Source organism: Hoplias malabaricus, chromosome 18 (genome assembly GCF_029633855.1).
Source record: "Hoplias malabaricus isolate fHopMal1 chromosome 18, fHopMal1.hap1, whole genome shotgun sequence".
NCBI lineage: Eukaryota > Metazoa > Chordata > Actinopteri > Characiformes > Erythrinidae > Hoplias > Hoplias malabaricus.
The window spans coordinates 28361526-28649883 of NC_089817.1; the positions used below are offsets into that span (position 1 = coordinate 28361526).

At 45.1% G+C, this 288358-nt stretch overlaps 7 protein-coding genes across 12 annotated transcripts in view; 6 read left to right on the plus strand and 1 right to left on the minus strand.

Annotated features, from left to right (window-relative positions):
• LOC136674319 (unconventional myosin-XVIIIa-like) overlaps window positions 1-48008 on the plus strand; it is a 93979-nt gene extending 45971 nt beyond the window's left edge. The window contains exons 13-42 of the mRNA XM_066650251.1: window positions 1018-1108; window positions 2101-2293; window positions 4365-4451; window positions 5658-5799; window positions 5899-6058; window positions 6458-6644; window positions 6749-6953; window positions 7727-7836; window positions 9698-9763; window positions 13803-13931; window positions 18705-18848; window positions 19361-19450; window positions 20379-20498; window positions 20810-20924; window positions 23161-23288; window positions 23377-23531; window positions 24579-24702; window positions 24787-24987; window positions 26048-26158; window positions 26269-26373; window positions 27300-27446; window positions 27573-27686; window positions 30510-30626; window positions 30752-30835; window positions 33603-33740; window positions 34198-34383; window positions 35378-35517; window positions 37019-37063; window positions 41699-41821; window positions 45115-48008. Coding sequence (XP_066506348.1) covers window positions 1018-1108; window positions 2101-2293; window positions 4365-4451; window positions 5658-5799; window positions 5899-6058; window positions 6458-6644; window positions 6749-6953; window positions 7727-7836; window positions 9698-9763; window positions 13803-13931; window positions 18705-18848; window positions 19361-19450; window positions 20379-20498; window positions 20810-20924; window positions 23161-23288; window positions 23377-23531; window positions 24579-24702; window positions 24787-24987; window positions 26048-26158; window positions 26269-26373; window positions 27300-27446; window positions 27573-27686; window positions 30510-30626; window positions 30752-30835; window positions 33603-33740; window positions 34198-34383; window positions 35378-35517; window positions 37019-37063; window positions 41699-41821; window positions 45115-45247 — 3890 coding nt within the window. The 3' untranslated portion in view covers window positions 45248-48008. The remainder of the gene's footprint in view (window positions 1-1017; window positions 1109-2100; window positions 2294-4364; window positions 4452-5657; window positions 5800-5898; window positions 6059-6457; window positions 6645-6748; window positions 6954-7726; window positions 7837-9697; window positions 9764-13802; window positions 13932-18704; window positions 18849-19360; window positions 19451-20378; window positions 20499-20809; window positions 20925-23160; window positions 23289-23376; window positions 23532-24578; window positions 24703-24786; window positions 24988-26047; window positions 26159-26268; window positions 26374-27299; window positions 27447-27572; window positions 27687-30509; window positions 30627-30751; window positions 30836-33602; window positions 33741-34197; window positions 34384-35377; window positions 35518-37018; window positions 37064-41698; window positions 41822-45114) is intronic.
• LOC136675116 (uncharacterized) lies at window positions 41925-43814 on the plus strand. The gene is made up of 2 exons (XM_066651540.1): window positions 41925-41941; window positions 42311-43814. The coding sequence occupies exons 1-2, from the start codon at window positions 41925-41927 to the stop codon at window positions 43812-43814; spliced, it is 1521 nt and encodes a 506-aa protein (XP_066507637.1).
• Window positions 48009-82458: 34450 nt separating the features above from the next.
• sez6a (seizure related 6 homolog a) lies at window positions 82459-234606 on the plus strand. Of its 5 annotated transcripts, XR_010796131.1 has the most exons (18): window positions 82459-82762; window positions 153976-154647; window positions 156381-156514; window positions 187993-188182; window positions 205339-205524; window positions 208164-208332; window positions 209139-209305; window positions 209821-210015; window positions 210115-210253; window positions 222878-223074; window positions 224141-224335; window positions 225544-225735; window positions 227232-227426; window positions 228181-228216; window positions 228886-228994; window positions 230252-230351; window positions 231792-231907; window positions 234106-234606. XR_010796131.1 is itself a non-coding variant. In XM_066651405.1 (17 exons), exons 1-17 carry the CDS (start codon window positions 82678-82680, stop codon window positions 234133-234135), a joined length of 2991 nt encoding a protein of 996 aa, XP_066507502.1. In that variant the 5' UTR covers window positions 82459-82677; the 3' UTR covers window positions 234136-234606. The 5 variants fall into 5 exon arrangements, 4 of the variants coding, with proteins under 4 accessions (XP_066507502.1, XP_066507503.1, XP_066507505.1 ...); XM_066651405.1 differs by lacking the exon at window positions 231792-231907; XM_066651406.1 differs by lacking the exon at window positions 234106-234606 and having other exon boundaries at window positions 231792-232662.
• Window positions 234607-237802: 3196 nt separating this feature from the next.
• On the plus strand, window positions 237803-248963 carry phf12a (PHD finger protein 12a). The gene is made up of 15 exons (XM_066651394.1): window positions 237803-238595; window positions 239944-240125; window positions 242380-242452; window positions 242571-242982; window positions 243213-243333; window positions 243970-244102; window positions 244307-244471; window positions 244556-244699; window positions 244833-245508; window positions 245660-245764; window positions 245856-246008; window positions 246101-246199; window positions 246282-246364; window positions 246556-246694; window positions 247615-248963. The coding sequence occupies exons 1-15, from the start codon at window positions 238527-238529 to the stop codon at window positions 247980-247982; spliced, it is 2922 nt and encodes a 973-aa protein (XP_066507491.1). The 5' UTR covers window positions 237803-238526; the 3' UTR covers window positions 247983-248963.
• Window positions 248964-250106: 1143 nt separating this feature from the next.
• dhrs13a.1 (dehydrogenase/reductase (SDR family) member 13a, tandem duplicate 1) lies at window positions 250107-258281 on the plus strand. Of its 2 annotated transcripts, none has more exons than XM_066650792.1 (5): window positions 250107-250746; window positions 252941-253059; window positions 255121-255244; window positions 255345-255671; window positions 256051-258281. In XM_066650792.1, the coding sequence occupies exons 1-5, from the start codon at window positions 250620-250622 to the stop codon at window positions 256308-256310; spliced, it is 957 nt and encodes a 318-aa protein (XP_066506889.1). In that variant the 5' UTR covers window positions 250107-250619; the 3' UTR covers window positions 256311-258281. The 2 variants fall into 2 exon arrangements, with proteins under 2 accessions (XP_066506889.1, XP_066506890.1); XM_066650793.1 differs by lacking the exon at window positions 250107-250746 and adding an exon at window positions 253499-253635 and having other exon boundaries at window positions 252964-253059.
• A 153-nt stretch (window positions 258282-258434) lies between these two features.
• Window positions 258435-262951, plus strand: LOC136674669 (dehydrogenase/reductase SDR family member 13-like). The gene is made up of 5 exons (XM_066650791.1): window positions 258435-258642; window positions 259869-259987; window positions 261141-261264; window positions 261492-261818; window positions 262537-262951. Exons 1-5 carry the CDS (start codon window positions 258516-258518, stop codon window positions 262794-262796), a joined length of 957 nt encoding a protein of 318 aa, XP_066506888.1. The 5' UTR covers window positions 258435-258515; the 3' UTR covers window positions 262797-262951.
• A 495-nt stretch (window positions 262952-263446) lies between these two features.
• Window positions 263447-288358, minus strand: part of si:ch211-176g13.8 (F-BAR and double SH3 domains protein 2) — a 26539-nt gene continuing 1627 nt past the window's right edge. Inside the window, exons 2-20 of the mRNA XM_066650790.1 lie at window positions 287958-288055; window positions 285198-285243; window positions 278160-278236; window positions 277804-277948; window positions 277452-277585; window positions 275891-275945; window positions 275629-275757; window positions 274982-275104; window positions 273861-273956; window positions 271895-272011; window positions 270529-270627; window positions 269669-269821; window positions 268664-268795; window positions 268459-268542; window positions 268173-268368; window positions 266676-266896; window positions 266071-266290; window positions 265915-265982; window positions 263447-265731 (exon numbers count right to left, since the gene is read on the minus strand). Of these exons, the coding sequence (XP_066506887.1) occupies window positions 265642-265731; window positions 265915-265982; window positions 266071-266290; window positions 266676-266896; window positions 268173-268368; window positions 268459-268542; window positions 268664-268795; window positions 269669-269821; window positions 270529-270627; window positions 271895-272011; window positions 273861-273956; window positions 274982-275104; window positions 275629-275757; window positions 275891-275945; window positions 277452-277585; window positions 277804-277948; window positions 278160-278236; window positions 285198-285243; window positions 287958-288055 (2283 nt within the window). The 3' untranslated portion in view covers window positions 263447-265641. The remainder of the gene's footprint in view (window positions 265732-265914; window positions 265983-266070; window positions 266291-266675; window positions 266897-268172; window positions 268369-268458; window positions 268543-268663; window positions 268796-269668; window positions 269822-270528; window positions 270628-271894; window positions 272012-273860; window positions 273957-274981; window positions 275105-275628; window positions 275758-275890; window positions 275946-277451; window positions 277586-277803; window positions 277949-278159; window positions 278237-285197; window positions 285244-287957; window positions 288056-288358) is intronic.

Here is a 288358-nt window from a genome sequence, read left to right on the forward strand (position 1 = left end):
CAAGCCAGAGTCACTCAGTACCTCCATGTTTGGTTTATTATTCAGATTTCATTATTGGTGCTGAACACCTGTGCAATAACAATGATGTAAGGCTCAGATGACAGTCTACTAAAGGCGGTAATCCATAAATCAACTGTAAACACTCCCTGTAACTTTTAGCTTCCAATACAGTAGTCTCCGTGTAGAGACTTATTCTACAGCATTAAAGTCAGCACCAGTAACTTCTGCCAGCGACCCCCGCACGCCCCATCAACACTGACCCGACTTCAGCTTCACTTCATAGACCCTGTAGCTATAGCTCCACCCACAAACTCTTTATTCTCTGCATATATAGGCTATAAACCCCTGTATGGACCTTGCTTTGTGCACAGGGGCACGGTAAGCCTTCCCCAATCTCTTGAATGTGCTGTTGATGTATCTACAGGGCAGGGTTCCTGACGCATACCTGACATGGCTTTCACTGAGCTCTTATTCTGTGCTACAAAATCTGTGCCAATCTTCACCCAAAGAAGTGACATCACAAAACCTACTGTTCTGTTGTCGTAGTTTCAGGGTGCAACATGAAGTTAATTAATTAGTGTTTTGCTCCTAGGCTGAGTGTAATTCACTTTTACAGAGCTGCCCTGAAATCAAGGTGGGATGGGTAGGGAATGGGGTTGGTATCCTACCCTCCCTCCAGAAGCTACACAGTACAGTTTCTGCAGTGCTGAGACCAGAATAGCAACAGTAGATCCTTTTTTGTGTATATTGCCGGTCAGTGGAGTATCACAATGAATTTGAAGCTGTAATTTTAAGGTAAAAATACTACTTAGTGTTGCTTTAACCCCTCTGTGATGGTGCAGTAAACTGGTGTTTGAACATTCAGGAGCTGGCTGTTACTCCTCCTCCAGAAAGATTTCTTCCTCGCCTCTGTTTATTTAGGTGTGTTTACCAGTGCTCTAGTGTTTACCGCACACACCGCAGCTGAATTATGTATCAAGCACTCCTGTGCGTGTGTGTGTGTGTGTGTGTGTCCAGGCTCCAAGGCCACAGCGATGGAGTGTTTGGAGGCTGTAGCTGCTGGTTTATACTCTGAACTCTTCACTCTCCTCATCTCCCTCATCAACAGGTGATTTCTCTCTTCCTCACACTCATCTGTTCACACTTCATACACACACTCCTTCTTTTTGTTTTTTCTGTCTGTATTCTTTCTCCCTGAACGCCTTCTCTCGCTCTAGAATTCATGCTCTTTCTCCACCCCCTCATCACTCGCACTTGATCCGAGCCCTCCCTGGTCTCTCTCACTCTCACACTCTCTCTCTGTCTCTCTCTCTCACTCTCACACTCTCTCTCACTCTCACACACACACACTCTCTCTCACTCTCACTCTCACTCACTCTCTCTCTCTCTCTCTCTCTCTCTCTCACTCTCACACTCTCTCTCTCTCACTCTCACACTCTCTCTCTCTCACTCTCACACTCTCTCTCTCACTCTCTCTTGCTCTCTCTCTCTCTCTCTCACTCTCACACTCTCTCTCTCTCACTCTCACACTCTCTCTCTCACTCTCACACTCTCTCTCTCACTCTCTCTTGCTCTCTCTCTCTCTCTCTCACTCTCACACTCTCTCTCTCTCTCTCTCACTCTCACACTCTCTCTCTGTCTCTCTCACTCTCACACTCTCACACTCTCTCACTCTCACACACACTCTCTCTCTCACTCTCACACACACACTCTCTCTCTCACTCTCACACACACACACTCTCTCTCTCACTCTCACACTCTCTCTCTCTCACTCTCTCTCACTCTCTCTCACTCTCACACTCTCTCTCACACTCACTCTCTCTCTCACTCTCACTCTCACTCACTCTCACACTCTCCTCTCTCTCTCTCACTCTCACACTCTCACTCACACACTCTCTCACTCTCTCACTCTCACACACTCACTCTCTCTCTCACACTCACTCTCTCACTCTCTCTCACTCTCACACTCTCTCTCTCACTCTCACACTCTCTCTCACTCTCACTCTCTCTCTCACTCTCTCTCTCTCTCACTCTCACTCTCTCACACACTCACTCTCTCTCTCTCTCTCTCTCTGTTTTCTCACTGTGTCTCTCTATTAGGGCTCTGAAGTCCTCTCAGCACTCTCTGTGTTCGGTGCTGATTGTGGATACTCCAGGTTTTCAGAATCCTCGGCAGGTGAAGAGTGAGAGAGGAGGGACATTTGAGGAACTCTGTCATAACTACACCCAGGAGCGGCTGCAGGCCCTCTTCCACGAGCGAACCTTCGTTCAGGAGCTGGATAGATACAAGGAGGTATACACACACACACACACACACAGACAGACACACACACACACACAAGTACCCCCCTGTTGCAGCTCTCCCAGTTCTCTTCTGTCGATTCCTGCCGACTCATCCCAGTTGAACCTGCTGCTTTCTCCTGCACTAAATCTTTAGACTCTTCTTTTTTAAAAAATAAAAGCTTCAGTTCCTCGTCTGAATCAACACACCCCCTGTGTCACACCCCCCGCTGCATCTGAGACATCCCCCGTGGTCCGCTGTTGAGCACACACACTCCTAAATCTTACACTCAGTGGAGATCTTCCCTCCACCTGCTGGGACTGATATCCCCCTCCTGTTAGAGCAGGTCCAGTAAAGAGTCTCTCTGTTAAACAAACTGGAGTTACTCTCTAGTGCTAGACAGATAGATAGACAGATGGATGCATACTCCAGCAGCTCTGCTGTGTCTGATCCACTCATAACAATCTAACACACCACAAGTGAGTGCCACTGCAACACTGAGAATAATCCATGCAAATCATGGCTAGCAAAGTATGCAGAGCAACAGGTGGACTACAGTCTGTAATTGAAGAATTTAAATACTGTGTACACACACATACACATATTAATGACAGTCTGCTCTTTCAGCGGAGAGGTCACACCTCCACAGAAATGTAACAGGCCCTGAGCAGCTGAATGTTTCTAAAACCAGGCCGTGTTGTTCTGGCCTTCTCTGAATGCTACTAAATTATACAGCGGCACGCTAAAAGCCCTATTACTCACAACTGACGCTGCTAACTGCAGCCTCCAAATCGAGTTACACAAAACAAAATACATTTCCTCTGGACCTCGAGACACCTTTCACTGAACTGATTTTGGGGTTTTACTTTGATATTTAAATCTGGTCTCAAACTTATAAAGGATTGGCTGACGTGGCGGTATCCCTCAGGTGACGTTTACTATTGTAACAAAAAACGTTTTTTATACATTTCAGAAGATGTTTCCTCAGAATTTGTTGCTCTCCAGTCTGTTTGCGCGCTTGAAAACGGGTCTAATGTGTTTACAAAGCCCTTTAAATGAGTCTGTAATGTCTGTAAATGAGTAAACAAACTGGCTCAGTCCTGTATGCTAGGCTTTCTCTCGCTCTGCTCATGACAGAGGCATCTGGAGTATATGTAGACAACAGAGAGAACTCCAAACGTTGAAAACCATGAACCTAAATGAGGATTTTGCCCTATTCCAGCTCAGCAGGAGGGTAATATTGACTTATTTTTGGTTTTTTGATCATTTAAGGTGGAAATGTCTCCAAATAACTAGCTGCATTACCGACATTGCTACAAAACTAAACAGCTCGAGTAACAAATGAGTTTCTGTGGTAATTCAAGCAGTGATTAAAAACCTAAAACCAGTTCAACTTCAGCCACGTACAAACAACAGTGTTGTTCCTCCTCAAACACACCTTAAAAAGATGCTTAGCTTCTGAATGTAAACAACCAGAGAGGACTGTGTTTACCCACAATAGACGTTCCCTCTGTATCTAATGTAATTGTAGACCACTTTATGGAACTGTTTATTGTTGTTCAAACCAATGTTTATTAATATGATGACATTGTTTATGTGTTTTACCCCAAATCTGCTTCTTATTCAATTCATGTAATGGCTTCAGCAGCTTTAGCAGATTTCTATCTCTCTTCACCCCTAAGGTCTTGTTCACTAACATTTCGCAGATAAATCCCTCAGATTTCCGCCAAAGCCAGTGTCCACCCACTCACTACGTCTTCCCCCAACACAAGACACTATCCAACTGGAAGTCTCAAGGCTATCACAAGCTCCCTCTGAAACAAACAAACCACTGTTAACCGCTAACACACCGACTAGCTCAAGACGCTAGCAGGAGATCACTAAGTCAATCAGCCACAGAAGCCTATGTTAGAAGCCTAGCTTTACACAGAATTATGGGCGACATGTGGGGACACAAAGAGTGGTAGTGAAGCTAATTCGGTCACAGAAGGCTATGAAATGGGAGACGATCCATGTTTACGCTGCTTAGAAGAGCATGTTCCATTACGTGCCTGAAGCTATTAACCAGACCTTATTTCCACAGGAAAACATAGAGCTTGCCTTAGATGACATGGAGCCCAGCGTTTCTCTGTCCATCGTGGCCGTAGACCAAGCGTCCACTCAAGCTTTGGTAAGAGCCCCACTCGCAGCTTTCAATTAAACTATTTAAAAACACAATTTGAATGTTTCTGTGAAGCTGTCTTCTTTTCTGTGCTGTTGTCTGCCCTTGTTCAGGGTTTAAAGTGCTGAAAGTAGAAAGCGCTTTGTCTCCAGTATCAGCGTCTGCTATTGTAGTTTCTCTCTCTTGCATTAAGCTGGAGTTAAAGCGAGACAAAGGAACAAGACAGGCAAAAAAAAGAGGCAGCAATTTTTCGATAATTGCTAAAGTGGCCTGCCTTTAGTGGAGGGTTGCAGGAGCGCTCCGTCGCCTTTGAGGCAGAATGAGAACGGGGCCGGCTAATGGCTTAGCTTCTCCGCGCCTTTTACAACACTCGACAACGTGATAATTGCTTGGGCAGAGAAAGTGTTGTTTAACATTGGGTTTAGGACGATAAAGCATGAAATTAAAAAGAGGCCTGATCAAAGTCCAGCTCTTCGCCAGCGGAGATAAACACAGTGCTGCTTGCTGTTGTTATAAATCCATTGTAAATTGTGCTACAGACTTCAGCTACTGTAACAAATGTGAAAGAATGCTTCAAAAAAAACAATTTTACACAATTTTATACTTTCCCTAGATGTAGGTAAACAGGCAAGGCTTGGAGTCCCAGTTGTGCTTTTATATTTTAGCGCTAGAAAGCTAGCTGCTTGCTAACAAGCAGGTCTGTAGTCATCCAAATACATTCCAGGTCTCCATTAATGTTATTCAGATTGGACAATGTGGAGAAATCTGTAGTGTTTTGTGTATGAGAGCGCAAAGACGATGCTAACTGGCTTAAACAACGAGAAAACAACAACAGGGAGGAAAGAGAACAGAGCAAAAACAGCTAAAAACCAGAGAGAATGCTGCTTTGGTGTTGGATCCTTTTGGTATTTTGACCAAAGCAGGTCACAGATGTTTCCTTAAGACACAGAAGTGTGTTCTCTTGTGGAAAAGAAGGGGGATAAATCACCTTTAAGGGGATACTGATGTTGTGAAAGTGAAGTTTCTGTGGAGTGTCTCGGTCAGTAGCAGACAGAGCTCTTGCTGAGTTCTTCCACCAGTCATTATTTGTCTTGGCAGTGATGTAGTTTCCAACTGTGAGCACCTTTTGTTGAGAAAATGGAGTGTGAGCTGATAGATGGAGGTGCGTATCAGGTAGCCACTACATACCGGTGTGTTTGCGTGTGTTTGATTTAGATCCGAACGCCAGCGAGGACGGACGAGGCGAGGGGCTTGCTCTGGCTAATGGAGGAGGAGGCGCTACAGCCTGGAGGATCAGAAGACACACTGCTGGAGAGGCTGTTTGGCTACTATGGTCCTGCAGAGGGAGAGAGCAAAGGTCTCACAACCAAGCAATACTTCAGACATGGTTTAACCAATCAGATTTCAGCCAGTGAACCAACAGAAACACATATTTCCGTATACTATTTACCCCCAGGACACACGTTGCTTTTGAAGAGCGAGCGGCCTCAGCACTTCCTGCTCGGACACAGCCACGAGACGGACTGGGTGGAGTACGACACTCGTGGTTGGCTGAGTAACGCCAAACAAAACCCCGCCTCCCAGAGTTCAGCCAGTCTGCTGCAGAATTCCCAGAAGTAAGACACGCCTTCTTTTTATCACCTGAGCCAGAATTACGAATTATTTAAAACTAACGTACACTCGTACAAAGACAAGGGTTCTTTGTAGAACCACAAAACACTCAAAGAACCATTCGAATTCAGTGCATCAGAACAAAGTAAAAATATTTTGAATAGTTCTATGACTTGGGTTCTAAATAGCACCTGTTGTTCTACTGTTAGAAGATTGACATCGTAACACAAGCAGAACCTTTGCTGGTGCTGTATATATGTTCTGTGTAGAACCTTGTGCAATCTGGAGAACATTATCCCAATGCACTTGAATGCGAATAGTTCTTTGGGAGTTTGTGGTTGGTGACTTTAGCGAAGAGCCCTTGGAGAACTGTTTTTTTGAAGAGTGTTCTTGTACTTTTAAAGGAAGAACATCAGCGCTTTGTTCATGGGTCGTTCGGGCAGTGCAACGGTTCTCTCAGGTTCCATCGCCGGACTGGAGGGAGGCTCCCAGCTGGCCGTCCGCCGGGCCACCAGCATGAGGAAGACCTTCACCACGGGCATGGCTGCCGTCAAGAAGAAGTCCCTCTGCATCCAGATCAAACTGCAAGTGGTGGGTTTTAGAAGACAATGATAAACAAGTGAACTGTATTTATTTGTTTTTATTAACAATACACAGTAAGTTTCGATATCTTTTCCACTCTCGTCTTCTCCCAGGATGCCCTGCTGGACACAGTCCGGCGGTCCAGGGTCCACTTTGTGCACTGTTTTCTACCCCGTGCCGACGCGGCGCGAGGAGCAGGTTCTCCTGAAGCCCAGAGTGAGAGCTGTGACCCTGGCTTGATGCAGCTGGACGTGGCTTTACTGAGGGCTCAGCTTAGGGGCTGCAAGCTGCTGGATGCTCTTCGCATCTACAGGCAAGGTACGCAAACATGGGAGTCATTTTGTTACTGTGCTGGATCTTATGTAGAGTACCGACACTTTAGAATAGTCCCGCCTCCTCGTCAGGGTCTCTCCAATCACAGCACTGGACCTGTGTTTATATGACAGCGCAAATAAAACGACTAAAAACCAGAGTCCTCGCTCCTCACTGCTGTGCACTCAGGGTTGAGGTGAACAGCGAGCGGCTCATTATCATTTAAAGGAACAGGCGCTGAAACTGGCCGTTCTGAACAGGGATGGTTAGAGAGAGGGAAAATGATGTTGTGGTGTCTTGACCAAAGCTGCTTAGTAAGGCCCAGAACTGGTCTGCTTCATTTGACCGCTCCGGGTGACTGTCTGTGAGGAGTGTGGTGTGTTCTCCCTGTGTCTGCGTGGGTTTCCTCCGGGTGACTGTCTGTGAGGAGTGTGGTGTGTTCTCCCTGTGTCTGCGTGGGTTTCCTCCGGGTGCTCCGGTTTCCTCCCACAGTCCAAAAACACACGTTGGTAGGTGGATTGGCGACTCAAAAGTGTCCGTAGGTGTCAGCGAAAGTGTGTTGCCCTGTGAAGGACTGGCGCCCCCTTCAGGGTGTATTCCCGCCTTGCACCCAGTGATTCCAGGTAGGCTCTGGACCCACCGTGACCCTGAACTGGATAAGCGGTTACTGATAATGAATGAAGTGTCCTGCCATTTGCTTATATTTCAGATTAAGAACCTTATAGATACAATCTATGCAATCTAATTTTACATCTTCAAACCCTTTAACCTTTTCCCAGGGTATCCCGACCACATGGTCTTCTCCGAGTTCCGGCGTCGGTTCGACGTCCTGGCCCCTCACCTCACCAAAAAGCTTGGGCGAAACTACATCGTGAAGGACGAGAAGCGGGTGAGTGTCGTCCTCTTTGCTCTGAAGTGAGCACTGGAGAACCTGGCGGGGGAGAATAAAGTGCTTTTAGGGGCTCGCGAAATGAGAGAAAGCTTCCAGCTCATCTCGCGCTCTTGTGCGACTGTGGCAGTGTAACAGAGAAATAAACCCGCTTAATCAGGCCCATTGTGATGGCTTAATCAAGCCTCGCCAGCTGCGTTTCCCACTCGAATCAATAAGGGGCGCAGACAGGAGAAATGTATTAATTGCGCTGGGGCTTAGAGCTCAGAAAAATGGCCCAAAACTTATTGTAATGATCAGCTCTGAGAAATGTAGCCACTGCCCAGGGAGCTCTTTAGCAGCTCGGGCCCTAATGATTTGCTGATGCAAGCGGGAGTTACGGTCCTGTAACTATGGGTTTTAAATCTTCTGGATTTATGATCCCACTTTCCCAAATTTACGTGACTAAAAATAAGCAACTATAATAGTTTATAAAGACATCTATAAGGTGTTAATGTGTATATGGCATACAGAATATAATTCATGAAATAAACCTATTTTTATAAAGCAAAACAGTGTGGGGCTTCTGATTGGCCAAGTGATGTAGTGTTGGTCCAATCATCAGGAGATCACCGGTTCAATCCCTAAGTGTGGGAGTCATGAGGGAGCACTCCCCTCCCCTCATCACATTGAATGTTGTCAGCCAGTGCATGAATCCGTCAGCTGATGTGATGGATGTGGGCAGTCGCCATGCTCCGGTTTGTTGGTCTGTCCGATGGCTTTCACCATATAATTACAGCTTCAAAACCATTGTGATGATTCACGGACATGTAACATGGCGAATAGGGCACTGCTGAAACTGCACTATGTATCGTTTGGAGGAGGGCAGGACCACCCCCTTTATTTTCAAAACAGTGCTGAAAATGTGAATTCCACCCTGCGACTGTAGGGGGAGCAGTGAAACCTGTTGGTGAAACTTCTCTCAACGTCCTGACGAGAGGAGCGCGAGAAGAGCGAAGGTCAACTGTGTTAGAATTCCCTCTGGAAGGAGGCCTCGTGAAAACTAAAATGGTGGGAAGAAGAAAGAACGAAAGAAAGAATGCACAAAAGCCGGCCTTAGCTGAGAGGAGAAGAGAGGAGAGCGGAGGAGAAAAGAGCGAGCGGCTGATTTCCCCTGTGCCAGCGTCTCACTGATGGGTTTCTGTGGAAACAGACTGGAACAATGGCCCCTTAGTGCTGTCAGTGCCCCCCCCACCACCTACCCACCCCACTACACTGTAATCTAGATGGGGCTATTCAACTGGAGTTCTCAAGACCTGTCCACAACAGAGAGAGAGAGAGAGAGAGAGAGAGAGAGAGAGAGAGAGAGAGAGAGAGAGAGAGAGAGAGAGAGAGAGAGAGAGAGAGAGAGAGAGAGAGAGAGAGAACGACATTGATAGATAAGGAGAAGGAGAGAGAGAGCAAGAGAAAAAGTGAAAGATTGATGTTGAGTGGGAGAGAGAGAGAGCTGGCGTTCTCTGGGCTGTTTTGACTCAGTGACAGCAGCAGGACATTTAGGGGACGAGTGGCTGCGCTCTACTGGGAAGTACGGTTCGTTTTCGTCTTGTTTATCTGCTTATTTTTAGCGGTGCCTTCTGTTAATAAAGTCAGTCGAGGCGTTCGTGTGCTGCTTTTTCTTTTATTTATTTATTTGGGCAACTTTATATTCACCAAATATCAAGGCTTCATCAGTGCTCTTTTGATATATTGCACTATCCCTACTGCAATATGTAGCAATGTATTTGCAATACTTTGCCAATATCAGCGCTAGTAGAGCACTGAGTGGTTTTAAGATGTTAGGATGTTCATGTAATAGTGTGTGTGTGTGTGTGTGTGTTCACAGGCCGTAGAGGAGCTGCTGGAGTCTCTGGACCTGGAGAAGAGCAGTTATCACATGGGACTGAGCAGGGTGAGGCCTAGTTTAGATTCAGCTCACACTGAATTGTTTAATGTGACCTCTCTTACATCCCCCTTGTTGACTTAAATCTCAGACCCCCGCTGAGGACCACTGTGCTACGCATTGTTAAAGTGTATTTATACACTGAATTAGAATTAGAAACACTTTATTGGCCACTGTACAGAGGAAGCCCAATCCGTGCAGCGAAACACACATTTACACATGCAGTAGTGAACACTAGGGGGCAGTGAGCACACATGCACTAGTCACGATTCCCTAACCACCAGGCCACGGCTGCCCACTGAGAGGTTAACAAAATTATTCTTATTAGTTGCAGATGACTGTGAATATGACCAGATGCCCAATCCCATTTTACCCTTTAGTCCAACCCCTCCGTTTTGCCTAGGGGTAGGGGGTGTCAAGTCTTGTTGGGATACAGGGGTAGGGTGAAGTGATACGAAAATGTAAAGTGGCCCTTGAAACTGAGAGGGCCATAAATGAATGCCTCATTAATAAACTCATGTGTCACTATTTTATCCTTTAAAAGCTATATTGTATTACCAAAGATTAATGTAATTCAGTGTATTATGAGCCTTTACTTCATAACAAGCTGAATGTTTGAATGTCTCAGTTATCTAGTACATTTCCAGTTTCACCTTAGATTGTGGTTTAAGTTCCACCTTAAATTTAAGGTGGAACAGGAAGTTCTGATGAAACATCTACTAAATAAGAATCTGAATTCAGCTTCATGTCACAGAACAGTGAGGAGTGGGTGTTAATATATGATTGTGGAACACTTCTGAACTCCTACGTCACACTAAATTTAACTTAAGTCCAACAGCTCTGCTCTGATATCACTGCAGACTGGCGGAGATGCCCACAGAGCACCGGTAGTCACTTGGGGATGAAGAACTATAGGGGGTCCTCGACTTACGATGTTGATCCGTTCCTACGTCGCGTCGTAAACTGATTTTCGGTGTAAGTCGGAACATACGTACATACTGTACGTAAATAACATACTGTAAGAACTTATCCTATCCTAACACCTATCTTCCTCGGTCCCGAGCCGCGTAACCGTGTATTCTTCCGCCGCGCACACCACACACGAAGTTCACGTTACGACGTTTCCGACGCAAAACCACTTAAGTCGAAACAAGGCTTTATACAGTAAATGGGAGATGTGTCGTAACTCGTAACTGCCATATCAGGCTCTTGAAGGGTCGTCCCGTTTCATAGCCCAAGACTCCAAGGGGCAAAGTGAAGTTTAAGAACCAGAGGTAGGGGTAAAAATAAGAAATGGGATTGGACCAAATTCATCTTTACGGTGTTGATCATATGAACCAGGGTTCACAGGTTTGACGACGCAAATAAAGCCATTTAAGATCTATGTTACACCACCATTCCACGTTTCTAGTGGTACTCAACCGCCTTTGTCATTTCGATCCAGCTTGGTTATAAAGAAAGCAGTTCATTTATAGCTCCATTAAATAAGCAGTTTGTTTACAGTCACAGACCCTCTCTGTAATGACACATTGGTCAGTGGTTTCATAATTTTTTTTATCTTTCACCCGCACCGTGTTGGAATAACGGTCTTCCCTTTGTGCTGAGGTCATTGTCCGGGCCGTGGCTGGACACTGATTGGGTTCCTGGCAGTGCTCGTCCACTAATCACAAAATAAACAGCAGTGGCCTAATCCCATCAGCTGGAACGAAGCTGGGGAGTAACAGCGGTGTGTAAACAAACTCTAGTCCCAGATGAGGGTGAATTTATTGGACCGTGTTATAACTTTGGAACGCGTGGGTAATTGTTCTGGCCACTGCTAGCCTTTGGCATTTGAAGGAAGAAGTAAGTTAGAAGTGACTTCTTAGGAGTAGATTACAGGAAAACACCAAACTGATCTGTTTTGTTGTGGGCAGATTTGGACCGTGGTTCTGATGAGTTTGTTTTATAGCAGAGGTTAAAGAGGTACATATGCGGCTATTGAAGCCTAATCTATGGACCGGGTAGAGCTGAGGTTTCCTTAAAATATTGATTGGCATCTTCAAAACAACTAAACCATCCAGACTTTGTTCCCTAGGAAATAAGTCGTTGTGAAGTCTTTATTGGGGAAGTGTAACAAGTCAGTGCCACACAGCTCCAGGGTCTTTCATGCCCGTGTTCTCTCTGTGTCTGTTTGGGTTTCCTCCCACAGACTGTAGTGTTTGTAGGTGGACTAACTATCCTAGAAACAGTGTCCACTATGCCATACGGTGTGTCCCAAGTCTGTACTGGGACCCACTGCTGCCAGAAACAGAACAATAAAAACCAGAACAGGTGATTCTATGTCGCCTCGAGCCGATGGGGTTGGGCGTCCTTGAGCTACAGGTGCATCCGATGAAGATGAAGGTTAAGTCGGACAATACTGGACTTTTCCATATGGTCACAGAATAATTTCAATGCCTCCTAGCGGCTCCAATCACACAGATCTTGTGCCGTCAGCGATTCTGCAGCTGCTCTCCCTCTGAGATAATCACGCTCTATAAGAGACCAGGCTGTAATGTGCATTAAACGCTCATCGATTGGTGCGTTTTCTTCAGGTTTGTGCTGATATTCTTTGCCCAGTCAGGCGTGGGCTTCCAGAGCCCCCACTGCTTCGTCTGCTCCAGGATTTTACACTAGATTCACTCATCACACTCGTCTCACACTGTGTCGAATCTCCATAGACCTGAGCACACCAACAGACCAGGAACGGTGGAACCGTGTGCCCCATGACCCACCACGACTAGGACCAGGATGAAGACCAGAAAATGAATGAATAAATGAATGCTCCTGCATCTAGTGTAAGCCTTTGCAGAGGAATACATTCAACAAGGGACACACTCCCAATTAATAATACCCTTGACTTCAGAAGTACTTCCTCCTCTGTGAACTGCTCTCTGTTTCTCAAGAACGGAGCATTTGACATCAAAGCATCTTCAATGGCTTTGTTTACCTCTTATTTTCTGCATGTGTTTGTGCAGAAATCTTGAAGCATCTCTCTTTTAATGATAAAAGCGTAGAGCTGGAGTATTCTGACAGGAAGCTGATGCACTGTGTTTTAATGACAGCTGGGCTTCCTCAGCTAAGCTTTTCCATCAGGAATTTGTCATGAGTCATTATGAGAATAGTATTCAATATGAAGTGTTATATTTATAATGTGCCTTGAAAAGTAACAGAAGCATTATTTGTTTCAACAGAGGGCTGTATGTACAGTCTGCGTCATGTTAAATGGGACGTACTATGAAAAATGCTTATGCAATAAATATGTGGGGATGTGGAGCCCACCAACCCACACACTGTGAAACAAGAGCACCCAGTCTTTGTTTATGTGAGACTTATGTGAGTTTATAACGGAGTAATAAGAGCACTGAGTAAAAACAGAGAAAGAAAGAGAACTGAGGGAAAATGGCTAAAAACCAGAGCTCCCCACTGCTGTGCACTCGGGGTCACGGTGAACAGCGAGCGGCTCGTTATCATTTAAAGGAACAGACGCTGAAACCGGCCGATCCGAACAGGGCTGTGTAGACGGGGGGAGAACGCTGCTGTGATGTTTTGACCACAAAAAGCAAGTCATAAACATTACTTTAAGGTCATATTAAAGCTTTTTGTTTATATATTTCACAGCATTTTAATTTATTAATAATAATTACCATCTGAGGATGTGTGCTTTCTTTATGAGAAAGGAGCATCACAATCCAGTAGCTTTATGGTGATGACCAAATGACTTCTATGCTAATGAGTATGTACGTGCAGTAGCAAATTTCAGTGCCTAGCACCTGTGAGCCAATGAGAAAGCTTTTCCATAATCCAAACTTCTGATTGGCTGCCTAAGCTAAAGACTGTAGACATGTTATTAGCAGCAGTGCTTTTATTTGTGTGCAGTTTTATTATTATCTTACACTTCTTTCTTCTTTAAGCCACACCCACTTTGAAGAAATATCAAAAATGATTGTTTGGAAATGAATTTTTTTTAATGATATTCCGCCCTGCTCTTCACTAATGCATTTTAAAATGTGTGTGTTGTGTTTTGTAGGTGTTCTTCAGAGCGGGGACCTTGGCTAAACTCGAGGAGCAGAGGGATGAACAGACGAGGCGGAACATCACCCTGTTCCAGGCGTCCTGCAGGGGATACCTGTCCCGCCAGGCTTTCAAGAAGAGAAAGGTACATCCCCGTCACTGGCACCAAACACAGCAGCTTTACATATAATAACTGTCACTGCACATCGGCATCAGAGCATTTGAAAAAAAACAACAACTCTAAAACAGGTGAAAAGTAAGTGGAATAAACTCCTGCTCAAGTACAGAATTCAGAGTGAGTTTTAGAGTTATTTAAATATGAAATATTTAAAATATTTTAGAGAAAAGGTTATGAATGCATGGAAATATCCACGAAATCAGGAGCAACTAAATAAGCCCTTCTTGATAACTGACATGAACCTACACAATAAATAGATGTTTAAAAACGCTGCTTCTGTGGAGCATCACTCACTCACTCACTCACTCATTTACTGTGTAAACATATATCTTTACAAAGGTTTGAAAAGACTTATTTCAACCAGTCAGTTATTCACACATTCACTCACTCACATTTAACAAAATGTTCAAAATATAGACACATAAAATGTCTTATTCCAATTTTCATTTTCTTCACTTACTCACTCACTCAATCACTCACTCCGTCACTCATTCACTCACTCAGTCACCTGTTCACACACTCACTCAGTAGCTTGTTGGCTTACTCACTCACTCACTCACATTTAACAAAATGTGAATAAAGACACTCCTCAGTTTTGTTTTCATAAATGACTCTCTTTTAATTCCTCTGTCAGTTTTGGATATTAATCTGGCTCAGATTTCCATATTTTACTCGATGCCGTTAATATTCAGGTGTTTTGTTGGTGAAAGTTGGACTAGTGTGAACAGGTCCTTTTGTGCTTCGGTGTAGTCTTTCAACCCACCAGCAAGGTCCATGATCCATCAACCAGTTCCATGATCTACGAACAAGGTCCATGACCCACGGACAATATCCATGATCCACCAATGAGGTCCATGATCCATCAACCAGTTCAATGATCCACCAGCAAGGTCCATGATCCATCAACCAGTTCAATGATCCACCAGCAAGGTCCATGATCCACCAGCAAGGTCCATGATCCATCAACCAGTTCCATGATCTACGAACAAGGTCCATTATAAACCAGCAAGGTCCATGACCCACGGACAATATCCATGATCCACCAATGAGGTCCATGATCCATCAACCAGTTCCATGATCCATCAACCAGGTCCATGATCCACCAACAAGGTCCATGATCCACCAACAAGGTCCATGATCCACCAGCAAGGTCCATGATCCACCAGCAAGGTCCATGATCCACCAGCAAGGTCCATGATCCACCAGCAAGGTCCATGATCCACCAGCAAGGTCCATGATCCACCAGCAAGGACCATGATCCACCAGCAAGGACCATGATCCACCAGCAAGGACCATGATCCACCAGCAAGGACCATGATCCACCAGCAAGGTCCATGATCCACCAACCGGGTCCATGATCCACCAACCGGGTCCATGATCCACCAACCGGGTCCATGATCCACCAACAAGGTCCATGATCCACCAACAAGGTCCATGATCCATCCACCAGCACAAGTCTTAAGCCGGATACACTTCCTACCACCAACCTCCCGTTTCACAAGGATTTGGGAGAGGTACCAGGAGCACACAAGAGAGAACACACTGATTTCTTGGAGCTGTGCTACAGCAGCACCACCCGTTGCATAAAATGTTAGCAAATAGTCTTGTTTATTATATGCACGCCACTGATGTCATGTGATGTGAGTGCTGTAAGTGTTGTTGTGCTGCTATAAGGCAGAGCTGGGAGCTGGAACACTTCATAGAAAGTATTTCTATATCGAATCATCCGCTTTCTGCTGTCTGGGCCCGGTGCATCACAGCATCCATCTGGATTAACTTCAGAACCCTGACACATGCACTTCAATCACGGCCTGATTGGCCAAGCTGCCAAAAGAGGCGCCCATCTCCCCCCCGTTATTGATCTCTCACTTCAAAATGGCACCTGGCCATCTTTTATCAAGGGCTCCTTATGTCCAGATCCTGCCAGTCACAGCTCCGTCTCCAGGATCCCGGCTCCAGTTGAGCGCTTTACCGTCCGGCCATGACACATCATAATGAACATCAAGGACTCGGCTGTCTGTCTCATTGTGGATCGAGCCGCGTCTCTCCAAGACATGAGCACATTGGCTGCAGGGGTGTTGACGGCATTTAAAGCTGGAGGAGAGTTTAACTTGTGGCTTGTGTCCATCGTTTCTTCAGTTCCCAGACACTGTGACTTTGCTCAAAGGTTTTCTGGGCCTCTCTTGCGTCGTGGCAGGGTTTGAAAAGTGTTTTGGTTTGTGCCGCACCTTTCCATTTCAGAATCTCAGGTACATACAGCTCATATTTACAATTCATTCTTAAATTCACCCATTAATCCATCTTCCACAGAGCCTTCCCACAATCACTTTACAATTACATAGAGCCTTTCTAGAAACCCAAGGACGCTTTACAATAAACACTCAACATTCAATCCACACACACACTGGCGAGAAGAGGCACAGCGTACTCTCGACCAGGAACGACCGACCCCCTGGAGGACTGCATCGGGCACTAGGGCGTCACCCTGGATAGAGCGCCAATCCATATCTGGGCCCATACACATTCACTCACACATACACACTCATTCATTCACACACCAGGACAGTTATAAGAGAAGCCAATTCACAAGGCAGGAATGGACAGGGTCCCGGTCGATCCCAGGACATCACACACTCACCCAGTCACTCACACAGCTGTGGATGATATCACAGATGTAGACCTCCCATTTCGTACCAGCTCTACACAGAGACCGGTTGCATTCGGTTTAAATTAGGGGTTGGCTGGAGTTGTAGCCAGGAACAGAGAGAACCCCTCATTGTGAAGGGTTGGAAACCTGAGCCCACAGTGGACCGTGTGGTTACACCACACTCTGAGCAGAGCTATCAGTTTCGTTGCGTGCGCCGCAGCCCAGGGAGAGTGCTCTGAGCACGGACGACGTCGGGAAATTGCTTTGTAGTGGATTTATTCCTTTGTCTTCTTTTCAGGCTGCTTTATTTTTTCTTTTCCTTTAAGTAATTTCCCCTGATATTGATATTTCTATTATCTCTGCTCCTTTCCCCTTTGTGGCAGGGTGCAAGTAGCTTGTGAGTAATGCTCTCCGAGTGGGAATAGGGACGCAGGGAGAGGAGGAGCATGTGCAGAAGCTATTCTTCACGGAGGTAGGCATGGGCTAGGAGTTTTTAGAGGTGGAGAAAGGCCAGACTACGAGGAGTCACTTCAATTATGAAGATGGATGCTTCTTCTTTTGTTTCAAGTCTGTGTGTAATAAGAGATTGGGAGCACATCGTTTATTGTTGTAGATACGTGTGAAATTTATCGACGCTCCACTCACTTCCAGCCGCTGTATGGGGGGTCAGTTATCTCATAAATTCTGTTGTTGTGTTGTTATCTGATATTCTGTGTTGAGCTTATTCTACAGGAAATTCTAGGAATGGGAAATACCTACTTCTTTGTGGATGGCCCCTGCGCCAAGTGTCTGGCATTGAGCATTGTGTGCAGCTGCTTCAGGAAGTCACACGTATCCCTCCCCTAGTGTAACAACAACACCCAGTTAGATTTTGAGTTCTGCAAAGTCAGAGGACCAAGCGAAAACAGCTAAAAAACAGCGTTTCCGCTCCTCGTTCTGACTGCTGTGCGCTCGGGGTCGGGGTGAACAGCGAGCGACTCGTTATCATTTAAAGGAACAGGACTGTTGAGACGGGGGAGAACACTGTTGTAAGGTTTGATCCTTGTGGTGTTATGACAAATCAGGTCAAAGTACAATGTGCTTACTGTGTCCGTTTTAAAGGAATTTCCCGATCCCAGAACTGGAGGCTGGATCAAAGCCCTCAAAGCTTGATGCCACAATCAAAAGTGTTTCGGAATCGTACTGGTACAACTGGATTAAAATGGCTGTGCCCCCGCTCTTGTCTGATTAGACCCCTGTCTGTTGTAGTGTGAGTTGCTTTTGATTACAGAGCCCGGGACCTGTTTAGGCTGCTGACGGCTTTGTTTATTATTTGCTAGACATCCCAACTGAGGCCCTGTTAGAGATGCTCCCCGGCCCTGCCTCGCCTCGCTGTGTGTGTCTGGGTTTGCGTGCGTGTGTGAGAAAACATGTTTCTAGCCTTTCATGCCGTGACAAATTGTAATTGGCCGAACAGGCCGCCTTAGGGGCTAAATCCACTTGATGCTTAGCAGTGTGTCGCTTTAATTGGGTTTTCACAAAATCGGTAGCTGCTGGAGACGTCTGCGTACAGGCAACGTGTAAACGCTGCAAAATGCTTTAGCCGTCTGCCAAGACGCGCTGATGTTTGATTTAATTAATCAGAGGCGCTCCCAGCCTTTCTGTATGTGTGTTCCCTCTGAAAAGCTGATGGATTTTTTTTTCCTGCCAGTTACAGGACTGAAAGCACACACACACACACACACACACACACTAATGTTCAGACATTAGCACGCACTCACTTCTTTCTAAACATTTCAATTTCTTAGAACAGCTTTCCACTTTCAATTTGTCTGAATATTGTAATTAATATTTTGTCCTTGGATACTTAATATTTAATTGCACATGGATGTAACAGGCGCCCCCTCCAGGTTCTCGCATTGCGCCCAGTGATTCCAGGTAGGCTCTGGACCCACCGTGACCCTGAACTGGATAAGGTTTACAGATAATATACAATATCCCATCAGGAGAGATCATTCTCAAACACTGGAGCTAATGAATGCAATGTTATACTCAGACTGCGGTGCAAGAAAAAGCTCTGTCAGGTCATTGACCCATCATTTTCTGTCTCTCAGGTCCAGGACCTGGCCATCCGCTGCATCCAGAAGAACATCAAGAAGAACCGGGGTGTGAAGGGCTGGCCCTGGTGGAAGCTCTTCACCACGGTGCGTCCACTTATCGAGGTGCAGTTGACCGAGGAGCAGATCCGAGGCAAAGATGTGAGTCCATCCTCTTGTCAGTATCCATTATGGTTATTCCCCCACACTATCACTCTCCAGACGCATGGGCTGATGCGGATTTCCCTTTCGTTCGTTTCTGCTGCGCGAATTACATAGCGTTTGCTTTCTTGGTTGATGTAATCTAACAGCTTTTGTGTCGGATAAGTCCCGCTCCACCAGCTTCCCGATCTCGATCCGAGTTCAAAGCCGTCCGAAGCTGAACGTCCGCAGGTGGGAGGCTTGAATAATAGTCTGGGTTTAGATGGAGCCACATGGTGAAACTGGGCTTTCAGCTGCTGTTTGGGGTGGTATCATATGAAGACGGAAGTAGGGGAAGTAGGGAAGAGGGAGCCTTTTGACCAGATCAGCCTTATCTGTCCATGTATATTGACACGAGAGAGTAGGGTCAAAGGTCCCATGTGCCTCCTCTCACTCGCCGCCTCCACCCTACTGCACTGGTGGGGTGAAGTGTATCCCAGCCGGAATGCAACATGTACTTTCTGTAATTGCAGGAGGAGATCCAGCTACTGAAATCCAAGTTCGAGAAGGTAGAGAAGGAGAGGAACGAGCTCAGACTGACCACAGATCGACTGGAGAGCAGGGTAAGAGAAATGGCACTTTGTTTCTTGTACTTTTCTTATAGTTGGGACAGCAGCAAAGTATTTGTAGGCCTTATTTATCTTTATATGGGGATGCATACACTTATACAGTGCTTTTCTAGATGCCTAAAGTCCTTTACGTGATTTGGTACAATATAGAGTTGCCTCAACCAATGCCAATGTGCTGCACCTTCTCGGATAATGCAACAGCGGTCAATCAGCACCAGTACACTGACCAAACATCAGCTATTATTTAAAGAGGAGATGAGACAGCGTGACAAAGCCAGTTTATTTGAAGCTAGGGGCGATTATGAGCTCAGGAGTGAGCCCACTGTCAGATTTACCACACGGTCTAAGTAACGCTCCAACGACTTTTCAGGACCCTTTTAAGACCTCAGGGTTAGGACCACAGTTTCACGTTTCATCTGAAGGACAACGCTGTTTGCTCAGCACAATGTTCCTGTCACTGCACTCGGGCACTGGGATCCTCACAGACCACAGGGATAGTGCCCACTGTTGGCCCCACCAACACCAATTCCAGCAGTCGTCCTAGATTTCCTAGGAGGTCTTCCATCCAAGAGCTGGCCCACACCTACTTAGCTTGAATGGATTTGCATGTTCTGATGCTATTTCTGCAACCCCTTTTTGTAGACCACAAAACAGCAGGTGAATAAAGCAGAATAAATGCCGGCGCAAGCAGTTGTCCAAGCGGCTGCGGCATTTAATGACTGTTAATGTTCTCCTCCAAGCATATAGAGCGGATACTGTGTTAGCCAGTTAGAAGGACCTTCTTGTTAACTGTTGTTTCACAGCATCGTGTAAACGTTCTTGAGAAATCTTGTAAACCTAGTTTTCTGATTTGGTTTAGCTTTGAACGTGCTGTAGATTTTTTTCTTGTGACTTAATAGCATGCTTGCTTTGGTCCCTCCAGATAACAGAGCTGTCCACAGAGCTCACGGACGAGAGGAACACTGGAGAGTCCGCGTCCCAGCTGCTGGAGACCGAGACGGCTGAGAGACTGCGTCTGGAGAAGGACATGAAGGAGCTGCAGGTAAATTAGACCCATGTCTCTCCAGTTTAACCTCAGCTACTGACTTCCACTGCAGAGGATACAGCCCCAGGGTCCACAAAAGAGCTAATGTTTATCAGCTTGACTGAATATATGCAGAGCACTAAAGCGACAAGCCTGGCAATAATGCACTCAGAGTAATGTCCTTGAAATTGCCTCCGCAAAGCATCACTGGATAAACGTTCCAAGCTGGTGTGACGGAGTTACTATGTGGAGGACAATCACTCTACGGCAATGATGTCTACAGCTACTGAATGCTCTTATCGCGCTGTCTGTTTTTACTCTGGATCCAGGCCAAGTTTGAGACCATGAAAAAGCAGATGGAGTCGATGGAGATGGAGGTGATGGAGGCACGGCTCATCAGAGCCTCGGAGCTCAACGGCGAGATGGATGACGACGATGAAGCTGGTAAAAATAACAAAGTGGAGTTTTAGCTCCACAAAATCTTCACAGCCGTAACCGTGCTTAATTTCTTTTACGACGGCACTTAACAAATTTCTCCTGTGACCCGGGTTTAACCCTTACAGTGTCTCCTGGCCATGTTTAAACTCACAGTGGACTCTTTTCTGACGAGTTTGACATGTTTCTGGAAACTACACAATCTCCAGGCTGGGATTTTATTACAAATATGTGCCATATTCCTATCATTCAGTTTGATGCTTGGCCTCAGAACTCAGGAATGCTTTCACATACAGACATGACCTTATCTATCTAACCCTCCGTAACACTCATTTACTTCTTAAGAAAAAATTCTCTATAGAGTCTCTGCAAGGATTCTACATATAAAAACTATAATTATAAAAAATGGCATGTTTGCATCAGGTAGTTTCTCTGTCACATCTCCAGTGTCCTGGTCTGTGAGGAGTGTGGTGTGTTCTCCCTGTGTCTGCGTGGGTTTCCTCCTGGTGACTGTCTGTGAGGAGTGTGGTGTGTTCTCCCTGTGTCTGCGTGGGTTTCCTCCGGGTGACTGTCTGTGAGGAGTGTGGTGTGTTCTCCCTGTGTCTGCGTGGGTTTCCTCCGGGTGACTGTCTGTGAGGAGTGTGGTGTGTAGTCTCTGGACCTACCGCGACCCTGAACTGGATAAGGGTTACAGACAATGAATAAATGAATACATGATTCCAAATATGTATCAAATAACATCAATTATTTTACAAAACCCACATAATTTCTTTATATTTCTTAAACTACCACCCTTTGATGGAAGATTACTTGAGAGTATAAATTAGCTTTTAATGCTATTCTATGATGATTGGTGTCTAATAGGAACAGAGCTAGCATGGACATTTTCATGGCATAAGCATGCTCTGATTTTACAGGATTTCTGACAGCAGTGTAACGGGTTTAAAGCCGTTAAAAGCCGCTTGGCCTTTTCCCATTCTGCGAGAACTGTCTGAGGAATCAGAGCTCCGAATCATAGGAAGCTGTCATGTCTCTGTGTATACAGTGTGTATTCATGAATGAACAGCTGTAATAGAGTAAGGAAATAGACACTTTCCGTGGAGTCTGACAAACCCGCCGAGGCATGGATTCTTTAATGGGTTTCACATCTCAGGCTCTGCTTTTGAAAGCAAACTTTCTAGTGTTCAGTCAAACAATGCCCACTTCTCTCTGGGGATGTCTTACTGGGTTCTTCTGCTCGATGATGAGAGAGGTGGTAGGATACAGTCTGATCACCTTGGCTCTTGTACTTGGTTTTTCAGTCGACTGAGGGCTAACAGTAAGAATGACTGAGTAGGTAGATTTTCCAAAATAAAAGTCCTGTACAGGTACCTACATTTTTTGTTGTTGTTGTTGCTAAGGTTACAGGTCTTAAATTGGGATGTGTACCTTGAAGGTTTATTATACTCTCCTCCTGTGAAATATGGGTAAATATTTATAGGTTTTTATATAAGGGCTGAATAATAGAGAAACAAAATAAAAGTCTGGAGTTAAGACGAGATTTTTAAAATCACAGAAAACCTAAAAGGGCGGCACGGTGGTGCAGCAGGTTAGTGTCGCAGTCACACAGCTCCAGGGTCCTGGAGGTTGTGGGTTCGATTCCTGCTCCGGGTGACTGTCTGTGAGGAGTGTGGTGTGTTCTCCCTGTGTCTGTGTGGGTTTCCTCCGGGTGACTGTCTGTGAGGAGTGTGGTGTGTTCTCCCTGTGTCTGCGTGGGTTTCCTCCGGGTGACTGTCTGTGAGGAGTGTGGTGTGTTCTCCCTGTGTCTGTGTTGGTTTGCTCTGGGTGCTCCAGTTTCCTCCCACAGTCCAAAAACACACGTTGGTAGGTGGATTGGTGACTCAAAAGTGTCCGTAGGTGTGAATGTGTGTGTGTGTGTTGCCCTGTGAAGGACTGGCGCCCCCTCCAGGGTGTATTCCCGCCTTGAGCCCAATGATTCCAGGTAGGCTCTGGACCCACCATGACCCTGAACTGGATAAGGGTTACAGATAATGAATGAATGAATGAAAATCTAAAAATGTGATAACATTTAAAATATTTAAAATTGTAACAATTAAACAATTTTTAAAATTAATTAATTAACCCCTGATTTGAAGGGACCAAGAAGTGACATCTAAGATGCCACCACACTGACAAGTCAAAGGTGACTATTATTCTGTGACTGTACCTTCACTGTGATTTGTGTGTGTGTGTGTGTTTTCCACAGGTGGTGAATGGAAGCTGAAGTATGAGAGAGCCATCAAAGAAACCGAGTTCACTAAGAAGAGATTACAGCAGGAGTTGGACGACAAGTTGGAGACAGAGCAGCAGAATAAGAGGCACCTAGAGAGAAAAGTAGGTGCCTTTCCTCCAGCTCAAGGAAGCATTGTGCAGCACTGAATGTGTGATGAACTGTCTCCATGTTCCTTCCCTGTCCCCCCAGCTCACTGACCTGCAGGCGGACCATGAAGAGAGCCAGCGGTCTCTACAGCAGGCCAAAAAGAAGTGCCAGAGGCTCATGGCCGAGCTCCAGGACACAAAGCTGCACCTGGAGGGTCAGCAGAGCCGCAACCACGAGCTGGAGAAGAAGCAGAGGAAGTGAGTTAGCAGTGTCTCGTACAATATTTAATAACGTCCAGGCTCTTGAGTGTCAAGGGGTGGCCTTGTGTGATACCTGCTGATCGTGTTGCCATGGGAATCATCAATAACGGAATCATCCATTAGGCTTTGTTCACATGATCAGACCAAAATCGTGACTCAGATCTGAATTGTTTTTTATTTTGGGAAAAACATGTATCTCTATTTTTGTCTGTATTTAGTTTACTATATCATTTGAACATAAAAGTTGTCCTATGGGCGGCACAGTGGTGCAGCATGTAGTGTCGCAGTCACACAGCTCCAGGGACCTGGAGGTTGTTGGTTAGATTCCCGCTACGGGTGACTGTCTGTGAGGAGTGTGGTGTGTTCTCTCTGTGTCCGAGTGGGTTTTCTCCGGGTGACTGTCTGTGAGGAGTGTGGTGTGTTCTCTCTGTGTCCGAGTGGGTTTCCTCCGGGTGACTGTCTGTGAGGAGTGTGGTGTGTTCTCCCTGTGTCTGCGTGGGTTTCCTCCGGGTGACTGTCTGTGAGGAGTGTGGTGTGTTCTCCCTGTGTCTGCGTGGGTTTCCTCCGGGTGACTGTCTGTGAGGAGTGTGGTGTGTTCTCCCTGTGTCTGCATGGGTTTCCTCCGGGTGACTGTCTGTGAGGAGTGTGGTGTGTTCTCCCTGTGTCTGCGTGGGTTTCCTCCGGGTGACTGTCTGTGAGGAGTGTGGTGTGTTCTCCCTGTGTCTGCGTGGGTTTCCTCCGGGTGACTGTCTGTGAGGAGTGTGGTGTGTTCTCCCTGTGTCTGCGTGGGTTTCCTCCGGGTGACTGTCTGTGAGGAGTGTGGTGTGTTCTCCCTGTGTCTCTACCCACCAAGTCCAAGCACACTCTAAAACCCAACAACCTTTAACCCCTGTAAGAACCCCTAAACAGTCTCCACACAGTCAGTCCAACCCCGCCCAGCGTCCATTACAGTCCAGTAGGGGTACCCACATGCAAAAATATCAAATCTTACCTAGAGTTGCTTTAAAAACTGTGTGTGTGTGTATGTGTGTGTGCGTGTGTCAGATTTGATCTGGAGCAGAACCAGTCCCAGGATGAAGTTCAGAGGGAAAGGAATCAGAGGGAGAAACTGTCCAGAGAGAGAGATGCACTGACCGGAGAAGTGTTTACACTCCATCAACAGCTACAGGTGAGTCGTGTGTGTGTGTGTGTGTGTGTGACAGAGAGACAGAGAGAGAATCCCTGTCACCGCTGTCCCTTGGTGTTCCTGTAGGACAAGGAGGTGGAGCTGTGTGGGCTGAACGTGAAGGTGGAGCAGCTGGAGGCCGAGCTGCAGGATCTTTCCTCTCAGGAGTCGAAGGATGAGGCCTCGCTGGCTAAGCTCAAGAAGCAGCTCCGCGACCTGGAGGCCAAGGTCAAAGATCAGGAGGAGGAGCTGGACGAACAGGCCGGGACCATCCAGATGCTGGAGCAGGTAGAGACCGATAATGATATTCATATAATCGACTGAGGAAGACCTCTCTGAGACCTGTGACCTGTTCAGTGTCCACTGAGAGGGTCTCCCACCCCCACCCCCCACTGGAGAACTTCATTACTTCATATTTATGTGATTTATTTTATTGGAACACGTGAAATACCACGAAAAACCAGCAAACTAGTCACTGGTGAGACGGAAAAAAGCAAAGGCGCAAGGTGAAACAGTGTGTACCTCTCAGTGTGATGATTTTATTAGAGAACAGGCTAAAACATTATTAAAGCAACAATATGTAGTATTTTTACATCAAAATTACAGTCAAAGGGAGAATAGAATCTCTGTCATTGCTACTCTAGGCTCAGCACTGCAGAAACTGCACTATGTAGCCAAACTTTTGGAGAACAGTAAGAAACTACCCCCACCCCCTTCTCTTTCACCCCACCCCCACCCAAAAATACTTAATCTTACCTTGTGTTGCTTTAATAATGGAGAGTAACAGAGAAAGGCTGTATTTGAAATCATTTTGGAACATTTCTAATGAAGATACAAGGTTTTGTTCTGACTTTGACAGCGTTGTCTGAGTTTGGGGAAAACCTGAGGGAAACACATACTCAGACAAAACTGGGATGGTTTATTGATGTTTAGTACAGTTTAGAAAACAGTGTGTGCGTGTCTCTGTGTGTGTGTGTGTGTGTGTGTGCTTGTTTTACGTGTGTGTGTGTGTGCTTGTTTTACGTGTGTGCTTGTGTGTGTGTGTGTGTGTGTGCTTGTGTGTGTGGGTGCGTGCGTGTGCGCGTGTGCGTGCGTGTGTGTGTGTGGGTGCGCGCATTTGCACGTGTGTGTGTGTGTATGTGCGTGCGTTTGCGTGTGTGTGTATGTGCGTGTACGTGCGCGTGTGTGTGCGTGCATTTGCGCATGTGCGTGTGGGTGCGCGCGTGTGTGTGCGTTTGCGCGTTTGCGCGTATATGCGTATATGTGTACCTGCGCGCGCGTGTGTGTGCGTGTATGTGTACGTGCGTTTGCGTGCGTTTGTGTGTGTGTGCGTGTGTGCGTGCGCCAGGCCAAGCTGCGTCTGGAGATGGAGATGGAGAGGCAGAGGCAGACGCACTTGAAAGAGATCGAGGGCAAGGATGAAGAGGTGGAGGAGATCAGACAGTCCTGCAGTAAGAAGGTAAAACTGCCCAAATCATACTCTAACCTCTGACTAGGGGTGTTTTTTAAATCTGTGCTCTGCTGTGGGATCTTCCTGGTGATGTGTGTGTGGTGCGATGTATCCCACAGCTGAAGCAGATGGAAGTGCAGTTGGAGGAGGAGTACGACGATAAGCAGAGGGTTCTGAGGGAGAAGAGAGATCTGGAGAGTAAACTGCTGAGTGCCCAGGATCAGGTACGGTCCACGGCCGCTCTGACCCCTCACCCCTCGTCCCTGCTGGGGCTCAGTGTGAGAATGTCCCCTGTTGTTATAGTGACGCTTACGGTGTTATTACTAACTCTACTAATGATGAGAACCATAATCTCCATACACAGCCGTTCTCAAACTGCAGGACACTTACAGTAACAATCAAACACCAAATAACATCAAACTACACAGCGCCCAGGCGCCAAGGAACAGTGTCTTAGACCTGGGCCTCCTTAAAGTCACCTGGTGCTGGTGGAAAGTCTGAGTGCGCTCAGTGCACATATGTCCAGCTGGGAATGGGATACATGCTCTAGACGTGTGTAGAAGAGAGAGAGAGAGAAGAACAGATAGTTCTGTGGATGGGTTTAGGAAGAGAGAGATGGAGAGGTAGAGAAAAGAGGCAGAGATGTGCAAAGTGAAGAGATGTGCAAATGTGACACGGTGGTGCAGCAGGTAGTGTCTCTGTCACAGCTCCAGGGACCTGGAGGTTGTGGGTTCGAGGTGACTGTGAGCGGGACTCACGTCTGTGAGGCGTGTGGTGTGTTCTCCCTGTGTCTGCGTGGGTTTCCTCCGGGTGACTGTCTGTGAGGAGTGTGGTGTGTTCTCTCTGTGTCTGTGTGGGTTTCCTCCGGGTGACTGTGAGGAGTGTGGTGTGTTCTCTCTGTGTGGGTTTCCTCCGGGTGACTGTCTGTGAGGAGTGTGGTGTGTTCTCCCTGTGTCTGTGTGGGTTTCCTCCGGGTGACTGTCTGTGAGGAGTGTGGTGTGTTCTCCTGTGGTGTGTTGCCCTGTGAAGGACTGGCGCCCTTTCCAGGGTGTGTTCCTGCCTTGCGCCCAATGATTCCAGGTAGGCTTTGGACCCACCGCGACCCTGAACCTAATAAGTGTTACAGATAATGAATGAATGGTCTCTGCAGGTGAGCCAGAGGGACGTGGAGACAGAGCGGCGTCTGAAAAAGGACCTGAAGCGCACCAAGGTGCTGCTGGCGGACGCTCAGGTGATGCTGGACCACTTGAAGAACAACGCCCCGAGCAAGAGGGAGATTTCTCAGCTCAGGAACCAGGTGATCTGCTCAGCGCTGATCTGTGGAGTCTGGAGTACAGGGAGGGGTAATGGAAGAGGAGGTCTGACCGTAATGTGTGTGTGTGTGTGTGTGTGTGTGTGTGTGTGTGTGTGTGTTTGCTGGCAGCTGGAGGAGTCAGAGTTCACCTCTTCAACTGCTGTTAAAGCTCGTAAGTCCATGGAGCTAGAGATTGAGGACCTTCACATCCAGATGGAGGACGTGTCCAAGGCCAAGATGTCTGTAAGTGATGGGATTTATCTCTCTCTCTCTCTCTCTCCATCTCTAGCTTTCTCTGTATCATTATCTCTCTGTTTTTGATTATTTCATGTGCCTTGCACTTTCTAGAAAAAGTAAAAATTCATAAACGATAAAACTGCTGCTTCCTGTTGTTAAAACTGACGCATTGCACCTTTAATTCTTTACACACCTTCGCTACAATGCTCAGAAAATGAAGGACTGACCCGAGCAGAGGCAGCGAAGGCCACATTAAGAATTCTGTTCCGTTTGCAAAGTGAGGCGTCTCCCAGATTGATTGGGCGGGTTGTGCTTTCACAGCGCTCGAGGGAACGGGTTAGCAATGCTAACAGACGGCTATCGACAAAGCGTTCACTCTCCTTCCACACGCCTTGTCTGACCCTGAAAAAACACCGAACACTCGCCGGCCTGAGTCTTTCCACTCAAGGACAAGCACACGTTCTCCACTGCTGTGTTCATAAGGGGCGCCACACCCCCCCGGACTGCATCATTTAAACACTGCCCTCAGTGATCACAATTAATCAACAGAGCTCCGATTTCTGAGGAGACCCTTTAAAGTATGAATTACGATCAACAAAAGCGTCTACATCAGCTGAAGTTGAGCATTATTTCTTGTGAAAAGCTAAATGCATCCATATTTCCAGCTTTTTTCTGTAGTGCTTCTTCTTCTTGTTATAAAAGCACCTTTCTACCGCCCCCTAATGGCCTGGATCTATCAGGTCCCCCATGTAAGGGACCCACTCTATGAAGCATCAACTTGTTCCTTCAGTTCTCTGCGGAATTAAAATGACAAATATTAAAAGACCACTTACAAAGATTAATTTTTGGCGGGAAAAATTGACTTATATATCAAACGCATTAAATATCTTTTTAATATTCTTACAACTGTACTTTTATAAGAGATGCTACATTTATGAGCTGGATGTAAGATGATTTTCATATACATTCCCTCTGTTGTCTTGCGCTGTGGCCTCTGTTTTTGGACGAGTTCAGGTGTGGGCAGTGCTCTGATGAGCAGTGTGGCTGGTTATTGTGTGCAGCTCTGGGTGGGGGTGAGGACGGGAGTTAAAGCATGTAATCTCCTCGTCTCTGCCTCCGCCAACAACATACAATTACCGCGTGCAATCACTGTGTTCAGTCCTGCTCTGTTTCTTACTACAAACCGCCAGGAACACGGTCATTACGACCCCAACAAGCACTTTTCTTTCATAATTCTCGGATTACAGGCCGATTGCCGCAGAGCCGGGTGCAGTCTGCGTTTCCCGGGAAAAAGTGTGTCCCTCTGTTGGAGTCTGAAAAGGACCTGAAGGGACTGTTGTTAACCTTGTTATTTACGACTGTACCTCTTCTCAGTTGAAATTCCATTTGTTTATTGTACAGCAGTGACGTCCTCTCATCCTCTGTTCTTCTGAGAAGGCTTCACCACAGGTTTTTGGAACATTGTGGTGAGGATTTGATGGTTTTCAGCTGTAAGGTCGGGGCCTGATGACGGACGGTTAGTTCAGGATCATAAACACTGATCGTATCATGCATTTCTATGGCGATTATAAATGGGTTCACGTCCTGGATGTAGTGATTAGACTATGTAGCTACAGCTGTTATAGCTAAAACCTGCCCGACTCGGCTTGGCTTTACTTGGCTTTTTGATCCCTGATACCCAGTAATTTTTGTACACGACTAATCACCATTTAATAACACTGCTGTCGTTGTTGTGGTTTTCGAGGCCTGCCCTTTCTGATACTGACAGCGTTTTGTGATGTCACCAGCTAAATTAAAACTAGAATTACGAAGATCCACAAGTTTTGACGCTATTAAAAAATACGTAGACCCTCTGCTCCACTGTCAAACGGTGGGATCTCTGACTGTCATCGTTTTCTCTAGGGATTTCTTGCTGAGACGTGTTTATTTTTTACTCGTTTATTATCTTCAGCTATATTTTGTAGTGAAACCCAAACTAGTTGGTCCCAAAATGCCCGTAGAGCCGTGCAGAGTTGAGTAGAGCAAGTACCATGCAATGGGATAGTGCCAATTGAAAGGTGAGGGTCCGTCACTCTCCACCAACTCTTTACTGAATGCTGCAGAAATGGAGGAATAACTGCACCATGGTGGTTTATTGACCCTTAGCTCGGGCCCTTAATCTAAACATCTGTTTGTCTGTTTTAGAGTTGTTATGAACGGTATTGGTGCTGTTGTTTTCTTTCACTTTTTATGAGCTCATTATTATTGAATTTATTTAGATTACGACTAGTTTCCGTCTATTAATTTGCTTTCCCTGCAGGAGGGGCCGTGTATTAATGATAATAATGGCACTTAAATGACAGTCGGAGTCCTGTGGGAGGTTGTGCAGATCTGCTCGGAGCTGCTAATTGGCGTGTTTAATTACGGCTGCTTCCACTTGGGCTTTTGGGAAGGGCTGTTTAATTTGAGGGTAGTGTGTGGGGGGGTTGGAGGGGGGGGCATATAAACATCCATAACTGTTATTTTTTTTCTTAGTTTTGCTTTGATGTGCTGTAATTCTTGAATTTAGATCAAGAACCGCAAGCCGAAAAGAGCAGGCATAGGGGTCGTTTGGGTCGTTGGTCTCTCTCTGAAACTAAAGCTAGAGGGGCAACACCCCCCCCCCCCTCCAGCCCCAAAGGCCATCACCAAATTCCTAGAACAAAACCGCGGACTCATTAAAGCTCAGTAAAATCACGAGGAATAGTGGAGATATTTACGTGTTAAACACACATGGATTCAGGGCATGATCTAAATGCCCATAAGTTGTACTCTGCTCTCAGATAACGTGTGTGTGTGTGTTGTGTGCAGCTGGAGGAGCAGGTGAGCAGGCTGCAGAGGGAGAAGAATGACCTGCAGTCTCGTCTGGAGGAGGATCAGGAGGACATGAACGAGCTGATGAAGAAGCACAAGGCAGCTGTGGCCCAGGTCGAGAGGAGATCCGGTTCTTTACTACATTCACACCACTGTGATTAACCTGTGGATATTTTGAGACACCCATGATGGATTTACATCATATTTATATTATTATTATTATTATTTATTGGTTGTAGTCGGCGAGAGACCTGGCCCAGATCAGTGACCTGCAGGCCCAGCAGGAGGAGGCGGCGAAGGAGAAGCAAGAGATTCAAGACAGGGTACGACCAAATAATACCTTCTCGAGCTACAGAAATGCTACAAATTACACATCCCATAAAGAGTTAATATTGTTCACGAGGATGTGAACGTCTGATAAATGAACGCACTATTTCTGACTTGAGAACAGAAAATCACAAGTAAATAAAAACAGGAAATGCTCCTTTTTTGAAAACATTTCCCACTGCTCTCTCCAACACAGAGTCGTTTGCTGCTCAGATGACTCCGAACCACACTCTGATATAATTTGACACACACCACAAAGAACACACCCCTCGGTATCTGCCGCTGTGTTTCATGATTTTGGGGAAAGAATCAAAGAGTTTTCCTTTGAAGTATCCAAAGTTATTTCCAGAGTATTGTTCCAAATCGTCTTGCTGTACAAGTGGAATCAAAATCAAGAGGAGTCAACTCCCAAAGAATCATTTCTGTGAGCATCTACGTGTCACTCGTATCAGCTGTTGGCCAATGATTCATAGAGTTGAAACTCTAGGAGTCGACTTGATTTGCAGTGCACTTTGAACTTCAAAAAGTGGCCATATTCTTTCCATTATTTTAGGGTTAAATCTGTTTTTAAACATAACACGTATTCTAAGCTATTGTTCATGAAAGTTAGTAATATATAATATGTATAAACTACATTATGATCCATGCCAAATCCTGCATGTTGAAGTAGCCTTGTAGCTATAGCAACGTTTTATGTCGTTAACAAAGGGACTTCAAATCAAATTATTCTTTCAATTACATTTCGATATACAATAAAATTTATAAATATTACGAATAACAAATACTTTTATTATTTTAAGTAAAATTTATAAATAAAACAATGATTTTGGAAAAAAAACAATGCAGATTTAAATAAAGATCTTAATGGTTTGTAGTTGACTTACTGCTGTACACAACCGGCAATCTGATTGGCTCTCATTGCTGGAGGGCGGGACTTTATCTGTTAGCAGCAAGCTGATTGGCTCTTTATGCTGAAGGACGGGACTTTTTCCGTAAACAGAATCCGTTCCTTGGGCTATTCTTACTGGCCCCAGGACAGCGGCGTCACAGTGCTCATCATAATGCACAGATCTGTTTGGCTGAGTAGCCTCACGTGTGATATACAGAAATGCCTGTGATTAGTCTGTGAGTTTCCTGGACCGCTAAACCTGAACCGTAACGACTAGAAGGGTCACACCATTTAAAACAAACACTCTGTTCAAATTTAAACAGCTCTTATTAGTTTATCAGTTACAGGTCCAGGTTCGGATCGGACAGTGTCTGGGTCTGGACCCAGATTTCGGGCCGCCTGTTTGTGACCCCTGCAGTAAACTTTAAAAATGTTAATATCTGTTTTTATTATATATTTTTATTTATTTATTTATTAAGGCTCCATCTATTTTAGGTTTTATTCCCACCCCTGAAAAAGAACATAAATTGTCCTTGTGAATATAAACAATGACTAAGGAAAGACATAAGTGCAATTAGTCAGCCAGGACCTCTATGACCGATTAGCAGACTAGTGGATTCAGTCAGGGGAACATCCCTAATCCTCCTCCCCAAGAACTTGAAACTCTTGTCTGGATCGAACAGCAAGCCATGCTTTGGGTCTCAGAGTGCTGGAGGCATTAAGATAGCCCTAACAAGCTCCTATCGTCTGAGATTCTTATCTAAATCCAGTGGCCCAGCAGTGATTAGCTGCTCCCTGGACAAGCACAGTTCACTCGCTTTAATGACGCCAAATTGGGAGCTTCGGTTTCTGTCTTTCTGTGATGCAAAGCCTCTTAAATTTTCAGCAAACTGCACTGGATCCACAGCTGTGGCGTCCGTATCGTCGCAGCCGTACGAGGGCGTTTAAACGCTGGCTGTGACACATGGAAGAAGCTTAACAGCAGGCTTCCTAAACCAACAAGATAGCAGCCCTGTCTTTGCCGTTCCTCAAAGACAAGTGCTTGTTTGTTATTCCCCCAATTCTCTCTCCATTTTCCCGTTATTAAAAGAGAAGACGGCTCTTATCTCGGACTTGAAAGTTGCATGGTTGATGCACATCATCTGCGCGCTTTGCCTAGAATGAAATGGTGAAGATGAAAGTTTGTTTATATAGAAGTAACTCTAGGGAAAATCAATTCATGTTTCTCATCAGCAGCTGTTGAATATCCTAGGAGAGCCTTGAGATGGGTTTTTGCTAACGGTGGGCAGTGGAGTGATATTTTATCGTTATCGTGATAAATATTTCTCCGTAAGTATTTCTAAAGCACTAAATATCTCCATCTTTGTTCTCAAAGAGACCACAGATACAGCCCCTTGGAAATCTAAAACCTGGAAACTTGAAACGAAGTCTCCAACATGTGGCTTGACCTTAAGCAATGGTGTGAGTCATTCCATCCCTTAAGGGCAAGGCCTCCCATTTCCTCAAGTTTGGAGTTTTCCTCATGAGGGCTGACTTGAACCTTCAACTTTCAGAGTTCCTCAGGGTCTGGAGGGGCTTGTTCTATGGAAGCACCAGCAGAGCAGTGGTTTCACATGACATTCACCTTTGTAAACATTAAATTGATAGTACCCTGTATGATCAAACACTTTTCACAAGATTAGATGTAAGTTGTAACCTATCAAAGCCCAGGGAGGCGATATATTGTGCGTGTACATGCAGGTTGGATTGTAAAAGCAACTCCAGGTATATCACACACTCCTCGAAAAGAAAAGTCCAAAGCCTGGAGATTACGGAGGTGGGTTGAAAGGTCATGACCTCTGAGCTGCTGACCTGGATGCTTTTTTTCCCCCCAGCTCCAGTCTCTTCAGAGTCAGCTTGAGTTCCAGGAGCAGTCCATGGTGGAGAAGTCTCTGGTTAGTCGGCAGGAGGCCAAGATCCGCGAGCTGGAAACCAAGCTGGAGTACGAGAGGACCCAGGTCAAACGCCTGGAGGTGAGTGAGTGAGAGAGAGAGAGAGGTGGGCGGTCAGGTTGCCAGGCTCTCCAGAAGTCACCAGACACAAACTTGAGAGTGGAAATGAACTGATTTCCTGCACTTCCACTCGTACAGTGCTTTTTAGAATGAACCTAACTGTGCTGTAAAAAGGTTCTATAATTTTACAGTAAATTACAGTGCAGTTTTTACAGTCACATACTGTTTTCTTTGCTGTTCTTATAAATATTCACTGGGAGCTACAAGCATTGCTTCAAATTCCACAGCATTAATAACATATAAGTGAAAGTAGGTAAAGAACTTGTTATTACAGGTGGAGCCATAGCAACAGTAAACGTCTGTAAACTGTATTTGAAGTGCATGATTGCACGTTGACTAATTTTATCATCCATTATCATGAGTTCTGACAATAAAACATGGCTGCAGTGTTCACACACCCACATCTTCATCCCTGCAGACCCTAGTGGCTCGTCTGAAAGAGAATCTGGAGAAGATGACGGAGGAGAAGGACCAGCATGTGTCCGGGGAGAACCGAGAGAAGGAGCAGAACAAACGCCTGCAGCGGCAGCTCCGAGACATCAAAGAGGAAATGACCGAAGTGGCCAAGAAAGAGGCAGAGGCCAGTCGCAAGAAACACGAACTGGTGAGAAAAACATGTCCAGGTTCGTTAGGTTAAAGGCTGTTAAACTGATGGACATTTAATTCAGTTCAGTTTCAATTCAGTTTCATTCAGTTTCATTCAGTTTAGTTCAAATCAGTTCAAACTCAGTTTCAAATTAACTTAATTCCAATTCGTTTGAGTTCAGTTCCATTCACACCATGTGCACTGTTATATAAATTCAGAATGGACTGAGAGAGGACTATTCTGAGTGTAACTGAGTAAACAAGAATTCCTCAGACAATGGGATCAAATGATTATAAGCATAATAGGATTATTATTTAGAATTAGAAGCACTTTATTGGCCACTATGCTTTCACACAGAGGAATTTTTAATTTAGTCCAATCCGTGCAGTGAAACACACATTAGTGAACACTAGGGGGGCAGTGAACCTTCTGGTTACACGCCTAGTTCCCTAACCACCAGGCTACCGTTGCCCTCCTATAGGCCACGGCTTGCCCTCCTATAGGTCACGGCTTGCCCTCCTATAGGTCACGGCTTGCCCTCCTATAGGTCACGGCTTGCCCTCCTATAGGTCACGGCTTGCCCCCCCATAGTCCACGACTTGACCAACCATAGTCCACGGCTTGCCCCCCCATAGTCCACGGCTTGCCCCCCCATAGTCCACGACTTGACCAACCATAGGCCACGGCTTGCCCCCCCATAGTCCATGGCTTTCCCCCCCATAGGCCACGACTTGACCAACCATAGGCCACGGCTTGCCCCCCCCCATAGTCCACAGCTTGCCCCCCCCCATAGGCCACGGCTTGCCCCCCCATAGTCCACGGCTTGCCACCCCATAGTCCACGGCTTGCCCCCCATAGGCCACAGCTGCCCCCCCATAGGCCACGGCTGCCCCCCACCCCATAAAACAATAAGAGTAATGTACAAATAATAAAAACAAGTGATTAAAGTGATTAACCGACTCCTGTGTAAGAGACGGGAACGTTTAATGAACTTCCGATTCTCTTTCAACAGGAAATGGACATTGAGAGCCTGGAAGCAGCCAATCAGAGCCTGCAGTCGGACCTGAAGCTGGCCTTTAAGAGGATCGGTGACCTGCAGGCAGCCATCGAGGACGAAATGGAGAGTGACGATAATGATGACCTCATCAACAGGTATGTCCCTCTCAAACCACAGTCCCAGGTTTGATCTAGTGACAGTGACACAAAAAGATAGCAACTTTCAGCCATTTTAATCCACCCCTCAGAACATGTTCAACCAGATGGGGTCAACAGCCACAATCTTTCTCCCTGTTTTAAAAGCCATAGCTGTAGTATTATCACATACAATAACAATTTTGAATGTTCACATGTGGGAAAAATAGTCTGCTGCTATGATTTATATGAAATGAATAAATTAACAACAATATTTATAATCCACAGCGTTTAATTTGTTCCCTAAATCTTAAGAAACTGTTCACTAAAACCCATTGTTTGTTCAAATATTGCAGAGTGGCATTGTTTTGGTGGCTCTTCTCATGTTTTTGTAGATATGAGGCTTTGGCTGATACCCCGCGCTGAGAAACACAGACCAGTGGAAGATGAGATTAGTTTTTGCCATGTTTTGGGTTGAAATTCATTTTCTTCTTTTCTCTCTGTTCTTTATCTATAGACTGTTTTTGTCTCTCTCTCCTCTCTCTCTCTCTCCCCTCCCCCCCTCTCTCTCTCTTTCTCTTTCTCTCTTTCCTCTCTCTCTTTCTCCCTCTCTCTCTCTCTCTCTCTCTCTCTCCCTCTCTATCTCTCTCTCTCTCTCCCTCCCTCTCTCTCTCTCTCTCTCTCCCCTCTCTCTCCCCCTCTCTCTCTCTCTCTCTCTCTCTCTCTCTCCCCTATCTCTCTCTCTCTCTCTCTCTCTATCTCTCTCTCTCTCTCCCTCCCTCTCTCTCTCTCCCTCCCTCTCTCTCTCTCTCTCTCTTTCTGTTTGTGTTAGCGGACTGGTTTAATGGTGTCCCATGAGCCCGCTTCTTGTATCCTTGTGTTGTTTTTTTCCCTCTTGTTTAGCGTCCCACTGAGGAGGCTTCTTTTTCACTGAGCTGGAGGAGAGCTCCACTACCTCTGTGTGTCTCTGAAGTAAACAATGTAGAGGCTGAGAGTTTATACCTCCCCTTCAGTTTCTTTCCCCAGGCAAACAGGAGGTCAGGGAGAGCCACTGTATGAAGAAATAAACCCCCAACACACACACACACACAGACCCATATCGCTGCTGTCCAAAGGCAGCACATATCTCCAAAATAGTGATTTACAGGCGAGGCGAACCTGTTAAATATTAATGCTAGAAAAAGTATAGAGAGAATTCGGATTCATTTCCCTCCTTCAATTTGTCATGAAATTTTCACAGATGATTGCAACAAATATAAATTGGAAATGCTTGAATGGACTTACAAGGTTCTCTTCAGCCCCTTCCTAGAATACTGATCACTGTTAATAATGTATCAATAACGGTCTCCAGTTCTTTCAGGTGCAGTGCACACACTACGCAGAGATTTCAGACTCCGGCCTCCTCCTACTTTGTGTCATTTAAAACTCACTCATCTGCTTTCTCTCTTCTTCTCCTTTCCCTTCTGGGTGTGTGTGTGTGTGTGTGTGTGTGTGTGTGTGTGTGTGTGTGCGTGCAATGCAGTTTACAAGACATGGTGACCAAGTATCAGAAACGGAAGAACAAAACGTGAGGAACCTGAGCTCGAAGCTTGCTCTTCATTCATGGCCAGTGCAGCAGAGTGGTGCTGTGTTCATCTAAACTCAGAACAAACCAAATGACAGCTCTTCACACCTGACTCTATGATAAATAAGTCATTTCTGAGAATAGATTAATTACGGATCTGTGAAAGTAAAATGACTTTAACGCAACACCACATCTGGCTGCATCCTCATCGCCGCTGTCGTGTCGTTTGTGTTACTTTTAAAATTGCATCCAGCTTCCCTCATCTGTTTTCCCTCATGTGCATGGATCAGATCACTCATCGCATGTGTTCAGTGTGTCCACTCTGTGTGTTGGTGCAGTCCGGGCAGGGGAGGAGACGGGAGCGGGGGAAACCGGAGCACCCGGAGGAAACCCACGCAGACACAGAGAGAACACACTACACTCCTTACAGACAGTCACCCGGAGGAAACCCACGCAGACACAGAGAGAACACACCACACTCCTCACAGACAGTCATCCGGAGGAAACCCACGCAGACACATGGAGAACACACCACACTCCTCACAGACAGTCACCCTGAGGAAACCCACGCAGACACAGAGAGAACACACCACACTCCTCACAGACAATCACCCGGAGGAAACCCACGCAGACACAGGGAGAACACACCACACTCCTCACAGACAGTCACCCTGAGGAAACCCACGCAGACACATGGAGAACACACCACACTCCTCACAGACAGTCACCCTGAGGAAACCCACGCAGACACAGAGAGAACACACCACACTCCTCACAGACAATCACCCGGAGGAAACCCACGCAGACACAGAGAGAACACACCACACTCCTTACAGACAGTCACCCAGAGGAAACCCACGCAGACACAGGGAGAACACACCACACTCCTCACAGACAGTCACCCGGAGGAAACCCACGCAGACACATGGAGAACACACCACACTCCTCACAGACAGTCACCCTGAGGAAACCCACGCAAACACAGAGAGAACACACCACACTCCTCACAGACAATCACCCGGAGGAAACCCACGCAGACACAGGGAGAACACACCACACTCCTCACAGACAGTCACCCGGAGCGGGAATCGAACCCACAACCTCCAGGTCCCTGTAGCTGTGTGACTGCGACACCTACCTGCTAGGTAGGATCGAACCTGCAATCTCCTGAAAACCGGGCAAAGAGTACCACTGGGACATTCCATACAACCTTAACATATGCTGCCTTAAACAAATGTGGAAGCTTTCAGTAAAGGGGCATAAATGTAATTGCTGCACCATTTAAGGTGGAACAGAATATTGAACTTAGCTTTTTCTGCAGCATTAATTATCGTTTATTTTCTCCCCAGACTTTTGCACTGAGCCGTGCGATGGGGGAGTATCTTCCTGCGGAGTGTGATTTATTTTCAGGCGTTAACTAGTGCTGTTATTATGAGGCAGTAACATAGATTCCAGCTGTGTGGTTTGATTAATGCTGCACAGTTTTGGTGCGTACACGTGTGTGTGTGAGTGTGTGTGTATTATGCAGCCTGAGCGTTGGGTGTGGATGACTGAACAGCAGAAGTGAACGCAGAGTTGGGGGAGGGGGAGTAGCTACAGCAGCTTTAATGATAAATCTAATTGGGTGGAACAGAGATATGGAACCAATAGGACTGTGTTGTCACAGCTGATGATTGTCCAGACGGAATCTGCCCGCCCATGTTTGTTGCTTGGCGCTCGAGCCGTGGTTTAAGGCAGGGGACGCAAATAAGGTGCGACATCAAATGCAATGCGCCCCATTACGTAGCGCTTCTGTCCAATTGCGGTCGGGTCCATTTTTGATAAAGCCACGTTTTGATGACTTGTGTGAGTGTGTGAAACTCTCCATGGGTGTGTGTGTGTGTTTGAGAGAGTGACTGGATGAGTGTGTGAGCTTGACCTCAGGTGTCAGTGTGTGAACGAATAGGTAATGAGTAATTAAAAGACATCATAGGTCAGGATTAATTATAAAAGTGACTTATATCTGGACTGGAAGGAATTAGCAGGATTATGACAGAGATTTCACACTTTCTCACAAGTCCCGGAAGGTTCTTTGAATGTGAGGAAAGCAGGCCTCGATGGGTTTGGAAATAGCTTATAAGCGTTTGTCATTGTGAGACGGTTTCGCCGTTTTGCGGCCAAGCGAGGAGGCTGGCAGGTGGGAGAAAACAAGATGATTTCACTCCCAGAACTGAGATTTTTTTTTTTCTTTCTGTATTTCGTGGCCAGAGGGAAGGGTAATGGCGTATACACACTATAGTGGAATGTCAAATCTTGCTTCAGGCACCAAAAAAAGATCACAGATCACAACAGGAATAAGAGTGTTTCACCTTCCTCTCTCCCCGAGGGCCCAGAGAGGACAGGCTGTTATCCCAGCAACACCTGGCACAAATCACTGCCTATAGGCCTCCGTGCATCACTCCGAAGTGTGTGTGTGTGTGTGGGTATGGGTGTGTGCATGCTGGAGGTGCTAATGACCACATATAATAACTGCCTCCCTTCGGGCAGTGCCCAGTCGTTTATGGACATGGATCCAAGTAAATGGGAATGGCCCTGAAGAGCCCATCTACTCGTGTCAGGAAAGTGCACCCAACAACGTTGACCACTATTCCATAGCTTTTGGAATCATGGTTTGGGCATTTAAGGTTTCCCAAATATGCCGAGATGGACTCTTAGCGCAAAAAGATGCTGGGTCTTTGGGAAATTGTGACTTGACCTTGTGTCTATATTGATGCTTAACTATCAGCTACAATAGGGTGCACCTGTGAGCTCCGTCAAATCACTGCCTAGCAGCTCACAATAAAGGAAATGGGAAACTAGACACAAGCAAACACAAGACTAAAACAGAATCAGAACCTAACAGTGATGATTCCTGACACTGTTTTGGATTCGGGGTTCAGCTCAAGCGAGAGAGAAATGACTTGGTATACGTGGTGTGGCTGTAGGCCATTGGGGTGATATTGATAGCAAAATCAATCAACACAGATTATGTAGCAGAAGCGTAAACATAGCTGAATAAGTAGCAAGGGCAAGCTCCATGCACAGATGCCGGTATCAACGCCAGTTCACCCATGGGGCTCAGACATTCACGTTGTGGTACCACTGTGATTAGGTCGACTGCAAATGCAGCAGTTGCCTTCTTTGTGGCAGACTGAGGTTCAGCTCCTCACTCCCAAAGCACACCATGCTTTACCGACCCCTTCGGCAAGGTTCCAAACACTGCACTCCCCCACCGCTGTCATGGGTTCAGAAAGTATATGTCACTTGGGATGATGTGAAATGAAAAATGGAAATGTTGGATGCTCTTTTGAAGATAGAAAATATTGAACCTTTGTCATTGTACTTACAAATAGCGGTGGGCTCTAAACGGCCGTCCATGTGTCGATGAAGCTTAAATGAGAATGGATTGAAAGGACTTTTTGTAGATTTGTTTCTCTCCCTCTCTATCCATCTCCCCCCTCTCATGCATTCTCTACTGGTTATTGACTGGGCTGAATTGCACGGTACCAGCACAGCTTCGCTAACAGCATTCAGAGAGGCTTCCAGACAGAAAACCATTACCACAGGCCGGCCGGGCTGGCACACTTAATTGTGCCTTCAAGAGGCAACTTGCAAATTTGAATTCTGTGTAGAGCCTGGACTTGACTCGTTCTGGAGCCTATATCACAGCGTATAATTCATTAAGGGTGGAAATGGGAGTGTTTAGGTAGGTTTAGAGGAGCATGATCTAAGAGGGGTTTTACCAACACTGTACAGCCAAACATTTGTGGAAATGTATACACTGCATTCCACTAATTTCATTGTTCATTCGTTACTGTGAGAATTAAATGCCATTGAGCATTGAGAGCATTTGTGAGGTCAGGTGTGATGTGCGCTGAGCTGGAGAGAGGCTCATCGCATCTTCACATCAAGGGGTATAAGATCCCACGCTTATACCCACAGCTGCGCTGTTTAATGAGTAGAAAATTACCCTTATCCTCTGTTAGCCCTATTAGCATTTTTTGTCATAGGATCTAGTGGAAAACTGGTCATATACAAGCTTCAGTGATTGTGTTTTTTCACTAGTGTAAGAGACTGGGTGCAGTGTTATTAGCTTTATTATCTGTGATGTGCACTGTATAGACACGGCCTGAGCTCCTGTCTATTGACTGACATAGATGAACGTGACATTTACCTGAGGACTAAAAGCATTGAAATAAACAATAAAACTATTTCTTGGTATTGAGTAAGTACACAATATGGCAGCAATTATACACAGCAATGTCCCCTGCAGCCCATGTATTGGATAGTGCTCTGTCCAGAGGTTCTGAGAACACAATTCCACTGCTTCATAGACTCACACAGGGTTTCATTCCACCCCACCCACTGTATTTGTTTACCCTTGTTTAACTCAAGTCAATACACTGTTCTTTACATCCCACCATTCCCCACCGGTCAATCCCTTACCTGATGTGTTGGGTTCTCTGACTTACTAACCCCCACAACAGCAAGGTTTGAAATGTTTGAATGCCTGTGTGTTCTCCTGGCAACCATCATCTTCCCCGTTAACATTTGTATAACACCAGCTGGGCATAGTTCAAATGACGGCAGTCACCCATTTGTTCTTTCTGTTTTTCACAGTGGGGATGACTCTGACTTGGACTCTGAGGTGGAGGATCGTGTGGATGGGGTGAAATCATGGCTCTCAAAGAATAAGGGCTCTGCCAAGACTCTTTCAGACGAGGGCGGCTTCAAGAACCCTAGGTTAGTAACGAGCAGCTCTACCTGCTTATTACAGCACCTTCCTCCTAGGCTTGAAAAGGTAGAGCCTTATCTCACCCTCCTCGAGACTCGGCTGGGGGAGGGGATGGAGAGAGAGCTGGGGCCTGTGCTACCTGAAGCTGTGCTGAACGGTGGGCTATTTCACTCGATTATTGCTTAGCTAATGGAATATTGCGGCAGAAGCTTTTTCTGATGGGATTCACAGAGGTATCCGAAGGCTAGGTGGGTCAAGACGATATCACGGTTTACCTGCAGTGGCTTTTTCCACCAGGAGGAAGCTAAAGGGGCATCTGTTTCAAGGATTTGCTATGTTTATTTGTAAAAAAAAAAATAGCACTTTGGGAGTTCACTTTTATGTGTTTATCTTTTCCTGTCTGATTTGTTCAGGGATTTCCATTTCATTATATCATTTACCTTTTCCTTTTCACTTTCCATCTTCGTTGTCTGTCTATTTCTCTCCCTCCCGAAAAGCCTCAAGTACCCTAATGCAGCTAACGCAAATGTCAAAGATGTAAAAGAAGGAAAAGAAGGTAAGGAAGGTCTGGAAATCAAAGATAAAGACGGCAAAACTGGTGATCAGAGCAGGTCAGTGTCTGTCATGAGCACCCTCAGCTACAGGAAGCGGTCCAACCTGAAGGACTCCATCGGAGGCACAGGGGACGAGAGCTCCCTCTTCAGTGCCCTAAAAGAGCAGCCGGATGTCCCGGACCGTTCTTCCTTCCGCAAGGCAAAGAGCAAATCCGGGGACAGGGCTGCAGATGACCCAGATGATCGAAGCTCTGTCATCTCCCTCGCTTACTCTGAGGCTACCAGCATTTCTAGGAAAGGCCTTGACAGACGCTGGACGAAGAGTAGCCCAGAGTTTGATAAAGAATCGACAGTGTCCTCGGTGGCTCCCAGTAGAACCTCGGTGCGCCGCAGCCAGGACAAGGATGACGATGCTATGTCCACTCTAAGCAACTACAGCTTGCGCCGCAGTGCCTCATGGAGGGACGAGAGCCGTAGCGACTTTGGGTCTTCGGTTAGTCCCGGCATGACTCGCCGTTCTGGAGGACAGAGTCCCGGAAGTGTCAGTGTCACCTCCAGGGCGTCCTTGGCCCGTAGCAGCAGGCTAAGTGAGTTCGGCGTGGACCTGGATGACGACGACGATGATGCGATCAGTGTGGCATACAGCGAGGGGGGAGTCTCAGCCTACAGCCCACGATCTCTGGTCCGAAGCCTTTCTACCCCTTCCCAGGGTCGCTCGAATGAAGAAGGCATGGATGTCAAACCAGCCGGTCACCGCAACTATCTAGACCCTGATCTGGAGAAAGCCATCAATGAAGTTCTCAGCTTCAAACCCATCAAGTTCAAGCGCCGCAGTCTGGAAGACTCAGACGAGGAGCAAAGCAAGGGCGGAACAGAAGGAGGCCTGGACAACCGAAAGAGTGCCTGCAGTGTCAAGAGCGTCCTGCAAGATGACGACGAAGACGACGACGTCGGCTTGGGCCGAAGCACGTCCAGTCTCCGACGCTCGGCATCAGGCTCAGCCCTGGACTACGGTCGCTCCACCAGCGGCTTAAGCTCTCACAGCCGCAGCAGCTCTCGGAAAGCCAAGAAGAAGAAGAAGAACAATCGAGACTCGGAATCTGAAAGCTCCTCAGAGGAGGAGCGCCGGAAGAGCTCCAGGAAGAAAGGGAAGAAGGGATCGAGGAAGGGAAGGAAGAAGGAGAGTGAGTCCGAATCTGAATCGTCTGAATCGGAGTCATCAGAGTCTGAATCGTCCTCTGAATCATCAAGCTCCGGGTCAACCATCTCCTACAGGAGCACCAGCAGCATCAAGAAGGGCTTGGTGAAAGGGGCCGAGGGTTCGGGCGAGGAAAGGGGACCGGACAGTCCTGTGGAGAGACCCCCTAGCAAGAAAGAGATGAAGAAGAAGAAGAAGAAAATGGACAGCCTGGTGATGAAGTACCTCTACAGAGCCGATGATGATTAAAACACGCAGCAGGTGACTGGAGGAAGCGCATGGTGTTCTACTAACACATTAGCCACCTCTGGACCGACACTAGGATGGTGTTCACACCAGTTTAACAACTAACCATGGTCTACGCCGCATGCTGTGGAGCTCTCGAGAGCAGGGCTGGCATTTGGCCCAGCCAGGCGTGAACTATTAACACTCTTTAAAGTTTAACTTGCAGAAGAGATTGAAATTAATGACCTGCTTAACACAGCTTTTGTTTAGTCGCAGAGAAGAGCATGGTTTGCTTCACGACTTCTTTCCTTCCCCCCTCGAGTAGAATAGGTTTATCATCTAATCGTCTGCTTCTTCTTCTTCCCCAGAAAGAGGTTTGTTTAGAGCGGCGAAGCAGGGAGCCTTGCATGAAGGCACACATGCTAATTCACATTGTGATAAATGACTCCACTGCAACCAAGCAGCACTAGCTCCGGAGAAGTTAATTTAGACAGACCTCCACAGCATATGTTTTTATTTTCTTTTGCTGATACTGCACCAGCTATAATTCTTAGTGTTTGATACACTATAAGCCATTTAGTTTGCAGTGGGGTGTTAAAAACATCTATTAAAGCTAAGAGCGTTTAATCATGGACAAAAAAATCAGCCAAGATTAATTTACTGTGGTTTTAGTGTTGTGTGGAGTGTACAGTAAATAAATAACTTTTGAAACACCTTGTTTCTCTAGGAATGAGAGTTTCTGGATAAACTTTGATGTAGTTAGCTTTAGTTAGCTGTGGTTTGCGGGTCCTGGGCTGCACAGTTTTATTTATATCACTATTCAGAACGGCTGATTTAAACGCCTGTTCCTTTAAATAATAATGAGCCGCTCGCTGTTCACCCCGACCCTGAGTGCACAGCAGTGAGGAGCAGAAGCTCTGGTTTTTAAGCCGTTTTCGCTCGGTTCCATCTTTGTTTTCTCTATTTTTTTAGTGAGTTCTCTTATTTTTCCGCACTCGTTGTGCCAATTTTGCTCGGTTTAACCTCGTCTATTCGCTCCCACATTATCAGGGTCCAGTGCTGTGATTGGTCAGACTCAGACAAAGGGTCGGGACAGTCCCAATGTGTCTAAACATGACGTGACAGTAGCAGAAAGGGTCATGTTAATGTTGGTTAGATCCGACGTGGTGAAGGAATGGAGGTCTCCAGAACCAGTCGGGAGCCCCTGGAGGAGTTAGACCACCCAAGACAGAGCTCCAGCTGAAAAGCTTTGTTTAAAATCGCACCCTTCTCCTTCATTTTGTATTCTGTCTAACAGCATCACTTTTCTGTTTCCCCCCTCCAGCCCCGTCCCCTACAGGAGTCACCTGAGCCGAACAGAGGAAGAAACGACGGAGGAGAAAGACCTCCAGGAGACCAGCCAGAGTCTTGTGAGCGACAACAATGATGATCCCAGGCTTTCAGAGGCCACGGCATAGTCCCAAACTGTCGCCAATAACAGCACTGCACTGGATTCTGGGAGATTTTCTCACTCCCTGATCTTGCCTTCTGTCCGTCTCAGAGACTCTGGGCTGCTAGCGGCCTTTTTGGACAAAATAAACTCCAGCTTAGCGCCTGTGGTTTGTGTTATTTAATAATAGAGCTTTAAAATAAGAATCTAAAGACGTGGGCGGAGTGAAGTCCGTGAGTCTGCTTTGAAAAGATTGCCTCTTAAAGTGTTCTTTACGCTACAAACTTCTCATCAGAGGACTGTCGCCTTTAAGGCTCCAGGAGGAGACCACTGCTGGCTTCCAAAATTCCCATCCTTAAACATCTACTTAATTCTACTCCAATGATCCATTAGATGAAAGCCATATCTGTTACTCTGCATACATAGTTTGCCCCCTTTCCGCCCTATGTTTTAAAGACCGGGACCCCTACAGGACCACGCCAGTGCAGGAAGCAGGTGGTGGTGTGTTAGTGGGTGTTGCGTTGGTACAAGTGGATCAGACACAGCAGTGGCTGCTGGAGTTTTTAAACACTATGTCCACTCACCGTCCACTCTGTTAGACACCCCTACCTCGTTGGTCCACCTTGTAGATGTAAAGTCATATCCTGTAGACCGTCATCAGAGGACAGAGGGCGCTGTCGGCTTGGTGGACTGTTCTTGGCCCAGTGAGTCTGAGGGGTTTTAAAAATGGTGGTGCCCTCCTACTGCGGTGGTCCTGTGGGGGTCCTGAGCATTGGAAATCTGGGTGAAAGTGGGCCAACTCAGTATGCATGGACTACAAGTCACATTCGAGATGGTTTCACTTGTGGAAATCATTTTTAAAAGGTGGGTTATTCACTTTATCATAGTCACAATTGGGGTAAAACCTTTATATCTGAATATGGACTGCCCACTGCTCTTAAAAGTGGGGTTTTGTTGATTAAAGGATGAACGGATTAGGTCCACAACGACTCGAACAATAACCATGCTCCATTAACACCCATTCAGCACAAAGAAGGCTTTCCCCATATGGGAGATATGAGGTTTCGTTCCAAACAACACTTCTCAAAGCAGCCTATTCTTTCTTTTAGCAGCAGCTGAAGTGTTATTTCCCCGTTCTGTGGAAGCAGGACGCCAGCTTACGGGAGCTGTATCGATATTTCTGAACCTGAGCTGGGCTTAGCACAGCAGGCCAACTGCCCACCGCCGCCGCCTGCTTCCTCTAACAGCCTCGGTGACATAATGCTGTCTGTAGGAAACGTTTGCCGAGACCTCTCTCCAGGGGGAAACGTAAACACTCGGCATCATTATTGTGAGAAAAACGCTCTTTACCTTTAGGAACCGGGACTTGTTTTTTTCCAGAGATTTGCTCAGTCAGACCGCTGCTGTGTGGACGTCGTGACGTTTGTCTTTAAACTGCTGGACGTTCGTCAGCCTCGGTGCTCTCTTCAGTTTGATCACTTCTTTATCTCCTCAGATCTCGTTGGGTTCGCTGCACTTACTGTTTTCAAAGGGATTGGATTCACGTATCTTTTATTTATTTCCAGATGCCTCTACTTTATTTTCCGAAGCCTACATTGGTTCGGCAGAGTATTAGATTTCCGTCATTTCCCACTCGCCCCTGATCAGCTGAGACACTTGCTTCTTTAGTTTAGAGCTGGAGCTACATCGCTAACAATCGGTGGCTGGTTCGCTAACAATCGACTCTTTCAGAGCCCAGTGTAAACACCTCTCTCTTTTTTTTCTGATGTGATAAACATGCATTAATTCTAATTGGAAAATGTACAATGACAAATTGTTGTCCACATTTTACCACATTTCACACTCGCCCTCACCCTCCTTTGTGCCCCTCCCCCCACTCCTGCAACATATTCGCTCTGACCAATGAGCAGTTGAGGTGTGTTGTCGTCACCAAGCGACTGGTGCGTTGTTTTATTTTCGAGGGAGGTCTGAACCAGTCTTTACTGGGAGACAATCGTCACAACAAACAAAACTTCAGCGCATAGCCGAACCCCACAGTCAGCCATCTTGGATCACCGGATTTTGGGTTACAGTTGCGATTCGTGTTTTTCTTATTTATAAACAAGTTCAGTTTGAAGGATCCACTTTGTTTTTTTTTAACTGTAGGATTGAAGGGCAGCACCTGAGGTGCTACACTGTGATGTTTGTGTAAACGTCGCTAATGTTAGCTTTGTAGCTTCAGACTTTGGCTGGTGGGCTACAGCTGGGGCAGGTGGGCAGTTGGGGAAATCTAACTTCTGCCAAACCATTCCTTCAAAAATCCTTTTAAATGTGAAATTCTCAGAATCTATTTTCATGTTGGATTCATTTACATTTTTTTTTGCCTTAACACTGATGTCCCGTAGCTGGAGACAGTAGAATTATGAATATTTAGTGTTATAAATATATATCTGCCAAAACACAGTGTGTGAATTATGGACTGGTGTAGAACAGTTATAACATACAAATATGATTTGTTTTTGATCCCCAGGCTTTTGTGTGCTCTCGCAATAAACCAGGGGTAGAATGTAATGCGTTTGCTGGAAGGTTTATTAGCATCTCATTTAGCTTCTGCTTAATATCTCCTTTTTTTTTTTTTAATGTAGGAATGTTTTCTTACCAAAATGTGTGAAACGACACGTTGTGTGCGCTACTGTTGTAGCTTATGCAATAAAAGCAAAGGAAAATATAGTATATTTATTATATATATATTTGAGAAACAGCTCATATACATCAACTTAGGAATGAGGCATTAGTTTTATTGTAAATAAAGAAGGGTGATTGTTTGCATTGTCTCTTTTGTTGTGGTTTTTCTCATCTCTTTTACATAGGCTCTTCAGGAATATTCCCGTTTTAATGGTTTATAAATGTGTTATTCCATGCTTATTCATGTGTTATGACGCACCTGTATATGTAGGTAGCCTTTAGTTAAAGTCTTGAAGGATCGTGGAGGACGTGAAAGCGGCATCATGGTGCTGCAGGTGGTGTGTTCTCCCTGTGTCTGCGTGGGTTTCCCCTGGTATCATCCCACAGTCTAAAATGGGATGCTAAGCTGCCCCCTAGTGTGAGTCCCTCCCTCCGTGTGTTGCATCGATGTGAGCATTCGGCGTAAAAACAGGTGGGGGTCTGCTGTGGCGTCCCCTAGTGGAAGCGGCTGAAAATCTTACAAACTTACAACTGTGAAAAATAAATAAATAAATAAATAAAACCGAAAGAAAACTTGCCACCCAAACTTTTGACTGGTAGGGTCAGAGGTCACGGGTGGAGAGGGATGTCTGTTTGCTTGAATAACTGAGCGCTGAGTTAAACATGAGCCCTGTTAAATATTCATTAACAGATTAGAATGCCTTTGACCTCGTTTGCATTTCAAAGTTAAAAATCATATCAGGAGGTTTAATAAAGAGTCATTATAGAGAGCCGGGTTTAGAGCTGTCCCCTGGGTTTTGTGGACGGTGCTGTCCCCAAAGCTGTGTGATGATGTGGACATCTAGTCCAGTGGTCTTTCTGTGAGGGGCACTTTAAAAGCCTCATCTTTATTCATTAGTCATTGAGCTGTTCACAGTAGTGTCTCACAGGCCACTGGAACTGTAGAATATCTGCTGGACAGAAGTGGTCCTAAGTGGATTGTTGGTGCACCACCAGGCTCCACACGCTCAATGCCAAGTGTGGGCTAGAGGGGTATAAGTGCTCCAAGCATTGGGTATTAGAGCACTGTAACTGCAGACATCCTTAAACCTTGCAGTTTTTCGTTGAGGAACATTGTTCTTGAACCTTCTTTCATTCATTTCTTTGCATTTTCTCAAATTGTCCCTGAATTTCTCAAACTGTTCCAACCTTTTTCGCTCAGGTTGTGTTTGTGTTTGTCTGTTGTATCTGACCGGAGGAGCTGCAGCGCGTGGTGTGTTTCCACTCTGCGTCCTCATGCGTGGAGGTCATGCATCCGTAAACCTGCGAATTACAGACTGTGGCTCTCGCTTGGGGTAATTCAGAGCGGGATATTTGGAGAAGTGTGTGTATGTGGGGGGGTTGGAGCCCCTATTGATGGTGGGCTGCAGCTGCCTGTCAGTATGCGGTGATGGGAAGTCTGGGAGACCCCCCGCAGGGAGCAGGTGAAGCAGCGGCGCTCATTTGCAATGCAGACAGGGCCTCCACTGTGTGTAGCGCTTTGAGCGACGCTTTGTTTGCACATATTATTTCCACCTTAATGAGCAGAACACAGCACTGCGGCTACGGAGGGGAGCCGGAGAGGTCTGGGAAGGATATGCAGTTTTTGATAGCTATAATACACACAACATGGCCAAATGTTTAAAGACAGGCTTGTCCTTCTGGCTGTTCCAGGAGTCTTCACACTGCATGTTGGAACTCTGCTGTGAGGATTTGATGGCGGTTATATCCAGGGTCCTGGGGTAGTGGGTTTATCCCTGCCTTGGGTCTATGGGTCTATGAGGAGTGTGGTGTGTTTTCCCTGTGTGTGTGTGGGTGTTTTTTTTCCATGTGCTCCCGTTTCTCCCCACAGTCCAAAAGCAAACTGAGGCGGAAACTGTCCAGAAGTGTGAGTGTGTGTGACGGGGTGAGTGTGTGAATCTGTCCACAGGTGTGAGTGTGTGAGTGACTGGGTGAGTGTGTGAAACTGTCCACAGGTGTGAGTGTGTGTGACGGGGTGAGTGTGTGAAACTGTCCACAGGTGTGAGTGTGTGAAACTGTCCACAGGTGTGAGTGTGTGACGGGGTGAGTGTGTGAGAATGTGTGACGGGGTGAGTGTGTGAATCTGTCCACAGGTGTGAGTGTGTGACGGGGTGAGTGTGTGAGAATGTGTGACGGGGTGAGTGTGTGAGAATGTGTGACGGGGTGAGTGTGTGAATCTGTCCACAGGTGTGAGTGTGTGACGGGGTGAGTGTGTGAGAATGTGTGACGGGGTGAGTGTGTGAATCTGTCCACAGGTGTGAGTGTGTGACGGGGTGAGTGTGTGAGAATGTGTGACGGGGTGAGTGTGTGAGAGTGAGTGACTGGGTGAGTGTGTGAAACTGTCCACAGGTGTGAGTGTGTGACGGGGTGAGTGTGTGAAACTGTCCACAGGTGTGAATGTGTGACGGGGTGAGTGTGTGAGACTGTGTCACGGGGTGAGTGTGTGAAACTGTCCACAGGTGTGAGTGTGTGACGGGGTGAGTGTGTGAAACTGTCCACAGGTGTGAATGTGTGAGAGTGAGTGACGGGGTGAGTGTGTAATGCCCTGCAATGGACTTGGGCCCATTCACAAAAATGGATGAATGAATGAATTCAACACAATCCATCTGAAGGTTGCCAAACATAATCATATCCCTCTTTTGTCTTCATGTAGTGCTGCATAATGAATTAGGCCGAGACAAATAAGCTTTTTGTCAATAACCTTTCATTATTTGGTTCCTAATCCTGCAACAGAACAACGGAGAACGGCCCGTTTCCAGAGAATCACCCATTTCCCAATTTTGAATGATATAACGGAAGGTGCAGAACTTTCAGGGGCTGTGTTCAAGTCAAATTCACTTCGCTTCCTCTGTTCACCGCACCGAGAGGCTGTGGGGTTTTTCTTTTTTAAAGAGGACAGTGCAAGAGCTGGAGTTTTAAACAGATAAAGTCAGGGAAGAGTCATGGTTAATCCACTGTTTACAGAAGGGTCAGATTGTAGTGATAAAAAATTCATTTTTAAATTATTCCACGTTTGAATTGTGCTGCACAAACTGAAACTGTTTCGACTCACTGAATCATTGGCCAGGAGTTCCTCCCTGTGTCCAAAATGGCTCCCTATTCACTGCTCCCTAGATTATTCACTATATAGTGCACTATTACAGGGAACTGAATTCAGGAGGGTATGATTTCGGACACTACCTCGTGGGTTTTTACCAAACATCGCAGTGGATCATGGGTAATCTGATATCTGTTACGGTATACTGGTTGTACACTACTCTTTGCAGTGCATTGTGGGATTGTTTGCACTGATAATTGTCCACTGTGTTTTCGGACACTACTACAAAATGGCGGAACCCCAAAAAAGTGCACTATATAGTGAATAGGGCACTCTTTCGGACACACACCTGACTCCTAGACGCTCAAAGAATCAGTGCTTTGGGAGTTGACTCAAAATCAGTAAATACTTTTAGACTTTATTTTGCCCGCTCTCACTGTGCAGAACACACACAGAACCCCAACACGGAGAATAAGACATAGGGTTAAATGCTGGTGTAACTGGCTGCTGCATTGTGTGCACTTGTGGAGTATGAATTCTCAGTGGCCTCCATCAAGCTCTTCCTCAGACGTGGAGTATAATACCTGTCGCCGCAGCTCATCTCCTGGAAGGGGGGCTGTGCTCCCTGGGGCTAATTAGCTGGTCTCCCCTCGCTCTCCAGCTTCACCTCTCCATTCTGAGGATGGATTTCTCCCCCCGTGTCTAATGGCTTTTTAATGCAGCCATTGTCTGGCTTCGTCAATACAAATTCACTTAAGCAGCCCGCTAATAAATATCCTGCTGAAAATCTTTGCTGTATAATTCCTGTATGAGGCCAGATGGAGCGTGGTCAATGCCTGCCGTTATGCTCGGGCTGATAAGTGATGAAGTGCCTGGCGCTGGAGAACAGGTACGGGGGACACTGGCAAAGCTGAGCTCGGGCTAATCACTGTGCAGCGAGGCTGATGGCTTGTGAACGGCGTGGTTTGTTTAGGACTGAGTTTGCTCAGCAGTCCTGGGGCTCATTATGAAGGAAGGCCAAGGAAGGGCTGTGTGGAGTTATATTTAGGATGATGATTAATGTTTAATCTGGAATATTAAGGGGTTATAAACTTTAATGCAGCTTCTCTCGTGTTGTAATCGATGCCGGTTCCGTCCTCGTCTCAGGACGACAGAGTTAATGCCACACGACTCAGTGACTGAGTGAAAAAAATGGCCAAAGATGTGAGTGTTTGAGGGTGTATGTGAATGAGTGAGCGAGTGAGTGAGTGAAACTGTCCACGTGTGAGTGAGTGAGTGAGTGAGTGAGTGAGTGAGTGAAAGAAACTGTCCACGTGTGAGTTAGTGAGTGAGTGAGTGAAAGAAACAATCCAAGTGTGAGTGAGCGAGTGAGTGGAAGAAACTTCACAGGTGAGTGAGTGAGTGAGTGAGTGAGCAAGTGAGTGGAAGAAACTGTTCACAGGTGAGTGAGTGAGTGAGTGAAAGAAACTGTCCACATGTGTGTTTGAGTTAGTGAGTGAGTGAAAGAAACTATCCATGTGTGAGTGAGAGAGTGAGTGAGCAAGTGAGTGGAAGAAACTGTTCACAGGTGAGTGAGTGAGTGGAAGAAACTGTTCACAGGTGAGTGAGTGAGTGAGTGAAAGAAACTGTCCACATGTGTGTTTGAGTTAGTGAGTGAGTGAAAGAAACTATCCATGTGTGAGTGAGAGAGTGAGTGAGTGAGCAAGTGAGTGGAAGAAACTGTTCACAGGTGAGTGAGTGAGTGAAAGAAACTGTCCACATGTGTGTTTGAGTTAGTGAGTGAGTGAAAGAAACTATCCATGTGTGAGTGAGAGAGTGAGTGAGTGAGCAAGTGAGTGGAAGAAACTGTTCACAGGTGAGTGAGTGAGTGAAAGAAACTGTCCACATGTGTGTTTGAGTTAGTGAGTGAGTGAAAGAAACTATCCATGTGTGAGTGAGAGAGTGAGTGAGCAAGTGAGTGGAAGAAACTGTTCACAGGTGAGTGAGCAAGTGAGTGGAAGAAACTGTTCACAGGTGAGTGAGTGAGTGGAAGAAACTGTTCACAGGTGAGTGAGTGAGTGGAAGAAACTGTTCACAGGTGAGTGAGTGAGTGAGTGAAAGAAACTGTCCACATGTATATTTGAGTTAGTGAGTGAGTGAGTGAGTGAAAGAAACTATCCATGTGTGAGTGAGAGAATGAGTGAGTGAGCAAGTGAGTGGAAGAAACTGTTCACAGGTGAGTGAGTGAGTGGAAGAAACTGTCCATGTGTGACTGAGAGAATGAGTGAGTGAGCAAGTGAGTGGAAGAAACTGTCCACGTGTGTGTTTGAGTTAGTGAGTGAGTGAGTGAGTGAGTGGAAGAAACTGTTCACAGGTGGGTGAGTGAGTGAAAGAATCTATCCATGTGTGAGTGAGAGAATGAGTGAGTGAGCAAGTGAGTGGAAGAAACTGTTCACAGGTGGGTGAGTGAGTGAAAGAATCTATCCATGTGTGAGTGAGAGAATGAGTGAGTGAGCAAGTGAGTGGAAGAAACTGTTCACAGGTGAGTGAGTGAGTGAAAGGAACAATCCAAGTGTGAGTGAGAGAATGAGCGAGTGAGTGGAAGAAACTTCACAGGTGAGTGAGTGAGTGAAAGAAACTGTCCACGTGTGAGTGAGTGAGTGAGTGAAACTGTCCACATGTGTTTGAGTTAGTGAGTGAGTAAGTGAAAGAATCTATCCATGTGTGAGTGAGAGAATGAGTGAGTGAGCAAGTGTGGAAGAAACTTCACAGGTGAGTGAGTGAGTGAGTGAGTGAGCGAGTGAAAGAAACTATCCATGTGTGAATGAGAGAGTGAGTGGGTGGGTGGGCGAGCGACTGAAAGTTAAACTGTCCACAGGTGTGTGTGAGTGATGGGTGAATGTGTGAAATTGAGCACATATGTGGGTGAGCGTGTGATGTTTGTGTCCAGTGTTTGAGCTCTGTGCGGTGATTGTAGATGGACGCTGGACCTGCTGCGATCCTCATCCAGATTAAGAGGTTACAGAATGAATGAATGAATCCGCTGTGTGGAAGGTTCAGTAGACCAGTAAGACCAGTTCAGACGGACCAATAGATCTGCTTCAGAGACTAGAACTAACGTTTGTACTTGAACTCGCATTGTACCTTGTAGACATTTTTGAACAGTGATGACACAGGCGTAATCACCTTTTTATTTCCATTCACAGCATCCGGCAGACGTTCGGGTCCGATTTTAAATGTTTTACAGGAGTCCCACCCAAAGACTCGGGTCCCATTTTCCACGTGGAAGGCACCGATGTTCTACTGACCCCCACTGGCATAATTCAGTGCTAATTTGGAGAATGCAGCTCTTATAGAGCGACTTTCCTCTCTCCCCTCAGGATGTGTTTTTCAGAGGTAAGCTGAGGTCAGCACTGTCCCGAGGGGATTGAGTTATATCAGTGAGGAGTGTTCTGGCGGTTGGGAAAAATGTGGAGGACAAGCTCTTTTTATTTTTGGCCCCAAAACGTCCACCTTCTGCAGGATCACCTCACTTTCTCAATGCTTTTATAAAACAGAGCTTTGTCTAACAGTAAAGTCAGTGAACAGCTGTCTGTGTCTAATAGAGGGGACAGGGTATGGGAGGAATGTTTAAAACTCCAGCAGCACTGCTGTGTCTGATCCACTACTCTGTATGTAAGACACACTAAGGGTCAGTCCCATTCCTTCCCTTGGCCCTAACACTCTGTTTTACCTAAGGTTGGGGTGTCTTGGTTCTTATTGAGTTAGAGGGACAGGGCAAAGTGTTAGAGCCAAGGGGAGAAATGGGACTGGCCCCTTGTGTGTCTTGCATAAACTGTAAAACATTTCTTGTAAATTTTACAGTAAAATACTGGCAGCAGAGTTCCCAGCCATTTACTGTATTTTTACAGGAACACTACTGTATTTCAAATTTACAGAATATTACTGTAATTGAATAATACAATAATTTACTGTAAATACTGTGATTTACAGTAAAATACTGGCATCAGAGTTCCCAGTCATTTACTGTATTTGTACAGGAACACAACTGCATTTCAAATTTACAGCATATTACTGTAATTGAGTAATACAATAATTTTGTTTAAAATTGCTGTAACTTTACAGCAATTTTTACAGTAAGTCTGCTACAGTATTTTACTGTAAATCACAGTATTTACAGTAAAATACTGTAGTAGACTTGCTGTAAATTTACAGCAATTTTTTACAGTGTAGATAGTAGTAAATAGTACAGGCTCTTTTAACAGGGATTTTACAGAGAAACACTATATAGGTTATGAATGTATTATCCATAAATCACCGGTTAGAAGCAGTGCAGGGACCAAATAAATTCACAAATGTCAGTATTTTGTCCTTTAAAAACTACGATAACCACTGTATTATCTTACTTTAATGTAGTTCCAATGGTGTATGACCCTTTACTGGATACGAGCAGAAAACACCATTGTTAATAAGCTGATAGTCGGTAGTAAGTAAATTTCCAGTTCCACGTTAAATGGCGAAGCAATTACATTCAGACACTTGACACTGCAACTTTTAAGGTGGAACTTCATGTCACAGATATGATTGTGGAACACTTCTGAAGGACAATGACACCTTAATTTCACTAAACGTCCATCAGCACTCATCTGATATCACTGCAGACTGGCACAGCTGCGCACAGAGCTCTGCTAATCACATGGGAATTAACTCACACTCACAGTCAGTCACTCACACACATTAATACTCATTCACTCACTCATTCATTGTCACTGCACCACAAAGAGGGTGGGGCCATTGCTCACATACTCAAATTCATCCACTCCCTCCCTCCCTCACACAACCCCTGACTCACTCACTCGCCCATGAATTGATTTTACACCACAAGAGAGGGCTATTGCTCACATACTTACTCACACTCAGGGACTCGTCCACAAAGGGGTGCTGTTGTGCTCCGCATCAATGCTACAGTGTGTTCCTGTTCGATAGCAGCCTCTCGTTTCCGTGTGTGAGCGGAGTGATCGTAACGCTCCTGACCCTGTGGCAGAAAGGTCCGGCTGATTAATGGCTTCCTCTTCAACGCCAGCCTGGCTAACGGTTAATGAAAGCTTTGGGGGCTAGTTAGCATCGGCTCATTTGCATTATGCAAAGCAGCCGCCTTTTATTCTTTTTATTCAGCCACTTCTTTTCAAACAGATGGCGGACAAAAGTGTGGTCTCTGGAGTAACTGACCATCGTTTCGCTGCAGTGGACTCCACTGGACACTCGTACGTGCATCCGGGTCACTGTCTTCCTGACCCTGCCTCAGCAGATCCGACGGGCCTTGGAGAAGTTTGATGAGCAGATGCTGGCACTCACCGCTGGCGCTCGCGCGCAGGATTTAATGCTGACCAGTGTTTTCGCTGACTACACAAGATTCCTAAACCAGGGCAAGCTGCCAGCTCCCTTTGTTCAGGCTCACAGTAACACAACCTGACAACACTCAATATTAATTACAGATCATAATAGAATATTACACCTCATTGATTTGTGTAATGTGGTGTTATAGTGTTTATTAAAAATCCAGTCGTGATTGATTTGCTTTGTGTTTGAACACAAGAATAAAACGGTTAATTTAAATCACCAGTTAATTACCAGTGTTTCATTTGTAATAACAGTGGAGTCATTTTAATCCTGTATCAATCTACAGAGTGTAGTGTTTACATTCTGATGATAATAATATAGAGAGTGAATCTACTGTAAAGTGTGTGTATAGTGTTTAAAGCTTGTTAATGATGACTAATTTAATCCAGTATGAGTCTACTGTACAACACCTGTTATTGTTACTATGTTATTACAACTTAGTAATGATCTACAGTATGAATCTACTCTATAGCATGTTACTGCACTGTTATTGTTACTATGTTATAACAACTTAGTAATGATTTACAGTATGAATCTACAGTACAATACGTGTTATTGTTATTGTTACTATGTTATAACATCTTAGTAATGATTTACAGTGTGAATCTACTGTAAAGAACATGTTATTGTTACTGTTATTGTTACTATGTTATAACAGCTTAGTAATGATCTACTGTACAGCATGTGTAATGTTTAAAGTCTGATAATAATAATAATAATAATAATAATAATAATAATAAAAGTGGTGTGTGGTTTATTTCTAGTAAAAATCAACTGTACGGTGTGTGTAGTGTTTACAAACCAATAATAATACATTTTAAAGTTATTGTAAACCCATTTGAATCTACTGTACTCTATGGTTATTATTATCAGACGGTAAACAGACAGTAACAGTGATTTACTCCAGTGTGAATCTGAGAGTCATAATAACACTCCCCCTACATTTTAGGGAAAATTAGATCCCAGAGGTCAGAACATTTCTATGAGGACTGGACTGTACTCAGCCACGGGGGATGGTCACTGCACCACTCCGACTCATCCCAAAGCTAACAGATGGAGTTTTGGGATAGAGACCATTGTTTCGGGGCTTTGTCTCCCTCCAGCTGAAGAATTCAGCCTCATTTACAGCTGCTCCAGAGCATCCTTAGTTTGTTCCATACTCCTCCAGGGTCTATTTCCACTACGTGCACAGTTTAAAACGGCTGAACTGTGTCTACAGTCTTGGACACGTGAGGTCTTTTAGAATGACTAATCCACACAGTTACAGAGACCACCCTGCTGCTGTGTGTGTTTAGAGAAGAGGAAAGGAAGAACACTGTGGTGTTCCGCGCTGGTACACAGGAAGCAGAAAGCTCGCTGTGGAGAAATGCACATTCGGTCAGAAAGGTCAAGGCTCATTCATTCAAAAGAGGACTGAATGGAGAAATACAAGCTTTTCTCAATGCATTTCCAAGCTTTACGTCCAGATGAAATGCTCCTGTGTCGATGCGGTCGCCTTCGTTCAGCTCCGTGTAAGAGTCTGAACAACAACCACAGGTGAATATTGTGAAAATACAGAGGCGCGATAAAAGAAACTCTTATAAATGCATATTCATGGCGTGAATGTAATTAATTGATGCTTATTAATTAGTCACAAACACCTTATTACATAATCATTACTATGTAATTATAAAACAGACCTTAATCCTGACTTAGGTCATCTTCTTCGCTCAACAATATTAAACATTTGCAACTTCATCTCATATTCATCAGACAGAGCATGTCACTTCATTACTATGTTATAACAACTTACTAATAATTTTCAAGTATTTACAATCTAATAAGTAGCGATAAATGAATTCATTTGAACCCAGTCAGGTGTGCTTTATACAGGTAGTCTTATAGTAAAGCTTTGTTGTTATTTATATATCTTTAGATAGACTGTCACTGTTATATTTACTCACTGTTATATTTCTGTTATAAAAATATACTACTGCTTAGTGATATTCATTCATTCATTGTCTGTAATCCTTATCCAGTTCAATGGTCGCGGTGGGTCCAGAGCCTACCTGGAATCATTGGGCGCAAGGCGGGAATACACCCTGGAGGGGGCGCCAGTCCTTCACAAGGCAACACACACTCAAACATTCACACCTACGGACACTTTTGAGTTGCCAATCCACCTACCAACGTGTGTTGTTGGACTGTGGGAGGAAACCGGAGCACCCGGAGGAAACCCATGCAGACACAGAGAGAACACACCACACTCCTCACAGACAGTCACCTGGAGGAAACCCACGCAGACACAGAGAGAACACAACACACTCCTCACAGACAGTCACCCGGAGGAAACCCACGCAGACACAGGGAGAACACACCACACTCCTCACAGACAGTCACCCGGAGGAAACCCACGCAGACACAGAGAGAACACACCACCAGATTTAATAAATCTAATAATTAGTAATGTAAACTCATTTTAAACATTGTCTTAGAGTAAAGCTTTGTTGCATTAATGCCACTTTCTTTGTTGCTATAACACATTAATAATCATCGTAAGTGTTCATGAGCTAGTTGCTAACATTTATAAACTATTTACAACATTTAGGAGCAAAGTCTTATGGTTAAGTGGCAACAAAGGCCTCCGTGGATGTGACCCGAAGTGTGGTGCATCTCTGGACAAAGCAGGGAGGACTGTCCCTGCTGTAAGTGACCAGAACCACCTCCTCCCAGTGAGGGGCATTAATCTTCAGCAGCTGTGTGTGGACAGAGAGGAGACGCAGCACAAGGACAGTCAGATTTAGAAAGCGTCCATCAACACGACCCCCTTTTTCCCTTCAGCACGGCTTCCTTCCATTAACCCACTTCCAGGTGATTATGAATATTGTATGTGCGTAAATCAGCCATAACATTACAACCGCCTCACGGTCTTTTTTTATCAGCTCCACTGACCACACAGGAGCACCTAGTTCTACAGAGTCAGACTGGAGCCCATCTGTTGCTCTGCATACTTTCTTAGCCCTCACTGTTCTCCAATGGTCAGGACCCCCCAGAGGACCAGCCCAGAGTGGGAATGATTTGGGTGGTGGATAACACCCCCACCAGAAATTTTCATGCACTCCCACTTACAGGTGGCTGTGGCATCTCTGGGGATGGAACACAACCTCTTTCAACAACAGCCCCAGCGCTAAGACCGCCGCGTGGATCAGGAGCTGTGAGTGTTTTAAGGCAGTGCTCTTTATCCCCCTTAACCGTCATGGCATTTACCGTGAGTGGAGAACTCTCCCACTTCCTCGCAGCTGGGCGTTTTTTTCCCTCTGTCTTATCTCACCGGCTTTACCCCGAGGTATTGACGGATTGAGTTTGTTTTCTGCTGCTTTGCCATTTTCCTTTTTTAAACCTGACATTTAGAAGCTGCGAGCGCTCGCCAAATAGAACATGTTTGATTTAGCGCGCGGGTAACATGCCTCCATTATGGAGTTCATTGGAAATTGACTCAGTCCGAGCCCAGCCCCTGACCCCCCTCCAGTCAGCGGCAAATTGCATAAATACACAGCGCCCAGCTAAAGGTCAGCGGGTCAAGGACTGACTACGAGGCTGTTTGGAGCAAAACACTCGCTTCAGAGGCTTAATAAAGACTCCGCATGCACTCACAGCCGCGTGTGTATAAAACATGTGAATGCATAAATGTGACCAAAAGCAAGCCTTCTGTAAGAAACTATAGGAAAACTAACAACGCTGTAAATAAATCCTGTAAACAACATCACTTCTGTGAAGATTAGCTCTGAATTACAGCTGTGAGATTTGCACATTAATATAATACAAAAAGCACATGTAGATAAACCAGCAATTCATTCATTCATTCAACTTCAGTAAATGCTTTACATTGATCAGGGTCATGGTGGGTCCAGGGAAAGAGTTAAACATGGAATCACACACTCACCCAGTCACTCACACCTGTGAATAGTTTCACACACTCACCCAGTCACTCATACACTCACCCAGTCACTCACACCTGTGGACAGTTTCACACACTCATCCAGTCACTCACACACTCATACCTGTGGACAGTTTCACACACTCACCCAGTCACTCACAGACTCACACCTGTGGACAGTTTCACATACTCACACGCTCACCCCATCACTCACACACTCACACCTGTGGACAGTTTCACACACTCACTCAGTCACTCACACACTCACGCAGTCACTCACACACTCACGCAGTCACTCACACACTCACCCAGTCACTCACACACTCACCCACTCACTCACAGACTCACACCTGTGGACAGTTTCACATACTCACACGCTCACCCCATCACTCACACACTCACACCTGTGGACAGTTTCACACACTCATACCTGTGGACAGTTTCACACACTCACCCACTCACTCACAGACTCACACCTGTGGACAGTTTCACATACTCACACGCTCACCCCATCACTCACACACTCACACCTGTGGACAGTATCACACACTCATCCAGTCACTCACACACTCATACCTGTGGACAGTTTCACACACTCACCCAGTCACTCACACACTCACACCTGTGGACAGTTTCACACACTCACCCAGTCACTCACACACTCACACCTGTGGACAGTTTCACATACTCACACGCTCACCCCATCACTCACACACTCACACCTGTGGACAGTTTCACACACTCACTCAGTCACTCACACACTCACCCAGTCACTCACACACTCATAACTGTGGACAGTTTCACATACTCACGCAGTCACTCACACACTCACGCAGTCACTCACACACTCACCCAGTCACTCACACACTCACCCACTCACTCACATACTCACCCAGTCACTCACACCTGGTCTCACGTTGTATTCGTATTTGAATAAAAGTCTGAAAATCAGCCTTAACCCTTTCCTGACTTTAACCCTAACCCTCAACCACGACCATTAACTTTAGTCCTAACTGGACTTCCCTCCTGTTTACTATCAGTTATCACTAAAAAAGCCAGTTACTTTTTCTAATATTAGTGTTGCTTCCACATGTCAGCCCTGTGGTGTGTGTGTGTGTGTGTGTGTGTGTGTGTGTGTGTGTTATGAGACTGAGTGTGTTTCAGTAGCTCTTGTGTTAGTAGCAGATGAGCACGGGAGAGTAGAGAGCTGGCCCCGGGCCCTACAGTAATAAGCAGGCTCTTGGCTTTGTGTTGAGTGGATGGTGTTGTCAGAGGAAACGGCTGAACGCTGTCTCCATCCTTCACCACCTTCCACCCTCGAGACTCGGCAAATGTCCCTGCCAAATGGAATGAAAAACATCAGAGAGGGGGAAAAGAGTCTGTATCTGTCCCTGCGAGACTCTGCGCCGTGGGATGAAGGGGGGGGAGGGGGTCCTTCATCGCATCAGCTGCGTTCGCAAAGTGCTTCTGATTCCGGAGGAGGAGAAGCTGTTCATATTCTAATATCTACACCTTTAAAGCGGAACAGTTATTCGAGGTGGCTTCGGAGTCGGGCGATTGCAGAGGAGTTCCTTATGACCTCTAGTTTCCCTCTAGTTGTATAACTTTGCTGCTGCCATGGAAACCGCTAACAGTGTTATTAGTAATGTCATTAGCATTAGCATGGTGCTCATCGCTATTACAGCACCACACACTGAAGTAAGAAACTATGGATTCTGGTGCTCTACTAGAGGAGGCTAATAATGAACATTAGAAGAAGAAGAAACAGATGAATACACTGCATTCCTTTAGCCAACATTAAGTGTTAAGATAAGGACAGACACAAAAGCACAGCAGTTAAGGAGGTACAGAACAGCACAGATGGGAGTGGACGAGCAGTGGTGGTGAAAACAGTCTCCCTCCGTCAGCAGGACTAGCAGGTAACAGCAGTGCGTGAGCAGGGCCGAGCAGCGGTGGTGAAAGAAGGCTCCCCCAGCCAGCAAACAAATCAAAGTAACCATGGTGATACAGGTGGAAGTTCCCAGGCAATAAACAGCAGTGTCGTTCAGAAAATTGGTGTTCAATGTCCATTTAAATACACAGCGCTGCTTTGCTCACTAGCCTCGCTCGCTAACTCAGAGGAGCGCAGTCTATGCATGGGTTAACAGGAGATTTGCGGAGATGGTCTAAGGTGGTCTTCAGGTACAAAGCTCACAGGCTTCACCACGCTTCATTGTAAGTGGGCTGTTGTAGCAGGTTAGTGCTGTTTTAGGGTTAGTTCGTACAAGGACTGAATACAGGTGGAGTGGTCCGTTGCCTTTATAAATAGCTAACGTTTGGGGCAGCCGTGGTGGTTAAGGAACTGGGCGTGTAACCGGAATGTTGCCAGTTCAGTCCCCAGAGCCATCAGGTCATGACTGAAACGCCCTTGAGCAAGACACCTAACCCCTGCTGCTCACCGCTCCTGGCATGTGTGCTTACTGCCCCCTAGTGTTCACTAATGTGTGTGTAAATGTGTGTTTCACTGCACGGATTGGGCTAAGCCCAGTGGCAAATAAAATTACTCGAATTCTACTAAAAAATGTAGCGTATCCAAGGCTTCAGTGAGGTCATGAGGTCAGGTGCTGATGTTGAATGATTAGCTCTGAATCCCAAATGCCAGTCTGTATTTTCCAGGTTTTCCGTGGAGAACCAGTAATTGGGGTGGGTGTGCTGGGGGGATTTATACCCCTATACCACACATTTGTCTTTGGGCAGGCTGACTGGTCACCTCCAGCTGTTCCAGAGTGTCGTATAATTTATATCTCCACGTTAAAGCTCTCCTGAGTGAGTGAATTGATGAGGCCCTGTCAGGCCTTCACCAAGACTCCTGTTCATATAAAAGTCACATTATTTTGTGTCGGTTTGCTGCAGTTTTAATGCGGCGCCGCCGTGTTTGCCCACAGCCTCGGTTTGTCCGGCTGGAATTGAATGGTCAGGGTGATGGATGCTCTCCATAGGCATGTGGCCCTACTATTTTCTTTGTACGAGCCGGCTGTAATGCATGTGCACTGGCCCTCTGGGCCGGTAGAGCCTTTCATCAGAGACCCCTCAGACCTCCTTGCACGTAAACATGAGCCTCTGCGGAGATGTCACGGTGAGTAATTGCCGCTGTGTCCAGACGCTCCTCCTGGAGAGAGTCACTGCCTCTATCTGTCCGTCCCATTCACAAAGGTCTTCACTCAGGAGATAAAATACAGTTAAGGGGCCTATCGCTGCTTACTGAGATATACACAGCCCACTCTATTACTCCTCACAATGGAGCAGAGGGGCTTAACAAACACCTGGGACCCTGTCATGTGCACATGCCTCAGACCAGGCCGTTCATATCTGTACAGAGAGAGAGAGCGGGCAGCTTTAATATACCCTGAATATTTAGATTCCAACACCATTTTCTATTATTCAAACTGTCACTGCCTGGAAATATATAGCCAAGATGGTCCCTTAAGTCAGGGAGGCACGGTGGGGCAGCAGGTAGTGTCACAGTCACACAGCTCCAGGGAGGTTGTGGGTTCGAGGCCCCCTAGAGGTTACTTTCTGTGAGGAGTGTGGTGTGTTCTCCCTGTGTCTGCGTGGGTTTCCTCCGGGTGACTGTCTGTGAGGAGTGTGGTGTGTTCTCCCTGTGTCTGCGTGGGTTTCCTCCGGGTGACTGTCTGTGAGGAGTGTGGTGTGTTCTCCCTGTGTCTGCGTGGGTTTCCTCCGGGTGACTGTCTGTGAGGAGTGTGGTGTGTTCTCCCTGTGTCTGCGTGGGTTTCCTCCGGGTGACTGTCTGTGAGGAGTGTGGTGTGTTCTCTCTGTGTCTGTGTGGGTTTCCTCCGGGTGACTGTCTGTGAGGAGGGTGGTGTGTTCTCCCTGTGTCTGTGTGGGTTTCTTCCAGGTGACTGTCTGTGAGGAGTGTGGTGTGTTCTCCTTGTGTCTGCGTGGGTTTTCTCCGGGTGCTCCAGTTTCCTCCCACAGTCCAAAAACAAACGTTGGTAGGTGGATTGGCGACTCAAAAGTGTCCGTAGGTGTGAGTGTGTGTCGCCTCCAGGGTGTGTTCCTGCCTAGGCTCGGGACCCACCACCGCCCTGAATTGGATAAGTGCTTACAAATAATGAATGCATGAATGAATGAATGAACGAATACTTTAATTACATGAACATAGCTAGAGATGAGTTAAAGACTTCAGTGTAATAATCACCTTAAACCCCATTGTTTCACTCCAGTGAGGCGCCCTGAAGCAACCTGAAGGTCCACAGCAGACGGTGATTACTGTAAATTTAATGTAAAACTGGCTCAACATTGTCATGACTGTCCATTGTCGATAAGGATAGTCCAGCTGGGAAGTAATGGAGAGGTGCCATTGGCTATGGGCTCAGCTGGAGAAAGAAGCAATGTCATGGAGTTCAGGGGGATGAAGAGTGACCTCTGTATTTGGACTAGAACAGATTGTCCAGTCACACTTGGAACAGATGGAAAAACCCTGACCGGCCGCACTGTCACCACCTGGGATTTTTCTTTTGAACATGAATTGATCAAACAATTTCACACTGATTTCTGACTCTGAAGTATAATTTATAGTGAGGGACTACAGCACTTCCCAGAAACAGGGTGGTCCTTGCTGGTCACAACGGTCAATGAGACATTCATTCATTCGTTCATTGAATGTAAGCGCTTATCCAGTTCAGGGTTGCGGTGGGTGTGGAGCCTACCCGGAATCACTGGGTACAAGGCAGGGACACACCCTGGAGGGGGCGGCAGTCCTTCACAGAGTGACACACACTCACACACTCACACCTACGGACGCTTTTGAGTCCACCTACCAACGTGTGTTTTTGGACTGTGGGAGGAAACCCACAGAGACACAGAGAGAACACACCACACTCCTCACAGACAGTCACCCGGAGGAAGTCCACCCAGACACAGGGAGAACACACCACACTCCTCACAGACAGTCACCCGGAGGAAACCCACGCAGACACAGGGAGAACACACCACACTCCTCACAGACAGTCACCCGGAGGAAACCCACGCAGACACAGGGAGAACACACCACACTCCTGACAGACAGTCACCTGGAGAAAACCCATGCAGACACAGGGAGAACACACCACACTCCTCACAGACAGTCACCCGGAGGAAACCCACGCAGACACAGGGAGAACACACCACACTCCTCACAGACAGTCACCCGGAGGAAACCCACGCAGACACAGGGAGAACACACCACACTCCTGACAGACAGTCACCTGGAGGAAACCCATGCAGACACAGGGAGAACACACCACACTCCTCACAGACAGTCACCCGGAGCGGGACTCGAACCCACAACCTCCAGGACCCTGGAGCTGTGTGACTGCCACCACGGTGCCATCCGTATGAATGTTATTCATATGTTAATTAACTTGAATTAATTCATATCATTGCTATTCAAACACACAATGTTTTTATTGCTTTTTGGTTTATTACATCATTCAAACTGATCGCTGATTTTCAAACTCCCCTAGGTGGGGGCAGTTAAGGTGGAAGGTATGTGTGAACGAGGTGTTTCCAGTAAGGTCTGGATCATGAGTGTATGCAGAACTGCTTTGGGGTACATACTGTGATAAGCCAGTGTCCAGCCTTATCTTTAGCCTGAGATACGGGGGCTCTACAAATGTCCCTGTTATGCGTAACAGCTCCTCTCGACATGATAAGAATTACTTTAACCTTCTGGTGCATATATCGATTGCCTAGCACTTTGTGAATAAGCAGGACCTTTACCCTGTGAGGGAACACTGTGGAGAGATCGAGGCACAGAGAGAGAGAGAGAGAGAGAGAGAGAGAGAGAGAGAGAGGCTGGCCGTCAGTCATGTCTACAGGGGAGAGTGGAGTGACAGGGCTAACTAGAGCTGGGACCAGGAGCTCCCAGCAGGACTGTGACTGCATCGTTATAGCGCAGAAAGTGTTAGCCTCCTTGACTGCCTTCTACTTGGAGGAAAATAACAAGAGGAGTCCAGTGCACGCCAGGAGGTCAGGGCAGTGCTGTGATATTGTGTATATTGTTGGAGGACAGAGGCAGATCAATGTGGCACTGAATGGTCCCAGGATTGGGAACACCAACACTCACTGTCCATTTTATTAGCTCCACTGACCACAGGAGCACTGTGTATCGCTACAGTTAGTCTCTATCTACATTTCACCCTATTCTTTAATAGTCAGGACCCCCACAGGACCGTTCTCTGGCTGCAGTGACACTGACGTGGTGGTGGTGTGTTAGTGTGTGTTGTGCTGGTGCGAGTGGATCAGACACAGCAGTTGCTGCTGGAGTTTTTAAAGCCCTCAGTGTCACTGCTGGACTGAGAGTAGTCCTCCGACCAAAAACATCCAGCCGAGAGCATCCAGTGTGCATTGATAAAGTACTAGAGGACGACCAACACACACTGTGTGTCTAACAGAGTGGACAATGGATGGACACTGTGTTTAAAAGCTGATAACACACCACCACTACATCAGTGGTGACCATCCCTTTAGCTCTGAAATGCCTATGGGTCTTTTCCCCCAATTAGAGTGGAGCAAGTCTGTGAGCATGACCCTTTAAAGGAACACTAGGTAATATTTTTAACCTAAAGTCACAGCTTCAAAATCATTGTGATGCTTCATTGACCTGTAACTGGGTGAATAGAGTTTCTGTCGTTGTTATTCCAGGCTCAGCACTGCAGAAACGGCACTATGTAACTTTTGGAGGAGGGTAGGAAACCCATCCGTCCCTCATTCCTCCCCCTTGATATCAGGACAGTGCTGTAAAAGTGAATTTCACTCTGCAGCTGTGGAGGGAGCCCAAGAGCAAAAACAAATCTTACCTAGTGTTACTTTAAAAAGTGGAACAGATCAGATCTCAGTGTTTTCGTTCACTTTGAAAGGGACTCTCCTGGGGGGGGAGGGGGGGGGGGGGAGGTCAGACCGCCAGCAGCAGCCAGTGATATAATCGGTCTGCTGAAGCGATCTGAACAGGATCTATTAAGCTGTCATGGTGTTTTTCTGGAAGCTCTTTGTTGAGACGTTCCTTGTATTGTTCCAGCGTGCCGGGCGTATCACCGGATTAGATTACTGTTATTTTCCCACCATTTTCACGTGTCTTCCGTGAAACAGAGCCTTTCTGGCCCACCCTCAGCCCACGCAGCCAGACGGAGATAATGCAGCAGCCTTCGCTGGCTTCAGGGACATTTCCAGCAGGTTGCTTTATCCTGCGTTAATGTTATTACACGTACCTGGAAGTCCGGAACTCATGAATATTCAAACGTGGGGAAGGATGATTCATCTGACCAAGTCCTTTTCTTCCACGTCTCTGTAGATCAGTGTCTGCTGACCTCTCAGATGCGCATCGGTCATCTCGTCCTGCTGTTAAACCTACCTCAGGTCCACAACTCATGAATATTCCAATGTGGTGAAGGATGACTGAGTGTATGTCTTCTTTCCTTCCACGTCTCCGTAGATCGCTGCCTGTGTTTTCACTTCATCAGGCGTATCTGGACCTCCACACTTCATGAATATTCAAATGGAAGCCTCTCAGAGAGGGGGCTTGATGCGATTGATGCTGTTTCTTTATTGCGTTTCGAGTGGATGGGAATAAATAAGGCACCTGAGTATTCAACTCGTCTCATCTTTGAGATCTGAGTAATGGAAAAGTCATAGACAACCGACTGACAGAGATGTGGAAGAATGTCATATGTCCACAGCAGCGGCGATTGCTCTAAGACTGCGAGGGAAGCTCAGCTTCCCCTAAAATGTCAAAAAATAAGTGATCAAATATATACTGTTGTGTGTACGTGTCATTGAATAAATATGCACTGCAACGCACTCAACTTTTGTTCAGAATCAGCTTCTTATCACTGGTAAAGACGAGGCTTTCCTCTCAGTCATTCCCGCAGCTTCACAGTGCTTTAAACAGTGAGGACGCTAAGTGTCCACAAAGTTCAATAGCGAAGCAGCGAAGTGCAGCGAAACGAGACGAGTGATTGGATAAATGCTGGGCTTTGTCCCACCCATCAGACGCTCAGCGTCTCTGGGGGTCTATGGGGCAGTGGGCTGGCCTCGGCTGGCCCGGACGCTCAGCTTCTGCATGATGATTGGATGATCTGTCTGAGGCTGAATCCCTTTTTGATTGACAACGAAATGAGCGAATCAGCGATGCTTTGGTGTGAAGATCCGTTGGAGCACAGACGGACACACTTCACATGGGCCAAGGCCGTTTAAGCCGCCTAGCTCTGCTGGCCATTGAGAGGACACTAGTCAAGTCCCTGGAAAAGACGCCTTGTTGGTACGACAGGGTCACAGATCATTTTCTTGAAAAGGAACGGAGGGTAGAATTTACGCATAAATAAACCCACACATTTTATGATGTAGGCCGAAATTGAGCTTCCCCTCCTTGAAAGACCAGCATCTGCCACTGGTCCACAGAGTTGAAGGATGACCCATATGACCATGACAATTCTGACCAGGCACTTTTTCCACACTGTAAAAAAAATCCGTAAAATTTACGGTAAAAAAATGGCAGCTGTGGTTGCCAAAATTTCACCGTATAATATACAGCCAAAATGTACATGACATTACAGTATTATTTTTGGCAATCGTAAATTTTACATTCAACTGTACTTTTCTGTTAAAAAAACAGATATACACCGTAAAAAAAACACACACACACACACACACACACACACACACACAATAATCACCCCAATGTAACCCAAAACCAAAAAGTCTTGAAAAGTCAAGTGACACTAATGGTTTGTGTATTTAACAGAGAAATAATGTATTTTTTACAGTAAAGAGATGTAAAAATTCGTGTTTTTAGCCTTTATAGAGTTTACAGCCATTTACTGTCACAGTTTTACAGCTTTTCACCGTAAACCACCGTCTATTTGTTTATGTTTGTTTCCTCACTCAAATCTCGGATATGCATTTTTCAGGTTCACTTTATGCAAATCTGCAAGAGAACAGCTCATGAATATTCAAATGTGCAGATCCACAGCGACAGGACTCGATGCTATTGATATCATTCCTTAATCGCCCATCAACAAAGCTAGCGCCTTTGCTATTTATAGAGTCATTACGCAAAACTGGTCCATAACCCATAACTCATGAATATTCAACACCTCTCACCTTTAAGATCTGAGCAATGGAAAAGGAGGCGCTCGCCTACATTTCTACATAAAGAGGAGAGAAGTCATCTGGTCATTGGCTGGAGGATGACCCTCATCTGACCACGTCACCTTTTGCACGTCTCTGTAGATCAGTGTCTATGGCTTTTTCCCTCATTCAGATCTTCGATTAGCATTTTGTGCCTTTTAACACATATCTGGAAGACCACGCCTCATGAATATTCAGATATGCAGATCCTCAGTGAGGGGACTCGATGCTATTGATACCATTTCTCAATCGCACACTGAGTGGATGAGAACATAGCTGGCACCTTTGCAGTTTGTTTAATTCATGGAGAGGTTTGTGGCTGTTTTTGTTCTGCCGCATTGTTCTTCCTGTAAATTACTGTGTTTTTTTTTTCTTTGTTTTTTTGCACACGTATTTTGAATCATCAATCACAGCTCGGCGCGCTGGAGCCGGAGCGTTCAGGCGTAATTAACTCCGGCCTGAGTGCTTTTTTTTTTTTATTCCTGGCGTGCTTGATATTATCCGTGGACTCCTGTAAAAACCAGTGGCGCACATTAACAAGTGGCAAAACTCTTGGGAACGTGCTTCGGTCCCTGGGTTCGAAACTGAGGGGGTTTGTGTGGGTGACGGAATAATCAACAACCGTGCTTTTTAAAAAATGTTTTCCCTTTCCCTCGGTTAAACCGTGCTGGAGGTTGTAATGAGCTCGGCAGATAGATCCCGCTTCTGTGAGAGCCCTGAAGTTTTCAGCGGCTGCTCGTAGGAGGGCTGAGTCAACACGTTGAGATGGGAACTTGTCCAGTTTCTTTCTGTTTGTGTCTTGGTATGGTGCTCTCCCCCCGCTAAAGCTCCACAATCACCATCTGTTAGCCATGAAAGATCAGTCTCTCGGATCTCGCAGCTCGGTTTTACAGTGAAGCCGTGGAAGTAAACAGGCTCTTTGGGTTCCTGACACTTTCGCTTCTGTCTTACACCAGTGGACCGCACAGAGAGCGCTTCCTCTATTATTTACTCTACATGTCCAAACATTTCTTGGCCCTCTTTTTAAATCAGTAAATTCATCTGCTTTAAAAGTATTCATTTCAGCTACTCGGGGTACTTAGGCCCAACCCCGTTCCTTATATTTTACTCCTACCACCTTGTCTTTTGAGTGACATTTGTACTGATTTGCATTGTGTAGCGGCTCAAATCTTCCCCTACAACACGGGACGACTCTTCAAGAGCCAGATACGTGATTAGTAGCTCAGCAAGTGTGCAGTGAGATCAAAGGAGTGCTACAGTGCTTCATTGAATAACTTAATTAAATCTAGGGCATTACATGCATTCAGAAGCATTCGAGAATCATATATTATCACCCACTCCTCACTCTTCTGCGATATGAAGCTGAATTCTGATTCTTATTTGGCAGATATTTCATCAGAACTTCCAGTTCCACCTTAAATGTTGCAGTATTGCCTATTGCTTTAAGTAATTTAAGGTAGAACTGGACATTTATTTGATAACTACAGAGACATCGGCATTGTACTTGCAATGTTTTTGTTATGAATAAATGGGTCATAGCTGTCACGTGGTGGGTGCAGGGGGGGTCAAGGAGCGAGGAGCAGGAAGGAGGTAATTGCAGGAGACTTTACTGACAACAATAAGGGAACTAGACAGAGGGGTTAAACATAGAAATGCAACTAAATAAACAAAGCAAGACTAATAAACACACTGAGCACAAAACAATACAAAGACCTTAAAAGAGAAACATTAATTATAAACAGGGAGGCTAAACTATAAACACAAAGGCTAGAACGCTAAACACAGATGCTAAACACAAAACAAGAACTAGACAGAACAAAGGGGCTAAACACTAAAGCAGAACAAAACACAAAACAAAGGGGCTAACACCAAGCACAACCATAGACCCTAACACAAACATAGAACCTAAACACTGAACATAGAACCTAATGACCCACAATGACCCACAACCAGGAAACGCAGACCACATACGCAATGACCCACAACCAGGAAACACAGACCACATACACAATGACCCACAACCAGGAAGAGCAGACCACATACGCAATGACCCACAACCAGGAAACGCAGACCACATACACAATGACCCACAACCAGGAAACACAGACCACATACACAATGACCCACAACCAGGAAGAGCAGACCACATACGCAATGACCCACAACCAGGAAACACAGACCACATATACAATGACCCACAACCAGGAAACGCAGACCTCATACACAATGACCCACAACCAGGAAGAGCAGACCACATACACAATGACCCACAACCAGGAAGAGCAGACCACATACGCAATGACAACCAGGAAACACAGACCACATACGCAATGACCCACAACCAGGAAACACAGACCACATACGCAATGACCCACAACCAGGAAGAGCAGACCACATACGCAATGACCCACAACCAGGAAACACAGACCACATACACAATGACCCACAACCAGGAAGAGCAGACCACATACGCAATGACAACCAGGAAACACAGACCACATACGCAATGACCCACAACCAGGAAACACAGACCACATACGCAATGACCCACAACCAGGAAGAGCAGACCACATACGCAATGACAACCAGGAAACACAGACCACATACGCAATGACCCACAACCAGGAAACACAGACCACATACGCAATGACCCACAACCAGGAAGAGCAGACCACATACGCAATGACCCACAACCAGGAAGAGCAGACCACATACGCAATGACAACCAGGAAACACAGACCACATACGCAATGACCCACAACCAGGAAACACAGACCACATACGCAATGACCCACAACCAGGAAACACAGACCACATACGCAATGACCCACAACCAGGAAGAGCAGACCACATACGCAATGACCCACAACCAGGAAGAGCAGACCACATACGCTATGACCCACAAACAGGAAGAGCAGACCACATACGCAATGACCCACAACCAGGAAGAGCAGACCACATACGCAATGACCCACAACCAGGAAGAGCAGACCACATACGCAATGACCCACAACCAGGAAGAGCAGACCACATACATAATGACCCACAACCAGGAAATGCAGACCACATACGCAATGACCCACAACCAGGAAGAGCAGACCACATACGCTATGACCCACAAACAGGAAGAGCAGACCACATACGCAATGACCCACAACCAGGAAGAGCAGACCACATACGCAATGACCCACAACCAGGAAACACAGACCACATACACAATGACCCACAACCAGGAAGAGCAGACCACATACGCAATGACAACCAGGAAACACAGACCACATACGCAATGACCCACAACCAGGAAACACAGACCACATACGCAATGACCCACAACCAGGAAGAGCAGACCACATACGCAATGACAACCAGGAAACACAGACCACATACGCAATGACCCACAACCAGGAAACACAGACCACATACGCAATGACCCACAACCAGGAAGAGCAGACCACATACGCAATGACCCACAACCAGGAAGAGCAGACCACATACGCTATGACCCACAAACAGGAAGAGCAGACCACATACGCAATGACCCACAACCAGGAAGAGCAGACCACATACGCAATGACCCACAACCAGGAAGAGCAGACCACATACGCAATGACCCACAACCAGGAAGAGCAGACCACATACATAATGACCCACAACCAGGAAATGCAGACCACATACGCAATGACCCACAACCAGGAAGAGCAGACCACATACGCTATGACCCACAAACAGGAAGAGCAGACCACATACGCAATGACCCACAACCAGGAAATGCAGACCACATACGCAATGACCCACAACCAGGAAACACAGACCACATACGCAATGACCCACAACCAGGAAGAGCAGACCACATACACAATGACCCACAACCAGGAAGAGCAGACCACATACGCAATGACAACCAGGAAACACAGACCACATACGCAATGACCCACAACCAGGAAACACAGACCACATACGCAATGACCCACAACCAGGAAACACAGACCACATACGCAATGACCCACAACCAGGAAACACAGACCACATACGCAATGACCCACAACCAGGAAGAGCAGACCACATACGCAATGACCCACAACCAGGAAGAGCAGACCACATACGCTATGACCCACAAACAGGAAGAGCAGACCACATACGCAATGACCCACAACCAGGAAGAGCAGACCACATACGCAATGACCCACAACCAGGAAGAGCAGACCACATACGCAATGACCCACAACCAGGAAGAGCAGACCACATACATAATGACCCACAACCAGGAAATGCAGACCACATACGCAATGACCCACAACCAGGAAGAGCAGACCACATACGCTATGACCCACAACCAGGAAGAGCAGACCACATACGCAATGACCCACAACCAGGAAACGCAGACCACATACGCAATGACCCACAACCAGGAAACGCAGACCACATACGCAATGACCCACAACCAGGAAATGCAGACCACATACGCAATGACCCACAACCAGGAAGAGCAGACCACATACGCTATGACCCACAAACAGGAAGAGCAGACCACATACGCTATGACCCACAAACAGGAAGAGCAGACCACATACGCAATGACCCACAACCAGGAAACGCAGACCACATACGCAATGACCCACAACCAGGAAACGCAGACCACATACGCAATGACCCACAACCAGGAAACGCAGACCACATACGCAATGACCCACAACCAGGAAACGCAGACCACATACGCAATGACCCACAACCAGGAAACACAGACCACATACACAATGACCCACAACCAGGAAACGCAGACCACATACACAATGACCCACAACCAGGAAACGCAGACCACATACACAATGACCCACAACCAGGAAATGTGTGGGTTTGATTGGTCTCTGTCTTGCAGGTTATTCACAAGTCCTTCATAGCCCTCCGTTTGGAGTGTGTCTCCTCCTCCTTTGGAGCAGCTGCACATGAGCCTATGGTCATCATGCTCAATGCCAAATGTTGACTGAAAGCTGCAGAGCAGTGGCTATGTTGTCTCTGGAGTATTGGAGCTCCAGTATGCAACCTGAATACCTAACCTCACTACTCCCATGGTTGAGTGCCATCAAATCCTCACAGCGATGTTCCAACATCTACTGAAAAGCTGTAACCACATCTGATGGAAAGCTACCAGTAAATACCCTTGTTCTCAGAAGAAACCAGCTGCCTACACTTGGAGGATCCGTTCTAACAAAAAGTGAGGGCTGGCTTCTGAAAGTGAAATAAAGGAGACTGGTGGGAGACCTTGTTTTTGTGAGTCTTTCAGATGGAATCTTTCCAAAGCAATCCCCCAAACAGCCCCAGCCCGGCCACAAAACTCCCACCTATCAGAAATCCCCGCCCATTAACCGAGGAGCTGAAGCGACAGTGTTTATTTCTGCTCATGTCTCAATCCACAGGGCTCCCGGCTGAATATTAATGGCTGTTCTTCTAAGAGCGTAGGTTAACGTCTGGTCGTGTCCGATGAATAAGTTAAGACTCGTGAATAATGCACGGAGACGAGCGCTCTTCTTCCGCGTACTCTCGGCCCTCGGCTTGTTCTCTGCGATTCTGGACCTGAGAGCATCCTGCCACGGTTCACCTGAGGGACCATGTTGTCAGTCAGGGGAGGAATACAAAACCCAGCTCCTTTGGATTAGATGGTTTACTTATGAACTTCACAGTTTCAGAATGTGATGTGTGCAACAGCTTCCCAAAAAAGGTCCTCACCATATTCCAACATGTTTCCTACGGTAAAGGCCTCACCGAATTAAGTCAATCGAGCTGTTAACTGTTCGTCTTGCATGGCCAGGTCACTAGTGAGAGCAAGAGTTGCATAAGAGTGGGGGCAAAGTGACTTGCCTCTTGAGACTGCACAGGGTGCAAGGTATTCCCTCGCTTAAGGGCAAGGCCTCCCTGTTCCTCCTGGCTGGTGGTTTCTCTCCTTGATTTTCAAGGTTCAGGGTACTTCAGAAGTCCAGGGGGGGCTTGATCTGTGATAGGGCATGCAAACCTACAAACAACCCCCAGCGCCAAAGTTTCTGAGAACTGGCTTCGTTCAAAAGTTCGAAAACATAAGAACACACAGTGAAATGTTGCAGTAAAGTACTGATTCATCCAGGTGTCTTTGAACTGTGGCTCTGGACAATAAGAAGTCCACTATTCACTTTACGTAGTGTGTTTGTGTAAACAGTTTGAGGGCAGGGGGAGGGTTTTGTGTGTGTGTGTGTGTGTGTGTGTGTATTCTCTGGGATAGTGGAAGTGATAAAGGAGGAGCTGAACGATGCACTGCATCTCACCCTGAGCACAGAGGAGTGCAGAAATAATTGGGCTGCGGAAAGCAGACGGCTGAGCAACTCGCATAAATCTAAATGTAAAGCCACCGTTTCACAGTGGACCCAAATAGACGCTGCGTTTCGCAGACTCCGACCTTCAGATCTGAAACATCACATCAGTGCGGCGGGTGCAGGAAATGGTTGTTGTGATAAATGGAAGCGAAGCTCTGTAATAATCAAACTGGAAATGGAACTCATTGAGATTCATTATGCCGTGTTTACTCGCAAAACAAGGCGAGTTCAAGGTGGAGCTCGAGTGGTTGGCGTTCTCTCAGGCGGGAATGATAATGGAACTGAAAACTGGGAGTGAAAAATCTTCTATTTTAAGAAAGAGTTGACTAATAACTGTAAATATTGTGTGTTTTTGTCAATAGACAGTGCTTTCTGCGGCGGGACCCCGGAATCTAAGCCGTTTCTTAAGCTGTAAGTGTGAGTTAATTATTGTAGCTAACATCGTAAGTTCCAGGACACCGCACAGTGTAAACGTATGGGGTGTGGTGCCCTCTCTGCTGGAAATGTGTAATTGCACACAACATGTGTGGGTTGTGCTTCAGACCATTCCCAGAGTGGCTGAATCTCTTTTTGTCTTCAGCTGGAGTGTGTGCTTAGCATCAGCGCTAATTCAGAGGAGGGGAGGACCGCTGGGCTGTGTTTGGACATATGACTCATGGCCAGCATTGGTCAGTGTGCAGAATGGATTGCCCTTAAATGATTCCACTCCAGTTGCTGGGCTTTGTTGCCGTAGGCTGCGTTGCTCAGAACATCTGGACGTATGTCTGTCGTTAATAAAGATGTATGAACACAGTTTCCCAGATTCAAATAGATTCTACACTGGAAAGTTGATTATTAGCCAAAGCTGTGGTCAGGGCATTGACCCTTTCACCACTGAAGCACTATATTTGGATCCGCACTTTGATTTTTCACACTTATGACCGCAGGATTTTCTTCAATGTTGGGACACAGTGGGACACAGTAGCTTCAGACTTCTTCTTCTAACGAGAGATTTTCATTTCTGAAAAGAACTGACCCAAAGAGCTGGTCAGCTGCACATGACGCTGTGGTTACCATCCACAATGTAAGAGGTTATAAGTCAATCAAAGGGGTATTAACGCCAGTTTTGGGCTTGATGGAGTTCCATACAGTACCTAGCATCAGTACATGACCTCACTAGTGCCACCAGATCTACTGATGTCTTTCTGAATGTTGCACTCAGTGTCAGTTAGCCCCTGTTCATCATCAGTGCTAAGGGCATGTTAATCGAGTGAAAATGTAAATAAGTAAAATAAATTTAAAAAATAACAAAATCACATCTGAAGTCCTGTCCACATTATGTCTCCTGTGTCGGAGCGGCTTGGCAGGGCACTGGTGTGGACAAGAGCCTGTTGACAGCTGTCAGGGTCGAGGGCTGCTGTCACTAAGTGCTGCTGACCCTCGATGTTGAGATAAAGACCACCACACACAGCCAGACTTCACCAGCCCATGGCTATGGGATGATTGGACAGCAAAGGACAGAGGACAACCAGATAGCTCTGGGCTAGCCAAGGTCAGTGGTGCTGCGGGAGGACTCGGTCTGGATGGTGGAATAAGAAAGAATGTTACTATTTCCCACAATGTGAGTGTGTACACACAATGTAAGTCCCCACAATGAAGACAAGTCCCCACAACGTGAATGTGTAAACACAATGTAAGTCCCCACAATGAAGACAAGTCCCCACAATGTGAGTGTGTAAACACAATGTAAGTCCCCACAATGTGAGTGTGTAAACACAATGTAAGTCCCCACAATGAAGACAAGTCCCCACAATGTGAGTGTGTAAACACAATGTAAGTCCCCACAATGAAGACAAGTCCCCACAATGTGAGTGTGTAAACACAATGTAAGTCCCCACAATGTGAGTGTATAAACACAATGTAAGTCCCCACAATGTGACTGTGTAAACACAGTGTAAGTCCCCACAATGTGACTGTGTAAACACAGTGTGAGTCCCCACAATGTGAATGTGTAAACACAATGTAAGTCCCCACAATATGACTGTGTAAACACAGTGTAAGTCCCCACAGTGTGACTGTGTAAACACAGTGTGAGTCCCCACAATGTGAATGTGTAAACACAATGTAAGTCCCCACAATATGACTGTGTAAACACAGTGTAAGTCCCCACAATGTGACTGTGTAAACACAGTGTGAGTCCCCACAATGTGAATGTGTAAACACAATGTAAGTCCCCACAATGTGAATGTGTAAACACAATGTAAGTCCCCACAATGTGACTGTGTAAACACAGTGTGAGTCCCCACAATGTGAATGTGTAAACACAATGTAAGTCCCCACAATGTGGCTGTGTAAACACAGTGTGAGTCCCCACAATGTGACTGTGTAAACACAATGTAAGTCCCCACAATGTGACTGTGTAAACACAGTGTGAGTCCCCACAATGTGAATGTGTAAACACAATGTAAGTCCCCACAATGTGGCTGTGTAAACACAGTGTGAGTCCCCACAATGTGAATGTGTAAACACAATGTAAGTCCCCACAATGTGAGTGTATAAACACAATGTAAGTCCCCACAATGTGACTGTGTAAACACAGTGTGAGTCCCCACAATGGGAATGTGTAAACACAATGTAAGTCCCCACAATGTGACTGTGTAAACACAGTGTGAGTCCCCACAATAAGAATGTGTAAACACAATGCAAGTCCTCACAATGAAGACAAGTCCCCACAATGTGAGTGTGTAAACACAATGTAATTCCACACAATGTGAGTGTGTAAACACAATGTAAGTCCCCACAATGGGTTAATCAGTGTACTGCTGGGCAATGGCAGGAAAAACAGGTTTCACATTTATATTAATAAGGCATTTAGCTTTGCTTATGTCTTTTGAATAGTTCTGTACAACCTTCATATGCTGTATATCTGTGTCTCACAGTGGACAGTGGTCAGACCGGGAGCAGGTGGTCAGTGTTATGAGGAGGTCATTCTTAGGCTGACCCTGATGCATCTGGAATTCTCCAATGGACACATCCACACAGGTCTGATACCTCTCTGTTTTCTACCGAGACTGACTCCATCCTCTCTGTCTCCGATCACAGACCTGATAACGTCTTTAACGCTTGTTGTTTGTTTCTAAGTGAGCTCTGGTGCCTATTTGTCTAAGTTCAAAAGCTTTTCCTAATTTATTTCTGAGTGAGAGTTGCATTTTAAAGCAACGCTTGTATTTTAACGTTAAAGCTACATCTTCAAAGTCATTGTGATGCTTCACTGACCTATAACAAAGAGAGCCTCTGTCATTGCTCTGTCAGGGCTCAGCACTGGAGAAACTGCACTATGTTACTTCTGGTGTTGGCCATACCGTGGATATTTTTAGTTGGTGGACTACTGTCAGTCCTGCAGTGACGCTGAGTGGTTTGAAAACTTCAACAGCACTGCTGTGTCTGATCCACTCGCACCAGAGCAGCACAACCAGAGGTTTTGAGTTGAATGGGGTTTTGTGGCTGTACAGTGAGTCATGACAGTCCCTGGATGTTGAGTTGGTGAAAGCCAAGACGTCGCTGTGAGCGCTACACGAAGCTTTGTCCGATCTCGCGGCAGCTGTGAGGGGAGGTATTTGTGACTGGACTCATCTGATGGCTTGGCTTTTTCCAGGCGCAGAGGCAGTGAACGTTATGAAGAATCGTGCCATTCCACCCACAGAGACGCAGCTATTAATACGCCACGCTGGCGGCACGCGGAAAGACGGCGGAACAGAGGAGTCAATCAGGAAAAGAGTGAACAGCTCCACGGACGCGGACAGTGCACCGCGGGCATCAGACGAGGCCCGGCACAAACGGATGGAGGTTCAGGTTTGGAGTAAAATCACTCTGCTGCCTTTGCTGCAGCTCCAGTGACTTCATCTGAGAGAGAGAGAGAGAGAGAGAGAGAGGGAGAGAAAGAGACACAGAGAGAGAGAGAGAGAGAGAGAGAGAGAGAAAGAGAGAGAGAGAGAGAGAGAGAGAGAGAGGGAGGGAGAGAGAGAAAGAGAGAGAGAGACAGACAGAGCGATTGAGATAGAAAGAGAAAGAAGGAGAGAGAGAGAGAGAGAGAGAGAGAGAGAAAGAAGGAGAGAGAGAGGGAGAGAGAAAGAGAGAGAGAGAAGGAGAGAAAGAGACACACAGAGAGAGAGAGAGAGAGAGAGAGAGAGAGAGAGAGAGAGAAAGAGAGAGAGAGAGAGAGAAAGAAAGAGACAGAGAAAGAGAGAGGGAGGGAGAGAGAGAAAGAGAAAGAGAGAGAGAGAGAGAGAGAGAGAGAGAGAAAGAGAGAGAGAGAGAGAGAGAAAGAAAGAGACAGAGAAAGAGAGAGGGAGGGAGAGAGAGAAAGAGAAAGAGAGAGAGAGAGAGAGAGAGAGAGACAGAGAGATTGAGATAGAAAGAGAAAGAAGGAGAGAGAGAGAGAGAGAGAGAGAGAGAGAGAGGGAGAGAAGGAGAGACAGAGAAGGAGAGAGAGAGAGAGAGAGAGAGAGAGAGAGAGAGAGAGAGAGAGACAGAGAGAGACTGAGATAAAAAGAGAGAGAGGGAAAGAGAAAAAGAAAGAGACTGACAGCAAGAGTGAGGAAGAGAGAGAATAAAAGAGCAAGAGAGAGTGAGTGTGTGTGTGTGTGTGTGTGTGTGTGTATGAGGGAGAGAGAGAGAAAGAAAAAAGAAAGATTGACAGCAAAAGCGGGAAAGAGAGAATGAGAGAGAGAGGGAAAGAAAGAGTGTGTGTGAGAGAGAGAGAGAGAATAAGGCAATGACAGGAGTTTATTGAGACACAGTTTGTATTAAAATCAAGTTTGAATAAAGTGTTTGCTGTGAGGATTTGATTGTCCCCAGGTGTGTGTGAGTGTGTGAGTGACTGGCTGAGTGTGTGACGCCCTCTGATGAATGTATCAGTGCTGTACCCAGCAGCACAACCCTCCTCTCAGCGTTGGCCTGTGTTTGTCTTCTTCGTGGGGAGTGTGTGGCCCCTAACTGTCCAGTAAATGGGTTTCCAGCTGTCGGCTAAAACAATACACGGAGCCAAACGACCGCGTGGCTTCAGAGCTGTAATAACTTCATTAGGACCCCTTTCGGACAGCGGTCATTCCATTTCACGCCGGTGAGTTTCATTATCCGCAGACTTTCTATTAACAGCGCGGAGAGCGGACGCAGGCCATCATCGTTAGCAGCTTGTGTTTGGAGAGTCTAATCAGCCTTAATCGGGAGAAGAGAACGGAGGGTAATGGAGCGCGAGGTCTTAGTGAAGTCCGAGCGTACGGATGTTCGGCTGTTGCTGCTCCTCACGTGCCATTAAAAACGCTCCTGAGCTCAGAGGGTCATCGCTGTAGCAGCCCCCATTTCCTTCAGACCCTCGTCTCCACTCTCCTCAACAGCAGGTAACCCCCGGAAAAGTCCAGCTTTAAAGGTGCGGTGTGTAAGATTTAGCGGCATCTACTGGCGAACTTGCAAATTGCATTGAGCTGAGTACCCCTCCCTCACCCCTCCTTCCATTTCAAAGCTACCACAGCGCTCTCTAGAGTCGAGGTACTCAAGCATTTCACGAAACGTGCTCCACCCCCAACAGCACTGCCCCTCCTTTGTCCAGGACTTTTATTTTGTATTATTTACTGGCTATATACTAAACAAATAAGAGCAATAAAAAGCAGCACATGAGGGTAGAAGCTTTCCGCTCTGGTGGGGGATTTCGTTCCTTATCCAAATGATTTGCAATAAAAAAACAAATTTTGAAAAAAGAACGTAAAAATAATACTCAATAATTACTAAAATATTAATTTTTTTTAAATCTCACCCGCACCCTGTTGTAGCACGTGCTGAAACAGGCCTGCCGCTGTCTTGCTGAAACAACCATAGACTTCCTGGGAGAATATGCCACGTTATTGGCAGCATATGTCCCTCCAAAATCCCATTCACTCAGTGGCACTTACATACACATGTTCCCAATGCTGTAGACCATGATGCACCTCTGTTTTCCCAGTAGTCCCAGCTCATGTGGCTATATTGCACTGCCATCTGAGGGCTCGAAGGCCATTAACATTCAGCAGTGGTTTAATTTAACAATTTCCTGAATTGTTAAAAGGTACATGATGAAAGGTACTCTTTTTTTTTACAATCTTAGATGAGAAGTGTTTAGTTTGAAAATTCTCACGCACATTTTTGCCCAAACTGGAGAGCTATGACCCATTTTTGTTGCAGAAACTGAGCCTTTGGTGGTTCCCCTATGAATGTTTTTTTTGGGTGAGTTGCAGGCTTCAGATTTTAAATGAGTTTTTTTTTTCTTTTTTACTAAACACTATGGCGTTAGTCAGTGACAACATTTGAAATTATGTTGTCAGTTAAATAAAGGTTCAAGAGGATTAGGGAATGTATTTCTTAGAGAAAGCTGCTAAACCTGGGATTTCGGGAGAATAAATGTTTGTTCTGAGGCACTGTTTTGAGGCACTGTTTGTGTTTTAGCTCGTGCTCTACCTCAGGAGTTGTAGACGCTGCTCAGGTGTGTGTTTTCCTCCCTGACCACGCTCTCCTGACCCTTCCTGGAGGAAGCTGTTCCGTTTGCTGACGCTAGGAGCTGTCCGCGGTGCTGAATCTCAGCCTCAATCTCTCTCTCTCTCTCTCTCTCTCTCTCTCTCTCTCGCTCCTCTTCCCCTGCGCTCGCGCTCAATCCGCTTACTCTGCTGCCTCGCGAGCGTGTTCCTTCACGTCGCTCGCGGCTCGCCGTTTGTAGTGTGACCTGCCCGCGCACCGCTGAGCCCAGCACGCGGACGCTTTTTTGTTTGTTTGTTTGTTTATTATTGTTATTTTTATTATTCGGTCTGACTCCGTCCACTCCGAAGCTGTATCACTGGGACATTTTCTTCAGCGCGAGGGACCGTTCTCTCTGCGCGGCTCGGGAGCTCGTGAGCTCGACTCCAGCAGTCATGTGCATCAGAGCCGGCGCGCGCTTCCACGCACCGATCCTGCTCTTCATCCTCGCCACTACGGGGACGAGCGCGCGCGCCCAAGGTAGGACCACGATTGCAGCCTCCTCTGCTGTTTTGAACTTCTGCGTCGGTCGCGAGCCTCGCGCGCGCGGCGAACGTACACGAGATTACATTCGAGTGACCCTCGCGCCACAAGTGCGACCGCAGTCCTGGAAAGCTAGGGTTAGATTGGAACTTTCGGGGCTCGTGCGTGTCGTGCTTTAGAAGTCGCGAGCTGAGGTGAACAAATACGGGCACAAGTTTGGGTACCCCCGGTCGGATGCTAGAAGTGACCACTGTGTCCATTTCATGTTTAGCTCTGTGTCCCTCAGGGAACTTTGGGATTAAATTATCCCGCTAAACCGTGGGTCCCTGCTCTGTGGGATACTCTCAGAAGTTTATAGCTTTGTGGGGAAGTGATTTGAAGTTGTACAAAGCATTCTAATAGTGTTTAAAATCCCAGAGAACCTGAAATTAATTATAACAACCATTTAATATCAACATGAGATCAACTACATATTACAACAGTTTCTTCTCAAATCTGAACACATTAGTCATTGTTACAAAGAAAATGAATGTTGTTAACATGTATTAGACATGTTATTACAATTTTTTTTGGGCATGTAATTACTAGTATTTACCTAATATCTGTTGCACTCTATGAGCTTCACTTCTGACTCTCTATTTGTAGACAAAACGTAAATGCTGGACACTCCTGGAGCGTTCAACGCAGGATTTCTCTGTTTAGAGCGACAACTTAAGCCCAAACTCATCAATGTTCAATAAAAGAAAATAAACCGACGCATTCCCATTCATTAATACACATTCCTGGGCTGGAGATATCGGGCTAACTGAGGAGTCCTGCTTTGTGGAGCACACCCTGTGTTCTATTGACTGACGTGGGGATGAAATTAAAGAAACATCTACAGCTCTAAAGTCGAGTTAGAAGTGAGAGTTTATCCAGCGCCTTTTAATTTCTATTTTACTGTCCGTGAGGCAGAAGAAACCAAGCTCTGAGACTTTAATCCGCACGAGCTGCAGAAGATTAACGCCTGTTCTCTGGGTCTCAGCTGGACTCTGTAGTGGTCAGTTTGACCAAGCTTTTATTTATTTTTTTCCCTGACTGAGAGTAATCAGTGTCTGTAGCTGAGTGATGTCCTGGGATTCAGGCTGCGCTTTAGTTTTCCATGAGATCATCCTTCATAAGGACACTATAACCATGACCATGTCCTTTAGGTACACTGTAAAAACAAGGGTTCTCCGAGTACACAGTAAAAAATGTCTGTACATTTTAAGCTGAAAAACTGTAAAACCATGACATACAGTTTCTGTAAAACAGTGAAATACCGTAAATACTTTTATCAGAAAAAAACAACTAATTTTAACATCTCTTTACTGTAAAAAATACTTTATTTCACTGTTAAATGCACAAACGTTTAGGGGCAGTACAAGTATCTAAAGACTGGGAGGAGCTGAGAATCATTAGGGAGCTCCCAGCATGCCTTGCTGCTCCATATTGACTGTGATTTTCTGTGCTTCTTTGTTTTTCTCTGTCTTTAAGCCTTTTTTTTTGAGTTGCATTGGGGAGATTAGTGTGTGTGTGTGTGTGTGTGTGTGTGTGTTCATGTGCATGTTGTGACAAGATGTGTGTTGGTCAGAAAAGTTCACCATCAGCCTGTGTACTGAACGCTGGAGTGTGGCAATACCTCCTTTTAAACGCTGAATACAGGATGCAGTGGCTGTATCTAAATATGGCTTTATCTCAGTCTCCATTCTTTCATTTGTCACACGGTTCACATTTTAAAATTTAAATTTTACAGCAAATCAAATTTTCTGTGTTAATTTTACGTAAATACTGTGGGGTTTTTACGATGTAGATCTGGAAAAGTACCATTGAATGTAAGATTTACGATTGCCAAAAATAATACTGTAATGTGTTACACATTTTGACGGTATATTTTACAGTGAAATATACCGTAAAAATTAGGTTATTTTACCGTAAATTTTACAGATTTTTTTTATAGCGTTACGCCAGTGTGTCCATTTAAAACAATGAGTTCTTTATAGAATTGTATTCTTGCATTCTTCAGATTCATGGAGAATGTGTTTTATATGGTTCAGTAGTGAACCAAGGTAGAATTATTTTGGTTCTACATCGACCCATTACACTCAAAATAGTGCTCTGTAGAACCAAAAACAACACATTCTCCATCAGTCTGAAGAACCATTTCACGATGCAAATAGAACATGATATTATGGTTCTATGCCTGGTGACATGGTTCTCCTGTTTGATGGAGAATTGTTTTTTTTGTTTTTCACTGTTTTAAAAATGGTTCCGTATAGCACCAAGAAATGGTTCTTCTATCGTAACAAGCTGGACATCATGGCAGTAGTAGAACCTTCTTGATGCTAGAGCCATTTTAAAATGGTGCCACATAGAACAGATCTGTCACTGGACAAACAATCACTTCACCCTGTAAGTGGTTCTAAAACTCGTGGTTCTAATTAGAACCATTGCTTTTACAAAGGAGGGTGTAAGTGTTGGCCACAAACAGGAGATCACTGGTTTGATCCACAGTGATGCCTAAAGTGTACCATCATCCTCGGCCTCTGGGTGCCTAGGAATCCCTCTCTTCTCCTCAAGAGAGGATCTTTGGCAAGAACTTTTGGCTCAGCTGTCAGTTGATGTGACAGATCTAGACAGTTTGCATTCTCAGTCAGGTTAAGGTGTTCAATGGCAGTGTTGATTGGGGGTGTGTGTGGGTGGGGGGGGGGTGGAGTTGATTGTGGAGAGGACTGTAGATGAAGGATTAACTTTTCGTGTAAAGCTCCGCTGCACTCATCAGTCGTGTATGAAGTGCTGGAAAGGAATGAGGCATTAATTTCCTCGTACCAAAGGTTCTATATGCTGCGGGTTTGGGACGGTCTCTCCTCTCTGTACTCCAGCTGAATGGCTGATCATCTCTGATTGTGAAGCTTGTTCAGTAAACGGGACGCTCCCTCGCTCTCCCCAGTGCTACCTACGCCCTCTCCACAACACGGCAACCTTCCCATCGCTCTCTATTAGCAGATGCTTGTAGTCGTTGCACGTGTCATTATCTCCCTAGCTCCGTCTGCGCTCCGTTCCAGGACGGTGAAGAGCATGTGGAGGGTTTTCATTGATATATTGAAATATTGATTATATTTATATATTTATACATTTTTTGGGAAGGAGGAGGATGAATCCCAACCCGCCCCCCCCCCCCCCCCGCACCCCCTCATTCCCCCGCCCCTCCACCCCCGCCCCTGAATGCCTCATTCCGGAGGAGGGCTCGGCAAGTGCTCCGACACCTGCTTTTTTGGATTACTGGTGATTAACTTCATCAAGGGCTATTCAGCAGCTGAGCGCCATCATAATTAGCCTCTCTTTCCTTCAGCTTGTCGTCTGCAGATGGGAGCCAACGTGGCAGCATGCCCTCATTCGTCCGGCAGTCCTGCGGTTTTGTGTGTGTGTGTTTGGGGGGGGGCGGTGGCCGGGTGGAGCAGAGGGGTCTGCTGAGCACTGTGCTTTTTGGGCCAGTGGTCAGTGCAGGCGCAAGAGTCCAGAGATCTCTTTTTTTCAAACACAGCTGATCCAACTCCGCAGTTAATTACCAAAGGTTGGAGCTGCAGAGTGACCACACAGCGCTGGAGTCCAGAGCTCCAGGCCTGGGATTGATGACCCGTGCTCTAGGACTATCCTCTGTATGACCAGGACAATAAATATCCCTCACTTCTTCTACTGTAATTAAACATTTATTACCGTTTATAACGACATTGACAAGTTGCAGTAAAATGGCACCTCAAGTTGAAAATTAATGACCAATCGAGGGGCTATTTTGATGAGTGTGTGGGTGTGGGTGTGTGTTGGGGATGGGAGGGGGGCACTGCATTGTGTGTATGCAGAGTGATGTGTATCAGTTGTAGGGGTCTCTGTGATTTAAAACTATCACCCCATATTAGTACATGAATTTGCTGATATTTATGCATCTGAATACAATCAAACTCTCACTGCCATGTTCTAATACAATGCTCAGCCTTCCTACGAGACCTTGCTACTGAAACCCTTGCCAGCGGAGAAGCACAGGTTATGATTACAGTAATCTGGAAGCTCTTGGTGTGAAGTACGCTCTTAACAACAGAGAGATCGTTAGAGGCCACCCAAGGCATTCTGGGATTGGCGAGTTGTATGTGTATTTTAATAGAAAGACTGGCTTTGGGGTTGTAAATGGGCTTTTTTTGGTCCTCCTCCTCCTCCCCCACTCATTCCAGGCTGCTCTTTTTTGGGAGTCACTAATGGACCAGTGCTGAATGGCTCCGCTGTTGTTGTGCTCACTTCAGCGTATGAAGGTGCATCTTCTGGCCACCCTCTGGAGAGTACAGGGTGAGACCGTGAGAGAGACGGGGAGTCACTCACACACTTACACCTCTGGGCAGTTTCACACACTCACTAAGGAAAGATAGGAAAGTGGGTGGTCCATCCCGCCGACCAAAACAGCCCCCCAAACCTTTCATAGGTTCCCAAATATTAACTGAACACTGTTTAAAGTGATCCGATCAGCCATAACATTACAACTTCCTCCTTATTTCTACACTCACTGACCATTTTTGGTTCCTCTGATCATATAGCTGCAATTTGTAGTTCTACAGTTCTGTAGTCCATCTGTTGCTCTGCATACTTTGTCAGCCTCTTTTCTGCCCGGTTCCTCAATGGTGAGGACCTCCAAAGGTCAAATTATTGTATTGTTCAGTTACAGTAATATGCTGTAAATTTGAAATACAGTAGAGTTCCTGTAAAAATACGGTACATACCTGGGAACTCTGCTGCCAGTATTTTACTGTAAATCACAGTAGAAATTTTTTACAGCGTACGAATGGATCAGACACAGCAGTGCTGCTGGAGATTTTGGACTAATGTCATTTCATTTGTGGTTGGAGGTTTAGTACTAGGGCTAAAGTTCAGGTTAAAGCCAAGGTTTGATAACACCCCCTCTCTTGTTTTCAGTGCCCCCTGGCAGGCCACCCCCTCATAGGTAATTGTGTCAGGTGTTTGAGCTACAGCCCTGAGTCTTGCCTCCGATTAAGCGGTAGGACCGGTCCAACGCCGCCTGGTGTCCAGCGAGACACCAAATCCCATCTAAAAGGCCCTTCATCTGGTCCATCGGTCTGCAGAACTGCCCATCAGCCTGCACCATGCTGAAGGCCACAGGTAAACGGTCCGGTTAATGGCTGTGGAGGCGTCCGCTTTGGTATTCACAGGCGGAGCTTGACCTCCAGGCGCCCCTCTGGACCATTTCCCTGCGCTAAAAAGCGGAAAAGAGACGTAATTGAATTCATCTAGCCGGGTAAACATATTCCGAAGAGCAGGAGTGGGATAATGATGTCGTAGGGAGATTGGCAGAGGGCAATTGCGGATAACCAAAGGACGGAAAAACAGCAGACGACAGGAGGCTAATAGCATTAAGCATGATTGGTGGGCATCGCCGGCCCACACTGGACATCAAAGCTTTTGTTACTGACCCGCACTCTCTACATCAAATGTGAGCGCATCTGCTCGGCCATCAGTCAGAAAATAACCCTTTCAGACACAAAGCTAAGATGAAAGGCAACCACGCTGTTGGACGTACCTGAGGTCAGCCAGAAAAGTCAGTAATTCAGACTTTAAAAAAAAAGATGGACAAAACAAAAGCGACGTTCCATGATCAAGTGTAGGCCTTTGATCAGGACTGTGTCCCACACTTGAATCAGGTCAGAGATGTGTTCCCAGAGTGAGGCGAGCTTCAGCCCAGAACTGAACCAATGTAGGGGGCGGACTCTAGGATCTCAGGGGCCTCTCCACATCTCTAGGAGCTTCTCCGGATCTGATCTGTGGCAATGTGACACAACACAGTGGCACTGCAGGTAGTTTCACTGTCACACAGCCCCAGTGTCTAGAGGTCCTGGGTTCTATTTCCAAATGTCTATGACGAGTGTAGTGTGTTCTCCAATCTGTGTGAAATTTTCCATTGATGTGTGTCACTGGGTGAGTGTGTGAAACTGTCCACAGGTGTGAGTGTGTGAGTGACTGGGTGAGTGTGTGAAACTGTCCACAGGTGTGAGTGTGTGAATGACTGGGTGAGTGTGTGAAACTGTCCACAGGTGTGAGTGACTTGGTGACTGTATGTAACTGTCCACAGGTGTGAGTGTCTGAGTGACTGGGTGAGTGTGTGAGTGACTGGGTGAGTGTGTGAGTGACTGTCCACAGGTGTGAGTGACTGGGTGAGTGACTTGGTGACTGTATGTAACTGTCCACAGGTGTGAGTGTGTGAGTGACTGGGTGAGTGACTGGGTGAGTGTGTGACTGACTGGGTGAGTGACTTGGTGACTGTATGTAACTGTCCACAGGTGTGAGTGTGTGAGTGACTGGGTGAGTGACTGGGTGAGTGTGTGACTGACTGGGTGAGTGACTTGGTGACTGTATGTAACTGTCCACAGGTGTGAGTGTCTGAGTGATAGGGTGAGTGTGTGAGTGACTGGGTGAGTGTGTGAGTGACTGGGTGACTGTATGTAACTGTCCACAGGTGTGAGTGTGTGAGTGACTGGGTGAGTGTGTGAAACTTTCCACAGGTGTGAGTGTGTGAGTGACTGGGTGAGTGTGTGAGTGACTTGGTGACTGTATGTAAATGTCCACAGGTGTGAGTGACAGGGTGAGTGTGTATGTGACTGGGTGAATGTGTGAGTGACTGGGTGAGTGTGTATATGACTGGATGAGTGTGTGAGTGGCTGGGGGAGTGTGTGAGTGACTGGGTGAGTGTGTGAAACTTTCCACAGGTGTGAGTGTGTGAGTGACTTGGTGACTGTATGTAAATGTCCACAGGTGTGAGTGACAGGGTGAGTGTGTATATGACTGGGTGAATGTGTGAGTGACTGGGTGAGTGTATGTAACTTTCCACAGGTGTGAGTGACTGGGTGAGTGTGTATATGACTGGGTGAGTGTGTGAGTGACTGGGTGAGTGTGTGAAACTGTCCACAGGTGTGAGTGTGTGAGTGACTGGGTGAGTGTGTGAAACTGTCCACAGGTGTGAGTGACTGGGTGAGTGTGTGAGTTCTTTAGGGGGCTTTGAATTAACGAAAGAAAGGTCCCTCTCTCGTCTTGATCCAGGAGGTTCTCCAAAGCTCTTCTCCAGGGGTCACACTCCAAATCCTCGCAGTAATAGAGATGGATAGAGTTTAGAGCCAGTGTTCCTCTGGCTCTCTGAGTCGTCCAGGCTCCTTAATTGGTCAGTGTGATGTTGACGGAGTGTGTTTTCAAAAGCAGTGCCTTTAAAACCTTTAATACCTTCCCCAGCTTCCTTCTCTTCACCTGAGGGCTATTCATCAATGTTAAAAAGTGCTGAAAGCCCCAAGTGCACAGACCTCACGCTCTGATGGGAACATTTATTTTTACTCAGTTCTTTCACCTTTCCTTCAACAATATTCTGAATACGACTTCAGTCCATTCCATGATCAACTTTTGTGAATCCATTTTCTTTGGATGCAATTCCCTTTTTAAGCATCAAGCAAATTTAGTTCACCTTTTTGACAGATAACTTGCATAGGTTTGATTGCTCTGATGTCTTAAGTGCAGTAAAATTAACATAAATAATCGTTCATTATTATTATTAGTAGTATTATTATTATTATTTATTTATTTAATTTTTTTAATGATCTTGGAAGGAAAATTGTCAGATGTTTCTAATAGGTTTCAGCAGCTTGGTCTCAAGGTGAATTCATGCATTTTATTAAAAGACCCCTCCCAGGATTCGTACAATGTGTACTAAATGTAACTGACAATTGTAAAATGTGTACTAAATATACAGCAAATTCACCATTGTTAAATCAACACAGTTAGTGTAATAATTTAACACACTAATAGTGTTGATTTTACACTAGGTAATTTGCCGTGTATATTCGTGGAGGTTCATGTGAATTTCTGGCAACCCAGAATGAAGAATAAACTGTTAAAACCTGCCCTAACCCTAAACCTAAACTTAACCATAAACTCAACACTAAGTTTTGAAAAGTTAGAAACTGCAGTGTTTTTTTTTTAATGTTAAATGCTATTGCTAACACTCAACCGAACACTATCCTGTGTCACACTCTCGCAAACAGATTACGGCACTGTTTCTGTAGTTCTTCGTCAGGTACATAACAGTTTGGGTGGATTAAGGGGATGGTGATCGTAAACTAGCTATGAATCTTGATGAAGCAAAATGTAGACATCTTAGGAATTTGTGGAATGTTCTTTTTACTAAATTATGTACTGATTTGTAGAATCCTAATTGGTTTAGATTGAATTAATTTGCTAAAACGTCATTTTTGCTGTGAATTTGGTGCCCAAACTTTTGAACAGCAATGTTTCTCTAAGTGTTTTCATTCCGAGAATTGGACGTCCACTTATCGGTGGAGTGCTGGGTTATTCCTCAGGAAGGTTCTGGACAAACACCGGCCGGAGCTCTTTACATGCGGCGCACCTGCCGCCAAACAAGCATGAAATTGGGATATTTAGGTGGGAGATTAAGAGTTGACATTTTGACTTTTAAAATGCCACATTTAAGCCAATCGACCCCCTAATCCTCCGCCACGGTGTGTGACATTTCATTATTGTGTTTATATGAGCTTCCCGAGAGGCTTTCAGCCATTCTAAAAACTGACCATACGTTTTCAGGAGGCCTCTTGGTGATGGACACTGAACGGTTCATGGCTTTGTTTCATCGATACAAACTGTCTAGCTAGACTCTTTCAATGCTCACTGGAATCACAAAAGACTTTCACTACCATACACCTGTCCCCAAACCGGAAACATGAGAACCTGGAGGTACAGGGTGGCCTTGCCCTTAAGCGTGGTAATGCCTTGCAAAAATGCAGAATGCAGATTTGCTGAGAGACCACCATCAGCTCACCAGAGGTGGGATACAAACTGAGACTTAGCTCTGTTGGTAGAGCATTGGTTCCCAATGTCAAGCAAACACCACCTCAAGTGTACTTATGGCTGTCTCAGGAATGCGCATTTGGGCTCAGCAGAGTGCAAGGCATTCCCATGCTTAAGGGCAAGGCCACCCTGTTGTCACCCTGTAACCGTGGATATTGAGGGAGGACACAGTGCTGTTCTTTCATTTCCCCATTTTCAATTTTCCTGCTGGTAGCGGGGATTGTGTGGGTCCCAAACAATCCTTTAGCCTTTAGGCCATGGCTGCCCTTGACTTCCATAAAAATGTGAAGGAAGGGTTTTGCTTTTCTTTGGGGCGATACAAGGGTTTGAAACTGTGCTGCTGGTCTTCGTCCTGCTAATGTTTTTAGACTGCTCACCCTGGACCACATTTATCTTGATAAAGGAGAAGCACCTTTTGGGGCAAAGTAATACATCTGTATTTGAACAGTGACCTTTGGTGAAAAGTGTTGGGTCAATTTTCCAATATTTTTCAGATGACCAGCGGGACAGACAGCTATATTATCATTTGCAGATCAGACTCAGTCAATACCCAAGTCTAGCAGACTATAGATCTACTTTGTGGGCGTGAATGGATGCTGGTCAGTGTCCAGTCAAGTGCATTATCAACATTTAGCTATTACTTAGCATGGAGATAAATAGCCGGTGCAGTATGTGAAGGAGCTGGACCCCAAAGGACCACCCCAGAACAGGTAGGATTTGTTGGGGGGATCATTCACTGTGTGTTGGATCAGTTTTTAAACACTGTGTCCTCTCACTGTCCTCTCTGTTAGCCACTCCTCCCTCAGTGGTCCACCTTGTAGATGTAAAGTCACAGACAGCAGCTCATCTGTCGCTGCACAGTTCCTGTTGGTCGTCCCAGGACGCTGTCGGCTGGGTGTTTTTGGCCAGTGGACTGATGTTTTAAAACTCCAGTAGCAACTGCTGTGTCTGATCCACGTGCACAAGCACAACTAACACACCACCACCACAAAAATAATATAGGCTACCTGCTCTGTGGAGGTCCTGACCTTTGAAGAACTGGGTGAAAGGGGGTTAGCGGCATGTACAGATGGACTACAAACTGCAACTGTATGGCTGCAAGTGGACTTGCTTTTGCTTATAGCCTACATGGCCTTTTAGGAACAGTACATTTCCAGAATCAACTCTCCACATCCCCCCACGTCCAGCGTCATCCCCCCGACTGACGTGCGTCCATCTAGGTATAAATTCACTGTAATTGAAGTGGTGATTGTGTTAGTACCACTTCTAAGAACCCAGTTAGAGGATGCAGTAATTGCACTGAAGCTAGCAGAGTGAAAGGATAAGAGCACAACAGGGGTCTCGGAGTTTAATTTTACGAATCAGTGACGTTTTGTATATGAATACATGGAATATAAGTCCCTCTTGGTCTCAGGGTCGAAGCCAGTCAGGCCTAAGATTGGTCACGAGGTAGAAGTTACAGAAGCTGAAATGAGTACCTTAAAAGGTTGAATTGCTATAGGAACCTGTGCCTGTGGTCAGTATTGTGTCTGTAATTATATGTAGATGGACTTGAGCAGTGCAGTAGCTGAAGGACAATCAGTTTGGATGAATGCTTTTCATATTTGCTGCGTGCAGCTTTGGTGTTCATTTCTTCACATTTTCTCTATTAATAATGGGTTCTAGATCGTTCCTGGCTTTAAAGTAATGAATGAAGTAGGCCACTCCCAAGCAGCTGCACATGAGCTTAAGGTCACCATGCTCAATGCTATATGTCGGCCAGAGGGGTACAAACGGCGCCCTCTGGAGTATTGGAGCTCCATTATGTTGTTCCCAGACTTATCAATCAACATCTGGACTTGACCTCAGTAAGACCATCAAATCCTCACAGATATGTTCCAACATCTAGGGATCTGTCTAAATTCAACCCTAAGCGTAAACCTAATCCTAATCCTGTGTATTGCAAGCTATAGGTGTGGCTCTGAAGCTGTGATTTTCTTTAGGCTTTAGCTTGTCATATTTAAGAGAAAAGCAGTGTCCAGAAAACTCTCTCCTCCTGTCAGTCATGCAGGCGTCCTGCCGCTCATCACACCGCCGCCGGATGGTAGAGGACACAGTGACCGCAACCTAGCGATACACCATTTCCTTCACAAACTGAGGCTCCACTCTCAGCTAGCTGTCTGTGGTGGTTTGATACGCTGACTGTCTTTATCAGAAGCATCTGTGGTTTCACACACTGGCCAGTCAGGAGCAGCTCTGTGTTCAGAACCTGAGGGCATAGAGGGTAGTGGACGCAAAATGCTGAGCCAACTACAAGAAAAAGCTACAAGTCTGGGGTTTCTAAAGTCCTTAATGTTCATTCATTCATTCATTCATTCATTGTCTGAAACCCCTTATCCAATTCAGGGTCGCCGGAGCCTACCCGGAATCACTGGGTGCAGTCCCTCACAGGGCGACACACACTCACACATTCACACCTATGGACACTTTTTTTTTTAGCATTGTTCACATTCTAGTCCTTCATCAGTGGTCACTAGATGCCAAGTTTTATTCGTGGGTGGGATATTCTAGGTTCAGCAGTGACACTGAGGGGTTTAAAAACTCCAGTAGCACTGCTGTATCTGATCCACTCACACCAGTACAACACACAATGCCACCACCACACCAGTGTCACTGCAGCGCTGAGAATGATCCATCACCCACATCATACCTGCTCTGTGGTGGGCCTCAGCATTGAAGAACAGGCAGATAGGGAGCAAATAAAGTATGCAGAGCAACAGACGAACAAACGTCTTTCACTATTCAACTACAAAGTGCACGTATATGGTCGTTAAATAAATGTGACGGATGATAAACTCCCCAAAGTTCTCCTATGATCTTACTGGACAATTTGGCTGCTCAGTAGAAGCAGGAAGTGGGCAGTGGTCAGGAAGGAGCTGGACTTTCCGGTGAGATTTCCCTGGGCTTTAGCCACGTGTGCAGTTTGGGATTATATCTGGATTATGGACACAAAGACGGCAGGATTGGGATCTCATTGAAAGCGTTGGCTGCACAGGGGACGGAGGCAAGCCTGAGTAATAAAGGCTTGCGGCCTGCAGTGTTAACTCAATGTACCCGAGCTATAACTCACTGCTCTGGGGAGCTGCTACATGAGAGTCTCCTGGGGTTCTTCAATATTTAATGCACTCTTCAGTCAAGTGTCAGCGGGAAGTGTTCTACAGCCCCCTCTTGCTTGTTTAGTGACTGTTGGGGTTGACTTCAGACCCACCGTCGCTAGTGAAACCACCTCATCACAATACTCAGACACTGTCAAAACATTGGTCACATTTTACTTAACGTCCATTGCCATAATTCACATACTCAGTACCGAATGTAAGTGGAATACATAAAATGTGTAATATTCATATTTGTGGATTTACAAGAGAAACTCTGGCAACCTGAGAAACCAACCTTAACATTTTTCTTAACCCAAAACCTAAAAGTAACCCTAAAACCAACACTAAGCTCCAAAAGTTACAGTATTTCTGAGCTTGAGTAATGCTAAAGCTAACACTTAACCCTAAACCTAGCCATAAACCTAACCCTAAACCTAAATCTGAACTTAACTGTAACCCAACAGAAACATTAAAAATAGTAGTGTTTTGTGCTTGTTTAATGAAAACGCTAACACCTAAACCTAGCCACAAAGCTAACCATAATGCTAACACAATAGAATAAAGTGTTTTGCGCTAGTGTAATGCTATTGCTAAACCACCAACATAATCTTAACTGTAAACCCAAAACTAAAGTGGAAACTATTAGAAAGAGCAGTGTTTTGTGTTTGTATGCGTAATGTGTAACAGAAAAATACATTGTTTTGTAGCACTTCTTTGGGAACAGAACAAAGAGTTTGTAACCATTTAGTGAAACAGTGCCCCCAGTGGATGGGAGCTCACTACAGCAATGTAAATTAACCCCAATAAGGAAGCAAAATGTATGAACATTAGCAGTATCTGGAGAGCTCTTGTTGCCTGCTGACCCCTCCCTGGGGCCAAAAAACTGGATCACAAACACCACTCCAACTCACTTCCAAGGTAGTGGGTGGTGCTCCACCTCTCTACAGAAACAGAGCTGGAGCAGACTCACGGCACTGAGTCGGAGTGGGGTTCTGGTCCACAACTAATCATCCAGTGTTCCTACCTGACCTCGATAATCTTCTTGCGGGTGAATGCTGTTAGATCATCTCTGGCATCTCGTGTTCCACACTCAGCTGCGACTGACTTCCCCATGCCCTCCATCACACAGGTGTGGCACGTCTTTTTTTCAACCCCCCACTGCCCTTGACACAAATCCAGAAGCCTTCATCTTGGCCTGACGCTTCCGGCCACGCGACCCAAGGGCAGCGAAGGTGTTTGAGATGCCCAGAGATGTCCTCCCTCGAGTGAGCTGTGTTGCTCCAGTGCAATTACCTCACGCTTAATGAAGAGAGACCCCCTCCCTGGCCCCCCGTGAGCCGTCCTGCTCAGTGCTGGCAGTGTAATCAAACAGTCTGAAGGCTGTGTTTGGCGCGGCTGTTTACCTTTGCGCCGCTGTGGATTGATGGGGCGACTGAGGCAGAAAGCTCCTCCGTTGCTAAGGGGGAAGGCTTCTCTCTGTGCCGTCGCTGCGGCAGCTAAGCGAGTTTGACAGAGCTGTTCTTGTGCTGCGCTAACTCCGGGGTGTGGGGTTTTGGATGGGCACCAGCCGTCTCTCAGTTCTTGGCTGGATAAGAGTCTGATAGATCATACTACCTAGAGTAGCACAGCCAAGCAAACTCTCCCATTGGCTAGGCCTTCAGGAGCTGAACAGAAGGCCTCAGATCCACTACCATGCAGTTAACCCTAATCCTGTCCATGGGTTGCAGATGAGATCTTTGTGCAGAAAAGGAGAACCACGCTATTAAAATTTTAGACAATTCAGAGAAATAATTTAGGCAGTCGTGGTGCCCGGTGCCTGGGGAGCAGTTGTGGGTAGCTCAAGGGCACCTCGGCTGTGGATTGTTCCTGCACTACCCCTGTCGGTTTTGGGGATTCCGCCACAAGAGCAAAGGACCAGTTAATGGGTTTTGTGTTAGATCCAATGAGGAATATGCTAATATGGCTAGCAGTGAATAAAGGTCCTTTTCTCCCCATTATGAAACGCAGTGGGCTACTGAGTGGCGAATAGGTGAGGGGCTTCAACGCTTCTGGGTGTAAGGAGAGGAGCTGTGCATGAGATGCATGTATCAATCTTTCCCATCTGTTTATTTTAAAGCTGCACTTCCTTGAGCAAGAAACAGGTCTGAAACACACCTTTGCCCACAACAAATAGTTAATTTCTAATAAACAAAAAAATGTTTTTTATGAAAACATTGTAAGGACCACTGTTAAAAGGGTCTGACGCTGCATGTATTCTCTCTCTCTCTCTCTCTCTCTCTCTCTCTTTCTCTCTCTCTCTCTGTGTGTGTTTTTGACCTCTCAATTCTCTTACTCTCTCTCTCTCTCTCTCTCTCTCTCTCTCTCTCTCTTTACTTTTCACTCATCTATCACTCTTTTCTTTCTCTCACTCCCTGGCAATCTCCCTCAGTCCCTACCCCCCCCCCCCCCCCCCCCTCTCTCTCTCTCTGGAACAAGCAGATTGGGCTTTACATGGGATCGCTGCTGCCAGGCAAAGTGGATTAGCCTCCTGCTGTTATTACGGGTGGAGGTTTATCCCATCTCCAAACTGGTCACGGAGAACAGTGCTGTCAGAGCTTTGAGGGGGCTTTTTGAGGGGGGTTTGGGCTCCTGTGGAGTGGACTGAGTGTCTGATGGTGGCTTCTCAGAGAGAAACGGTGGTGCGGTGTGTTACATCGTCCAGCAGAAATAAGAACTTTGCTGGTAACTTTGTTGTGGTGGAAACAATTGGCTCCAGTGTTAGGACTTTTCTCTTAGAGTACACCCAGGCAGCTGCTAAGACTATAATATAATATAATATTATATAATATTTTGGTAAGAAAGCTGTTAGCACCTGACTATAGTGAAATTATAGTGAAAATGTGTTTAGTTTAACACAAGGGCACAGCAGGTAGTGTCGCAGTCACACGGCTCCAGGGTCCTGGAGGTTGTGGGTTCGAGTCCCACTTCGGGTGACTGTTTGTGAGGAGTGTGGTGTGTTCTCCCTGTGTCTGCGTGGGTTTCCTCCGGGTGACTGTCTGTGAGGAGTGTGGTGTGTTCTCTCGGTGTCTGCGTGGGTTTCCTCCGGGTGACTGTCTGTGAGGAGTGTGGTGTGTTCTCCCTGTGTCTGCGTGGGTTTCCTCTGGGTGACTGTCTGTGAGGAGTGTGGTGTGTTCTTTCTGTTTCTGCGTGGGTTTCCTCCGGGTGACTGTCTGTGAGGAGTGTGGTGTGTTCTCTCTGTGTCTGCGTGGGTTTCCTCCGGGTGACTGTCTGTGAAGAGTGTGGTGTGTTTTCCCTGTGTCTGCGTAAGTTTCCTCCGCGTGACTGTCTGTGAGGAGTGTGGTGTGTTCTCCCTGTGTCTGCGTGGGTTTCCTCCGGGTGACTGTCTGTGAGTAGTGTGGTGTGTTTTCCCTGTGTCTGCGTGGGTTTCCTCCGGGTGACTGTCTGTGAGGAGTGTGGTGTGTTTTCCCTATGTCTGCATGGGTTTCCTCCGGGTGACTGTGTGTGAAGATTGTGGTGTGTGTTGCCCTGTGAAGGACTGGCACCCCCTCCAGGGTGTATTCCCACCTTGCGCCCAATGATTCCAGGTAGGCTCTGGACCCACCATGACCCTGAACTGGATAAGGGTTACAGATAATGAATGAATGAATGAATGAATGAATGAATGGTTTAACACACTGTAAATGAATTACAGAAATTGTAATAAAATGCAACTAATGAAATAAATGTTTTATTACTGTATCATACATTAAAAAATAAAAATCAGTTTTAAAAGCCTGGAATAGTTTTTACATCATAGATTCATTGGGACAAATAATCTGTGCGACAAACGAGGTCAGGCCACAGTGAGGCAATGACGATTAAGTGTGTGTCTGTGTGTGTGTGTGTGTGTGTGTGGTGAGATGAAGTTTCCATTCCGGCCGAGAAGGCTCCTGAGCAGATTGTGTAACCGTTTTTAATCCGCGGTTGCTAATCCTGCACATCCCCGAAAGAAGCAGAAGTCCTGGTCACTCAGACGTATCTGTGGCTTTTCATTGCTAATCAACAATGATCACATCTTATTGCACCACTATACAAATATTCTTCTTTTTTGTCTGTTTCTTTTCTAGTTTCTCTCTGGTTTTTCGTGGCTGTGTGGACTTTAAACAATCAGGACTTCTCTGTACATCCTGCATCTATTAGCATTTACTGTTCAACACGCGCAGTTCGTCTGCTTTTGGAATATCTTTGGTCTAAAATAAGACACTGACACTTTAAAGTGAGAGGTGTCCAGGTACTGAATAAATCACTGAAAAAAATCATTTAAACACAGTCCTAGGTATAGTTTATGTGTACAGCAGCTGTGCTCATGTCCATGGCTTACCCCAGACATCATCACAAAATGGTGGACCTCAGTCTGGACCCAAACTGTGTGACAATTCCATCTGTTTTTTGATAAACTATTAATGAAATCGTTCATTCATTGTCCATTGTCTGTAACCTTTATCCAGTTCAGGGTCGCGGTGGGTCCGGTGCCTACCCGGAATCACTGGGCGCAAGGCAGGAACACACCCTGGAGGGGGCGCCAGTCCTTCTTTGATAAATTAATGAGAGAATAGCTTGAATAGGGGTATGGCAGTAGCTTCACTGGATTAAGCCAATCAGATTATTTGTTTATTCTGAGTGACCATTTGACTAGAGAAAGAGGTATGGGAATATAAGGATAATGTGGCTTGCTGTGGCTTGGTGTATGTGTATTTATATTTATCAGAGATGTTATTAATATTAATAAATGGACTTTTTGAAGTCTGAACCTATGCTGGAAGGACACTTTCGCAACTAGCCCTCGTTTCATTTGAAGACTACCCCTGGCTCACCCTGACCGAGCTATTTCACTCGTACTCAGCTCTATCAGTGTCTCCCCCTATCCTTGTGGTGGGAGGATAAAGGGCTAAGTGCGGAACACGCATGCTGAAGGCTGGAGATTTGACGAGGCCTGTGTCTCGAAGCCTGCAGAAAGAGTTCGAAGCTTGAATGAGGTATAATTGACATCTGCGCTGCTTTGTCAGAGGGCGAACTGACCATTAAAGTTTCATGAGCTCCTGCTCGAAGTGGAGCTGCAGGGGGACTTGCTCCGGGGGCCGTGAATGGCTCGGCTCAGGCCCTGCTGATTACAGACTCAAGGGCAGCTGATGAGGGGCTCGATAGAGCTGGAGACTCGGGCGCCTCTGCCTCGTGAGATGAGGTACGTGGATTAAAGGGTTTGGCTGAAATTTCAGTTTAAAGGCCGAGGACGTCCTTGGCATGTCCATTCCCTTATAGACAGGGGTCCCACCCACCAATGGGGGTTAAGTCTGTTTTAAACATGGCCGCCCTGTGTGGTCGACCCACTCTGTGGAGCATAAACTGCTTCAGTGGAATGTAGAGGGACAGAGGACAATACATGACTTGACCTAGAGAGCGCCCTTTTTCCGATGCCAGTCCGGCGCTCCCAAGAAAGTTTTGCCAGCACCATTTCGCGGACGCTTTCCCTGGTCGTTGAATACAGCTGCATTTCCACAACGCAAGACCTTGAAGGCTGTACTTTGTAACAAAACAGAAACTCCTTGATGCACCAAGGACACGGCACACCGAGTCGTCTCAAGGAAACTGACGTTTTTGCACGTGGACGGCCCAATTAACCTCCTCTGCTCCCTCCTTCATCACGCCGAGGGGCTTGAGCTGCAAGAGAGTTGCTTTCTGCCCATCGCAGCCTGTGAATCACCTTAGCTTTACATGGCTTTGTATGTCTTTGTATGCCTTTATGGACCGTGCACAATGAGAGGTACAAAGTGACCCCCTAATCTTAAGGTCACCTATTATGAATCCCATTTTCAATTGCAGAGCCCTCTTTGTAGCAGGGAAAGTCATTTCGGGAACCGTTCCTCCAAATCTCTGTTCAATTTTCCCCTCAAATTCACTCCGAGCTCCTGGTCAGGGACGGGCTATTGCTTCAACTTGACATTTGACACTGTTTACACGTCATTACAATGCAGTCGCACGGTCTCCCGCGAGCACACGCTTCGTCTCCAATTAGAACTCTGCACAATCCACAGTTAATCTCCTCTGACACATATATATATATTTTGTTTCCTGCGCTGACCCACACAGACAAGGCGGAGAAGATTCGGAATATTCATTATTCATCGCATCAGCTGTGTAGATCCGCTGGGACGGATCTTAACGTTTGTTTCCATGGTAATCTGTGGGAGAGCTCTCCCTAAACAGGGCGCAGTGGGAGCAGGTAAATAAATTGTGGAGGAACAAACTTGAGAAAAGTTAACAAGGCACAGGGGGGATCCGGTCTCCGCCATTAGGTGCAGAGTCTCTTCCACGCAACTCGCTTTCTCGCCGCCGAGAGAAAGGCGAGATTGATGATGAAAAGGGGGAGACGCCGGACCTCAGGCATGTGAGCAGACTGTGAGGAATCTGTCAGGTCCACCGCTCCCAGCCCCCGAGGCGCAGGTTCTTTCAGACTGCACACCTCACCGGCAAACCGAGCCGCGATGTAGAGGCCTTGAGTGAAGGCTACATGATGTTAGCCCTTGTTTTTCTGCCGCAGATACATTTCCTGGAAATCCTTCCTGAAACAAGGTTGCTGCATGTGTGCTTCATGACTGCGCATTTATTCAGTGTATGGTGTGGTCAGTCAGTGTGTGGATACAGTCATTGTTTATTATGTACACAGGTACACACACTCAGCCTATCACTCATACACTCACCTGTGGGCAGTTTTACACACTCACCCAGTCACTCACACACAGACACACCTGTAGATAGTTTCACACACTCACCCTGTCACTCACACACTCACCCAGTCACTCACACACTCACACCTGTGGACAGTTTCACACACTCACCCAGTCACTCATACACTCACCCCGTCACTAACACACTCACACCTGTGGACAGTTTAATACATTCACTTAGTCACTCACACACTCACCCAGTCACTCACACACTCACAGCTGTGGACAGTTTCACACACTCACCCAGTCACTCACACACTCACAGCTGTGGACAGTTTCACACACTCACCCTGTCACTCACACACTCAGCCTGTCACTCACACACTCACCCAATCACTCACACACTCACACCTGTGGACAGTTTCACACACTCACCCTGTCACTCACACACTCACCTCGTCACTAACACACCCACACCTGTGGACAGTTTAACACACTCACCCTGTCACTCACACACTCACTCAGTCACTCACATACTCAATCCTGTGGACAGTTTCACACACTCACCCAGTCACTCACACATTCACACCTGTGGACTGTTTCACACACTCACCCTGTCACTCACACACTCACCCAGTCACTCACACACTCACACCTGTGGACAGTTTCACACACTCACCCTGTCACTCACACACTCAGCCTGTCACTCACACACTCACCCAATCACTCACACACTCACACCTGTGGACAGTTTCACACACTCACCCTGTCACTCACACACTCACCTCGTCACTAACACACCCACACCTGTGGACAGTTTAACACACTCACCCTGTCACTCACACACTCACTCAGTCACTCACACACTCACACCTGTGGACAGTTTCACACACTCACCCTGTCACTCACACACTCACCCAGTCACTCACACACTCACACCTGTGGACAGTTTCACACACTCACACCTGTGGACAGTTTCACACACTCACACCTGTGGACAGTTTCACATACTCACTCAGTCACTCACACATACACATACACACACACACACATACACACACCTCTGGACAGTTGTACACACTGAATGAGTCACTTGGACTGTTGGAGGAAAGCGGAGCACCCAGAGGAAACCCACGCAGACACAGGGAGAACATGTGCTTGATTTTCAGAGCTTTCTAGGTATCTATTTGTATTCTGGTAATTGTTTTGAAAGTTAACCATGAACCCTGCAAAAGAGATCTCACAACATTACCGCCCCCTCTGGTGCAGATGGGAACTGTCCTAGATAAACAGACAATAAAACATCCAAAAGATGTCGCTCTATTGATTTTCCAAAAGCGTAGCCGTAGTTGTGTTCATTTCTGTGACTCAGTGGGATTCGAGGCACAGGCTCAGCCCGTCAGTCTAATTTGCGAGTCTCAGAGCACACCTAAGAACAAACCCAGAGCCGTAAATCACGTCTCAGTTGCAGCGTCCACAAGGCCTCAGCCGTCAAGGCCTCGGCTGTCTGGGCCGCGACAGGAGGAGGATGACATGGGTGCGAGTGTATTTGCTCTGTCCCTGCGGACCTCTCGCGAGGCCTGGCAAAATTGGAGACAAACGGGGTCCTTGATCTTGGGGATTAGACACAGGAGGCCTGAAGATCAAAGTCCCTCTCTCTACCTCTCTCCATCCGTCTGTGATAGTGCCATCAGAGTGAGGGAAGAGGGCGGAGGGTGGCGGAGGGAAGCTCATTCCGAGGGTTTGAACTCTGGACAGCAGCCAGTGGGACGGGCTGGAGAACAGCTCGAGGGCTGTGGGCAGAAGGGACAGAGGTGGACGATATCAAAGTCTACTCCCACTGTAGCTCCCAGCGTTAGAACAGTGTCATGCTCTGACCGGTCAGGGGCCAAGGGGGGGTGGAAGTAGCCTGTGGACTTGAAAAGGATTTGCCGTGTACTTATTTACAGCCAAATTTGGATCTAATAGGATAGTCCACCAACCAAAAGCATCCAGCTGAAAGCAGCGTCCTGTAGGGAGTGTCCATCAAGGCAGGAGTGGACAGTGAGTGGACACAGGGTTTAAGAACAGCACTGCTGTTCCTGATCCACTCCTGCAAGTGAGAAGTATGGTGAGTGGAGCTGATAAAATGGACAGTGTGCTTAGAAACGTGGAGGTCATGCGAGTATCTGTATGCATCAGTATTACTGAAGGATACGAGAGCCACCAAAACGGATGGAAATGACCCCTTTATGACCTCTGCAACAAGCCTGTATGTGCCTTTGGTAGCTGTAACTTTTCTGTGACTGCGAGAGAGAGTCAGGCATTTGTTTCCAACATTCCATCTCAAGGTTTTCCAGCTTCAAGCACCAGTGACCAGCCTATTTTTTTTATATCTCCGCAGACCACAGAACTGAAACATCATCAGCAGTTTAAACCCATATCACGGCCTCGGCTGACAGGGAATTGTTTTTTCATTCTTCTCAAGCCCCCCTCCCTGCTCCCCGAGCAGTCAGTGGAAAGATGGCGAGCTTCGCCTCCAGCCAGCTGTCAAAAACAGCCCCGTCCTACACCGAGGAATATATCTGTTGCCGTACGTCAGGTTCCATGCACCAGGTACGAGGCGATATCAATGATACGTCGCGCATTGTCCAGAACTGGTCATGTCCGGCCTAGGAAGCGACGCCAGGGCTAAGGAATAGCCGTTCTGGACCACTGAGCATCCACCTTTCCTGCCTCTAATAGCCACAGTCCCACAGAGGGATGCCAGACATGCTTGGGTAAAGTCCGCGATCACACAGGTCAGCAGCGGTGTCATTGAGTATGACCAGTGAGTCTGAGTCTCCCAACTCAACACTACCACTTTTCCTTACAGGGTCTGTGCAGAGTTCATGCGTCCCCTTGACTCCCCCGTTCTCGGGCCATGACTTTGAGGCAGCTTCGGGCCGCTTCTGGCACTCACTGCACATGCTCCGGAGGTTCCTGCGATGACTTTGAAAGAACAAACTCTGTCAGGGACACAATCTGCCACCATATCGAGCCGGTGTGAGCTGCTCCAACCTGATGCAACCTGATGCCAACCGTGAAAAAAAAAAGGAAAAAAAGAAAGGAAAGAGATAATTCAACCGACGGAATCCACAATGAGCGCCTTGAACCGCGAAGAGGCTCGTCAAGCTGAAGGCGTCTTCCCGTAATTCACGGTGGGTTTTGGCTTTTGATGTTACACCTCACAGGTATTGAATAGGAACCATTCCGCCAACAGACAGAGACGGGCTTACTGCACACTACAGTCTCCAAACTAAAGCTAGAGTTTGGCTTACAATGCCTCAGAATGTGGCATCAATCATTCCATCATCTTCTGCAACTGCTTCATCCTGGGGTCCAGAGCCTACCTGGAACCATTGAAGGACGCCATTGAAGATCACATTGCCAAGAGGGGTATACAGCCCCCTAGGACTGTCCTGAGGCCCAGTCGAACTCTGATGTTCTCATTGCATGAGTGAAAACATAAAATCCCTTCAATCCATTGTAACAGGGACTCCTCACTAGTTATTACACTTATCATTGTGTTCAATCAGTTATTACTATATAACTACACAGTTATTAGCGACTAAAAACTAAATATTTAAGCACAGAGCAGCTAATGCGATCAGCCCCTGTGTTTGAGTCCTAGCCAAGCCCAAATGAAGAAGATGCCTTTGTTTACCCGCGAATGTGTCTTTAATGTGTAATCGCTCCGATACAAAGCGACAAGGTGCTCGCCTTCTCTGCCGCGCCGACGCTGGCGCGATCTGTATCTCAGAAGGCGCTACATTATTCATCTGCCTCACGTATTTAATTTGTGGATAAACAATTGAATACGAGATAATTACGGCGCCCACAACGCAGCGGTGCAGATGGCGGGTGGGCCGTGGCGCAGATCAGCGTTCTGTGATAACCCTGAGGTACAACAGCAATCTGACATCACTCATTACTCTCAGACAAATGCAACTTCAAGGATATTTCATTAGTCTGAGCCTCAGAACTTGGACTGGGAGTCTGTATTCCTCCAGGGAATGCACTTCCTCTGTAGCCAATGCTGGGCATCTGCTTCAGGCTCATTTGTAGCTGCTCCAGAGCATCCTGGACGTAGTGATGGCACCTGTCAGCACGAAAGGGTTAAGGCGAGCATGTCCAGTGAAGGAGTGTGGCCTGTGTGGATGCTCTTGATGCCCTCTCATGATTAAATGGGAGCATGTTTTATTCAGAGGTGGCTGGGGCACAGCGTGATGAGGTGGGAGCGCTGCCAACAGGAGGGTCACTCACCGGGTGACACTGGACCACATTAAAGCAGGGGTCAACAGTCAATCACGCACCTAGAGCGAGGACACATAATCCTCAATATAGAGAGAGGGCAGTGTGTCCAGCGTGCGGAGACTACTAACACAATCCCTGCCTCCTTTACACTCACCATGGCTTCAGAGGTAATCTTCCAGTGGCCAATATGCTATGTCCCGACGTCTGTAGCCCATTTTGTGGACATTGTGGAATCTCCAGAGATAAGCACTGTCAGGGGAATGCAAAGTTCTGCCACTATGGTGGGGTGCTGCAGGTCTGCTGGAACTCAAAGTCTTAAGTGGGATAGCTCTGGCCATGGGCTATGTCCTGAATCGACCCTGAAAAGGAGAAGACGCTGCCACCACACAGAGGACGAACAACCTATTAATACCCTTCATTCTCTGAGAATGTTTGTAAGAGCAGGTGTCCGGAAACTTTCGGTCAGTTTGTTCAGGACCTTCTCCATCCCCAGATATCCTCGGCTCATCTTTACACAGAGTAAAAATAACTCTGGAGGCCTGCTGAACATCGGTGGATGGTAACCTTGACTTTCAGCATCCTTCTTCATAGGGGCCTATTAGCTCCAGCTCACCACCGACAGCGCTGTTAGCCTTGAGCTGTCACTGATCACTCCAGAGCCCCTCCCTCCCTCTCTCTCTCTCCTCCAAACGTTCCCCTCATTGTCAACATCTGTCTCTGCCCAACAGTGGGTCCAACACCTCCTACCCAGAAACATCTGCATTATGGATGTGCTCAGACAAGGCCATTCATCAAAAGACCCAAACAAACCCACAACACCCCACCACCCGCACTCCGACTCCTGGAGAGGAATAGTCTAAGTGTCTGAGATAGGCCTCTTTAATGGGGTGTAGACCTAGTTTCTCATATGCTAATATCAGGAGTGTATAGGGTCTCCTATTTGTGGAGGTTATGAGTTGAGGTGCAAAACAAACCCAGCACCTCCATGAGGACAGAAAAACCTGAGCATCGTTTCTACAGTGAGATACGGAGTGCGGAAAGCTCTGATAGTATGGGGTGGTGCATTCTGCACAGCATGAATATACACCTGCCAGGACTCCTCTGTGAGCAGGTTTACACCAGGAGAAAAACAAAAAACCATGGCAGGATGGCCACTAGGGGTCCAGAATTTTGTTGGACACAGTTGAGTTTCACATAATCATTCATTCATTCGTTTCATTCATTATCTGTAACCCTTATCCAGTTCAGAGTCGCGGTGGGTCCAGAGCCTACCTGGAATCATTGAGCGCCAGGCAGGAATAAACTCTGGAGGGGGCGCCAGTCCTTCACAGGGCAACACACACTCACACACACATTCACTCACACACTTACACCTACGGACACTCTTGAGTCGCCAATCCACCTACCAACGTGTGTTTTTGGACTGTGGGAGGAAACCGGAGCACCCGGAGGAAACCCACACAGACACAGGGAGAACACACAACACTCCTCACAGACAGTCACCCGGAGGAAACCCACGTGGACACAGGGAGAACGCACCACACTCCTCACAGACAGTCACCCGGAGCGGGAATCAAACCCACAACCTCCAGGTCCCTGGAGCTGTGTGACTGCGACACTACCTGCTGCACCACCGTGCCGCCTCACATAATCATCCTTGAATGTATTTAGTACACACTGTATTAGAGTTATAATTAGTACACATTGTATGAGTCCTGGGAATGGTATTTCAGTGAAATATGTATGAATTCACCTTAAGACCAAACCGAAGAGTGTAGGAATACAACGTTATTGAGATCTAAAGGCCGTGGTCTGAGTGACAGAGAGGTGAAAGCAGGTAGTAACGTGTGATCAGCCGGTTTCTGAAGTACAGTCTGTTTATCAGAACAGAAAAACTCATTTCTCCACAGCATTGTTTGAGATAGAGACACACTTCTCTGAAAAAACAAAGCAGGAGAAAAAGGAAAACACACACACACACACACACACAAACGTATGTTCTTATTTGGAATTCCCGGTGGGCCCTGTCCATGTTGAAGAGCTGATTAGGAGCTGAACAGCTGAGTGCAGCTGGAAATCAATGCTCTGCTGAGAGGCAGAGGCCTGGGAGACGTTGAGTTACCCAGAGAACTGACGCCGCTTCTGAGCTGCAGCCACCGGAATAAACTCATCTGATGTGCTCTGATAAAAACCAGGGGTGTACAGAAAACTCTCTCACCTACAAACACACACTCAGAGAATCGTGTATATGTGAATTGTGAGGACGTTACATAGATTTCCATTTAGAATTACCATTAACCTTTCCCTAAATACTACTAGCTAATCTTAACCCAAGCTTAAAACACATATTCACCTTACAATGTAAGGATTTACACTGTGGGGACCCCACAATGTGAGTGTGTAAGCATGTTTTGGCCCACACTCTGTGAAATCTTCCTGGTATACACACACCCACACACACCCCCCCCCCCCCCACACACACACACACACACACATATCCATTACACAGTACACAGTATGTATGTAAATAGCATGACTCTTGTGCTAATTTTCTCATGGCTCAGCGCCATCAAAACCTCACAGTAAATCTCCCCACAAGACTGAAAGGGTTAAATTCGACAGCTCTGGGAGGACTTGGACTGGTCACACATTGTGAGTGGCATTAATCTTCTTTGTCGCTCGTACCGAGCATGGGCTGTGAAATTAAAGGCAGCGTCTCTGAAGTGATTGCCCTGGTGGGTTTGGGGAGAGGGGGTGGGGTGTGGGGGGAAGAGGGGGTGGATTCGAAGGGATGAGAGGGAGGAGGGGAGGGATGAGGGAAGCAGACATGCGCTTACTCTGCGCAATTCAATTAGCGCTCATAATCACATTCTCAGCTGCGGCGGTACTGGGTTGTCGGTGTTTGCGCGTTCGGAGCGGGTCGAATGTTCTGGACAGATGTGTTCATTAGATGCTCTCCGCAGGGAGGATGCACTCAGTCTTGGACTGAGTCCGGGCCTCAGGAAGACGAACGAGGAAGGACTAGACTCATACAAATGGCATTAAGGCCAGCGCCTGTCTGATCCACGTCCAGATGTTTAGCCCAGTTATTTCCCACTGCACAAAGTAGGACCTTAAATGGATTATTGTGAAGAGGCCAAAAACACAGGGCCTGTTATTTGTGTTATTCTGAGTGTGTGTGTGTGTGTGTGTGTGTGGGATCCCAGGACACTTTTAACATTGTACGTTGTGGGGAGCGGTTTGAGCTTTCTGACAAAGTGCGGACTCCAATGTGGATGTTTGTTTATTTATTTATTTATTTAAAATGGTTAGTGGTATCGTGTTCATGGGCAAAATGCAGCTTTTCGAAAAAGCTGAGGTCACATAGCGCTGGGTGAAATTTGAACCATGCCTCACTTCCTATATAGTTCATTCATTCATTATCTGTAACCGCTTATCCAATTCAGTGTCGCGGTGGGTGCAGAGCCTATCTGGAATCATTGAGCGCAAGGCGGTAATACACCCTGGAGGGGGCGCCAGTACTTCGTAGGGCGACACACACATTCACTCACACACTCACACCTACGGACACTTTTGAGTCGCCAATCCACCTACCAACGTATGTTTTTGGACTGTGGGAAAAAACTGGAGCACCCAGAGGAAACCAGACACAGAGAGAACACACCAACTCCTCACAGACAGTCACCCGGAGGAAACCCACGCAGACACAGGGAGAACACACCACACTCCTCACAGACAGTCACCCGGAGGACAGCCACGCAGACACAGGGAGAACACACCACACATCCACCCATCCACCAGGGCAATCACTTCAGAGACGCTGCCTTTAATTTCACAGCCCATGCTCGGTGAGGAGTGTGGTATGTTCTCTCTGTGTCTATGTGGGTTTCCTCCGGGTGACTGTCTGTGAGGAGTGTGGTATGTTCTCTCTGTGTCTACGTGGGTTTCCTCTGGGTGACTGTCTGTGAGGAGTGTGGTGTGTTCTCCCTGTGTCTGCGTGGGTTTCCTCCGGGTGACTGTCTGTGAGGAGTGTGGTGTGTTCTCCCTGTGTCTGCGTGGGTTTCCTCCGGGTGACTGTCTGTGAGGAGTGTGGTGTGTTCTCCCTGTGTCTGTGTGGGTTTACTCCGGGTGACTGTCTGTGAGGAGTGTGGTGTGTTCTGCCTGTGTCTGTGTGGGTTTCCTCCGGGTGACTGTCTGTGAGGAGTGTGGTGTGTTCTCCCTGTGTCTGTGTGGGTTTCCTCCGGGTGACTGTCTGTGAGGAGTGTGGTGTGTTCTCCCTGTGTCTGCGTGGGTTTCCTCCGGGTGACTGTCTGTGAGGAGTGTGGTGTGTTCTCACTGTGTCTGCGTGGGTTTCCTCCGGGTGACTGTCTGTGAGGAGTGTGGTGTGTTCTCCCTGTGTCTGCGTGGGTTTCCTCCGGGTGACTGTCTGTGAGGAGTGTGGTGTGTTCTCCCTGTGTCTGCGTGGGTTTCCTCCGGGTGACTGTCTGTGAGGAGTGTGGTGTGTTCTCCCTGTGTTTGTGTGGGTTTCCTCAGGGTGACTGTCTGTGAGGAGTGTGGTGTGTTCTCCCTGTGTCTGCGTGGCTGTCCTCCGGGTGACTGTCTGTGAGGAGTGTGGTGTGTTCTCCCTGTGTCTGCGTGGGTTTCCTCCGGGTGACTGTCTGTGAGGAGTGTGGTGTGTTCTGCCTGTGTCTGCGTGGGTTTCCTCCAAGTACTCCGGTTTCCTCCCACAGTCCAAAAACACACGTTGGTAGAGTGATTGGCGACTCAAAAGTGTCCGTAGGTGTGAGTGTGTGAGTGTGTGTCGCCCTGTGAAGGACTGGCGCCCCCTCCAGGGTGTATTCCTGCCTTGCGCCCAATGATTCCAGGTAGGACCCACCACGACCCTGAATTGGATAAGCGGTTACAGATAATGAATGAATGAATTATATGTTATTGTGAGGCATGCAATGAACATAATCTCATTAAAAGGACATTTGTGAACACTTAATGCTGTGCATCATGGAACGATGTGAATGATATGGAAACACCTCACAAAAAACATGAATAAACACAGTACCAGTCAAAAGTTTGGACACATCTTCTCATCAGTGATTGGTGGAATGGTGCTAGTCACTGTATAGAGCTGTGTACCAGCCCCTACCTCTGTACAACCCCAGTTACAGTCTCAGACACATTAAGAAGGAAGCAGTTCTACAGATTAACTCTCGACGAGGGCCACAGCTGTTCACTGAAAACCGTTCCAGGTGACGACCTCATGAAGCCGACTGAGAGAACGGAGAGAGTGTGTGAACCTATCACCAAAGCAACAGGGGGCTACTTTGAAGAATCTAAAGTCTAAAACACATTCAAGTTTTGTTTAACACTTTCATTTGTTTACTACATAATTCCATATGTGTTCCTTCATAGTTTTACTGTCCTCCACATTCATTTACAACATAGAAAATATTAAAAAACCATTAGAAAAACCATTGAATGAGATGTGTCCAAACTTTTGACTTGTGTTGTAGATTCACAACCTGTGGATAATGGCCCAAAACAAAGAAAACCCTCCCTGAGTGGGCGTGTCCAAACGTTTGACTGGTACTGTATACCACAGTCCTTCGTGAGTATCTGGACGCCTTGCGTATGCGATATTCATAATTTTTAAAAAGCACCTTTAAAAACACATTATCCGAGTCCAGAGATTAGCCTGTGGGTGCAGGGATAAAGGTTAGGCTCGGGTTAGGAAACACAGCGTGTGTTTGAATAGAAGATGATAGAAAACACCCCACGGAGATAGGAATACAAACCTGTGTGTGTGTGTGCAGATACAGGCCTTAAAAATAACCCCCAGTAAGTAACCCATCATTATCTGTGTTCAGGCAAAATTGCTCTCTACATCACCAGCACCTGCACCACGCTTTCCTTAGCAGAATATGAAGGAGTGGTGTGGAGAGTTATGAGCTAAGAATTACACACTTTTTTTTGCATCTGGACGAGTGAGGAAATGTGCCTTGAGGTAATTTGAAAGTACAGATAAGGTTTGGGCAGATCCAATAGGTCGATGAATATTTATGCGGGGAATTAAGCGAGTGGTCGGCTCTGAATGTTTAACAGGTCATTCAGACAGACCTTGGCCGGCAGCGGAGGAGGTACGACTACGAAAAATCCCCGAATTTATGGGGAACAGATTGAAGGTGTGTAAAGCGATAGGGCAGCTGTCGCACTCGGTCACGGACCTTTATGGGGTTTTACACAGTGGCCACTGGCGAAAAAGAATTTACTGCCTCAGCAGATGAAGTCAGCCCCTATTTTCCTGCTCAAAAACACCACCTCCACATTTGGGAGAGATTTATGGGATTATTTATGATGTATTGAAACAAGGCCATAACTGAGTTTTTTTTACGATCGTGTGCGTCTGTCGTGTTGCACCAGACTCACTACAGCATTCAGAAACTGCCTACTGTACTTTCGCATGAGTACGTTTCTTAACGGCATTTACAGAATTACTGTATGAACAGCAGGACATGGAGGTGCTAATTAAATTGTTTTATGCTCCAATAAACCTTAAATATATACCACAGCTGGGTAATTACAAGCACGTTGGTTTGAGTTTTGCAGCACACATAGTTTTAAGACAAAATGAATAATGGAGAGGCAAGGGAGGTGTAGTGTAAAATGCTTTGTATGCATTCCGCTACAACTGTTGTGATAGTGCTTCAACTTCAGACAGGATATTGTCTTAATACCTAGATAGAAATCTCCTCCAATACTTCATCCTCTCTGTCATTTATCATTTTTTTAATATTACAGTTTCAAAATTTCAATATTACAGAGAAGTATGTTATGAAAAAGAAAAAACTCAATTTAAATGGTATCTAAAATATAGATGGACAAGATCCAAAAACGCTTTCCTGTTTTCTGGGTATTTTAAGGTGGACTGAAAATGTAAAGTGGAAGATATGCTGTGGTCCAACAAATCTATGTTAATTCAGTTTAAATATCTATGAGACTGCTTTAGTGCACATGGCATGGGTGACTTGCACATCCATAAAGGCTCGATGATATTTACAGGTTTGGAGTAACGTGTGTTGCCATCTATTTGACGTCTTTTTCAGCAAACCACATTCCGCACTTATTACGACAGAACAGCACCACAGTTTAAAAGTCTTAGTTCTAAAGTGGCCTGCCTGCTGTCCAAACCTGTCACCACAGAAAAGTGTATGCTACATTATGAAACAAAAATAAATAAACAAATAAATAATACATGATGTAATAAAGGGCAGGGGGCAGCAGGTAGTGTCGCAGTCACACAGCTCCAAGGACCTGGAGGCTGTGGGTTCAAGTCCCACTCTGGGTCTTTGAGAAGTTTTGTGTGTTCTCCCAGTGTCTGCGTGGGTTTCCTCCATAGGTGTGTCCATAGGTGTGAGTGAACGTGTGGGTATGTGTTGCCCTATGAAGGACTGATGGTGTTTTCACAGTATCCCTACATTTTTGGAAAGGTGGTTGTACTGCACAGTGTGGGATTTTGTTCATATTTTTGTTGTTATATATACCTTAGTTTACTTTTACTGCAAATCTACCTTTTGGTGCAGTCTACTTTGGGCCATCCCAGCTGAGGTTTATTGACTCCTTCAGAAGCCCTTGAATAGCTGGATGTGATGCTTTGGTGTTGATAGGAACAGTATGTTAAATAAAGTTTGAACTAGATAGAACTCTGCAGAGAATTAGATCTATGACAAAAACAACCTCATGCAGTGGAAGCTTGTTGGAAGAGTCCTTTATGGAACTATGTTTATTTCAGTCATGAAAATGGCTGGTAGCCTTATGACTTCTCTCAGTAGTATTACCCAGTACTGTGTTTTCATTCCTAGGAGTGTCATTGTTTGGCACATTTCCCCAGAAATCTCAAAGAAGAACTGGACCAAAACAATTTGTCGGTTTACGTGTAGTGACCACATACCATTTTGCACACTGACCCAAATTTGGAAATGCGCCCTCCAGGAGAACGGGCCTGTCCCATCCAATCTCCGACATCCCGCCAGGTCAGTGGCAGGTCAGCTGCTTTTCGGAAACTGAGCACAGCCAGCTGCCCACAGCTCTGTCGGAGATTAGAGGCTCAAACTCAATTTATGAGAACATCTCATTTCAGTCTTTGTCTTTTGCTGGATAGATCCAAGCCAGATCCATTTTTTCCCAGTTAAGCTTTCGGTGGTGAGGATTAGCCGAGGAGATGAGAGGAGCTGGTAATTAAAAACCAAAGTCAATTCTCTCTCTGACTGTCTTGGCAGTTTTATGAGTATCTCTCAAGCTGATTTCTGGGAGTATGCTCTCTTTTCCAGTAATGAAAGGGTCACCGTAAGATGTGGAACCCACACTTGCTGTTGGAACAAGTGAGGATTTGAACAAACCATGTGCTCGAGGTCCTTGTTGGGCACAGGCTTTAGATGCTCAAGGTCAAGCCTCGAATAAGGACCACACTGTTGTCTGCAGTCCTTTTTTTAATATCCAAAGAGTGATTGCCTCACTATTGAGTTGAAAATAGTCAGCCGTGGTTATGAATTGTGCCCTTATGCTCTTTGAAAGCACATCAGACGGAATAAAATCGTGCAATTTTCAAACCTATGCTGAAGCATTCAAGGCGTCTGTGTCTGACTGGACTGAGCCCTTGGTCGTGTTCACGTCTGGATCCTTTGTGACTCTTTTGGGTTGTTATAATCTTATGGTGACCATAATTTGGTTTTTAAAACAGAGGACACTTGGGGCAAGATGGGAGCATGGGGCAGAATTCAAGTAACTGGTGTGTAGGTTTGGGGCGTAAGTAGTCGACAAATGCCTTTGCGGTCAGATTAATATTCTTTAAAGCAATACTAGAAATTTATAACAAATAATAACAAATAACCTATAAAAACAGGTTTGCTGGTCAGTTTCTGAAGTTATTAAAGCTAATAGCTTGGATCTTTCCTCTGTTTTCATGTTGAGACGTACAGCTGTTCTACTCTCAGTGTCACGCCCTCGTCCTGTCATGTCTGTTTTCCCTGCCATGTGCTCTCTTAGCACATGGCTCTGTTTGTTGTTGTCCATGTCTCCGCCCTAGTCCCGCCTTTGTTCTGCCTCCTCGTCTGTGTCCCATTTGTTACCCTGCCCTCTCATTATCTGTTTCAGGTGCGTCTCGTCTGTGTTTAGTATTTGAGTTCCCTTGTGTCACTCCCATTTGTCAGACATTTGCATTGTTTAGTTTAATGGTTCCTGAGTCTGTCTGTCTGTCTGTCTTTGATTCGTTTCTTGTCGTTTTCACTATTGTCACCACTTCCTTCCCACCGTCATTTTTGCAAGTCTGTCTGTTTCTGTTTGTTAGTTCGCTTAGCTCCTTTGTCCATGTCTCAGTTAGCCCTCTGTTTATTGTCTTGTTATCGTAATCTCTCTGTTTTGTTATATTCTTTTGTGAATTAAAGTTCACTGTGTTTTAGCGTGTGCGTCCGCCTCCGTCAGTCCGCCCTCCGTGATTCGTGACACTCAGCTCTCGAACACCTTCAACACTTCAACCCTCACACCTTTGTACTCACATTTCAATGCCATCAAACCTCATCAGATTACACATTTCAAATAAAGCCTGAGGGATTATGGCAGGAATAGTGATAGGGGAAAAATTGCAGACAGCAAAAGCAGAAACCCAGACATTTTTACTGATCAAGGAAGGTCCCAAAAAGAGGACATGTCTAGAGAAAAGGGGGCGTATGGTCACCCTATTTAATACTCTACCTTTTTTCGGTTGGTTACCTGCTGCTATGGCTAAAGAGTACCCTACTAGGGTTCCACACACTATGGGGAAAAATATTTGGTACTGACCTTGTAAGATTAGTTCTGGATCATAGACGCTACTCCAACTCATCCCAAATACACTGGGGATACCTTTCATCACACAAGAGCAGCCCAGTGCTGAGAGCTTTATACGTCACTAGCCAACACTTGGCACTGAGCGTGGTGACTTTAGACTCGTGTGTAACTTCACTCAGGGGTCTGTTCTTACAGTACAGCTATGATGCGCTTCTAGAAGAACAGGAAAAACAGCCCTGCACTTGAAACCACTTGCTTGTTGCGGAAGTCAAAATGTTTTCACTTGGTTCCCAAATCCTCGGCTTGTTTGGAAGCGAACTGAGACCTGCTGATTTCTGACGGACGCCTGTAACAGCTTCTTCACTCCTGTCAAATCAATCACACCTTTAAAAGCTCTTACCAAACAAGGCAGCTTTGCAGGCGTCTTTAGAAACTGAGAGCTGTGAATAAACCTGATGAGCCCATCTTCCAGAAGGTCAGTCTCGGATGTCTTTTGATTTTAGAAATAAGAGGCTTAGCCGATGACCCACTCATCTCACCTGGGTGGGTCAGTCCCACTCTCTGAGCTCATTTAGCGGACGCTGAGGATGTTGTGCAAAGGTGGAATTTGACCCCTGCTGACACAGCCAACATTTAGCTTCATTTGTATGCCTTCGGAGCCTTTCAGCCAAAGCCCAGACATTATATTTTGACTCCAAAAAACCCCCAAAGACCCATCTTTCCCAACCCCTTTCTATTCACTGTAATTAAATCGTTCTTCGCAGCAACAAGACTTAGGAGTTGATTTATTTCATAACCTTGTTTTTAGATGGATTTGCTTAAAATCAATGTCAGATTCTTCAAAAGATACAGCAGACAGTATGACGGGGGCGATCTTGAAGGCCTGGCACAGCGGCTGGCTTAGACATTTAGAATATTCTCGTTCTTTTTTATCATTAATTACAAAGCATTTGCAATAAAAATCCACAATTATTGATTCCCTCTCTCTTTGTCGGCGAGCTGCTCTTAATGCATTCTTGATTTGCTTGTCTTTCTGAAAGCTGCGGTTTGAGAGTCTTTGTTTCTGCAGCGGGCATTAAGCCTTTGGGGCTGTTTATTTGATGTATTACATCTTTTCAGGAACGGGAATGTGGCGTGTACAAGTTGTTCATTTGTTGGAGTCATGTCTACGACAGATTCGTTCCTTTACACAAGACTGCTTTCAAGTTAATTTATTCATTCAGTCATTCATCTTCTGTAAGACAGGAACACAAGGCATCACACACTCACCCAGTCACTCACACACTCACACATTAGGACATTTTCACACACTCACCCAGTTACCCACGCCTGGGGACAATTTCACACACTCACCCAGTCACCCCCGCCTAGGGACACTTTCACACACTCACCCAGTCACCCATGCCTAGGGACAATTTCACACACTCACCCAGTCACCCACGCCTAGGGACAATTTCACACACTTACCCAGTCACCCACACCTAGGGAAAATTTCACACACTCACCCAGTCACCCACACCTAGGGACAATTTCACACACTCACCCAGTCACCCCCGCCTAGGGACACTTTCACACACTCACCCAGTCACCCCCGCCTAGGGACACTTTCACACACTCACCCAGTCACCCATGCCTAGGGACAATTTCACACACTCACGCAGTCACCCACGCCTAGGGACACTTTCACACACTCACCCAGTCACCCATGCCTAGGGACAATTTCACACACTCACCCAGTCACCCACGCCTAGGGACAATTTCACACACTCACCCAGTCACCCACACCTAGGGACAATTTCACACACTCACCCAGTCACCCACACCTAGGGACAATTTCACACACTTACCCAGTCACCCACACCTAGGGACAATTTCACACACTCACCCAGTCACCCACACCTAGGGACAATTTCACACACTTACCCAGTCACCCACACCTAGGGACAATTTCACACACTCACCCAGTCACCCACACCTAGGGACAATTTCACACACTCACCCAGTCACCCATGCCTAGGGACAATTTCACACACTCACCCAGTCACACATGCCTAGGGACAATTTCACATACTCACCCAGTCACCCATGCCTGGGGACAATTTCACACACTCACCCAGTCACCCACACCTAGGGACAATTTCAAACACTCACCCAGTCACCCACACCTAGGGACAATTTCACACACTCACCCAGTCACCCACGCCTAGGGACAATTTCACACACTCACCCAGTCACCCACACCTAGGGACAATTTCAAACACTCACCCAGTCACACATGTCTAGGGACAATTTCACACACTCACCCAGTCACCCACACCTAGGGACAATTTCACACATTCACCCAGTCACCCACACCTAGGGACACTTTCACACACTCACCCAGTCACCCACACTTAGGGACAATTTCACACACTCACCCAGTCACCCACACTTAGGGACAATTTCACACACTCACCCAGTCATCCACACCTAGGGACAATTTCACACATTCACCCAGTCACCCACGCCTAGGGACAATTTCACACACTCACCCAGTCACCCACACCTAGGGACAATTTCAAACACTCACCCAGTCACCCATGTCTAGGGACAATTTCACACACTCACCCAGTCACCCACACCTAGGGACAATTTCACACACTCACCCAGTCACCCACACCTAGGGACAATTTCAAACACTCACCCAGTCACCCACACCTAGGGACAATTTCACACATTCACCCAGTCACCCACACCTAGGGACACTTTCACACACTCACCCAGTCACCCACACTTAGGGACAATTTCACACACTCACCCAGTCACCCACACTTAGGGACAATTTCACACACTTACCCAGTCACCCACACCTAGGGACAATTTCACACATTCACCCAGTCACCCATGCCTAGGGACAATTTCACACACTCACCCAGTCACCCACACCTAGGGACAATTTCACACATTCACCCAGTCACCCACACCTAGGGACACTTTCACACACTCACTGAGTCACGCATTAGGGACAATTTCACACACTCACCCTGTCACCATGTCACTCACATATAGGGAGATTTTCACACATTCACCTAGTCAATCACACACTCACACCTGTGGAAAATTTTACACATTCACCCAGTCACTCACCCCTTGTGTCAGTGTCACAAATCTTACATATTTTTAATATCATCTGATGGTGAGTGTTTTATTATTCAGCCAGGCCTTGCATAGTTGTTTATATAAAATGGTAAGAATCCTGTCTTTATTGCTCTTTTTTGACTGGAAATGAAATCAAATAAAACTGGTTTTGGACATTTACCCACTTTTAAAAAGGCAATCTAAAAAAGGCAATCTGAGCCTCGTTTGTTTTTTTCAGGCTGCAGCAGTCGCAGGACGCTCTGCCGGATGAAGAATTCCGATTTTTCGCCATGCTTTTGGATTGCTGACAGCTTGTAATGTATTGCAGCATGTACACAAGGCTGATCAGTGGTGAAGGACAGTTTGGGAGATGCATTACACACTGCATGCAGTGATATTAGAAGGAGAGGAGGAAGAAAGAGAGAGGGAATGCAGGGTTGACAAGTAGCGATCCATCTTTGCGTGGAGATGTTCTGTGTCCTTGTGCTGATGGCGATGTGGAGTCAGAAGGCAGGATATTGAACGTGTCAGAGCTGAGTGCAGATCTCATCTGGAAGCTTCTAATCAGCATTTCAGCTCCGGCAGCGGGTGTTTATGGCGGTGCTGACCTTTCCTTGGAAATAAAATCGGGCCTTGCTTAGGACCCAGATCGGGAGCATCTCTGCATTAAGTTAGTGTTAAACATGTCTGGTGATATGTGCTGGGAACTGAAGCCGTGGCAACGAGAAATAACAGGTCCAAAGTTCAGTCTCTGAGATTGGTTTGCACTTTCTGCTTCAAATGAGCCACTATCAGAAAAATATCTACTAAAATATATTCACCGGTCATTTTATGACATTCACTGACTCTTTGTAGTTCCGTAATAACAAACTGTGCTCTATCTGTTGCTCTGCATACTGTGTCAGCTCACCTCCACACCGTTCTTCCATGCTCAGGACCCCCAGAGGACTCCACAGAGCAGGTAGTCTATTAACCTGGTGGTAAATCATGCTGCAGTGACACTGACATGGTGGTGTTGCAGAGCAGACAGTGAGGGACACTCCAGCAGAACTGAGGAGTGTGGTGTGTTCTCCCTGTGTCTGCGTGGGTTTCCTCCGGGTGACTGTCTGTGAGGAGTGTGGTGTGTTCTCCCTGTGTCTGCGTGGGTTTCCTCCGGGTGACTGTCTGTGAGGAGTGTGGTGTGTTCTCCCTGTGTCAGTGTGGGTTTCCTCCTGGTGACTGTCTGTGAGGAGTGTGGTGTGTTCTCCCTGTGTCTGCGTGGGTTTCCTCCTGGTGACTGTCTGTGAGGAGTGTGGTGTGTTCTCTCTGTGTCAGCGTGGGTTTCCTCCTGGTGACTGTCTGTGAGGAGTGTGGTGTGTTCTCCCCGTGTCCGCGTGGGTTTCCTCCGGGTGCTCCGGTTTCCTCCCACGGTCCAAAATACACGTTGGTAGGTGGATTGGCGACTCAAAATATTCAAAGGTTTGAGTGTGTGTGTGAATGTGTGAGTGTGTGTCACCCTGCAAAGGCAGGGTGTAGGCTCTGGATCCACAGCGACCCTGAACTGGAATGGGTGAATCCACCATGCAAGTAATACCTGTTCTTGTGGTACAATGTGGGTCCTGAACAACGAAGAACTGGGGCTAGCAATGTATGCAGAACAACAGATGGACAGTCTGTAATTGTAGAACATTTCTGGTCAATGGAACTTAAAGTGGACCCCTGATATAGATACAAGGAGGTCATTTTAAAAATATATTAGATGTGTGTTTTTTGCTTAGAGAAGGAGGAACACTCACGTCTGAACCCATAATTAGAGGTTAATCACAGAATTCAGAACCTGATCTGGGTTTAGACTCAGTATGACAGGCTCCTTATCTTTTATACAACGTGCTAATGCCTCAGCACATACTTTCACTCATTCAATATTTAATATACGACGTAGTTTATGAATAATGCACTCTGGCTGGAGCTGTAAGAAATTGTAAGAACACATTGTGCGCAGTGTGTGCTGCTGGGATCTGAGCAGTAATCCCCCCCGGAGTGGGAGTTGTGTAAATGTTCTCATTTTCTCTGACGTGTGAAGGTGACCTCGAAGTGATTCGCGGCTGTGAGGCCTCACACATGGTCATTCCCCCTCTGTATTTAACCATGGCAAAAATAAAAAACACGGCCAACTGAGCTCTCGCTCCACACTGTGAGGTCTCATCCACTCAGCTGCACCTGACCTGGACCACCACTGACCACTGAGACCTATCTAGGGCTAATCCTGCTTTGATTTGAAGGAGCGAGAGAAGGGACGATGTCTTTATGGGGTCCTGCTCCAGGCTCAGGAACAAGGTGTTTGGCTTTAGTGGTGTACTGCCCTGAAGTGAACTGTCTAGTTAGAAATATCAATTGCATCATATGTGTTAGGCCTTCAGTTCAGCTACTGAAGCCCTAGGAGACTTCCTTACCTAGATTTCATGGAGAACAATAGTTCCATGGAAAAAAATCCTCACTCTGAATGTGGTTGTTGAGGTTTTTGACGTGTAACTTGAGTCGATTTAGCTTAAATAAGAATGAATCAATGGTGTCTAGTGTTTGCTACAAGGGGAGTTAGCATCGAAGTTATTCCTGAGCTAACCCCTGCTGAATAAATCTTCTTGACAGTTTGAACAGGAATTCTCTGTTTTTGACTGGCTTTACCTATGAGGAAGTCAGAAATTTAAGTTAAGAGCTTTAGCCGTAGCATACCCATTAGCATAACGCTAACTAGGAAACATTCACTCACAAGTCTTAAATATGTTTATGTTTACGTTGTTTTTTATACTTCATACAAAATTCATGTTAGTTATCATTAGGTGTGGTACAACCAGTGCAAATATAACTGGTAGCTAAGCTAGAGTGACCATGCTGGGGAAACAAGGGTGTACATCCAGGGTTAGGTTGTTGTGATAGGATTAAAGTAGCTAGGTCCTGAGGCAGGGTGTGTATGTGTTTGTGAAGACAGGAGGGTTTTAAATTTGTCTAAAATCATGCAGCAATATTAAACATTAACACATAAATATTTACTCATTTGCCAAGGCTAATAAATAGCCTAATGATTCACTGTAAAACTTGCTGTAAATTTACAGCGAGTCTGCTACAGTATTTTACTGTAAATCACAGTATTTACAGTAAATTATTGTATTATTCAATTACAGTAATATGCTGTAAATTTGAAATACAGTAGTGTTCCTGTAAAAATACAGTAAATACCTGGGAACTCTGCTGCCAGTATTTTACTGTAAAATTTACAAGACATTTTTTTCTAAGTGTTGATATTGTCAAAATATCTCCTTTAATTTCAACTGTCTATAAATAAAATAAAATAAAAGGCAAATAGTTTTACCTTACTTTGTGTTTTAAATAATGTTTTTATTTATGATCAAAAATAATATTTTATTTAATTTTTTCAAATCCCAAAAAGATGACACATCTGGGTAAAAGAGGACATACGGCCACTAGCTAAGCTTTCACCAATTTTGTATCAGTGCCTTATAAGAGGAAAGTGGCACACTGTGGAGCAGATCTGAATCTTTTTTTTCAGTGCTTGATTCTCATTTTTGTGCCCTCAGGCACAGAGATAAGTTGCCTCTGGTCAGTTTTGAGAATGTGATGTCCAGCTCAGTTTAAAAGCTACAATGAAATCAAGGGTCATCTCAGTCCCTGACGTCCTCTTCACAACATTTGAAAGAAAAAGAAAACGCTAGCGATTTTTTAGCTGCTCTCATGTGACCCCAAACAAACAGAGTTGGTATTTTATCAGGAGATGGGCACTTCCTTGGAAAATCGGTTTATTTACCCTCTCAAAAGTGGACCGAAGGTGGAGAATGGCACGGCAAACATGGCTGACATTTAGCAGCCAGACTCTAGGTCCCAGGCCTTCCACCTCCTCCCTCTAGCCCATGTCCCATGGCGTCTGGCGGCATTTCACACTGTTTTAGGTCCATTCCGCACAGGCTCCCTGCTGAGAGCCGGCGCTGGGCAGCCTCTATTCTTTATGCAGGGTTCTGTACATTTTTAATGGCACCAGCGGGAGAACACCAGGTATTGTCAAGTCAGCTTTGCCCCCCTCGGCACTCCTCTGGTTTCTGCTAATATTGGCTCCCGAGAATCACTGCACTGCAGGACTTACATGGGTCTGACACAGGAACACTGTTCCTCTTTTAAACTGCAAAGAAAGCGAAGTAAGAGAATCAGGAAATTGATGTGAGGCTGCCCATTGGTTTCAAACAAGTCCAGGACAAAAATGACTAAAAGCAACACAAAAGACAGGGCTGACTGTTGAGTTAAGCTTAGCCCTGTACTCAGAGATGACCTGCACTGGGGCTTCACAGCAAGGGCCCACTGATATAAAGCAGTAGTTAAGTGTTTTTGACTGGTTTGTGCCATTTAAAAACTCAAGCAGTACTGCTGTGTCTGATCCACCTGGTCAGTGATGTGACGAAATGGCCAATAATCAGTTACCAGATCATTATAATATTTTGGCAAAACAGAGTACGCTTAATAGCAACTAATTTGACAAACAAATGAAAGTGTGTGAGTGTGTGTGTGTGTGTGTTCTTGCCACAGTTCATCCTTATAGATATGTGTGTTCTACTCTGAAGTCAGTAAACAGAGCGTATCATTCGTCTTGTTTTCCCCCCGGTCAAAGCTTAAGTGAAAGGAAGAATCAGAAAATGAAATCTGAGGTGTTCTCCATGGGTGTGTGCATTTAATAACACCGTTCTTGTTAGAGCCTCCAGATGGTGTAAGGATATTCACAATCAATAGGCCTCTTGTAGGAGTGGTCAATACTTTCGCTGTGGTCTTCCCGTGTAACCGAGAGAGGGCTGCGGATATCCGCGTCCCTTTAATCCAAGAGGACGAGGTTGCTAAATCTAAACGCACAGTGAAGAAGGTCAAGCGAGGGGTTTTTTGGGTACCGAGCCCACCGGTCACTCCCGTAGCCATCGTTAGGGATGTTTTGATTCACACGTCACCGGCCTCGTCGCCCCCGGCAACCACAGGCTCCAGGCAGGAAGCTGAGGCGGGTGCTCTCACGGATAGAGCGAATATTAAAGAGTGGACGCTACTGATTCATCTCACATGTTTGACTCACATTCTTGGTCAAGTGGAATAAGCCCCTCAGAGCCAGGTTTGAGGCACAAACAGGAAGCATTCTGTACAAAAAAGCACAGAAGTAGAGCAAGCACGCAATCCATGAGTCATGGATGTGGAAAAGTGCAAAACATTTAGTTTCTCGTCGTGTTTGATGGATTAGCAGACTGGTCTCGTGGTGATTTCGTACATATTTGATGTCTGAAGTGAAGACTGATCCCAGGATTCACACCATGTGTACTAAACATAATTGGCACTCATAAAATGTGCAGTTTATATTTGTGGATTATTGTGTGAATTTCTGGCAACCCAGGCATGAATAATCAGACTTAAAACATCCCTAAAATTAATCCTAACCCTAAACCTAAATCCCAGGCCTAAATGTAACTGTAAACCTGACTGTTAGCACCAAAAGATTAGAAACAGCAGCCTTGTGTAATGCTAAGAATATCACCTCATTTAAACCCAGCCATAAACCTAACCCTAAAATGTAACCAGAAACCTAAATGTAAGCTCCAAAACATAAGAAATGGCAATGTTTTGCACTCGAGTAATGCTATTGCCAACATAAAGCAGTGCTGTCTCTGTATTACTTCTTCAGGGACATAACAGAGTTTGAGTGAATTTAGTGAAACAGCGCCACCAGTGGATGGGAGCTTGTTTACAGATGATCAAATAAGTACAAATTTTGATAAAGCTAATGTTTTAGGGATATCAGGAGTGTCCTTTTTAAAGGCTAAGCACCAGCTCTATGAAAGTGTCAAACAAATAAATACAGTGGAATTTGAGTTCCTAACTTGTGTTTATTGATAGTCAGAAAACATGTTATTTCTTACTAATTGAAGGAATAAGGTTTAAAAGATCGTTGGTCACCCCCCCAACGGTGTTGGGAAACTCTAATAGGCGTCTTGCCTGTGACGTAGATGGTGGACAACAACTCTAGAAGCTGCACTTAATTTAATGTAAAATGACGAAAAGGTGTGTTGTTTTTGGCTGCAATCATTCAATGTACAGTGGGACATCTGTGAACAAATGGCCCAAAGATCCCAAAATATCCAGAAAATGGACTAAATTTGTCCACTTTAAACGGGCACTTTGGAAAGGACCATCCGCTCACTCCGTTATCTGTAGCTCATTTCACTGGCGCTTTTCCAACAATATGGGCATGTAAGGACACCAACGAAAGGTGTTCAAGAGCCTCTGTAACATGGAGGTAAACAGGGTAAGGACACTCACTTCGCCTGTTTTAGTTGGTGTTAGTTAACGTTAGCTTGACTCGCTAAACTCGGTGGCTCAGATTATACTCGGCTACGTAGCTGCATTACGGAGGTTTATAGTGTCGGATGAATTCGAGTTCGACTTCGATCACATTTACAAGAATAACGGTACCTCTACATTTGAGTTTAGCTTATTGCTAGGCTATTGTCATGAATAATGTTGGTTATTTAGCTAGATACTGTCATAACAGTCAGTCATAACGGTGTTTTACCGCAGCGTCGTTCAGCTGTTGTCCACCAGTGACGTCACGGTTGCGTTCAAAAATTTCCGTAGAGAGCTCGGGTTTTTCCGTCAATTTAATAAAATTGTCAGTTTTAAAGCAAATTAAGCTGCTATTTTCATTTTAATTCATACTTATATCTGTCAGTAACTACAATAATGTGGAATATTCATGGAGGTCCATTAAGTGGTGCTTAGCCTTTAAGAAAGATGTGTAAATGCATGTGGGTGGAGCTTCTGGAGGTAGGTCAGTTATTAGGACGTATTTCAAGTCCACTGTTACACGTTCTCCCAGAGCTGCATTTCTCCCTGTGGAAATGTGTTAAGCACCCCTTCAGCTGCAATGATCTCTCTCTCACACACACACACACACACACACAATCCTGTATATGTAAATTGTGGGGACATTACATAGATTTCCATTCATTTTGTGGAGATGACCTATTAACTTGGCTATCAACTTGACCTTACCCCTGACCTTACCCCTGACCTTACCCCAACCTAAGACTGTGTTTTCACCCTAAAATGTAATGTCCCTATTGTGGGGACCTGCTGCTGCCAAATCTGCACAATGTGAGTGTGTAAACAGGTTTTGGTCCCCACAATGAGATACATTCCTTGTACACACACACACACACACATTCCCTGATTCTCCTGACTGACAGCGAGCGTGGAGATGTCCAGGGAACATTTTAATCACAGAGCCTTTGAGCCCAAAGCAAAAGGAATAAACAGGTGAAGAGATAAACAAATAAAACAGCTCCTCCTGCGGAGCGGAAGCAGCGCGTGTTTACCCTCCCTCTGTTTGCACGCCGTCTTTCATTCCTTCCTTCGCCGCGGCTTTCGTTCCCCGGTTTTATCTCCCTTTGACAAGTTGTCATTCCGCCCCCCCAGCCTTTTGTCCTTTTTAAATCCCATGAATTATTCAGACTTGCTCCATGCCTTTGATGGTGCCACTGTCAGTCCAAATCACGCTCTCCAAAGCAACGGCAACTTTCCCCAGCCTCTGTTTGTCAAACCTCAGTCGAAGGTGTACAGATGAAAGTGATGTGGTGGAGGGAGATTGTGTGTGTGTGTGTGTGTTGGGTGTGTGTGCATACTATCGTTCTCACCGTCGTCGGGAGCTTTTCAACGCTGTCAGAAGTTGTGGGACGTCTGTCAATCACTAGTTATTAGTTTCTGCTCTTCTCAAGAGACTGGCAACCCACATCAATCCGCCATCGCTCCCCAAAGCTGTGACATCTGCGTGGTCCACTGTAGACTGACCACTTCATTACAGGACTGTGTCTGAGATGGACTTGAGAGTGAGGACAGCGTGACTTGCTCCAAAATAAGGATGCGGTAAATCAAACGTCGAGGGTCGTTCTTCTTGTAGCTATGCGTCCGACAGTGTGGCGTTAATCAAAATCAGACCAAACACAAACCCCGAGGTGCGGACCTTTCGGACATTTTCGCCCCTGGACCTCACCGAATCGCCCTGTTTTATGGAGGCGGACCGCTGAGTGGTTTGCAAGGAGAGCCTTTTTTAATGCTGCGAATGGAACACGGACCACTCCAGCGCATTAGCCTGAACTTTGCAGGGGCACGCCAAGCTCTAATTAAGAATCAAGTGCAATCAGCGCTTGGTGGCAGATTTTGTGTGTACTCATGTTGAACAGCGTTCATCTCTCAGCGCGGGAGAATTAATGGAAAGATTGCTTTGTGGTAATTATACCGTAAATACGACAGGGCTGTGGAGGAAAACAATCCAGTGCAGGTGCGAGCTCGCGAGTGCTCTGCCTCTTTGTTGTTTCTCTGTAACGGTCGGCGAGCGGAAGAAGGGTCAGAGGCCAGCCTCCCTCCACAGCCCCCCCGGAGCTTCGAGAAGCGCTTGAGTATTCCTTTGAGGGTTGAGAGAGGTAAATAAAGAAGGCCTCTGTTGCCGAGCAGGTCGGGCGGCCTCTCTTGGCCTTGTAATAATGTTTTCCGAGGATGGCCTGACATTTCTAGCGCCACTGTGGGGAAGCCATGGCCACGGATCATCTTTATTATTTCCCCGGACGTGCTCTCTGGCCCACCGCTGTGACCGGAGCGCCAGGCGCGATTCCATTACTGTCGGCCGAGTGGACTCCCCCTGCCCTCTTCTCGGGGTGCAGTACTGGTTTCTTTTGCTGGTTATTTTGTCGGCTGCTAAGAAAAAGAGCTGTCAGAGCTGGGCTTCAAACACAGAGGGTTCCCTAGATCACAGTGGGGAAGCGGCGATTGCTTGCTCTTCACCGATGGCCAGAGGGAAACCAGCACGTCCTTAGCCCATAGATGTAACTTAAAGGCAATGTAGATGACTCTGGAGAACCACTGTTTTACAGCGATACAAACTCCCCTGCTGTTTGTGTGCGTCCCAATGCTTTTGTTTGAAGTTGAACTTTTCTCTAAGTTTTTATTCACTTTGAAATGCAGTTTGAATGCCCACAGAAATCCTTTTAAGTTACTCCTTCGTAACTTAAGTAGTGTAAATGTAACAGCAAAAGAGTCAATATTACTCACCTATGGAGCAGGGATAGATCAACACCCTCATCTCTTTTCATGCTTTTCAATGTTCAGAGCTCTCTCCACCTTCCAAATGCCTCCAGATGTGGTTTCACAGCTGTAGCGCAGAGACACTTCATTTTTCCCTATTTACAGAGCTAGGGCTATATACAAACTTTTTATTTTTGAGCACACAAACAGAGAGCAAGTAAACGGTGAGGAAACATTCTCTGAATGTTAAAAAAAAGTACAGTATATTGAACTGAATTGTGAACATTGCCTTGAAAGCCTTAGGAGGTGGTCTGTAGGAGTACAGCTTTTGGTTTTATTTTTTAAAATCTTAACAAATAAGTCGAGCAGAGTTCATATGAAAGAGTTGAGAAGCTCTTTCACATGAACAAAAACCCCACAGCTACAGCGACGTTCACTCTGCTTCTTTGTTAATTTATTTATTTATTTGAAGTGCATACCTTATAGAAAGTCCATTCCCAGGATTTTTACAATGACTACTAAACATTGTTTGCTCTGCTGAAATGCACATGTATTTCTGATGTCTACCAGCATTATAAATCAGCCTTAGCCCTGCCACTAACTCTAACCTAACTCTAATCTCCCACAACAGTTTACAGCTCTGTTTCTTCAGTTATAGAACAAAATGTGTTAAAGTGGATTTAGTGAAACAGTGCCACCAGTGAATGGGAGCTTGCTTAGAGTTTTTTAAATATCACGAATCATAAAGAATCATAACATACAAATGTTAGGAATAACTATGTTGCTCCTTTTAGAAGGATGTACAACATTTCTGAAGAACTTTTCTACATATTGTATGAATTTTGGAAATTTTAGTCTTTTAGTAAAAAATTTAGTAAAAAGTTTCAACGCTGGTAAGTTTTGGTTATTTTTTATTGTGGTACAAACTCCTGTTAAATACATGGTTTCTACATTTTTCCCTGAGTTTGATCACATTAAAAAATAGCATTAATTTCGGTTATATTGACTGGAAATGGGGCGGCACGATGGCGCAGCAGGTAGTGTCGCAGTCACACAAGTCCAGGGACCTGGAGGTTGTGCGTTCGAGGCCCACTCCGGGTGACTGTCTGTGAGGAGTGTGGTGTGTTCTCCCTGTGTCTGTGTGGGTTTCCTCTGGGTGACTGTCTGTGAGGAGTTTGGTGTGTTCTCTCTGTGTCTGTGTGGGTTTCCTCCGGGTGACTGTCTGTGAGGAGTTTGGTGTGTTGCTCCGGTTTCCTCCCACAGTCCAAAAACACACGTTGGTAGGTGGATTGGTGACTCAAAAGTGTCCGTAGGTGTGTGTGTGTGTGTGTGTTGCCCTGTGTAGGACTGGCGCCCCCTCCAGGGTGTATTCCCGCCTTGCGCCCAATGATTCCAGGTAGGCTCTGGACCCACCGCGACCCTGAACTGGATAAGGGTTACAGATAATGAATGGATGGATGACTGGAAATAAAATCTCTGGTCTCTGACTCTCTAAACACCAAATACAAGAAGCTGGGAGGTACTCCAAGACCTCAAATACAAAGCAGTACTCAGATTTAATTGAACAGCGATTACATCCACCTCATCATCTACAAGCAACCACAGTGTTGCAACAGTGCTGTGGTCCATTGCTGGTGGGTTTGGAGCAGCTAAAACAGGGGCTTCTTTTTGCTGGTTAATGGCCTGTAAAACAACCAGAGAAACTCATGAATAACGCCCACCACCTGAAATTCTCCTTTTGTGAGGGGACTTCTTTGTAGAGGTTTTTTCCACTCTTCTGTGTGTGTGTGTGTGGGGCTTGTCGCTGGCGGGGTCTCGTTTTGCTGTCCCCCAAGGGCTAGTCTGCAGAGTGAGTGACAGGCTGGGAGTGTGCGAAGTTCAAGTGACTGGCTCCCTCACTTTTCACACTGTAATTCAGAGGCTGGGCTGCCTGGTCGTCATGAACGAAGGTTTGTCGAAAGACACAGCCTCACCTGTCCCAATATTAACATGCTCAGAATCTACACTCACATTTCCAAAGCTAGGCTTTGTGCACGTGTTGTTTTACATAACACATGTGAACTGTTGAACAGCAAAGAATCCAACACGTCTTATGTCATTTTGAGGCTCTGAGCTCTTTCTGGTGCTTCTTTATCTTGACACGCCCACGTGAAAACACTTTATTTGAGGCTCTGAGCTCGTTCTGGTGCTTCTTTATCTTGACACGCCCACGTGAAAACACTTTATTTGAGGCTCTGAGCTCTTTCTGGTGCTTCTTTATCTTGACACGCCCACGTGAAAACACTTTATTTGAGGCTCTGAGCTCTTTCTGGTGCTTCTTTATCTTGACACGCCCACGTACGCTGTCACAAAATCTGCTATTTTTTGGTTCCAGCTGGGAACAAATTTTCTGATTTGCTTGGCCTAGTTTGATCTTTTGCTTAGCCATTATCTTACTTTTGATTCTCTGGTTGCTGTGATTAAAGTGTATAAACACAGATCCTTCGACACAAAGTCTGCCTCCCCTGAAAACCAAATTAAGCTGAACTGCTAGTATTATTTTCATCTCTACGACTCCCCCGAGTCTCACACTATACCACCCACCAGGGATACAAAAGGCTGACACATTGTTCTTGAGACACATGAGCTTCTGCCTTGTTGCCACTGCTGCTAACGTAATGCTACTGCAAATCTCAACACCCTTGGAGGAGACCCTACCCACCCAGAGAAAGGCCAGTGGAGTACTCTCGAGGCATTATCTGGGATTGAACCTAATGCAGTATCCTTCACTTCAGAAGTTGAAAGAACACAATGTTTTAGTCACAATTTAAAACTAGCAAAAAGCACAGCTACATGCAGGAGTAAGTCATCGCACCTCACGTTCATCGCTGCCAAAATCCTGAGCCAAGAAACACACAATCTATCTTTGTGCTCTGCTTAAAATCTGTTTTTTTGTTTTTTTTTTAGAGTAACACAAATATGATGGCCCCTGTGTCCAGTGCGTGGGCGAGGCTGCATTTTGAAGAGTGATAATGCTGTCCCCTTTCTGCAGCTAATTACTGCATATCGCTTACCACGCCGTATTCCGCAAGCTGTCAACAATTAAACCACGAAACTCTCCGGGTTCAGAGGAGCTCACTCAAATCAACCACAGCGCACTGCTTATATATGCTAATGCAGCTTGTGTAACTCAGCCTGGCATTGGGACCGTGTTGATAATTGTATAATGATATTTGTTGCTGTGCACCGCCCACGCTGCTGTGTTGATTGTTATTCGGTTTGGACGTCCGTCTCTTGACGAGGCGCATGACTCTCGGCTCATTTGCAAGTCGTAAAATGTTCTGTGGATAAAGTTTGAATCTCAGGTGTAACTCGAATTCTTTTTCATTTTCATTTCCTCCACTCTTGCATTTTCTTATATTCTGTCCGGCCAATGGCAGCATAGCGGCTCTGAAGGTAGTGTAGCTGGGATACTGTCTGTGAGGAGTGTAGTGTGTTCTCTCTGTGTCTGTGTGGGTTTCCTCCGGGTGACTGTCTGTGAGGAGTGTGGTGTGTTCTCTCTGTGTCTGTGTGGGTTTCCTCCGGGTGACTGTCTGTGAGGAGTGTGGTGTGTTCTCTCTGTGTCTGCGTGGGTTTCCTCCGGGTGACTGTCTGTGAGGAGTGTGGTGTGTTCTCCCTGTGTCTGCGTGGGTTTCCTCCGGGTGACTGTCTGTGAGGAGTGTGGTGTGTTCTCCCGGTGTCTGCGTGGGTTTCCTCCGGGTGACTGTCTGTGAGGAGTGTGGTGTGTTCTCTCTGTGTCTGTGTGGGTTTCCTCCGGGTGACTGTCTGTGAGGAGTGTGGTGTGTTCTTCCTGTGTCTGCATGGATTTCCTCCGGGTGACTGTCTGTGAGGAGTGTGGTGTGTTCTCCCGGTGTCTGCGTGGGTTTCCTCCGGGTGACTGTCTGTGAGGAGTGTAGTGTGTTCTCTCTGTGTCTGTGTGGGTTTCCTCCGGGTGACTGTCTGTGAGGAGTATAGTGTGTTCTCCCGGTGTCTGCGTGGGTTTCCTCCGGGTGCTCCAGTTTCTTCCCACAGTCCAAAAACACACGTTGGTAGGTGGATTGGTGACTCAAAAGTGTCCGTAGGTGTGAGTGTGTGAGTGAATGTGTGAGTGTGTGTGTGTGTGTCACCCTGTGATGGACTGGCGCCCCCTCCAGGGTGTGTTCCTGCCTTGCACGCAATGATTCCTGGTAGAACGTACTGTGACCCTAAACTGGATAGGTAGTTACAGACAATGAATGAATTAATGAATGAACAAATGAATCAGCTGCAGCTTGATTTGTATTGTAATAGCAACAATTCATCACGTCCTGTGAGTAAGAAATGGTGTAGTACATTAATATATTGTGTACCAGCCTACCAAACTCTTTTTAACTTTTAATTTTAGAACACAACTGGTATGTAGCCGTACTATGACGTGTCCTGTGCATTTGTGATGATTGTGGTTAGGAAACAATGCAGACTGTATTTTATAAGAGTGTGGTTTTCATGAGCCAGAGGTTTCCTGAAACTAGGGAAGTAGGTCTACTGCAAAAAATGGAAACTGTAAATATCACGTTCACAAATGTTGCTTGCTACTTTTCTGGAGGAACGAGTGGCTTAGTGCCTAGCTAAGTTTTGGCCTACTGTGAACAAGTGTGTGTTCCCTGTTGCGCTGGCACCTCTTCCCCGTCCCAAGAGCTGCTCTGCGAGGCCCCGAGAGGCGGTTTCATCCATCAGTGTCAGCTGTAATATTGCGTTTCCTGCAGGGCCCCGCTGGGCCCCTGGTGCTTGTTTACGGCCGTTATGTTTTCGGACTTGTGTGTACTCACAGGGCTGCTCCCTGACATCTACCTGCCAAAGCGTATAAAAGCAATTTCGCTGTTACATGCATCTAGACTATTAAAATGCCCATGCATCTCTCTCACACACACACACACTTACTTGCCTCACATTCTCTCAGGCAGGTTTCCGCCAATGGACAAGCTTCTGCACTGCAGTTTAATCAACATTTTTTTTTCTTGCAGAGAGTCAGCCTGTTATTCTACATATAAATGGCAACACCACCCTTTCATTCATTTATTCATTCATTTTCTGTAATCATTTCATCCTGGTCAGGGTCCTGGTGGGTCTAGCTCCAACCTGGAATCAATAGGCATGAGGCAGGAGGGCATCACACACACACACACACACTCCCCAGTCACTTACACACACACACACACTCCCCAGTCACTTACACACACACACACACACCTGTGGACAATTACACACAGCAAACTCAAACTCACGGAGACACAGGGAGAACACACCACACTCCTCACAGACAGTCACCCGGAGGAAACCCACGCAGACACAGGGAGAACACATCACACTCCTCACAGATAGTCACCCGGAGGAAACCCACGCAGACACAGAGAGAACACACCACACTCCTCACAGACAGTCACCCGGAGGAAACCCACGCAGACACAGGGAGAACACACCACACTCCTCACAGACAGTCACCCGGAGGACACCCACGTAGACACAGAGAGAACACACCACACTCCTCACAGACAGTCACTCGAAGGAAACCCACACGGACACAGGGAGAACACACCACACTCCTCACAGACAGTCACTCAGAGGAAACCCACACGGACACAGGGAGAACACACCACACTCCTCACAGACAGTAACTCGGAGGAAACCCACACAGACACAGGGAGAACACACCACACTCCTCACAGACAGTCACCCAGAGGAAACCCACGCAGACACAGGGAGAACACACCACACTCCTCACAGACAGTCACTCGAAGGAAACCCACACGGACACAGGGAGAACACACCACACTCCTCACAGACAGTAACTCGGAGGAAACCCACACAGACACAGGGAGAACACACCACACTCCTCACAGACAGTCACCCAGAGGAAACCCACGCAGACACAGGAAGAACACACCACACTCCTCACAGACAGTCACTCGAAGGAAACCCACACAGACACAGGGAGAACACACCACACTCCTCACAGACAGTCACCCAGAGGAAACCCACACAGACACAGGGAGAACACAGCACACTCCTCACAGACAGTCACCCGGAGGAAACCCACGCAGACACAGGGAGAACACACCACACTGTAAATGAGGCCCAAACAATATTATTGGGAGTCTGTAATCTCCCACATCGTGACCTGACCTCTTCTATTTAATCCTCACAGCGGTGCTCTATGTGTATTGTATTAGGATTTTAAAAGGCTGTGTGTGAATATACACAGGTTTATTGTCCAACACTTTCACATCACAGGCTCTTCCTCTGATCACAGTGATATTCCATTAGAGCAAGAAGTGAGTGTTGAGTGGCTGTGGGAATCTTCTTCTGATCCCAGGTCAGCTTTAGGACCCTCCGGATTGTTTGGATGAGCTTCCGCATTCAGATTTGCTTTGATGTGGTGCCTCTTGTGTTGATTTTCCCTTTATGCTTCTCCACAATGAAGGGGCAATTTGCTCATATCTACATTTACCGGCTGCGGGATAAAGGCACTTGACTCTCGGGCTGATGGATGTGCTTCTGTTAAAAGACAGCGAGCAGCGAGCCTTTCAGCGGAATACAGTCAGGCTTCGGATGTAATAGCAGCGTCCAGTCTTTCACTCAAGCAGCCGCTGGAATGAGACGCCTAGTTAGTGCCTGTCAAAGCCTCGGAAACGGAGATGCAACAAGCAACAAGGTCAGGGATTTGTTAATGCAGATTTGTTAATGCACACGATAACAAACACACTCCTGTGTGTTTTCTGGAGTGATGGGGACCCATGTGCTAATCAGATCCTGACCTCAGTGCCAACAAATCCTCACAGCAATGTGTGAACATTTGTTTATGAAGTGAACCAGTTTCTTTAAAGACCCTTGGGTTCAGAATCTAATTTTCAATGGAAGTCAATGTAATTGCTGATTCGCTCATTTCGCTGTCAATCAAAAAGGGATTCAGCCTCAGACAGATCATCCAATCACCATGCAGAAGCTGAGCGTCCGGGCCAACCGAGGCCAACCCACTGCCCCATAGACCCCCAGAGATGCTGAGCGTCCGATGGGCGGGACAAAGCCCAGCATTTATCCAATGACTCGTCTCGTTTCGCTGCACTTCTTTGCTTCACTATTGAACTCTGTGGACACTCAGCGTCCTCACTGTTTAAAGCACTGTGAAGCTGCGGGAATGATTGAGAGGAAAGCCGCATCTTTACCAGTGATAAGAAGCTGATTCTGAACAAAAGTTGAGCGGGTTGTAGTGCATATTTATTCAATGACATGTACACACAACAGTATATATTTGATCACTTATTTTTTTACATTTTAGGGGAAGCTGAGCTTCCCTTGCAGTCTTAGAGCAATAGCCACTGGTGGATTGTGTGTTTTATACAAAGATAGTGAGCAATTACAGTGGTGTAAAAGGTGTAATACCCATGGTTATGTCAGGGATCACGGAGTGTGGACTGACGGAGGCGGACGCACACGCTAAACACGGTAAGTTTAATTTAACAAAAGATATAACATAACAAAGACAGGCAACAGTAGAAACAACACAACTGGGAACTGAAACGAAACTTCAACAGAGACAGACTAGACTGGGGAATGAAACGATAATAGGAAACGAGACAACTGGATATGAAACAACCAAGGAGAAATGTCCAACAAAACAGGAGAGACACAAGGGAACTTAAATACAAGACACAGGCAAGATACACCTGGACAGATAACAAGGGGGCAGGGTAACAAATGGCACAGACGAGGAGGCGGAACAAAGGCAGGACTAGAACAACAACAAACATAGCCATGTGCTAAGAGCGAGCACATGGCGGGGAAAACAGACATGACAAGACGAGGGCGTGACAGGTTAATGTGTTTTAAGCAAACAAAATGAATAGAATGAGTCCTATTTCTCAAAATGCACCTTTTTAAGGTGGAATACTCAATTATTCATCCATTATCTGTGAGTGCTCATTCAGGTCAGGGTCGTGGTGGGTCCGGAGCGGGACTTGAACGCACAAGGGTTCAGGTCCCTGCAACAAAATATTCAAACAATGTTTGAAAAAGTAATCTGAGAATAAGAAGTAAATGTCTGCGTCCTAAAATGACATTTAAGGTGGAAGGGAAAAAAATCAATAAGGAAGATAACATCAGCTTTCGACTAGTAACTCATTTAAAACGCTGTGTCTGATTGACTTTACTCTGAACATGGTGTAGGTTTGGTGTGTCAGGGAGTGGTCAGTCACAGCAGTCAAACAAACAGCTCTCTGTGCAAGAGAAGTCCTAGTTTTAAGGTGGAATATGAAGTTAGTATATAAGCTACATTTTCTGGTGCCCCCAGTGGTAAAAACGGCAATGGCTCATTGGATAATTCCTCATTATCTGCTCCCTCATTTTCTGTGTTTTCTCTCCGTTCAAATTGGAGTCCCCCTCCACCTTGTCACTGCAGCACTTTCTCTTCCCTCAAAATCCACAGCTGAAGTGCCCTTGAGCAAGTCACCTAACCCCCAGCTGCTCACTGTGTGTGTTCACAGCCATGGATGGGTTACTCTGAGGTCATCTACACTATGTCAGAGACACAATAGTGAAGCGGCCTGCTCTCAAAAGCGAGGGGTTCCAAGGGGTTTGTTTGGGTACAGCAGTCGCTTGCTGGAATACGAGGGGTTTGAAATCCCCCCTCGCGGACAGGGAAGAATGGCTGGGCAATTAAGCTTTTCTGTTGCTATTTAGCGTGTTGTAATCCTGGTGCGCCTTTGTTTCAATTGATTCCTCTTAGTCTGTGCCAAGACGCTTAATCCTGCTCCGTAACCATGCCGGCTGCACGCATTTTAGGAAAAGCGCCTGGGAAGGAAGGCTTACAAAACAGCCCTGAAAAAACGGGGGTTGGGGATGCCACGCCTGCAGACTGGTGTAGGGGCCTCCGTCTGAACTGCTTCAGGGCACACTTTGGGTGTAATTCTGTTACATGCTAATGGATTTGTTTATCAGGTCTGCGGATGAGCTGCAGAATGGGAATTTCCTTCAATATACGGCAGTTGGGAGGCCCACCACACCGCCTGCATATCAATGCCCCCATCAATGGGCACTTTGACGTGAACAGGGCACTAATCTGTCGGCTGGCCCGGGCTAAAGCACAGCTTCTAAGTGTCATTACACTCCTAACATCCTGGGATTCATTATCTTATTATTCTGAAAAAGCTTCTGAATGAAAAAATCAATTGGAGGTTCAGTCAAGGCCCACGTCTCTGTTTTTAAAACTCTTGGGTCCAACTCTTGGGATTGAGTCAAATCTAAAGTATCTAGGGTTCAAGCCTGAGTCAAGTCTCAAGTCTCTTGGGTTCGTGTCAAATCTTGAGTCTGTGGTAAATTGATTCTGAGCCAGTTCTAAGAACTCAAGCCTCTGTGATTCAAGTCTGAGGCAAATATCTAGGTCTCAAGACTGAGTAAAGCCTCAAGTCTCTAGGGTTTGACTCTGAGTCAAGTCTTGAGTCTCCGATAAATCAAGTCTGAGCTAAATCTCTTGACTCAAGTCTCTAGGGTTTTTAGGGGCCAAGATGTAACCCATGGACAAAACTAATTGGTACCCAGCTGAGATGTTCATACTGACCCCACATGGGGGCGTTGACAAGGATCTACCTTCCCCAAATTTCTCTCCACTTGGCAATTAGCATTCTCCTTCGAGTGTGTGCAGCAGAGATGAGGAAGCATGTGTTTGCCTTAGTCCTCTCAACTAGGTAGCACTGCTTGAATAGGGGGCCTCTATTAGCCAACAATAGCCAGGGGTATTAGTAGATAGTTTGTCCATCTTTGTTGCAGTGACAGCGTCTGCTGTTCTGGGAGGACTTTACAGCAACTGGTACAGTCAGGGGATTATAACTGATAGCAGGGGGGCTGACACTGTCAGTCCATTAATTAGATGTACCCACCGTAAAGGACTGGACGTGGCCTGTGCTTCCCAGTCATTTCTTAGACAGTTCTTGGGTTGGGGGGGAGAGGGAGAGGGGGGGTGGTTGACAGGCTCTAGCAGATGATAAATGGTTATCAGCAAAGCTTAAAGATCACATTACTTAAGAAGCTGACATTAACCGAGCGTGTAATTTGTTGGACGTCTTATTCTGGAGGCGGTTCCATGGAAATGCCTGTCAGCAGTTTCCCTGGTTATGAAAATAAGAGCAGGCTAATGGTCTGGGTTTGCCAAGCTACATACGAAAGGGCTCAGGCAAAGAAATAAAAGCCTTTCAGAAGCATTGCTCACACAGTACTGTACAGAAGATAAAGGCTAATTTACAGAAGCAGTCTTCCTTTTCTCTAATGATTCCTCCCATTATGAAAATAGTGCTGGCAATTGATTAAAAAACAACTAATTAAATGTATACTTTGCTGCAATTAATTGCAAAGCATCTTAACGGTGACATTTACGATTGGAATCAAAAAACACTTTAATTTAATTCAGAACATTTTTCTTCAACCAGTATAATGTGTTTAAGGCATTTTTTAAACAATGCAAAAGACTCCAGACATTGAAAAGCATGAGCTGAAATGAGGATATTGCTCTATTCCTTCTCCATAGGTGGGTAATATCGACTTATTTTTGCTCTTTCGGATCACTTAATGTGGAAAGTGCTAGTAAAACTGAACAACTGTACACTGTAAAAAATTTCTTGTAAATTTTACAGTAAAATATTGGCAGCAGAGTTCCCAGCCATTTACCGTATTTTTACAGGAACTCTACTGTATTTCAAATTTACAGCATATTACTGTAATTGAATAATACAATAATTTACTGTAAATACTGCGATTTACAATAAAACACTGTAGCAGACTTGCTGTAAATATACAGTGCAGTTATAAATGAGTTTTGGTGGTAATTCAAACATCGAATAAAAACTTACAAACAAGTTAAACTTCAGCCAACTTTTCCCCTCAAACACACCATTGCACCTTAAACGATGCAGAGCTTCTGAATGTATACAACCAGAGGGAACTGGGTTTGCCCACAATCGTAGATATTCCCTTGAAGGCTGAAGCTTTTAATAATGGATTTTTAATTGTAAAATAAAAGACTCAAAATAAGATCAACACAATGTAATAATTTTCAATTAGTAGAGAATAAAAAATATTGTTGTAATTTACATTTTTAAAGTTAAAATGCTAGTAATTTCTTGTACGTTTTATATGGAGTTAAATATGTAGGGTGATATGCTGGAAACTTTTATAAGTTTATTATAATATCTCAGCAACTTATTTATGATTTTTTTAATTAGAATCTTTTAAATGTAAGCATTTCACGGACAGCTTTAGCATCAGACTCAGAAGCTTTAATGGAGAAAATTAATGCTGCAGCACAGACTGTGGCTCAAACGGGAGCTGTGTGAGGGAGTGTGAGAGAGAGAGAGAGAGAGAGAGAGAGAGAGAGAGAGAGAGACAAAAAAGGTTCTTCTATTGTTACGATATCAAGCTGGTTACAATAGAAGAACCATTTCTGGTGCAGCATAGAACCCTTTTCTAAAAGGTGCTATATAGAACCATCTATAGCCAACATTTTCCACCAACAATTTCATGAAAGTACAATTTCATGATGCAAAGAGCCCTTTAAAATGCAAATATTCTTCAAGTGTTCAGGGTTGTATACGCTATACTGACACCTAGTGGCCTGGAGGTGTCAAACATCGCACACAGTGCCACCAGCCTCAGAAGTGTGCACTTGCTTCCTCAGATCCTCTAAGAAATGTGAGGCCAAACCTCGCTTCTTTTCGAACTGCCATTAATACAATGCCAATGATTAGTGTAATGCGTCCAAGGAAAACGCAAACTGCCCAGATCTGTCACAACAGCTGACAGCAACCCATGCCTGCAGGGGCCATCCTACCCACCCAGAGAACGAGGATAGTTAGCTGTTTACTACTCAGAGCCTTCAACAGTCGAGACATGGAATAAGCTGCTTTTCACCATGGGTGTCCAGATACTGCAGCCTGGTCTCGACAACCATTCCCAGGATTCTTACAATGTGTACAAAATATAGTTCCCCATCCCAAACAGATCCAGTTGGATATTGAGACACAGAATGGTGGGCAAAACCAATCTGTACAATTATCCCCAGACTGACTGGTGATATAAAGCCACAATTAGCTTCACTAACTACCTCTGTTCTGAACCTTTGGTGAGGAGTGCACGATCTAGATTAGTTTGCGGGTTCCTTAGCAGGAGAAAGAGGGAGGGTGTCATTGTTAATGAGAGATTAGCCAGTGTTTTCTCCACTGCTTTGTCAGGAAACTGTACAGAAGCTATCAGAGCAGAAACGGAAAAATTCCAGACAGAAGTGAAAGCGCTTGGGATCATTAACCGCAGCGTATTAGTTCAACCGGCTTCATTCAGACCTGTTATATACTTTCAAGGTGAGGACAAGCCGTGGATTTTTGGTGCAGGTTGGAGAGGTGGGCTTGGGATCAGACCAGGTTGGGTAGGGAAAGTGATTGGAACGGCATTCTCCTCATCTTTCCACAACTGAGGTGTTCGTGACCAAGGCATGGATTATGGACTTTGTCCAGGTCAGAGAAACCACAAAGTCCCAAAACCTAGTGAGCTGTCTAAGTAAAGAGCATTTCAAGTCTTAGTTTGTGCACTACAGTGCGGTGTCCCGATTCTTAGATACCTCATCAAATGGTTCCATAGCCATGAAAGCAATCCCATGATGCAATGCAAGCACAAATCCTGTCTATTTCTCTCTTCTCTCAGAGTAAAAATAGTTAAAATCGCGATAAATACGGGAAGACTAGTCTCCACCTCGCTGAACCACTGAGGCGACATTGGGTCTGTCCCAAAACCTACTGAGCTGCCTAAGTAGGCACTGACTTCGTAGGCAGCTGTTTAAGTAGGCAGCATTCTTACAGTCTTCATGAGGCAGATTATTGAGATGCTGTAGATGGAGAGAGATTGTGCCATTCACGTTATTATCGCGATTTTAATTATCTTTGCTCTGGGAGAAGAGACGGGAGTTGTTCTTGCATTGCATCATGGGATTGAGGAAGGGTCCGATGCCGCCTTGAAATTCAAAAGGTAAACTGCGCTCCAGTTAGACAGCTCACTAGGTTTTGGGACAGACCCGTCAGCTGCTGAGGGAAGTAAACACCGGTTGCGTGCAGTGGGCAGGAACAAGCCATGATGCAATCTCTCTCTAACTACAGCGTCCCAATAATCTGCCTCATGAAGACAGACGACTGTTAGAACGCTGCCGACTTAAACCGCTGTCTACAAAGTCAGTGCCTACTTAGGCAGCTCGCGTTGTACTCAGCACTATCCACATTATTTTCAATAAGTTTTCAAATGCATTGTTGAAAAACACTAACAGTACTTGGCACAACACACGCTCTTTGCCCCCATCTTTGGTGTTGATTGCATCCTTCACTTTTCTTGCTAATCCAGCACCAGGTGAATGACTGAGACTGAGCGCACAGGGGCTTTAGCAGCATGGACTTATATTTCTGCATCAGGCCCATGTCCTTTTACAATCCTTAATGGACTGAGAGGGGTTTTATTTGATCCCACGCTCCTTATCCTCTCCCTCCTGGGAGGGCTCAGCAGTTTTTGCCGCACTTAGAAATGGCTCTGAGATGAGGACAGTGAAGGAGCCTTGGTCTCTGTGGACGCGGAGGTTAGCGACCTGTATCCACTCCATAATCTCTTACTACAGTGGCAGCTTCCATATAACTCGGCAATATTTGTTCTAAGATATGCTTAAAGGGGAATCCTGGTGTAATAACACTACTCTTTCATTCATTTGTGTGTTTTACCTTCATTTACCTTCTGTCAAATTAAGCCCAAAGCCTAGCTGGAATCAATGGGCTCAAGACAGGAAAACACTGCTGGACAAGACATCACACACTCACCCTGTCACTCACACACTCACACCCGAGGACATTTCCACACTCTCACCCTGTCACTCATACAGTATGTGAAAGTTTCACACATTCACCCGATCAATCACACAGTAGTGGAACATTTCACACACTCACCCTGTCATTCACACAGTGGTGGACAGTTTCACACACTCACCCTGTCACTCACACAGTAGTGAACAGTTTCACACACTCACCCTGTCACTCACACATGAGTGGACAGTTTCACACACTCACCCTGTCAGTCACACAGTGGTGGACAGTTTCACACACTCACCCTGTCAATAAAACAGTAGTGGACAGTTTCACACACTCACCCTGTCAATCACAGAGTAGTGGACAGTTTCACACACTCACCCTGTCACTCACACAGTAGTGGACAGTTTCACACACTCACCCTGTCAATCACACAGTAGTGGACAGTTTCACACACTCACCCTATCACTCACACAGTAGTAGACAGTTTCATACACTCACCCTGTCACTCACACACGAGTGGAGAGTTTCACACACTCACTCTGTCAATCACACAGTAGTGAACAGTTTCACACACTCACCCTGTCACTCACACAGTAGTGGAGAGTTTCACACACTCACTCTGTCACTCACACAGTAGTGGACAGTTTCACACACTCACCCTGTCAATCACACAGTAGTGGACAGTTTCATACACTCACCCTGTCACTCACACAGTAGTGGACAGTTTCACACACTCACTCTGTGGGAGTAAACTCAAGCCCCCGGGTGGATCCCACACAGAAACAGAGAGAAAACATTGCCCTCCTCACAGACATTGACCCGAGCTGGGGATAGAGCTCACAACCCAGGACCCTGGAGCTACGCCACCATTCCACCGCCCACACATTGAGCTCCACTCAAACAACACAGAGCATTTAGAGCTTAATCCTTTGAAAATAAAGATCTCAGCTTTGTTTTGTGAAAGAGCGTGGAATCAGGAGGAAGTGAGAGGGAATTATTCATTATTTTGATGCGCCAAATATCCTTATTCTCCGCTATGACAGAAGAGATTCCTCTGGAAATGAAGACCACACCGACTGCTGTTGGACTGGAAATCACTGGAGATGTTCAAGCAGCAGCCTGCGCTCTCCTTACAGTGACAGAATAAGGCTACAAGGAAACGTTCCTCCCCATCAGAACACATGAAAAAAAAAAGAAAAGAAAAGAAAAAAGACCTCTTGAATTGCCTCTGTCAAGGCTGGAGATTAATGATTGGTCTGCAGTCTGTAGTTGAGTGTGTCTGTGTGGAGTAAAACACGACACGTCAAGCCTCCGTCAGCCTCGCCTCGGCTTCGTAAAGAAACGGTTTATTCTGTCGCTTGAATGGCGCAATCAAACTTTCATTACAGAGCACTAAATGTGATTTGGAACAGAATGGGGGACCAATGGGAGTTGCCGCCATTCCACACGTCAACGGGAGACGGCATGTGACAAGCGGTTGTTGCCTTTTTTCTTTTGATCAAGCTCCAAATGCGTTCCTCACCCTTGGAGAAAAGGGAAGGGAGGGTGGGGGGCGTGGGAGGGGGTTCAGGATCAATGCAGAGCGTTAGCACCAACGTTTGTTCTCCAGACGAACAGAAAGAAAATGGTATTTGTCGGAAAAAGAAAACTCAAGTAAGCGCTCTGTCGATACCAGCGCCCTATCGCTTTTAAACACAGAGTTCCACCAGTGTAACGTTTTAATTGAGGCCTGGTAAAGCCACACGAGCTTCTCACTGATGCTGCTTTAATAATTAGAGGTAGGAGAAAACCAGGGAACAAAAGGCATCGATCCTTGCTCCCTGGACAGTTCCTTCAGTTTCTCTTTGCTTCTCTTTGATTGTCTTTGTTAACAGGGTTAAAAATAGGTTTCGAAGATTCAGCTCATTTTCTTTGCTTTTATAATGTGTCATATTCAATCAACAGAGCTGCTGGAGTTACAGTAAAATACATTCATACACACGGGACTACAGGACCATTCCCAGGACTCGGACGCAGTGTTAGAAATGTAGGATCTTCACACACTCACCCAGTCACTCACACACTCACACCTGTGGACAGTTTCACACGCTCACCCAGTCACTCACACACTCACACACTCACCCAGTCACTCACACACTCACACCTGTGGACAGTTTCACATACTCACTCAGTCACTCACACACTCACACCTGTGGACAGTTTCACACGCTCACCCAGTCACTCACACACTCACACACTCACCCAGTCACTCACACACTCACACACTCACACTTGTGGACAGTTTCACATACTCACCCAGTCACTCACACACTCACCCAGTCACTCACACACTCACACCTGTGGACAGTTTCACATACTCACCCAGTCACTCACACACTCACCCAGTCACTCACACACTCACACCTGTGGACAGTTTCATACACTCACCCAGTCACTCACACACTCACCCAGTCACTCACACACTCACACCTGTGGACAGTTTCACATACTCACCCAGTCACTCACACACTCACACCTGTGGACAGTTTCACATACTCACCCTGTCACTCACACCTGTGGACAGTTTCACATACTCACCCAGTCACTCACACACTCACACCTGTGGACAGTTTCATACACTCACCCAGTCACTCACACACTCACACCTGTGGACAGTTTCATACACTCACCCTGTCACTCACACACTCACCCCATCACTAACACACTCACACCTGTGGACAGTTTCATACACTCACCCAGTCACTCACACACTCACACCTGTGAACTGTTTCATACACTCACCCAGTCACTCACACACTCACACCTGTGGACAGTTTCACATACTCACCCAGTCACTCACACACTCAAACCTGTGGACAGTTTCACACACTCACCCTGTCACTCACACACTCACCCCATCACTAACACACTCACACCTGTGGACAGTTTCATACACTCACCCAGTCACTCACACACTCACCCCATCACTAACACACTCACACCTGTGGACAGTTTCATACACTCACCCAGTCACTCACACACTCACACCTGTGGACAGTTTCACATACTCACCCAGTCACTCACACACTCACACCTGTGGACAGTTTCACATACTCACCCAGTCACTCACACACTCACACCTGTGGACAGTTTCATACACTCACCCTGTCACTCACACACTCACCCCATCACTAACACACTCACACCTGTGGACAGTTTCATACACTCACCCAGTCACTCACACACTCACACCTGTGGACAGTTTCATACACTCACCCAGTCACTCACACACTCACATTTTTGGACAGTTTCACACACTCACCCCGTCACTCACACACTCACACACTCACACCTGTGGACAGTTTCACACACTCACCCCATCACTCACACACTCACACCTGTGGACAGTTTCACACACTCACCCAGTCACTCACACACTCACACCTGTGGACAGTTTCACACACTCACCCAGTCACTCACACACTCACACCTGTGGACAGTTTCACACACTCACCCAGTCACTCACACACCACGCTGGGACTGAACATCCCCAGACCCCTGTAAGGCATGAGGGAAAAGTGTATTACAGAAATCTTTCTTTGAGGCCCAGAAGCCTCTGCAGGTTCCCACTGGTGATTAAACGTGTTAAAAAGAAGTCCATCAAAGATGAACACAGCTCTATTCACTTTATCCCACTCCACCAGTAAAATCAGAGATAACCTGAGTTCCGCGACAAACCTTTCTTTCTCCTGTGGAGATCCCGCTGTGGTCTGAGGCCCTCTCACAGGGGGCAGGAGCTTCAAAAGAAGCCCTCACTGTGGGAGATCTCACTCATTTGCTGTCTGTGTCAACTATGTACTTTCATCTCTCGCTGTCTGCAGTGTTCCGCCTGCCCACGCTTCGTTAGAACACACTGTCGCCCGGTGAACGTGCGCTAATTAAGGTGTCAGAACACACTAGGGATCATCGGCTGTTTGAACAGGCAAATAAGAGCGAACCGTGCTGTGAGCACAGAGCTAAGCTCCACCGACTTCCCCAGATTCCCTTTGAACCTGTGGAAAACTTGCCGGTGTGGTGGTGGCTGTGCCGGTGGCTGGATCCAGAGGCTGTGAGGGCTAATCGTGAGCTGTCCTGTGGTGATGAGTTAGCAGCAGTTTAAAAAGAAGCAGCGGTTGGCTTCAAATGACATGGAAGGAGACTGGGCTTGCTCTTACCCTCCCAGAGCGGTGGCATTGTGTGGCAGGGAGAGTCATGGCTAATGGGTGGGAGTGGCAGCACGATCCAATGAGAACCAGATGCTTGCTTTTGAGGGAAGGATGGGCCTTATGCAAGATATGCATATGTTAAAAGGTGGTATTTTTAATTTATTCATTCATTCATTCATTCATTTGGTCACTTCCTGTAGCTGCTTTATCTTGGTCAGGTTTGTGGCAGATCTGGAGCCTACACAGAATCACACCTTGGAAATGGCTTAAGACATTCATCCCCCCCCCCACACACACACACACACACATTCACCCTCTCACTTACACACTCACTGTGTGGACAATTTCACACACTCACCCTGTCACTCAGACACTTACCCCTCTGGACAGTTTTGACACACTCTCCCACAGTCACCCACACACACACCTGTGCGCAATATCACACACTTATTCACCCTGTCACTCACACCCTCACCCCTGTGGAAAATATTACACTCTCATCCTGTCACACACACACACACACATTCACCCTCTCACTCACACACTCACACCTGTGGATAATTTCACACTCTCACCCTTTCACTCACACACATACATTCACCCTCTCACTTACACAAAGCTGTGGATAATTTCACATTCTCACCCTTTTACTCACACACTCACTTTGTGGAAAATTTCACACTCTCACCCTGTCACTCACACTCACACCTGTGGAAATTTTCACACACACACACACACACACACACACACACACGTGAGTAATTTCACACACATATTCACCCTGTCACTCCTACACTCAGACCTGTGGATAATTCACACACACACACACACACACACACACACACACACACACACACACACACCCAGAGAGAACATACCAACACACCTCACAGTCAGTGACCCGAGGCAGAGTTGAGATGGGATTATTTCAGGTAATAGCACTGTATCCTGAAAGTTAGATCCATGGAAAGCTGCTTGAAAATGTAAACCACCACCTACTTCTGCACCGTTTTCCCACCTTCCGCCTGCTTGCTCCAGGCTATTAGCACCAGTTTAGCAAACACACAACCGGAAAAACACCGGAGGAAGGCTTGAAATCCTTGCATAAGTGGGAATTAGCATTTAGCACATGGTTATGAGAGAGAAAGGGCAGCTCTCTGTGTGCAGTTCAGTGCCTTCTACACTCCAGACTCTCCTGATATCTTAAACAGTTGTAAACGTGTGGGAATTTTGTTTCGTCAAGCTCTCTGCACAAGGCCTTTCCGACTGTAAAATCTACACAGTGTGCCTTTCTCCAGACTCCGGCTGCTTGATGAGAGGGAGCTGCAGATGTTGTTTGGTGTGGATCCAGTATGATTGGCTCCCTGGGGTGCGGGAGCTACTTTTTGATCAAGAACAACAAAAACAAAGGGATTTCTTTTGTGTTCTGGGGGTTTTTTCAGACGAGGGCTGTGAAACGTTACCAGGATCTCAAAGTCAAACTTGACATCTTCATTTGAAACCGCGGCTTCTGTGTAAACGCGAGGGGAAGATTCAATAAGCTTGACACTCGTCTTCCTTCGTTCCATCAAGCGCAGCTCTTCCTCCTGCAGTCAGAAAGCAGCTGTCAAAGACAGGTAACACTTCAGGATATTGTGCTTGTGTTGTTTCTGGTGATAGTCTCCTGATTGCATCAGTTCAATTTCTTATGTTCCGGGAAACTCAGCTTTGTTCTAGTAGATGATACATACATTACAACATTCATTCATTCATCTTCTGTAGCTGCTTCATCCTGTACAGCATCGTGGTAGGTCCCAAGCCAAGTCCCTATGTCCCCAGAAAGAACACACCACACTCCTCACAGACAGTCGCCCGGAGGAAACCCACGCAGACACAGGGAGAACACACCACACTCCTCACAGACAGTCACCCGGAGGAAACCCACGCAGACACAGAGAGAACACACCACACTCCTCACAGACAGTCACCCGGAGGAAACCCACACAGACACAGAGAGAACACACCACACTCCTCACAGACAGTCACCCGGAGGAAACCCACACAGACACAGAGAGAACACACCACACTCCTCACAGACAGTCACCCGGAGGAAACCCATGCAGACACAGGGAGAACACTCCACACTCCTCACAGACAGTCACCCGGAGGAAACCCACGCAGACACAGGGAGAACACACCACACTCCTCACAGACAGTCACCTGGAGGAAACCCACACAGACACAGGGAGAACACACCACACTCCTCACAGACAGTCACCCAGAGGAAACCCACACAGACACAGGGAGAACACACCACACTCCTCACAGGCAGTCACCCGGAGGAAACCCACGCAGACACAGGGAGAACACACCAAACTCCTCACAGACAGTCACCCGGTGGAAACCCACGCAGACAAAGGGAGAACACAACACACTCCTCACAGACAGTCACCTGGAGGAAACCCACGCAGACACAGGGAGAACACACCACACTCCTCACAGACAGTCACCCGGTGGAAACCCACGCAGACAAAGGGAGAACACAACACACTCCTCACAGACAGTCACCTGGAGGAAACCCACGCAGACACAGGGAGAACACACCACACTCCTCACAGACAGTCACCCGGAGGAAACCCACGCAGACACAGAGAGAACACACCGCATTCCTCACAGACAGTCACCCGGAGGAAACCCACCCAGACACAGAGAGAACACACCACACTCCTCACAGACAGTCACCCGGAGGAAACCCACACAGACACAGGGAGAACACACCAAACTCCTCACAGTCACTTGAAGTCAAGATGAAACCCAGGACCCCAAGACCCCAGAGCTGTGCATCACCGTTTGACACTTGGCCATTGATAGATGTACTCACTGGCCACCCCCCCCTCTTGTGATTCCAACTCTCTGGGGTTTGGTCAGAGACAGTAGTTCATCTGCTGAGGCACGGTTTGTGTTAGTTGTGTTAATCCTTTAATAAGTGGTCAGTTTCTGGACCAGGAAAAATAGATAAAGAAAATTAAACATCACCTCCTCCTTCAGCTTATGCTTCTTCTGCCCTCCCTCTCTCTCTCTCTCTCTGCCTGCCTCCCTCCCTCCTTCCCTCCCTCTCTCCCTGCCTCCCCCTCAGTGGAACGTACGGTAGTCTCTATCTCAGATGATGATGAAACGGAGCGCCGTTCTCTCCCGGAGCGTGATTGCGGAGCTTGTTTCTCATAATGAACAATTGTCGCGACATTCAGATCTGACATCAAGTGAAGACTGTCATTACTCATCTATCCGAGAACTTTTCAGAGGCCTGGTAATGGAGATTAATACGGGGGAGATGAAAGGAAAGGCATAATGGAGTCTCACTCGCCCTGAAAGACGTCCTCGCGACGAGCCTCTCCACGTTACAGCAGAGACCAGTGAAACACTCCGCCTCTCGCTTCACTCTCAAACTTCAAATAATTAGGGTTGAATTATGCTGTTTCATGCCACGAGGCGTTGAATTGTTTCTCCACCTTCTAAGGCTTAGCACCTCAGGTGCTGTGCTGTGTTGTATCAGTAAATAAATAAAAATAGAAAAAAGGTCGTAGAATTTGTCTTTTTCAGTTGCTATTCCCCCTGCTGGTGTTTTGATGTATGGATTTAGACACTGCTGATATTCCTTACATTCATGTTATTATTCACAGTTGTTTTACAATCCCTGAGCTCCCGACCACTGGTGGCACTGTTTCACTAAATACACTCAAACTGTCTGTTATGAAGAAGAAGAACAGTGCTGTTAACTGCTGTGCTTTCTGGTTACTCTATGTGTATAGTCATAACTGTAAGTGAGAACTGTAATTTGTATACATCCTACTAGTACAAACTATATTTTGTACACAGTGTACAAGTGCAAACTACAATTTGTACACAGTGTATAAGTATGAACTATATTTTGTACACATTTTATGTGTGAACTAATACGACCAAAATGTAACTAATACGAACTATATTTCTTATACGTTTTAAAAGCATGTAATATATTTTGTACACAACTTATGAGTGTGAACTATACATAATATACATTGTATGAGTGTGAAATACTTTTTTTATACATATAGTGTAAACTCTAATTTGTACAGATTTTACATGTGTGAACTATATGTTGTACACACTGTATAAATTGGTGGAATTTTCTTTTAGTAAAAAATTTATCACAGCTGTGTAAAGCATGTGTACACTGTGAAAGAATTTCTTGTAAATTTTACAGTAAAATACTGACAGCAGAGTTCCCAGCCATTTACCGTATTTTTACAGGAACACTACTGTATTTCAAATTTACAGCATATTACTGTAATTGAATAATACAATAATTTACTGTAAATACTGTGATTTACAATAAAATACTGGCAGCAGACTTGCTGTAAATTTACAGCAATTTTTTACAGTGTAGGTTTTCACGCTTTCACGTGGACATGGTGGCACTTTGTCTGAAAGCTTGTCTATTTTAAGGTGGAATTTGTAGATCCCGTTAAATCTAATTCTGAAAGTCCAGTAAAATATCCCCAGAGAAAAGCAGCAAATATAAGCAGCAGAAAAATTTGTGCAGCACTTTTCCCATTAGAATCAACTTTAAACAAGCAAAGCAAAGAAGACACCATTATTTTCACATAAAAAACACTGGTAAGCGCATCTCCTTGTGTAAGCGTCCTTGTCCTGGGGGCTTCCTGATTGCATCCCACCCGCTGCAGGTGGGATCAGTAATTACTCTCCAGCGTGCCCTTATTGTGTTCTATAATCATGACTCATTCACTGTAAATTCTTTGCTTTCTCTAATGTATTGTGGGAGGACGGCAGGCTTCGGAAAAATGACCAGCCGCTTCCTAAAGGTTCTCCATACTGTTCCCTGGGTCAGAACCCTTTTACTGTAAGACACCTTGGAGCAACCTACCTGCGCTCCCCACTGCGACTGTTGTAGCTATGAGTTCCTGCTCGTTAGCCATGCCGATTAACCCCCCTTTTCAGTCATTAAAGTCTGCTCATTTGAATTAAATCCCTGAATTTTGCAGTGTTCCATCATCTCCAAGTGAAAACCTTCCGTATCTTATGACTGTTGGGAACATAATAAATGGCCATCTCGACATATGATTTGTCTCTTAAATACACAGACCTGTGATATTTTTAAAACCATATCTCTTTCACTTCAATTATATTAAATGACTTTTTATTGATTTTATTTTTAATTTATTTCCTACTATATTCCAATACATTTATTTCTTTACATTACGCACTAGATCTCAGAATGATTGTTATTTTCAGTATTTAAAAATGAGTTTTAATTTATAGCTAACTCATCACTTTAATATTACGTTTCAATTTTTCCATCCATCCATCCATTATCTGTAACCGTTTATCCAATTCAGGGTCACGGTGAGTCCAGAGCCTACCTGGAAACATTGGGCACAAGGGGGAATTTCACCCTGGAGGGGGCAACACACAGACTCACACCTACTGTCACTTTTGAGTTGCCAATCAACCTACCAACGTGTGTTTTTGGACTGTGGGAGGAAACCGGAGCACCCGGAGGAAACCCACGCAGACACAGGGAGAACACACCACACTCCTCACAGACAGTCACCCGGAGGAAACCCACGCAGACACAGGGAGAACACACCACACTCCTCACAGACAGTCACCCGGAGGAAACCCACGCAGACACAGGGAGAACACACCACACTCCTCACAGACAGTCACCCGGAGGAAACCCACGCAGACACAGGGAGAACACACCACACTCCTCACAGACAGTCACCCGGAGGAAACCCAGGCAGACACAGGGAGAACACATCACACTCCTCACAGACAGTCACCCGGAGGAAACCCACGTAGACACAGGGAGAACACATCACACTCCTCACAGACAGTCACCCAGATCGGGAATCGAACTCACAACCTCCAGCTGTGTGACTGCGACACTACCTGCTGCGCCAGCATGCCGCCCTGTTTTCAATTTTTGTTCCTTTTGATTAAATGTTTAATACAATGTTCAGTCCTAAGTAGAATCGACACATTTGATGCTGGGCTTAATCGACTCTGTGGGAAAGTGTCTGGTTTACACCCAGAGATCAGTTAACACTTCAGAGCTCGATTGTATACATTCAAACTAAAATGTAGTAATATTAATCTAAAACTTTCATGTCTTACGTTTGATTTTACGTAAGAAAAGCATTTAAGATTGCCTTTGAGTATGAAGTGTGCTACATGAATAAACTAGCCGTGCCTGGCCTGATTTCTGATGTCTTGTTGTCGAGCTGAACAGAGCCACACCACAGTGTTGACACCTTCAGCCTCATTGTCTGCTGCCTGAAAGCATTTACAGGTTTGGAGATACAAGTTAAATGATTGCCTTCATCACGGCTGCTTATTAGCCATGGCTCTTAGCCCTCCTTTTCAGTCATATTTAATCGTGTTATAGCTCAAAGGCTGCACATTGAACTGAATCCCAGGATTTCGCACACTGTCACTTTCAGAAGCATTAAACTGGTTATGGATTGTTTGTTGGAGAGTTGTTTGATTGATGTTTGACTGAGGCAGGGTGGAGAAAGTGGCCTGTGATCATTAAGAAGGCATAGTAACAACAAAGGAACCTCATGGCTAATTGGGATGAAAATTTGCCTTGAGTGGACTGTGTGGACTTTCAGTCAATATTCCATTTCTGTCTGGAAGTTGAAGAACAGAATCTGTTTGTGGTGTTAAATTCATTTAACGTCAATGCTTCGCCATCATTCTCGTTTTTAACTTCGCTACAAATGGAGTGAAGAATCCGTTTTGTAGAAAATGTGAACTGAATGGGAAGGAAATGAAAGTTGTTATTGTGCAATTAAATATGGTTCTATTGAAATAACAAAGGTGCACGGTGGAGCAGCAGGTAGTGTCGCAGTCACACAGCTCCAGGGACCTGGAGGTTGTGGGTTCGATTCCTGCTCCGGGTGACTGTCTGTGAGGAGTGTGATGTGTTCTCCCCGTGTCTGCATGGGTTTCCTCCGGGTGACTGTCTGTGAGGAGTGTGGTGTGTTCTCCCTGTGTCTGCGTGGGTTTCCTCCGGGTGACTGTCTGTGAGGAGTGTGGTGTGTTCTCCCTGTGTCTGCATGGGTTTCCTCCAGGTGCTCCGGTTTCCTCCCACAGTCCAAAAACACACGTTGGTAGGTGGATTGGCGACTCAAAAAGTGTCAGTAGGTGTGAGTGTGTGAATGAATGTGTGTGTGTGTCTGTGTTGCTCTGTGAAGGACTGGCGCCTCCTCCAGGGTGTATTCCCGCCTTCTGATTCCAGGTAGGCTCTGGACCCACCACGACCCTGAACTGAATAAGGGATACAGATAATGAATGAATGAATGAAATAAGAAACGTAAACAAGAACAGTTGTTTAACAGTTTCAGTGTGGCGGCCATTTTATGTGCAGTCTTGAAATGTGTGGACGTCTTGTTCCTGTTTACACTGCTGTGAAATCTGGCTTGGTTCATTTCCAGAAAGTAGAGTATTTTACCAGCCTGGTCAGATGTGTAAAAAATGCAGTTCGCTCTTTGTGGATGGTCACATTTCTGATGCTTATTTCGTTAACATTTACCTCAACCCTGAACCGAAACCAAACCCTGTGCCTATAATCAGGACTGTTTCTGGTGAAGTGTTCTCCTACGACAGTTGAATGTTTCTGTGATTCTACTTTGAGTGAATGACAGATATCATGTGTGGATTTACTAAAGCAGTGCCAGCAGTGGATGAGAGCTCAGTGCTTGTAAAATAACATTACTTCATTACCTTTTCATCATACGTGTGCTAAATTTGGAGATCTTGTATTTTATATCAGTCCACTATAAATGGCTTTGTTTACATCTTAATGATCAGGATTTTAGTGTAATTTCAATTTAAAAGAAAGCTTCCAAAGGGTCATTAACTCAATACCTAGCTGTAGTGTCTCACAATGATTAAAACTGCAACACTGTTGATTCATCCCCACTCTGAATCATGTAATACACACAATCTGATCTTGCTCATACCCTGAAATGGACAAGCGGATAAGAAGATGTATGTATGTATGTATGATCTTGCTGATCTTGCTTGTTTCTCCATTGTGTTCAGGTCATGGCCTCAGTGACCGAGGAGGAGAACTGGAATCAGAACGAGAACTCAACCCTTTCACTTCAGCACACGACTTTGAGGCCCATGAGGTCACCACGGCTCTTACGCCGGCTTTTCCCAACCACCGGCCGGACCTAAGAGGCCTGCTACTCCATGAAGCTCTGCTCACAAAGGATTTCCAAGGAGACCAGCAGTTCTTCAGAGAAGACAGTGGACCGGAATCTCAACCAACCCTCCCAGGGACATCATCTCACTTACAACCCGGAGAGCCGGCAACACAAGTGGTTCCTCATGAAGATGCTCCAGCCTTCTCTGACATAGCTACCACAGCCGTGACAACGGTCAGTCCCACCATGCCTGGTAAACTGATCTCCGTCCCCCGGAAAAGGCCCACCAAGGCAAGGGGAAGGACGGCAGACAAGTTGGAGGTCACTTTCCAAGCTTTCACAACTCCAGTGGTGCCAACCACTAGTCAATCAAGCTTTGGACAATACACAACTCCAACTGCAACAAAGGCAGATGTTTCAGAAAGGAGAGTTACGTCCAACAATAATGTTTCCTCAGCAACAGCTGAACCCCAGACACCAACAGGAAAAAGTTCTGAGGTGGATGAAGAAATGATGACCAGCATTATCCAAACCACAACTGTGATCAACACTATGAAAGCAGAAGGTACATGCAGAATACATTCAACCCAGCCAGCCTATCTTAGTGTGGGCTCATATACATTGAACATGGGTTCAGTCAGTTTAAGATGGGCATGGGCTCTGGGTGGGTTGGTACATGGGATAATTATAATGATTCACTGACCTGTAATAGGGAGAATTGAGCCTCTGTCATTGCTACTCTGGGTTTAGCACTGCAGAAACTGCACTACTGGTGATTTTCCACTGCATGGTACCTACTCTACTCAGCTCTACTTGCTTTTTGAGACCTGGTTCCTGGTTAGTTTTCCATTGCAATGTTTTTCCCCCTGAAACATAGCCAGTAATATTGCAAAACACCATCTCTTATGGATAGCGCAGGCTTTGGAAGCAACAATAAAGGAGGTGGTAACATTAAGCATTGTTTGCTCATTGTGTATTTGCATGTTGTTGTTGTTGTTGTTGTTGTTGGGGACTGAACACAGCTCCGTCATCAGTTCAAACAGATCATTGTAGTTTTTGTTGCACTCTTCTTTGTTGCACCATCCAACTCCAACTCCAACCAATCCAAGGAGCATTTGAACCTCTTCAAAAGACCACAGCGTATCTTTACGAGTTGCTGATGTGAATCAGACAAAAACAAAGGTCATCTCTGCTGTAGCTTGGAGATTTTTTAGAAATGGCTAGATTCTGTAGAAGGTCGGTAATTCACCTCTCCAACCATTCAGCACTCCCTACTCGGCTTGTTTGGAACCTGGAGTGATCAGGTACTAAAAAAATTACCTGGTTACATGGTAAAAGCACCAAATTTGTAAAATGGAAAAGCAAAAAACAGAGTAGAGCCAAGTCAAGTCAAGTAGGTACTCTGCAGTGGAAAAGCAGCACATGTAACTTTTGGAGGAGGGTAGGAAACTTCCCCCTCCTTCACCTCTCCCCTCTGATTGCAGGACAGTGCTATAAAAGTAAACTACACTCTGCAAGGAGTCTGGAAGCAAATATATCAAATCTTACCTAGTGTCCTTTTAATTCAGAGAGATTTAAATTTGGCTTTATGTTTTACCCCTTCTGATCCCATCACAGGTGGGTTTCCATAACTTGGACCCACAGCTGGTGATGTTATTTAATATATTTATAAGTAAAATTACTTTTATTTGAGATCATTTCAGTGTGCATAAGTGTTTGCTTGGTTGTATCATGGACTCCGTAATATCTATAATTTGTTTGCTAAATAATCTAGTGATTTGTCAAGAAGTCTTACAGGACAAAGATCTTCTGAAGTAATTGGTTTACCACAGGGCAGCCATTTTCAAAAACCCCATCCATTTCTGTGACAGAAATCCAGCTTAGGTCCGGAATTCCCATTATGGGCATGACGGCAACTTCAGAATGACACACAGTACTTCAGGGGTCTATTGCATTCTTTTGAGGCATGCCCAATCGTCCTTAAACTTTGCGGCTTTCAAGTTTTCAAGCAACTTTGGTGTCAGTGTTAAGACTGACCTTTAACCAGCTTCTATAAGTGGAATGTTGTCTGTAATGTGTTTTCCAAGTCGTCTGGCAAAGGGTCCTGTGGCGGAGCGACTTTTGGCTGATTGCTTCGCCTGACCTTTCCCTGCACTGAGGTGCTTTGTGAAAATGGAGTAGCCTTCAGGGCTAACGAGACCGAAATAAAAATAAAATGTCGGGACAGGGACGAGGGCTCGGGATTGTCCTTCTTTCCTTACTTTCCTTCTTTCTCTATCTATCTTCTTTTTTTTCCAGGACAGTGCAGCATGAACTTCACAGACGCAGAGGGTTACATTGAGTTGCCGCCCAGAGCTGACGATTCCCATGATCCCGTCGTGGATTGCACCTACCTGGTCACAGTCTACCTCGGATATGGGGTTGAAGTTCAGGTCAGTCATCCCTGGTCTTATTTTGTGTGGACTAGCCTCTTGTTCTGCGTAAAAAGCAATTGTCCTTTTGGTCTCCCAGTTCTTTTAGCATAAAGTCACAAACTCTGGACTCTAATCATGTCTTGATTTATTGACCTTACTGGAGACAAGAGGGGAAAACCATGTCCTGATACAGAGCTCAGAACACCTATGAATCTACACAACACGCCATTGGTCGACTCAAGTCTGAAAAACAAAACACTCCAGGTCTCTTTTAGAATCAGTGGCTTTGTTTTGTGAGTAAACGCTCCTCGCCTCAGTCCCTCTGGCTTTAGATGACTTCAAAAGAGCATGTGGGAATCTGCATTTCCCCTGGAAAGGGTTTAACATGTCTACCTTCATTACTGGAGCAGGAGGGAAATGAAGGCATCCCAGGACAAAAGCCTCACTCGAAAGAAATGGAAGAGCAGCCGTGCTTTTGATGGGAACGGTTGTAGGTTTTACGCACCCATGCAGAACTTGTTATCTCTCTTGTCAAGGGCCCAACCACAGTCGATACGATGATATTGAGCTGTAGCGGCAGAACGAGCACCTAGACGTCTAATTCTGACTTGATCAATCGCGATGGCACCAAATAGGATTTGAATTCCATTGTGGAGGGAACAAAGAGGGGCAGGTTGAGACAGAGACAATTGCATCATCCTTAAGAAGAACAAAAGCTAATTACAGGGTGAATGGATTTATTTTTTAATAATCCGCAAAGAATGAGTACAGTAAGGCCTCAAGGAGTTAAATCTTCATCATTCATCCATTCATCAACTGTATCCATTTCATCTTGTTCAGGGAAGGTCTGGAGAGCCCAGAATAATTTGGATCAAGGCAGGAACACACAAAGAACAGGGCAACTCTCCATCACAGGGCATTAATCACACACGATGTCGCACATTCACTCACAGTTATGGAAAGTTTAGCAAAGGTGGAAAGATCCAGACCACCCGGGAGGACACCCACACAGACACAGGGAGAACACACCACACTCCTCACACACAATGACCCAAGATGAGTCTTGACCCCAGGAGGTGGAGATGCCTTTTTGGATTATGAGAGGAAACTCCATTTTCCTTTTGTTCTTCTTTTGTGTCTATTTCCTTTTTTGAGCAACATCTTTAGGGCATCTCCACATCTTTTCAGACCCATTGTGTTGAGGTGTCTTCTCGCAGGGTCTTCTCACAGTGAACAGATGGACAGTGACACCTGTGGAATTTGTCAGATCTTAACGTTGAACTGAGCGAGCTGGATTTTCTCTGGTTTCTCAAAGACAGAAGCTTTCCTGCCCGAATGGATCTTGAACCAGGAGGTTGTTAGTATTCCCAAGTTTTTGTGTATGACCTTCAGAAAATTGTGTGGAAAACACAAGACCCCCTTGTAATACTCATGAAAAGCCCCCCCCCCCTATCCACCCCAACACTGGGATTCCTTTTAGAAGATATCAATAGGATCCATTCTAAGATCTCCCACACAGCGCAAGGATCAAAGCAGATCCATTTTCTCTGGGAAGCACTCTTCGGGGACCCGGATTGGAGCCAGGACGTCCTCTCATTTCCAGAACCTTCTCATCCCCATCTTCTTTATAAGCTTATGTCAAGAGACACACTGCGAGGTCCCCCTCTGCGGCGGCTCGGAGAAGGGACGAGTCACAGCCGAGGAGAAGCTCCGCCAGGGCCTGAATCATGCATGCGACAGTGCTTCGTTTTCTCCAGCTGCCGCAGAGTGACAGACTTGTGGAGCTGCGACATGAAAGTGGGGCTGCCAGAGGAGGGGCTCCGACTGAAATGTCTTCAACCCTTTCTGCTTCACAAGTGAAACTCGTGCTGTTCTTGAGAAGGAGTTTCTCGTTCCAGGCCTTGTTGCTTGTCCTTGTCTTCTAAAGTTGAACTTGTGAGAGATTTTTGAGAAATATTCCTTACTCGCGTTGAAAGAAGTGGAACGTGCTTCAGTCTCCACCACACTGTAGAGGAGGAAGAGGAAGAAGAAGAAAAGAAGAAGACAAAGAGATACACTGACCCTCAATTTGTCCAGTTGTTCTTCTGTATTAAAAAGTAGTTTGTCCATTCTTTCCTGCTGTAACTGTCTTTACGCTCTGGAAAAGTGGTTAACACTAGATATTGGGAAATGGCTGTGGGAATTTGACTGCATTCAGCAACATGAACCATAGTGTAGACTGATTGGAGGCTTCACCCTAATGTGTCAGATGGACAGAGCCTGGACTTCCCTGGGGCATTAAGCAAAATTCTGATACCTACCTGAATTCTGGGAGCAATAATGTGACTGTTTCTTGACATTTACAAACTTAAGCATGGCACCTGTAATTTATACAACGAATAAAGAGTGTTAGAATTAGAATCTCTTTACTGGCTGCATTTAGCCCAATCCGTGCAGTGAAACACACATGTACACACACACTAGTGAACACCAGGGGGCAGTGAGCACACACACACTGAGCGGTGGGCAGCCCGGGGAGCAGGCACCCGAAGGGCACTTCAGTCCTGACCTGACAGCTCTGGGGATCGAACCAGCAACCTTCCGGTTACACACCAGGCCACGGCTGCCCCCACAGTTCCACAGTTGTGAGTGTGTGAGTGACTGGGTGAGTGTGTGACACCCTGGCTCTGCCTTGTACTCAGAGATTCCGGGGAGTTCCTAACTCACCCTGATCAGAATGATACAGAGGAAGCAATTAAGAAGTTAAATGAAGGTGAAGGTCTACATTCTGATTTCAGGCCGATTTAAAAATCAATATGCACATTGCCCATTAGCATAAACACTGCACCAGTTTGTGCTCTCTCTAGAGCTTTTAGTGGCTTTTTCGTAAACAGAGCAGTTCATCAGAGGGAGAAACGAGTGGAAGAACACAGATCATGGGAAGTTTAGCGGGGGAGCTCTCCTCGGGGCAGGCCTGTAGCTGAAGAACTTGCAAAGTGGTGTGTTATGATCGGCGTCTCGGTTTTTTTGTGCCCTCCCTGTGAAACTGTCCTGAAATTAATTGCGCGCACTTACTCATTCTCTGGCATTTATAATTCTCCGAGCAGCCAATTTACTGCGAGTGACTTTGAAATGTGAAGTCGTCTCGACTCGGCTCTGGAGGGGGAAGATAAGTCTGCGGTGAGAGAGTGTTTGTTTGAATATGGATGTTTTTTTTTCCCCCTTTCCCTGCCGACTCCTCGGGGGTTTGGGGTTGTAGTTAGGATTAATGAAGCTCTGCATTGTGAGGACGTGCTCTCTCTCTCTCTCTCTCTCTCTCTCTTTCTCTTTCTCTCTATCTCTCTCTCTCTGTCTCTCTCTCTCTCTCTCTCTCTCTCTCTCTCCCTCTCTCTCTCTCTCTCTCTCTCTCTCTCTCTTTCTCTCGCATGCTCAGTCCTACTCAGTTCCTCACAAACACAAACTGATATCACTGTCATTTATAGGGGACATATTCTGCTCGTTTTAGACTAGAGAACACAGTTCCGGTTCTTAATGAAACATCTGTGACATGCTTTGGTCAAAATACCACTAGGATCACCACAGCCATTTCAGCGCCTGTTCCTTTAAATGATAATGAGCCACACACTTTTCACCTCAACCCAAGTGCACAGCAGTGAGGAGCAAGAAGCCGAAGCTCTGGATGTTGTCCGTTTTCCCTTGGTTCTGGTTCAGATTGTCGTTGTTTTTATTCTTACTTCTTGCGCTGATTATGTTAGTTTTACTCCATTTAACCTTGTGTTTGCACTTATTACATAAACATGAGTCCAGAGCTGTGACTGGAGAGACTCAGAGGAGGGGAACTGACCAATAGAAAAGTTTCAGAAACTGTGTGGAATTTTCCATTCTTGCTTTTTCTCTAAAGTTACTGTTTTTTTTATTTATTCCAAAAGTGATAATCTACTGCAATAGCTTTAGCAAATCTAACTCTCAGTCTCAGGGTGATGGCATGTCTTTGTTTAAGCACTCAGGCCCTCAGCGGGAAGCCACAGGGAGGCAGAAGGAAAGAAAGATGGAGGGACAGCTAAAGCTCTGAAGTCACATCTCTGGGACTAGGGCTGAGATTCTGATGCTCTAAGATCGGCTGCATGTTGCAGAGCAGCTGGCACCACTGAATTGTGCCTCCTTAAACGTTGCTACATCAGTCATAACTTCACTAGCACTTGTGCTAACGGACAAAACATTCATTAACCAAAGGACAACTTAGAAGTTTAGAAATTAAACCAGGGATTTGTTTGATAAGCTTCATGTGTTTGTCGTTCATCTACAACGTCCAGAAAAAAGTTCACGTGTCAGCTTAGGGCTTACATATCACTGGAAACCCCATAGGGGTGTTAGTAGAGAGTAGCAGTTAGCATGTTTCGTTGTACTCAGTACACTGTCTGCTTCATGGTATATTTGGCATGAAGACGTGGGATTTCTCACTGTGCCCACTTGGAATGATGGATGACTGAGTGTTAACGCCACCTGTCTGGAAGCACCTGAGATATTAGAGAGAGAAAGCAGCAGGTGGTCTTCACTTTCACACCTGCAGCAGCTCTCTGCCCACCTGTTCCCCACCACACACAACCCCACTGCCCCAATCCAGAATGACACCTATACCTCATTAGCCTGATTACCTGCCGTGTGTGTGTGTGTGTGTGTGTGTGTGTGTGCGAGCTCAGTATTGTGCACATCCTTCTGATAACTATCCTACATTTTCTTATGTGGATCCTTCCTCTTTCACTGATGTAACCTATTGCTATAGTGAACCGTAGCTATAGCTAAGCTGTACAAAACAAGGAACATACATCTCGATTATTTTTGATAGCTCCCCTATGGTATTTTACAGTGAACAAACACTCTGTGGCTTGCTTTGGTCAAAATAAAACAAGGATCCATCAAGACAGGACTTTTTTTACCCTGTCTAAACAACCCTGTTCAGAACAGTTTCAGCGCCTGTTCCTTTAAATGAAAACGAGCTGCTCACTGTTCACCCCGACCCCGAGCGCACAGCAGTGAGGAGCGAGAAGCAGAAGCTCTGGTTTTTAGCCGTTTTCACTCTGATCTCTTTCTCGTCCATTCTTTTGTTTTCTCTTATTACTCAGTTCCCTGTTTTTATTTCTTTGCACTTGTGTCAGTTTTACAGCATTTAACCCAATCTTTGTGCTCGCACATAAATGCAGGTCCATCTCTTTGTGATTGGACAGACTCAGATTAGGGGGCGGGGTAATTACAAAGTGTCTGCACTCTATGTAAAGTGCAGCAGAAAATCAGAATGGCTCATTTTATCCCATGTTTTTAGACTTCAGTTCCCATAAAACTGACTGGATTGTTTTATTTATTTCCAGATCCGCAAGCTAATAATCATATATACTGAATTTTTTTTTCAATTCTAGATGTAACACAGATATCTGGAGTTTGGAAAACATATGGCTTGTTTTATTTATTTAAAACTTCTAACATTAGTAGAACATTTTAACATGTTCTCTATGAAGTAGCAAATTTACAGAGACTCCTTCAGTAATCAGCGCTAACATAAGGTTTTCTGTTTTCAATAACTAACTGGAACCTGGGCCCCTCCCTCCCCTCTGTTCTCTTATCATACAGCATGGTACCATCCAGCATGGGCATGGCTGATGTTATAGACCTGCATACATTGACATTACATTTGCAGCAGTGCCAAAAAAAACATGTTTGATATTACGTGTTTTGGAGGATGTGCTTGTCCTCACAGTAGAGTGCTATTGTGTGCTATAGGAGAGTTCAGCTAACACCTAATGGGATGGCATTAGAGACAACATACGTATCCACTTCTAGTGGTATCAAATTGCTGCTTGGACATTTAGATTCCCTCCATAGCATCCGCAAGAGTGGCACCCACTCCAAGGTTCATCGACTTGCTTGGGAGCATCCAACTTCAAGGTGAATTACATCCAATGAATTATACATTCCCCTTATATACATTCCCACTGTTGAATGTAGCGGCGCGTTAGCTTGGCAGCAGGATTCTTGAATGCGGCTGCGGTTGCCCGTAGAAACGAGCAGCCAAAACGTAGAGCTGTCTAATGGCTGACGTCTCGTCAGCGCTGGCTCTCGCTGTTCACCTCTCACTTCTAATTATTAAAAGCATTCCCTTCCTGACGGTTCCACCACCAGGTCCATTCACACAGATCCCTCAGCCCTGCCGCTCCCCACTGAGCTTCAGACCCACACCACTCCCAAGAAGAATCAGGCTGTGTGGAACCCACTGTTGCCAAGGCAAGGTGTAATTTCGCATCCCTTGGCAGCTGCGTTGAATATCTTCTGATTGACTGCTGCACGCAGGGGTTTTACAGTAGGTGTCCACTTTATTAGAAACCCCTGCCTTGGAGTGCCTTGCAGTGGAGCTACAAGGTCTACACTTACAGATTAAACTGTGTGTGAAATGCTGTGATTGTCTGTTGAGCTGCTAGTGAACAATGAGTGGTTGAACATGTAGGTGCTAAGATGGAGATTATTTTTCCAACCTTTCAAAGTTCAGTTAGAAGACGGTTTACAGTCTAATCCAGTGGTGTTAGAAAAAGACACTCCTACCTCTTAAAGGCAGTGTTTAAGGCTACATTCATCAAATACATTTTCACAGAATGTTTTCTTATAGTTTGTTGGTTTGTGCACTAGAAAATCATCCAGTGCTTATACACAGCCCTGGCTCATTAAATGGGGAAAAAACTAAGTGTCTCTGTCTGAACCGGCTCAGACTTTTTCTTTCTCTCAACCACAGCCCAGTAACAGCATCTGGTGGCTATTGGAAGGTGGAGAGACCTCTGAACATTGAAAAGCATGAAAAGAGATGAGGATACTGCTCTAATCCTGCTCCATTGGTAGAAATGTTGAATTATTTCTGCTGTTACTTTTACATTGCTTAAGGAGAAGACCACTAACTGCATGAAATAACACGCATATTGAAAGTGCAACAAAAACTAAGCAACTCAAGTTACAAATGAGTTTCTTTGGTAATTCAGACAGTGAATTAAAACTTACAGACACGTTAAACTTTAACCACGTACACGCTGAAGTCGGCTTCTTACTCAAACACACTATTATATTTTAAAGATGCACCTAGTTACGTTATATAAAATGGAACGGTCTCCAAATTTAGAGGCAGCTAATTGCATGAAAGTAAACATAGACCTAAAGTGCAACAAAGCTAAAAAAACAGAGTTACAAATGAGTTTCTGTGGTAATTCAGACAGTGAATAAAAACTTACAGACACGTTAAACTTTAACCACGTACACGCTAAAGTCGGCTTCTTGCTATTTGCATGAAAGTAAACACAGACCTAAAGTGCAACAAAGCTAAAAAACCTGAGTTACAAATGAGTTTCTGTGGTAATTCAGACAGTGAATTAAAACTTACAGACACGTTAAACTTTAACCACGTACACGCTAAAGTCGGCTTCTTACTCAAACACACCATTACATTTTAAAGATGCACCTAGTTACATTATGTAAAATGGAACGGTCTCCAAATTCAGAGGCAGCTAGTTGCATGAAAGTAAACACAGACCTAAAGTGCAACAAAACTAAAAAACTTGAGTTACAAATGAGATTCTGTGGTAAATTCAAACACTGAATAAATACTTACTGATGAGTTCAACTTCAGCAACAAACAAGCTACAGTCAGCTTCTTACTCTGCCATATTATTGTATACTATTCCACCTTAAAATATGTGTCTTACATTATCTACATTGTCTTTAAAATGAATAGTGTTAGTTTTGCACACCCTCTGTAGTCCAAGTGGCAAATTTTATTAAAGGTTAATAACATCAGCATCCCACAGGGGTCAGCCTAGCTGTTTTGTCAGGAGCAGCCTGGGTGTTGTTTAAGTGAATTAGCCGGATGATGCGTAAATAACTGGACTTGTTGGTAGAGTAATCACCTCTTAGCTTGACCTTCATTAATACCCTCTCCTTGGCAAAAGATAAACACACAGGCTCTGAATAGCAGAGAAGAGAGCAGTTCATTTATCTCTATCCATCAGACGAAATTGAGGGCTGGGCATGACCGGCAGACCCCCGTGATCCTCTTGTCTCACCGGGGTCTGGCTGATAAGGCTTGATTGAATATTAGCCAGAGATGATGCTGAAGGGCGCCCTTGCATGGCCTCCGTCGTCTAATTAGATTAGGTTTGGAAAAGCGCTCCTTTTAGACCATGATTACATAGCCGCTTCTGTCACTTGACCCCTACCTTTTCAGTAAACCTCGCTGGATGCTGTGTCCATAATGCTGCCTCGCTACTTATGACCATTTGTGTAATGGTCTCTATTTACAGCACTTGAGAAATCCTTTATATTATCAAGGCTGCACAGTACAGTACATTAGTGTTTGTCCATGTACACAAACCCCAATGCAAATGTTAGATAGAGCTTTACTATGGGTTGGATTTCTCTCTGAGCAAATACCTCCGCAGAGATCATTTTCCACATCGTGAAAATTCAGTCAATAGAAATTCAAATTCAAACGTATTTGAATTTTTGCTTCTAATGACCCAGGTAGTCATTAGAATGACACAGCCACTCACTCCACCTACCAACATGTGTTCCTGGTTTGTCTGAACCAACCGGAGCAAACGGAGGAAACCCACACAGACTCAGGGAGAACACAGCACCCAAGGCCCTAGAGCTCTGTAGCAGCGTCACTACCTATTGCTCCACAAGTTTCTTGTTGCGACTTGTAATGTGGTATGAAGTAAGTAATACATTCATGCCGACAGCATTGTTTATTAAGATCACAATTGTTTATTCAGGATTAGTGTTTTATGCAAAAGAAAATAAATGGAATGTAAAGAAAGCCGCAGGAAAGCTCCAGCTTTACTCAAAGTGTAGGTCTGCATGTTATGCTTTGAATTTTGATCCGAGTTACACTTTCTGAATAATTGAGCAGCTGCTATCAGCTTTAGCACAATCTGTACAGGCATGCTCATACCATCTCGGGTACGTCTGTAATATATTATCAGCCATTTAAAGACAACATTGATTATTTTGGAGAACTATTGTTCACACAGCAAAACAAACATTTCATACAGAAACTCTTTGTCTTTAAAAGGTTTAATGGTGCGTTTGATTAAGAATCTAACTGTAGCTTGTACTTGGCTGAAATTTAACTTGTCTTTTGTTTAAGTTTCACTTTTTGAATTCCCACAGAAACTCATTTGTAACATTTGTAAGTCCTTCCCTATGTGTGAAAGCCTGGAATAGCAATGACAGAGGGTCTATTCTCAGTGTTACAGCTCAGTGAAGCATCACAATGATTTTGAAGAATCAGAATTGAAATATCGCATAGTGTTCCTTTAAATAGTGAATTTGAGCCGGAGTAACTGGGTGTTAGAGCTTTGACACCTTTGAACAAGCTCTGAAACAGCAGTAAAATTGTAAATCACAGCTTCAGCCTGTTGAATTCAGGCTTATTTAAGACGACACCTTTTCCCACCTGCTTCATAACTTTAACAATCTACACTGTAAAAAATGGCTGTGAATTTTACGGTGGAAAACTGTAAAACCATGACAGTAAATTACTGTAAACTCTAAAAAGGTTGAAAACAGTCTCTGTAACAGTGAAATACCGTAAATACTTTTATCAGCCAAAATACAATTTTTTACATCTCTTTACTGTAAAATATACATTATTTCACTGTTAAACACACAACCCATTAGGGGATGGTACAAGTGTCCAAGGACTGGGAGGAGCTGAGACTCATCAGGGAGCTCCCAGCATGCTTTGCTTCTCCATATTTTCTGTGATTTTCAGAGTTTCTTTGTTTTCATTCCTGTCTTTGAGACTTACTGGTTTTGGGTTGCGTTGGGGTGATCACTGTGTGTGTTTGTGTTTTTGTGGATGTTGTGTCGAGACGTGTGTTGGTCAGGAAAGTTCACCATCAGCCTGTGTTCTGCGTGTGGCACCCAGATAGTAAAACAATATTTCTTTGTTATTTTTATGTAAATACCATGTTTTTTACAGCGTATATCTGTTTTTTTTTTAACAGAAATGTACTGTAAACAAAACAGTCCTTAAATGTAAAATTTATGATTGTCAAAAACGTGACCGTAAATTTTACGGATTTTTTTTTACAGTGTACAATTAGTCTTATTTTGGGCGGCACGGTGGCGCAGCAGGTAGTGTCGCAGTCACACAGCTCCAGGGCCTGGAGGTTGTGGGTTCGATTCCCGCTCCGGGTGACTGTCTGTGAGGAGTTGGTGTGTTCTCCCCGTGTCCGCGTGGGTTTCCTCCGGGTGCTCCGGTTTCCTCCCACAGTCCAAAAACACACATTGCAGGTGGATTGGCGACTCGAAAGTGTCCGTAGGTGTGAGTGTGTGAGTGAATGTGTGTGTGTGTGTGTGTTGCCCTGTGAAGGACTGGCGCCCCCTCCAGGGTGTATTCCCGCCTTGCGCCCAATGATTCCAGGTAGGCTCTGGACCCCCCGCGACCCTAAATTGAATAAGCGGTTACAGATAATGGATGGATGAAATTAGTCTTATTTCTGGATTAACCCATGCAATATATCCCTAATGTGACCTAACATTTCTGCATCAGCTCTGGCCTAATTCTGACTCTGTCGAGTCGCTTCCCTTCTGACCTCATATTGATTTCAAGCGTCCGTCCAGATTCAGTGGCCCTGCTGTCGAATCTCTGGGGCCATCACCTAACCTTGCATGGCTGAGTTTGCACACCGGCTGGAAAATGCTACTCTAGCCACTAATAGCAGAAGTGGGGTCTGCTGTTCAACTGGTTGAAGTGTAATTGGAGGAAGAGTCTGTGGGCTGCACTCCTCTCCGGGGGTCGGCCAGACCCTCATTATCTCTCCACGGTCAGGGCCACAGGCGGTCAGGCTAGCCCTGCGAAAGGGCACAAAGAACAGGCGCTAGGCTAAAGTTTTGCCATTTAGGATTCTCACGTTGCTCTGCTCTAATTAGCAGGAGGCTCACACTTTAGCCGAGTTCACTCACACTCTGCCTTAAACTTTAACCCCCTGCTGGCCCCCCAGGACCACTCCAGTGTCAAAGAGGGCCAAATAACAACTAACAAAGGAAGGGAGGCTTAGAGTGTGCCACATCTTAGCCTCATAAATCACATGAAAAGGGGTAGAGTAGGCCAGTTGAGTGTGTTAGCTGGTGCTAGCTAACTAGAAGGCTGGGTATTTCCATATGTATGTGATTTGGTAGAGTGTCTTTTTGTGTTGCTTGATTTCTTGTCTGCCTGCTGGTCAAATTTCTAACGTAAACAGTAACTGATACCTTACAGATTTATGACATTGTGGTGGTGTTAAGTTTTTTTTTCTCCTGTAAATTATTGAACCACTTCAATAATAAGTTTTTATTAATTCATTATTTATAACTGCTTATCCAGTTCAGGGGTGGCGGTGGGTCCAGAGTCTATGTGGAATCACTAGACACAAGGCAGGAACACACCTTCAGGTGTGGGGGCATCAATCCTTTACAGGGTGGTACACACTCACACATTCACTTTTGAGTCACAAATCCACCTACCAACGTGTGTATTTGGACTGTGGGAGGAAACCGGAGCACCCGGAGGAAACCCACGCAGACACAGGGAGAACACACCACACTCCTCACAGACAGTCACCCGGAGGAAACCCACGCAGACACAGAGAGAAAACACAACACTTCTCACAGACAGTCACCCAGAGGAAACCCACGCAGACACAGAGAGAAAACACAACACTTCTCACAGACAGTCACCCGGAGGAAACCCACGCAGACACAGGGAGAAAACACAACACTTCTCACAGACAGTCACCCGGAGGAAACCCACGCAGACACAGGGAGAACACACCACTCTCCTCACAGACAGTCACCCGGAGGAAACCCACGCAGACACAGAGAGAAAACACCACACTCCTCACAGACAGTCACCCGGAGGAAACCCACGCAGACACAGAGAGAACACACCACACTCCTCACAGACAGTCACCCGGAGGAAACCCACGCAGACACAGAGAAAACACACCACACTCCTCACAGACAGTCACCCGGAGGAAACCCACGCAGACAGAGAGAACACACCACACTCCTCACAGACAGTAACCCGGAGGAAACCCACACAGACACAGGGAGAACACACCACACTCCTCACAGACAGTCACCCGGAGGAAACCCACGCAGACACAGAGAGAACACACCACACTCCTCACAGACAGTCACCCGGAGGAAACCCACGCAGACAGAGAGAACACACCACACTCCTCACAGACAGTAACCCGGAGGAAACCCACACAGACACAGGGAGAACACACCACACTCCTCACAGACAGTCACCCGGAGCATTGTAACCCACAACCTCCAGGACCCTGGAGCTGTGACAGAGACACTACCTGCTGCTCCACCATGTTTTGTAAGTTTTGTTGATACCAAACCTGACTTGTAGAACTTAATTGTTCCTTTTTGTAATTTCTACCAGCTACCTGAGACATTCTGGCCTGTTTCTTTCAACGCTAGGCATCCATCTATGTGATGTCTTTTTTTCTCAATACACATTGTTCCACAGAGTGACGTTCCATTAAGAGCGAGGGTGTGCTCTATGCTTTTCCTCACATGGTGTAGAGATGGTGTCAGTTCAGAAAGAGAGGAGGCCCAGAAGCATCTATAAAGTTTGGCCAAATTGAACATGACCAATTTCACTCAGGGACACAAAGGCTTCCGTCTGGGTTTTCCAGGGTCCTGGAGGCAGTTCGAATCCAAAACAAGGGCCATGGAAGTGTCAAAGAGCTTCCGTCACGGCGGCTGATTCTCAGGTCAAGGTACATCAATATCAGCTCACAATCAGGCTGTGATTAGTCTGGGCTCCCTCCCCCTTCCACTGCCTCTTTGTCTCTCTCTCTCTCTATCTCTGGATCAATGCTGCCATTGATTTCTTGGACTAGCTCTGACAAACACCCTGGGATCTATTATTGAGAGGAGGGCCAATTAAAATCAAGACATTTCGCTCTTCTTCACGATAGAACTATTACAAGCTGCAACTCTGGAATAAATAGCCAGTGTAATTTTTAATGAGAGTCTAATAGGTGCAAGCACACAAGCTTAGATACTGAAGCTGAGTCAACTTACAGAAAATAAACATCTGAACCTTTAAAAGTGACACATTTACACAAGTGAACACAGTTCTGGGGACTTAGTGAACTTCTGTGACCTGGTTTTGGTCAAAATATGACGAGAATCAAGGCCGACAGCAGCGTTCACCTCTTGTATAAACAATCCTGTTCCTTTAAATGATAATGAGCCGCGCGCTGTTCACCCCGACCCTGAGCGCACAGCAGTGAGGAGCAAGGAGCAGAAGCTCTGGGTTTTAGTTGTTTTCGCCAAGTTCTCGTTTTCTCCGTTTTAACTCAGTGCTCTTATTTGTCTGCAGTTGTTGTGTCTGTTGATGCGTTTAACCCTGTCTTCCGCTTTCAAGTAAACATCAAAGTCCATCAAATTCCAGCGCTGTGATTGGAGAGACTCAGGTCTTGTTACATACATTGTAAAAAATTTCTTGTAAATTTTACAGTAAAATACTGGCAGCAGAGTTCCCAGGTATTTACTGTATTTTTACAGGAACACTACTGTATTTCAAATTTACAGCATATTACTGTAATTGAGTAATACAATAATTTACTGTAAATACTGTGATTTACAATAAAATACTGACAGCAGTGTTCCCAGGCATTTACCGTATTTTTACAGGAACTCTACTGTATTTCAAATTTACAGCATATTACTGTAATTGAATAATACAATAATTTACTGTAAATACTGTGATTTACAATAAAATACTGACAGCAGAGTCCCCTGGCATTTACCATATTTTTACAGGAACACTACTGTATTTCAAATTTACAGCATATTACTGTAATTGAATAATACAATAATTTACTGTAAATACTGTGATTTACAGTAAAATACTGGCAGCAGAGTTCCCAGACATTTACCGTATTTTAACAGGAACACTACTGTATTTCAAATTTACAGCATATTACTGTAATTGAATAATACAATAATTTACTGTAAATACTGTGATTTACAGTAAAATACTGTAGCAGACTTGCTGTAAATTTACAGCAATTTTTTACAGTGTAGAGTGTCATGTTCTGCCCCTGTGTTGTGTTTTCTGTTCTTATGCTCTCTCTATTTATTTAGTCCTTGAGAAAGCACAGGCAGCAGTGTGACATTTGCTACCCTTTGTGTCAAACAAAGCCTTGGTGAAAGGATTATTATATAGTTATATTATTTATATGTGGTCACTGTACAAAGAAAAACATGCATCTCCATGAACACAGCAGCTGTTCTTAACATTGTATGAAAATGTGATGAATGGACCAATAGAAATGCTCCAAAATTGTTGGGAATAAAACCTTTTTACACCGATTTCCATTTAAAGTTAGGAAGTTTTCTTTTCTTTCTCCTGTAAAAGTATTATTTTGGAGATTTTTGGACTCTGATGATACGTTATATTTCTGGGAGATAACTTGAATTCATTTATCAGAGTCAGAGAAAAATCACAATGCTAATTGTGCTCACTGTGTAAAGGCCTCTGATGGTGTTGAAAGTTACGTAATTGCACCAGTTTAATAGAAAGGATGAGCACAAAACCTGATTGATCTCTTATTGGCTTGAGCTTGATGAACGTCTGAATGGCAGACAGGGCACTGAGAATATTTAGGGCTATTTAAAGCTCACCCTTGACTTTCCTGTTGACTTCTGCTGTTTTCCTGGCTGTAGAAAAGCATGATGCCCCTGTCCAGCTAATCAATGACAATGTTAATCAGCGCCGCCTTTAGCCGCCATGCTGACTCTTTCACATGCAGAAAGAAGAGCGCTATCGATTCACGCGCTTTATTCTGCTTTATTCTGACCAGAAAATAAATAATAAATGCCTCTCTGCATTGATTGGAAACCTTGCGTCCACACGGCCTTCAGCGACATATGACCATTTGCGCTATTATAAATAATTCATATTTAAATTCGCCTGCAGAAAAAAACTTAATATAGACCCAGTCTACCTCCTCATAAGATGGTGTTGTGGAATCACAACACCTACCAAAACTCCATCTGTTCTGGATCAGTGGGTAACCACATTTCTGTCCACGCTGCAGCCCAAATCCAATTTACAGAAGGAATGAATTAAGAGATCAATCAGTATTTGCATGAGGAGTGCCTTTGAGCCCTGGACATTCCAGATTAGCTCCTCCTATTTGTCTCGATGTGGATGTTATACACTTCCCTGACCTCTTTATTAGAAACCCCTACCTTGTAGCTCCAATTTATTGTTAGCCTACGATTAGTGCAGTTACGCATGTTTTTGTTTGGGGTTTTTTTGGGGGGGAGGGCTGTAATATTTACTAAATTACCTCCTACATTTGAATTCTACCCTCTAGCATTAGCTGTAGGTCAAGCTCTGGGTCTACACCAGTCACAAACACACTTGTGGAGCTTTCCACTGGATGATATCCACTCTACTCGACTCTACTCACTTGCTACCTGTTAGTTTTCCACTATAAAGATTGACTGACTCTCTGACTCTGACTAATTCTGTGTCAATTCTTTGTGGTTATCCAGCGTCGAGCATGTTACTCAAGGACTTAGGACTGTGTCTCAAGTCAGGTCAATGTAAAATTAGCATGTAAGTCATGTAAGCTTCCGGCCTACATTGGACTATGGACCATGTTTGATTTTCTGGCCCTTTACCTTCAGCTCCGGAGTCAGTGGACTGCCACATGCCTGGGAATAATGTGTCCGGCAGTGGCCAGTTCCGGCCGGCTGAGTGGTGAGTATGTATATGGATTGATGGGGCCGGGGCGAGGATCGGGCCTATTTTAGCGTCGCCTCCGAGAGGCACATGGCCCATAATGAAGCCCGAGATGAGATGAGATTGGGAGAAGCTTTTTGCTGCCAGAACCCTCGGGCAGCCTGGCAGGACATAAAGGAGGGTCGTCTGATCCTGATGAGCTTCTCAGGGTCACAGCACCGGTGCCGAAATGAGTTTTTCCCTCTGCTTTTCCCTGCCCGCCCCGGAGGATTGCTTTCAGGTGACGTTAATTGCTCCTCGGCCCAGATAGGCGTCATAAAGGAGGAAGGGAGGGTTGAAATTGAGCGAAGTGTCCGCGAGACAGTATTTCCCTTCAGCTCGAGCGATTGTGGCAAGGACGTCGCGAGGCGTGATGAAGATGCGAGAAGCAGAAGGCGTCTGAAAAACGCCTTCTCCATCATCCTGCATGCATGTATTCAAATGAATGCAGGAGTGAACCCTGCTGCAAATTGGTGGAGAGTGACTTGAGTTGGAATGGCATCTCAAGGATGTGCACTCCCTTGTCCAAAGGCCAGGAATCTCATGACACTCGTGAAAGTGCCTGGAAAGCGTCTAATTTAAGTGCTTTAGTGTAGATGAGAAATTGAAATGCAGTTACTGCAGAGGCCTGAGGAAGTCAATCTTGTATTTTCACCTCGGTCTGTGAGGAACGTGGTGTGTTATTCCTGTGTCTGCGTGCGTCTCTTCTGGTTTCCACACACAGCCCAAGAACATGTGTTGGTAGGAGGAGTGGCCAAGTGAAAATGTCCACAGCAATTACACATGATGCGTGAATGAATGAATCTGCTGATAGAGGAGTCCCGGCACGTGCATATTCATGCAGTGCAGAGTTGAATCAGAGCTCTCTGTCTCATAGGGAGCTATCCCCTGTAGTGTTTAATCAGAGGGGTTAAATGAACTGTAAGTGACGGATCATTTATATTAGTTCTCCCCACTTTTTCTGGAGATAACTGTCACGTCCACACTTTCCCCTGTGCTTTGGGAAATAAATAATAAAATAAAATAAAATACAATGAAATAAAGTTAAAATAAAATAAAAAACAAGGCCTGCAGGGAGGAACGAGAGGTCGATGAAAGGAAAGTCTGGGCATTAGGCATGCGCCGTCTTGGTGCAGCGAGGTAGTGCATGAATAAATCATATTAATCACCACTCCCCTGGCCCTTATGAAAGCCCCTCCGGATGCCTGCTTCCCTCAGACTCAGCCGAGTTTGTGGACGTCAGCACTTCTGACTCACGCACCCAAGAATTGCTCAGACATTTTATACTTTCTCAGGACAAAGAGTTGTGGTTTCACAGGGCAAACACACACACACACACACACACACACACACACACACACACACTGAGACTTGATGTACATAAAGAACATAGTGATAGTGTCACAATGACAGATTCCTAAATCCATAATATGTGCATATAAATAAAAACACTTTGTGTCCATAGCTTTCTTACATTGACTAGTAAAATGGGACACACTGGAGCAGCTGTACATGAGCTCAACACCCAGCGTCAATCACAGCCTAGATGGCCTAAAGCTCCCCAGAACTCGATGGATTTCTGTGGTGATGGAAAACCACTGATCTAGGGCTTTTCATTCAGCATCAGTATCTGACCTCAATAATGCTTTCGCTGCTGCCATCAAATCCTCACCTCAATGTTCCAGCTGATAACCTTTCCATAAAAGCAGAGGCTGTTACTGCAGCAAATATGTAGCAAACTCCTTATTATCCACAAAGTAGTCTATACAGCTTCACTGACCATGGAGGTAACCCCCCCCCCCACAAGACCTGCCTTAGTGTAATGTGGATCAGACACAGCAGTTGCTTCTGGAGTTTTGTAACACCTCAGTGTCACTGCTGGTCCTGTGTCACCGATGAAGGACTAGAGGACGACCAACACACACTGTGCAGTGACAAGGTGGACCAACGAGGTAGGAGTGGACACTGAGTGGACACTGGGTTTATGAACTCCAACAGCACTGCTGTGTCTGATCCACTCATACCAGCTCAACACTCATTAACACATCACCACCACAACAGTGTCACTGGGAATGATCCGCCACCCAAATCACAGATCCTGTGGGGGTCCGGACCATTAAAGAGCAGGGTGTAAGGGAGCTCACTAAGTATACAGAGCAACAGGTGGACTGTATGTTGAGTATAGTTCATTCATTCATTCATTCATTATCTGTAACCCTTATCCAATTCAGGGTCGCGGTGGATCCAGAGCCTACCTGGAATCATTGGGCGCAAGGCGGGAATACACCCTGGAGGGGGCGCCAGTCCTTCACAGGGCAACACACACACACACATTCACTCACACACTCACACCTACAGACACTTTTGAGTCGCCAATCCACCTGCAACGTGTGTTTTTGGACTGTGGGAGGAAACCGGAGCACCCGGAGGAAACCCACACAAACACAGGGAGAACACACCACACTCCTCACACACAGTCACACGGAGGAAACCCACACAGACACATGGAGAACACACCACCCTCCTCACACACAGTCACTCGGAGGAAACCCACGCAGACACAGAGAGAACACACCACACTCCTCACAGACAGTCACCCGGAGGAAACCCACACAGACACAGAGAGAACACACCACACTCCTCACAGACAGTCACCCGGAGGAAACCCACACAGACACAGAGAGAACACACCACACTCCTCACAGACAGTCACCCGGAGGAAACCCACAAAGACACAGAGAGAACACACCACAATCCTCACAGACAGTCACCCGGAGCAGGAATCGAACCCACAACCTCCAGGCCCCTGGAGCTGTGTGACTGCAACACCTACCTGCTGCACCACCGTGCCGCCCTGAGTATAGTTTAGTATTTCTAATACAAACTCTGTGGCCTTCATTAAAGATGATTGAGAGCCTTTGTGGAGAGGAATGGGAGCGTGTTGGTAAACGAGGGCTCATTGCATTTATGGTTGTTTTCATAAGTGGTGGTGATGGTTGGGGGGAGGTGAGTCCAGGCCCAGGGACTGGGCTGATAATGTAGGGGAGATGAATGCTAAAGGGAGATAAGCAGAAATAAAGGCGCTGGTGTGAAAGGGTCTGGTACAGGATTAGTTTTGCCCTTCCAGACCTCACTATTGTTTCCCCATCGCTGCTGAAAGTGTCAGGACGTAATGGAATGGAAAAAAAAAAAGGCTGGTGGTGGAGGGGTACGAGTGGCATAGGGGGCATGGTTAGCATGTGAAATGATGTTTGGACACCCGGGGATAATGCATGATGGGACGAGAGCGCTCTACCCAGCGCGGCTGTCAGAAAGCAATTACCGTATGTGGGCAACAGCTCCCGGGAGTCCGGCTTCGCCATTGTCCCGGTTTAGATGGCTTTCCTCTTGTTTACGCACAGAATGTGTCGTCTTATTGTTATGATGATGCTTTTCATGCACATGTATATTAGGATCCAATTACCTGTGGGCCCATTTCGGGACGTGGCGAATGTTTGCCCAGTATCAGCATGTTCTTAGCTGTCTAGAACCAGCTGTTTCCCAGATTTACACTGTCTGTTATGGCTGTCCTTTGTAATTAGCCAATGCAGCTGTTTTAACGTGCACCCATTGTGAATACAGATGAAGCATTTTGCGTGCACAAGTGTAAGTAATGTAACGGACAACCCATACATGAGCTCAAGGTCATTAGAGGTTGACTAGAAGGTGTGTAAAGCTCTCAGCAATGGGACTATGGAGTGGGGTTTCTAATCCAGGCCTAATGATGTGATGGTATAGTGTGTTAGTGTGTGTTGATCACTGGTATGAGTGGATCAGACACAGCAGTGCTGCTGGAGTTCTTAACCACTCTGTCCACTCACTGCCCACTCTGTTAGACACTCAAACCTCGGTGGTACACCTTGTAGATTATTCTGTCGGCTGGCTTGTATTTATTTATTTATTTTTTGGTTGGTCCAGCAGTGACACTGAGGGGTATAAAAACTCAAGCCGCACAGCTGTGTCTGATCCACTGATACCAAACCCAATACACACTAACACTGCTCTGTGGGGGTCCTGACTATTCAATAGCAAGGTGAAATGGGGGGCGGCACGGTGGCGCGGCAGGTAGTGTCGCAGTCACACAGCTCCAGGGACCTGGAGGTTGTGGGTTCGTGACTGTCTTTGAGGAGTTGATGTGTTCTCCCTGTGTCTGCGTGGGTTTCCTCCAGGTGACTGTCTGTGAGGAGTGTGGTGTGTTCTCCCTGTGTCTGCGTGGGTTTCCTCCGGGTGATCCGGTTTCCTCTCACAGTCCAAAAACACACGTTGGTAGGTGGATTGGTGACTCAAAAGTGTCCGTAGGTGTGAGTGTGTGAGTGAATGTGTGAGTGTGTGTGTTGCCCTGTGAAGGACTGGCGCCCCCTCCAGGGTGTATTCCTGCCTTGCGCCCAATGATTCCAGGTAGGCACTGGACCCACCGCGACCCTGAATTGGATAAGCGGTTACAGATAATGGATGGATGGATGGATGGATGGTTAAAGACAATGAATGAATGAATGAAAGGTGAAATGGGGATAAGAAAGTATGCAGAGAGACAGTGGACTAAAGTCTGTAATTGTAGAACTACAAATGCACCTCAAAAAATGGACAATGAGTGTAGATAGGTCGGTGTTCCTAATCCAGCAGTTATTCAGTGTGTGTGTGTGTGTGTGTGTGTGTGTGTAATATTGCTATTCAGTCAATGTTTCTAATGAAGTGTTCACGACAATAGATGGACTTCAGTCTCTAGGTGTACACCTATATATAATTGACTCATAATGTAGGTAGATCTCAGAGTGGTCAGTAAGTGGAGTGGTAGGAGGGAGTGTGTGGTAGGAGCGACTAATAAAGTGGACACTGAGTGTTTATAGTGTAGTTGCTAATGTACTCATGGGAGATATAGCGGCTGTTTACCATTTTCCTGCACTTACATCCTGGCAATGATTTTAAAGTGCTGTATATTATAAATAATACGGTAAACGAGCCCCCTGTTAGTCCTTTCCTTAGCAATGAACTTTGTTTAAAACAAAGAACGATTGCGATGAGGCTAATATTAATTTAGCATGGATTTATCTCCATGTTTACATCATTCATTCCTTTATTCATCTTCTGTTACAACTTCATCCTGGTCTAGTGTATCCACAACATACTGGGGAATCATTGGGTGCAGGGCAAGAACAAACCTGGATGGGTTAATTCACACTGTCACCCAGTAGTTCACACACTCACCCAGTCACCCACACACTACAGTAGCATGTACTCAGTGGTAATTTTGCCCGTTTGGATAAACAAAGCTAGCCGTTTCTCAGTCTTTCTTTTCAGGTTTGTAGCACCGATAAGATCCGTGAAAGCAAAATCTTATGAGTGACTTCCCCAAACAAAATGCTCGACAGGTTCTAGCACTTCATGAGGCGAGATCGCTCGGCAGTGACAAGCAAAGCGCTTTTAGAGCTTTCCGCTCACTCTAAAAGTCGGGATTGGCCGAGCAGTGGTCAGATAGCCAGTATCTGCCCCGAGGCAGCAGGACACTCTTGGCTGAGGCCGGGGGGGGTAGGGGGGGGTGGAGTGTGGAAATCCGTATCTGTTTGGACGTTGATAAGGCCCGGGCTTTTTCCCCCTCACAAACCCTACTCGGCCACCGAGACACACTCGGCTCTAGTCATTATCCACATATCACTGGCACTTGGAAAGCCCCCACATAAGCCCCCGTGTTACTTAATATAGATCACACACCAATGAGCAAACTCTCCCTCTATCCCATGCGCTCACTCTCTCGCACGCCCACCTCCAGGCATAATCGGTTTTCCGCGTACTGGGTCTACGTGTTCGTTTTTTTTTTTTTATCCCATCTCTGCTTTTGGTCTTTACATTCCTAGGCCAAAGTCCCTCAGCCAGCTGTGTGCAGCTGTGTCGACTGGCCATTAAAGTCTTTGTATTCTGTTGAGAAATGACAACAGGATGGATGTGACCTTCTCCATCCACATGTTTCTTTCGACTCCAATTCTTTGGAGTTTTTATAGGAAAGTGTATTTGTTCCTCTCTCTCAACTCAGCAGGGAAGGCCTTACACTAGATGCTGGAACATTGCTGTAAGAATGTGATGGCATCCTGCTAAAAGGGAATCAGTGAGCTCAGGTATTGATGATGGATGAATCATTCAGGATCACAAATGGCACTCTAGCGCATCCCAAAGATACGAGATCTCTCTAGAGAATGAGGTTTCACAGCTTTGGAGCCCAGTTTTGAAAGCCACTTTTCCACTGCATGGTACCTACTCTACCGCACTATACTCTGCTTTACTTTCTTATTGGTCCTTGGTCCCTGGTACATTTTCCATTGCAACGGCAACAGCCCCCCACCCCAAACCCCCTGAAATGTAGCCAATCGCTGCTCATCTCTACGGGAAACTGCAAGCATTAGAAAACACAACAATAGCAGCATAATGTTAAGTGTTGTTTACTCATTGTGTATTCGCATGTTACTCCAAGGAGTGTATGAACCTCTTCCTAAGTAATTTCACGAGCTGTTTGTATGGATGGCATACTAAAGCATACTGTATTAATACAAGGCAGGTGCTTCTAACAAAGAGGTCAGTCAGCGAAACCTTAATCAGTGCTGGAGAACTTTGTCCACTGGGTCTGAACCAAGCCTAAGACTTGTCCGTTTCTAATGAGTGTTAACAAAGCACGGCAGGTAAACACTAATCAGCCAAAGCAGCACGGAGAGGGGAAAGGCGGCTGTGCTATTTTCAGCACAATGAGGATAAAATAACCTTTAAATGAGGCGAATTGGCAGCGCGGTGCTACTTTGCATTTTGTAGAAACATGATAATTGAAGTCAAATCCGACAAGCTTGTATATGAGCGATGAGTGGGCTGGAGTGTGGAAATGGGCTTGGAGGCTTTCCAGCTGAGGAGAACAATGGTGGCAGAGACAAAGTGCAAGTGTCTGAGTTGGGGAACAGGGGGAAAACATAGAAAGATGATGAGGGTGGCAGAGAGAGAGAGAGAAATCATTTAACCCACCCCCCTTGGGCAGTGCCTGGGGGCGGGAGGGGTACAAACCAGAAGCCACAAAGCTTGTGTTCACCAACGATCCTGCCCAATATGACTCAAGTACGGCAACAGCAAACATTACATACACAAAGTATAAAGGCAATAGCCTAAGACTGATGTCCTCTACATGTTCAAGCTGTTGTGGACGCCGGCTTAAAAGGTATTAATTGTTTTCTTACATTGCTTTAAGGTTTCGATGGCATTCAGTTTGAAGTAAGGTACAGGGCATGGTGATATAGGCTGATGTAGCTGTTCCAAACTGCCCCCCATCTACAGATCTACAGTTTCTACAGATGCTAGCTGAATTCACCAATTAGAAGGAGCTACCACATATTTTGGCAGGTAATGGACACCGTGAAAGGTGCACAAAAAGATCAAGTCAAGCTGGACATTTCAAATGATGTTAAAATCTGAAAAAAAGGAGCCAAAAGGTTTTGTATTGACAGCAATGTTATGATTTTGATTCTTAAGAAATGGACAGTTGCCCCAGGCTGCGGGAGTAGATGTTTTAGACAACTGACCATCCTTCAGAGCCCTTCAGTTCTGCATTTATTTACAGGCTTTTTGTCCAGAACATTTATTTGTTATCTTCAGCGTCCTTGTCTTCTCACTCACGTGTAACTCCACTTTACTCCAGCAGAGATGCTGTATTTAGATCCTCAGATCTGTGCAAAAACACCCTACTGACTCATGTCAGTCACACCTGTGACCTGTTATGGTTTATCCCTGGACACCATTCAAACCAGGAACGGTCTGTTGGCATTTCGGCTTCTTCAAGGTATCGCCCATTGACAGTGACTCTCACCTGCAGCTACTCAAGGACTCGGTGACCTTCATAAACCCCACTGCTTCTGAGCTTTCTTTTTCTTGTCGTATGTCTCTGTCGCTGTCCATTGCTTTAATTGTTGATATAGTAAGGCAGTTATGGATATGCCTACTTTGCATGTGACCACCTGTGTTTTGACCCCTGTATCTTGATTTAAACCGTGCCTGCTCACCTCCTTCATCACATAATTGCCCTGATCCAGGGCTTCAGCTCATGTGTTCTCCCTGCAGCGAACCCCCACCCACTGTTTGCCCTTGTGTGCTCCTGGTGTCAGTTCCAAGCAGAGGCGATTGCTCTAAGACTGCGAGGGAATCACAGCTTCCCCTAAAATGTCAAAAAATAAGTTTTCAAATATATACTGTTGTGTGTACATGTCATTGAATAAATATGCACTACAACGCACTCAACTTTTGTTCAGAATCAGCTTCTTATCACTGGTAAAGACGCGGCTTTCCTCTCAATCATTCCCTTCACAGTGCTGTAAACAGTGAGGACACTGAGCGTCCACAGAGTTCAATAGCGAAGCAGCGAAGTGCAGCGAAACGAGACGAGTGATTGGATAAATGCTGGGCTTTGTCCCGCCCATCGGACGCTCAGCATCTCTGGGGGTCTATGGGGCAGTAGGTTGGCCTCGGCTGGCCCGGACGCTCAGCTTCTGCATGGTGATTGGATGATCTGTCTGAGGCTGAATCCCTTTTTGATTGACAGCGAAATGAGTGAATCAGCGACCCTTTGGTGTAAAGATCCGTGGGAGCATTAAATTTTCATTCTGTTCTGAGTTGAACCGGAGACTTTCTTAAACCTCTTAGCGGCATTTTCTTTGTTAAAAACGACTAGCGACAAATCGAGCTTCTATTTCTGGTGGAGTTTTTGTAGCTGCTTGTGTTTGGAGACTGACTTCTATCGCAGTTTCTGTCCAGCGGGTGCTGCTGAGCCCCTCCACCGTCACAAAGCACTCACAGGCGGACACACTTCACATGGGCCAAGGCCGTTTAAGCAGCCTAGCTCTGCTGGCCATTGAGAGGACACTACTCAAGTCCCTGGAAAAGACGCCTTGTTGGTACGACAGGGTCACAGATCATTTTCTTGAAAAGGAACGGAGGGTAGAATTTACGCATAAATAAACCGACACATTTTATGATGGAGGCCGAAATTGAGCTTCCCCTCCTTGAAAGACCAGCATCCGCCACTGGTTCCAAGCCTGGATAAAATGGTAGGGTGTATTAGGGAAAGCATCCAGTTTAGAACCTATGACCTATATGTTGTAGTGTGGACCTTTGTCTAGGTCTAGGACAACTAACACCCACTGAGGTGACCCCTGAAAGAGACCCAACAGTAATGGGTGTCAACATGTGTAAAATATCACAGTCAAGATGTAGCCTACAATGTTCCTACATGTAAAACCAGTTGTCAAATTAAAAATATGGGAGAATATGCAAGAAAACATTAGGTTTTGCTCTGAGCTCAAGGAACACCATCTCACCCACCTAGACTAAAATATTTGTAGTTTTCATCAACTAAAACTAGACTAAATCTAACAATAATTAAAGGATTAAAATGAAACACATTTTAGACAAAGAATTAAGACAAAAACAGCTTCCAAAACCAACACCGTTTTAAACCAATTAAATTCAGTTCCTCACTTTCTCCCACAGTGCCCACAGTGGCCTTGAGATTCATCCCCTCTCCCCTTCTGACCAGCCCCTGCCCTCAGATGGCTCACGATGCCACAGTCTAAAGCCTATAACTCTGCTGTAATTGAATGTGGACATCCAGGCGAAAATAATAGAGGTTCTCTCGCTCCTGACTGCCACATTTTCCCAGGATTCCTTATCCCCACATGGAGAGAGAGTGGGCTTTCAGTCCTCTCACACTGAGCTCCTCATCACACTCAGGTGATGAACGCTCTTTGGTTAAGTCTCTCTCCCCCCCCCCGGAGAGACCGAGGAACATCTGTGGCCCCCTATGAGGATGGCATTTTCACTCCTCCAGCCTTCACTCATCCTCCAGCCTTCATTTCTGGAGACGAATGCCACTCAGACTGTGTTTCCGGCCACTTTCTCCTTGTCTGAATGACCCTCTAAAGCAGTTTATGAAATTCAAATGTCCACCCACGCCGCGCTGGGAAAAGTGATAATGCCTCGACATTTTTCTCCTGTTTCTTTTGCCTTTTACAAACAAACCAAAAGATAAGAGGCATGCTTCTGTGTTAAGAACAATTAAAATTATGCCCATTGCCCTTTTAACACCCTGTTCCAAATTCTTGAATTCTTGAAGTATCTATCTATCTATCTATCTATCTATCTATCTATCTATCTATCTATCTATCTATCTGTCTGTCTGTCTGTCTGTCTGTCTGTTTGTCTGTCTACTATCTATCTATCTATCTGTCTGTCTGTCTGTCTGTCTGTCTATCTGTCTGTCTATCTGTCTGTCTGTCTATCTGTTTGTCTGTCTGTCTGTCTGTCTGTCTGTCTATCTGTCTGTCTGTCTGTCTATCTGTCTATCTGTCTGTCTATCTGTCTATCTGTCTGTCTGTTTGTCTGTCTGTCTATCTATCTATCTATCTATCTATCTATCTATCTATCTGTCTGTCTGTCTGTCTATCTGTCTATCTATCTATCTATCTATCTATCTATCTATCTATCTGTCTGTCTGTCTGTCTGTCTATCTGTCTATCTATCTATCTATCTATCTATCTATCTATCTATCTATCTATCTATCTATCTCTCTGTTCCAGAATGGTCTGGACCCTCAATTTTTGGGTGATGGATCATTCTCAGCGCTGCAGTGACACTGACGTGGTGGTGGTGTGTTAGTGTGTGTTGTGCTGGTGTAGAGTGGATCAGACACAGCAGTGCTGCTGGAGTTTTTAAATCCTGTGTCCACTCTCTGTCCACTCTGTGAGACACTCCTCCCTCGTTGGTCCACCTTGTAGATGTAAAGTCAGAGACAGTAGCTCATCTGTCGCTGCACAGTGTGTGTCGCTCGTCCTCTAGTCCTTCATCAGTGACACAGGACGCTGTCGGCAGGATGTTTTTGGTCTGTGGACTGTTCTCGCACCAGCTCAACACACACTAACACACCACAATATCATGTAGCGATTAACACATTATACTGTATATGGTGTAGTATATTATAGTCTATTAGTGACTACAAACTGTGGTGTAAAACCTACAGCATTGTTTGTATTGTCTATATTCCACCTCTTTGCTCTTCGTTTGTGCACAGTATATTTTTTTTGCTTCCAGAAGAATCATAGCTGAGTCTTTGTGAGATGGTTGTTACTAATCCATCTTCTAGTTTACTAGAAAAGAGCACATCCCTTGATCTAAGCGCCGTTGTGTTTCGTCTCGGTGAACCCAAACAGCCTTGATTAGATCAGCTTAGACAGATGCAACTGAAGTCCCAGACACCCTCTGGATTTACGGGGATATTACACCAGATTGGACCCTGTCTGTGGAGGATGGGGAGGGCCAGAAAGCCCAGGAGGGGCGTCCAGAAACGAATCCCACAATTTAACTCCCACTCCGAAGCAGATTTAACATACAGTTGGGGTGGAGGGGTGTGACGGGCTGAAATATGAATGAGAGAGAGAGCGAGAGAGCGAGAGAGAGAGAGAGAGAGAGAGAGAGAGAGAGAGAGAGAGAAGACAATGGAGAGAGAGAGAGAGAGAGAGAGAGAAGACAATGGAGAGAGAGAGAGCGAGAGAGAGAGACATTGTAGTGCACTTATTTTATATTCAGCCATTGCCTATCAGATAAACATTGTGAGTGCTGTGCTCACAATGAAAAAGATAAACACAAATCTCTCTATCTCTCTCTCTCTCTCTCTCTCTGTCTCTCTCTGGCTGCAAAAAGCATTTTTTTAAACACTGGCTGAATATAGATACAATCTAGACTCTTAAACTACAGTTTGTGTCAATAACGTTTGGAAACAAACTTCATAAGTTCATATAAAAGAACACATGCTGCTCCTGAACTAACCTTGTGGTGTAGGGTTATGGTTAGTGCTAGGGTTAGGCTTAGGATTAAGATTAGGTTAAGTTTCGTGTTTGGTTTAAGTGTAGGCTTAGGATTTAGACTCAGTGTTACACTGTAGTAACCTTGTAGTGTTTGTAATAATTTGCGTATTTCAAACGACACAGAAACGTGACACTAGCACGGAATTGATTTCTCATTGTTGACTCCAGTCAGTAAAGACCTCTGTTGTCTGATGTAACACGGTGGTTGTTGTGCTCAATCGGTTGTATGTTATATTCATTCATTCATTCATTCATTCATTATCTGTAACCCTTATCCAGTTCAGGGTCACGGTGGGTCCAGAGCCTACCTGGAATCATTGGGCCCAAGGCGGGAATACACCCTGGAGGGGGTGCCAGTCCTTCACAGGGCAACTCAGACACACACACACACACACATTCACTCACACACTCACACCTACGGACACTTTTGAGTCACCAATCCACCTACCAACGTGTGTTTTTGGACTGTGGGAGGAAACCCACGCAGACACAGGGAGAACACACCACACTTCTCACAGACAGTCACCCAGAGGAAACCCACGCAGACACAGGGAGAACACACCACACTCCTCACAGACAGTCACCCGGAGGAAACCCACACAGACACAGGGAGAACACACTACACTCCTCACAGACAGTCACCCGGAGGAAACCCACGCAGACACAGAGAGAACACACCACACTCCTCACAGACAGTCACCCAGAGCGGGAATCGACCCACTGTGTGACTGTGACACTACCTGCTGCGACACCGTGCCGCCCTGGATGTTATATACACTCACTACATAATTTCTAATATTCACCTCTTATTTTCTTAAAACATGCCACATCCTTTTAGCTCTATAGAAGCATCCAAAGCCCAGCACTGTGTCTGTAATAAAGCTGCGCTTTCAAAGGCATGACACTATTTATCCACACATTCTTGCAACCGGAAAGAATTAAGGTGTCACGATTGGCAGTTTCCAAATGAAGGGGGTCTGTATTATAAATATCATAATGGGGGGCTTTGTATTTGGGTGGTGACTGAGAAAAGTGGATAATGACTACAGGATGCTGCAACATCTGTAATGGATGCCTTCAGTGAGTTGAAAAATTATGGCCTTGCTAATGGCCTCGTCGCTGGATGAGATGCAGCTTTCCATGTTGAAAGGGAAAAGATGAGCCCCGGTGAGTGAGGCGTTTATGCAGAGCGGTATTTTCATAGCAAGTCTTTGAGAAAAAAAAGAAAAAAGCACGTAAGTGAAATGTACGGCCTTGTCCTTGCCAAGCCGCTCGACAAAAAAAAATGTGAAGTGGGGTGAATTGTTACGAAGGCTTTGGTTTTATTTCTGCGCACTTGAAAACACATTGTCCCTGGGAATAAATTGCGGTGATTATAAATCTGTCCTGGGAACACTGCAGCCGACCCCGCGTCTTTGTTTACGTCTGAAATCTAATGACTGTATCTCAATTCATTCATCAGCTACACACTCAGCCTCAAGCTTTTGGCAAACGGGCTGAACTCTGGGGTTAATGGAAGATGTTTTACTGCTAAATACAAAGAGATGAGAGCTAATTTACATTGGTCATACACTGTCTGAACATGCGTTTTGGATCCGGATACTCTCTGGATATACTCTGACCGGATTCTGTTTACACTTGTCTTTATAATGCATCCTCAGCCTGGTTTTAAAAGCACATCATTTCTGTTCTCCTTCCTGTAACCGGCTATAAACACGGTTTCTCACCTGCTGCTGTGATAGTGTATTATACACTTTCAGACCTCAGTAAAATAAAGGTTTAAATACAGGCAGGGAATTGCCAGCAGTGGCCGAGGTTATGGCTGTGTCCTACGGTCGCTCTGATTTCTGCAGTGTTCAGCATCACTGTCCGAAAGAATTTCTTGAAACGACCAGTTACAGACACGGAATTTCTGTCATTCCTTCGTGTAGGACGATGGACATTCAAGTTTATCTGTGAAAAAGTCTTGCAACTGCTCTCCGGAAAAAAAAAAATACACCTGCGCTCTCCCTCCTCTCGAGCAGTGGGTTTCTGGACACAGAAAATTCATTCTGTTTACACTTTTGAGTCGTCAATCCAACTACCAACATGTGTTTTTGGACTGTGGGAGGAAACCGGAGCACTCGGAGGAAACCCACGCAGACACAGGGAGAACACACCAACTCCTCACAGACAGTCACCCGGAGGAAACTCACGCAGACACAGAGAGAACACACCACACTCCTCACAGACAGTCACCCGGAGGAAACCCACACAGACACAGGGAGAACACACCACACTCCTCACAGACAGTCACCCAGAGGAAACCCACGCAGACACAGAGAGAACACACCACACTCCTCACAGACAGTCACCCGGAGGAAACCCACGCAGACACATGGAGAACACACCACACTCCTCACAGATAGTCACCCGGAGGAAACCCACGCAGGCACAGGGAGAACACACCACACTCCTCACAGACAGTCACCCGGAGGAAACCCACGCAGGCACAGGGAGAACACACCACACTCCTCACAGACAGTCACCCGGAGGAAACCGACACAGGGAGAACACACCACACTCCTCACAGACAGTCACCCGGAGGAAACCGACACAGGGAGAACACACCACACTCCTCACAGACAGTCACCCGGAGGAAACCGACACACTACCTGCTGCACCACCGTGCCGCCCTATTATTATATTTATTATAAATAATTTATCTTCTCAATAAACATGGTTCCAATTTATAATTATGTAATTACAGTCATTCATTGTCTTTAACCCTTATCCAGTTCAGGGTCGTAGTGGGTACCTGGAATCATTGGGCGCAAGGCAGGAACACACCCTGGAGGGGCACCAGTCCTTCACAGGGTGACACACACTCAAACATTCACTCACAAACTCACACCTATGGACACTTTTGAGACGCCGATCCAAATCCAGTGGTTTTGGACCATGGTATAATACTGGACTGCCAGGAGGAAAGATTTGGAAAGGGTTTAACCAACACAATAACACACAGAATATTACGACGTATCATTTGTCTGGGGTCTTTTGCTTTGTTTTGTTTAGCTTTTTTTGATCAACTAATCTTACTGCTCTGATAAATCACCTTTTAAATCTCAGTTTCTCAGGTTCCTGAAACTTTTGCAGAGTCCAGAATGTCACCTTTAAATACTGGTTTTAGGCAGGAGTTTTAAATCTTACACCAATCATTACGAGCTTCAAGAAATAAAACCCAGCTGTCGGACAAACTGACAAACAGCAACTTTAGCCTGGTTAGCCAATGCTAGCATGCTAATGCTAAAGATGAACAGCAGATTACAGAAGATGTGTACAGCCAAGCCTTTCCTAATTAGCGAATTCTCCTTTGGTGCGGAGGAATAAGGGATCTAATGCGCTATATTAGCTGTCATCTGTGTTAATGGAGTGGGGGGCTGACTGATGAGGGAGGCAGGAGTGATGAGCGATGTCAAATTCATTTGTCACATTTCAGCACAAATGAGCTCACGCAAATTGCATCCAGGGTCAATCAGCGGCGTATGACTCACGCTCCTCTCCCACTCGGACGAGCCCATCTCAGAGGTGTGTCAAGGTTGGGTGGATCGCGGGGTAAACACATCCCACCCTTGGTTATACATTCAGCAGCCATTTTACTGTAAACACACACAAAAAAAGAAGCCTTGTGTACCTTCCAGGACTATTTTGGGGGGTGTACTTGTTTCCTAGGATGTTAAATGTCCTTCCCTGATTGACCCCATGGTGCTCTCGCTCTGCAGGTTCTGAATGTGACTCTGCTGGATGGGGACAGGGTGGTCCTGGAGGATCTGGGCTCCCTGGAGCCATCGATCCTGGCCAACAATTCCGTGCTGACCAGAGGGCTAGTGATGCGCAGCTCTAGTAACCAGATCTCGGTCCGCTTCAGCAGCGAGAAGCAACGGCCAGGCTCCCTGCTGCTCCGCTACAGAGGTAAGACTCCACCCACTGACTGGTCAGAGTGGACAGGACTTCATGTTGGTCACAGCATTGATCTGGTGGTCTTCAGCCTCCCCTCATCACTCAGTATTTCTCTGTTAACTGTTATAAAGAATTTGGGCAATTATAAAGAAGTTCTCGTTAATATCTCAGACGTTTCTCCTAGACATAAATGAGATCAGATGCTCAAACCTGTCTCCTGTAACTAACACCTCAGAGTAATCTTTCAGGAGGTGTCTCCACTGGAGATTTAGTGGAGACCTCAGTAAAGTCATTAACTCAGATTTCCCCGATGAACTAAACCCTACACTCTCGTTTATTTCCTTTATGTCTCTCTCGTGTTTCATATCTCATTTTTGTCTCATTCATTGTCTCCTCAGGAGTTTTAGGAGAATCACCATTATGTCTACTGAGCCATTACAGAGCAACTTATGAGCAATAAAACTTGACGTTGGTTATCTTCAGTTTGGAAAGATGCAAGGAGTCTGTATTTCCTTCCACCAAAAAAAGTAGTTCTACCACAAGTGAGTCCAAGTATGTAGAGCACACCAATCAGATCTCAGCCAATCGGGTTTTAGAACTGAACCTATTTGTTCTGTGATATTTGGTGAGAGCTAAAGAACTAAAGTTAGGTAGATACCAGAGAGAATTTGGAGTCTGGGTCCACATATGCACCCTTGGGGTTACAGAAGGCTAAGAGGGTAATGTGAGCGATTGGTTTCCATAAGTCTCTTAGAAAGAACAGACTGTGGCCTGCTGGCGTTCGACCCAAAGCTCAAGACAAAGCTCTACTCGCATCTGATTAATTCAGGAGCTTCATGCTGATGGCTCTCATCAGTTTTCAACATGATCGGGTGATGTCAGAGGCCTGTCATTCCTGAGCTGTAATTACACAGAGAGGAACTCTGCTAATAGACATTTCCAGAACATCGTGAGAGAGGGGGAGCAGCGTTCCTCACCACGGCAGAGCTTTTTGTTTTATAAGATAGATAGAGAGAGAGAGAGAGAGAGAGAGAGAGAGAGAGAGAGAGTAAAGAGTGTAAAGCAGGGGAACGAAACAACCCGGCGCATGACTAAATTCTTTTGTTTCCCAGAACTAATGAAGTATGACAAGCTCGCGTTCTTACACGCCTCTAATGTGCCTGTTGAATAAGATGCCATTCTCTCTCTCTCTCTCTCTCTCTCTCATTCTGTCTCTCGTGTGCTCTTCTCTTTTTTCTCTCTCGATACAGTGTCTTTATTCTGCGATAACAATGCACCACCATTACACAAAAGTGACTTGTGCACTGTTCGTTTTCTCTTATTCCTGCACTTGTCGGGGTCTAAGATAGAGTCCACATTCATTGCTCTCTATAATAAGAATAAGTCGTATGTCTTTGCACTTATTTCTGAACAAAGTCTTTATTTAATCAGAGCAGAAGCTCATCAATCCCTCAGAAATTCTTTGAAAGTGAAGTCTGTAACGTTTTGAAAGCTGTTCATGTGGCCAGAGATGGTTCTGAAGAGATTGGATACAGCATAACCCACTTTTGGCAGCTGGGTGACCCCAGAGACAGTGTTACTCTGACACAGGTCCATGGTCGTGGGTTTAATCTTCACTAGGGACAATGTCTGTGACGAGCTGGGTGTGATCACACTGTGTCTGCGTGGGTTTCCTTCAAGGGTTCCAGGGTCCATAAAAACCAGATGGTAGGTGAATTAGACGATTTCATTCACTCACTCACTCACTCACTCAGTACCGGAGAACCTGGAGGAAAGCTGTGCAGACACAGAGAGAACACATCACAAAACACTCGTCACAGACAGTGACCCGAGGTGAGGACTGAACACAGCACCCAGAGGCTGAAAAGTCGGGCGGCGACACGGTGGCGCAGCAGGTAGTGTCTCAAGTCATACAGCTCCAGGGACCGCTTCGGGTGACTGTCTGTGAGAGTGTGGTGTGTTCTCCCTGTGTCTGCGTGGGTTTCCTCCGGGTGACTGTCTGTGAGGAGTGTGGTGTGTTCTCTCTGTGTCTGTGTGGGTTTCCTCCGGGTGACTGTCTGTGAGGAGTGCGGTGTGTTCTCTCTGTGTCTGCGTGGGTTTCCTCCAGGTGACTGTCTGTGAGGAGTGTGGTTGGTTGGTCCACACGTTGGTAGGTGGATTGGCGACTCAAAAGTGTCCGTAGGTGTGAGTGAATGTGTGAGTGTGTGTCACCCTGTGAAGGACTGGCGCCCCCTCCAGGTTGAGTTCCCATCTTGCGCCCAATGATTCCAGGTAGGCTCTGGACCCACTGCGACCCTGAACTGGATAAGGGTTACAGACAATGAATGAATGAATGAATGTTTTCTGGCCCAACTTTTTCATGTGACTGTATGTAATAAATTGTGAAATATGATGAAAATAGGCCACATCACAGGCCATTAAAGGCAATAAGTAATTAAGAAAGCCCATCCACCCACCAGCTCAGGATGAGGTTGAAGTGGTGTCCATTCTGCAGGAAGGAAGAGAGTGGGGTGGGCCCTATGTGAAGCTTAAATGGATTGGCATCGGATATTTTACATCTTGTCTTGGGTATGACTATAATTACTAAAAAGCCCAGAGGACCTTCAAAGCACCATCACAGAAGAGAGGATTTCCTCGTTCACAAGAACACCTTCTATATCGTTAAAAAAAAGCCAAGCATCTGAGACAGGAAAAAGGAGTTCGGCTGTGGGTGCTGCCTACTCTCTCCCCCGTTGTAAAGGAACAGCAGGAATAAATGTTATTAGTTCTCTGCTGAGGATTTCAATAAGAGCTGCTTGTGTAATTCTTCAGGGACAGACAGGCCTAAAAGATTCATGCGTCTGTGAGGAGCGAGAGACTGTAGAAAGAGAGACACATTGGAGAGTCAAGGCAAACAAGGCCTTTCAGAAAAAAAAGCCCCTGGGTAACAAACCACGCAGGAGGATGTTTTAGCTTTACTCTTCGTTTCTCACTTTGCTTAGCAGAAGAATATATAACTCCCCCCTGTTTTACCTCAGACAGCTTTTATAAGGTACCAGGCACAGCGCTGTTGCAGCAGTGTGTACTCGTGTAGTTGAGTACTTACTTAGCGATGCCAGACCCCAGTTTTCAAATCCTAAAATAGCTATTCTGGTATTTATTACATGTTGTCACAGGAAGACAGAGAAATATTACAGCTCACAGTTCAGGGAATGTTTATCTGTACTTGATTAGACCCTAATTAACTAAATAAAAATCCTAAATTAATATTCAAAGAACTGGCAACGCTGTCCTGGGTGTGTGCCAGACCCCCGAGACCATAATAATGATGAAATTCATCAGTTCAGGGTCGCGGTGGGTCACTGGGCGCAAGGCGGGAACACACCCTGGAGGGGGCGCTAGTCCTTCAGAGAGCGACACACACTCACAAGCACTGAATGAATAAATGAAAGGTAATATTTGTCACTGTCCAAAGAAAAACATATATCTCCAAAACAGTAACTTTACAGAAGGACGATAAAACCTTCTTAACTTTCAATGGAATGTCAATGTGGAACATTCCTGGTTCATTCTTCATGACATTTTCACACAACGTGAAGGACAGCTGCTGGGTTTGAATGGCGCAGTAAGCTAAGAATCCACAAAAACCGAGATACATGTTTTTCTTTGGACTGTGACATATTACAAATAGATTGTATCTCAAGGTGAACTTCATATATTTGATTAAGAACCATTGACAGGGTTCATACAATGTGTACAAAATATATCGTTGACCTAGTGTGGATGGAAACATGAAAAATCTGATTTAATTCTGCCCCTAATCCTAACCATAACCTAAACCTAACCAAATATTCAAAACCAGAGGCTGAATCCTAACTCTAAACTTACACTGTAAAAAATTGCTGTAAATTTATAACAAGTCTGCTACAGTATTTTATTGTAAATCACGGTATTTACAGTAAATTATTGTATTATTCAATTACAGTAATATGCTGTAAATTTAAAATACAGTAGAGTTCCTGTAAAAATACAGTAAATGGCTGGGAACTCTGCTGCCAGTATTTTACTGTAAATCACAGTATTTACAGTAAATTATTGTATTATTCAATTACAGTAATATGCTGTAAATTTGAAATAAAGTAGAGTTCCTGTAAAAATATGGTAAATGGCTGGGAACTCTGCTGCCAGTATTTTACTGTAAATCACAGTATTTACAGTAAATTATTGTATTATTCAATTACAGTAATATGCTGTAAATTTGAAATACAGTAGAGTTCCTGTAAAAATACGGTAAATGGCTGGGAACTCTGCTGCCAGTATTTTACTGTAAATCACAGTATTTACAGTAAATTATTGTATTATTCAATTACAATAATATGCTGTAAATTTGAAATACAGTAGAGTTCCTGTAAAAATACGGTAAATGCCTGGGAACTCTGCTGCCAGTATTTTATTGTAAATCACAGTATTTACAGTAAATTATTGTATTATTCAATTACAGTAATATGCTGTAAATTTGAAATACAGTAGTGTTCCTGTAAAAATACGGTAAATGGCTGGGAACTCTGCTGCCAGTATTTTACTGTAAAATTTACAAGAAATTTTTTTACAGTGTAATCATAATCCTGTAAACACAACACAATCCTAAACCTAAAACTAAGCTTTAAAAAGATTAGAAGCAGGATTGAACAACAACAGTTTACAGCATTCATTCGTTCTTTCTTTCTTTCTTTCTTTTTCTGTAAATGCTTCATCCTGATACAACCTGTCACACTGGGACTGGAATCAATGGGCGCAAGCCAGGAACACACACAGGACGGGGCGCCAGTCCATCGCAGACACTTTACAGCCCTATTTCTGTAATCCTTCTTTATGTACATTACCGTAACGCCCTAAACTCAATGGTTCTGAGACAAAAGATTTCAAATGAAATAAGTTACAATGTGAAACCCTTTCTACAGTGACAGCAGAGTGTCTAGAGGGTTTCTGTGCTCATGCAGCCAATGAGACAAGGACTCTAGACCTTTGAGTCTGGTACGCTCACTTAGCTTTAGCTGGTTGGTCTCCGGCTTGATCCTTCAGAGTTAAATTTGAGGAAGTGTGAATTCAGTAGCTCACTGTAAATTTTGAACACATGCGCAGAGATGTATGTAAGTATTTGTAAAAGCTACAGTAATGTGCTAACGCTGATGTAGTGAGTTTTATTTCACTCGCTGACCTCCCCCCATTCTCTCTGATTGATATTAAATATTACGGCCGTGTAAAACACTTTTACTGCCCTGCTGTTAAACAGAGTCTGTGTGAGGGGGGGGAGAGGGACTGAAGTCATTACTTTTGAGGGGGGGGTTGGGGTTTGGCGCCCTAAACGATGGCTCTGAGAGGACGATGTTTCTTCACTTTAAAAACCCAGCTCAGATGCAGCACGCCCCACTGCTTCCTCATCTCCACACTGTTAGAGTGAATGAGTGTGTGAGTTCGCATTAGAGTAATACATTATTGGCTACGCGTGCGTCTCGACAAATAGGGCACCACAGGGGGGCACCGAGGTTTCTCAGTACCTTCAGTTTGACATGAAAAAACATGAAGGATGTTTGGACGTTTCACACAACCGAAGTTTCTTGCAGCCTTCTTTATTTTGCTTGAAACCTACGTGAGACTAAACCTCTCTGGCAAACAGCTGCAATCTCAAGTCGTTGGAAACAGCCAAAAACAACCAGTCATGTGACATGGCTGGGGCTGTTTCAATGGGGTGATACATAACATGATTGGTACATGTTGATGTACTCAGTTTCCTGATTTGTTTTAATAGTTTTGTGTAGTGATGGGAATTCGGCCCTTTTTGGGGAGCCAGCTCTTTCGGCTCCTAAATGGCTCTTTGTTTTACCACTTATTTCCACTGGTACAGAACATTATTACCTACATTTTACATGACTATATGGACAAAATATTATTGTTCAATATTAAAAATAATAAATAGTGTTGACTGTCTTGTAATAACTCACTGATTGCACTCACACATTCTATTGTATAAATAACTGGATTTTTATTTAAACACCTTAATAAAATATCACTTGTAAACTCTGAAATATAGCCAATGGAACCCAAAAGGTAGGTATTAGAAAATAGCTTATTAAATTAAATAATCATCCATTTCTGGGTAATAAAATAAACAAATACTCTGCAAAGCGCAAAACAGCAGCATTCAACGGTAGTGATTTAAACAACCACAAGTGTCAACAAACATTTAACTGATTTAACATTTTCTTCAACTATTTTTTGGAAGGCAGATTGACATTCAGGAAAACCAAGTGTCTCAGCTCGGAGGGTTGGAGGGTTGGAGCTTGCTTGTTGTTCTCTGATTGGTTGAATGACAAGCCTTAGAAAAAAATGGCTCGGTCTTAGACGGGAACCTGCTCTCATTGTTCACTTACAAGAGTCGGCTCTTTGAACCGGTTCGTTCACGACCGACACATCACTAGTTTTCACTAGTGGATTCATGTGTAAAATACTGGTAAATACATTTCTTTTAAAACTATTTCTGGACTGTTTTATCTCACAGTGCCTTTCATGTACCCTTCCACTATTTCTGAAAAAAAAAATTATTTAATCATGCAGAAATTTAGAGAATGTCTATTTGCCCCTTATCTGCTCACATGTAGAACTGTGGTAATTTGGATTTAGATTAATCCCCCATCCTCAATCACACCTCGTCCTCGTAACGTTGTGGAAAATGAGACTGGACAAGCATAGGGCCCCACAGCGCCCTACAGAGAAACTCACTGTCGTATAATTAATACCTATAGTATCAGGTGCTTCTGACAGCCGAATGATTACAGACCTGCAGGGTTTATGAGCCTCTGCTGCTCAGGTTTGTGTGTGTGTGTGTGTGTGTGTGTGTATTTAGCAATTTCTAATGAACAGGTGTTTTTACTTTGTGGGTTTGACTAGAAAATATATGAACACAACCTTGGCCTATGATTTTGGTTTGAAGCTAGACATGTAGAATCAATGGAAATACTCTGTGTGTGTGTGTGTGTGTGTGTGTGTGTGTGTGTGAGAGAGAGAGAGAGAGAGAGAGAGAGGTCTTCAATACTCAACATTCACCCTGATTACATAATATTATTATAATTGCACCTATCAGTCTGTGGAGCAGGGAGCCAATGTGTGCAGTGACAGATATGATATTAATGCTTTAGAAAATCTTACAGTGTTTCTTCAACTGTAAAACACTTCTCAACATCCTTCCTGGGCCTCGAACACACACACACACACACACACACAAAATATACATCTACTATTTAATACCATCTAACTGGTTGCAATTAGCTTCATAAAAACCTCACAGGAGTTTAATAACAGAACAAATCCCTGGTGTGCTAAGCAGTTTTACCAAGCCGTTTGGCACACTTTGCAAAATGAAATTCGGTTCAAACAATTACACTGATCCCTCTGTTTTAAATCCAGAGCAGTGTGCACCAACAGAATGTAAGAACATTCCTGTGCAAATTCATATAAAGCCATTGGCCTTTCCAGATTTATATTGTGCTAGCAGTTGAGTTCCTGGACCCAAATGGACCAGAACCTAACGGTGCCTTCTGATGTGATCTCAGTGTGGTTAGTTACTTTCACATTTATTCTTTTAAGCAGGACCCAATCTGCTCAGCTTTGGTGGAGTTGCATATTCTTTGGTCAAATGCTGTGGCGTCTAAACCACCCAAATAAAAAAAACAACCTTTTTACATCACTTTAACAGCCACCAATAGCACTCACAGATAGAGTCACGCAGCCTGAGATTGCAGCACTGTTCGGACGAGGCCTAAAGCCGAGATCAATCTGACAGCAGGCTATTACAGTGGAGTGAGCTCCAAATACATGATGACTGTAAAACATATATCAACCGTCCGTGCAGTGGTGATGTGTTTACACAAATGACTGGTAACAGCCCACTGACGAAATCATCCCTCACTGCTTTGATGAAAGAAATTATTATGTGCTGTCATTGCTCATCATCTTCCAAATATGCGCATGCTCGTGTCGACAAGTTTGAAAACAATCCCATAAATCCACTGCCAACGACTGCTCTATACATTTGGAGGAGAACACTAACTGCTCAGAGTCCAGTTTTCAAAAAGCATATAGATGCTAAGGCTGTGTGAAATGTAAAGTGTAATTCAGTGTTCATTGGAATAAAATGTTTATTAGTTTTAGTCGTTTAATTATTGTTAAGTCTTGTTATAGTCTACAGAACTAAAATTATTTTACACCACACTGTAAAAGAATTCTTGTAAATTTTACAGTAAAATACTGGCAGCAGAGTTCCCAGCCATTTACCGTATTTTTACAGGAACTCTACTGTATTTCAAATTTACAGCATATTACTGTAATTGAATAATACAATAATTTACTGTAAATACTGTGATTTACAGTAAAATACTGGCAGCAGACTTCCCAGCCATTTACCGTATTTTTACAGGAACACTACTGTATTTCAAATTTACAGCATATTACTGTAATTGAGTAATAGAATAATTTACTGTAAATACTGTGATTTACAATAAAATACTGTAGCAGACTCGCTGTAAATTTACAGCAATTTTTTACTGTGTACTTTTAGTCCATTCCAGTGGAGCGATATATGTTTGCTGTCTGGGCACAGTCCGCTCAGATTACCGTCCTCTACAGGATCTAACTAATTTTTAAATTCAGAGAGACTTTTATTCTGGAAAACAAACTAATACAAAAATTACTAACAACTATGAGAGACATAATAATGAGTATAAAATGATTAAATGCTGAAAATGTTGCCACTGCGCTGATTAAAATGATTCACTAATCTATTTTACAAAGAATGACAAAAGAACCTAAAGAATCACGGGTGGTCCGCCCAGAAAACGCTGTGCAAAATGCCAGTGGACCTCCAACTTTGCCCTCAGTGGATAAACCGTGGTCCGCCGTCTCCTTGCTATCAGGGTGTTTTTAAAAGTTGAACTACTTTAGAAGTATTATTTATTACTTTCTAAAACAATATCTTATAAATTATGAAAACATTAAAAAAAAAAACGCTAACTTCCGAAATGATGGAAGGAATTCTGCCACTTTTTTGTTCAAATACATCTGGTACATATTTAACGTGAACATTTCCCAGAGAATCGATTATTTGGGAGTCGACTCCTCTTCACTGCTTTGCCCGGCCACAGCCATTGCATTTTGCTTTTGTATTTCTTTGTGGTGTTCTGTTTTCAAATCAGAAATAACATTTAATTCTTCTTTCACATTTTTGTTTAATTTATATTAAGTTTCATCTTATTTCTCATCTTCAAATTATTATTGCCGGACCGGTTCGGCCTAGACGTGGGATTTGCACTTACTGACCGACTGAGTGACTGAGTGAGTGACTGAGTGAGTGACTGAGTGAGTGACTGAGTGACTGACTGAGTGCCTGACTGAGTGACTGATTGAGTGACTGAGTGAGTGACTGAGTGACTGACTGAGTGACTGACTGAGTGACTGATTGAGTGACTGACTGAGTGACTGAGTGAGTGACTGACTAAGTGACTGACTGAGTGACTGACTGAGTGACTGACTGAGTGACTGATTGAGTGAGTGAGTGAGTGAGTGAGTGACTGACTGAGTGCCTGACTGAGTGACTGAGTGAGTGACTGAGTGACTGACTGAGTGACTGACTGAGTGACTGATTGAGTGACTGACTGAGTGACTGAGTGAGTGACTGACTAAGTGACTGACTGAGTGACTGACTGAGTGACTGACTGAGTGACTGATTGAGTGAGTGAGTGAGTGAGTGACTGACTGAGTGACTGACTGAGTGACTGATTGAGTGAGTGACTGACTGAGTGACTGACTGAGTGACTGATTGAGTGACTGAGTGAGTGAGTGACTGATTGAGTGACTGAGTGAGTGAGTGAGTGAGTGACTGAGTGAGTGACTGAGTGAGTGAGTGACTGACTGAGTGACTGACTGAGTGAGTGACTGACTGAGTGACTGATTGAGTGACTGACTGAGTGAGTGACTGACTGAGTGACTGATTGAGTGACTGACTGAGTGAGTGACTGACTGAGTGACTGAGTGAGTGACTGACTGAGTGACTGAGTGAGTGACTGAGTGACTAACTGAGTGAGTGACTGAGTGACTGACTGAGTGACTGAGTGAGTGAGTGACTGAGTGACTGACTAAGTGACTGACTGAGTGACTGACAGAGTGACTGATTGAGTGAGTGAGTGAGTGAGTGAGTGAGTGACTGACTGACTGAGTGACTGATTGAGTGACTGAATGACTGAGTGACTGACTGAGTGACTGACTGAGTGACTGAGTGACTGATTGAGTGACTGAGTGAGTGAGTGACTGAGTGACTAACTGAGTGACTGAGTGACTGACTGAGTGACTGACTGACTGAGTGACTGACTGAGTGACTGATTGAGTGACTGACTGAGTGAGTGACTGACTGAGTGACTGATTGAGTGACTGAATGACTGAGTGACTGACTGAGTGACTGACTGAGTGACTGATTGAGTGACTGAGTGACTGAGTGAGTGAGTGACTGATTGAGTGACTGAGTGAGTGAGTGACTGAGTGACTAACTGAGTGACTGAGTGACTGACTGAGTGAGTGACTGACTGAGTGACTGATTGAGTGACTGACTGAGTGACTGATTGAGTGACTGACTGAGTGAGTGACTGACTGAGTGACTGAGTGACTGAGTGAGTGACTGACTGAGTGACTGAGTGAGTGAGTGACTGAGTGACTAACTGAGTGAGTGAGTGAGTGACTGAGTGACTGAGTGAGTGAGTGACTGAGTGACTGAGTGAATGACTGATTGAGTGACTGACTGAGTGAGTGACTGAGTGACTGATTGAGTGAGTGACTGAGTGAGTGAGTGAGTGAGTGAGTGAGTGAGTGAGTGACTGAGTGAGTGAGTGACTGAGTGACTGACTATAGTGACTGAGTGAGTGAGTGACTGACGACTTAATGTTGAAACGAGCGTACATGAGTAGGAACTGTTAATTCAGACATTGATATGAAGCACCAAAGCTTCTCCAGACCTTCCAATGACAAGGGTATGTGTTTTGGCTAATGGTGGTCTGGCAAAGCTAGGCTTGCCTATTTTCTCTTTGCTCTTGTTTTTATCAGTCCTCATCTAGATTTTGTTGTAAAAAGTAGATCATCAACAAATATATTTCATCATAGTTCTCATGAATGAAATAAACGCTAGTGCAATTTTTTATTCTTAGATATGTTCAGGAAACCTACCCAGGTCTGTTATGCTAGTTAACAGATTCCTGCTTTGGTTTGGCCAAGTGATGAGCGTATGGTTGTGTCATCAGGGGATCGGACAAAGGGCAATAGTTGCAAACCCTGAGGCCATGTGAACAACTGTGAAAATCCTTCAGTGTCCACATGGCTTAAGGAAAGGCCCCATGGTCTATGGCCTTTCTGATGCCTTCCCCCTCTCTTCAGGTTCCTGATTTACAGCACCTGCTAGGCCTTCTCCCCAGCTGCCCAGTAAAACATTACACACCAGAAAAGATCGATAGCTCTGTCCCTGGGAAGAGAGATTAAATCGGAGAGAGAGAGCTGTAATACAACTCAGCTGTGATGTATTGATGTTTATGGGTCCAGGTTAAACACTCAATTCTAATGGTCAAGGGCTCAATAAACATTGTGGTAGAGAGAGAGAAAATAGTGGACCATCGCTTTTAAATGCTGCGTTCCTGGGGCAGGGAGGTAACCCAGTAAGGAGCTCGTTCGCATTCTGGCCTGTTGTTTGCTGGACAGGATGGGATTTGACATGCCCGGACATGTTTTACCAGAGATGAGTAAATTCCAAATTGGGTCCAGTTACACGTGGGCATCCCCAGGAGTCCAAAGTTCAGTCTCCAACAAGAGACTCAATCCCAATTAAATTAAGTTTGAAATATTTCTAAATAAATCCATTTTCATCCAAGATGTGGATTCATAAGAGCCCAGACTGCAGACACGTCTGGGCCAAATCTGCCTCACGTTCGGTGCTTACAGATCAGTTATGGCACTGGCAAGTGTTGGCACTGAGCGAGCCAAGTAATGAGCCAGGCTTGACTTGGTTTACGGCCCGTGTTGTGTAGGCCAGACCTATTCCAAATGTTGATTTGGCCCAGATATGTTCCACAATACACCTGACATTTGGCCGATTTGGCCAGACTCACCCTGAGACAACATCATCATTCAAGGCCAAATGTGCACCATATGAGAAATGGATGCTACATTTGGGCCAAACATTCATCACTATTTACTGTTTCACTATAATTGGAAGTTTGTAAAAGGTGGCAGCTAGTTTCTCATGTTTCGGATGTTTAGCATGTGTTTGCCTCCATCCTCCCAGGTCGCTGTCCTTGTAGAGACGATTACAACCTAATATCATCATGCTAGATGCCAAGCACCATGCAGAGATGGATCAAACCCAGTGCCACTGGCCTGTGTATGAAGTTAGATATGCAATGCTACATGCTTATTTACACCTAATGTTAAATGCTGCCATAATGGGTTAGCAACATTAGCCTCTTAACCCCAGCAGCAAACTACAGAAATATACAGATTCTACAGGAATCATTGCTAACAGTGTTCCGCAAAGTGGCTGAAAAGATGACATTTTCATAAGTCTGAGGTCTGAGGTGTATTTCACGAGACCCCAGGTCTTAGCATGAAGCCTTCCATCAGTCTCAGAGCTATGCTGAAACCATTATCTCGTTCTGCGTAACGAGTATTAGAAGACACTGGCATCTGTTGCCCGCAGCCCCGCCGGCAACTAATCTGCCCGACTGCGCCGGCTGCAGAGTCATTATTAGTAATTGCAAGACAATCAGGCTTTATGGGCTGCAAAGCACCATGACTTACCACGGAAATGGAGACAGCAAGCGCCTGTTATTTAATTCTCCCGAGATTGGCTCAACATTACGACTTGCCTCCGGGCACCCCACCGCCCCCCGCCCCCCAATAAGCCAAGGCCCAGGCTCATATGGGGCTGATGGACTAATAAAGATGAAATGACAATAACCCAGCTGAGCAGAGGCTGCTCGGAAAGTGTGGCTCAGAGCAGCCGGATCTACGTCATTGCACGACTGGGATGAAGTAGGGCCCTCAGAATTATGAACAGGAGGTTAACCTGTGTTAAGGTCGCTAGGATAAGTGTTTGCTGACCACTAGAAACAACTATCCTGGAATTATGTATGTATCTGTTCTGTTAGCGCCTGTGCGGGTCTGACCACAGAGTCAGCCTTGCTGGTCAAAAATATGTGGCTAATGAATATTAGCAGGGGTCCGTGCCCCTTCTGCTGCAGTAACATTGTTGTGAGGATTTGAGAACAGCCGTTAGAGCATTAGTTAGTCATTTTCCACCAACAAGGATCAAGTTTGGTTCCTGTTTGCAAATTAAATTTGGAACCGTTCTACATGTTTCCACCAACATGACTTGGTTGTTAAACCAGAAACGTGTGTTCCCAGCTGGAACCAAAGAAGAATAGATCCTTCAGTGCAAACTGTGACAATGTCCAGGGTCCTGTCAAGCTAAAGAAGCTCCAGAAAGAGCACAGAGCCTCAAATAAAGTTGTATCACAAAGTGGAGCTGAACGTGGTCATTTTTCAGCATATTATAATTTCCTCATTCATTGGCAAAAGACCAGCGAACCAAAAAGATCTGTGCATGTTTAGTACTGAAAAGGGGAAAATGGAAAAAGGGATATGATCCATAATCTGATTTCTAAGTGGAAAAGAAAGGAAGTAAATGGAAATCAAACAGGAAAAATATCTGTGTGTTTTCTGGGGCATACAGAACCCTCTGTAAATATTAATTCATTCATTCATTATCTGTAACCCTTATCCAGTTCAGGGTCGCAGTGGGTCCAGAGCCTACCTGGAATCATTGGGCGCAAGGCAGGAATACACCCTGGAGGGGGCGCCAGTCCTTCACAGGGCAACACAGACACACACACACACACACATTCACTCACACACTCACACCTACGGACACTTTTGACTCGCCAATCCACCTACCAACGTGTGTTTTTGGACTGTGGGAGAAAACCAGAGCACCCAGAAGAAACCCACGCAGACACAGGGAGAACACACCACACTCCTCACAGACAGTCACCCAGAGGAAATCCAAGCAGACACAGAGAGAACACACCATACTCCTAACAGACAGTCACCTGGAGGAAACCCAAGCAGACACAGGGAGAACACACCACACTCCTCACAGACAGTCACCTGGAGGAAACCCACGCAGACACAGGGAGAACACACCACACTCCTCACAGACAGTCACCCGGAGGAAACCCACGCAGACACAGGGAGAACACGCCACATTCCTCACAGACAGTCACCCGGAGGAAACCCACGCAGACACAGGGAGAACACACCACACTCCTCACAGACAGTCACCGGAGCGGGAATCGAACCCACAACCTCCAGGTCCCTGGAGCTGTGTGACTGCGACACCTACCTGCTGCGCCATCCTAGATACCCTTGGATGCTTCACAACCAACACTGCACAGAATGTGCATTCCATTCCACATTCAATCCACACACACACACTGGCAAGAAGCAGAAGCCAAACACGCGTAGCGTGCTCCCAACCAGGAACGACCACCCACTTGGAGGACTGCATTGGGATAAACCAACTCTTACTGTTTATCTCTGGCTCTGGCGCTGAATTCAGCCTCTGGAACCCAGCACTCCCACATCGCCCCGCCACTGATGATGCATCCTTAGTTCTCATCAAAACCGGTCCAAACAGGGACTGGATCGCTGGAAATCACAAGAATTCAAGAACCAGAGTTCTTCTGCTGGAAAAAGGCTTAGTGCGGTCAGGTCCCACAGTTACTGACTGATGCTCCATCACTCAAAAGAATGTCCCCCTGCTCCACAGCCCTGTGATACAGTATTCCAGCCAACACTTGCCATTTGACTTGGTGACCATGGGCTCATCTGCAGCTGCTCCATCAATCACAGTACGCTGCAGCGCTCTATGCTGGTAGGAGAGAGACAAACATATCTACAGCCAGTAAAACCATCAGTCTGCTGGAATAATACCCCCAGCTCCCTAATAAACACCAGTTCAGCTTGTTGCTGTCTGTTGCTCTTATTGAGTTTGATTGCTTTCCGAGAGCTTCCCACCCTCAAGGCTCTGGTTCTGAAGTGCTTCTAGCAGCGAGAGTGTAGGGGTCTGGGATTGCTTCCTGAAGAGCTCTGCTTTAATGCCTGGTGTCGGCTGTGTGGTGGGCCGTAGAGCTAGTGGGCTTTAATGCTGATATTTGTTGCACTCCGGTGAGAAGAGTGGGGAGTTTAAGAGGCAGTTATTACTCCCTTCGAATGGAATTGAAGATGCTACTTCTGCCACTATAAATCTCCTCTGAGAAAGCTACACGGGTGCACTACAACACAGTGGAGGCTGGGGAAGAGTTGGGAAGGAGATGGGCAGTTTTTTAAAACAGATCCATTAAAATCGGGCAATTAGTGTTCTCCTCCAAGCGTGCTGAGTTTCAAAATAGTGCCCTGTCCATCTTGCAATGCTAGGACAGTCATTGGAGGATGGTTAGGGGTACTGTTTAATGGCCACCATCACAGCCAAGGTCACACCTCTCTATCACCCTCACGGCTAATGGCTTGTGCCAGACGTCGGAGGCAGACTCGCTTCAGCAGGTGGTCAGTGACACTGCAAGAGGCACGAACCCATTCATCTTGCCTTCCTGTTTATATATGAGTCTGACTGGAGCAGGACTCAGAGGAAACACATCCAAGACCCGACAAGGCAGGCAAGGTTTAGCAGCCACACTTGATCCAGTTCTACACAGTAATAGACAGCAATACTCCCACTTACATGTTCCTACAATCAATGTTTATTGGATCAGACACAGCAGTGCCGCTCGAGCTTTTAAAGCCCTCAGTGTCACTACTGGATGGAGAATAGTCCACTAGCCAAATCAGTCCTGCTCTGTGGTGGTCTCATTTCCTTTCCTCGTGTCTTAGCTCCTCCCCCTGAGTACATGAGGAAAGGAGGCAGGGAATGAAGACAAACAGTGTCAACAAACTGTGTGAGACATCCTCATATTCCTCAGTTACTGGGCTTTAAAAAAGCAGTCCATCATTTCCTCCAGTGAACATCCTTCATTATGATTCTTCATCTCAGGAGAATTAAGAGAGCGGTCCTCAATGGATTTCCCCGTAATGACCCGAAGGACATGGTATTCAGGTCCAGCCTGCGTTTGTCCTCCTGTGTGATGGACAGAGGACACGTTAAACCCACTCTTCAAACAGACAGAGCTCAAAGCTAATGGGAAATGTGGGCTGGCTCAATTAGTCTCTCCTGTCTCCCCCAAAACAGCCATTAACATGCAGCAGGATCTTAACTTACCATGACCTTTTACTGCGCTAGACAGACACTGCAAACCTTATATCCCATAATACTAACATTAAATGACCACCAAGACAAAGATTAAACTGCAGCTGTGTTTATTCTTATTTATAGTTTTATATGGATGCTATTGTTTTTTCTGTAAACAAAGCCTCAATAGTCAGTTCCAAAAGGCTGTTATAAATGTAACCTTCAAAAGTGACCTGTATCTGTCTGTAATGTGAATGAATCTGTCCCTGAAATGGCACACCTCCACACATGGATACGCTTATGTGGCTCTGTCCCAAATCGGTCCCTAAGCCCTATGTAGAGTCCTAAAATAACGGGGAACGTAAGAACACGTCTAACGTAAATCCATTTATATTCAGCTCTCACCTGCATGGCTCCTTGTCTAACATTCACTGCATTATTTTGGTTCAGAAGCCGTAGTTTCATCACCCCAGCGTTTTATGATACAGGAAGAATGGAGCCATTTGAGACAGAGCCTGCATATCGTTGCCGGTGCTGGCTGATGACCACAGCACTAAGAGCATGCACACAGGCATTTGATTTTGATCACTTCCTTCTGGTAATGTGAACTTAGCCAATAAGAAGAGTGAAGGGATATTGTTATCCGCCGTCAAAGTTGAGTCTTAGAGGTTGGTTGCATTTCCTGCTACTCACAGTCCAACTGATCTCAAACGTGTAGTGATTTTGAGTTCTGAGCTCTGGGGTGGTGAGTCCATTGTTCTGAGAATGATCATTGATCTAAATCTAACCCTAAATCTCTATCTCTCTCTCTCTCTCTCAGCCGTCGTTTTGAGCTGTCCCTACCCTCAGACCCCAGCTAATGGTGAGGTATCAGTCAGCAGTCTCCATGCAGGAGGAGAGGCTTATTTCTTCTGCCTGACCGGTTACCAGCTCCAGGGTCCATCATCCCTCACCTGCCGTAATGCCACTATGCCCTACTGGAGCGGCAAAGAGCCCAAGTGCCTGGGTAAGCAGCTACCATCTCACTGTCTTACAAAGTTAAAGGGCGGATATCCTCGAAAATCCCCTCTCAGTCATCTCCCTTAGTTCTTGGAATATGATTCTTCACGTGACACAGCTCCAGTGACCTGGAGGTTGTAGGTTCGAGTCCCACTCTGCATGGGTTTCCTCCGGGTGACTGTCTGTGAGGAGTGTGGTGTGTTCTCTCTGTGTCTGCGTGGGTTTCCTCCGGGTGACTGCCTGTGAGAAGTGTGGTGTGTTCTCCCTGTGTCTGCGTGGGTTTCCTCCGGGTGACTGTCTGTGAGGAGTGTGGTGTGTTCTCTCTGTGTCTGTGTGGGTTTCCTCTGAGTGACTGTGTGTGAGGAGTGTAGTGTGTTCTCCCTGTTTCTGTGTGGGTTTCCTCCAGGTGACTGTCTGTGAGGAGTGTGGTGTGTTCTCCCTGTGTCTGCGTGGGTTTCCTCCGGGTGACTGTCTGTGAGTAGTGTGGTGTGTTCTCTCTGTGTCTGCGTGTGTTTCCTCCAGGTGACTGTCTGTGAGGAGTGTGGTGTGTTCTCCCTGTGTCTGCGTGTGTTTCTTCCAGGTGACTGTCTGTGAGGAGTGTGGTGTGTTCTCCCTGTGTCTGCGTGGGTTTCCTCCGGATGACTGTCTGTGAGGAGTGTGGTGTGTTCTCCCTGTGTCTGCGTGGGTTTCCTCCGGGTGACTGTCTGTGAGGAGTGTGGTGTGTTCTCCCTTTGAACACAGCAGCTGTCCTTTACGTTGTGTGGAACGTTCCTGATGAATGGACAAAAGAAATGCTCCATTATTACTTTTTTCTTTCACTGAAAGTTTTTTTCTTCTCCTTTAAAGTTCCTATTTTGGAGACACGTGTTTTTCTTTGGTCTGCGATGATATTAAATGAAAATTGCAATTCACTCTTTTTGTGATGTCACAAAAACCAAATGCTTACGTGTGTACATCTACATATTCAGTCTTGCTAATATTAACTAAGATGTTTCATCCTGGACTGTTTTCTGAATGAGGGGCAATAGTGGGCATCCAATCAAAAAACTGGTCATTTGCATATTTCAGTCTAAAAGGCAGAGTAAGAAACCAGTCTGAGAGGAGTCAGAATTGTTGTGTAAAAATACACTTAGATCATTTGTTCAGTCCTAGGGCTTCTGATAACTGGAGGTTCCCCTAACTGACACAACTGGATTCTTTGTAAGAACCCGCATTTTAATGGAAAGTATCTTTAGGGAACCAAAGGCAGCTCGCCTAACCATTGCTCCAGAGATTCCATTCAAAGACCTTTATATCCAGGAGTGTGTCTGTTTTTAGTTTCCTCTCAGTAACACCTGTGTACGGAGCCTCAAATGGAGACTCATGCTTCAAGCAATAAATCACAGGTGATTATCTTTTGTCGGGATAGATGACCCATCATAAATCTCTGTTCTTTGGACCATCTGTTAAGGTGTTAATTGATATCTTGGAGTCTGTGAATATAATGAAGATGAATTGAATGTCATAGTAGCCTTACATTGTTCATCAGTAATGACATTTAACAACAGCTCACAGGCATTTAGAGCAATTGCTAAATGTACGGAAGACCAATGAAACCTTTTCAGTGCGAAGGGAAGGGGGCTTTTATTTTGAAAGTAGTTTAGAAGCTAAGTAGTTCACCTATTTGTTAAAAATATTAAAATAAATCTGCCTTCAGTTCAATATATATACATAGATAAACCTTAATATTTAAATGACATTTTCGCTACAATGATCGTAGATTTTATCAGTGTCAATTACACTGTAAAAAATGTATTGTAAATTTTACAGTAAAATACTGGCAGCAGAGTTTCCAGGCATTTACCGTATTTTTACAGGAACACTACTGTATTTCACATTTAGAGCATATTACTGTAATTGAATAATACAATAATTTACTGTAAATACTGCGATTTACAATAAAATACTGTAGCAGACTTGCTGTAAATTTACAGCAATTTTTTACAGTGTACCATATTACAGACTGTAGTTTATTGTTGCTCTGCATACATTGTTATGTGTGTTATGTCCGTGTGTGGACAGTGAGTGAACAGTGTTGTTGTAAACTCCAGGAGCTACTGCTGTGTCTGGTCGGCTTGACTCAGCACAACACACACTAACACACCCCCACTACATCAGTGTGTCTGCAGCGCTGAATATGACACACCACCCAAATTGTACCTGCTCTGTGGGGGTCCTGGCCAACAAAGTGTTCCTTTGTTGAGAACGGACTATAATTCTTTGGTTGATTAATGTGTGCTTGATAATGGAAGACTAATATACTGACACTTCCACAGATACTCATCATAGTCACTGTCTTTATCTCTCTCTCTCTCTCTCTCTTTCTTTTATCCATATACGAACAGACACAAACACCACTCCATCTCTTTATCTCTTGCCCTATTTCATTCTTCCTGTCCTCCTCAGATTGCCTCTTTTTTCCAAGGGGACTTTGCAGTGTTTGGTTACTGTTATATTCTGTTATCTCCTACTTACTATCTATTGCTTGCTAACCTTCTATTCTCTCTCTCTCTCTCACTCTCACTTTCCTCTTATTTTTCCTCTCTCTGTCCCCTCCTCGAACACCCATCTCTCTTGTGTGTGTGTGTGTGTGTGTGTTGTCTACAGCTGCATGTGGGGGGATGGTGAAAAACGCAACACTAGGACGTATCATCTCGCCTGGATTTCCAGGAAACTACAGTAACAACCTCACCTGCCACTGGGTGCTGGAGGCCCCTGAGGGCCACAGACTGCACATCCACTTTGAGAAAGTGGCTCTGGCTGAGGACGACGACAGGTACGTGCTGTTTTCTGGTCTAGGTATCGATTATTGCATTCTGGGAAATATCCCCATTCAATATAAAGGGGCACTTGTCAGTGGGGGAAAAACAACCTTTTTTTATTATTATTTTTACAGTGGGATAAACATGGATTTAAGGTGGTACTGTCCTAATGGGTTTGACTAATTTACTGTCCAAACAAAACTGTGGCTGGTTTGTTAAGGTGGTAGCTCAGCTGGTGGTCTACCAGTTCAGGACGGGCCTTTACAAATGAGACTTCAGCGGTGGGAAACAGGAGATCAGAAGAGCAGGTGAAAGCGATATAATCCCACCACTGATCCCAGGCTTGTTAGATCAGTGCTCTGGACACTGCCCAACGGCTGGATGTTTTCTGCTGGCGCTTGCCTCTGCCAAGGGTCCAGCCCCCAACCTCTCACACAAAAGACCCTGGTAACAAAGTGCCTCACACACACACACACACACACACCCTCCCAGCCCCAAGTCCCTGATGCTCCATCTGTGGAGTCCTCAGCCTCTCCGTGTCAGTGCGCATAATTAAGAGCTTCCCCGCATGCTTATTAATGGAGTGAGCACAGAAGCGCAGGCAGAGATACGGGAAGTGGAGGTTTAATTACATTTCTGTACTGTAACTGCAGTGTCTCAAGTCGGACAAATGGCTCTTTAATGAAGCTGCTCCACCACCATGCTTTCCTCCGACGATGAAACACAAAAAGCAGAGGACGCTGGACTTAAAAGCCTTTCTGATGTTTCCTCCTACAGTTTCTCTCTGAACGCCGACACATTTGTGTTTGTGTGTGTGCAGGCTCCTGATCAAGAACGGCAACAACATCGACTCACCCCCCGTGTACGACTCATACGAAGTGGAGTATCTTCCCAACGAAGGGGTGGTGAGCACAGGCAGACACTTTTTTGTGGAGTTCACCACTGACGAAACAGGGACCTGCACTGGAGTGGCCATCAGATATGAAGGTACCGAGATTAATATTAGTAATAACAGCAATAACAATAATTATAATTAGTTCAACTTATGTACCACCTTTCGCAAAATCAGTAATGATTTACAGTCCAAACGTTGCTTATATACAGAAATTCCCAATAAGTTTGATGTGTCACATGACCCTCTTCCCATTGAAAAAGCAAAAGTTGGATCCAAAATGGCCGACTTCAAAATGGCCGCCATGGTCACCACCCATCTTGAAAAGCCCCCCCCCCCCCCCCCCCCCCCATATATTAATGTGCCACAAACAGGAAGTTATTATCACCAACCATTCCCATTATTATTAACCCATTAATTTTAACAATTATAATATTAATATATCAAACAATGCTTTAACAATGCTTTTTGAAGTGAGATGCTAAAGCAAAGCTGTAAGATCGACCAAGATCTAAAAGTAGGGATAGTAAGAAATTCAGAGTTAGATGATTTAAGAGCTGATCAGTCCTCATTCCTGAGTGTGTGTGTGTGTGTGTGTGTGCGTTTGCAGCTTTCGCGGAGGGCACATGCTACAAGCCCTTTGTGAAGTATGGGAATTTCTCCAGCAGTGATGTGTCATACGGGGTGGGGACGGTGGTGGAGTTCTCCTGTGAGCCGGGGTACACTCTGGAACAGGGTTCTGTCACCATTGAGTGTGTGGACCCTGAGAACCCTCAGTGGAACGAGACAGAGCCGGCCTGCCGTGGTGAGTGACCACTGCCACAGAGACCAGTCAAAGACCAGTATGTTATTGATTTAATATTGTGTGTGTGTGTGTGTGTGTGTGTGTGTGTGTGTACGTCAGCTGTGTGCAGCGGGGAGATCACAGACTCTGCCGGAGTGGTCCTCTCGCCGAACTGGCCCGAGGCCTACGACAAAGGGCAGGACTGCATCTGGGGCATCCACGTGGAGGAGGACAAGAGGATCATGCTGGACATCCAAGTGTGAGTCACCACAGCCCAAATGATCCAGCAGGAGTTAGGGTTTGTGTAGCGTGTGAGATTTGGGGCTGATGTAGACTGTAGCTCCGGAGCCTGCATCATTCCCATATCAGGAGTTTCGGGTCTATGCCGGACTTCCTCTGGGATAAAAATGAACAGGGTTTTGGAATCCATTTGCTTCCAGACCTTTCCAATATATTATTACATCTTAGTTGGTCATATTTGTCACTAATACTGTATGTGTGTGTGTGTGTGTGTGTGTGTGTGTGTGTGTGTGTGTGTGTATGTGTGTGTTTGAGGAGAATTTGCAGTGACAGTGAGGACCACTCTGCCACTTTCAGCCTTGTTAATTCTGCACTAACAAGCTTGATCTCAGTGTCAGGAGGCTTTGTGTAATGGTTGCTAATGAAACTGTGTGTGTGTGTGTCCTGTGTGTGTACAGTGTCTTACTTTGCTGCTGTATACAGCTCTGCCTCCTCATTTGTTACACTTATTTTTACCTATTAAGCGTGTTTGGCCCATTCGCTGACCTCACTATTGGCTTTCTCATCTATGGAGCGGTGTGTGTGTGTGTGTGTGTGTGTGTGTGTGTGTGTGTGTGGCTGCAGCAGAAGCAATTAGATGATGGAGTGAAAGGCGCAGAGCCTTAAGGAACCACCCACACACACACAGATCCGCTCAGTGACTGAGATCATTAAAGGTGCAGAAATTTGACCAACGCCTGAGCTCCATTTTAAAGGCTAACAACTGCGACTGGACGAGGGAGGAAACGGCTGAGGATGAAAAGATCTCTTTTATGTGTTAACAGCATAACAGCGCACTCGTGGAACGTGATGAATAGGCTCTAGGCTTTAGAGAACAAGACAGAGTGCTTCTGTTTGTCTGAAGAACCTTCAAACGAGGGGTGGACTGCATTAGATTTACTTACGGAGGTACTTCAATAGCTATCAGTACAGACAAGAACTGTGGTCATAATCCAGTATGAATTGATATGGTTTTACAGCATGTGCAGTGTTTATAGTAGGGATGGCACGATACCACTTTTTTTAGGTCCGATACCGATACCGATATTTTACATTCGGGTATCTGCCAATACCGATACTAATCCGATTTTTTGGAAAAATAATTGCTTTGAAAAAAATGTTTTCCAGCAGCGTTTGTTGTCTTCTTAGCGTTCGAGGCCTTGATAAATTCCGTGTACTGCTTTCCGTGGTGTTTCTGTAAGTGTTTAATCATGTTCGTGGTGTTAAAGTTCCCAACACTGCTACCACCTCGTGAGACAGTAGCATCACACAGATTACACTCAGCGGTCTTGCTGTTTTCTTCGTTGATTGTGAAGTAACTCCACACTGCTGACGTGTTTACAGGCCTCTGACATCAGTCGCTCTATCACGTGATGCCTGCCGGTCCTATGCGAAAGTGCTGCATTGGTTTACGGCATGTTGCAAATTATTTTAATGGATCGGATTGCATGTTTTGTTCCTTTCTGATATCCGATCCAGCAATTTAGGCCAGAATCGGACCAATACCGATACTGAATATCGGATCGGCGCATCCCTAGTTTATAGTCTGGCAGTAACCACGTGGAGTGATGTCTGTCCAGTGTGAATTGTGGTCTTTACTGTCTTACAGCAATAATTGTGGAGTAATTCCAGTACAGTATGAATCTACTGTAAGTGTAGTGTTTATATTCTGACAGTAATTGCTGTGGAGTAATTCCAATACAGTGTGGTGCTACTTAGATACCCTTTGACTCTTCGTGTTTCATGCCAAGCATCAGGTAGAGGGTTGTGCCCTGTGGACCTGCTTTCTCCGGAGGAACAGGCTCTATCCAACACCTATAAGACGAGCTGCTATAGTGTATTAACGTATTTAAGATTCAGCCAATCAGGTTTTAGAACAGGACATTTTTTTTAAAGAAGTTAAATCAATTCCCCAAACCTTTGATGGATGCTTTTAAACCTGTCAGAGATTACAGGATGATTTGTATCCTCTGATTAAGATTTTTTTCCATTTGCATTTATTTTCCACGCTCCTGACTCCGTCGTTATGGCGATGTGGGCTCCTCTGGTGTTTAGTGGCTGAAAGCTGTCGGAGTTCATCTGCCGTTTTGATGTGAAAGGGCCACCGAGCGAGCAATAATGACGCTGTTCCATTCTGGATCCCTGCTCACACACATTCCCCAGCGCTCATCAGCACTGCTACAGCAGATCCCCGGAATGCTCCGGGTGCGCAGATCACCAGAGCAGACGGAGGAAGGTCAGGGTTTTTTATTTTGTCCTCTGGGTCACGTTTTCTCAGACCCCAGTGGGTACAACACCCTCCCGATTCACACCAGCATGTGGCGGACAGCATATGGATCCCTGACAAGAGAAAAATAAAACACAGACGAAGGAAATGTGGGCAAACAGGCAATATTCTGTTTAAAACATAATAGTGTCTGTGTATTTGTTTTTTTATTAAAGGAACAATAAATCACGCAGACAATATTTATCATCATCATCATCACCTTTTCCACTTAATTCATTCAGGGTCGCAGAACAATAATTATGACAGTGAACAATTTTTTTTAGTTGTTCTATAAAGTGCAGCTCACAGCTGATTATGTAGCAACCATAGCAACAGGCCTTTTATCTATGGATAAATCAATGAGCAGCAAACTGACAAAAGCAACAGCACAGTGGTAAACTAGTTACCCCCAAGGGCCTCAACTCAGAGGGTGGGGAGATGGACGTCCTAGGGACATGAGTTCGATCCTTGCCTCGGGTCAGTATCATTAATGTGTGGTGTTTTCTCTCAGTGCCTGCATGGGTTACCTCCTCTCTGGGCTCTGGCTTCCTCCCACAGTCTAAACAACACACATGTTGGTAGGTCGATTGTCTGTGAGAAACTGTCCACATGTTTAGTGTATGTTTAGTGTAAGACATCCTTTTAAAGCCTCTACCTACTGCATGTATTTCCCACTCTGGTGTTTGCTGTGGATCAGCCCACTTGAGCATTCTTTTCCCCAGTGAACGGGAGCTGTGAGAGGGGGCGCAGCTGGAAGGGGGGTGGGGGGTTCTGTGTACTGGTGGGCTCATTATAGGGGTGGTCGCCCACTTCTCCCCACTAATGAGAACGCTTTCGCTCTCCCATTATCATTACGCTCCTCGCGCCAGCCCGCAATTACTCAGGACCAGTGTGCATAATGATGGCTGATTAATTGATTTAGCATAAACAGGAGGGCCGGCCCCGCGCTCATTAAGACACAGCTCCACTGGCCAAGCCCGCAGGTGCCCACCTCAACACCTGGCCAGCCAAAGGGGGGACTCGAAACCTGTTGTGGTAATGTGGTGATGGATAGGGTTCAATGAACTTGGGTCAGGCCAGAATGAGTGTAGCCCGACTCTTAGTAACAGTGTTTAAACTGGTCAGCTGAATTCGTTGGGGGACCAGATGGACATCCTGGGATGGGTCCAGATTCTTGTTGCCCTCTAACTAACATCAGATGGGGCAGCTTATTGACTGCATAAAACAAACCCAGTGCACACACACATTGTTGCATTATCAGATGGGCTTCATTGGTCACACATTCTGTTTCTCACCATGTAAGTAGTCCGGGGCACATTCAGATGTTGAGGTCTGGGCTCTGGGGCGGCCAGTCCACTGTTCTGAGAACACCAGAAGCTTCTTTGTTAGATTTCCTAAGGAAACCCGGAAGGTCAAGGTGAATAAAAAAGTTTAATGTATGTTTCTGAGACGAAGTTCCACATTATTTATTTTTTTCTGCCTCTTATACACAACAAATTTTTGACTTAATCATAAGTTATACACAGTAATCCCTCGCTACTTCACGGTTCATCTTTCGTGGATTCGCTACTTCGCGTTTTTTTCAAGGGGCTTATGGCCGCTATAACGCGATATTGATGGAAAATCTAGGAAAACCGTGAAAAATGAATAGCCAAAAGTATTTTTTTTATTACTTACATGTATTAGACTAGGCCTGTAGGTGAGAAAATATATCATTTACAAGTGTTTCTTATGTACAGAACATGTATTGTTCATGTCCACATCTGAGTGAAATTTACTGACGCTAAATCACAGCTTAGGAATGACTCTATTAAAGAAACTGGTAGGATATCACATGTAGTTCCAGCTGAAAAACATTATAGAACGACTGTTTAATGCAAAGGGAGGGTTGTTAACAGTAACAGGGAGGGTTTTAAAAGTCCAAATACTCGTTAAATACATAAAAAATATCTTTCCTCTACTTCGCGGAAAATCGTTTTTTCGCGGATGGTCTTGGAATGCATTTCCCACAAAAAATGAGGGATTACTGTATTTATAAATAAGAACAGCTGAACTCTTTGTCTCTCCAGAGTCTATGACGACCAGTTTGCTTGTATTTCCGCACTGGGCACTGTTTTGAGTTGGTCTGCTCCCTTGTGGTCAAAGCTGGTACAGCATGCTAATTCTTAACACCTAGCTCCTCCTAGGTAATAAAATTTTACTCCCTTTTTTATCTGGGTATGAACGAAAACCTTTTAAACCCCCCTGCTGGCCAAAGCTGGAAGAGCATGCTAACCATTAGCCTTTCTTACCTTAACAAATATATAGAAGAATAGAAGGAAAAACAATTGTGGAAGGGGAAAAAAATTATTATGTTTTTGATTGCTAACATTGTACAAGTGGTTTTAGAAGACTGTTTTGGTGTGTAGAACAGGCAGAAAAAAATAATGAATGTGGAACTTAGTCTCAGGAACATACATTAAACTTTTTTATTTATCTTGACCTTCAGGGCTTCCGTAATTTCTTTTTCTCAATCTCTTTTTTGTTTTTCTAAAAGTGGAGGGGGGGGGGGGGTTAAATGAGAGGGAGCCCTCTTGTGGAGACAAATTGCATAAAACAGCTAGTTGCATATTTGCATAGCGTTGAGAATGTTTTTCAAATGATAATATTTTTCATCAATAAACCAGTAACGTGAGGCAGCCGTGGCCTAAAGTTTAGAGAAGCCGCCTTGGGACCTATGTGTCATTGAGACGTAACAAAATAATAGGATGTCTTACCTGCATGCTAATCTGTGCTGCAGCTAGGGACTCACACCTAGAGTCGGAGAGGGGTGCAGCTGCTACGGCTAAAAAAGAAAAGAAGGTCAGAGGGAGAAGGCTTCCAATGAAAAGAGGCTGAATGGAGCCAGAGGCTAATTTCAGTGCAGCTGTTGTGTGTTTTTGTACATGTGAATAAGACATGATGTCTCGAATTTAAATATGTAGGCACACTTTTGCTGTACCACATGCAATGATAATAAAAGCACGTTTATGATACAAAGATCGCATGCTCACCGCTGCAAGAGCTTGGGCCTTTTTCTGCAGCCTAGAAATGTGAGCTCTGAAAGACCTAAAAAAAGATCGTTTTTACACTGTCAAAGTAACTGTCCCTGAAAGACTTGTACGTTTGTGCACCAATGCTAACACTGACAAGAAAATGCTATTGTTCTATCGCTACTACCTCCACTAAGAATCTAAAACTCCTCCGCTGCCGTCTGTTGTTTTGCTGGCGTGTTCTGGGCAGTGAGCCTGTGCCCAGGCCCGGTGGGTGTGAGCTATGCCCCTTAGGACAACAGATTTTTGTCTGCCTAGTGATTAATAAGCTCTTTTTTTTTTTTAAAGCTCTCTCCGCTGGCCGGGACGCAGGCCAGCGCTTTGGCATTTTAAAAACCAATACTTAACTTTTCTAATTAAAAAGCAAGAGAGTTAAATCAGCAGAAAAAACAAGCTAATTTTTTTGGTCAGGACTTCATTCAATCTCTTTAAAAGCCCGTTCCAGCAGGACTCAGCCTCATCGTGGAGCCATTCAGGGACATCTGGATGGTCATCGTACAGAGCCAAGTACTCTTCTCGGCTCTACAGTGCTTTATTATGTCTTACAGTAGATGTTAGGGCAGAGCTGAGAGAGCCACAGTCCAGCGCATCGTGATCAGTGAACTGTAAATTCCAAAAGTGGATTTCCAAAATATATGTTAGAGAGAGAGAGATCTAATTTGAAAACACACACAGCTGTCTGTGTCCATCATTCCACTGTGCTAGGACAACTAAAAACTATGAATCTGAAAGAACGTGGAGCTGTCAGGAAGCCTTTACCTAAAAAAAATAGACTTAAAAGAAGACTGCATTGTGATGGACTCAGAGGAATAGAATGTATACAGGTGTGTTTGCATCATGAGAAGCAGAAAATGCATCCAGAATCTGATTCTGAACTTTGGAGGCGGTGGGAAATATCTGGGAAATATCCCTGCGGATTTCTTTGTGAAAGTGAAAGCAAGAATCTGTAAAAAGACGGAAGCTGTAATTGGGGCAAAGGGAGAAGTATTACACTTACTTTAGATCGGCACTGATTGTACACTCTCGGAAAAAAGGTATATTATTATTTTTAAAGGTAAAACAATGGAGTTAACGTCCAGTTGTGTTCCCTAAAGTTACATTGCATTCTTTTCTTTTTTGGTGGGTTCGAGTCCCGCTCCAGGTGACTGTTAGGAGTGTGGTGTGTTCTCCCTGTGTCTGTGTGGGTTTCCTCCGGGTGACTGTCTGTGAGGAGTGTGGTGTGTTCTCCCTGTGTCTGAGTGGGTTTCCTCCGGGTGACTGTCTGTGAGGAGTGTGGTGTGTTCTCCCTGTGTCTGCGTGTGTTTCCTCCGGGTGACTGTCTGTGAGGAGTGTGGTGTGTTCTCCCTGTGTCTGCGTGGGTTTCCTCCGGGTGACTGTCTGTGTGGAGTGTGGTGTGTTCTCCCTGTGTCTGCGTGGGTTTCCTCCAGGTGACTGTCTGTGAGGAGTGTGGTGTGTTCTCCCTGTGTCTGCGTGGGTTTCCTCCGGGTGCTCCGGTTTCCTTCCACAGTCCAAAAACACATGTTGGTAGGTGCATTGGCAACTCAAAAAGTGTCCGTAGGTGTGAGTGTGTGAGTGAATGTTTGAGTGTGTGTTGCCCTGTAAAGGACTGGCGCCCCCTCCAGGGTGTATTCCTGCCTTGTGTCCAATGATTCCAGGTAGGCTCTGGACCCACCGCGACCCTGAAGTGGATAAGGGTTACAGATAATGAATGAATGATATATGTATATATAACTGTAAAATAAAAGGAAATTAAATTGGGCATAAAATCAACATAAATATAAAATCTACAAATATATTGAATATGGTACAATTATGCTCCATAATTAAAGATACTGAATGATTATGTACCCTTGATGGTGCCAAAAGAGTGACAATTTTTCAGACAGTGTAGACGCCTGTCATCCATCTTCTATCCCATTCATAATTGGTCATCCCCGAGGTGCCCCTAGTGAGCAAAGCACCTAACCCCCTGCTCCCTGGGCACCGTGGCTAGTGCTGCTCTCCGCTCTGGGCGTGTGTGCTCACTGCCCCCTAGTGTTCAGTAGTGTGTGTGTGAATGTGTATTTCACTGCACGGATTGGGCTATAAAGTGGCACCGTGGTCAATAAAGTGATTCTGATTCTAATCCAATGTTAGCACTAATCTAAAGGGAATGCAAATGAAATCATTGGCCATTAGATCAGATAATCATTTGACTAAAGACTACATAGCAGTTGCTATGTACTTCTGCCTGTAAGGTTTGTTGATATCTTTCTGGTGGGGATATGTTTCTTTTATTGTCCACAGAAACTCAGTCTCGTCACTGAGTGCTGGAGGACAGGGATAGATCTGTTTTCTGTTGCCTTCACCGCAGGGAACGCTGGCTCATTCTCTCCGTTTTCTCCATCTTCTCCCTGGCTCCTTCCACTTGTCATTTGTATTCCGGGGGGAGCGCGGAGAGTTAGTTAAGCCCAAATGTGTCCACTGACGTGTAGGCGGCAGACCGAGGCTCGCGGATCCACTCCAGCGCTGTCGCCCTGAGGGCAGCGTCCCGTTTAATTAGACCTGCTTAAGCCCTTCGATCTAAATGATTAGAAACAATAATCACATACATGTGTAGTTAAGCTCACATAGGCGCAGCTGGGCTCCACAAGAAGAGCTGCAGTTTCCACAGGTGGAGCACATGCTCGGAGAACAAAGGTCAGGTGTTTTGCCATTGGCAAGCATTTTTAAACGCTTGATCTGCCTCTAGGCTCCTAGCGCTGTGATTACACCTGATCAAAAGAATGTCTTTCTTAATCTTAAAGTGATCTAAAATCTAAAGGCTTATGTTAAAATAATAGAAATGTCATAAACAGTAAAGTCATTCATATAATTTGTGTATTTGCCTTCAGCACTGTGCTCTACACTGTAAAAAATGTCTTGTAAATTTTACAGTAAAATACTGGCAGCAGAGTTCCCAGCCATTTACCGTATTTTTACAGGAACACTACTGTATTTCAAATTTACAGCATATTACTGTAATTGAAAAATACAATAATTTACTGTAAATACTGTGATTTACAATAAAATACTGTAGCAGTGTAACTCCAAACACATTCTATGATGTTAAGGGCCTGGGCTCTGGAAGGTCCAGTCCATTTGCTTCTGCTGGGATCTTCTTTTGTGTCAGTTTCCTTTGCTCCACATCTTTTCAGACCCAGAGCTCTGAGATTTCTTCTTAAAATGGGAGGGTGGATACAAACACATGAGATCTAAGTTAGAATGGAGCTTGAGAGATAACAAGAATGGAGAAATAAAGCCCAGAGCAAAAACAGCAACAATGAGGGCAGAGAAATAAGAAAACATTGCTTCTCACTGCTGTGCACTCAGGGTGGGGTGAAAAGTGGCTCATTCTCATTTAAAGGAACAGGCACTTAAACCGGCCATTCTGAAGGGGCTGTGTAGACGGGAGAAAACTACTGTGGGTTTTGGTCCTTGTGGTGTTTTGAACAGGTCACATACATTAACAGGTCATTAAGACTCATAATTGTGTTTCCTTGTGGAAAAGGTGGAGGGGGGATATGATCCCTTTAAATAAATAAACAACAGCTTTTAAATATGTGCTACTCATAATCTCTTACCTAAAATTCACCAATTTCTGTCACTAGTACTGGGACCCTGAGGGTTGCCCATTCCTCAAAAACCTAAACCCAGTCACATATGTAAATGCAGACCGAGCACTGAGTGAACTGCGGCAGATTTAAGAGACGCATGATTGATAGGTACATGAGCGTTGAGCTTTTCTGTTGCTATCGTAGCTCTCTCAGAAGTGCTCTTCAGGTTCGCTGGCAGTGAATATTAACACGGCTGTCCTCGGACTCTCCTGACACCTGTCACCGGGTTCCTGGCTAACAGCCAAGCGTCCAGCCTGTCCATGAGCTCCGGCTGAGAGCTTTTCCCCTGCTTATCCTTCCATTTAGTTTTGGGGGTTTTTCAGCCTGCCAAAATCAATGTCAATTTTGTGCAAATTGCCAGCGTGTCCCAGGCAGAGTCGCCCTGACCTCGGGCCCTGTGGAGGTTAATGCACTGCAGAGGCAGGTCAAGTTGCGCTGTGTTTTATATTTAAATGTCATTTGATGGACCCATCCATGCTCTGCCCAATAAAATGAACTCTTGATACAGTGGACAAGCTTTTCATTCACATTTATGGCACTTAAGACTTTAATCTAGCGTGAATATTATTTAGGTTTTATTTGTGACACACAGGTGTGTGTAGTGTATTGAAAAAGCATGGTGTAACTACCCAGGCAGGGAATCGAATCCTAGTCTCCTGCAGACAAGACCGCAGTGTTAAACACTAAGCTATACTGTCCACAAGGTGTTAAATTAATTATCATATTAATAACATGTTTGTGTGAAAATGTTTTAACACCACTTTTTTTCAACGCCACTGGTGCATTTTTGCCATTTGTCCCTGTAACAGCCAACAACGTGCACTGTTTCTTTAAGAGGCTTGAGGTAGTGTGTGTAGGTGTGTGGCTCTGCTTGCTAATGCTAATACAAAAGAAATGAAAACAGATCCATTGTAATGACGCTTGTGTTGTCCACTCTATGTCTATAGCTAAATACACTGACTTCAGGGTCAGAGAAGAGCAACTGTGGTTAAACAATCTCCCTCTTTTTCTGTATTCAATCTTTAGACTCACCTCTTCTCTCTTGCTTATGGCCTCCCTTTAGCCTAGCTTGCTAATTTTAGGCTCCTTATGGTAATAGGTTTCTCTGTAACTGTTGAACCTGTATTGTGTGTGTGTTGAATGTTTCTATCCCAATGATTGTAAGCGTCTGGGTTTAAGAAAAGCGCTATATATGAAAAAAATATTATTACTATTATTATTTATTAGCAAATTAAGCTTGTGATTATTAGCCATGAACACCGTTTAACAGGTTTCAAACAACAATGCACATGTCACCTTACTAATATTCACACGGTGAGCCTTGACTGTAAGCGCTAGGCCTTTATTGCGACCCATAAGCATCAAAATTCCTCAAGATAATGCTCATTTCTGCTAGCGCCCCTGTGGGATTTCCTGTACTATGTTGGTACTAAGTTCAAAGCAGTGCACATTTAGATTTAAAACAGACATTTGAAGCTTGGAAGGCTCTGGTATCTCCACACTTCTATTTTAGTCAGTGCTCTTTAATGTTTGATGTTCATTTGTAAGAGGAAAACAGAATGTAAACGACCCAAAGGCGCTAGAGATTGGGGGAGGGTTTCAAAATACAGCTGCTCTAATGCCCTCTTTTACATTATTATATTTTTGGTTGTATTCATCATATCAAATGTGTTCCGCCTTTAAAAGTAAATAGCTGAAACGGCCTGAACTTTTGAAGCAGTTCATCAAAATGCAAATGACTTGGCGTTGGTTTCATGTGGATATATCGGCTCAGGCCACGCTCGCCCCGGAGACGCTGCAGTCCAAGGCGATCCACGGCAAATGGAGCTGAGTCTACGCAGGCTGCTTAATGACTGGGGAGCTCGCTCTGAGCTATTGCAGTGCTCTTGGTGAGAGTAAGCTAGTCAAATGGGGCTAAAATGGAGCATTATCATAAATGGATCATTTTATTCCCATTACGCAAATACATGCGCGGGAACTCTACATATTCATTAGCCGGAAAATCTTTGAATTATTCAGTGTTTATTTCAAGTTGGCGCCCTTCGATCGGGCTCTGGATTTAGATCCAGCACAAAAGCATTCCTTCCCAGCCCTCCTTCAGATCGCACTGGGACAGGTAGCAGACACAGAGGCATGTTTTTACATCAAAGCAGGAAGATGAAAGAGCCCCGAAAAGTCAACTTTGTCACCTAATTCCATATTCTTTTCTACTGGGTGTTTTGTAATCTGCCAAGTCAGAACTTTAAAGTGGATTTAGGGCATTGAGTTTTAGGCCATAGGTTTGTCAGAGCAGGTTCTGGTTGGTTGCTACAGCCAAAGCTTAAAGGAACAGTAGTGTTGTGACCTTAAAATAAAAGACTAATGCTGCGTTTGGGTGCTCATGGGTAGGTCGTATATCCCCGGGTGGTTAGGTACTTCACTCCATCGGGTGCTTGTCTGAAGGTTCACCCACTGTACAAATGTCCCAAAAACGATGTATCATTAAGTAACAACTAAATTACATTTTGAGTAATAACAAATCTGATCATAGTGTTTGATTTTATCTACAGAAAATATACACAGTGAGACGATTCATGTGCATATTTGTCATTTTCTCCAGGGGAAGAGGTAAAAGTATGGAAGCAAATCTGTCTCATCAGACTCTGAAATATGACCACCTTTGAATTTGTACCACTGAATTTTTTTTGCACTGAAATTATGCGTCTGAATATAATCGCTCTTGAATAGAACTCGTGAATTTTCAAGAAATACGAACACAACTTCCATACCGTGGAAAAACTACACGTTTAGCTTCCTTCTGCAAATATTAGGGTGACCAGACGTCCTCTTTTACCCAGACATGTCCTCTTTTTTAGACTTAAAAAAATGTCCGGGCGGAATTTCACAAACGTCCGGGATTTTGTTTTTCTAGAGCTCACATAGAACTTCGAGAAGTTTCGTTCACAAACTAGTCCCGCCCTCCCCTACTCCGATTGGTTCGCTTGAGTGAGAAGGGGGCGTGGTGAAGTAGCCTAAAATGTTCGGATTGGACGGTCTGACTGTAGAGCTACCGTTATTGGTCGATAACCTTCTCTGTAAACATTTAATTGGTCAGTCTGCACGGCAGTAGTCCTTGTTTATGTCAGGCAAAGCTCCTGTACCTACCCTCATCTCGAGCAGCTATGCCGAAACGGAAATGTAAGTATACACAATATAACAGACTATTGATGTCCTGAAGATGAAGAAATTTTACTGTGGAATTGTTTTGTAATGTCCCTGTGAACATAGCATGTGATATGACAGAATGTGTGGAAAGACAAAGGCTTTCATGGGGTGTTCTTATTTTCACATGACTGTATCCCCACAGTTCATGTTTCCACATATTTTTCAGTGCTACAAATTCAAAGGTGGTAATATTTCAAAGTCTGATGAGACAGATTTGCTTCCATATAAAAGGCTGTGACATACAGTAGGTCACATCCCGAGTTTACCAGTGATTTAGAACCTGTGACGTTGTGTGGTATTCTGAATAATATCACAGCTGTGACAAACTACTGTACTCACATTTAGCTCACGCCTATGGCCACACCTATGATGTTACTCAGGTAGAAGCTCCAGCTCATGAAGTGTCTAACTGTGCTCTCCCTCTGCAGCCTCCATCTCGGCAAGAATGACATCCTGACGTTTTACGACGGTGATGACCTCACTGCCAATATCCTGGGTCAGTACAGCGGCACTCTGCCCAAGTTCAAACTCTACACCTCCATGGCTGATGTGACCATCCAGTTCCAGTCGGATCCCGCCACCAACATCTACGGCTACAACAACGGCTTCGTGGTGCACTTCTTCGGTGGGTGCTGCTTATGTTTAGGACACTTCTAAAATTTGGAAAGCTGTGTGGTACAAAAGTGCTCCATCTCAGACCAATAGGTAATGCACTTCCACTGGGGTAGTACCCTGAATATGAACATGATCTACTGTCTAAACAGCCCTGTTCAGAACGGCTAGATTCAGCACCTGTTCCTTTAACTGATTATGAGCCACTCATTGTTTACCCTGACCCTGAGCGCACAGCAGTGAGGAGCGAGGAGCAGAAGCTCTGGTTTTTGGACTTCTTTGCTCAGTTCTCTTTCTTCTCCTTTCTCGTTTTCTCTGATTTAACTGTGTTCCAATTGATCTATTCACGTTGTATGTGTTTTGCTCTGTTTAAACCCACTTTTGTGCTTCCACATAAATGTGAGTCCAGTGCTGTGATTGGAGAGGCTCTGACGAGGGAGCGGGAGACATAGGCAGCCTACAAAAAACTGACTGGGTGGTCTTGCTTCACAGGGTTTGGGTCTCCAGAGCCCCAAATTGAAGTACACAATTGGACATCAATACTTTAAGGGTACATGGTAACCATGACAACTAATTCAGATCAAGGATGTGATATGGCGACAGAACAGTGTTGTTTTTAGCACAAAAAAGGAGTAAATGCTGACAATAGTTATGATGAAGTTGGCTTGTTTTGCCCAAATGACTCACTCTGGCCCCTCAGCCGCCGGTGTCACAGTGTGCCGTGGTCCTGCCAGCCTGCTTGGCTGTGCCCAACCTTGGCATGTAGCGCTGTGAACAATCAGTGTGAAAGGATGGCACAGCGCTCCCTGGCCGGGGGCTCATTTACATGCAAAACGTTGCACGGTGTGTCACCCCAGCGCCGTGCCCCTGCTCCATCGCTGTTCACTTGGCTGCACAGGGCTTTTGGCACTCGCCGCAGGTCAATGGCCCACCGCGAAATTGCTCACACCATTCAGCCCTATTCTAACAACACGGCCAATATTGACCAGACACAAGATCAATATGAAAATTACTCGATTAGCGTAAAACTAACCCCCCCCCCCCCCCTTCTCCTTTTCCGATCCCCCTTTGTGCCTCAGAGGTGGCCCGGAACGACACATGCTCAGAGCTGCCAGAGATTCCCAACGGCTGGAAGAGCACGTCCCATCCGGATCTGATCCACGGGACAGTGGTCACCTACCAGTGCTACCCGGGTTTCCAGGTGGTGGGCTCTGAGATCCTCATGTGCCAGTGGGACTTGACATGGAGTGGAGATGTGCCCAGCTGTGAGAAAGGTCAGTGGTAACTTCTCAGTCGTGAGCACTCAGCTCTCAGGGTCTCAACACACTACCTGGCCACTTTATTAGAAATTTGAATGGAACACAAACACACGAAATCTTGTATCTGTGCATTGTGGGGACATCCCATAGACTTCCAATCATTTTGTGGGGACTTACCATTACCTTTTGCTTAAGTCCTACTAGCTTAACACTAACACACATACACACACACACAGAGCAGTGGTCAGCCAACCCAGTGCCTTCCACTTCACCAAACTAGAAACCACACAATACAAAGCCAAGCATGGACTCAGAGAATATAGAAAACCCCACTTTTCTACTCTATGTGTTTTTGAAGAGTAGTTTTTGACCATTAATCAACACTCTGTACCGAAGGTCTATATTCATTGTCTCTAAATTGCCGATAAATGGAGCTTGTCCGTTTAAAAGTGTTCTGAGCAATCGTACAGTAGTCTGTGTAAAGCACTCTTGTGTATACAGCTCCTACTTATACACCACTCCAATCACAGTCATTTCAAAAGGCAATGAGTTTAATGAGCGTTGTCATTAAATGGAGATTAAACAATCTCTCCGTGGGCCGCGCCGAGGCCTCGCAGCAGTTCCTCGGCGTTAAAGTTTGTGCTGGATAACGGCATTCATCCAAAACGATGGGGAGGCTTTTTTAACGTCTTGAACGTGTGCCCATCAAATCCTCACAGCAATGAGCAATGTTCCATCATCTAAAATAAAGCTAAAATAGAGCGCCTGAGATCATTAATTTCAGAAAAGCAGATGTCCTCAACGTTTTGGCGACGTATAAGATTTTACACCAAGGCCATAGCTTTTTACAGTATCTTATTTGCATTTGATTATAGCTTCACTGGTCTAATTAAGGCCATGTTTAAATAACGCAGTCAAAGAGATTGGTAAGAAATCCTGCTTTGTTTACATCTCAGCTCCGTTGTTCTTTACGATTTCATCATGAGTCCAATGCAGCAGCCGTAAGCGCTCAATATCCAGCTTCTTCATATTTAATGTCAGCCATATTGAGGCCTTGAGGCTGACCAGAGAGTGGACACCAGCTATACTCCCCCTCACGGGCTGTTTATGGAGTTTAAGAAAAGTTTTCAAGGGTTTGAACGAGGTTACACTGAGATTTTGCTTAATGAGATTGGAATGCACACCATGTTTAATTAAGCTTGTGTGTGTGTGTGTGTGTGTAGTCATGACATGTCCAGACCCTGGTGTGGTGGAGCACGGCCAGAGGGTGCTGACAGGGTCTCGTTTCTCTGTGGGCTCCAGTGTCCAGTTCCTGTGTAATAAAGGCTACACCCTGTCCGGCCCCTCGGTGCTGACCTGCTACAGCAGGGACACGGCTGACCCCAAGTGGAGCGAGAGACTGCCCAAATGTGTCCGTGAGTCCTCTTTTTGAAGAGAAACAGTGCCTTTTACAGTGTGTAAATAATCATTATGAATCGACCAATAGAAATGCACTATATTTTTATGTTAATATCCACTACATTTTTCTCTTTTTGGTTTTCAATTTAAAGCAGATTAAGTTGAATTACACACAAAGAGGTATTTTCTAGACAAAGAGACGTGTGTTTTATTCAACATATTCTTTTTTTAAACCACATTTTCAACGACCATGTCTTGTTTTTATATATTTTCACACGCAGTTGTTAAATACACTTATTTAATAAATTAATACGATTTAACAGAACTGAACTGTAGCTGCTGGTTAATTAATTAACACGGACTGCACACCCTTAAACGGATAAAACAGTTCGAGTAAAATAATCGAATGAACAGAGCTCTGAGGGCAGAGGAAGTGAATTGTTGGAGCCTGGATTGTTGCCCTCTGTCGCCACCTGGTGGATTTGTGTAAAACACACGGGCTCAGAGCATTCAGCAGAGCAACAAGAGCCCAGAACCTGGATGGTCAGACAGTATACGGCTTTCATAGTTCAAATAGTTCTGTACAGTACAGAGCAGGGCTCTAGGTTCTTATATAATATCAAAAAGCGTTCTACATAGAACACAAAACAAGTCCTAAATTGTAGCCAAAATGGTTTTACATAGAACCTAATGAGTTTCCATGGAAGTAACAAACAGGGTTCTACATAGTAACAAGAAGGGGTCAGTAATGAACCGAACAGGGCTCTACACAGAACTATATAAGGGTGTTATATAACAGAAAAGGTTTGAATAAAGTAGCCAGGGGGGGGGGGTGATGAGGTCTCGCCCCTCGCTGCCGTTGTATTCTTAGCTGAACCTATATGTGCTTTTAGGTCCTTTACACCTTTATTTGCTACACAAAACATGGGAATTTCTTTTTTAATTCATCCGAGAACTTACATTTATGTTTCGGCATAGCTGCTCGAGATGAGGGTAGGTACAGGAGCTTTGCCTGACGTAAACAAGGACTACTGACGTGCAGACTGACCAATTAAATGTTTACAGAGAAGGTTATCGACCAATAACGGTAGCTCTACAGTCAGACCGTCCAATCCGAAGATTTTAGGCTACTTCACCACGCCCCCTTCTCACTCAAGCGAACCAATCGGAGTAGGGGAGGGCGGGACTAGTTTGTGAACGAAACTTCTGGAAGTTCTGTGTTAGCTCTAGAAAAACAAATGTTTGTGAAATTCCGCCCGGACATTTTTAAGTCTAAAGAAGAGGACATGTTCTTGTAAAAGAGGAAGTCTGGTCACCTTTTTCTAAATAGAACCAAAAATAGGTTCCCTATAATACCAAAAAATGTTATATAAAATTAGCAACTTAAGAAACGTCTTTGTAGAGTCCTTTACAAAAAAAACAGCAGTTGTGTATTCTCAGGTCACATGATCATTAATGTAATAGCATGAGATTTATGTTAATAAACAGATGTTATTAACCTGTTGTTTCCCAGTGGAGCGCTATGAACCCTGCACTAACCCCGGAGCGCCATCCACTGCCATCCAGAGCTCAGAGAAAGCCTTCTTCCAGGCCGGAGAGACACTGACCTTCACCTGCCGGCCGGGGTATCAGATCCAGGGAGAGTCCAGCATCCGCTGCCTCGCTGGACACCCCTCTCAGTGGAGCAGAACACCCCCTGCATGCAGAGGTAGGAACTGCGCTCTTTAAATTCACCCACTGACCACTTTATTAGAAACACTTAACTTCTACTTCCACTGTCTGGCCACAGAGCTGCTGTCGAGCATTTATTATTTGGATGGTGGCTCATTCCCAGCACATTTTTAGAGTGACTGCCACCTCTTTGGACTCATTAACTGCCATTAACTGCCACTGATGAGCTAGAATCTGGGCTATTGTGTGTCTCTAACTGTACACCAGCAAAGTTTCGGTTTCCAATTATGTGGCCAGAGATTATAGAGCTCTCAGAGACCGAGATCATGTCCAGAACTGACTGTTAACAGGTTTTAACAACAGAGAAATGGACCAGAGCTCTGCAGAGGGAGGGATTCACGCCGAAACGCTCGAGCACTTGTAGGGGAAGTTTTAGCCGCTGTTTTTAATCTCACTATCTTGCCTCTTAAATTTTTAATTGAAGTCATTAGTTAAATCGAAAGCTGATTCTACTGATGTTTCCTGCTTAAAGCTGTTGCAAATTGAACAGCGGCGTTTAGAGTACGCTGCTGCTGAGAGGCCGTTTGGGGGAAATGAGAACACTTCATCAAAAGGCCTCCCTTAATAGTCTCCATTATTTTAAGTGCCTTAAGTCCTGTCAGGGTCCTAAATCACTTTTACGCAAGGCCTGATTTTTACCTAGTAACTCATTTCTCGTCTCGTTTTTTTTTTTTTTTTCTGCTTCCAGTGTTTCAATTACGCTTCTAAAAATTGCTTTTTCTACTTTGTAGCCGCCGGGGGAGATGTTAATGAACGCAGATTGGACGGTAAGGTTATCTCTCACTTCAGGAGACTTAATCAAATTATCCTATTCTTTTCTCTTTTTTTTAGTAGATGGATTTTCAGCTAGAGGTCCCTGTTATTACTGGTGAACTCTTGTTATTCTGACATACGAACACCTAGGAAAGGCCAACATTTAGGTGTACATCATGTTACAGTATAATACAGTATATATTAAACATATAGAAATTTAAACCACTGTTTTTTTCTTAATATTCCAGTGTTTTGTACCCTAACTTTTCAGAATCAGAATCACTTTATTGGCCATGGTGCTTACACACAAAGGAATTTGTTCTCCACGTTTAGCCCAATCCGTGCAGTGAAACACACATTTACACACACACATTAGTGAACACTAGGGGGCAGTGAGCACACACGCCCGGAGCGGAGGGCGACCCTAGCCACAGCGCCCGGGGAGAAGTTGGGGGTTAGGTGCCTTGCTCAAGGGCATTTCAGTCATGACCTGCCACCTTCCGGTTACACGCCCTGGTCACTAACCACCAGGCCATGGCTGCCCTCACACTGTTCTATCACACACTGAATACTACAGTCAAAAACAGAGCCTGTTACTAGTGTTTATACTGCAGCATTAGAACCATATCTGTGGAGAATTTTCATGCCTACAGTTTTATGCCTGCATCTGTTTTTTTATCCAGTTGTGAGCGCTGATCTCGGTACAGAGGGCACCAAGATTGCCATTGCAGTGATGGTTCCTGTGGCAGTGGTGTTGGTGGCGATTCTTGGCATTTATCTCTACTTCTCAAAGTGAGTAGCCTCAGTCATTTGGAGTGTCTTTTATTGTGTGGGGATATAATTATCCAGTAATTATATTCAACTGTTTGGTCCTTACTATGATATTCAAATATTTCAGTATAATAAAGGATTATTAAGGTAAGTCATACATTAAAAACATAAATAATCATAAATAAATATACTGCGATTGTCTATTTACTCTTTTTCCATAATACTCATCATACTCATCATATTTTATGAATAATAATAATATAATAATAATAATATTAATAATTTTGTGTGGCACGGTGGCGCAGCAGATAGTGTCGCAGTCACAGCTCCAGGGTCCTGGGGTCATGGGTTCGAGTCCTGCTCCAAGTGACTGTCTGTGAGGAGTGTGGTGTGTTCTCCCTGTGTCTGCGTGGGTTTCCTCCAGGTGACTGTCTGTGAGGAGTATGGTGTGTTCCCTGTGTCTGCGTGGGTTTCCTCCGGGTGACTGTCTGTGAGGAGTGTGGTGTGTTCTCCCTGTGTCTGCGTGGGTTTCCTCCGGGTGACTGTCTGTGAGGAGTGTGGTGTGTTCTCACAGTGTCTGCGTGGGTTTCCTCCAGGTGACTGTCTGTGAGGAGTGTGGTGTGTTCTCTCTGTGTCAGCGTGGGTTTCCTCCAGGTGACTGTCTGTGAGGAGTGTGGCGTGTTCTCCCTGTGTCTGCGTGGGTTTCCTCCGGGTGACTGTCTGTGAGGAGTGTGGTGTGTTCTCCCTGTGTCTGCGTGGGTTTCCTCCAGGTGACTGTCTGTGAGGAGTATGGTGTGTTCCCTGTGTCTGCGTGGGTTTCCTCCGGGTGACTGTCTGTGAGGAGTGTGGTGTGTTATCTCTGTGTCTGCGTGGGTTTCCTCCGGGTGACTGTCTGTGAGGAGTGTGGTGTGTTCTCCCTGTGTCTGCGTGGGTTTCCTCCGGGTGACTGTCTGTGAGGAGGTGGTGTGTTATCTCTGTGTCTGCGTGGGTTTCCTCCAGGTGCACCGGTTTCCTCCCACAGTCCAAAAACACACGTTGGTAGGTGGATTGGTCACTAAAAAGTGTCCGTAGGTGTGAGTGTGTGAGTGAATGTGTGTGTGTGTCTGTGTTGCCCTGTGAAGGACTGGCGCCCCCTCCAGGGTGTATTCCCACCTTGCACCCAATGATTCCAGGTAGGCTCTGGACCCACTGCGACCCTGAACTGGATAAGGGTTACAGATAATAAATGAATGAATGAATAATAATTTTAATATTAAATACATTTATATCTTCATCCAGGTTCCAGGGGAAGACCCTTCACCTGTCCAGCTCTTCTTTACCTCCGTACGATAACATGACGGAGGAGTCTGCGTTTGACAACCCCATCTATGAGGCAGGAGTAAGTATGGATGCTCTGCACCTGCGAGATGTGGACTCCCAGAACACTGTGGTCCTCTCCTGACTGCTTCTCACATCCAGCTTCTCTACATTCACCTGTCAATCCATCGCATGACCAACAGAGGGGGCACTTCATATCACTTCCCTTCACTTTCCATTCAAGATGTTTTTTCTCCTCCACCTCCTCATCTTCCTCTCTCTCCTCCATCCACTCAGTTTCCGTTAGTGTACTCAGACTGAAGCCTGAACACTTACCGATGAACAGAGAGATACAGTTTCCTCTCTTTGGGTATTTTGCTTTCAGCTGGACTCCTTCCAGTTAACAGTTTTTCCTGGGGTCTGTTAAAAGCCCTACTGCAGTGATATTACATAATCACTAGTTATTTATATAATCTACAATGGTTCAGTCCATATTAGAAGCATAGTGGGTCTCAACGACAAAGTTCTGATTGGTCCTAGCTGGTAATGCAAAGAACTTTGGGTAAAGAAGTCACATCACTGCGTCCCTCGACAAGGACAGGCACCTAAATCCTTGAGGGACACAAACACGAGCTTCAATCTCAGTGCAGTGAGCTGAATTCAGTCATAATCCTTATTCATATCAAGCAAAGCAGTGGTCATTCAATCCATTTGGCCTCATCCTGTTGAGAGGTTTAAAGGGCTCATATCAAGGGAAAAAAATGATGATGAATAAATATATTTAGTTTGCAGATGTACTCCCCAGTCCATGTTTATATGCATGAAGCAAGCTCAAAAAAGCAGCTTTGGGACGGCAACAACTGCAACAAATCTTCATGCATCGGCCAAATCAGTCTGTGTCTAACGAATAAATCTGTTTAAATCTACGGGATAAACACAAGTCCAAAATGGACTTGTTTATCCGTCATCATTAAGTCAAGACTACAGATTCCAACTTTTATTTTACTGTCACTTCCTAATGTGCTATTATACAGATCTGTTATAGGGTTGACATTGTTGGTTTTATATGAAATGGATTGCTGGTGATTCATTGGATCATTACTTTAATAATCAGAGAGTTTTCAAAGGCAAATCTGATACAAGTGACTTGACCACGAAATGAAAAACACTACAGAAACCCACAGAAAGCCAGGACACCTTTAACAAAATGCCATGTAAAATGTATGAGGTAAAAACTAAATGCATATAAAAATATTCACTGTCAAAGACGTGTCAGATTTACCGCCCACTAAATGCATGTCTGTGAATCATGAACTGTGAGAACCGGAGAGTTCTGGCTTTCTCTGCATCTCTGCTCCCGTTACGGACCCTTCATTGGACGGACCACGTCACTCTGCACCCCCTCTCTTCACCTCTCTCCTCCGTCAGCCCGGACTGCCCTGTCCTGGTTACTAACGGCTCTGTGTGTGTGTGTGTGTGTGTGTGTGTGTGTGTGTGTGTGTCCCTGTGACTGCACCGTCAGAAGAGTGATGAGGTGAGGTGAGGCGTCCTGATGGAGGAGCATGATGACTCTAGAGCATGACATCACTGTCTGACCGTCGCCTGCCACCACCTGATGTCCAGCTGTCACTTCTTATGGTCAAACCTGTGTTCGCATTCCAAAATGACTCCCATCAAATGTACAGAGGCACCTAACTTTTCCAAATGTTTTTACAAAACAGCAGCCATTTTGGATTATTTAAAAAACAGAGTAATCTGACAATTCATTTGATTATTAGTTAAATTAGCAGAGACTGTAAAAACACACGTCGGTAGGTGGATTGGTGACTGAAAAGTGTCCGTAGGTGTGAGTGTGTGTTGCCCTGTAAAGGACTGGCGCCCCCTCCAGGGTGTATTCCTGCCTTGTGTCCAATGATTCCAGGTAGGCTCTGGACCCACCGCGACCCTGAACTGGATAAGGGTTACAGATAATGAATGAATGAATAATTTTATTGATTAATAAAAAATTAATTCTCTAGAGCAGGCCCTGAACAATAGGTTATAGGCTTCTAATATTTGTATTAGAATATTTTTGGTTGGTAAATAAATCCAACTTGGCTGAAGGCAAGGTGTCCCTAGACTTTTGATGGTGCATTTATACTCTTTATAAGGCACGCACATTAAAGAATAATCTTAGTGCTTGTTTATTCTGACCATGGAATGATTGGGAAAATTCACACTGTTTAAAGGGGAGTTCCACAGATTTCTCCAAATGTCTGCATTATTTATTATGTGTAGAGTTTTTTTGTTTTTTTTAATCCGTGAAATTCCCCTTTAACCTTTTTTCCATACCTCATTTTTTTTCTTTCTATTTTACATCCGCAGCATATAATTTGAAATGATTTTGATTTTGGTGAATGATTCATTTTCTTTTTCTTTTAATGTCTTTAATCTGTGTGAACTGAATGTAACTTTTGATCAGGAAGTGATTCATGGTTTGCGTCGCTTGCTTGATTTTATTTTCAGTCACAAAATGTGAGTAATTCATTTGAATATCATATTTATCTATTACTGAGAAGAAGTAAAGGCTCGTGTTTGTACTGTGTACCTGCTGTTTAACCTGTTTCTGTTGTACAGCTTATAGTTTTCAGCTGATTTCAGCGTTATTTCTTACATATTTTGTACAATCACCTCGGCAAGCACTCGAGAAGTGAGCTGTGTGAATTTCAATGACGTTAATATGAATCACTGTGCGAAAGTCAGAGACCACACTTTACAATGCATTTAAACGTCTTTAAGAGTCAAGCATTAGCTATTGTCCAAAAAAACGGTCTAGCTGAGTTAACCTTTCTCTCTCCAGTTACCTAGGGTGACCAGACGTCGTGTTTTACCCGGACATGTCCTCTTTTTTAGACTTAAATAAATGTCCGGGCGGAATTTTTCTAGAGCTTACATAGAACTTCGAGAAGGTTCGTTCACAAACTAGTCCCGCCCTCCCCTACTCCGTTTGGTTCGCTTGAGTGTGAAGGGGGCGTGGCGAAGTAGCCCAACATCTTCTGATTGGACGGTCTGACTGTAGAGCTACCGTTATTGGTCGATAACCTTCTCTGTAAACATTTAATTGGTCAGTCTGCACGTCAGTAGTCCTTGTTTACGTCAGGCAAAGCTCATGTACCTACCCTCATCTCGAGCAGCTATGCCGAAACGTAACTGTAAGTTCTCAGATGAATTAAAAATGTTTTGTGTAGAAAATAAAGGTGTAAAGGACCTAAAAGCACACATAGGTTCAGCTAAGAATACAACCCCCGCCCACCCCGAGACATGTCCTCTTTTTCACCATCTCAGATCTGATCACCCTACTGTTACCACTTTGTAGATACAAGCTTTTTATTACAACTGTGACGTAATGAAAGTGTATTACCTCTTGTTCAATTTCATGAGAAATATCTTCTGATAATGAACACTTGACATGAAATTAAGCTTTTGGACCCAACGTCACAACGCTTAATGCAAAACGTCAGCTAGAGGGGTGTAAAGGCCCCTGTTTTTGAACTATGTAGCAGTGGAGCTGTTCTCTGACACGAAAGAGCTCCATCCAATACCTTTGGGGTGAGTTTGGGTGGTGTTTTTTTTTTTTTTTTTTGTAATTCTCAGAGCAATGTTCTGAAAAGTCGTGTAAACAACTGTGCTCCTAAAAGTGCCCCTGTGTGGTCAGCGGAGCTGAAAGAATGAGCAGTGAGTGTAGAAACAAGGTCATAATGTTATGACTGGTTGGTCTATAGTGTAGTTACCTGCATTGGTGATGAACTGTCATTGTCCCTTCAAAAAGTTCTTGATGGGTGTGTTTATCGTTGCAGGAGACAAGACAATACGAAGTGTCTATTTAAAGACTGTTGAGCAGGACTGTCCACTTTCTCCACCCCAACTCTGTGACAGCTCCTCTCTTCCTCTCCTCCTCCCCACACTCCTCGGCTCCCTCCTTCCGCTGAGCTCTTGTACAGTATATTTTTTTCTCCAGAGGACCTCTGCCAACACTGTAAGAGATGGTGGACAATACGATGTTATTTTTGTAGCGCTTCAGCAACAACAGTCCAACTGTTTCTTTTTCTTCTTCTCGTTCCTTTTTTCACTGAGCACAGAGTACAGTATGTGTGTACAAAATAAACTATACCAGAGTGCTTTTCAGTATGTACATCCACACCAAGAGGATTTGAGAACAAGCGAGTGTCCAGCATTATCTGCATACGCCAAGGTGACACTCCCAGACCAGTGTGAATACCATTACTCAGTCTCTTTACGACGCTGGAACCACTGAATGTCTGCATGGGGGTTTTCTTTCCTAAACACTTTGTAAATAAACAGATTACTCCAAATCAAGATGCTCAATGCTCTCTTTATTAATCGTGTCATTTTCTATTAAGTCCCAAGCATTAGCTGTAGCACTGCAGGTGGTGTCACTGCCAGATGGCTGTATGGTTTGTGGGTCTTGGGTTCAATCCTCGCATCGGGTCACTATTAATGAGGATAGTTGTGTGTTCTCCTAGTGTCTCCATGGGTTTCCAAAAACACATGTGGGTAGTTGGATTGGTTTTGTGAAACCGCCCGTAGTTTTAAGTGTGAGAGTGACAGGGTGAATGTGTGATGGACTGGCGCTCTGTCCAGCATGTGTTCCTGCCCTGCGCCCAGTGATTCCGGTAGGTACTGGACCCACCGTTACACAGAACAGGATGTCTAAATGAGCACTTATTTCTTTTTTTTAATTGCAATGTATATGTTACTCTTTTGTGTCTATTTCCTTTTCTCAATAGGGAACTCTTAAAAGTTCCACCCCTTTCAGACCCATAGCAATGAATCATTTTCTTACAATGGAAGGACCAACACCTGTGCAGGTGGCACGGTGGCGCCGCAGGTAGTGGCGCAGACACACAGCTCCAAGGACCTGGAGCTTGTGGGTTTGATTCCCGCTCCAGGTGACTGTCTGTGAGGAGTTGACGTGTTCTCCCTGTGTCTGTGTGGGTTTCCTCCGGGTGCTCCGGTTTCCTCCCACAGTCCAAAAAACACACGTTGGTAGGTGGATTGGCGACTCAAAAGTGTCCGTAGGTGTGAGTGTGTTGCCCTGTGAAGGACTGGCGCCCCCTCCAGGGTGTATTCCCGCCTTGTGCCCAATGATTCCAGGTAGGTTCAGGACCCACCGCGACCTTGAATTGGATAAGGGTTACAGATAATGAATGAATAAATGAACACCCGTGTGAATGTGAATATGAGAATTGAGTTTGTTTTTCTTCGTTCTCACAAACAATAAGAGCTTTAAGTACGGTTTAAGAGATCAGGACAGGTTTGGTGGCAGACCAGTTCTTGCATGTGTTAAGTGAAGTCACCATGTGACCGTTTTGGGAACTAGACAATGCCCCAATTACCTCTCCACAACTCCATTTATACGCCTTCACTCTCACTCCATCCCCGTGTCGAACAACATCGCACTCTACACCACCCCTTTTTCGCTCTGACCATTTAAGCCCTGGGTGGGGGGCATGCCTCCAAGCCTCCTCAAACTCCAGCCCAAACCTTCTGAGTTCGCCTCCCTCTCCGAAACTCCTCTGGGAGTGGTCTACACCAGTAAATTCCCATTTCAGGTACTCCTGTTTCACACAGGATGAATCACAACAAAGCCTGGTCATGAGCAAATCTGTGTTAAAACGTGGGCAGATATTTAAATCCATGTAAAATGTGATATAAATGACAACTATGTTCTTTCCGTCCTCATGGTTCAGTGTAGATCTTATATGTAGTAAGTATTCCTCAGAAGGTTCTAAGACATGGAAAAACATGCAAAGAATAGGGACACCTGTATTTGTTTGTGGACAGCAATAAAAGGACATGTTTATGTGATACTGCCCTCCAGAGGACTGCGCTGTTATAACATTAGAAGGAATCCAAAACTAATAACCTTTGATTATATTATTACTATTATACATTACACACAGCTGTACAGTTAGAAATCACTTAGCTACCCCACTGAAATGCAAAACACTACACTGTAATGCAGATATAAAATATGACTGAAGAATAATGCACAGGTCCTGGAGCGTATGAGATGAACAAAAGAAACAAATCCTGATTATGTTAAAGCGCATCCTGAAATACCTTTAGGTGTCTGCCTACTTTGAATTAAATCCTTTACTTTTCCATCACTTGGCTCACAACACAGAAATTAGTGATTAGTTGAGGGGTTCAGTCAGTTGTCATAAACTTCATAAATGTTAAGTATGCAATAACGAAAAGCCTATAAACTGCACCATTGGAGATGGAAAATCCAGTAAGCTGGAAAACCCTTATGCAGGGATTGGTTGCTAACTCAGTGACTGCATATTTTATTTTTTATCACACTGTCACTGAGGTAGCTGAGCCTTTAAAACTGCAGTTTTCCCCCCAAAAAATTCTCAAGTGCATGAATTCAGAGAATTGTTTTTTTAACGGTATATGCCTAAAGCAGGCAGGATTTTTAAGCTGTCGGCTAGTGGCAAAGAGAAAGAGACAGGACAGGGAACTAGTCGCATATGAATTCGTATATCTGCATATGTATCATATATATGCTATTTATTCTCACTATGAATATCAATAAATCTTTGCCACTTGACGGGGGAATTCCAAACTTCTGAATGCAGAGGTACAGTCTGTAAAGTCTGAGTGTACAGTAACCACTGCACCTTTTAAGGTGGAACGGGTGTTTTCGAATAAATCGCTGGCGAATGGGAAACCAGCTTCAGCTTCAACCTGCAGCGAATGAGAGAGCAGGAAACTAACGGTTGCGGTTCTCTTAGGACAAAGACACCAATACACTACAGAGATACGGCGACGGTTTATATCGCTGTAAACAACCCGGCTCTGTGTCTGGGTGCCGTCTTTTCGTAAACTGAAGTTTTAAACGCGGAAACCGTCGCCGTTTCGCCGGAGAGAAACGTGAAGAGAAAATGCCTCCAAAAACACAACGGGATCCACAGCTCCTCCAAGATGGCTCCGAGGCGGCGCGGACGGCGCATGCGCAGAAAAGCGCCTCCACGCAAGATTTGCGCCAAACCGAGAGGAGGTCGATTCACTTTAAAGAACCGATACTTTAGAGATATTAATTCAATAAACCGATTCATTTATTCATTCTCAATTTGTAACAGTCGTACCAAGCTTATTTGGAATAATAATAAAAATGAACACGACCTCTAGTATTAACATAACCTCTGCAGGATTGTATTTTAATATACATTGGTTAAAAGTGTAGTATTTAAAATATTTGAATTATTTCAGAACACACACAGAAATGTGAGTCCATGTGTGATTAAAAATTTGTTAATAAACAATATAGAGCATAAAAATGAACACGCTGTGCGGCTTAAAGTTTTGCACACGTTCAAAACTGCTTTCCATTACAAACTGTATCCTACATCCCTGTTATTTAATATTTATAAGTAAATTATATGGATGCATGCATATTTTATCAAGCGACACAACATGTTCTAGCTGCATGTAAGGTGAGCGCACCCAATCCGATTCAGTCCCGTTTGGCAAAGGAGTCGGCTCTTCACAGCGGTTCGTTGGTGAATCGGACGTTCGTAGAGGATGTCGCCGTCGTTGTCGTCGGGTTCGCTTTCGCACATGACAACAATGCTCGGGTCCGTTATCTCCGGCTTCGCGCTGCTCGTTTCTGGCTCATTGTGAAACCGGAAGCGTGTTTTTGGGGCTGTTTCTTGTGTTCGCCGTGATGGAAGTGCTCTGTGCGGCGGCTGTATCCCGCCTCTTCGGTGTCCGCGGCCAGAGGAGCCGCGGCGGGCAGCGCGCTGGATAAAGGCCTCGCTTTAGGCCCGCGGCTGCAGGGAATCTGCTCTGCATCTGTTTACCTTTATTTCTGGGGCTTGAACACAGCTTTTTTCCTGCTGCTTCTGACTCTGGTGTTCGTGTGTTTTGTCTGCGCTTTGGAACGGGATTTCCATTGAATTCACTGGGACTGAAAAAGCAGCGGTAGCGGCTTAGCACAGCACCGAGCAGCGAAGAGTCATTTGTTGTGTTTATTATTGAAGAAAACAGACTGTTTGCAAGTCGATTATGTTTCTCTGAGTAGGGACGGACTTCTCCTATTTCTCTGGATATCACCGTTTGGGCGTTATTTTGCTTTGAGGAGTTTTGACACAGCAAAGCTTTGTGTTGTTTGTTCTCCAGGACTTTAGCTTAGCTTATCCTAGCTATAGCCACTTCTAGCGCTCACTAACCTTAATCTACACTTGTTTGAATGTGGGATAATAAAATGGAGACGCCGACAATCGTGTACGACCTGGACACCACCGGTGGCCTAATGGAGGTAAAGAAAAGCCGCCTTAAAACTGCTGTATTTGCTCTGTATTCATTTTCTCCGGTGCGAATCTCTGACCGGCTGCAGCACAGTTCACTAACTCCCGCACTGGCCTGCACATAGCTCCCTTCAACACAAAGACGTGTCCATTCTCTCAGCTGTTTTTAACGCAAATAACCACCATGCACTAAATCACACATGGCTTATTAAAACAGCACTTGTCGTCCCTGCAAAACCCAGCGTTTTCATCACTGCTACTGCTACTCTTTCTGGGCCTAACAATGGCTGACACGTCTCGACTCAAGGAGAGGGAGAGAGAGGATGGACGCCATAATATGCTTCTATTAATTTTATTCCCATCCTCATGCCTCGCGATCCTCTCTGCGCAGATTCTGAATCGATTCACAAAGCTTCGGAAACTGGGATTTTTTTTATGCGGGCTCTTGTAGCGGTGGGCGATACAAGGGAAGTGTATCAGTATCGTGATGAGTATTGCTACGCTAACCATACACTGGAAGACTTTGAGAGGACCTTTTAAAGGACTAGTCTGACACCCTCTCCCATCTCATGCCAGCCTTACACCAAACGACTTTGAGCTATTTCATTGTCACTGGTAAATTTCCAAAATCATGGGAGGTTTGTTAGCATTGTGTTGTCTATTTTATACGGTGTGAGGTGGTCAGGATAACAGCTGTCTTAAGTCAGGCTTTTCTTGAGGGAAGACCCTCTCAACTCAAATTCATGATTTTATTCGGCACTGCAAAGTTGTCTGTGACAGTGAAATCTCGTGAAACATGAGCGTTAAACCTCTTGAGCTCAGTGTGGATATTCTTAAAAGTGTGTTAACCAGCTGTGTCTATTGCTGAGAGCAGTATTAGTCCTGTTATACTGGATTCATATTAAATGTTAAACAAAAACCACAGAACGATGTTTATTTTGGGTGGATGTTAATGGGAAAATATTATCAAAATCTATATCCTGTTTCAGAAAATAGTTTGAGTATCAGCGTAGTGTTTTTTTCAATACCGTAAAATGAATTGTTTCACAGCCTAAAAAGGAGAGTAGTTTGTGCTGGCATTGTCCAAATTTGAGGAAGGGAAAACAGTTTGCAGTTTAATTTTAAATAGATTTGTTTTATTACGTTTATATTGAGTTTTAATTTAAGCCCACAAGAGTTGATACACAATAGGTATTTCTTAAGAAATCAAGTAGTCCAATGTCGCTGCACCGCCCTCTTTGTTGCTCGTGTGTGGTCAGACCTTCTCATATTAAACCTAAGTAGGGTTGGAGGGAAAGTGTTGGGAGTAGCTAAGCACACAGGCCACTTTAAGAACGGTCCTGTTTTGTCTCCTTTCAGCAAATCCAAATTTTGGTTGCACCGCCGAAATCCGAGGATGCTGAGAAACGGAGCCGAAAGCTGGACAGGAGCACCAGGAGATCGGGCAGAGCGACCAACCATGATACCTGCGACAGCTGCCGTGAAGGAGGAGATCTCCTCTGCTGTGATCACTGCCCTGCTGCCTTCCACTTGCAGTGCTGGTGCGTACACTGTTGGTCCAGATGTTTGTGGACAATACCGACAGAGATTTTTGCTGATGTCTCTTACGTGAATTCTTCGTATTGCTGTGGGGATTTTGGCCACTGGAGTATTAGTCAGGGCAGATGATTATGCTGGTTGATAAGGATCGCTCTGACTCATCCTTAACTCCAGAGAACACCGTTCTGCTGTTTCACAGCGCCATGCAGGAGTGCTTTAAGTCCCTCTTGATAATGCTTGAATTTGGGTTTGGTGAATATAGGCTTCTGAATTTGGCTGCTCCAAATGCCCTCCTTGTATTAGTTTGTGCTTTTTCTTTAGAGATCATCCAAGCACACCTTACAGTAGCTGAGTTCTTAATCAGAACATTAATTGGCTGGATGTTTTTGGACATGGTGTAACTTCAGGTCTGTCTTGCAGTCTTTGCTTTGTTTGACACGGTTGATTTTCAACGATCTCTAACCAGATATAAACTCTTAGGGGAGTTGTACTTGTTTTAGAGGATCAGGACACGTTTGGTTGTCGCTGGTATAAAAAAAACTTGCGCAGATGTAAAAAGCAGAGCAAGCTGTTTTTGTAGCGTATGTTGTATCTTCATGTTGAAAATGCAGTTTCAGCACAAGCACCTTCAAAGCTGGTGTCTGAAACAAGGCATCTGACATTTTATAAGTAACAGGCTGTTTTATTTTGGTAAACTTAATGTATTGGTCTCCATTTTGAAGGCCTATATATCCACAGGCCCAGGGTAGCTGGACGGTATAAATAATCATTAACCATGCGCTCTGCGTGCTGAGCAGCCGAATGTTCTGGGCCTAGCGTGCATTATAGACATACCAGACAGAGAGTATAATAGGCGGACAAAGAGACAGGGCCTTCCGCCTGATTTGTGGTTTTTTTCTGCCATAATTAACTTATTAGAAATGTAGTCAGACTCTATGGAAAGCATGAAACAGACAGTTTCTGGTCCCGGTGTTGGGGACGTTGTGGATCCGTGTTGACTTCAGTATGCAGCTGAAACTAATACGACAAATTGATCGCTGAAGGACTCTAAAATCTCCACCGTACCTTCGTCTTGTTTACGCTCGCTCGTAGCACGGCTGCCGCAAATGCAGCATGCAGAAAGCTTAAATGAATCCATGTGAGCTTCAGCGTTGAACCTATCCAGTATGCATTGTGCTCTGAAACCCTTGGCCCAGTGCCCAGATGGACTCAAAACCGCCCACAGTCTCACCTGCCTTTCATCAAGCGCGGCTCTTGGGCTTCCCCACATTCAAATATTCCATCTAGATGGAACCGATGACCTTTCTAAAAGCTTCTCCCTGATTGTACATTAGAGCAACTTGGAGATTTAGTACTGATTTGAGTGGCAAGGCTTTTGGCTTTTGAGGTGGTTTGGATTAGGCGTGCCAAGTACGGGTGGGAAGTAGGACGATATCAGTATCGCGATGAATCACAGCACAGGTTTTGTTAATAATTGTTAACCTATTTTTAATTGTGGCATTGTTTCTTTTCACACACGTCCAACCTCAAACTGAGGTTTGAAAAAAGCACACTTTGTCACAGTAGTGTTTACAGCTGTGTACATCAGCGGTAGAAGAAATAAACACGTTGATGAGGTGATGTTCCTCACACCATATTCATTGTGTCCTAAACCCTAAGTAAAAAGGCTGCATAAAGTTAGTCTGTAAGTGGTGATCGGGCCTCTGATCCCTTTCGACTGACTGGTGTATCAGGGTCCTTTACCACAAAAATGAAAGCTTTTGGTCTTAGATGAGAGTTGGAAACCTGTGTGGTTGGCATGCCGGATATGTGCTGAGGATTTGAAAACAGAGCCCCCTTTCTTGGAGAGCTCCCCTGGTCGTCCTGCATACACAAAGCGGAGTATTTATTTTCTCTTGGAAGGATGGGAAGTGAGAGATCATTTTGTCTAAGCGCACTCCTTGCAACCGCTGCGTGTGCTGCCAGATCAAATGTAAACACGTGACATCCAAATCCAGGGTGGTTAATGTAAACTAGGCCGTCTTCATTTTACATGGCTCTGGAGGATCATGTTAAAGTGAACTTGCTGTGTGTGTTTGTTCATTTGTACGTCGTGTAACTTGTGTAGCAAGTTTTTAATTTGTTTTCTTTAATCTTCCATTTTCAGTTACGTTTTTAGAAAAAGGATTCACTGAGAAATATTCCTCAGACTTTTAGGGTTTAGCATTACAGAGGAAGTTGAGTGTAATATACCTTTGTTTTTGATTTTTCCTTCAGTAACCCACCCCTAAGCAGGGAAATGCTGCCCCCTGGTGATTGGATGTGCCATCGCTGCACAGTCCGTAAAAAGGTGAGGCCTGAGCTTTTGGGTTTAACTTATTTAAAGAAAAAAATAAAACCCAAACAGACAGAAATAGACCACAGCTGCTTACGCTGAACATTCTATGTTTGCTTTAATTGTTTGGCAGAAACGAGAGCAGAAGAAAGAGCAAATCAATGGCCTCATGCTGGCCAAGCAGACCCCGTCCCCAGCGGTGGAGCTGGACTTGGGGACGCTCCGTCTGGACCCCACTGTGGGTGGAACAGGGTTGAGAGCAGCAGTGGCTCAGGTCCGACTCCTGGAGAGGAGGCCCAGCAGTCGGCCGGCCACCCCCACCTCCAACGCATCCTCGACAGACACCCCCACGCTCTCTGAGCAGAACGACATGGAGGAGGACCTGTTGGACGTAGAGGACGAGGCTCAGGGTTCGGAGCCTGAAAGCGCTAGTGCGCTGACCACACTCAAGAGACCTTTTGACCTCCTAATTGCTGCTGCCATGCAGAGGAACCCCACGCAGTTCCAGCTCCCAAATGACCTCACCTGCACTACCGCACTTCCAGGTAAAGCCTGTGGAAAATGAGGTTAAAATCTTAAGTACGAACAATGAACCATGATAAATAACCTAGTGGGGACTGGTATATTGTATATGGCCTGGAAGAATTGTAACGTGAATCGGATTTTGTGTTTACATATTAAACTTTAATTTAGTACATGCCCCAGGACCTGCCAAGGTTCTCAATGATAGTTATCATAGCTGTCCTGTATTTAACCAGCTAATGGTTTTTCTCAGGAACCAGCAAAAAGAGACGGAAAGAGGAAATGACGGGAAAGAACGTAAAGCGGCCACAGCATGAGCTGGATCATTATGGCCTGGTCCCACTGCCAGTCAAAGTGTGCTACACCTGCAACAGGTACTATACGTCCTCTTCCTCCTGTTGGGCAAAAGAAAATAGTTCATCTGGAAGAATTTAAATCACACTAAGTGTCTGGAAAACCCCCCCCCTTTTAATCGACATTTGAAAAGTTCAAACTCTTATTGGAGATCGTGTAAAATGGAGTTTACGTTTGACGTGCTCTGGCTCATCGAGTGAAGCATTCTCCCGAGCAATCAGCAAAATAAATAAGATGAATAAAATTGCCTCAGATACTTGTGGTGAGAGTAGCTGTAACCGCCTGAAAAACAATCCAAAACAGGGTGAAAACGCATGCTTTGTGGCTCGAGTGCAGTGCCAGGCAGATTCCCCAGTAACTGTAGGTTTTAGATGCCACTGAAACTAATTAGATGACCGTGGTTGGCTTTGCCCACAGGGAAGTTGGCTTGACCGTGAACTGAATACAAATGCATCTTCACAAAAAACTTACAAAGAGCATTTTCAGGATTGTATCTGTGGCCAGTGGAATGTGTCAATAAGAGACTGAGTATTTTCTCTACGTGATGTTTAAGTGTGAATATCTACGTAACGATTGGGGGAATCTGTGTCAGGATCTTTGTTAAAGTGTCATTGGGATGTAACGCACTGGTCTGTGTTGCGCTTGCTTTGTTGCAGGAGTTGTAGGCTGGCTCCGTTGATCCAGTGTGATTATTGCCCACTTTTGTTCCACATGGACTGCCTGGACCCACCGCTCACTGCCATGCCCACAGGGAGATGGATGTGTCCCAATCACATCGAGCATCTGGTGGTGAGCAGCACATTTCCCTGTTTACTAGGGGCTAGCAACTGCTTGGTTGCTTAATTTTTTGAAGGATCATCAGTAATTTAAGAACACTGACCAACTGCAAGCATATTTAGTCCTGTTTCTCTGACCATAATGCAGTGTCCAACTGAATCAAAACGAATGGGTTTGACCGGGGGAAAGTCACATGTCCTGTCTTGATCATTACAGCTGAATCAGAGAAGCCTCACACTGAGCAGCCGCTGCCAGCTGTTTGACCAGTTTCAAGACCGTATATCCCAGCATGCTGTCAAAGTGGACTTTTTACAGCGAATACACCGCCAGCACCCTCCAACGCGACGAGCAGCCCACACGCACATGAAGAAAACTCTGAAGGTCAAAGCACACAGTCGTAATAATGCGAATCCGTCTTGTTCTGATCCTCTTGGTAATTGGGAATTAACTCTGCTTTCCGTTTAGGTCCCAGATGCCATCAAATCTCAGTACAAAAGTCCGCCTGTACTGATGGCCCCTGCCGGAATCCGGGAAGGTGAGCTGATCTGTTCAGGGGTTCCTGAACTCTCGTCATCCCAGCACTTTGCCAGCGACAATGAACAACAACAGGTACGAACAGCGTAGAGCCTCTGTGTCCCTCGGTCGTATATAACCTAACAAAGTTGTATTGTTCCTTGCTTGTTTTAACTAAACACGTGTAAGTTGACCTGGTTTGACTGTGTATTCTCTTTGGTCCGTGCAGTGGCTCAGGGATGTGATCTCGCTCCAGTGTAGCATCATGAGGCATTTATCTTCAAAGCAGACGTCTTCCTCACATTGGGACTCCGAGCAGACGAACAAAACGGACGTAAAGCCTTGTGTTGAGGCGGACTCTGGCTCACTGCTTTCTTCCCACAGCACGGACAAAACGCAGGACGCCCTCAGCCTTAACTCCACTAAGGCTGCTCAGGAGCACAAAGTCTGTGGGTCTTGCACAGAAAGGCCCTGTCAGAACTGTGGAACCAGTAATGGTCCTATAGACAGAGTAACGCAGGCCAACGGAAGTCAGGTGTGCTCGGGAGTCCTGGAGGACGTCCTCAAGCATGCGCCGGTTAAACCCACAGGCCCAGAAGCCTCCCATTCACACACGGCACAAACCTCTTTACCTTCAGGCCCAGACCTGTCCAACCACTCTGATCCGTCGCTCGTCAAAGTCGAGGACCCGAGTTTAAAGCCCTGTGCTGCTACAGAATCCATACCCTCCGTTAAATCCGAGACTAGCCCCTCTCTGTTTCTCGCTCGAAGGATTCCCCCGAGCCTGCAGGGGGCCCAGGTCACTGCGCTGGCTAAACGCCTGCCGTCCTCTCATGCCTCCGGGACGCGAGCCATCACGCCACCTCAAGCTGTTTTAGACACGGTCTCTCCTGCTCCCTCCTCTGGTGAGTCGCAATTTTGCAATCAAATGATTTGAGTCAGTGTTTTTCTATACGGTCAGCAGAAGTGGAGGGCGTCAGGGCAGTTTGGTGGATTCCCACTCCTGATGATTATTACTGATTGCTGGTTTAGTAATCTTTGTTTTCTCTTTCTCAGATGGAAAACGTAGTGAAGACACAGTGAGACAAGGCAGTAGTTCAGAGCTCTTAAATTTGGGAGACCTCTCCAATTGCCTGAAGAGCATGATGAAGGGAACTGAAGGTGAGTAGTGACTCAGTAAACAGACCGAGTGTGAAATGCCCTCAGCCTGTACACTCGCATTTATCTGAAACGCATCACGCTTCTCTCGTAGAGATTGAGCTGAACACGTTGGACGAGAGGTTCATCAAGCTCCTAGCGTGGCAGAGAATCCAGCAGCTCTTTGATTCAAAAGCACTTCCTTCTCTCGGCAGCACGGCGTCTCCTACCACTGCTTCCTTAATTCAGGACAGCCAGCACAAAGAAGGTTCCTCACCATTTCTTCTTTATCACCATTTTCTGTAGCGTTTTTGTGTTTGTAAGCACTTGGGAACTCACCAAAAGTTTCCTCTCCCTCAGTCCAAAATAAAGACGTACAGGCCAGAGCTACGTTTTATCCTCTCTCTGGGAAGGGAGCGGCAGTCAACATGTGCTACAGGAGCCTTTACATTGGAACTGGTAAGCCCCCGTTCCTAGCGTTTTTATTGATTACAGATATGGTTTTATTTACTTCACAGTTCAATCTGCTGTTTGTCTGCAGGTGCTGACATGGATGTGTGCCTTACAAATTACGGCCATTGCAGTTACGTGTCAGGGAAACATGCCTGCATATTTTACGATGAGGTGACACACATCCTCACTTATCTTTGCATTATCACACACGTTTGAAAGGTACATGTTTGTGATTGTGATTTTCACTGCTTGAATTGTACGAGTGAATCTGCCTGACATCGCTTTTTAATTGTGTTAACAATAGCAAAGTCCTTTTAGGCAGCTTGCAGATGTTTAATAATTGAGGTCTCCCATGCTTTCAGAACACAAAGCAGTACGAGTTGCTGAACTACAGCGAGCATGGGACAACAGTGGACAATGTTTTGTACTCCTGTGACTTCTCTGAGAAAACAGGGCCCAGTCCTTCTAGCAGCCTGGTGTCAAAAGTACAGAACATCATCCGTAAGTACTGTATTCTTAACGTCATGTTGGTGTTGTACAGTTATCCAGTTTGTTATTTAAAGCAACGATAGGTAGTATTTTTACTGACACGTTACTGCTTTGAAGTCATTGTATCACTGACCTGCAGAAAGGAGAGTAGTGATTCTGTTGATATTCAGGGATCAGCACTACAGAAACTGTTATGTAATACAGTAACTTTTGGAGGAGTGGTGGCGCAGCAGGTTAGTGTCACAGTCACACAGCTCCAGGGACCTGGAGGTTGTGGGTTCAAGCCCTGCTCCGGGTGACTGTCTGTGAGGAGTGTGGCGTGGGTTTCCTCTGGGTGACTGTCTGTGAGGAGTGTGGTGTGTTCTCCCTGTGTCTGCGTGGGTTTCCTCCGGGTGACTGTCTGTGAGGAGTGTGGTGTGTTCTCCCTGTGTCTGCGTGGGTTTCCTCCGGGTGACTGTCTGTGAGGAGTGTGGTGTGTTCTTCCTGTGTCTGCGTGGGTTTCCTCCGGGTGACTGTCTGTGAGGAGTGTGGTGTGTTCTCCCTGTGTCTGCGTGGGTTTCCTCCGGGTGACTGTCTGTGAGGAGTGTGGTGTGTTCTCCCTGTGTCTGCGTGGGTTTCCTCCGGGTGCTCCGGTTTCCTCCTACAGTCCAAAAACACATTGTGGGTGGATTAGTGACTCAGAAGTGTCTGTTGGTGTGAGTGTGTCGCCCTGTGAAGGACTGGCGCCCCCTTCAGGGTGTGTTCCTGCCTTGCGCCCTGTGATTCCGGGTAGGCTCCAGACCCACCGTGACCCTGAACTGGATAAGAGTTACATACAATGAATGAATGAACTGTACATGGAACATTGGCAAAAATACCAAATCATTACATAATGTTGTTTAGTTGCACTTAAACAAAATAAATAAATATATATTTTTTTGTTTGTTTTTCAGGCCGCAGTAAGAAGAGGAAGCAGGAGGAGGGCTCTGAGACCAAAATGCTGCCGGTGGACGGAGTCATGAGTGGTCAGAACAAAGAGCCACTCTCCTCTTCCTGTGGCTGCAAGGCCAGTGGCTCCAGTCTGATTGGGGGCAGCGGAGCTGGTTGGGAGGGAACTGCGCTCCTGCACCACGGCAGCTGCATCAAACTGGGCTGTCTGCAGTTCGTCTTCAGCATCACAGAGTTCGCCAGCAAGCAGCCAAAAGAGGAGGAGAGCTCTAATACCATCGGCTACAGTCCCATCCAGCAGGGGGAGCCACTGTCCAAACCTACCACGCAGAACCACCAAGTGCCAGTGCTGCACCTCGACCCCCTCCCTTAGCCCCTCAGCTTTTATCCAGCCCTGGAGTTCAGACTTGTACAAAAATATATACTTCTTTTGTAATTATTTAATTGTTCATACATTTGCATGAGGTGACTTTTTGGTTTTTTTGGTTTTTGTTTTGTTTTCTTTTCCTCTCTCTTTCAGAGCCTCTGATTCTTGTGGGCAAGTTGCACATAAACTGTGTGTAAATGCAAAATAAATGCATTTTTTTAAAAATTAAAAACGCAAAACTAAAGGGATCGGGCGTTCCTCGAGAAAATCGCATCAACCAATGAGCAGCCGAGAAGTTTCCACTTGTAAAGAAATGAGAACACGTTCTATTTTGTGCCAGTAACGATAGTTTTTATATAAACATACTTTTTCTTTTTCTTTTTTTTTAAACAAACTTTTTATTGATTTACTCATTTTTATTTAATGTACTGTATTTGGAAGTATAGTAACGTTCTGGTGTTCCATTTCGCTACCTTCACAGTAGCCTCGATATTCAGATGTGTGCTGCACACGTGTGAATATACTTTCACATTGTATATATGTCTATGTACCTGTATCCATGTATCTGTGTGAATATGGAAATATATACACACACACCAAAACCTACATAAGAAGGAATCCATCAAACTAAACCAGTGATGAGGGAAGCACTGGATTCCATGTACATATACCATCATGGCTTTTATATTTGTACAGTGCTTCATTCGGTTGATGTTCTGTAGCTATTAAAGTGTTAAGTCCTTTTTTTTCCCCTTTTTTTTCTTCCCCCCTTCAATACTGTAGTCATTATGTATATGTCTGTTTAAAAGAGATTTCATCAGAACAGTTTCATGTACTCTGTAATTACGATTTTGACCAGTTTCTTGTCTGTCAAACAATGTAAATATCTAAAGATTTTAAATAACATGCTTTAGAAACACGTAGACCTGCCTTTTATTCTTTAAACGGTCTTTTCAGTCCACCGTTATCTCGGAGCATCACAGAGTCACCCCTGCCTGCCTCCAAAAGTTACACAGAGCAGTTTCTGCATTGCTGAGGCTGGATTAGCAATAACACGGGCTCTACTGTTCCTACTTTAGGTCAGTAAATAATCAGTGATTTTAAGGTAATAAAATAATACCTAGTGTTGCTTTAAAAGGAACACTAGGTAAGATCAGGGTTGCGGTGGGTTCAGAGCCTACCTGGAAATTGGGCGCAAGGCGGGAATACACCCAGGAGGGGGCGCCAGTCCTTCACAGGGCAACACACACTCAGACATTCACTCACACCTACGGACAGACACCAATTCACCTACCAACGTGTGTTTTTGGACTGTGGGAAGAAACCCACGCAGACACAGAGAGAACACACCACACTCCTCACAGACAGTCACCCGGAGGAAACCCACGCAGACACAGAGAGAACACACCACATTCCTCACAGTCAACCGGAGGAAACCCACACAGACACGGAGAACACACCACACTCCTCACAGACAGTCACCCGGAGGAAACCCACGCAGACACAGGGAGAACACACCACACTCCTCACAGTCAACCGGAGGAAACCCACACAGACACAGGGAGAACACACCACACTCCTCACAGACAGTCACCCGGAGGAAACCCACGCAGACACAGGGAGAACACACCACACTCCTCACAGACAGTCACCCGGAGGAAACCCACGCAGACACAGAGAGAACACACCACATTCCTCACAGTCAACCGGAGGAAACCCACACAGACACGGAGAACACACCACACTCCTCACAGACAGTCACCCGGAGGAAACCCACGCAGACACAGGGAGAACACACCACACTCCTCACAGTCAACCGGAGGAAACCCACACAGACACAGGGAGAACACACCACACTCCTCACAGACAGTCACCCGGAGGAAACCCACGCAGACACAGGGAGAACACACCACACTTCTCACAGTCAACCGGAGGAAACCCACGCAGACACAGGGAGAACACACCACACTTCTCACAGTCAACCGGAGGAAACCCACACAGACACAGGGAGAACACACCACACTCCTCACAGTCACCCGAAACGACAACCTCCGGGTCCCTGGAGCTGTGTGACTGCGACTCTAACCTGCTGCACCACCGAGCCGCCCTGAAGCTGTAATTCTTAAGAGAAAAATATTACGTAGCGTTCATTTAAGTAGCTACAAAGTATGTAGAAAACATTTCAGCTTGTGCCGTGTAATTCCCGTATATGCACGAACCTAAGTGCCATGCATTGGAGCAGCTAAGATCACCACGTTCAATGCCAAGCCTGGGCTAAAAGGGGGAAAAGCCAGTCCGAGCACTGTGCTGTGCAGCTTTGGTAGTGTTTGTCTTCTGGGGCTTCTGAGCTCCATATTAGGGATGAGTTGGAATGGCACAACTAATGATCCAGCATCTGTACCACACTCCACAAGCCATCAAATACTCCCAGCAATGTTCTGACGTAGTCTAAATACAGAGAGACGGAGTGCTAAAAGAGCAGGCCAGCTATCAGCAGGCGTCTGTACATTTTTGCTGATGTAGTGCTTATGAAATCGGAGTCACGTGGGTGGAGGGTTGGAGTTTGAAGCGTGGGCGCAAGAAAGAGACGTCTTTAGCATAAAACGAGTGTGCAGTGCTCGCTTAACCCAACTCCAAAGCGCCATGTTTAACCTGCTGGTAGTCGGGGGGTCTCTCCTCGGTGTTTACGTCATTCTGTGTCTGACCGTGCTGAAAATGCCGAGGTGTAAAAGCTCCGCGAAGCTCCACGGGAAAACGGTGATTGTAACCGGTGAGTGATTTGAGACACTCCTCGTTCCCTTAAATGTTTGTATGCAGCCTTCTGTGTTTGCTCTGCAGCCTTGCATTGTGTGCTTACCTGAACCTATATGTGCGTTTAGGTCCTTTACACCTTTATTTGCTACACAAAACATGGGAATTTCTTTTTTTAATTCATCCGAGAACTTACATTTACATTTCGGCATAGCTGCTCGAGGTGAGGGTGGGTACATGAGCTTTGCCTGAGGTAAACAAGGACTACAGACGTGCAGACTGACCAATTAAATGTTTACAGAGAAGGTTATCGACCAATAACGGTAGCTCTACAGTCAGGCCGTCCAATCAGAAGATTTTAGGCTACTTCGCCACGCCCCCTTCTCACTCAAGCGAACCAATCGGAGTAGGGGAGGGCGGGACTAGTTTGTGAAGGAAACTTCTCGAAGTTCTATGTAAGCGCTAGAAAAACAAAATTTCGGACGTTTGTGAAATTCCGCCCGGACATTTTTCTAAGTCTAAAAAAGAGGACATGTCCGGGTAAAAGAGGACGTCTGGTCACCCTAGTGTAGATTAATGTCCACGACTTGCTTGACTTTGAAAGAAAATATGTTTTTATATAAAAACGTTTTTGTTTAAGTAGGTGCCAATACTGCTAAGATTATTAGCGCCCCCTAACTTCGGCCCCCTCCCCTGCCTATGACAGTCAAACGAGACACATTCAGTGGTTTTGAGAGGTTCACAATGAGATTACATTTGTCCTGTGTTGCTGCTTTTTTTACACTTACTCATATTGCCTAAGCTTTGCAAGATTGCTCAAGATGAACTGTCTGCATATGCAGAGCATATTAATTGCTATGAACCCCTGACGTTCCTGTTTTGACTACTGTCCCGCACGTAATCATGTTGCCTAAATCTTGCAGGGTTACTTTAATGTCAGCTAAAACCAAACCATACAATTACTTTTATTAATAATATTTTCCACAGATTACAATGGCGGTAGATTTTCCCCTCAGAGAAAAAGAGGCTAACCGCTAAGCTAACTTTTACACTGAGGGAAATATCCGTCGCGAAATGGAAATGTGTTGTGTTCTACCTGCAATTTTGCACACAAAGAATTACAACATTGTTAGAGATATTTAAATATTGTTTAGATATGTGATTTATTGCAAGACTGATGTTTAAATGCCCTACTAAGTCTTGAACTTACGTTCTATTGTTTTACCCAATGCGATTGGCGGAGAGAGAGCGCAATTGCACCATATATGGCAGTGGCCGGAAATAAGAGAAAAACTGTACATAACGCATGGTTTTTCTTGGGGTCAGTAGGAGTGGGCAATATGGCGATATTATATCGGTAATGTAATTAAACCATACGATATTCAGAACAAGATATCGCCATAAATTTAAAAAGTTGTATGTTTCATTAAAGACTTAAAAGTAGTTGTGTATTTAGTACAGACATCCCATCATTAGTAAATTCAGCTACTTTAAAGGTGCCATAAACACCTTTCAAGTTTCAACATAGTGTCTGTTATCGTGACCTACCGAACCATTAGAGGTTGCACATCCAAAATATTGCCCAGTACAATATTATTATAGTATAGCCAAGGCGCCCTCCAGTGGCCAAGCAGGTCAACCACAACAACAAAGTCACATCATACTGGTTTTCAGGCATTGAATGCACTCATGCAGCAGCCAGTGATAAAATGATTATTCTAAATGATAAAATGAATGTTCTCCATATTTTCCTAGTGAACCTTTAAAGTGCACCCATTGTGAACACTGCTGTACAGCTGTGAAAAGCATGAATTGATATAGGGGACAGCTGCAGCTGCACATGAACCTTAGATCTCCTTACTTAATCCCAGTTGTCGGCTAGAAGTGTACTGAGCCCCCACTGTTGGGCTGTGGAGCAGTGGAACAGTTGGAGTGGTGTTTGGGATTCCGAACTAATCCTCCACCATCAGTATCTGTCTCAAGGCTGAATCAATAACATCCTTTCAGCAATTTGTTATGACTGTCTGAAGCCTTCACAGAAGCTGTTACTGCAGTAAAGGGATGGGTAAAGTCCAATAATGACCTTGATTTTAGTGGAAATATCCACTGAGCAAGTGTCCACAGGTGAAGGTCAGTCAAAAAGGTCTTTATAAAGTTGCATTAGTACTGAAGGCGAATATAGCATGCTAACATTGTGTTATTTCTCCTACCAGGGTCTAACACAGGTATTGGCAAAGCCACAGCAATGGACCTCGCCAAACGAGGAGCGAGAGTAATACTGGCCTGCAGAGATCCGCAGAGAGCTGAGGCTGCTGTCAACCTCATTAAAAAGGTACTACCCAGAGTCACTGATGCAAAGCTCTGGATAGTGTCCCTTGAATACTGTGTAGCTCCCTGCACATGCCCTTTATACATTGGGATGTATTAATCTGATGAGAGTAATACCACATTTAAAGGGACTGTAGGTAGTATTTTTACCTTAAAATTACAGCTTCAAAATTACTGAGATGTTTCCATGGCCTGTAAAAAGAGTACAGAGATTCTGTCAATGCTACTCCAGGCTCAGCACTGCAGAAAGTGCACTATTGATTTCATTAATCCAGCAACTGTAGGTAGAGCCCAGGAGCAAAAGTACCAAATCATACCCATTGTTCTTTTAAAGTGGAATTAAACACACTGTAAAAAACAGTCTGCACCAACACATCAAAGAAATAAACAGAGTTTTAATGTGAAATGAAGCACTGAACAGATCCTGTCCAACTTCTTTACAGTGGTGCTGACGGAAACCAGGCAACTTATCTACATCTGTTTGATGTTTTGGTATGTAATGTCAGTGATGGTAAAGTAGTGGTACATCTGGAAAAAAACAACAAGTTTAGAAGGAGAGGGCGACATGGTGGCACAGCAGGTAGGTGTCACAGTCACACAGCTCCAGGGGCCTGGAGGTTGTGGGTTCGATTCACGCTCTGGGTGACTGTCTGTGAGGAGTGTGGTGTGTTCTCCCTGTGTCTGTGTGGGTTTCCTCCGGGTGACTGTCTGTGAGGAGTGTGGTGTATTCTCCCCGTGTCTCTGTGGGTTTCCTCCGGGTGACTGAGGAGTGTGGTGTGTTCTCCCTGTGTCTGCATGGGTTTCCTCCGGGTGACTGTCTGTGAGGAGTGTGGTGTGTTTTCCCTGTGTCCGCGTGGGTTTCCTCCGGGTGACTGTCTGTGAGGAGTGTAGTGTGTTCTCCCTGTGTCTGCTTGGGTTTCCTCTGGGTGACTGTCTGTGAGGAGTGTGGTGTGTTCTCCCTGTGTCCGCGTGGGTTTCCTCCGGGTGACTGTCTGTGAGGAGTGTGGTGTGTTCTCCCTGTGTCTGCTTGGGTTTCCTCTGGGTGACTGTCTGTGAGGAGTGTGGTGTGTTCTCCCTGTGTCTGTGTGGGTTTCCTCTGGGTGACAGTCTGTGAGGAGTGTGATGTGTTCTCCCTGTGTCTGTGTGGGTTTCCTCCGGGTGACTGTCTGTGAGGAGTGTGGTGTGTTCTCCCTGTGTCTGCTTGAGTTTCCTCTGGGTGACTGTCTGTGAGGAGTGTGGTGTGTTCTCCCTGTGTCTGTGTGGGTTTCCTCCTGGTGACTGTCTGTGAGGAGTGTGGGGTGTTCTCCCTGTGTCTGTGTGGGTTTCCTCCGGGTGACTGTCTGTGAGGAGTGTGGTGTGTTCTTCCTGTGTCTGCGTGGGTTTCTTACCACAGTCCAAAAACACACATTGGTAGGTGTATTGGTGACTCAAAAGTGTCTGTAGGTGTGAGTGTGTGTGTGTGTGTGTGTGTCTGTGTTGCCCTGTGAAAGACTGGAGCCCCCTCCAGGGTGTATTCCCACTTTTTGCGCCCAATGATTCCAGGTAGGCTCTGGATAAGGGTTACAGATAATGAATGAATGAATTAAGTTTAGAAGGAAGGGTAAAGTCTAAAGAAGTCAAGTGAAAACACCAGAGATCACAGGAGTTTCCTCAACGAGTTCATAAACATTTTCAAAAATGCTGAGAACACATGACTCATAACAACCATGCAAGACCTGGGGAGTGTTCAACCAGGAATGTCCCTCTTAGCTTATTGGTCAGGTTTGAACTTGTGCTTAGTTTATCTGATTAAACTGATCCTGCTTTGTCTAATACCCACTTTGTAAAGCACCACTGAAATCACTCTCTTTCAACATTGCCTCCACTCCCCATTCCTTCTAGATTACACTTCTGCTGTATTTGCACTGATTATTAAAAATAATGGATAGTTCCACCGCTAAACACTTTAGTTAAACCCTCTTGGTTCAGGGTGGCTTAACCCCCGAGTGTTTGTCCCAGTTATCACTGATAACATATCACAACGAATGTGAAGATACTGACCGTCTAGCTTGTGCTTCTCACACAGGAAAGTGGAAACAATCAGGTGCTGTATATGCATTTGGACCTGGCGAGTCTCCAGTCAGTGCGATCGTTTGTGGAGAACTTCCTCAAGACAGAGTCCAGACTGGACATACTCATCAACAACGCTGGTGATGCCACTTCCCTGTGATCTTTACAAACGTAAACTAGGCTAACTAACGTTATCGTGTGTGTGTGTGTGTTCATGCCACTTCTTTTGTCTGAATCCAGGACTTGCGACCAGAGGAAAGACCAAGGATGGGTTCGGGATCATCTTTGGCGTCAATCACCTTGGTCACTTTCTGCTGACTGTTCTGCTGTTGGAGCGACTGAAGGAGTGCGCTCCCAGCCGAGTGGTCACTGTGTCCTCGGATGCTCATAAGTTCGGCAAAATCGACTTTGACTGCATCAACACACACAAAAAACTGGGCCTGGGGGACTCTGCTCTGGCGCTGCTCGGATTATACTCGGATAGCAAGCTCTGTAATGTTCTGTTCACTCATGAACTGGCCAAGAGGCTCGAGGGCACCAATGTCACCTGCTTCAGTCTTCACCCAGGTCAGTGTATGCCATTTATTGTGACCCCAAATAAAAGGTTAACAAAAAGCTGGTACTGGGCACAATGAGTGGATCAGACACAGCAGTGCTGCTAGAGGTTTTAAATGCTACTCTGTTAGACACTCAGTCAGAGACAGTAGCTCATTTGTTGATGCAGTTTGTGTTGGCCGCCATCATAGCTTGCTCTTTGGTGGTTCTGTTGGGGTCCTGACCAATGAAGAACAGGGTAAAATGGGGTGTGTTCAGAGTCATTATACAACTACTAAGTGCACATTAATCCTTAAAGGAGGCCATTTTAATGTTTTGTCTGATTAGTGCATGGACTCCTTTTTAGGCAAAAGGTGAGTTCTGATATCTCATGTGGGTGATCCAATTACAGGGGCCATAAAAACAGAGATAGGCCGGGACGCCAACCTGTGGTGGAAGCTGGTCCTGTTTCCGATCACCATGCTGTTCTTCCTGGACGTTGATTCAGGGGCCCAGACGAGTCTCTACTGTGCACTACAGGAGGGGATCGAGCACCTAAGTGGACGCTACTTCTCTAAATGTGCCACTGTGGACCTCTCAGCCAAGGCCAGAGACGACGCCACCGCCAGGAAACTTTGGGAAGTGAGCGAGAGGCTGTGTGGCCTGGCTTGACCTCATAAATACTGCAACGTGATGATTTTTACTGTGATTTTTAGGGTTCTAATTGCATTTGATTAGAAATGTTGACCATGTTGTGTGACTGTTTTCTAATCATTAGTCTGCTAATAAATACGCTTTGTAGCCTGTCTTCAGCAGCGCAGATCGTCAGAGGAGGAAAGGTGTGGTGAGGTGGTGTGAGGCTGACGAAGGGAAAGTTTTCTCTTTTTGTCCCTGGAAGCTGTTGTGTACGTGTCTTTGTAGCAAAAGGCACAGCATGTGAGATGTCAGAACGCCTAGAGCTACAGCTAACAAACAACACCACCACCCTCCCTGGGCGTGGACCTGAGAACAAGGGGAAAGAATAACGACCCTTAAATGACGACATCTCACACGCGTTTGTCTTTCAAAGAGCATTCCCAGAATTACAAGACTGATCAACTTAATTGTAGCTATTTCAATCTTAGCAAAGTCACGTGGTATGATGTCTTAAAGGGCCCATACCCTTGAGAAACAAAGCTTAATACGAGTTGATATTTTCAAAACATACCATTCACAAGCACAGGCATTAAAAATAGATTTTAATTTTATACCAAATATAGATTGTGAAGAATGAATGATGACTTTTTGTACAAACATTTTTTTAAACGGATATTTGTCCAAAAACTTGAAATGCAAGACAAAAATGTAGGATATGTGCTCTTTAATTGCTATTTGTGCTTGTTTTAATTCAAATGAACTGTAGAATGCACTGGTTTACATTACATTAATAAAACCGGTTTAGAGGAAGTCCAAAGGTTGTCTAATCTCTGAAATGTTGGTGATGAATAGCTCTCTACAGAACTTGGCACCGATTGTGTCACCGATGTTGATGGATGTTCTGAAAATAGCTGACGTATAAAGTCACTGGTGGTTGTTCAGTCTTTATGTTGCTAAGCAAAAAAATTTCTACAATTCCTTGAGAGGGCAGCTAGCAGAGATGGTAATGTAGGAGGTTAGCATGATTCACGAGGGCCGTGAACTCACTATGAACAACTCTCAGTGGTAGCATTCTTTCATCTTAGTTTTAACTTGTTTTTAAATGGTATTATGAGAAATACTGCAGATACTGTGCCAATAGAAGGAAACACAGTTTATATATTTCCTCAGATTAAAGGGGAATTCCACCTCTTGCCTAAATTTTTGCTAAAGTTAATGCTAAGAGGTAAGCAAGGCCATTCAGAGTCGTCTGATGTCAAATGGTGCTTTGCAGATAACAGATGATCGTACTTCATAAGTAAATAAGATTAATAAAGGCGTTTGTTTGGAAGAAGCATGTGTAAAACTCATGGGGGAACATAGACTTGTGCATAAACATGAGGCTACATCAAAAATTAAGGCTAGGTCTGAATCCAGTATCAAAGAACTGAGGGTACATGGGGAAGATATGGAACTGTTTATTCATAATAATGAGACACATTCATAAAATTCTCATATTAAAGTCTCACTCTGTTCATCAGTTAAACTCCAAAACACTATTTTTTGTTTTTTAAATGATGTACTCCAGAAAAATTAAAATAAATATATCCCTTGCCACCTTAAAGGTGATTTATTTTAACTCTACACCTTCACCTTTATTTAGCATGCACACTTTGACCTCTGTCTCTCAACCTACCCCTCTATTGTTTGAAAGCCACACCCCAAAAGTGACAGGACAGGTCTCTACAGATTTATGATGTCAGAAACCCCGTCTTTTGAACGCTAGTTTAAATCTCAGTCATGGTAAAAGCACATAAACAACATCAAACGGTTGTTTTTACACATTTATATAAAACCTATACATTTTCACTGGAGGGTGTCTTTAAATACTGACTTTTGCTGGTGTTGTTTTTTGAGGAAAAGAATGACGCAGCAGTAAATGGCTGAGAGGCCTCGTCATTTGTTCTGAACCGCAGTCCTAGGATTAAACCTAATCACCACAAAATCTGAGACCGGTTTATCCACAGTCGAGCCGAGATTAATACAGAGAACGAGAGAGAAACCTGTCTAACAGGGACTCAGCTAACTTACAAATAGCTCGTCCTTCCACTCATTCACCTCACAGTTCATCCCTCAGAGAGAGAGAGGATAGAAACGCTCTCCTTGACCTCAGACCCCCCCCCCCCCCACAGAGAAAGAGGAAAGGAAAAAAGAGGGGAAAGAGAAAAGGAGATAAGCTAAACCCATCGTTCATTCCTCGCCATGTTTCATCTAATTCTCGGAGTCATTTTCTTCGGAGCTGTCTACCTCCTTCTGGTGGAAACCCTCTTCAAGAAGTCCTCATGTAAAGGGAGGAGAGAAATGAGCGGGAAAACGGTCATAATCACAGGTGAGGCTCAGAGAAACGCTGAGGGCTTCTGTTGTTTGAGTAACGCCGGGGAAGAGAAGGTGGTGGAAGTGAGGAGAGTCGATTAAACCCACACTGAAGTACACTGTTGTTGTCAGAATAAATTAACCAACATTTCATAAAGCTTAAATCAAGTACACGGAGTAGGAACTCAAGAATATGTAAAAATATAGGCCTCTTTTCCAGTAAATAAAATGGACGGTGGTGTAACTTAAAGAACTGCAGTGTAATGGAGTCAGCCCTATCGCCCCCTGTTTTCTCAGTGTATAAAATCTCCTGTATAGTACATCAGTACGAGGTGGTATTTTTAATAAATTGGCTAGCAGCAGTGCCTTTTTGTATCAAAAGCAACTCGAATAAGGATTTGTGTTTGAGTTTCAGTCAGTGTCTACAGGACTACCCAGGCCTTTAGGATCCGACACTAATGATACCCATTAAATATTTTCTAATATAAATGAATAATGAAATATTTCAATTTTAAATTGGCCCTGAAAACAGTGGTAGTTTTAATGCGCGTTAACAGTATTTTTCAACTGAATACAGGGCTCTGAGGACCCTTCTGGAACCTTCCAACTGATATTTATCTTACACTGAAGAAATGGGCTTATTAATTCAATAAAATAAATACTCAGATACTAAAGTAGAAGCATCTTTCAAATGTTTGAGATCAGAAAATTAGTCAAAGCATCGAATGTATGAGTAAATGTTCTTATCATTTTTAAAATCCCCTCAGATTATTTCCTCAACAAGAGGCTAGAAACTTTGAGAGGACATGATTTCCGGTTGAGAACTGTAGCTAGCTGCAAAACTAGCATTTAACAAGTGAAGGGTGGGGTTATAAACCAGGACCATTTAAATGTGCACTAGGTAATTATCTCGATATATGTTTCGAATTCCTAAAGATTAACTAAAATGTGAAGGACTCATTAGCTTAAAAAGGCTTTGTTTTGCCAGTGAGGTCTAGATTTGGAATGCGCGACATCTGGTGGCTAGTAGCGCGAACTACAACAACGGACACGGGCACTAAAACGGCTTAGTGTACTTTTAAATCACGTTTTTCAGAGTTGTGCTACTGTACTTCCAGTCCTGAGCGTGCTACACAAAATCCAAAACAATTAGTTTAGAAACCTGACTCCCTAAACTCTGATATTCATCATAATTAAAACACCACTTGCTAACATCTCTGGGCAATGGTCTATCCTTTTCAGGAGGTAACACTGGGATTGGGAAAGCCACAGCAATGGAGCTGGCCAGGAGAGGGGCGCGGGTGATCCTGGCCTGCAGAAACCAGCAGAAAGCAGAGGCCGCAATCAGCGATATTAAGATGGTAGAGAAATTTGCAGTGATTTGTATTTTTCTGTGTAATGTTGGGGTGGTGCAGCAGGTAGTGTCGCAGTCACACAGCTCCAGGGGCCTGGAGGTTGTGGGTTCGATTCCCACTCCAGTTGAGTTTCTGTGAGGAGTGTGGTGTGTTCTCCCTGTGTCTGCGTGGGTTTCATCCGGATGACCGTCTGTGAGGAATGTGTTGTGTTCTCCCTGTGTGTGCGTGGGTTTCCTCCAGGTGACTGTCTGTAAGGAGTGTGGTGTGTTCTCCCTGTTTTTGCGTGGGTTTCCTCCGGGTGGCTGTCTGTGAGGAGTGTGGTGTGTTCTCCCTGTGTCTGCGTGGGTTTCCTCCAGGTGACTGTCTGTGTGGAGTGTGGTGTGTTCTCTCTGTGTCTACGTGGGTTTCCTCCGGGTGACTGTCTGTGAGAAGTGTGGTGTGTTCTCCCTGTGTCTGCGTGGGTTTCCTCCGGGTGACTGTCTGTGAGGAGTGTGGTGTGTTCTCCCTGTGCCTGCGTGGGTTTCCTCCGGGTGCTCCGGTTTCCTCCCACGGTCCAAAAACACACGTTGGTAGGTGGATTGGTGACTCAAAAGTGTCTGTAGGTCTGAGTGTGTGTGTGTGTGTGTGTGTGTGTGTTGCCCTGTAAAGGACTGGCGCCCCCTCCAGGGTGTATTCCTACCTTGCGCCCAATGATTCCAGGTAGGCTCTGGACCCACCGTGACCCTGAACTGGATAAGGGTTACAGATAATGAATGAATGTGTGAGAATCAATGAGCTCATGTCTCATAATAATGACTTAATTTAGTTAAATGGATGCCTCATTCTCTCAAAATATTGGCTTACAATCTGAATAATCTCCACCCAAATATGCTCACAAATTATTCTGTTGAAATCTAATAGCTCATTATACATTGTACGTGTTTGAGATTGTGATGCTAATCTAGGAATGCAAGATAAACAAAGTCATTGTTTCTAATCAGTCCCTGGGCTGTATCTGAATCGTGTCGATTTAAATAACCTGGTCTGGATTTAGCTGGTCAGTCCGGGCTGTGGAATACAGCTCAGATCAGATGAAGGAATGTTACTTTATTCGGCTCTTCAGACGCAGCCCTGAAAAAGAAAGTAACTAAAAATAATTGTTTGTTCTCCTTCCGTGCAGGCGACCGGGAGTACCGATGTAGTTTACATGCAGCTTGATCTCAGCAGTCTCAAATCTGTTCGTTCCTTCACTGAAACCTTCCTGAAAACCGAGTCCAGACTTGACGTCCTCATTAACAATGCAGGTAAGGCACCAGCTTCAGACCAAACATAACAAACATAAACACCGTTTGACTAATGTCAGAGGACAACTCAAGTAAAAGAGGCCAAGCTTGAATAGAAGGGAAACACCAAAGAATCACGTTGCTTTTCCGTCCCTGAATGAACCAGTCTGTGGAGTCCTACAGGAAGAGTGACCATGTTCAGAATCTGCTTTTCAGAATTCAGAAACGTGTTCCTGTTTTCTCTTCAGGCCTCGTAGCCGACGGTCGCACAGAAGATGGATTCGGGATCGAGTTTGGGGTCAATCATCTCGGGCATTTCCTGCTGACCTCTCTCTTACTGGATCGACTGAAGGAAAGCCCAGAAGCTCGAGTGATCACGTTGTCCTCCATGGCTCACCGCTGGGGTAAAATCGACTTTGACTCTCTGGTGGTGAATAAAGACCTGGGCACGGGCAGATACAGCTGGCAGTTCTTCCTGGCGTACTGCAACAGCAAGCTCTGCAACGTCCTCTTCACACACGAGCTCGCTAAGAGGCTGAAGGGAACCAACGTCAGCTGCTACAGCGTTCACCCAGGTGAGCCACACATTTCCTTGAGCACTGTGCGGTCGTACATCTAATATACTCCCCTCCAAACATCGTTAATCTGATCCAGTCCTGTAACAAATTGAGCCCACACTCAGATTTGTTGACACAGATTGTTTGCTGTGTTTTTTTGCCTTGTGGTAGTTTGCTACATTCATGTATGTGCTCATCTGATGTGCCTCCATTAAATCTCAGATGTCAGTGTTAGAATTTTAGTATCAGAAAAGAAGTAAAGGTATCATCCCCATTAAATTTCCATCCATAATGTTTTATTAAAATGGGAAATAAATGTAGTAATTGTCAGTGTTTAAGTGTTGAAACCTTTTAAAGACATCTTTCCGTGAATGTGGAGTGTTCAGATGTTGAGGGAACATGTCAGTGTGGAGTTGTTTAAACACTAAGAAGAGTTAGGGCTGAGAATTTCTACTTTGGTCATTGAGTGCTCTCCAAAGACGGTCTCAAAAACCTGGATTTGCATAGTCAGGATTTCCTGCATCATAAACCCAAGGGGTCAGTCCCAAGGACTTTACAAGGAAGGGCTTTCATGCTTCAACTGTAGAAGTAAGATGAGGTTTTATGGGTGTAACCAATGACCGGAGGGGGGGTTTATTTTTATGAGAAATTAAACTGTATGTTTGAGAAGCACAGTGACAGTCAGGACAACATTAAAAGGCAAAAGACAGGTTTAAAACAACACTGTTTTTAACAGGCATCGTGAAGACCGAGCTCTCCCGTCACGTGAGCCTCTGGCAGAAGATTTTCATCGAACCCGTGGCTTGGCTCTTGTTCCTGGACCCAACGACCGGAGCCCAGACCACGCTCCACTGTGCCCTTCAGGAGGGGATCGAGCCTCTTAGTGGACGCTATTTCTCCTGCTGCGCGGTTCAGGATGTGAACTCCAGGGCCAAAGATGACGCAGTGGCCAAGAAGCTGTGGGAAGTGAGTGAGAGATTATGTGGCCTTTCCTAAACCCAGAGGAACTCTAACTCTCGGCCTCAAGAGACTTGAACCTAAAACTCGGCGAACTCCGAACGTGACGTGGTGTTGTACAAGCAAACGCACACTGACTGGTGTTGTCGTAAACTTTTTCTGTTGTTAAGACAGTTGTATATGGTGTTTCTTTTTGTTAAAATATTTGTAATAAAATATTCAAGGTGGTTATTCCAAGTTCATTGGCTGTCTTCATGGGAAACGTCTCCAAAAACAGGGTTTTTCTGAGTGCACACAAAATGGCTTTCCGTTCAACACAAGTCTTAAATGATTTACTGACGGATGAATAAGTGGAGAGTTTGTGTCACACTTCTGTACCTTTAGGCAACACATGATTAGAGTGTGGTAAAGTGTCAATAACCGCAGCATAAACCAATAGTTCATGCCCCAACTCGCTCAGTATTACCAAATGCTTAAGTCAAACAAAACGAAAGCATATCGTCTACATCTCTACTTCAACACGACTGGTTGCCTTTAAATATACAGGGTATCTCCAGTTAGATCTCAGAGGTGAATTCCACATTTATTATCACGTTGCAGGCACTTCCATTGTTGCTGTGAAATGGTGCACATTACAGTCACAACCCTACTTTGCCTTCAGTGGACTGACAATAATCTTTTTCAGGCCACAAGTCTGAAACATCTCAAGCATTACCCTTCCATGTTAACAGCGTTATCGTAACGAGCCTTTACCGGCATTGAACTCTTCAAACGCCTGGTTCCCATCACCACCCCTGGGAAGAGTTCTGCTCTACGGCACAGCATTTCAACCCACTCTGAACCTGAGCTCTACTTCTATATTTCACCATTCCAGAAAACCAGGATCACTTTAAACATCGTGCCTTCATGTTTTAAACTCATAATACAGGCCCTTCAAGTTTTTTTCAGCAGTCCATTTCATTGAGTGACATTCTGCACCGATGCTAAACCTCACGTCTCTACGCTGTTTCAAGAAGATAACATTCCTGAGATGATGTGGAGTATTTGTCTAGTCACTCTCTGAAGTTTCAGTCATTATTCATTTCAACATTAAAGCAACAAAACAGGCCAAAGATAAACATGAACTACCAATACATTGTATACGTGTTTATGGAGTCTGTAAATCAGTTCAAGCTTTTAGTCTCAAGGGAAGCTCGTGTCACTCCTGAAGACATATCTGAGTTTTTATTGTTGAACATTTTCACATGATAAATACAAATTCGTATTCTGTTTTGATCCTGCTCTTAAGGCTGCTGTTTTTTGAGTGCCCTTAGCAGCTTTTTAAAGACACTGAGACTTCAGACGCTCGGACACAAAACCAGGAGAGCCACTGCAGGAGTCTCGGTCGATCTCGGTTTCTCGCATCGACAACAGAGCAGGATTTAACGTTCCTCTATAATCTAACTATCATCGTTTAGAACTGCAGGTCGGGAACAAAAGCAAACCTGTTATATAGTGTTACTCTACGCCTCAAGCTTTCTGTAAACTATCACGTTTTAAACAACATACGGTTAAAGAGAAAAAGACATGTACAAGGAAATAAAACACAATCCTCCAATCAGCTGACGGGACTGGACTAGAACAGTGGGAATAAATTACACTTGCCAAAACAACAGGAACTGAAACGATCAACAAAGAGAAGCAGCATGAACTGAATAATGGGTCAGGAGCGGTGGGACTCCACAAGCGATAATACTGAGATGCCCTACAACCTTTAACACTAAAGTGCTTTTTGAGCCTTTCCAAGGAAATCCATCCAAATCAGAAATTGGAGTCTCCAGCTTTGGGAGGACTGAGGAAACTCATGAAACGTCCGACACTTTCCCGCAGCCGTCGCCAGAGAGTCCTCGTGTGAAAACGTAAATGAAACGACTAAAAAATGCTGAAGGACAACAGAAAGAACTAACATTAGGTTCAAGATGCTCACCGTTTTTCGTGTTAGTTACGACAAAAACATAATTCATCAGTGTTCAGAGTGTTTACACGGAGATGGAGTCGACGTAAACAGACAGCCCTGTGATGAAGAGTCCGAGAGACCACCCTTTTGTTTATGTCCTTTCCCGACTGGACCACATTCACACTCAGTTATTCAGGCTTTTCCTAAATCTAATCTCCAATGATTTGCTTGCACTTAATTCATGTTTATACAGGACATTAAATAAACAAATGGCGATCTCTGACTGTTACACATGCAAACTCATACTGCTCTAAAATGCACTACATAAAAATTGCCACTTTTCCCTTCAAGAAGTCCATTTTCTTCTGCTCGTGTTTTTTTTTTGTTGGCTGGGGGAGCCAGCCCCTGCCAGCACTGTGAATGTGTGTTTCCACAGGAAATGAACAACAGAGCAGAACGCCAGAGCGGCCAACGCTGTTGATTCCTTTTTTGTGTGTTTAGTGAAATGTGCTAAATTCATCTTAAATGCCCCACTGAATGGACACCGACCAGAGAGAAACGCAGGGCTCTTCTGTCGACCGCTGATCCATTGTTTTTCACTGATTCTGCAGTGTTCGTCGGTTCTCGTTTTCACTGCTTTAAAGACGCAGACGACTTCACTGTAAGGATGAAAAGAACCATCATGTTGTTACGGACCTCAGAGAGAGAAAGAGAGAGAGAAAGACGGAGGTGTAGTGTGAGGACGCTCCTTCGAGGCAATGGCAGTGTCTTTTCTTTGAGTTTAGTTAAACGCCGCTGTCTCCAAAATGCATTCCAGATGCATCCGGCTTTTCCTCGTTGCTTTGATTTGGATTTTGACGTAATCCAAAATGTCTTCCACGCACAGTGTGGCCCTGGACTTACACGGCAGTCCTGTCGAATCAAGATGCGACCACCGGGGCGACGATCTCACACCAGCGTGATCTCTACCTCTTCCCTCTTCTGCACTTGGCCTTGAGCCTGCTGTTTGGGTGGAGGAGGAGGGGGCGCGGCACGCACCTACAGAAAATAAATATAACAAAGCACAAATAATAAGGGTTTGTGGTGGGGTAGGATGTCCCTCCCTTTCACACCAGCCAAAGGGTAGCCCACTAATGTGGGCATCTGCTCTGATGACGTTATATTAGCCGAAGTTCGAGAAGAATAGCAAGTGTGTGCCTAGCTTTTATCCAAGGTACTTACAGGTCTCAGTGTGCCTGGTCCTCCATCTGCAGGATACCTGGGTGGTGGGGTGGAGTTGTGGGAGCGGCCTGCACAACAGACGATCATCAGTGATTTAACAATTACAAATAAGCAGCTACTGATAAGCCAAGAAACTTGAAAAGCAGTAGGTCTTACTGTTACTGGAGGTTTTTGGGGGTCCCGGTGCAGGTCTGTGGTAGCCGTTGATGGAGCGTGGGCTCTGGAGAGGAGAGGCTGAGGCACTGGCGGGGCTGGAGAGGGGTGAGGAAAGTGTGGGGGTTGGTAGAGGGCTGGAGACTGGGCTGCTGCAAGTCGGAGACTGGTACTGACTCACAGAGAGAGGACGAGGAGAGTGGCCTTGAGAGCATGGTGATACCTGCACATGAGAAGTATTTACTTGCTATGGTGTGTTAACCAACTGACTGCAGATTATACCTATTTGGACAGTGGAACTTTCACTTGCAGTGTATGAAGAGTGATATATTCATAGTCAAAATTATGCAGACTCTTGGACGTCCCAGGAATACTCCTGCCATTATTCAGCTCCAACAAACATGGCTGATATTTTACTGCAGTGTTACTCAGGCAGACAGTCTCCTCCTGGCATCTACCAAACCCAGATTCAGCTCCCAGACCACCAGATGGTGAGGTGTGATTCTTTTGTTTTGGCTGCCCCAAAATCTAGTGGTTGCGTGCTTAACACCATTACAGGTTACGTTACTCATTCTGGTGGTGCATTGCTTATAGATCTCTACACAAACCTGTGCTTCCATACTCTTGTGTGTGTCTTCGCCACTCGGGCCAGCCAGATCTTCCACTAGCACTGCAGGGAACACCCCCACGCTGCCATTGAATTCTCCTTCCCAGAAGCCGTCGTCCTCCTGGTTGTCTTTGTTCAGGATACGGATGATTGCTCCCTCGGGGAAGGACAGCTCATCCTCTGTCTGGGCTGCGTAATCGTACAGAGCCTTCGCAAAGTTCACTGTAAGGGGTTTAAAGAGTGAAGATGGTTAGTGACTGCTCCCCTTTTTGGTAGAACAATGGTGACCATGATGAATTACATTAGATAAAAAATGAGACCAGATCAAATAAAGAAATCCCGGTGTGCTAAAAAACCCGAAGGATGTATAATGTGTTGTGCTTGTGGTTCTTGGGGTTTTTAGGTGTCCAATGTATTATTAAATATATATAGGCCCAAGTGGACCTAAAGTGAGCTACCTCTGTCAACCAGAGCCAGAACTCATTACTGAACGCAAGACAGGAGGAGATTTAGGTTAAACATTGTGACAAACTGGATCACCTTTTGAACTTGGACGAAATATTCTTGGCATGTGGTTAACTTTTTTTTTTTTTTTTTTTTTTTTGAAAACTTGTTTTCAAACGCCTGACCGCCAACAAATACTTGTTGTTTCATTACATTTACAGTGTTATATACTTGTTAGCTTTGGTTCGATTAAAACAAACCCTGGTGCGATTGCTCTGTTAATACAGTTTTTTACAGTAAGTGTAAATGCGTCTTTTCGAAATCTGGTGTTTTTGGACCGTGGGGGGAAACGGGAGCACCTGGAGGAAACCCACACAAACACAGGGAGAACACACCACACTCCTCACAGACAATCACCTAGAGGAAACCCACGCAGACACAGAGAGAACACACCACACTCCTCACAGACAGTCACCCGGAGGAAACCCACGCAGACACAGGGAGAACACACCACACTCCTCACAGACAGTCACCCGGAGGAAACCCACGCAGACACAGGGAGAACACACCACAGTCCTCACAGACAGTCACCCGGATAGAAATACCACGTAGAATACCTAACCTGGTTATGTGCATTAAGCTGAGTGGCATTGTTCTGACTGTCTCATACCTATACGTGCATTAAAACATTTTTATTTCAGTTGTAATTTCTTCAGTGTGAATACTAAGAAACCAGGAATAAAAGATAAAAGTGTATCATTTTCTTCTTTCAAAGGAAGCAAACACACCTTTATTGTCATTACCCTCTTCACTGAAAGCAGCTGAGATTCTGAGCTCGAAAGCGTTGGTGTAATGCCCATGTGATAACGATATGCCACTTCTGTAGCGCTGATTCACAACAAGATAATTTAGCGCAAATTATCACCATCATAATTCCATATCCACCCCCGTACATCCTCTACTTTTTGCATACCTGATAGGGCACTGTTGTGCTGTGAATATTATACCCAATTACTGTGTGCATTGTGTGGCTGAGTGTTTAAGGGCTGCTCACCGCTGTTGTCTCCATTAGGGCTGGTCTGAGCTTGCTCAGTGGCAGGCTCCAGCTCCTGCTCTGTGGAGTTACTTGAGGAATGAGAGCGGGTGTCCAGGGCTGCCAGAGACTGAAGCATGCTCAGTAAACTGTTAGAGGAGGGCAGCTGCAAATACTTTTCCGGTACATAGCCCACTTGACCTGCTCTGTTTCGGGCCTAAAGCAAAAATACCAACAGAGCTTGAAATAAGCAAAGAGCCAAGCTCACAATAGAGCTACGTGTTAGAATGTCTAATGTGCACTGTACCTTAACCCAGTCTTCCATATCACCATCATCTATTACTTCCAGTACCTCCTGCTCCTCAATGGTTAACTCATCAGGTTGAGATGCCTGTAATGTTTAAAAGCAAATGTTTTTCTTTTGACTGACGGCATGTTGACATTCCCACCGTGGGGAAGATGTTTGCTTGTAGAGTTTGTGGCTACGTGTTGAACCGAAGGTGAAAACACACCTGGTAGGAGTAAAGCACTTTGCATGTGAGTGGATAGTTCCTCAAGGTGCTGGAGGGACTCGAGCTGCTGTCGTCCAGCGTTTCTGTGTCTTCCGTCTCCTCCTCATCCTCTCTGTCCAAGTCTGCTGTGCCCTAGAAGTAAACACACGTCCAAAAGACAGAGTTATACATCAGTTTTTGTCATGATGATAAAATGATAAGGCAAATAAACCCATATTATTGGTAACGTGTATGAATATTCTGTGAGGAGTGTGGTGTGTTCTCCCTGTGTCTGCGTGGGTTTCCTCGGGGTGACTGTCTGTGAGGAGTGTGGTGTGTTCTCCGTGTCTGCGTGGGTTTCCTCCGGGTGACTGTCTGTGAGGAGTGTGGTGTGTTCTCCCTGTGTCTGTGTGGGTTTCCTCGGGGTGACTGTCTGTGTGGAGTGTGGTGTGTTCTCCCTGTGTCTGCGTGGGTTTCCTCGGGGTGACTGTCTGTGTGGAGTGTGGTGTGTTCTCCCTGTGTCTGCGTGGGTTTCCTCCGGGTGACTGTCTGTGAGGAGTGTGGTGTGTTCTCCCTGTATCTGCGTGGGTTTCCTCCGGGTGACTGTCTGTGAGGAGTGTAGTGTGTTCTCCCTGTGTTTGCGTGGGTTTCCTCCGGGTGCTCCGGTTTCCTCCCACAGTCCAAAAACACATGTTGGTAGGTGGACTGGCGACTCAAAAGTGTCTGTAGGTGTGAGTGTGTGTGTTGCCCTGTGAAGGACTGGCGCCCCCTCCAGGGTGTATTCCCACCTTGCGCCCAACAATTCCAGGTAGGCTCTGGACCCACCGCGACCCTGAACTGGATAAGCGGTTACAGATAATGAATGGATGAATGGATGAATGTATGAATATTGTCCAGGCTCGGCACCGTTCAGAGTGAACCCTTAAATAATATTTGACAGGGATGCACATGTGATTCACACTCAACCCCTTCCTGTTTAATCACTCTTAATTCCCTCAGTTTGTGATAAAGAGGATTATGACTTACAGAGAGCGAGGCATCGTGGGGGGCCAGTGTGGCCCATCTCTCGTTCTCCAGCTCCTCCATGACCTGGTTCATGGCGCTCTTCATCCAGGTGTCCACAGCCACGCCCACATCCCTGAGCAGGTCCAGACGAGCCTCAGCCTTTAGCTTCACTGTCTGAATCATGAGTTTGATCATGAATTAAAACACAGGCACTCAGTCCAAAAACGGGTCATTTTCCCTTAAATGAGCACGTGTTGTTGTCCTTTTGTACAACAACAACCATAGAATTGTGCACAACTCTTAGACACCCAAGATTATTATTATTTTAAAATATGTATCTACTCAATAACTGTGGTGCGAGTATAAAATCAATATAATTACATTAAATACAAAAACATAAATACAGTACAATTGTTTTCTTTTCTAATGTTGTGAGGGAGTGCAAAGAACAAGTTTGTTGCCAGACGCTCTCCTTGATCAACAGCACACATGATTTAACATAATGAGTCATTCATTAACCGGTAAAACTATGTATTGTATGATTACCTCAAATAAGACTTGACTGCCACAATGAAAGATTACTCACTGTAATAATGTTATTTGATTTCATTGTTATTTTACTGTTTTGTTTTTACTTACTGCTCAGAAAAATATCTTTCTAAATCTCATTTTCCCAGGTGCCTACAATATTTGACACTAATAATGGAACCATAGCACAGCTTCATTCAGTCTTTTACTGTATTCAAGTCTAACACATAACAAGCAAGGGATCTGGAGAACTGACCAGAAGGTGGCATCTGAGAGGGAGTTTATCTAATGTGAGAGCACCATCAAGAGGTTACTGCTGGTTATTTATCAGCCATAGTGCAGACTCTCCTTACCTCAGCTTTTCGGATGCTCTCTCTTGCTTCGTCCGTCTTCAGCTCCAGCTCACTGGAGTTCTGCTCTTGCTGAGGTGGTCCTTCACACTCAGATAGAGTCTACAAACACACAGCCACAACACTGGGTGACCTCTAAAGGTAATGTTCTACAGATACTACAGATTCTACTTTTACTACAGATAGGTGTGGTGACGTTAAACATCTCCTAAACCTAATTTGGGAGGCACAGTGGCGCAGCAGGTAGTGTCGCAGTCACACAGCTACAGGGACCTGGAGGTTGTGGGTTCGAGTCCCGCTCCGGGTGACTGTCTGTGAGGAGTGTGGTGGGTTCTCCCTGTGTCTGTGTGGGTTTCCTCCGGGTGACTGTCTGTGAGGAGTGTGGTGTGTTCTCCCTGTGTCTGCGTGGGTTTCCTCCGGGTGACAGTCTGTGTGGTGTGTTCTCCCTGTGTCTGCGTGGGTTTGGAGTGTGGTGTTTTCTCCCTGTGTCTGCGTGGGTTTCCTCCGGGTGACTGTCTGTGAGAAGTGTGGTGTGTTCTCCCTGTGTCTGCGTGGGTTTCCTCCGGGTGACTGTCTGTGAGGAGTGTGGTGTGTTCTCTCTGTGTCTGCGTGGGTTTCCTCTAGGTGATTGTCTGTGAGGAGTGTGGTGTGTTCTCCCTGTGTTTGTGTGGGTTTCCTCCGGGTGACTGTCTGTGAGAAGTGTGGTGTGTTCTCCGTGTCTGCGTGGGTTTCCTCCGGGTGACTGTCTGTGAGGAGTGTGGTGTGTTCTCCCTGTGTCTGAGTGGGTTTGGAGTGTGGTGTTTTCTCCCTGTGTCTGTGTGGGTTTCCTCCGGGTGCTCCGGTTTCCTCCCACAGTCCAAAAACACACGTTGGTAGGTGGATTGGCGACTCAAGTATCCGTAGGTGTGAATGTGTGTGTCTGTGTTGCCCTGGCGACTGGCGCCCCCTCCAGGGTGTGTTCCCGCCTCGCGCCCAATGATTCCAGGTAGGCTCTGGATGACCTGAATGATAAAACTAATTAAGTTCTAATTAAATCCTTGTAAATTTACAGCAATTCTTTCCCATTTCTGAAATAGCCTTATTTCTCAGGTATCCCAGTTTGTCTGTTTTAAAGGAGAACTCAGGCTGGCATTTGATCTCCAGAATGTCTTACAATCAAATCCTTTTGTTAAGCAGAAGAAAAGCTCAAGCAGTGCAGGAAGGGCATGTTTAAGCCCTGACCTGCCCCCTAGTGGTATACATTTAACTGCAAACACACATAAGGCACAAACGCAGCAAGGTTGGAAATATCACTGACTCTACACCTATGCACACACACATATAAGCAGTTAAGTCTAAAACAGCCTTCAGATTTTCTAAGGCCTCTTACCCGCTGATTATGGATAATATTCTTGTGCTCCCGGGCGACTCGAGTGGCCCACTTCCTTGCCTCTTTATTCAAACTGTGCTCCTCCGCTGTGCCACTCTCTTTCTGGAGCTGTATCACCTGCGACAGGAAGGAAGTGTTTTTTTTAGTGATGTGTATGAATTATCTTACATTTAAATCCTAAATCTCAGACACTTTGTGGGGAAATATTAGTAAATAAGGCAAGTTTATTTTCACATGAGCGCTTTACCTTGTACCTTAATGCCTTACGGCTCACATTATATTATCTAGAAGGACAGAAGGGTCATTTCCTTTACAGAAAAGGAAATACCAAATAGGACAAAGTGCACATGGTACTCTTACAAAATTTTTATAGCTATATTTAACCTTCGCCACATAAGATAACGTTATTATGAAATATAACCATCTTTCGGCAGAAGCTTGATGCGATGAGCCTATTCTACAGGGTCTTATAACTTTTGCTTATTGTTATCTCAAGTGTCTACCCAATTACTAAGAATTAACACGCAGGAAGATGGAATTTCTCTGGATGTCCATGGTTTAAAAACTGACAAATCATAATCTACAACTAAAACACATACAGGAGCGTGCATGTTTTACAGTGAGCCTGTATATGTATAGATGTCTAAATATTGACAGACTAAATGGACTTTAGTGATGCAATGGGCTGAAGAATGGCACCATTGACTCTGATTGGTTTATTTTGGGTGTGTGGCAGGGAACAGACCTGCCCCTGTTGACCAGAAACTGAATGTACCAGCTGTTGCTTTTTTCAGGAAATGTTTTCAAGCCAAATCTTCTGATCTGTATGAAGCTATGTATCATCCACTCTCAAAAGAGAGCACTGTGCAGTAATAATAGACCACCCTTTCTTATTTAGTTTCCAGCCAAAGAGGAAACGGTGTACAGCTGATTAGATTTTAGGAGATTAGATAAAGCATAATCCATTTGCGTAATGACAAGAACGGTCCAGGTTTAACAACTGTTTTATAACAGCCGTTTCCTAGATCTGGTTCAAATACTATAATCGACCACGCAGGGCCAGGTACAGCACCAAAACTACCTTCATCAGATACACTACTCCGCTAAATCTTTTACTTATGAGAGATGGGAGACCTGAGAGAGATCTGAACAAATCCAATGGCGATCCGCTACAGTGTGAACATACAGATTAGATTCGGCTGAGGTGAGCCTTCATTGCATAATACGCTGTGGAGGTGTTGGGGTGGAGCGTGGGTCCAAAAGGAAGGTGTTGTTTGGTTCGTGTCTCAGCTGTTATGTGGCGAGGGGTGGGGGAGGGGGATAGACAAGACTACACAAACTCTACCCAGTGCAACCTCACAAAGCTCTCTTTTCACTGGCCGGCCTGCCTCCTTTCTGCAGCTATGCTCCTCTATGCTCTGGCCACGCGTTTTCCGGTCTCTTCCGTCTCACTCAGGGAAGCGCTGCATCGCTAATGTTTTCATTAGGAACAGTGTGCTGCTTGTTTGATTTCAAGGGGGAAAGAAAAGGAAAGAAAAAAAAACAAAACAAACAAAACAAAAAGAGGCTTTAAGCTTGAACAAATTCTCCAGTGTGTGGCTGGTCTGAGAGCCATGTGGAGGGCTGGGTCTGGAGAGATCGCAAAGGTGGACAAGCCAAGGAGAGACAGCTAACAAGTTGGAATTGCCGTGGACAGTGGAGCTTAGACGATAAACACCACTGTCAAAACCCTGGTCACCATGGTCCAACCCTGCTCTACAATCCTCTGTAATCACCACCTTCTAAGCAGAGTATATTTAATTTCATATTACCACAAGAGTTAGCCGTTTATTAGCGTTCGCACTAGCGTAAGAACACCAATCAACAACAGAAATATAACGCAATGGGTTTGACAATACTTCATATCTGAAAATCCACTGAATACACGAGCTGTACTTTTTAACAGTGCTCCAACAGGTGAACTTACAGAGTCGTTGTCACAGGGTTGGAACTGGAAGAGAGGAGCTTTCTGAAACAATGTGTTTTCCTGGATAAAGAGCTCCTGGTGAAAGTCCTGTATCACCTACAGAGAAACACACACACACGCTGATTAATGAAATGAACTAAAGATGCACTGATATGTTGGCCACTGAAAACAGTATATGTTTCATTTTAATGCATCCCCAAATAAAACTCAACCTAAAGCTAATGCTATTCAGATTGAGACCTGTCATCGAGAACCCAAACATTAACATGTGTCTTTTACCAGATTAAAAGTGTGTAAAATGACCTGTGTTTGTGTGTGTGTGTATTTTGAAACTCGACTCTGTGTGAACACACACCATGCAAAATACATACTAGACCCAGGGATAGGTTCACGCTGAGACGAGTGGAAACAGTCTAAGGGCTCTTCAAGTTACAAAGATGCAATGTAGGCTCTAGTCTACACACAGCCATCCGTTCTCATCCCATAACCATCGACACTGGACAATGGTATTGTGTGTGTGGAGTGTGGAGTGGGGGGGGGGGGAGGCAAGCAAAAGCAGGTTGACAAAGAAAAGATAAAAAAAAGAGCTGCAGTGCTGAGCCAAACTTACAAATGACCATGTCATCAACATCTGTGGCTGCGTAAAACACTAAGCTATCTTTGTCTGTAGTTTGTGAGATCTTTGTATGGTTTATTAAACTGTATATTTATATCTAATAAACTGCTTCTTTATGATCTAGGATCTAGTCACAGGTCAGTGACATAGTAGCACAGATTCATAGCTGTGTTGTATTGCTGTAATTTGATATCCAGGTACTGTCTGTATAAATATATTTTGGTTTCGCTGCAAAGATCACATCCCTAGAGGAAATAAGACTATAAATCTTCCTTTAAATACCCTTCTCAAACCCACTATTCCTCAGCCTTATCTGGTTAAGGCCACAGTTTCTGTAATAGATAGTGTATCAGCCTGTAGGTGGATGCCAGTGAGTCCTCACTGGCATTTGATCTGGCTGCCTTTTAGTGACAGATCAAATTCCCAGCAGTACCCATGAGGCAGCCGGGTCATTTGTGGGTATTTCCAATGAACGTGTGCGTCTGCATGTGTTGGTCCCACTCACCCCAGTGGACTTATCTAGCAGGAAGTTAAAGGTGTCCTGAATAGTGTGGGATGCCTCTAGCTCTGTCTGACACAGTGAAACGAGATATCCCTTCATGTGATCATACACACTGCCGTCCAGGATCTTGGGATAAAATAAAAAAAACAACACAGAGTCAGCGCTCAGTGAATAGGGCTCCAGGTGCATCATACCAAAACACTGAGTAATCATTTTCTGATGCAAGTATATACACGGCTGAGTTCAAGCCTATACAGGGCATGTCCACGTTCATAAACCGAGTTTCCTGTGTCCTATTGGTTTGTAAATCTCTGCATAAAAGAAGCACCATGTCATTCTTCCAAGCCATATCTCCTCAGATGCACTACATAGCGGTAAATGATTATATATTCATTAACACGCTTGTTCAAAACGAACAAAATTCAACAAATATTCATTCTTTTAAGTTCCTGTTAATCTCTATGATGTCAATTTGAGAAATAAACAGCGGAAACTCCATTTTTTTTGATTGGATAATAGAGGACTACAGCTGATGTTTTCTCTGGATCAGAGCCATGTGAACACTTCTTTCAGTTGTTTCAGAGTTGCTTTCTGTGTTTTTTGTGACACAACCCTGCTCTTGCCAGGAGTAAATAAGGGCTGAGAGTCACCTTAATGCAGCTGATCAGATCCGTCCCATAGTAACGACCCTGGTGGGCATTAGCTGCTGCCAGCGTGAGCAGATACTCGTTTCTGGCGTGGGTGGCTTTGGAGTTACATTCATTCCTCTTGGCTTTCAACTAAAAAAAAAGAAGAAAGATGTCAGGGCATGTGTCAGTTTGGTTTCAAGCTCAATTCCAGCAAAAAAAAAAAAAGTGGAGCAAAAATATAAATGAATAAACCAACAGTCTGGCTTAATATTTCTCCACTCACCTTCACACTTGCTCTTTTTAAACTGGATCTGGACTGAAACAAACTGAGTTTTGACCTTGAGACACAAACACAGAGGGGAAAGTCGAGGTTTATGTTTTGGGAAAATCTTAAACAGGAAGACGTCATGTTTTCAAAAATGCTGGGTCACAACTGCAAAAAGTATAGTCTACTTCCACTGCTTTCTTCCTCATAAAGGTATCGGTACATCCCTGTGCCTGCTGCAGCAATGGTGAGGTTCATAAATATGACTGCAGCATGGCTTACAAATGATGGTTACTGTACAAAACGCATGTAAAAATAACCTGTTTCTATAACTCTGGCCGCAAATTCTTACATCTGGCAACAAGATTCACTGGGTTGATGACACAACAGTAGAATTACTTGTTTTTAAACCTCTCTATCTCAGACATCATGTGTCTCTTTTTCCATTTTATACAGAACAATTACAAGCACTGCCATTCCTACCCCTCCTCTCTCTGTCCTTTCTCAAATTACACGTATTAGACCGGTGTGTGTGTGTGTGTGTTTGCGTATATGTTTGTGTGTTGGGAGAGTAGCGCTTGTTTAACAAATTCTGCACTCTGGCTTTAAACTCTTCAAACTGCCTGGAGACCATAATATTATTCATAAGGAGGCGGCACGGTGGAGCAGCAGGTAGCGTCGCAGTCACACAGCTTGGAGGTTGTGGGTTCGATTCCCGCCCCGGGTGACTGTCTGTGAGGAGTGTGGTGTGTTCTCTCTGTGTCTGCGTGGGTTTCCTCCGGGTGACTGTCTGTGAGGAGTGTGGTGTATTCTCTCTGTGTCTGCGTGGGTTTCCTCCGGGTGACTGTCTGTGAGGAGTGTGGTGTATTCTCCCTTACACCCAATGATTCCAGCTAGGCTCTGGACCCACCGCGACCCTGAACTGGATAAGGGTTACAGATAATGAATGAATGAATGCCAAAGGGAAATGTCCCCAAGCTCAGTCTGCAGTTTTCAATAAGAGTACTTCAAAGTGGGACACTGGAGAGACAGAACAGGAGCAATTCTCAAGTGTGAGAGAAAGAGAGAAATCCCTTCGGTATTCCTTAAACTAAGAGTTAGATATGCCTATATTTGGATTTACTACCACAGTAAAAACACTACACTTCTGATAGACACAAAGATTTCCCCCAGATTTCACAACTACAATGAAATTTCCAAGAAATCTAGTAGCAATTTTCAGGTTTATTATCAGATATTATGAGCTTCCAGTCACTAATGTTATCTCAATCTTTCTTAAACTATATTCCAGTAGAGGCTTGACGTGTATCAAAGTCCACAGACGTGAAAAGTTGTCTGCCTATCCTCGTCAGTGCATGGAAGTCTGGTAACGTTCCTACCTTACACTTAACATCCTGAGGCTATCATTAACGGTAAGTACAGCATCAAGAGGGGGCAATTAGATTCACTGGTTGGTTAGGAAAGAGAGGATATGCTGGTGTCTGAGCTGTTACCCTGGAGGAAAGGGGCTGCTCACTTGCCCCAATCCGCCAAGGAGCTTAGATATTATCACAGAGAAGACCAAAAAAAAAAAACATACTTGGCCTCCATATCTGCTTTTTCCCTCACAGCCTGGGCCATCTGCTCTGTCTCTTGATACTTCTTCCTGGACTTTGTCAGGTCCTTCACTGTGTCCTGGAGCTCGGTCTGAACCCGTGTCAGTTGCTCAATACTCTGAGAGAGAAAGAGTAGCGTGGGTAATGTTTATATATATGAAATTCATTTGTAGACATTAAATAATGACGGTTGTCTCAAAAAATCATTTGTAATATAGTGCAAGGTAAATAGTAAGGGTGATATTTTGACTGGCCCATATCATGCAGCCATGATATCCATAAACGCTTTTATTACAACAGTTTTTCGCCCCTAGTTCGCTGATGAAGTTACTCTACCTTCTTTAGCTGCTGCTCTTTGTGGACCCGGAAGGTTTTGATTGGCTCGAAGACCTGGCTCCTGTAGGTGTCGCAGCCACTGATCCGAGACTGGCTCACTTTCACCACACCCTCCAAATAGGCCCTCCATACTGTGCAAACGTTCCTGCACACACACACACACACAGGCAAGACACACACTCAGACTTTATGGCTATGAGAAGACTAAATTAAATTAAAAAGTGCTAGATCTTGGTCATAAATATATGAAAGCAATATATTTTTTTCATGGAAAAATGATGCAGAAGCTTTCATCAAATCAATCCAGCACACTCAGAGCAGATCTGTGTTGGCAATATGTTACAAAACCCTTTTACCTGTAGTCTTTCTGTTCCTCTGACTGAACCCCAGGCCAGTCCCTCTTCAGATACTGGGAGGCTAGCTTCTGTAGCGCCTATAAAAGAAAGAATATGCTTTTAAGCCTCATTTAATCCTCCTTTGCTTCAGTAATCTATAAGTCTGAGTAAAAAAAAAGACTTTTTATATATGAAAGACATTTATTGTAAAGCCAGAGGATCTTGGGCTTGATATATAAGTGTGTTGGTGTAGAAGGCAACTATTTTAAACCCCTTCCATCCCCCAGATAACATTAAAGCTCTGGCAGAGGAACTGAAATAACTCTGCAGAGTAAACAGTGAAAAAGTAAAAATAACACTGGCAGCAGAGTGAGAGCAATAATATTTAAGATTTATTCGCTGTGGTTTGTGAAACGTGTGGAGACTCGGTAAAGGCAGAAATTATGGAGGACATATGGCATATACGCATGTTTACTGCATATGAGGCTTCACAGCTACGAACAAGGCATAATCAGGAACTTGGTGTGTAAACAAATGAACAACATTCCAATCGTATTCCAATTTCATTCTGGAGCATTTCTATTGGTTCATTCATCACAAAATATTCACACAATGTGAAGCACAGCTAAAAATCAACAAAAATGGAGGCATGTGTTTTTCTTTGGACAGTGACGATATACACCACCAATGTAAAAGAGATCTATATTAATATAACATTTTGTTTCTTCTTCTTCTTTGTGAACATAAGTGTATCAACACACATTCACTAACACACTCACACCTACGGACGCTTTTGATGAAACCCACGCAGACACGGAGAGAACACACCACACTCGTCACAGACAGTCACCCAGAGGAAACCCACGCAGACACGGAGAGAACACACCACACTCCTCACAGACAGTCACCCGGAGGAAACCCACGCAGACACAGGGAGAACACACCACACTCCTCACAGACAGTCACCCGGAGGAAACCCACACAGACACAGAGAGAACACACCACACTCCTCACAGACAGTCACCCGGAGGAAACCCACGCTGACACAGGGAGAACACACCACACTCCTCACAGACAGTCACCCAGAGGAAACCCACGCTAACACAGGGAGAACACACCACACTCCTCACAGACAGTCACCCGGAGGAAACCCACGCTGACACAGGGAGAACACACCACACTCCTCACAGACAGTCACCCAGAGGAAACCCACGCAGACACAGAGAGAACACACCACACTCCTCACAGACCGTCACCCGGAGGAAACCCACACAGACACAGGGAGAACACACCACACTCCTCACAGACCGTCACCCGGAGGAAACCCACACAGACACAGGGAGAACACACCACACTCCTCACAGACAAAAGAACCAATTCTGATGTAAGCTTGGCTTTTAAGGTGGCACAACACTTTTGCTGGTTTATTTTGTCCATTAAAAACCTGTTTTTAAACCTCAGAGAAACAAAACACTAAGACACGAATCAGGAACATATTGTTAAGCACTTTGATGTTTCATAAATTACACATTTCCATATGCCTTCACACTCCCAGAGCGCCTCGATTGACAAGGAAGAGATCCTGCTATCTGCATTCCTCCCTGAACACAGAGAACACTGTGCCCTGATCCACTTCCAGACTCTGAAAGAGCCCCGGGCTTGGGGTCAGAGCCAGACCCGGACACCACAAGCCGGCTTTGTCAGAAGGAGCTAGAACTCTGCCAGTCCACCGGCCTGGTCTCAATAGCCCTTAGGAGGAGAGATGATGGGGATGAGAGGGGCTCCTCTACTCGCAGGCCATTTAGGACTCTCAGGCCGATGCAGGTGCTGGATCTGGAGGGTCTTAATTCAAATGAGGAGACACTGGACTCTTAGATGCTTTACTTTTAACAGAAGCATGTATCCAGCCGCCTCGCTATGACACCTGGGCACTAAATCAGGAAAGAATCGGATACGTGTGGCACATCAATTATTATCTTTATATCGGGAGATTTATAATGTCCTCACTTAATGAGTTTATGAAAATGCTCAAAGAAGTGCAAATTATCGCCACACACACAAATGAGTAACTGATTATATAAACACTACGTGAAAACCAGTCATAAGTTCCAACAAGCATTGTTACGTCCACGATCTCTTCACTAATATTACTAACACTGGACTCTTATCAGTGTTATCTACATGTTGCAGTACGGGCCACTGCAGGAAGCCATGAAAACGCAGGTAATAAAACAATTCAGCGCTTGTCCTGGCTCAAAGGGCAAGGCTGAGGGGAAAAGGAAGCGGGGCTGGCCTTAATCAGCAAACGTATTGAGTGTGGTTTCTGTGAACGTGTTATCGGTTATTTTGGCATGACCTGAAAATAGTGGGCATTGTTCCTGGAAAGTCATAGGCCATGACATGGAATTGGTTATTGACAAAGTCGGATGTCTGGCCACAGAAAGGGCCCTGTGATTATATTAAGGGGCTAAAGATGGGTAATAAATAATAAGTAATATTCCCACTGGTTCAAATATTGTTTTAATTAAATATTATCAGTATTAAGCACCACTGTAAAGAGAAGTGTAGTGTGTATAAGAGCATGGAATTAGATGCAAAATCTAGAGCTCCCTTTGCATTAATTTAATCTCCCGTCAAGTTGCAAGCGTGTCTTTTTTTCTTTTGTGTCTATTTCCTTTTCTCAGTAAGGACCTGACTTCTCCGCATTCTTTCGGACCCAAAGAGCTGAGTGGTCCTCTCGTGGCAGACAGACTGTAGACAGATATGCTTCAACATTTTTTGTCTCAAATCAAAACCTACAGCAGTTCTACTACAGTCCAGAAAAATTGTGGCATGCACCAACGAACAATAAAAAGATCAACATGATTCAGAGTCAAATAAAAAAATAAATAAATCTACATGTGCTTGAATTAACCTACACAGAGGGCACAATCAGACGAGCTCTTCGGTTTGTTTCGAGTCAGAAATGCATGAAAGAGGAACCCAACAAACAAGAACAAGCCCAGACTGTGTATCAACTATGCCAATTAATAACCGAGCGAAGGGCGAAGTAAGACAAGCTGAGGTTCACTGGTGTTACTCTGACTCTGACACACACACACAGCCCTTATATCCCTTTCAGACAGAGAGGTCTGTGTTACCGAACTTCTGCTCTGCCTGGAAAGCTGTTTCAGACATTACCGCAACATGCCTGTGAGGTTCCTGTTGGTTATGAAAGCAGTAATAGAGTAAGTTTAATGCCAGAGTTAAATCTAATTACTTAAAAGCACAAGCGTGGAGAGCAGCGTAAACCCACACTCAAGTGAAACTAGTGTTACTTCTGTGAACACATGACTTCAGAACTATATAATAGTAACAGGCCATAAATCTACAAATGTATGAAGCATTTATTAATATAAGTTAAGTACTAACTTACAGAACTGCAGTGAATCTATATGAAAACCTCTAATGTTTCTCTTTTTTGTGTTGAATAAAATCATAAATACTCACATCTATTGTTGCAAAGTTCAAAATTTTCAAACTTTTGAAATTTACCATGGGAATTAACAGGTTATTATAGGAATGAATGGGAATAAATTGGGAATATTCTAAGATAAATGTGAGAAACTTGCATATAATTGGTCAAAAATATACTGAAGCATAATCTTGCCTAAAATAATTATATATGATGCCAAATATTTGAATAGAAAAGCTGTTCATCAATGGCACATTTCACACTGAAGAGCTATTGAGACTAGACCCCCACACTGTTCATTCCTCCATCACACGTACAGCATATGTCCAGATGACTTCTAGAAAACCATTCATTATCTGTAACCCTTATCCAGTTCAGGGTCGCGGTGGGTCCAGAGCCTACCTGGAATCATTGGGCGCAAGGCGGGAATACACCCTGGAGGGGGCGCCAGTCCTTCACAGGGCAACACACACACACACATTCACTCACACACTCACACCTATGGACACTTTTGAGTCGCCAATCCAACTACCAACATGTGTTTTTGGACTGTGGGAGGAAACCAGAGCACCCGGAGGAAACCCACGCAGACACAGGGAGAACACACCAACTCACCTACTGAAAGCAAATATTTGGACCAAAGCACTCCCTAACCTCAGGTAAGATTTGACGATGTTCATATTTTTATTGACAGTAAGAGAACTGAAACCTTTAAGCAACTATTAAATCAAGGTGTAACCTCACAGTTTTTTATATGGTAAATCATAAAAACTCAATGGGCAATTTCATTTAAGAAACTAGTTTACCAAGGCTAACAGGCTAGTAAGATTTTAGCTTCCCAGGGCTAGCAGAAGCTAGCTACCTATATATTTTTGCCTCGGCAGGTTTCTGACCCAAGGATTAATACTTATTATTTTCTTAACATTTTGAAGACCATTAGTTTTAGTGTTTTTTAAACTTTGTCATTTTATTCAACAGAAGAATGCCACATGTATCAACTATGACATCACAGGTGTCATAGTTATTTTGTATTGTTATGCCTTCATGTCTGCTGTACGATACAGTTCCTTTAAATTATAAATCTTTATCAGTCAAATAAACTCAATGACACATTTTAGGGTAGTGACTGTCTGCTACAGGCATTGCATCATCCCTTATGCATTTACACGCCAAGGTCTTTTATGCTTCATTTCTGCCCTCTCAATCTAACATTCTCATCCCAGCCACTCCATTACACGCAGACTCAGCATTTCCAGCAGGATGACACGCGCCGCATTCAGTCCTGTGAGTTTAAAACAACAGGATTTCAAACCTTCCTGTGACCAAGGTCTTTTGTGCTGTGTATTTATCTGTAAGCCTTAATATGTGTTTGTGCATGTTCCTCTTATTTAGTGTTAAATAGAGCCAAACTGATACCTCTTTAATAACTGATGATCCCAGGTGATTAAAGGCTAAGCACCACTTAATGGACCTCCATGAATATTGGACATTATTTTAGTTACTGACAGATATAAGTATAAATTAAAATGAAAATAGCAGCTTAATTTGCTTTAAAACTTTTTTACAGTTTTATTAAATTGACGGAAAAACCCGAGCTCTCTACGGAAATTCTTGAACGCGACCGTGACGTCACTGGTGGACAGCAGCTGAACAACGGCGCGGTAAAACACCGTTATGACTGACTGTTATGACAGTATCTAGCTAAATAATCAACGTTATTCATGACAATAGCCTAGCAATAAGCTAAACTCAAATGTAGAGGTACCGTTATTCTTGTAAATGTGATCGAAGTCGAACTCGAATTCATCCGACACTATAAACCTCCGTAATGCAGCTACGTAGCCGAGTATAATCTGAGACACCGAGTTTAGCGAGTCAAGCTAACGTTAACTAACACCAACTAAAACAGGCGAAGTGAGTGTCCTCACCCTGTTTACCTCCATGTTACAGAGGCTCTTGAACTCCTTTCGTTGGTGTCCTTACATGCCCATATTGTTGGAAAAGCGCCAGTGAAATGAGCTACAGATAACGGAGTGAGCGGATGGTCCTTTCCAAAGTGTCCGTTTAAAGTGGACAAATTTAGTCCATGTTCTGGATATTTTGGGATCTTTGGGCCATTTGTTCACAGATGTCCCACTGTACATTGAATGATTGCAGCCAAAAACAACACACCTTTTCCTCATTTTGCATTAAATTAAGTGCAGCTTCTAGAGTTGTTGTCCACCGTCTACGTCACAGGCAAGACGCCTATTAACACCGCTGGGGGGGGGGGGACCAACGATCTTTTAAACCTTATTCCTTGAATTAGTAAGAAATAACATGTTTTCTGACTATCAATAAACACAAGTTAGGAACTTAAACTCCACTGTATTTATTTGTTTGACACTTTCATAGAGCTGCTGCTTAGTCTTAAACAGTATTTATAGTCTCGATGCTTTATAAAAAGGGAACTAACACAAGAACTTTCCCACTATTGTTTGGGTACCAATCCAGTAACTGCTCAACACAGAGAAACTCCTTAAAACAAAGCCAGTGTTACAGCTTACAGCCCATAGTCCATGCACGCACATGTAAAGACCAGCAGGGAATCTGGCCACACACACACTGTGATACGAAACATCAGCTTCAGAAAGTGCGCAGGGCCTCTGAGGTTGAAAGCAAAGGCCTGAGCTTTTTACTCAGCAGATGTACATTCCACAGAGATAACAAACCACGACAAAGTCACTGCCAAACAGTCAAAACATCTCAAGGACCCAACATACAGTTTCCGAAAAGGAAAACATTTCTGAATACTCTGCCCAGTAAGTTTCGCGATGATGATCAAAAGTATGTGGTGAATTTGGGCCGAATGCCTCCTTCAACCTCAACACAAACCACTGTGACATCATGACATTACATCACTTTTTTTTTTTTTTTTCAGAAAAGAGAAAGCCATCTTACGCGTGAGAGGACGTGGCGGCGAGACAGGCCCGAGACAGAGTGGAAAGACAAATGAAAATCAAAATATTTGGCCTGTATCAGTCTGAGCACAAGCTAAAACGCAGACGCTGCTTTGGTGTTTTAAAGTAAGGCTTGCACTGTGTCTTCCCTTCAATGCTCATGCAGTACCAGAGGAAATGAATCTTAGAGCACGGCCAAGAGGTCGCAGCGCAGGACGGCACAATAATGACTAAGATCATAATCATCACAACATCATCCATCTGCAGAGCTAGGGAGCTGGCAGACGTTCCCCACCAGCGATTTCAGGACAAGCCAGGACAGATATAGCTATTTAGAATGGCCTCAAATAATGCTCATACTCATAGAATGATTACGAGCGTCACCCATAGGTGACGATGGGTCTGGAGCCTAACCGGAATGACTGGGCATAAGGCAAGAACACACCCTGGACAAGGCATATTTTCATTAATTATATATATATATATATCTGTTTACCCCTGACTTTATACATAAATTTAAACGCTCTTCGGTCTAATACCACTTTCCCTCAAACAGCCCAGAACATATCTCCCTTTACGTAGGAAGAAGAGTCCAGAAAACATTTGCAAATGACATGCAAATCAATAAACTACACTCCCTATTGTTTAGTGTGTTTTCAGACTTACCTGGGCATAGTCCTTCTCTATAACAGCCTTCTTCTGACTGTACGTTCTGTAAAGGAAGACACACAGGAGCCGGAATCAGAACTGTTTAAGGCCTTTGTCACGTTTTCTCCACACTAAGACATGATTCAGGTACATCACACGATACTGTGAAAGGTCACAGTCTGTTTTCATTTATATCATTTCTAAACACAATCCCACTTAAGGACAAGTCATACTCATACAAGAGATGTTCATCAGGAGATATATCTGTGAGTGTGGAAGGATGTGGAACTGTCAAGGAGGCCTTATCGATAAAAGGAAGTTGTCTCTAGCTGTCCCTGAGTTTTCCAGAGTGCTGTAGGTTCACGACTAAATAATGGGATCGATTTGAAGAAAATCAAATTAAGTCTGGATGCGATGTTATGTCACCGAACAACAAGTGGCTGAACTGCATTATCATTCCAGGCTGATGTAAGCTGAGAGCTATGGACCAGAGGATTACATCACTGCACTGTGGAGTTATGAGCTGGGCTGTGTTTTCTGAATGTCTCACTAATAGTGTCAGCTCAGTGTGAAAACGTCTCAGACAGGCAGCTGGACATTCATCATTTCTGATTTCAGCAAGACACACATTCACTCACACACTCACACCTACGGACGCTTTTGATTCGCCAATCCACCTACCAACGTGTGTTTTTGGAGCGTGGAAACTGGAGCAGCCGGAGGAAACCCACACAGACACAGGGAGAACACATCACACTCCTCACAGACATTCACCCGGAGGAAACCCACGCAGACACAGGCAGAACACACCACACTCCTCACAGACAGTCACCCGGAGGAAACCCACACAGACACAGGGAGAACACACCACACTCCTCACAGACAGACACCCGGAGGAAACCCACGCAGACACAGGGAGAACACACCCCACTCCTCACAAACAGTCACCCGGAGGAAACCCACAGAGACACAGGGAGAACACACCACACTCCTCACAGACAGACACCCGGAGGAAACCCACGCAGACACAGGGAGAACACACCACACTCCTCACAGACAGACACCCGGAGGAAACCCACGCAGACACAGGGAGAACACACCACACTCCTCACAGACAGACACCCGGAGGAAACCCACGAAGATACAGGGAAAACACACCACACTCCTCACAGACAGGCACCCGGAGGAAACCCACACAGACACGGGGAGAACACACCACACTCCTCACAGACGGTCACCCGGAGCAGGACTCGAACTCACAACCTCCTGGTCCCTGGAGCGGTCCCTGGAGCTGTGTGACAGAGACACTACCTGCTGTGCAACCATGCCGCCCATGTATATACATATTTTATATATATTTATTTTATTTTTGACACAATATGAAATTTGTTTGAATGTGTGTGTAATTCAGTGTTTCACAAACTCTAAGAGAAACTCCTAAAAGAGTCCAAGCTGAACTTGTGTAAACAGCAGAGCACTGAATGGACCTGTCTGTGTCAGCCACATGCCACACGTCTACTTCTCAAGAGAAATGTACAGTAAAAATGTGTAAAGTTGTACTGCACTGCGCACAAACCCCAAAAAATTTGGTTTTTTTTACTCTGCGACACTTAAACAAGAAGAAATTCTCATACAATCCACTCACATTAATTCATGCCTCAGCAGTTACTCATAGGAATGTAATGAGTCGTGAATCATCACGATTCTTCCCAATAAGAATGCACGGAGTGTAAAACGATAATACTGAATAATTTCTACCCATTACAAATGTACTTTATAGCACTAAAAATTGAATTGATTGTAATTTATTAACTAAATAATTGCTGTGTTACTCAGGTACTAAGTACTCGGTACTCAGTGAGTTGCAAAGTGGTAACTACTGCATAATAAATACTTAACATATGTATATTTCACAATAAAGGAATAATCTGTTCATTCATTCATTTCCTGTAACTGCTTTATCCGGCTCAGGGTCAGGGTGAGTCTAGAGCCTAACTGAAATGACAGACAAGGCAGGAGCACACCCTGGACAGGGTGCCAGTCCATCACAGAGCCCCACACACTCACACCTGTGGACAATTTTTAGAGCCAATCCACTACAGCATGTTTATAGGCTATGAGAGGAAAATTGGAACACCTGGATGAAGCCCGCAGGGACACAGAAAACACATCACACTCCTCACAGTTTAAACCCACAATCTCAGGACCCTGGAGCTGTGTGACAGCTGCCTGTTGTGTTGCTGTGCCTCCAAAAAAGTGATCGATAAAGTGTTGTATAATCTTATCTTATATCAATAATGAGTAAACAATGACAGTTTAATAATAAAATTTGTGAATGTTGATGTAATTTCTTACAAAAACTAGTGAAACACTAGCTAAATATATTACACACATTTGCTTCAAAGAGTTGGTGTGTTTTCCCTGTGTCCGTATGGGTTTCCTCTGGCTGCTGCAGTTTCCACGCTCCAAAAACACACGTTGGTAGGTGGATTGGCGACTCGAAAGTGTCCGTAGGTGTGAGTGTGTGAGTGAGTGTGTGGGTGAATGTGTGTGTGTTGCCCTGTGAAGGACTGGCGCCCCCTCCAGGGTGCCCAATGATTCCAGGTAGGCTCTGAACCCACCGCAACCCTGAACTGGATAAGGGTTACAGATAATGGATGGATGGATGGGCATTTGCTTCAAAAAGCAATGATCTCGTTTTGTTTAGTACCTTTTATTTATTGGAGGATACAACAGTAATCCAAGTGCTTTGACACTGATATTTGGTGATGGTCTTACCTCAGATCTTCCAGAAGATCACAGTCAGTCTGGTGCTTCACATGTAATCTGCTCAACTGCTCTGCATGAGTGTGCTTCAGCTCCTGACTCAATTTCACCTGCAGAAGAGATTAGTTTTAATGTTACTACACGACTTATTTATCACGGGACTCTATGGGACTATATATAGTGTAAAAATGAGTCCAAAATCTTGAGCACACCCCTCGTAATTAGTGATACTTTTAGGTCCACTCATTGTGGACATCGACTTTAAAACGTGTACACAACTTTCTAACTGTAATCTCCACAGAGAGCAGCTGACCATGAGCCTAAGATCATCATGCTCAATGCCAATTGTGGGCTAGAGGGGTATAAAGTTCCCCAGCATTGTGCTGTGGAATCGTGAACCTGCTTTTATGATC

Coding starts and splice junctions, on each gene's coding strand:
- sez6a (XM_066651404.1), top strand. CDS start 82,678: ATGTGCATCAGAGCCGGCGCGCGCTTCCACGCACCGATCCTGCTCTTC. Junction 188,183..205,338: donor CCTGCTGCTCCGCTACAGAG/GTAAGACTCCAC, acceptor TCTCTCTCTCAG/CCGTCGTTTTGAGCTGTCCC. Junction 225,736..227,231: donor GAGACTGCCCAAATGTGTCC/GTGAGTCCTCTT, acceptor GTTGTTTCCCAG/TGGAGCGCTATGAACCCTGC.
- phf12a (XM_066651394.1), top strand. CDS start 238,527: ATGTGGGATAATAAAATGGAGACGCCGACAATCGTGTACGACCTGGAC. Junction 242,453..242,570: donor GCTGCACAGTCCGTAAAAAG/GTGAGGCCTGAG, acceptor ATTGTTTGGCAG/AAACGAGAGCAGAAGAAAGA. Junction 244,700..244,832: donor GCGACAATGAACAACAACAG/GTACGAACAGCG, acceptor TGGTCCGTGCAG/TGGCTCAGGGATGTGATCTC.
- dhrs13a.1 (XM_066650792.1), top strand. CDS start 250,620: ATGTTTAACCTGCTGGTAGTCGGGGGGTCTCTCCTCGGTGTTTACGTC. Junction 250,747..252,940: donor GAAAACGGTGATTGTAACCG/GTGAGTGATTTG, acceptor TTCTCCTACCAG/GGTCTAACACAGGTATTGGC. Junction 255,245..255,344: donor CATACTCATCAACAACGCTG/GTGATGCCACTT, acceptor GTCTGAATCCAG/GACTTGCGACCAGAGGAAAG.
- LOC136674669 (XM_066650791.1), top strand. CDS start 258,516: ATGTTTCATCTAATTCTCGGAGTCATTTTCTTCGGAGCTGTCTACCTC. Junction 258,643..259,868: donor GAAAACGGTCATAATCACAG/GTGAGGCTCAGA, acceptor TATCCTTTTCAG/GAGGTAACACTGGGATTGGG. Junction 261,819..262,536: donor CTGCTACAGCGTTCACCCAG/GTGAGCCACACA, acceptor TGTTTTTAACAG/GCATCGTGAAGACCGAGCTC.